At 43.9% G+C, this 288,358-nt stretch overlaps 1 protein-coding gene and 5 long non-coding RNA genes across 19 annotated transcripts; 3 read left to right on the plus strand and 3 right to left on the minus strand.

Annotated features, from left to right (window-relative positions):
• Positions 1–35,470: 35,470 nt before the first annotated feature.
• On the plus strand, positions 35,471–91,772 carry LOC128314320 (uncharacterized). Its single transcript, XR_008295827.1, has 3 exons — positions 35,471–35,815; positions 42,171–42,282; positions 90,965–91,772. It is a non-coding gene; the product is annotated as an uncharacterized LOC128314320 (long non-coding RNA).
• On the minus strand, positions 63,421–94,521 carry LOC113604633 (uncharacterized). Its single transcript, XR_003426607.2, has 3 exons — positions 94,384–94,521; positions 90,294–92,844; positions 63,421–65,600 (listed from the first exon to the last, which is right to left on the minus strand). It is a non-coding gene; the product is annotated as an uncharacterized LOC113604633 (long non-coding RNA).
• Positions 94,522–94,727: 206 nt separating this feature from the next.
• LOC113604634 (uncharacterized) lies at positions 94,728–108,084 on the minus strand. The gene is made up of 4 exons (XR_003426608.2): positions 106,641–108,084; positions 101,869–103,076; positions 100,764–100,920; positions 94,728–95,694 (listed from the first exon to the last, which is right to left on the minus strand). It is a non-coding gene; the product is annotated as an uncharacterized LOC113604634 (long non-coding RNA).
• Positions 108,085–115,807: 7,723 nt separating this feature from the next.
• Positions 115,808–206,361, minus strand: IRF2 (interferon regulatory factor 2). Of its 6 annotated transcripts, XM_053216277.1 has the most exons (10): positions 201,458–201,642; positions 201,187–201,344; positions 158,227–158,322; positions 149,932–150,031; positions 148,144–148,320; positions 147,775–147,821; positions 137,906–138,023; positions 126,140–126,304; positions 118,502–118,548; positions 115,808–117,173 (listed from the first exon to the last, which is right to left on the minus strand). In XM_053216277.1, the coding sequence occupies exons 3-10, from the start codon at positions 158,311–158,313 to the stop codon at positions 116,865–116,867; spliced, it is 1,050 nt and encodes a 349-aa protein (XP_053072252.1). In that variant the 5' UTR covers positions 158,314–158,322; positions 201,187–201,344; positions 201,458–201,642; the 3' UTR covers positions 115,808–116,864. The 6 variants fall into 6 exon arrangements, with proteins under 6 accessions (XP_053072252.1, XP_026932895.1, XP_026932893.1 ...); XM_027077094.2 differs by lacking the exons at positions 201,187–201,344; positions 201,458–201,642 and adding an exon at positions 206,230–206,361; XM_027077092.2 differs by lacking the exon at positions 201,187–201,344 and having other exon boundaries at positions 201,458–201,641.
• LOC106979325 (uncharacterized) lies at positions 201,780–209,406 on the plus strand. 9 transcript variants are annotated; one of them, XR_008295830.1, is made up of 4 exons: positions 201,780–201,932; positions 203,070–204,079; positions 207,058–207,262; positions 208,534–209,406. It is a non-coding gene; the product is annotated as an uncharacterized LOC106979325 (long non-coding RNA). The 9 variants fall into 9 exon arrangements; XR_008295829.1 differs by lacking the exon at positions 201,780–201,932 and adding an exon at positions 201,956–202,076; XR_003426611.2 differs by lacking the exon at positions 203,070–204,079 and having other exon boundaries at positions 201,803–201,932.
• A 52,890-nt stretch (positions 209,407–262,296) lies between these two features.
• Positions 262,297–270,310, plus strand: LOC128314322 (uncharacterized). The gene is made up of 3 exons (XR_008295834.1): positions 262,297–263,307; positions 266,169–266,295; positions 270,096–270,310. It is a non-coding gene; the product is annotated as an uncharacterized LOC128314322 (long non-coding RNA).
• Positions 270,311–288,358: the final 18,048 nt, after the last annotated feature.

The raw sequence follows: 288,358 nt of genomic DNA on the forward strand, positions 1-288,358 counted from the left end.
GTTTGTTAGTTTGAAAACATAATGTTATTCTTATTTCTTTGAGCTGTCGGTTATTACTGTTATTCTAAACAGAACAAAGAAGGAGGGAAGGGAAGGGAAGGGAAGGGAAGGGAAGGGAAGGGAAGGGAAATAAAGAGAGAAAGGAGATGGAGGAGGGAGGGAAGGTGGGCAGGCAGGAAAGACAGAAGACTGGGGGGAAAAAAGGAAGGAGAGAGAAAAGAAAGGGGAAAGGGACTGATGAGCTGGTGGTCTGTGCAGGCAGTGATGACACACATTAAAGAGACTTTCCTCCTGTCCAAGGGTCCAAGGGTCCAAGGAGGCAGCAGACACAGTTAGATGCGCTGTCAGTTCCTGAGCAGTTCCAGGGTTGTGGACTGGGGGGGTGGGGGGGGTGTAGTAGTGTCAGCCCATGTGATTTGCCTTGGGGTGGCCCCTGGGCTCACTTGGGGAAAGGTTAAGGACTCCAAATTGTCAAGATGAATATAAATGGGGCATCCACATTCCTGGGCCGCCATTGGGAGACACAACCCAAAATATGGCTCCCTCAGGGTTCACAGATCCCCAGAGGTTCCCAAGGCTCCACGGACAGTGCTGTGAGGTATCTGGGCGGGGACACTGCTGATGTGCCCTATATTGTTTTACGATGATCTTATTGCTTTACGATAATGTTTAGACAGTTTCTCTAAAGTTCTAGGTCAATAATTTATTGGAAATAAGCATCTTAAATAAACATACCCACATAGGAAGAAAGAAACAAACACATGGGATGGAATTCAAACTAAGGAAATCCCAGCATTGCCTACAGTAGGACTCCTCCTAGTCTTCTACGTTCTGGTCTGGAAAAGGTTGGAAATAAAAGGTAAAAGGCAATAGATGAGAAAGTGTGGTTAATATTAACTGCTCAAAGTCTTATGGTCCAAAGTCTTACGTGTCTGTTATCTGGATGAGATTACTGGAGGTGTCTATCAACACCTAATACTTAACAGAACTGCTTGGTACTTGTTTTTCAAAGATTGACAAGGCTGTATGGTCATCGTCCACAGGGGTTTAACACAGACAATACAGAAAAATGAAAAATCTCCTCTAGAATTTAGAACCACCTTTGTGTTGAAAGCTTTGTGTAGTTGCTAGTGACATGCATGAGTTCTCAGGAGTATGCTGCCCAGATCTGTCAGTACTCTGGTGCCTCGCCTCCATGGAGAGAGACAGGTGATATGGAAGAAGAGACCGAGGCTTTCAGAAAGAAGACATGATTCCGTGGCCTGGATTCTGGCATTAAGCAACTGTGTGATTCTGGGGGAGTTGGCCTTTCCATGCTTTAGTTTTCTCCTCTGAAAAGGGACAAAAACTTTAAGGTCCTTTCCAGCTAAGGATCTGAATAGACATTTTTCCAAAGAGGACAAACAGATGGCTGACAGGCACATTAAAAGATGCTCAATGATCACTAATCATCAGGGGCATGCAAATCAAAACCACAGTGAGATATCACCTCACACCTGTTAGAATGGCTAGCATCGAAAAGATGAAAAATAACAAGTGTGGGTGAGGATGTGGGGGAGGAAATAAAATCACTGTCTCAAAGAGACAGCTGTACCCTCACGCTCACTGCAGTATTATTTACAATAGCCGAGATATGGAAGTGTCCATCGATGGATGAAAGGATAAAGGAGACATGGTATGTATACATATATACATATACAATAGAATATTATTCAGCCACGAGAAAGAAGGAAATCCTGCCATTTGCAACCATCCAACATGGATGGACCTTGAGGACATTATGCTAAGCAAAATAAGTCAGACAGAGAAAGACAAACAACTGTACATTCTCACTTGTATGTGGAATCTAAAAAAAAAACCAAAATCATAGAAACAGTAGAATGATAGTTGCTGGGGGCTGGCGGGTGGGGGAAATGGTGAGATGTTGGTCCGAGGGTACAGATTTCCAGTTATGAGAAGAGATGAGTAAGTTCCAGGATCTAATGTACGAATACGGTGACTATAATTACTTGTATACTTGAAAGCTGTTGAGAATGTACATCTTCAATGTTATCACCACACACACACACACAAGGGTAATTATGTAAGGTGATAGAGGTGTTAACTAACCTTATTGTGGTAATCATTTTGTAATATATATGTGTTTTGAATCAGAGAGAGAGAGACAGAGAGCATTTTGGAAAGTATGACAGTTAAAGGTGAAAAGGAGTCAAAGGTGGTATTAAAGAAAGTGCATACAACAATATTCTATTTGTTCCTACCAGAAAAGTAGTCTTTGTCCACTTTTTAAATGCAAAAGGTCTCCAGGAACATACTCCCTCTACAAAAGGCAGATAACTAAGCAAGAATATAAGTGGAATATCTAGAAACTATTAGTCTGAGTCCTCAGCTCATGCTTTGGCACAACCTGCTGTTTCAAGGTGAGGATCAGGGACCCTCTCTTTACTCCTGTTAGCAGTCACCGAGCGAGAACCACTATCAGCCTTCGGACAGAGTCCCAGACTCATAGCTACTGTGGTGGACACCTGGTCTCACTCTCTAGAGTACAGACAGGGTTGAACCCATCCCACCAAAATTCCAGTCAGTAAGACTGGGTTATTAATATGTAGCTTTTAAGGTTCCTCAACTGATTTTTGGTCAAAAGCCAGGCTTGGGAAACAATGCTGACAATGACAAGCAGCAGTGGGTGACCGTGAGCAAGGTCATGTCATTACCAGGTTTGCAGTCTAGAAAGCAGGCTCTGGAAGCCGTGTGGAGACAGTAACAGTGTGGGTAGAAGCAAGAATGACAATACCCACCCGCCTTGATATTAAGAACTCTAAACACATTAATTCATTAAGACCTTTTGATAATTTTGTAAGGTAGGTATTTACACCTCTGAGATACAAAGGAAATCGAGGTTCAAAGAACCCTAATGTCAAATAGCCTGAAGCATCAGAATTGAAATTCAAGCCCAGGTGTCTTTTATAGTCTTGTATTTTGGATGGAAAAAAATTCAATTTTTGAAATTAGGAAGAAGAATCAAAGCCTTTGTGAAAGAAAAGAGAATAAATCCTGAGTATCTTTCATTTACCTTGATTAAACTGAGCAAATGAAATAGAAAATTACCACCATAATACTAAGGAAATAAATGTCACAGGCAACATCCACTGATGGAGGCTAAACTTAGTGGGAAAAAGTAAGGAAGTGTTCAAAAGAAGGAAAGGATGGGGCACGTCAAAGGGACACAGGAGCCAACCTGAAAGGGTTCCCAATGACCAAAGCCAGAACAATCTGAATCATAAACTAAGCAGTGCAATATTGGCATATTAACCCAAAGTATAAAATAAATGTATAAATCCATACCAGTACAGACAAACAAATAAATAAATAGTATGTATAACTAACTAAATAAATAAATAAACAAGCGAACAAGAGAGAAATGACAAATGTTTGTTACAAAAGAATTCCGAATAATACACATTGATAACCTCAGTCCGGGGGTGGAACTTGATCAAAGTTAGGCCAGACTTAGAAACTCACTTCCAAAGAATAGAGTAGGAAAGGGGAAAAATAACTTTGCAGTGGAGAAATCTGCCAGAGAGGACATTACCCAAAGTGATGAAGGTTAACATTACCAGTGATATCGTGTGGACATCATGTACCCCTGTCATAAGATCAGATAGATACTTTGCTCTGTGGTATTCTTTCCAAAAATCCAAAGCTCCAGTTTAATCAGAGGCAAAACACCAGACAAACCCAGATTACAGGATAATTGTCAAGTATTCCTTAAGAATGTCAAGGTCATGACAAACGAGGGAAGACCAACACACTGTCACAAATTAGAGGTGGTTGAGGCAACATGACAACTAAATGCAACATGACATGGGGGTCTGGATGGGCTCCTGGAGCAGAAAGAGACATGAAGGGGAAATTGGAGCATCCAAATTAAGTTCTTTAGGTAATAGTGTTGTACCAATGTTAGTTCGCATAACAGTACTCTGGTTACACGCGATGCTAACTTTCCGGGAAGTTAGGTGAAGGCTTATGGGAACGCTCTGCGTTACTTTTGTAACTTTTCGGTAAGCCTAAAACCTTTTCAAAATTAAAAATTAAAAAAATTAAGTTGAAACTAGGAACCTAGTCATCAAATAACAGGAATCTTGGGAAGAGAAAAGTGTTTTTTGACAACACAAACAACAGAGTAACAGCTGCCCTTTGTTTAGAAGCTGGGAGGGAAGGTTACCTCAAATACACGCAGACTACTACCAGTCCGTCTACACTGACTCTGCATCCTGGCGTGGTAACATGCCTAAGTCTCCTTACAGAAACAGGCCAAAAAGATTTTCCATAGCATCAAAAGATTTGTTTGACTGGTTTCAATAAGAGAAAGCTTGTAACCCTGCAACCAAAAAAGCGTGTAAGAGAGATCACTGTGCTGTTCGACTCTAGTGCGCGAACACTGGTGCTATATCCCTCCGAGCCCTGGAGACATGCTCACGTGTCTGTTTGTACAAGGATAAAGGTACACAGATATTTCTTGCAGCAGTGTCAGTAATGGTAAAGAAAATCGGAAACCATCTAAATGTCCACTAACAAGGGTAGGAGCAAGTGATGTCAATATTCGTAGAACAGGACATTCCACAGCTGTTCAAAGGAATGAACCACAGTGGTTCCCTACTGGAACCCATCTGCAGCTTTGCGTTCCGAGACGTGTTAGCTGTGGTCACCCGTGCTCGGGATGCAGATGGTCCTCCTTCTGACGGTGTCAGAAGGTCAGCGGTAGCCCGGCCTAACGCTGTGTCACAACACCCACATCACTCACCTTGCTTCATCCCACCATGCAGGCATCCTGCCATCCACCAGCATCACGGGAAGGAGGATGATACAGGACAATAAGATATTTTGAGAAAGAGAAGGACCATATTCACATATGCTTTTATTCTAGCATATCAGTGTTCTACTTCGTTATTATTGTTGTTAATCTCTCACTGTACCTAACTTATAAATTAAACTTCATCATAAGTGTGTTTGCATAGGATAGAACTTAGTACACACAGGGTTCAGAACTGTCTGTGGCTGGTTCTGGAACGTATCTCCTGCAGGTAAGGGGGGATGACTGGAGACTTAAATGTCTAGTTGTTGGATAGAGCTCAACAACGTTGAATGGGAAAAACAGGCTGCAGGTGGATACCAACAGCATAAAATATTAATATTAAAACATGCAGCACAATATATAATAGCACCAATATCAGGGGATTTGAAAATACCAAAATCAGGACTGAAGTTTCCCCTGGAAAGAAGACAGAAGAATGAAATTGGAGAGAACGATGCTGGGGGTTCTGACTTGGGGCTGTGATGTTCTATTTATTCAAAAAATAAACCAAAAACAAACAAACAAACCCTGCGGTGTATATATTTGTGACAAAATGCTACAGTTTCACAAACCTGAAGGTTGGTAAGTGGGTGTCATTTATATTATGCTCTTGGATTTTCTGTAGGCCAGAAACATAACTTTTTTCAAAAAAATCAGCAGGTCTTGGTGATTAATTGAACATGTGGGTGGTAAGGGAGAGGGAAGGGTCCTGGATGAATCCCAAGGTTCTGCCTTAGATGACAGAGTGGTACCATTTGTCAAGATCGGTACTGTAGAGGAATTGCCATCTTTAAGCAATCACCTCGTCATATAAATCAGAAAAAAAAAGAGAGAAGTTAACCTAATTCAAACCATGATCCAAGGTAACAAAGGAACTTTATCTTCAAAATAGAACTAGGGAAGTGATCTCAGCACACCCGTCAAGAATGAGCAATTCTGAGTCCTGGCTCAAATACTCTTGTACAAATGACCTAATGTTCTGTCTTTACGTCTTTGCTGGATAAATAGAAATCATCATGTATGCAGAGGGAAGTAAAATGAATCATTTAATAATTATGCAACAGTCGAATGTAAACACTCACTTAAAGCAGATTGAAACTGCTCAGTGTTGTTGTTGTTGTTGTTGTTGTTAAGAAAACTGGAAAAATGGTTAGTCACAGCAGTGAGTATGTTTGAGTTTACATTAACCATGTGGAATACGAAGGGACAATACAGTAGCATGTGACTGAAAATGCCTTGACAAAAAGTTGCCACATCTTCTTGGCTGTGGCCAGATGGGAAGAACTGCTTTGAAAAAAGGAATTAGGACCATGGAATTACAGGGCTATAAACTGGAAGGGACTGCAGAAATAATCCAACTGTAATTTCCTCATTTTGGAGAAGAAAGAGGTGAGTGTCGACTGGGTAATGGGACTTGGCCGACAGGAACACAAAGCTAAATAAAGGCAGGGTTCTCTCCCATATTAATGCTTTTTAGATTTCCACTTTATTTATTCTGTGTCTCCTTCCACTCCACTCCCTTTTATTGTTTATTTGTCTGTCATATATTTATTACCTGCTTTTACTGGGTCAGGTCCACAATCCCTTATTTGAAACTCTTGGGGCCAGCTGTGTTTTGAAATTGTGGTGTTTTTCTGATTTGAAAAGGTAACATGGTGCGTATAGAGTATGTTATATAAATACCTGCAGCATCTCCGGCATCACTCAATAACCAAGTCTGTTAACATTTCTATAGAAAATGTAGGGGCTCCTGGGTGGCTCAGTCAGTTGCTCATCCAACTGTTGATTTCGACTCATGTCATGATCTCAGGGTCATGGGATTGAGCCTCATGTGGGGCTCCTCGCTGAGCGTGGAGCCTGCTTAAGATTCTCTCTCTCTCTCTCTCTCTCTCTCTCCCTCTGCCCCTCCTTCTCGCTCACGCTCTCTCCCCAGCCAAAAGAAGAAAAAGAGAAAGAAAAATGTATATACATTCATGCAAAGGGGGATAAATAAATAAAAACCATAAGTAGCTTCACATTATATTAAGGTGAGTATATTCCACCAAGTTCAGGTAAGATCAGGATTTTCCCTGAGTAAGTTATCAAAATCTTTAACTTTTCAGAACTTTGTGAACTCCAGAATTATGGATAGGGACATAAACTTGATGTTTTGGAGAAAACTCTAAGTGTTATTAGGTAAGGATACATATTCTGCTCTCAGTCTGTGGGGCTTGGCGAGGCCTTGTCAGTGTACAGCATCGTTAGAAAGATAGAAAGGACAGGCCATCCCTATGTCCTAATAAAATGCTCAATGCCATGAGAAGCTATAGAAGGTAAAAGTGCCTAGAAACAAGCATGAGGGAGGAATGAGTTGCTAATTTGGAAAGCCACAAACATGTATGTGATTGTCAATAAAGGTATAATCACCAACTACCTTTGCTTACCTTTGCTCTGCAGGATATTAGTTTAAATCTCAGCAAAAGACTTTTGTCCTCTCTTGGACAGACCAAGCCCCTTCTAAGAATTCTCTTCTACATAGCCTTGACCAGTCCCTAGCCTCTACTGGAGGGCGGCCTTTATGTCAGCCATTTTTGTGTCAGTTGACTCTGTCCTGTGACCTAACCACAGCTTATTGGTCAAGGGTGGGCCCTTGACTCAATGGCAACTAATCTAACAGCTTGTGTAGGCCTCATAGGATACCATGAACATGGCCATAAGTTTCCTTCCTCTGGAAACTGCCACTTGGATTGGTGTCAGAGACATATGTAAGCTGAAGCCATGAAGAAGAAGAAGAAACCATAAATGAGCAGCGGAATCACGGTGGTAGAGAGGAGCAAATGAAGAGAGAGAAGCAGAAATAGATGTGGAAGATACTGTATATCCGTAAAAGAGAAACAGGATGTCTCCAGTCCTACTTCTGCCTTGGATCCTTGTCAGCTCCATTTCTAGTCCATGGTCTCCTTCCAACGAACCCCGTTCTCATAAGGGGATCGGAGTGGGACTCTGATCTTTGTACCAACAACCACCACTAAGGCTACTAGCTGCCAAGTCACACAAAGTACCTCTTTCCAGTCCAGGGTCTGACTAGTGGGGTCCAGAAAGAAGTTTCCAGTTTCCCTCCTGGAGAAATGTTCTTTCTTATTTAAATTCTAGTTAGTTAACCTAGAGCGCAGTATCAGTTTCAGGAGCAGAATTCGGTGATTCATCACTTACATACAACACCCAGTGCTCATCGTAACAAGTGCCCTCCTTAGTATTCATCACTCATTTCGTCCATCCCACACCCACCTCCCTCTATCAACCCTCAGTGTGTTCTCTATCATTAAGAGTCTCCCAGGGTGCGTGGGTGGCTCAGCTAGTTAAGCATCCAACTCTCGATCCCAGCCCAGGTCTTGATCCTCCGGGTCATGAGTTCAAGCCCCTCATTAGGCTCTGTGCTGGGCATGAAGCCTACTTTAAAAAAAATAAATAAAATCATCCCTTACGGCTTGTTTCCCTCTCTCTCTCTTTTTCACTTTCCCATATGCTCATCTGTTTCGTTTCTTAAAGTCCACATATAGTGAAATCATATGGTATTTGTCTTTCTCTGACTGACTTATTTTGCTTAGCATGATATACTGTAGCTCCATTCACACTGTTGCAAATGGCAAGATTTCATTCTTTTGATGGTTGAGTAATATTCCATTGGGTATATATACTACTTCTTTATCATTCATCAGTTGATGGGACACTTGGGCTTTTTCTATAGTTTGGTTATTGATAATGCTGCCATAAATATCGGGGTACATATACCTCTTCGAATTTTTGTATTCTTTGGGTAAATACCTAATAGTGCCATTGCTGGATCATAGGGTAGTTCTATTTTTAACTTTTTGAGAAACTCATTGAGAAATTTTAAAGAATGTTAATTAAGTAGCTGCCTGAACCAGCTCAAGTGGCTCAGATCACCTAAGGGTATGCTCTCTAGGCCTATGTTTATCCAGTCAGAAGGTCTTAGGCTTGGTTTGACCCAAGCTCTCCCTTTATTTGAAGGGTCTGACCCAAAATGTCCAGCTTTTGGGAGCCTCTTCTCTGAAGATATACACGGATTGAAGCAATCTGCATCTATGCGTTTATTGCAGAGTTCATATTGTTAAAAACAGACTATTTTGAACACCAAATGCTATCATTATGCAAAATTTGGGCAGCACTTCTTTATGTTACATAAATAAGTTTTATGTATTTATGTTTTTAAATGTTTTTTATATTTATTTTTGAGACAGAAAGACAGAGCATGAGCAGGGGAGGGGCAGAGAGAGGGAGACACAGAATCCGAAGCAGAGTCCAGGCTCTGAGCTGTCAGCACAGAGCCCGACATTGGGCTTGAACTCGTGAACCACGAGATCATGACCTGAGCCAAAGCCAGACGCTCAACTGACTGAGCCACCCAGGTGCCCCTAAATAAGTACAACTTTTAAAGAACCTGATGGGCTGTCATTTCTAGGAACATGATGGACTATATACCAGGACTGACCTGCTCGATGAAAGCAACTAAAACAAAAACAAAAACAAAGTGATTTCTTTAAGATATTTGTAAAATGCATTAATAATGTCACAAGAAAGAAAAGCTTCACTGGGGCCTAAAACCAAGTAAACACAAGAAGGCAGACTGGTCAGAATGCAAAATTAGCTTTGGACGTCTGCTTTTTAAAGTGCCACTCCCAGCAGGGAACAAGAGAAAAATCCTAGGCCAGATAAAGATGAAGCAGAATCGAACGGAATCATAAAGATGGGAGTCTAAGCAACAGATGAAAGACCATCATTAAAAACAAAACAAAAAAAACCATCACTGCCACTCTGAGAAAACAAGAAAGGAAAACTGCCTTTCTTGAAATTCTGGTGGGTGAAAAGTCCATGATAATTCTTAATGACAATCTAGCCCCTACATGAGTTTGCATCCCAATTTACACTATTACAGAGGGAGACACAGAATCCGAAGTAACTGCCAGGCAAAGAATGTGGCTTCAAATTACCCCAAGCTGATAGTGCCCACGGGTACCTGGAATTAGTAAATGCTAATCCTCCCTGAAGAAATTCACCTTGAACTTGAAACCCAAGGAATTCCCACCTATTCCAGGAATAGAACCTAGAGTAAACACACCATACACACACACACACACACACACACACACACACACACACCCCTCAAGGAAACCAGGCATTTGGCTGAAAGGCAGCAGAAACAACAAACAGAAGAATCAGATATTGGAATTATCAGCTACACAATACAAAATAAACACATTTGACATGCTTAAGAAATAAAAGGGGATGAAAAATATGAGTAGGGAGTAAGAAAAGATTTATAACAGAAGCAGACATGAAAAAGAACCAAATAGAAATTCCACAACTGAAATGTAAAATAAACACAATTCCAAACTTAGAGGAAGTTTTATGAAAGATTAGACAAAGCCAAATAATGCACTAATGAGCTGGAAAAGAGAGCTGAAAAAAATATTCAGAACGCAGCACAGAAAGAAGAAAAGAAAGGAAATATGAAAGAATGGTTAGGAGACTTGGAGGAAACCAAACATTTAAGCAGAATTCCTAAGGTCAAGGAGGAAACGGGACAGGGTAGTCTTTGAAGAGATAATATGGCGACTTTCCCAGAAGTGACAACTGTCAACAGCCTTCTTTTTTTTTTTTCTTTTACATTTATTTATATTTTTTATTTTTTTTAATGTTTATTTATTTTTGAGGGACAGAGAGAGAGACAGAATGTGAATGGGGGAGGGGCAGAGAAAGAGGGAGACACAGAATCCAAAGCAGGCTCCGGGCCCTGAGCTGTCAGCACAGAGCCCGACATGGGCTCGAACCCACAAACCATGAGATCATGACCTGAGCTGAAGTTGGACGCTGAACCGACTGAGCCACCCAGGTGCTCCAACATTTATTTACTTTTGAGAGAGAGAGAGAGAGAGAGCGAGCATGAGTGGGGGAGGGGCAGAGAGAGGGAGACACAGAATCCAAAGCAGCTCCAGGCTCTGAGCTGTCAGCACAGAGCCCGACACGGGGCTCGAACTCGTGAACCACGAGATCATGACCTGAGCCGAAGTCAGACGCTTAACCGACCAGGCCGACCAGGCCACCCAGGCGCCCCCTGTCAACAGCCTTCTGATTCACGATGCCAAATAAGTTCCAAATAGGTAAATAAAAAGTAATACTTACGGATAAACCCAGAGGGCATTATGCTAAATGAAATAAACCAGACATAGAAGGACAAATACTGCATGCCCTCAGTTACATGTGGAATCTAAAAAAAGTTGAATTCATAAAAGCAAAGAGTAGAACAGGGGTTGGTGGGGCCTAAGGGGTGGGGAATATGGGGAGATGTTGGTCAAAGGGAAGAAACTTTCAGTTACACAGGATGAGTAAGTTTTGAAGATCTAATGTACCGCGTGGTGACTGTAGTTACTAGTACTGTATCATATACCTGAAATTTGTTAAGAGAATAGATCTTAAGTGTTTTCACCACACACACACAAACATGATTATTACGTGATGTGATGGATATGCTAACCAGCTTAATTGTGGTAATCAATTCACAATGTTCACCCATCTCAAAACATCATGTGGTACACTTTAAATGCATACAGTTTTTATTTGTCAATTATACCTCCATAAAGCCAAGGGCAGAAGAAAGTAATAGACATGTAGGCAGATCATAGTGAAGTTACAGAGCATCAAAGACATGTTAAAAAGCAGACATGGTAAAAAGGAGAGATTACCCAATCAAACAGAAAGGAGAATAACAAAGTACTTCTTGACAGCAACAATAGAAGCCAGAAGACAATGGAGCAATGTCATCAAGGTACCAAATAAAAAATAACAATCAACCTAAAATCAGGGGAAATAACTTTCAATAACGAGAGCTTTTGCTCATAATGAGAGGCTGTTGACGGTTGTCACTTCTGGGAAAGTATTTGCAGGCAAGTAAAGACTGATAGTTTGCCTCACAGACTCTCATCAAAGGAAACTCTAAAGGATGTACTTTATCCATGGGGCAAGTTGCCCAATTAGGTTTAAGATGTGAGAAAGAATGAAAAACAAAGAAATAATGAATATGTGCCTAAACCAAAAGAATTTGGTAGAGAAAACACTATTGATAGCAAGATCTCATGGGGTCAAAATTAGAAATAAATTTAACAATTATATATCAATTGAAGAGGACCTAAGGTCATGTCTTTGGTTCCCTTTTTAACAAAATATTTTTTTTAATTTATTTATTCATTTTGAGACAGACAGAGACAGCACAAACAGGGGAGGGGCAGAGAGAGAGAGAATCCTAAGCAGGCTCCATGCTGCCAGCACAGATTCTGATACAGGGCTCGAACTCACAAACCATGAGATCATGATCTGAGCCGAAGCCAAGAGTTGGACACTTAATTGACTGGGCCACCCAGACACCCTTGTTGGTTTTCTTTTCAACTGAGTGTGTCATATTAAATTTTGTAAGTATGGATTTAAAATATAGAAATGTAAGCTAGTAGGAGAGAGGGAAAAGTGAGGGAAAATAGCCAATCCAAAACAAGAAAAGGGAAAGAAAACAACAGAAAAATGTTGAACAACAGGAACATCATGGGCAAGAAAACATGGTGACAGAAACAAATCCAGGTGGACTATTACTTACAACCAATGCTAGGACTAAATTCTCCCTTTAAAAGCAAAGATTATCAAATTGGATTTTAAAAATATAACTATATGCCATCTTGATGAGGTCCCAATAGTTCATATTTGCTTTTGTTTCCCTCGCCTCCAGGGATATGCCTAGCAAGAAGTTGCTTTGGCCAAGGTCAAAGAGGTTGCGGCCTGTGTTCTCTTCTAGGATTTTGATGGTTTCCTGTCTTACATTTAGGTTTTTCATCCATCTTGAATTTATTTTTGTGTATGGTGTAAGAAAGTGGGCCAGTTTCATTCTTCCACATGTCGCCATCCCAGTTTTCCCAACACCGTTTGTTGAAGAAGCTGTCTTTTTTCCATTGGATATTCTTTCCTGCTCTGTCAAAGATTAGTTGGCCGTACATTTATGGGTCCATTTCTGAGTTCTCTATTCTGCTCCATTGATCACTGGGTCTGTTTTTGTGCCAGTACCATACTGTCTTGATGACTACAGCTTTGTAGTATAGCTTGAAATCCTTCTGCACAGCGAAGGAAACAATCAACAAAACTAAAAGGCAATCAACGCAATGGGAGAAGATGTATGCGAATGACATACCGGATAAGGGTTTAGTATCCAAAATCTATAAAGAACTTATCAAATTCAACACCCAAAAAGCAAATAATCCAGTGAAGAAATGGGCAGAAGACATGAATAGACACTTTTTCAAAGAAGACATCCAGGTTGCTAACAGACACATGAAAAAATGCTCAACATCACTCATCATCAGGGAAATACAAATCAAAACCACAGGGAGATACTGCCTCACACCTGTAAGAATGGCTAAAATTAACAACTCAGGAAACAACAGATGTTGGTGAAGATGCGGAGAAAGGACAATACTTTCGCACTGTTGGTAGGAATGCAAACTGGCACAGTTACTCTGGAAAACAGTTTGGAGGTTCCTCCAAAAGTTAAAAATAGAACTACCCTATGACCCAGCAATTGCACTACTAGGTATTTATCCAGAGGATATGAAAATGCTGATTCAAAGGGGCACATGTACCCCAATGTTTATAGCAGCACTATCAACAATAGCCAAATTATTATGGAAAGAACCCAAATGTCCATTGACTGATGAATGGATAAAGAAGATGTGGTATATACATACAATGGAATATTACTTGGTGATCAAAAAGAATGAAATCTTGCCATTTGCAACAACATGGATGGAACTAGAGTGTATTGTGCTAAGTGAAATAAGTTAGAGAAAGACATATATCGTATGATTTCACTCATGTGGAATTTAAGAAACAAAATAGATGAACATAGAGGAAGGGAAGGATAAGTAAAATAAAAAGAGAGTAAGGCAAATCATAAGAGACTTTTTAAAAAAAAATTTAAGTTTATTTATTTATTTGGACAGAGAGAACAAGCAGGGGAGGGGTAGAGAGAGAGGGAGAGAGAGAATCTCGAGCAGGCTCTACACTATCAGCATGGAACCCGATGTGGGGCTCAAACCCATGAACCGTGAGATCACGGCCTAAGCTGAAATCAAGAGTCAGACACTTAACTGACTGAGCCACGCAGGCACCCTGTAAGAGATTCTTAAATACAGAGAACAAATTGAGGGTTGCTGGAGGGGAGGGTGGGTGGGTAGATGAGCTAAATGGGTGACAGGCATTAAGGACAGGACGGTGCTTGTTGGGATGAGCACTGGGTGTTACATGTAAGTGATGAATCAGTGAATTCTCCTCCTGAAACCAATACTACACTACATGTTAACTAACTTGAATTTAAATAAATAAATACATACATAAATGAATAAATAAATAACTGTGTGCCAATTATAAGAATATCAGTTAAAATATAAGGCTATAGTAATGTTGAAAATAAAAAGGTAGTACATAGATTCTAAACAAAAGTCAACAGATGTAGCTATATTAAAACCAGACAAAATAGAGTTTAAGGAAAAATCACTAGAGAAGAGAAGCTGCATAATAAAAAAATTTAGTTTGCCAGGAAAACAGATCAATTCCAAACTTCTAATAACTTATAATATAGTCTGCAAAAATATAAATAACTAACAGAACGATGAGAAATTTAAAAATCTACTCTACAATGGGAGATTCCAAAATACCTCCCCAAATAATTGACGGTTCAAAATCATTAAGGATGGATGTTTGACTAGCATAGTCAACAGGAATCACCTAATGGACACATACTTAACACTGCACCAAACAAGCAGAGAATTCATATTCTTTCCAAGCACACGTGGAACATCTGTGCAAAATGGGCCAAAAAAAACTTACTCAACAAATCTCACAATCTGATACCACACAGCCCATATTATCTGGCCACAACCCAATTACATTTTAGATCAACAGTAAAAAGATAACTTTCTAATTATTTTTCTAATGATAACACTCCAGATTACACATGTCTAGCAACAAAGAAAATGTTGAATAATTCATGAATAAAGAGGAAATCATCATGAGAATTATAAAATGTTCAGCTTGGAATGATAATATTGATACTACATGATAAAACGTGCAGATGCAGCTAAAATAGTAGTTATAGGGAAATTTATAACTTTAAATATTTATATTATAAAATAAGAAGGTTTAAAAATGAATACTCTAAGTACCCAACCTGAGAAATTAGAACTAGAACAGAATAACCCCAGCAAAAGCAAGAACAAAGAAATAAAAAGAGCCAAAATTAAAGAAATAGAAATGAACACAAAACAGAAGATCAACAAAACCAAAAGTTGGCAAGCTCAATAAAAAAGAGAGGGAAAGAGAGCATGTACACAATTAGGCAATAATAGAAATGGAAAGAGAGACAGAAGTACAGATCCTGTAGTGATCAAAACCTAAACAAGATGTCCTGAACAACTTAATGTCAATAAAGTGGAAAACAGAGAAAACTGCCACATTTTTAGAAACTTGTAACCTACCAAAATCGACTCAAGAATATTTGGTTCTTACCGGTGGTGAACAAAGTAAAACACAGTAAAACACAGTAAAAAAAAGTCTATACTAAACTTATAGACTTGTCAGATCACTATGCTAGACCCCTGAAACTAATGTAATATTATGTGCCACCTGAAAAGGAAAAATTAGGTTATAATAATACCAGAAATTAAATAATAGAGGTCAGATAGAAAATAGACACTATAACAGAAGAAAAGATGCTAAAAATCCATGCTATATAAAATTTGAAAAGGACAATAAAAATCCTTATATATTATTATTTTTTAAACTGATAGTTCTGTTCACCAACAAGGCCTAGAAGCAATGTCATCTTAGTAGCAATGAGTTTGGGGGGTAGAGGCAATTAAGTGGGGGTGTCTCCCCACTCAAGCTCAGTTTTTTTTTTTTTTTTTGGATGGTCTCAAGGTAAGTGCTACTTGGTAGCAAGAGAAATAAATGAACTGAGCTCTGAGGACAATGATTTAAAGACCAGCATCTGCAGGTAAAATAATTACATGTCAGTCAAGATCCTTGACTGTGGTTACTCGTTCATGACATTGACAGACTAAAACAGATTGACATCTTTTTATATTTTTAAAAGAATTATACTGCCAAAGAAACCACAAACCTGGCAAAAGCCTGTGACAATTCAAACCCATAAATCATTCCACAGGCCCTTGAAAATGTACAGACAGGAATTGGGTGGTGAGCACCATACAGCCTAAAAAAGGGAAGACTTGTCACACCTGCTTCAAATGTGGCCAAAAAGGAAAGTAGACAAGAAGGAACCTTCCAGAGAAAGAACTGGAGCCAGAGAGGATGGTGGCCAAGGGAGTTTCTTCCAGAGGAGAGCTGGAGATGCCAGGTGGGCTGATCACAGAACTCACTGCACATCACGACAGCGAGATTACTCTGTGCAAACACTCCCTGCAGGACCTGAAGGCCCCATACAATGGCTGCTGTGCGTTTCCCTTCTGCCATATCCAATGGGAGTCTGTACTGTGGTGGTCTTGTTCCTACTCCACCACGGGGGAGGTAGGCAGGCAGACAACTTGTCTTTCGGTTGTTGGACCACAAGGAGGCCCAGTTGGACCTGTTCAAAGGACTCTCCATCACCCGGAATTCCTGGACCATGAATTGGATGGCACTCTGGTTTGTTTCCCTTTGGGGACAGGTGTATTTCTTCTCCGTGTGAAGAAGGGTGTGCATGAGGAAATTCATAGCTAGAAACGTTGACTGGAGCTGGAGCTACTAAACTGTCCCCTGACGTCTGGTCTCCTCTTCTTCAAAGTTTTAGCAAGCATAGTGCCTCCCTAGCTAGAGACCCTCTTTCCTAGCCTCCCTTGCAGGCAAGAGAGGCCATGTGACTAGATTTGGGATATAAGTAGAAGTTACATCTCCTTGAAGGCAAAACTGTTCACTTTGCACTTCTTCTTTCCACCTTCCCATGGAAGGAGAAAGGAACAGCCACAGTGGATCCAGAGAGAAGAGCTCCATAGCTGAAAAGTCCCACCAGCCTGAATTCCTAAATGATCTTGTGAAGCGAGGCCAGTCGGCCATCCCCAACCCTTTGAAGGTTAATGAGAAAAAGAAGAATTATCTTCTATTTTGTTTAAACCATTCTATTTTGGCATCTCTTTGTTATGACAAAGAGATGGGCCTCACACTTAGATACTGTTTCCATATAGCCAATGTTTTAAAAGAATATACATTTTGTTTGCAATGCCTTTGATCCTCATATATTTTTACATTTATCTACCCTGTTTTCTATTTCTAAGGCATGGCTAAAAATAACAGGAATGGCTTCTCAAAGATTTGTTATAAATTTACAATCACAATTGAGGCCCTTCTACCTCCTCAAACACATTAGCAACATGGCACATCCCTATCACTAAGAGTGGTCTTGCAACAATGCTTCCAGGAATGAATCAAAAATCTCTGTGTATGCGTGTGAGAGAGAGGGGAGGAAAGCATGTATTATTATCTAATAAACCCTCAAGTGTCTGAAATCCATCACAGAGAGCTTTGGGCTAAAGTCATTCTGTCTCATTCCTACCGGGTCCTATCTGCAGTCACTATATTTCTGACATGACTCTCTGATCTCTGTGCCTGATATTTCTCCATAGTGCCTCAATTGGGCTCATGTGATGACCATAGTAGCCATTTAACCCACAGAAAGCAACCTCCTTATTACAGAAGTTGCATTTTTTAAACTATGAGATGTCAGGAGCAAATCTCGAGTAAGGGAACTCAGAACTCTCTAACAGGGAAAATGTACTTGGTTCCCATTTCAGAACAACATTGTCAGATGACGCAATGTTGCAACAGGGCTTGTCTGGGTGAGCAGTGGCCACTATTTTAGACCCTACATGACAGCCCTTGTAGACTTGAAATCTTTGGGATTCGATGCCTTTACATAGTGTAAGTTCTTTAAAAAAAACAAAACAAAAACAAACAAAAAAACTTATTTTGAGAGACAGAGAGAGAGCTCATAAGCACAAGTTGGGAAGGGGAGGAGAGAGAGGAGAAAGAGAATCCCAAGCACTGTCAGGGAAGAGTCTGATGTGAGGCTTGATCCCATGACCCTGGGAACATGATCTGAGCTGAAACCAAGAGTCTGATGCTTAACCGACTGAGCCACCCAGGCGCCCCTATAAGTGTAAGTTCTGACAATTTATTGGACATTCTGTCCACAAAGTTTCCCTTCAGGGAGAAGAGACAGAAAATTTTTTTAAATTTTAAGCTGCCAGTGTGTAAGTAAAAAGGACCCTTGCCTTAGGAGAGTATGGGTGACTATGGAAGAGGGAGCCAAGGGGATGATGGCGAATGCTGATCACTGAGGCCTGTATACTAGGGATGACTGTGGGAATTTCCCCTTCATTGTCCACCTGGTAGGTCAGCCCTGGATACTGTTTTTAAATATAAACAGTGTTTTCATCCATCTACACCCACAGACATGAGAAATGGCTTCAGTTCTTCAAAGAGTTGTCTCCCTCTAGTGGCCAAAGATTTTTCTTAAAAAAGACTCGGGCCGTAACACAGCCTGGGTCCACTAAGAACACAACACCTTTACATTCTTGTGGAGAATGTGTAAATAATCCTTGAATTTGGAAATATCGTTATCGCATTTAATTTTATAAGCATATTCACCATAAATCCCGGAATGATAATATCAATTTTCAAAGGGTTATTAGGGGAACTAACCTGAGCTCATTAAATAAAATCAACAGGGGAGTGTTGTGATGTTGCAGCTGGGAGGCAGGTTAGGCTCACTCACTGGTGAGACAGTGGCTTTGGCACAGTAGCATAGAAGTAAAATGGCAAATGACTATATGTCGCAGACTCTCACTATCATTCGCAAATAGTTGAAACCAAGAACCTTCAAATCTTCAGAGGTCAAGACTATGGCTGTAGGGACTGCTCCTGACAAAGTGGGGTTGCACTGGGGTAGACAGAATAATGGCTCCCCCAAAGATGTCCTTGTTCTAATTCCTGGAACCTATATGTAAGGTAGGTTCCGGGGCCAAGTGGAATTAATGTAGTGGATGGAATTAAAGTTGCTAGGGAGGGGCATCTGGGTGGCTCAGTCGGTAAAGCATCCGACTCTTGATTTCAGCTCAGGTCATGATCTCAGGATTCGTGAGATCGAGCACCATGCAGGGCTCTGCACTGACAGCAGGAAACCTGCTTAAGATTCTCTCTCTCTCTCTCTCTCTAAGCCTCCCCTGCTCACACACATTCTCTTTCTCTCAAAATAAATAAATAAACATTTTTAAAAAGCTGCTAGGGAGAATTTCCTGGACAATGAAATTATAAGGGTCCTTGAATGTGAGAGAGGGAATAGAAAAGAGGTTAGAGTGATGTGTCGTGAGAACTAGAAGAACCTGAACCAATGTCTCTGGCTCTGAAGAGGGAGGAAGAGGGCACAGGTCAAGGAACCAGAAGCTGGAAAGATCAAGGAAATGGATTCCCCCCGAGAGTCTCCAGAAATGAACACAGCCTTGCCGACACCTTGATTTCAGCCCTGTGAGATTTTAGATTTCTGACATCTAAAACTGTAAGATAATAAATGTGTATAAGTTTTAAACCCCTAAATTGGTAGTAACTTGTTACAGCAGCAAAGGGAAACTGATACACGCCCTAACTTCTTTCCTGGAGGAAATGCGAAATACCGTCAGACCTTGAATTTATCTATTCAGAAATGACCTGCTGCTAAGCCTTGTACCATGGGCTCCGAAGACTCAAAGCTGACTGAGATTCAGGTATGAGAACATGGACCCCCCCCAAAGAGGACACTTATTCAGTGCTCCTTCCCACATTGAGATGGGATGGTCCTGACATTCTCCCTAAGGCTGGCCAGGAGGTGAGCACATTGGCAAGCTCCATAGGTGTCTTCTCTTACAGAATGAGAGGGTTGGACTAAAAAACCTCGTTGGTCCCGTTCAGCTCTACAAATTCTATGGAACTAGAGTTCTCAGCTTTTCGAGCGGTTGACAAAGTAACACTGATACTTTTGCTTCTGCAATTCCGTCTGTTCCATGCGGACTTGCATCAGAGCAAGAGCTGGGGCTTCTGGTAGAAGTTTTTTCTAGCCGTTTAGCTCGATGGGCACCCTGCTCCCTGCTGTGAGGAGGAAAAGGGGAGAAAACAGTGGATGTTCTTCCACACTATCCCTAGCCACACCCCCCACAAAGGGCTTTCCTTCAGCTTCTCCTGAGCCCGCAGGAAGGTAGCCACCACAGGCTCACAAGTTCACACAAGCTGCCTGAGGGAAAGTGTGAGCACAAGTGCCCTGCATCCAGACAGGCTGCTGGGGACCGAAGGCTCTGAAGTAGGGGACGAAGTTTGTGGCCACTGCGCACGGCAGCCTTCCGGCTGAACCTTCCCCCTGGAACAGCATTACGCCTTGGGCTTCCTTAACTAAGTCCCCAATAAGTTGGAGGCTTTGGGCCTGCAAAGTGTGGTACTGTACTTCACTAAACTCCAAGATGCCAAATCACCACCGTTGTGCTGATTAAGGATTTCTTAAGGGTGGGAGGTTCCCAGAATGAGGTTCCAAGCTGGCCTATGCACCACGACAGCCACACATAAGGCGGGGGCTGGGGCTCCAGCATGGTTTTTGTGAGGAGCCTCTGCCATTTGCTTTTAGCCATCTTTTTTGAGGGCTTTGCGGTTGAGATCTCACTCTGCCTGCACGGTCGGTAAATATCCTTTGCCGGCTTCATTCCAGGCTTAAAATCAGTGGGGGAAAGTTTACTCGTGGGCTTGAGGCGACTGCATCTTGTTTCTATGGAAACCCAGGCTGCTCCATAAGCCCAGTTGTACATTCCTACTGCCCAGCCCCTTTCACGGGCAACTTTCAAGTAGACTGTCCCCTTCCCTGGGTAATAACTTTTGACTTTCAGAAGCCGAAGTGGCTTCGTGGGCGCACCCAAGCCTGACCGTAGAGTGCTATGATTGACTGGCAATGCCTACCCCAGACGTGGGCCACATGTTCCCCCGAAATTAAACACTGTATGTCCACTCCAGAGCAAAGCAGTGCAATCAGTCTGTCGTTCACATGGGCTTCTGGGAGCTCACATCCAGGGATCAAGCAAGAACGTCACAGGAGTTGCTTCTGATCCACCCAGGGCACAGCAGCCCTCTAGAGCCAGGTTCCCCTGGGGCATGGGACTAGTGTCCCATTCCTTCTGTCTGGGGTAAGCGCTGGGCTTGTCTTGAGCACTTGATATAAAACATTCAGAGGTGGCCCCATCCTTAAATGGGGACCCATTCTGCAGAGAGCAGGGGCAGAGAGTATCTGATTTCCCCTCCTTGGAGCTTGGGACTCCAGAAATAGTAATTACAAGTTTTGTTGTTGTGAGGCAGCTGGGTGGCTCAGTCGGTTAAGTGCCTGACTCTTGATTCCAGCTCAGGTCACGATCTCACAGTTCATTAGTTCGAGCTCCACATCAGTCTCTGCTCTGACAGCAAGGAGCCTGCTTGGGATTCTCTCCCCCTCCCTCCCTCTCTTTCTCTCTCTAAAAATAAATAAATAAACTTTAAAAAAAAAAAAAAAGGAAGTTTTGTTGCTGCTGCAAGCAAAGGAAAGCTGGCTTGAATGAGCTCAGGTGAAGTGGAGACCACCCTCGAGAGGCGTGGAGATAGCCATCTCCCTCCAGAGGGGAACAGGAAGCAGCTAGGCCTCAGAGACGACTGTCCCAGCAGGACCCTCCCAGCATCTCTCGAGTCTACTTCACTCTGACATTGGCTTTAGACTCTCCCACTGGCTCTTCTAGGTAAGCAACCTGTCTTGGTCAGCTCCCGGGCCTCCTGTTCCCAATCAGCGCTGCCATCCTCCCTTCATTCCAATTCACAAAGTCCAGGGAGGCTTTCTTATTGGCCGGGCTTGCACAGGTAGGCCCTCAGGACCGACCACTTGGGCCAGGGCTAAGATAGTCTGACTGGCTGAGCTTGGGTACACCTGGATCACTTAGCTCAGGGAAGGCACAGGCTGGGGACCCACAGCTGTCCCCTGAGGCCCAGCACTAAGTATCAGAGCTCCTCATAGACAATGAAGAGAGTGACCACAGGTTACCCCTCTATGCAACCACCACCCCACGAGTCAGGGCTGGGCACGGGAAGGGGGACGCAGCCCTCAGCTTATAGGGTGGGTTAGAGGGGTCAGAATCACCAAATCCCAGAGGCTTTAGGGAAAGGAAGTATTTCCAAAACATGGAGTCTGAGGCAGGAGCATCAAACAAGAGTAGTAATAATCATAATAGAGGAAGTAGGAGTGATAAGAAAAATACCATTCATCGAGCATCTATTTTGTGCCAAACATATAAAAGCACTTGACATGTACTATTTATACCTTTATAATCCTGTGAGGTGGTGCCATTAGGCCTATTTTGCAGTAAGAAAATTAAGGTTCACCAGATAGTAAGACACTCTCCTATAGCTTTTCTATAAGCACCAGAAGTGGTTTGAGAAAAAGCCTTTTTGGAGGGATCATGCAGAGCCTCTGGATGGGGAGGTTTGTTAAAAAAAATAAGCCAGCCTGGAGACAGTCAGTGTAAAACCTAGGAAATTTTTGTTGGGGCGGGGGGGCGGGGACAGTCCTGATTCACCTGTTGTTCCAACATCTGTATTACTAGCACTTCCTTTCATTCTCAAAAGCAGTGATGTGCTGATCAATGTTTAAAAGCAGGTCTCAATATATATAGATACATGTGTGGATATGTATAGATAATATGCGTATGTCTGATATGTGTATATCTGATATAATACAACATATGTACATCTGATACAAAGGATGTGTAATATGCAATCTACAAATAGTAAAATATACACTACACTTTGTTGAAAATTCCATCTGTCCAATTAATTCTCAAAGAATGCTTTTGTTGGTTTTTGCCAAAATCTTATATTCTTAGCCAACCTACAGGTTCGACCACGATTTGACCAATGGAGTTGCACTGTTTTCCCGCTCAATTGCTAACAGAAAACTGCTCATTCTCTTCCCTATAAATTTATTGTAATTAAATCTAATGGGTGACCCACCATTGAACTATTTCTCTTTCTTGTACATATCACACTCAGAAATTCTAAACAGAAACTTCTCTCAGCTTCAGTGCTATGATTCCAATAGTGCCAGCCATATTCATATAGTTACAGGGATGACAACATTGTCCAAATCTGCATTATTTAATAGCAGCTGTATCTGACACCTGGCTCCAGAAACTACAGAAACGTTAAGCAGCGGACTCATTGCTTGCTGCCAGTACGAGCCAGCCTAGGCGTGCCACTGAGACAGTGCCCAATTCCAGCAAGGTATCACAGCCCTGCCCTACCCTTAGGAGAATATTTCCAACCGTCCCTCCATAGCTGCAATGCTGGTGACTGTCACATTATGAGATTAGGGACCAGCCAGGCAGAGGGAGAAAGGAAAGGTCCACGGGAGAGGCTCTGCCTCCCAATCCATGACCTGGGATCTGGGTTATGTGGACCCTGCAACTTTTAAACTGTTCCTCACTGATGAACAGATGTGGGGGGGGGGGGGGCTCAACGACAACTTAGGAGACGCTGCCCCTGTGAGCTAAGTGAACTCATGTAATTTTCTGGGTGTGCCGTTTCTCGACTTTTTACAACCAGGGAGTAAATGTTCTGACAACTTCCCTGTGCCTGGGAACAATCTGACTCTGTACTTACAAAACCAACTTTATTTCACATTTCTAGAGGCTTTGTAGTACAGGAAAAAGTGACTCCCAACTTGGACACTTAGGTAAGTAAGGTCTTCAATCTCTCTCAATACCACTTCTTTAGCTAGAAATAGCAACAGCACTACTACTTAATGCACAATCTTGTGCTTTAATTAATTTGAGATGCTTTAATGAATTAATTGAGAATTAAATGAGATAACATACATGAGGGAATCCTTGGAAACTACAAACGTAAGACACTATCGCTGTTGTGCTGTTTAAATGTTAGTTACTAACATTTAAAAGTAGTGGCAGCAGTAACTACAGCCGACAGAGCTGCAGTTATAGGTCACACAGGAACATGGGAGAAGCAAGAACCGGGTCTTTGTTATGTTTTGAAATTTCCTGCTCATGATTAGGACAGAGCAGAGATATGAATACTTCAGGAGGTTCAAAATTAAAAAAAAAAAATCCCCACTATTCTAGACTAAAAGCTTAATGTTCTCCAAGTTAGTTTTTCCATTTGAGGTTTTTTTTAATGTTTTTATTTATTTTTGAGACAGAGGCAGAGCATGAGCAGGGGAGGGCAGAGAGAGAGGGAGACCCAGAATCCGAAGCAGGCTCCAGGCTCTGAGCCGTCAGCACAGAGCCCGACGCGGGGCTCGAACTCCCGGACCGTGAGATCGTGACCTGAGCTGAAGCCGGACGCTTAACCGACGGAGCCACCCAGGCGCCCCAATTTGAGATTTTTTTTAACGTTTATTATTTATTTTTGAGAGAGAGAGACAGAGCATGAGCGGGGGAGGGGCATAGGGAGAGGGAGACCCAGAATCCAAAGCAGGCTCCAGGCTCTGAGCCGTCAGCACAGAGCCCGACGCGGGGCTCGAACCCACCAACTGTGAGATCGTGACCTGGGCCGGAGTCAGACGCTTAACCGACTGAGCCACCCAGGCACCCCTATTTTAGAATTATTCTAGACAAATGAATAATGTTCCATATATAATACTCCCATAGCATTACCCATCTTTACATTCCCAGTTCTCAGTTCAACAATTTTTCTATGGAGCCCGTCCTCCAGGTCAGACACTGTACTACGTTTGGAGGATTCCTGTCCTTGAAAAGTTCCTACTACGTCTCTTTCTAAAAACTAAGAATATGTAGGTTTTTATGTGAACCACGACTCATTCCCATCATGTGATGTCTGAGTGCTCAGGTGTAAGGACCTTGTCACGCAAGCCCTCAACCGAGAGGAAACGCTCCATCAACAAGGAGACACTGGGGATACAAGAGAAGGACACAGTCTTCGCTGAATGGGGCCTCCGTGTGCCCGAGCCTGCACCCTCAGACGTGGAACAACGGGAGAGGCTAGCTTCTGAGAATGCCCCAGAAAACAGGGCGGCCAGCAAGGCGTTCCATGAAGCAGAAGACTGCATTCGCTAAGTGTGGGGGGTTGTGGGCTTGCTCGCTCGTGCCTTCATTCTCAGTCCAAAACTGAATGCTGTCGGTCTTTGCTTTAGCTGAGGCTAGTAATGCAAAACATCAAACCAGTAATTTGCTTTAACTGTGTCACGTTAATGGACTGTAAACTGACAAAAGGACTCCTTAACATTCAACAGCTTCTAGCTCAATTTGAAACAAATAAAAAAACATTTAAATGTAAATCTAGTAGGTTTATAATTATTGTCTAAATAAATAGACTTATCCCCTAATGAACAGGCTACATAGCACATGTATTTCTAATCCTCAATCAATCACTACCAAAATAAAGGTCACTTGGTCACTTACTTTGGAGAAGACTTTTTTTAAGCACTGTGTCATAATCACTGACGGGAGGGAAATTGAGCCATATGCTTCTTCAGCCTGGGGAACGTTCATAATCTTTGGCCCAGTAATCTTCTCTCTAGGAATCCAATTTAAGGAAGAAATTAGATATATGGAAAAGACTTACATACAATATGTTCACATGAGTGCTATCATAATAAAAACATTGGTTATAAAATTATATTTTGTCAACAGAATTGAATATTGAGAAACCATTAAACAGCATGTTTTCAAAATGTTTTAGGAATATCTAATGTTTACAAAAATAAATAGGGTGTAAAACTTTATAATGAATAAAATGTCATATATAAGATACATACTATATTTATTATGTATTTAATAATACATATATAGGCACACACCTATCACATAGAAAAAAATTGGGAAGAAAATACACTAAAAATACTAATGGTAGTTTTCTCTAGGTGGTGGGATTATGAGTGGCTTTTATTTTTTAACACTGCTTTTCTGTTTGTTCAGGTTTCCCTAATAAGCCCGAAGATCGGCCGAGAATAAAGAATATGTTGGCCAGGTTGACACATAGTTCCTATGACAATTATACATACAACTGTAAAATAATAAACTGACATCATTTTTAATATCTTAACATAAATATCTAGTGCCAAAAAAAAAAAAAAGACCATGATGAAAAATTTGCCTAGTAAAGAAAAGTAAAATGATAGGGGAAAGAATCATCCAGAATTCCACCCGTCAGAGGGAAATGCGACCAACATCCCATGACTGACTGAGTGGGTGGGTGGGTGGCTTTGCGCTATGCCGTGGAGTCCTACATTGGCCATGGCTGTCACCCTGGAGAGTAGGGACTGACTGGGTCCTCCCCTCCAGGTGGGGGACTGAACCAGAACCCCCTTCCCCACTTGGATCAATCCTTGTGCATTTGAGACTTTCATGTAATGCTCCGCTTGAAGAAAGGCTCCATGGAAAAACAAGTACTAAGAGAACTAGAGGCCTCACTATTCAACCTCCTCCCTAAAGCTAAACCCTTAGGTTGTTTCTAGTTTTTCTCTAACACAATGGCAGATTGAGGATAATGATCATTTTCCAAAGCTCTTGATGTGCCCAAACCACACAGACAAAGGTCAACCAGTTTATACTCCCATCAGCTTGGTCATCTTACAGTACCCTTACCTACACCAAGCAAAAAAATTTTTTAATTTGTTAATTTGATATATATATATATATATATATTTTTTTAAGGTTTATTCATTTTTCCAGAGACAGAGAGAGCATGAGCTTGAAAGGGGCAGAGAGAGAGGGAGACATAGAATCCGAAACAGGCTCCAGGCTCTGAGCTGTCAGCACAGAGCCCAATGCGGGGCTCGAACTCACCGACTGTGAGATCATGACCTGAGCTAAAGTCAGATGCTCAACCGACTGAGCCACCCAGGCGCCCCTTGTTAATTTGATATATTTAAACTACAGTCTCTCATTTGTTCTTACCCATCTTAAAAACCGTTTCGTCTTCTTTAACTACCTCTTCCAAGAACTCTTCCATCAGCAGAATCCCTCTGAGGAGGATGTGGACACCCCCTGACTGAAGTGCCTGGAGCTGTCCACACAGCTTGTGCTTGGATTTTCTTCTCCCTAGGCCCCAGGTCAGCCACATGACTCTACTTCAGAAAGGGCCAAACTTGTGGAGGAAGTTTCCCTCTGAGAAATGCCAGGTGCCAGATCTAACATCCCCCTTCCTTCTGAAACACTCTCCAGGACCACAGAATCTTGGAAGTGGATGATGCCCCGAAGAGTAGTCTTCCTTCGGCCTCTGGTTACAGAGATAAAGGCTCCGAGCCCTGTAGTGGGAAACAAGTGTACCAGTGAATGATAGAGCCAGGACCAAGACCTGGGTGTCCTGGGGGTCTTAGCCCAGGGTTCTTCCCACCGCCAGCCTCCAGCTGCCTCTGTAACCATCAAACAGCAGCCCAAGTGAACTCTGACCCTTCATCCTATCTGATCACTTTCTAGGAAGGGTGTGTCATCATCATCCAGCTGGAAGAATAAATCACAAGGGATCCTGATCCAGGGGGTGAATAGAAGCTGAAATCTACCTCAAGCAGAGGGACAGAAATTCAAAGCAGAAAGAAGACAAATTGGTAGATGTTCCCCTGAAACTGGCAAGTTCCTAGAACTCAACTTTAAAGTCAGCCTACGAATGACCACTAGGCGGAGCTCTATTTTCAAAATAAAGTCTTAATCTTTGAGCTATGAACTGGCTTTCAGCTCAAATGGTTGAAAATATCAGCTTAGTGCAAGGATCTGCTCACCAAATCCACTGGTTCCCGTCCAGATTTTATGCCAATCTAAAGTCTACAGTCTGTAGTGCCCCCATGAGCTAAACCTTTTGGTCCCTCGATTACCGTCTTAAAAGTAAATACAATGGGTGTGTGTGTGTGTGTGTGTGTGTGTGTAAAATAAACCTGAACAGAGAAGTTACAAAACATGTATTTATCTCAGCAACAGAGAATTTTAAATATATATTTAAAATGTATTCTAACATATGAAATATATATTTTGTATTATGTAAATACAATGTAAAATATACTTAATATATATTTATGTGTAATTATATTCAGATATATTTAAATGTATTTTAATACACAAAATATACATTTACTGCATTCTATATAATTGCATATGTTATATATTTAAAATTCTTTCTGCTGTTGAGTGATAAATACCTACTTTGTAACCCCAATTATACATAAGATATCTATATATTTATATGTATTGTGCTAAATATATTTTATATAATAAAATATTTTAAAATACATATTTAAAATTTTCTCTGTTGCTGAGTGCTAGATACATACTTTGTAATTTCTCTGGCTGTTTTCCCTGTAATAATCACCAAAAACCCTGAACACACAGAAAAGCCTTTTTATTGACCCATTCAAGGTATGTAATTCTATGTTTCCCTAGTGCATATCTGTTCACATAGAGTTGAAAACAGAAAAGAAAGGGAGGGATTAAATTTAAAGAGAAATAGGCATTGGCTGCTGTTCCTTGCTGAATTAGGGCAGAAAGCAAAAAAAAAAAAAAAAAAAAACAAAAAACAAGAGTCTATTGTACCTACAAGGAAGAAAGGCTTTAAATAGTCCCAACCAAATATGAAAATATAACAATCTTCTTGTAATTGCCTTTAGTGCTAGTTTTAACATACAGATTGAGGGGTGAAAAAAGCATATATTTAGTACTCCTTCCTTATTTATGCTGCTTTGAGGAAAATCATCTCAGCGTGAAACACAAGAAAATAATAAATTGGGAGGTTTTCATGAGATCTGATCAGCAGCCCTAAAATGCAACTTTTCTCAGCCTCCCAGGAGAAAACAAAAAGCAAAAACACACACCCTCACCAAAACCAGGCTTGACAGACAACCTCATGGAAGATTCAGACAGACTCCATTAGCTACACGGCAGAGGGAGCTGGGCGGGGAAAACACCTACTGACATGCTCCTTGTCAAGGCATACTTATCCAGGGTTTCACTTCTGGAGACTGAGACCACTGAAAAAGGTCAGAACCCGTTCCCATACGTCCCCGCAGGACTGCGGATCCGAACTCTGAAACAACCAGAGAGGCACACAGGTGCTACTCTTTGAGATAACGAGTTCTTGGTCATTCCACTGCGCATCCCATGCCTCTTTTAGTCTAGGTCCATTCAGAAGTAGGAACTGAGAAAACACCAAACCGTGCAGAAAGGAGGAGGAACCGAGGGTAGCTCATCACACTGGAGGAAAAAGAGTACCCACAAGTAAAGTTCACTAAGTAATAGAAGAGTGGGAAAGAAACCTGTTTAGCAGGATAGAGGCACCTAAGTTTTCCGGGCACTTCTTGGATTCCAAATATAGTATCAGAGAACCAATCAGCTAGGAGGAGCTGGAGATGTGGTAAAACAGAACTTCTTGGGGTGAACATCAGCCAGGAACTGGGAACAGGAACTTGTGATGTCCCTTTGGCCAGCGCTCAGAGAATGAGACTGCACACAAGCAGATGTGACCACACACAATCAGCTTGCTCTCTCTTAACAGACACCAACTGTATACAGATGCCACCACGTTCAAGGATGAGTAAATACGGGGGGTAGGAACCCTACAACGGGGAGCTAATTGTAAAAAGCTACAGAAAATAGGAAAGGGAATTCATCTTGATGATCCAGTAGAATAATAGCCCTAAAAATAATAAGTAAGCTACAGCAGAATCCACAAGATTCAACGAACTGGCATCCTCTATAGGACATAAAAAGATATCACCTCTATTTAGCAAAAGCAAAAAAAAAAAAAAAAAAAAAACCATAAAGAATAAGTGGAGATGAAAATGGAGTGATACGAGATAAACTAATACTTTCCACAGATAATTATGAACCCAACGTAAGCTGAGCACTGTGTTACGAGTGGAGAGCCCAGAGATAGGAGAAACAGATGTAAGCCGCTTTTGCTGCAACTTATACTTTGATGAGATTCACAGACAATAAAATAATAAACAAATAATTTAACATGTGATAACCGCTATGCAGAAAACCAAAAGGGCACTGATTTAGGGAATAACGGGGGCACCTATTTAGATAAAGGCATCAGGGAAGGCTCCTGGAACAGGGTGGTATTTACTCTGAGCCAGCTTTGAGAAGAGCAAGTAAAGAACATTACTGGCAGAGAAAGCAGAAAGCAGCTTGCTGTAAGGTGAAAAAAGGATTCTGCCTGCTTGAGGAACCTAAAAAAGAGCAGTGTGCGTGGTGAACAGTACAAGATCAATTTGGAAACACAAGCACCGGTCAGTCACATAGGACCTTTACTGCCAGGAAAAGCATTTTGGATTTTAAATATGAAACAAAGTTACTGAGTGTCAATATATATGGATATGTGTGTGTGTGTGTGTGTGTGTGTATTTATGTGTATTTATCTGCGTACATACATACATATATACATATATATTTAAATACATATATTCATTACTACTGCATAGAGAATGGACTAGAGACCACAGAGGAAGCAAAAAGATAGAGGGTCTCAACTCAGGGAAGAGATAACAGTGCCTGGAACTGAAGTAACGATGGACAGTAGGAGGGAGATGAATGGGCAGTTTAAAGAGGCAGAGGGCAGGGGCGCCTGGGTAGCTCAGTCGGTTAAAAGTCTGATTTCGGCTCAGATCATGATCTCACAGTTAGTGAGTTCAAGCCCCATGTCGGGCTCTGTGCTGACAGCTCAGAGCCTGGAGCCTGCTTCCAATTCTGTGTCTCCCTCTCTCTCTGACCCTCTCTCCCACTTGCGCTCTCTCTCTCTCTCAAAAATAAACATTAAAAGAAAATTAAAAAAAAAAAAAAAAAAGAGGCAGAGGGCAAACTCCCGGGATGCAGAGGAAAAGGGAGCAGCAGAGATCAAAAAGATAAGACAGATGACTGAGAATACAAAACTCTTTTCTGGATGACTGGTATTTCTAAAGGAGAAACCACAGCAATTGAATGAAAATGATGAAGATAAAGGGATATTTTCCTGAAACAAACAATACCCAAGTCTAAAAATGTAAAAATTCATCCTTTTCCAAGGAAATTAAGAGTACAGCTGCTGGACATTTCCTTGAGAAATGCCTGAATTTACAAAATAAATAATCAGATTTATTCAAAGTTATCTGTAGAGAAAAATGTGAAATCAGTGTGGCTTTGGACTTTTGTTCCATAACAGGAATTCCCAGAAGGCCGTAGAACAACATCATAGCAAGTACAACTCAAGAATTCTACAACAAGCCAATATTGCTACTCATAAAGAGAAAAGGACAAAAAGGTATTGTCACATCTGCAAGGGCTAACAAAATGGTACCCATAGAAAAATTACTCATCCCCCTGTCTAAAAAGGGATAACTCAAAAATGGAGAAGTTATGCTACGGAAGGAATAGGAACATTTTAAATTCAATCATGGAAATAAGTCTGAAAGGATGTGTTAAATATATTTTCTTTTTTTAATTTTTAAATTTTATTTGAGAGAGAGAGAGAGAGAGAGAGAGAGAGAGAATCTTAAGCAGGCTCCATGCTCAGCACAGACCCCAGGATCCTGAGATCATGACCTGAGCTGAAACCAAGAGTCAGACACTCAACTGAGCCACCCAGGCACCCCAAATATACTTTCAAAATCGAGAGCAAATGAGTATGTACGTTATACTTCAAAGAAAAGTTATACAATGAAAAAAATATACTGCTAATAAAAATGTTATCTAAAATCCCACATATTGACAAGAATCAGGAAACGTGAGTGAAATTTTTGACAGTAAGTGAAAATACTCTGACTTGTTTTGGTGCATAATTGCACAATTGTTTTGCAGAAAATGAATAGGGTGATGGTTTAGACACGGGGCAGGGGAGAGACCTACTTAGATGAAATAGCCAGGGAAGATCTCTCTAAAGAACTACAAGTTCCTTCTCTTCTGGAGCACAGGTGCTCTGAGAGGACAGAACATTTATATGTTGGCCTCACAGTATTTAATTAGGTACAGAATTGACCCGGTTGGAAAGATATCACACAACTCACAGCCAATACAGAAATGAAAATTAAAAGCACTTTATTCCTTAATCAGCTAAACAGAGCAGACAGCTTCTCCCTCATCTTATAATTGAAATAGGGTGATGCTTTAGTGAATATGGACAGAACTGTTAGCATATCATTCAAGTTAAATGGGTTTAACTTTATTCTGTATCTTGTCATTATAAAATTGAACTGAGTATCTGCTTATAAAGAAGGGCAAAGAGCTTTTCTGGAATACTGAAAAGTTCGTGTTCATAGTTTCAAGGGCAATTGGCTCAGAACCATCACACCATGAGTATTTTTTATAGGAAACTACATTGGTTTAAATTTTGGTTGTAGAACATTGCTTGTTCTCTTAAAATTGTAAACAGTGGGGAATTCAACATCCACTTAGATCAGAAGTGGGCAAACTTTCCCTGCAAAGGGCTGGATAGTAATTATTTTTGGCTAAGCAGCCATATAAAATACATAGATGAATGGGTGCATCTGGCCAATAAAACTTTGTTTTAAAACTGGGGAGCAGGCTGGATTTGGCCAGGGGCCATAGTTTGCCCACCAATGATTTAGATGATTCTACCAAACCAGTCTTCTCAGTTCGTGGAACTTATTTCTCTAATGATCATGCTCCCTGACCTGCCTCAGCCACTTTCATGATCATACCCTGAGGCACAACCACACCATTTCTAATAACTGACACTCCTCCAGAACCTCAATCCGTCTGGCCCACTCACGGACCACCACTCTGATCTTTCCTCCCTACTCCCTCTAGAACCCAGACTCATAATCCCTTGACCCCATCAGGTCCTTCAACCCACTGGTCCTGCCCTCTGTATACTGTCCTTCATACCTGGCTGTCCTTCTGCCCTCCCCGCTACAGACTTCAATCCCATGGGAAACCATCACCGTCCCTCCTTTGCATAAACTTCCGGCTCCCTCCACCTTCTTTTGCTCTGTCACTCGCTTGGCGAAACTACAACCCTATTTAAATCTAACTCTCCACATACTGTGGAGCTCAATGTGCCTGGAGGAAATCCCAAAGCCACACTGACTGGCCCTTTTAATTCATGACCATAAATCTCAAGTGAGTATTTTCTGTGCCATTTTCCTAATGCAGCCGGTCTCCCACTCTGACTTCACACCTCCTCCACCACCATCACGAGCCCGTGACAAGGCTTATCATTTCACTGCATGACTAGAAGCTAGAAGAATAAAACCTCTACAAACACATGCCAGCCAGCCGGGCCTTCCCTCTTCACATTCCTGTCTTCTCCACTCATGTGCTTCACGTGCGTGCATTCTAGACCCCATGACCTCTTATCTACTTAAGGACCCCAGTCCAGCAATGCCCCCTTCTCTCTCCAAGGTCTCTACTGAATCACTACTAGGAGTATTCAAACAGCTGCTATGTCTCCTATCATCTAGCTATCAGTCATTCTGGGTGGGGTTGGGGGTGAGAGTGGATGGCAGGGCAGAAGTCCCTGCTCTGAATAGGAAGGGCAAATCGGGCAGAGCCAAGCTGTCCTCATCCAACAGACAGAACCAGGGCAAAGGAAGATGGAAACCACAGCGTAGCCCCAAGACTGCCCCATTCCCATCCCTCTAACTTTCCAGGCAGGTTCTGAAAGAAAAAGAAGTCCAGTTGGTGCCAGCTAAATTCACTTGAAAAGGCAAAGAGCTTAGTCTAGTTTCCAACGGCCTGGGGACTGTGACCTGAGCCCAACTCAGCCTGGGAAGAGAATTTAGATGCTTGTCAGAGAGGCATATGCTTACTCACTTCTAAGCTCCTGAATTTTATGGCTCTTTTTCTTCTCGTTCTGTGGAACAATCTTTAGAAAAAAAATTCCTAATGGTCTTGATCGAAATCAGAGAAAAAGGATGCTTTTCTTTTCCAACAGTTGCACCAGAACAGCTCAGGTGCTGCAAATGCTGTGAGGCCAGGCGTGATGGCTGCTGGATCTGGGAGGACATGCGGCACACCCAGGGGGGACAGGGGAGGCGGCAGGGAAGGGTAGCAGCTTGGGTTGAGCTCCTTCTCACTGGCTTGGCTCTCCCATGCTGGAAGGAGGGAGGGCCTTTCCAGTCCCAACAGAATTCCAGAAGTCAGTTTACACGTTGGGAGAGAGGAGATGGGAGCCCATCTGGTGCCCTGTGCATGGCATGGGGAATCCTGTGAAGTCAGGTGGGTAGAGCTGACTCCTGGAAAAATGGCACAGTGGGTAAATCAACCATTGTCACATGTAGCCATGCCCTGCTCAGGACCTTTGGGCATCTAATCCCCACTAATTCAAGGCTTTGGGCCAACTTGGGCATCTTATTGTGGTATCTCACTGATGCCTGTCCTAGCAATGCCCATGTTTCAGATTTTCCCAGACCTTCAGCCTCCTTCCACCTCTGGATTCCCTGCTTTCTAAGTACATAGAGCCTACTTGCCAGCTGTGCAGCAGTATTCTGATACAGTCACCACAGAGTCCAAAGAAGTCCTTACTGCTCTTTGTGTAAGATAGCTGGATTTTTGGTAGATATACCCAAGAGAAAACTGAGGAGCAAACTGAAGGCTGAGAATTTCTGGGTCATTTCCTCAGCACTGGATAGTCACTAGTGGGTTTTAGTCAACCCACGCAGAGGCTCTGCGACTGCCACATATAAATGTCACAAAAATAAGAGATGCACTTTCAACATCACCTACGGCCCTTCCAGACCGGTAACCATGGCAACACCAGCCGCACCCTGAAGAAGCGTGGCGGATTCCTCCAGGCCCTGACATGGGTTCCTTCATCTGTCTCCTCCTTCCGCTGTTCTACTCCTTTTTATTTTCCTCTTCGCCCCGTTGATTCTTTCCTGACCCTCATATTCTGGAATTATTTCTGCCAAACAGGTGCATGCCAGAAGGTCAGCCCCCTGAGGGCAGGCAGGGCTTTTTTCTACTTTGTCCCCTGCTGTGCCTGCTGTATCTAGGACTGTGCCAGGCACAGTGGGTGTCCTCTTTGGTGCACGAATGAACGAACGCACTAGGAAGCTAAGAGCGTTGTCGTCATCGCATTTTTATAACCCACCAGGGTTACAGGCCGAAGCCCCCTGCTTTCTGGATGCCTCACAGGGATATCAACAATGAGTAACGATTTTCTAGAATCTCACCCTTCCTCCAACAACATGTCTCCACCGAGATGAAAACTTCCTTTGCGAATCTCTATTTTCGAGGACGACCCACTTCTGAGCCATGGCTAGCTAAGCCCAGAGGCAAGCTCGGAGACCTGGGAGCCCACGCGGCCTCGGGCGTGGGTTTCCGGACAGAATCTGCACACGGGCCTGGGAACACTACTGGACTACACGGCTTCTTCCCCCAGGCTCCACGCTTATTCCACGTGCTGAAACCGCTCAGCCGAGACCCACGTCCCGCCCTCTCTAGTGAAAGTCGTCAGGCGTGGCTGTCGTAAAATATGGCTACTGTAAAGGGTGGATGCTGTAAAGCGCGGCTGTCGTACTATTCCGGAGGAGTCCCCTTCCTTTCCATTGCAGGGTGGATTTGTTCTGCAAATGTGCCCGGAGCCGCTACCGTGTAGGCGCTTCTGCAGCCCGGAGATGCACACGCCGAAGGGGCGCAGGGTCCAGTGATGGTACCCGAGCAGACACTCCACGAAGCACTTAACCGTGCGTTTGCTCATCGGATCCCCCGAAGAACCCTCGGGGTCACATACTGTGGTTAGCCCCTTTCGCAGATCCGGGGACTGAGGTTTAGCTAAATCAAATGACTCGCCCACACCACACGTTATTGAATGGAGGACCCAGGACGTGAACCCGCAGTCTGCCTGGCAAGAAAATGTGTTCTTTTCTGCAGACAACTCCAGGTGAGGGTGACAAGAGTTAGGCACAGTGCTTCGGCTTTGCGCTCCGCGAACAGTCTTCACCACAGGCTTACTTCGGGAAAGACATGTCTCAGTTGTGCACACCTTGCACATCGAAACAGCTGGGTGAAAATGTGTTTTGCTCATGCACCCTTTGTTTTAAATATGTAGGGAACTATAGCACAAATGAGTGTTTGTAAGCGGTCTTGGAAACGTAAATATAATGTATTTTTGTTTCTGAGTTACAACCCACTTACAAGGGGCATTTTGGTCTTTAGCCTGTTTATTGAATCAGGCACTTTTCTGAACTTTTTTTCTAAGAAGGAAAGGAATGAGCATTATTGAATGTTCATTAGATGCTGCCCACTTTACAGAATGGCTCCATCTCATCCAGCAGCCCAAAGGAAGAGAGGCCCTTCCCTCATTTTAGAAGTGAGGGATCGGAAGCTTGACCACCGCGAATGGCAGAATCGGGATTCCGACCCAGTTCCAGGGCCAAAGCTGCGCTGTTTCCGTGGCCCCTCTGAGTTGGCCAGGGTCCTCCGCATGTGGCGCGTCCGGGGATGGGCTGAAAGTGGGCAGTCACTCCCCCAAATGCTCCCGCGGGGAGGAGATATCATGTGGTCAGTGCCCAGCACAGCACAACCCTAAATATCAGCTGTATGTGTTGAGTGAGGCCGCCCCCCAGAATCAAAAGGAATGCTGCTTTAAAAACCACTGTTGAAGATATTCAACATGAAAGGGAACCACCACAAGCCAGTGACAGACAACTTGGCCAAACTAGCCAGGCTCCCCCGAGCCCACTTCTCAACTAGGCCTCAACCTTGGCCTATGAAGACCTGAACAAAACACGAAAATAGTTTCTAACGGCTCAAGGCCACATCCCTAGGATGAGCCTAAGCCCCCGCTTAAAGTGCTTGTCTGAGAAGGCTCAAGGCCACCAAAAGAATTTACTGTTTCCCCAGCCAACACTTGAAGGTGGGGCTCTCGTTCCCCCTACTCTGTGGAAAGGTAGGAGCCCAACTTTGATAAATTCCAGTTGACAAACCCAGATGGGCTTCACATGCACCAACCCCCACGTCTCACTTTTTGCTATTTTTCACTTCCCTGCCTCTGTTGAACCCCGCTCAGCCCCCTCCGTGTTGCCTCGTTCCTTTAAAATGCTCGGCTATTTCTGTACCAAAGTTGAGTTCAGTCCACACTGGGCTTTTCCCTATGACAATGGTGTACTACCGATTAAAATCTGTCTTTACCACTTTAGTGTCCAGCTCTGTTCACCTTTGACACTAGTCAGTTGTGGCAAACAGAGCTGCACACCCACCCCCCGTGATTGTCACTGTTAATACTCCCCTGCCCCCCACCCTAGCTGCTGTTCCCCCGTCTCAGCCCCAACACTAGTCTCAGCAGTCACTCCCCCTTGCCCCCCACTTGCCCCCTTCCTCTGCCCTTCCTCCTGGGTTTATACTTCACATTTCCAGGACAAAAAATAACAGCTGTCTAGAGTTGGGCTGTGGCATGAAATAAAAAAGTGTTTGGGCCAGATGGGTGTTCAGGCTACTGAAATAGTGCACCCAAGCCCTACGCTTTCACATCTGACATAGAAGTTTATTAAGGGGATTGGGAGAAAGCACACTTCTTAGAGCCCAAGAATTGGGTGCTTCCGGGAAAGGAGACATTGCTGGGAACCAGGGCCACCATGCTTTGGTGCTGTTGGAGCAGCCTCTGTGGGGGTCAGCACCCACCCCTGGGGAAGAAGCAGACTCTGGTGGGGAAGGAAGCCACACTCCTGGGCTCTTGGCCACCTTGCAGGGGAGGAATTGTTCAGGGCTGGCTTCTTTGCTCAGTCTTAGCTGCCCGCTCTCCAAAACCACTTCATGTATCTACGAATGGGGTGTCAACGGGGAGTTTCCATGGGAGTTGGGTGATTTCCAGATGGCTCAGGGTTTCCTCCCAAGCTGTGCACAAGACCCAGTGTATCGAATGCTTTTAAGTTTTCAGAAGAAGAGTCAGGTGTCTCAGATTTTGTTGTCTTTAGTTTGTGACGAGTGTTGAGAACATATCCCAACATGTGAGCCAGGCTCTTCTTTATGAATTTGGGCCAGTACTTTGAGTCTCTAGACTAAAGAAGGATGTTCATCTGTAATGTGAGTTTTTTGGAGTTAGGACATCTAAAGTATCTTTAAACTTTAAAATAATATTTGAACAATTTACGTTATTTATGTGTTCGTGGCACGATGCTGGGCAAACAATGGTGGCATAAGAAGTTGAATTATGGAATGAGGATATGTGAGTCCTGGAATATTCCAGAAGAAGTAGGGAGAATTTGACTCCAAAAGCAGTGAGGGAAAAGTCATCACCCATCTCAGCAAAACTTTATTAAATTACAGTAATCCCAGAAGCTGCTTTGTCAAATTTTTTCATCTTTTTCTCTCCCTTCCCACACTTGTGAGCTCTTCTTTCCCACCCAAGAGAACCTCTCTTTGCCTTAGCACTAAGCTTTTTCATTTCTGCAACCCTACACATTAGTACTAAAAGGGAGGAAGAAGAGGGGAAGGTCTTCCTGTACTTGTCTCTGTCATAATATTTATTTTATTTTTGAGACAGAGACAGAGAGAGAAAGAGACAGAGAGAGAGAATTTGAGTGGGGGCAAGGTGGGGGGGGGGGGAGGTGGGCAGAGAGAGAGGGATACAGAGGCTCTGAAGCAGGCTCTGCACTGACAGCAGAGACCCCAATGCAGCTGGACTTGAACTCATGAACTGTGAGATCATGACCTGAGCCGGAAGTCGGACACTTAACCAACTGAGCCATCAAGGCACCCCTGTCCTATATGAATCTAACTGTACCTATAATGACATCTTCTCAAGAGATGCTATTTTACTTAAGGAGGAATATAAATCTGTGACCTTTCATCACAGAAATTCATTAATTTCTCAAGGGATTTTAGATCAGTGCATTGGATAGATGCACATTAGATAATATGCATTGGAAATCCTCTGTAGATCCTGTTAAAATCCAGATTCTAATTCAGTAGTTCTGGGGTGGGGCTCAGGATTCTGCATTTCTAATTAGCTCCCAGATGATGGCCAAAGTTCCTGATCCTTAGACCTCACTTTGAGTGGCAGGGTTTAGATAACCTCATTTTTTTTTCTATAATACCCCTGGAAATGCTGCAGTGAAATTATTAATATTATTTTTATTGTTGCATTGACTTTTGAACTCACACTTCTTGGCTTTTGAACTCATGGTCCTGAACTCTTTGCAGCTGAACATGTTGCTTCTCACATCCATTAAATATTTTAAATATGTATATGAAATTACATATTAAAATTTTTTCCCCAGAAATTAATTTAAACTCTGTTTCTGAAACCAATACAGGCAGTGGCCAGGAAAAAGTCAGCAAAAAAAGGCCATCACTTGGGGCGCCTGGGTGGCTCAGTCAGTTAAGGGTCCGACTTCTGTTCAGGTCATGATCTTGTGGTTCGTGGGTTCGAGCCCCACGTCGGGCTCTGTGCTGACAGCTCAGAGCCTGGAGCCTGCTTCAGATTCTGTGTCTCCCTCTCTCTCTGCCCCTCCCCTGCTCATGCTCTGTCTCTCTAAAATAATAAACGTTTAAAAAAAGAAAAAAGGCCGTCACTGTGTCCCCCAGAGCCCAGCTGTGGCTCCCGTGGACAGCTGCACAGTTTGAGGCATGCTTTGATTTTTCATACAATATGTCTCTCCAACAGAGAACTGATTGCATATCCATGAGAATATTTATTTCCCACGACAGCCCACTAAGTTGATAATAGCATTCCCATTTTACAGATGCAGAAAACTGAGACTCAGATTAAGTAAAGTGCAGCAAGTTACATGTCTGCTGAACTGCGATTCAGACCTGGACCAAATCCTGTGCTTCTTCCACCCTCTGCCTAGCCCCTTGCCTTGCCGTTCCCTCCTTGAGTGTTCCAGGAGCACTGTCCAGAAGCTCTGGGAACAGGACTTGGTTCTCTTAAACCCTGGGAGAGAGAGAAGAATCCAGGGGAAATGAGACCTAAAGCTTGGCTAGTGGAAGAAGCAAGGTACAGGGAGGGCACAAACAGGACAACTGATGGGAGAATGTTTGTTTGGTGCCCAGCATTTATTGTATAGACTTTCTTCTGCTCTTGTTTCTATGAGGGATCATTCAAGGTACTTTCCAGCAACTGTTTTAGACTCTTGTTTTGATGAGCAGGAATGATAGTGGTTATGTGGGTGGTGGGAGCCCCCTTTCTCACTTTTCTTGCCTTCTTTCTCTGCCCTGAGACCAGGGGCAATGAGTCACCCATAAAATAGTCAAAGAGTGTGGCAGGCCTGGACAATACCCAGGCTTGTGTTACCATTTCTGTATAATAACTACTCATGCCTCCTACCCTTTAGCAACATGGGTTGAGGGCTTTGGGGGGAAAAGCAGATATCTTCCATAACCATGACATCTTTGCTCAACATTGACCATTAAATGAGAGTTTTGCTTGTGTCTGCAGTAAGGTAGTCCATCTGAAAGCAGATTTCTATTGGGAGAGCTATTTTTCTCAAGTTTTTAACAGGTCAAAAACCCAATTAGATGACTCAGATCATTTTTCCACACAGGTAGAGAAAAATCCCCCTGTCCTCTGATGACAGATAAGCTGGTTAGGCTGTCATTCTTAGACAGAAGGATGCTGTGACATGAACGAACTGGAAAGCCCAGAGCCTATCCCTTCTGCAACTGAGGGGCTGCAGGAGGAAAGGAAGGAGATAGATTAAGGAAGACAGACTCTGGGTCTTGGCTCACCTCCTGTCTAAGGACCTGCTTGAGCAGGAAGAGAGGAGCATTAGAAACACCCAGATCACTGAAGGGAACCTGGAACCCCAAGATTGATAGTCCATTTCTCTGGAAGGGGAAGTTTCAGGTCCTCAGAGAACACCAGCCTTCAGCTCAACACCACATCCAAAACGGCACAGTAATGGCAAATGGGTGAAAGATAAACCCAAGGCAGGGCTTCTGGATGTCCTGGGCCTGCACGTGGCATACCGGAGTGCCAATAGTCCCAGGCGTTCCAAGAAGGGAACACGGCCATGCTGAGAAAGCCATCAGCTCTCCGGGATCTGGGATCACTCCAGCAAAGCCTTGGGGATTCTAGACCTCAAGATCACAAAAAATGGCCAGGTCCCCAGACTCCCGTGGGGGCTGTAGCACCTCACCCCCAAAGGGCTGGATATGAGAACAGCAGCCCCTCAGGGGGACCGAGGCAGAAAGCCGTCCAACCCAGTCACCTGTTGCTATAGTCTGGTGTGTAAATGGTGGACACAAAATGAACCCAGCGGGCTGCTCTGCCATGAGGTTGTACGAGCCGTAGGCCTCTTCCGTAACCAGCTGAACAACCTTGACAATTCACGCCTGTTGTCATGGCATAGTTATTAATAGTGCTCACCTTCTCTCAAGCTGTAAATTGATTGACATGAATCCTTGTAAAATAAACATTATAAAGTGCCTATAGTGATTCCATTTATTAGTGAGGAATATAAGTCACCTATAGGTATAAGGCATCTTTGTGCCTATGCATGTGCAGACAGCATGTGTAGGACACTGTTTGCAGTAGCTACCTGGGGACTGGGCGGAGACATGGAAAGCATTGCAATGTTCTCATATGCATGGCTGCTTGTACCAGGCATGTTTTTTTTTAATATTTATTTATTTATTTTGAGAGAGAGAGAGAGAGAGAGAGAGAAAAAGCATGGGGTGGGGGGAGGGGCAGAGAGAAAGAGAGAGGATCCCAAACAGGCTCTGCATCGCCAGCACAGAGCCCGGTGCAGGGCTCAAACTCCCGAATGGTGAGATCATGACCTGAGCTGAAATCAATAGTCAGGCGCTTAACCAACTGAGCCACCCAGGCATGCCCCCGCCCCCTCCAGGCATGTGTTTGTAAAAATGAAAAAAAAAAAAAAGTGTCTCATTTGAAGGATGAATTCTAATGGTCACTCTGTTCAGAATATAGGTATCATCTTGGAGAGAAGCCAGGGAGGGCAGTGGAAACTGAAAGCCTGAGCATCTCTGCTAAAGGGACTGAGCATTTTTTAAAAAACGGGGACAGTTTATGTCATTGCAAACAGACTGAGTTCCCCAGATCATTCTAAACATAGTCTAGTTTGTTTTTCCATGGTGGGTATGGGCTCATGAGGAAAATCAGATCAGCCAGAGAGAAGTAGAAACATTTGCTATGTCCGTCAGTAGTTTTGTGACCATGCTACTGTTGAATTCTGACTAGTAAACCTGAAAGATTGGTTACTCATTTTTTGCAGTAGACAGAAATTATACTATTCTTCTGTGAGAGCATAACCTGCTTCATTTCTCATTTTAAGGCTTTTACTCCTGGTCCACACCCAGGCCCGTGACCAATGCCAGGTTCCAAGTTAGGAGAGAGCAGCAGGTCACAGAGTACAGTCACAGTACCCTCAGCCTTCAGGAGGTCAGGTAAGGCTGGGCAGCTGCCACCGCCCCCCAACCCAGTCACTTCCAGTCTGGAGACGCGTCTCCACTGACCCCAATGACTGCATAAATGTTAGCATTTGCTATGTGTGCCATGACATGAAGAAGATTGGGAGGCACTCATGAGCACTATCTCACAGCAAATGAGGTCTTGGCAAGTGTTGGGGTGTCAATAGAAGTATTATTACCCCCAAAACTAAGAACACTGTGATACAAGTTGCCTTACCTTGTATAGACTCTCAAGGACATTTTCATGACTTCGCGACAGCAGTTAGACCTCAGAACCTTCCTCCTGCCCTATCACATGTGGCCCCAAAGCTGAACATAAAGGGAGACCCACGGTCTGTAGAAGTTGGCCATTGGGGAATCCCTCCAAGACCAAACTCTTTTCTGGTGCCCTGCATTCCTCACTGTAGGAGGAAGATGTACCTGTGATATGTCACTTAAACTTTATACTGGGGAGAGGGAAAGAAAAACTGACATTTACAGAGTTATGAAAAACCAAAAATGTATTGTTCATACATATGTCTCCCATATATGCTACACAATAGCATTAGTCTTTCAGTCTAATCCTTCAGCTACTCTATGATATGCCATATTTCATCAATTCTAAGACACATGTTTCTTCCCCATCATTTGACATCTCTGAAACTGAGGACACCTTAAAATCAACAGCATCTCACAATCATTGTCCACCAAGTAGCAGTCATGATACAGTTACCGTCGCCTAAAAATGATAGAACGTGAGAGGCAGCAGCAAAACTTGAAGTGACTTGGAGGAATGTCCTAGAAATAATCTAATACACTTTCAACTGTAGGAATCTAATTACTGTGAAGAGGAGGCGGAGGAAGTGGTGAGTCAGACAGTTGTGTTCAGCAACATTTCCGAAGGAGGAAAGGAAAACTAGCCAAGGCTGCATAACTGTAAAGCCAGCTTAAGAGTCAGACCAATGGTTTTGGTTCTTCAGTGGATTATTTTAAGAAATCGCTGCATCACTCATGTTTAATGTCATGTAGGTCACTTCGTTGTCTAATGAGAAGCACTTTTGTTTGACTTGCTGTCTACTACTGGGTAAAAAAAGTTTGCGTTTTGTGGAGTTACATGTTAACTCATACGTTTTGTCTGGTAGAGATCCAAATGACCTTTGTCCGTTAGAAAAGATATCTCGAAAGTATATTTTATTGCCCTGTAGGACATTAACCAGCTTTGTTTCTAATCTAGCCAGCTTATTCCAACATATTTTTTCTTTGTTTTTCCAGTTTCATTCTTTTTAAAAATTTGAGTATAGTTGAGACACTCCAACATATTTTTCCAATGCTCATAAAGCCTTTGTTCCTGTAATTCTCCAAACCAGGTGTTAAGCTTTGACAGTTGTTTATTCTGTAGTTGCATGAGAATCTTGTTTTTTTTAACTTTTTGAAATGTGCACACATCAACAGCTAAATGGAAAAGTGATTCAAAAGAGTTAGGCTCTGAGGGTGCCTGGGTGGCTCAGTCGGTTAAGCATCCGACTTCGGCTTAGGTCATGATCTCGCAGTCCATGAGTTCGAGCCCCACGTCAGGCTCTATCCTGACAGTTTGGAGCCTGGAGCTGGCTTCACCTTCTGTGTCTCCCACTTTCTCTCTGCCCTTCCCCTGCTCCTGCTCTGTCTCTGCTCTGTCTCTCTCTCAAAAATGAGTAAACATTTAAAAAAAAATTAAAAAAAAAAAAAGATTCTTGATGTTGGCTCAGGTCATGATGTCACAGTTGCATGAGTTCAAGTCCAGCATTGGGCTCTCCACTGACAGTGCGTGCGGAGCCTGCTTGAGATTCTGTCTCTTTCCCTCTCACTCTGCCCCTACCCTGCTCACACACTGTCTCTGTCTCTCTCAAAAATAAACTTTCCAAAAAAAATGAGGCTCTGAATGTAAAGACGTTTTTGGAATGCCTTCACCAACTTGTTCTACATTTACTTTCTTTTTTAGGCTATGTAAAAGGTGATTAATATTCAAAATATAATTAAGGGACACCTGGATGGGTCAGTCGGTTAAGCATCTAACTTCGACTGAGGTCATGATCTCCCAGTCTATGAACTCGAGCCCCCGTCAGGCTCTGTGTTGACAGCTCAGAGCCTGGCACCTGCTTCAGATTCCATGTCTCCCTCTCCCTCTGCCCTCCCCCACTTGTACTCTGTCTCTCTCGCTCTCTCTCTCTCTCAAAAACAAGTCCAAGAGAGGACTTTCAGTAAGCTTAAAATAAAAATTCTAAGTGGTAAATAATCATGGTGTCATAATTTAGTTGATGGTGGTACACAAGGGAATGAAATAAATGTAAATCCAACTATAGCAGAAAAAGAAGTCATCTCCAATTTCTTTGGGGGTTCAGAAGGAAAAATAACCAAATGTCTCAGTCCCAGAGGTGTGGACTACTAGACCAGACCGTTTGAAAGGCATGGACTTAATGGACTGGTGCCTCTAAATCACTCTCCCATGTGCCGTCAATGCCATAAGTTAGGATCAAGACTGTGGCCCCATGGTCTTACAAGTAACCTTGGAGTATCAACATAGGAAGCAGAATGGACTTGGATTGGGTTGACACGATGGTGTCTTTACAGGGTAAGTGTTTTCTAACACCAAGAAAATTTGGATTAATACGTAAATCAAACTCAATATTAATACTATTGTATTGTGTTACAGGATAATCTGTTTGCTTGGAATTTAATGTACTGATCGTGTGAAAGATAATTTGCCCTATTGAAGGGTCTAACTATTGGGCCTTGTGATTCCAACTTAAAACACGTTTTTGAAGAGGAATCAGACCTATAAACACAGAGAACAAAATGATGGTTGCCTGAGGGGTGGGCCGTTGAGCAAAATGGGTAGAGGGGAGAGGGAGACACTGGCTTCCAGCGTGGAATGAATAAGTCACAGAGATGAAAAGTATAGCACAGGGAACACAGTCAGTGGTATGTACTAATGTTGTATGTGACAGATGGTAACTACACTTGTGAGCACAGCGTAAGATCGAGAGTTGTAGAATCACTATGTTGTACCCCTGAAACTAATGAAACGGTGCGTGTCAACTATACTCACAAAGTTTTATTTAAATGAGTTTTGAGTTTTTTACACTTCATGATTTCTTTCAATGTTAATTTATTTTTGAGAGAGACAGAGCACGAGCGGGGGAGGGTAGAGAGAGGGGGAAACAGAATGCGAAGCAGGCTCCAGGCTCCGAGCTGTCAGCACAGAGCCCGACATGGGGCTTGAACCCACAAGCCATGAAATCAGGACCTGAGCCGAAGTTGGACGCTTAACCGACTGAGCCACCCGGGTGCCCCTACACTTATGATTTAAAAAATAATGGCATAATTTTTTTAAGTTGGGAAAACAATATTGGGTCATTTCAGCAACTTAAACTGCCTTATTTATAGGTTTGTTTTATCTGATTTTAAAAAGTTATCTAAAGTATTTGGGGAAACTTTTCATTCAGATATGGTCAAAAAGATACCCGACTATAATAAGTTTATAAAAGAAATTACAATGTTTGAAGAGGTCCCATGACAATCTCAATTAGCCCCCTTAAACATTTTAAGTGGATTTTCTCATTTTATTTTTTAATATTCAGGTTTGTTCTTAAGTTTTTCAGTTGCTGATTGACAGACATTCCCAAAGAGTATCTATGACTGAGAATGTATTTTAATTCTAAATAAAAGAGTAAGTTTTGGAAGCTGAACTTAAAACCTAAGAACTAGCATAGTCTTTAAAGTTTGTAACTTCTGTAGGTCGAATGTTGATTTTTAAAACCAAATCGTCTTTGAATAATCTTTTCTACAAACTAAAGGATCCCCCCCACACCCACACCCCCGAATTCACAGCGGTGCCCACGCTCACTTTGGAGTGGAACAGGCCTGGTGTGGAGCCAGAGGCTGGGCTAGCCCGGCACGACGCACCTTTCTGAAACTTCGTTGCTTTACAAGAAGCCACTTTTCAACAGATGACAGCTGTTCTGTTTAGGATCTGTTCTTCCCCTCACGGCACATTTTTATTTCCCTTTCAGTCCTGAAATTTCAAACGCTGGGTGTCAGTATTGCTCAAAAGCACAGACCTATTCCCTGAGAAAGGGTGTAGTTTAAATCCACTGACATCTCACCCAGGAAAGCTTCTAAATAGGTTTGCCAGCTTGAGCACAGAAGACAACTGGTGCTCAGATCTCTGAAGCTGGCCGGCGGGCCCCACCAGCTCTTCCCCCTGACCCTGACCGTCTGCGGTTCTGCTGGGCGCGTGGGGAAACAGTGACTCTCCCACCCCATCTGCCCCTTCCCGTGCCAGGGACCCCTTGTCATAAAACAAATGAGGGACTCTGGATTGTTCGTCCCCTTCCCTAAGAGCAACTACAACGTGCAGGTGTGAAAGCAGGGGGACCAAAGGGATTTGAACACAAACAGAGTAGAGGAGAAATGAACAGTGAAACAAATGAGTTGACCTCGGGCTCACGGTTCCTGGAATCATTCCCAGGTGCCCGACTTTCACCTCCAGGATCAGAAATGCTTTTTCCTTGTTCCTCCCCGTCTTATTCTTCTGCTTCTCTGCCCCCAAGCTCAGGTAGAGATTTCGATCTGTTTGGCTGATAACTTGTTTTGTTTTAACTACAACCACCTAGGACCTAGGACCCAGATTATTTTCTCTCTGGGTTTTCAAATTAGACTCTTTATCCCGTTGTCTTATCTTAGTTCGTATCTTATTTTACTGTTCTTCCCACCCTCCACCCGGAGAAAGGGCATGAATTCACTCAGGTTCTAGTGCTGCCGGGGGGCAGGAAGTTACTTAGAAATAACAACGTTGTCACTTGTGAATATGGAACCCTCTGGTCATTTTCTTCTCTCTCTCTCTCCCTCTTTCTTCCTTCCCTCTGTTCCTTGTCCGTAATGTAAAATCGAGCTATTCCATTAAAGGGTTTCTAACTCTCACTTAATTTTCTAACATTCATCTTGACTTTCAAGGGAGACTCACTACTTTATGTGGCATGCCATGTGCTTTCATGACTATGAGCCAGTTTCTGCATTAGCCAAAGAAAAAGGGACTTGCGGGTGGTAACTACCTAGTGTTGCCCCCAGAATGTGGCCTGGTGCTCTGTGCTCCTTACGGGAAATGAAATGAGCTAAGCCTGGAATACCTGTTCGCCATCCAGCAAATCAGAGGTGCCCCGTGCAGTTGGGGATCACACTGTAGTCTGCAAAGACCTTCTGGCAAGAGGAGGCCATTGCCCTTGTTCTGACAGAGTCCCTGCTGAAGCAGCTACAGGGAAGAGACCAGACCGACCATAGGCTGGACCGAACCAGCGAGGGATCAGAATCTCCGGGTAGAGCTGAGCCAGCTCCAGTGTGAGGTGAGACAGATCCGACCCTCAGCCTCTCCATTAGCACCCTGCTCGCTTCTGCTTTCCGCTTAGCTGCCTTGCCAAGCCTTCTTCCTCAAGTTCTCTGGCCTCCATAGTTCTGCCATCTTAGCGGGACCATCATTGCAATCACTGAGATTGTTTGACTTTGGTATTAGCCTTTAAAAAGCTTTTTGGCTAGCCCACTCACATTTTGGAATCTGACATCTCTGCTCTGGGCCCATCAGTTGACAGGTATTTAATAATGTACACACTATTTGGTATTCTGCCTTTTCCCCTTGATGTTGTTGTGGACATTTCCTCTCCACTATTTAATAGACTTCCCAATATTATTTTGATGCTTGTATTATAACACGTCATGAGGTATCTTACAATGTATTCCTTGCTGCTGGACATTTTGGCCAGTTCCACATTTTCACAACTAACACCTTGATAAGTATTAGTGTCACAAAATCTTTGCAATCATTTTCTAAAAACACTTTTTTAATGTTTATTCATTTTTGAAAGACAGAGAGACAGAGTGCAAGCAGGGGTGGGGCAGAGAGAGAGGGAGACACAGAATCCGAAGCAGGCTCCAGGCTCTGAGCCATCCCCACAGTGCCCTATGCGGGGCTCAAACTCAAAAACCTCGAGATCATGACCTGTCGCTTAACCAACTGAGCCACGCAGGCGCCCCATTTTTAAACAGTTTTAGAACACACACGTAATAAATGAATACACACTGTTGGCAACAACGTAAAACATTACAGATATGACTAAAGTCCCCATTAATGACCCGTCTAGTCACCACCACTCTTACAGAGATAACGACTGTTATTGGTTGGTGCATACCCTTCACTTTTTCAATGTGCTTACGTATATTTCCATGTATCTAAGTAAAGTATATGGTGCTGCATGGTATTATTATTTGTGAGGCGGGGGGTGGTACACAGATGCTCTCATGCTGTCTCTGTTCACTGGACGGAGTATCTTGCATATGCTTCCACGATAGCACATGCGATCAGCATCCCTCTCCGTAACTGCTGTGTAGGGTCCCATAATAAAGACAAACCACTGTTTACTGAACTATTGCCGTGTTGTTGGGTATTTGGACTCTTTCTAGTTTTTTGCTAAGACCAGCAGCGCTACGTTAGATCTTTTCCTCAAACACACGTGCACATGTTTCTCTGAGGAGATTCAGAACAGTAGGACTGTTAGGTGGTCGAGGAGGCACATGCCTCGTTTGTGCGGATAGCGTCCAATTGCCCACTGGCGTGGCGGCACAGTAGCACTCCCTCCAGAGACCCGCGAGGGCATTTGTGTTGCACAACCCGACCCACGCTTTATCTGAGCACACTTTGGGTTGTTGCCGCTCTGATTAAACCTGGTATCTTACTGTGTTTTATATGCATTTCCCCGATTTCTAGTGAGATTAAGGATCTTGTCAAGTGTATTGGCCATTTTTTGCTCACATTCCTCAAAGTTTCATTGCCGGGTCAAAGCATATGCAGTGTGTGTGTGTGTGTGTGCACGTATGTGTGTACGTGTCTATATTTCTGTAGCTATCTTCTGTACCTGTGTGTTGATGTATGTGTGATGCTGTCCCTTTAAAGGTTGTTTTTATCCCCAGATGCCCTTCTGTGATAATTGAACCAAATGTATATTCTCATCACAGAGTCTATCAACTCTATTTTTTCATACGGTCTATAGCACAGAATTCTAAATCTGTTGTTTTTGTTCTCTTTGACAATTTGGTAGGGAAATATAGCATCTTATTTAGTTTAAGTTGCTTTCATTAAGAGCATGTCAGGGTGCCTGGGTGGCTCAGTCGGTTGAGCATCTGACTCTTGATTTTAGCTCAGGTCATGATCCCAGGGTCATAGGATCAAGCCCCACATCAGGCTCTGTGCCGAGTGTGGAGCCTGCTTAAGATTCCTTCTCTTTCTCCCTCTGCCCCTCCCCCAGTCTCACTGTCAATCTCTCTCTCTCTCTTAAAATAAATAAACACTAAAAAAAAAAGAGAGAGAGAGAGTTAAGGTTGTCTACTTATAATTTGGGGCATTTTATATCTCTTTTTGCATGAATGGCTTATTTATTTCTCCCATTTTTGTGTCGGGTCAATCGTCTTTATTTCTGCACGGATTTATAAGAACTCTTTACAGACCTTAAGAATATTAACCTATGTCTGAGGACTCAGTAAGATTAGGATAGTTCAATAAAAATAATATTCTTAATATATAATATGCATTAATATACCAATATAATAATATAAATTCCTAATAATGTAATAAAAACCATAAATAATAGTGTAAATTCCTTACAGTGTAATAACATTCTGCCATGGACGGGTGCCTCTGGGAAAGTTCACTTGGGAGATTAGAGCCCCTCAAACAAATAAATACAACTTTTTAGAAGACTGCCCTCCTTCATTCTCCATATTGTCTCCTTACGTATAAAGGTGGCTGAGATCGTGTCATGATAAAGCAGCAGACTGTGTTTGAGTGTGATGAGACTCCAGATGCTCACTGTTGAAGGATCGATAGGTGACATGTGCCGGGTGGTCCCAGGTCCCAAATGCCTGGCCACTCTTCAGAGGAGCCGGGACCGCTTACGGCCCTGGGGCTGTCTCTGCTGTCACACGGGCTGGAACATGTGGCCACCACATCCAGCTGGGGGGGACCTGTAGCCCTTTACTTTTCCCTCTTTGGGCAGTTAATCCTCCCTTTCTCCCCATTAGAGAAAGTTTGCTTTGATTTTACTTGTTTCTTGAAGGGCTGTATTTTCTAGGGAAAACCTCACTCAATGAGGAGTTGAAGAACCTATCCATGGTGTTCTCTCTAGAACTAGAAAGCTAGTTGGTAATGGAATGCACACAAATGGCAGACGGTATGTAAACTAGACCTAAGGTGCACTAGCGAGCTCCTTTTACAGCCCTGACTCTAGCCTGGAATCATCTGCTGTGGGTTCAAACCCCAACCTCAGCTTGGCCATACACAGCTTTGACGTGGGGCTCAAACTGCTAAACATCAACTCTGTCCTCTGTAAAATGGCAATCATGTTAGTACCCACTTTAAGGCAAGTGTGAGGATTAACTGGATCCTGGCCTAATAAGCATTTTATGTGTAATAGCTCCAATCATTATTTTTCCACTTATTCTCAGAATTGAGACCGATATCTGTGTGTGAATTACACTTTCCCACATAGTACGAAGAGGCATATTAGACCATATAAATTTCTTCTAAAACACCATAGCTATAAAGGAGACCAGTGTGGTTAAAAGGACCTTTCTTGTTTGTCCTGCCTGGATATGACATTAGGTTTTAAGAAAAATCTCCCTCCAGTTGAGGAGTCTAGCAACCGTGGATTACCCAACAACCGTTACTATGGCTGCAAAAAGGAAGCAGAAAGACCTCACAGCAGTGTTTACCAAAGAAAAGGGAGTCCGTGGCTCCAGTAGTTAACTAAATGACTGTGCTTATGTCCTTGAGACAGGAAGACAGGAATGACTGCAAAACACATAGAGACACGCAGCCACGCTCTTTCCACGGACATTACAGAATGTACTCGGTGCACCAAGAGAACCCCTCCACAACTCCGTCAGTATTTCCCCAGATGGAAAAGCGGCAGAGATCTCCTTCCTTCAACACTGTGGTGATTTTCTGTCCTGAGTTCCACTGTGTTCTATAGTCATGTCTATGCTCTCGGCCTTGGAGAGATGCTTCTTCTCATGAGGTGAAGATTGATGATTCACACTGGCCCGGATTTCTGGATTACTTGCAAGAATTGTGCAAATAGGGAGAAGATTTCATAAAGTCACTGATGCTTCCCTGACCTGTGTAGGGCTGTTCTCAATGATGGTTGGTTTTCATCTGTCAATGGGGATATTGACAGCTATTAAGGGAGCATGACCTTTAGTGGCGCAGATTTGGCTTTGAATTCTATCTCTACCCATTAGAGAGTGTGTGACACCTGTTATTTAATATCTCTGAGTCTCAGTTTTCTCATCTGCAAACTGAATGTAACACTTATATTGACTATCACACTCACACTACAGGGCGTTGTGACATTATCTATATGTCAGTGAGCAGTGAGCATCGTGTATGGAATACAGTTGCATTTGGTGGTTGATTGGGATGTCTATGTCCTAATCTCTGGAATCTGTGACTGTTACCCTGCATGGCTAAAGGGGTAATTACACCAAGACTCTTAAAATGGGGCAGTTATCTTGAATTCTCTAGGCTGGCCTGGTGCAATCCCAAGGACCCTTACCTGAGAGGTAGGAGATCAGAATGAGTAGTAGCAGAAAGTGATGTGACCATGGAGGCAGAGACTGAAGCCATGTGGCCACAAGCCAAGGAATGCCGACAGCTTCTAGAAGCTGGAAGAGGAAAGGGAGGGACTCACCCTGGAGTCTCCAGAGGGAACTAACCTGGCCAACACCGTGATTTTATTCCCACAACACACACCCGACCTCTGGGACCACTATAAGATAATAAAATTGTGTTGTTTTAAGCTACTAAGTTTGTGGCAATTTATCACAGCAGCAGGAGGGAACTAATACAATTTTCTATAAACAGTGGCTTTTATTATCGAGCATGATAATGTTCATTCAAAATGCGGAGGGACACCTGGGTGGCTCAGTCGCTTGAGGAAGAGACGAAAACTTAGAGGAAAAAATGCAAAGACTGAGGAATACTGAGGAAAAAGTTAGCTTTGAGGGTAGATCCAGGAGAGTAGACACATGATTACGGATTTACAGTCTCTTATCTGAAAACATCGAAGCCAGAAGAAGTTTGGGAATTTAGATTGTTTCAGCTTTTAGAAATAACACTGAATATTATATATATTTGTACGTATCTATGTATTTCTGTTTTTATGTACATCACATATATTTCTTACATACATTTTACATTACATACATTTATATAGTTATGGTACATACTAGATAATATCCCCAGAAGCATATGGGAAGTACTCAGAAATCAAACATTTTCAGCACCAAAATATTTGGAATATTCACACAATAGTATCTTTTTTTAATTTTTTTAAGTCTATGTATTTATTTTGAGAGAGAGACAGAGACAGCACAAGTTGAGGACGGGCAGAGAGAGAGGGAGAGAGAGAATCCCAAGCAGGCTCTGTGCTGACATCATGGAGCCCAACAGCCGGGCTGGCTGGCTGGCTTGAACCCACAAAACCATGAGATCATGACCTGAGCCACCCAGGCGCCCCTCACACTAGTATTTTTTAATAACTAAAAGTAGTCTCACATCAGTTCAGGTTATGTTTTTCCAATAAATGTGTTGGCTGAAAATTTATTTATTTATTTATTTATTTGTTTATTTAATGTTTATTTATTTTGAGAGAGAGAGAGAGAGAGAGAGCATGAAAGGGGGAGGGGCAGAGGGAGAAGGAGAGAGCAAGAGTGAGAGTGAGAGCGAGAGAATCCCAAGCAGGCTCCATGCTGTCAGCACAGAACACAACTCGGGGCTCAATCCTATGAACTGTGAGATCATGACCTGAGCCCAAATCAAGAGTCAGACGCTTAACCAATGGAGCCACCCAGGTGCCCCTGGAAATTTATTTTTCAAAAGGCGCACACACACACACACACACACACACACAAAACAAAGCAAAAACACAAAGATACTTTAGATAAGGGATTGTGATCCTCTGTTAGAATTTCCAGTACAAGGAAAGGGTGTCCATGGAGAAGAAGTAACCATTAAAGTGGAGGGAAATTGTCCTTGGCTTGAAGACAGGCTAAGTCTGTAGTCTGAAAGAGCTGATTTAAAACAATCTATGCAATGTATTAAATACAACGTGCATTCTGAGGCCAGCAGTGCCCCTGCCTGGGGCAGAGCAATGGGATTCTGAGCTCCAGGACAGAACAGCTGGTGCCTTCAGAGAAAGCTCTCCAGAGGCGTGCAGACGCTCCCCCTGGAGACCTTGTTGGAACACTAATGAGAGCATACCTGTGAGGACACGAGAAAGCCCGCCCAGAAAGAATGCAGGCAGCATGACTATCCTGGCCACAGTCATGCCCATTCAGTTGCAGTACAAGAGCAGAGCTGAGTAGTCAACACAGACTTGTGACCCTAAGCCTAAAGTATTTACTATCTAGCTTTAAATAGAAAAAAAAAAAAAAAAAGTCACTGCCTCCTGATGTAAGGGATAAAAATACTTTTGATTTGAAATTACCTGGGCTCAAATCCCTTTTTCATCGCCGTGTGACCTTGAGTAAATTACTCAGTGTCACCCTCAGTTTTCTGTCTGTAAAGATGGGCATAATCTAGTCACCTTCCTCATACATTCACACCATGGAAGCAAAAGACTGAAAATGCTCAGAACCCTAACTGGCATTACAGTGAAATAAATCAATGAATAGTTTTGTTTTGTTTTGTTCTTAAGGTTAACCTTTCATTTAGAGGGAGACAATTTTCAGTTGCTTTGGGGTTTCCATCGTAAAATCAGCAACGTGACTTATCTCATCCCAAGTATTAGTTCTCTCTCCCCGGCTTCTATATTGTAACTAAGGGAAGTGGACCAAAATGAGATTTTTTAGTACTATTTTTACAAGCTCTCTGTATAGGCAGGTTTTAAAATCCAAATTCACATAGTCCCTGACATCTTATACTTAAACCGGATAAAACACGTCTCCAGGGAAGATCCGATTTCTTTACCTCTTTGTCCCTTCCAGGGCCAAGCAGAGGCTCTTCCATTTAGGAACACTCAATAAATGTTTGGGATGGGCGAATGGATGCAGGGAGGGGTGGATGGATGGGTGTTGTAAGTCATTTCATTGAGGAGACACCGGGAACAGTTCTGTGAAGTGAATGCACAGAAGGCAAGGCACTGGTTTGCCTGCCACCCCCCCCCCCCCGTCCCCCCCACCTCCTCCTTCACTCACTGCCAACAAAGCGTAAGGCTTTAGCAAAGCTGAAGTTCACAGTTCATACCTCTTTGCGGTATTTTTGAGGGGTCTGTCTTGGTTTTACTTGTTTATTTGTTGGCGGGTTTCGTATCTCTGGCTACAGAGGTTGAGGATATAGAATTCATGACACGTTGCCATTATCGGTCCAGACAAGGTCTTTCCTTTGGTTATTTATTAGCTTTTACTGCTTACTTCCCCATAGATAACCATTGAAACGCGTTTGATTATGAATTTTTGTTTGTGCCCATTTAAAGAGAGTTGTGGGTGTAGGCATGTATCTTTAATTGACCTAAAGCCAACTGCGTCCTGTACCTCCTGCCATTTCTTACCCTTTTCACTCAGCACTGCCTTCGTAAGATCCAACCGTGCTGTCGCGTGTACATCCATTCCACTGTTTTGTTTTTTTTTTTTAAGTTTATGTATTTATTTTGAGAGAGACAGAGACCGTGTGGATCGGGGAGGGGCAGAGAGCGAGGCAGAGAGACAGAGAATCCCAAGCGGGCTTCAGGTCACCAGCACGGAGCCTGACACGGGGCTTGAACTCATGAAACCGAGCTCATGACCTGAGCCGAAACCAAGAGTCAGACGCTTAACTGACTGAGCCACCCGGGGGCCTCCATTCCACCGTTTCTAAGTATTCCATTGCGTACAACCGCACATTAGACTTGGTGCTCTCTGTATTTTGTTTTCCTAGGGTATAGTGGAAAGTTATTGCCAGTTTAATCAATCCTGTTTCCACGGTTTGCAAAAAGATTAGGCACTCCATCTCCTTGACCGTGACTGGAATAGGAGTGAGCCCCTGGGGGGAAAGAGGTCAAGGAGAGGTCAGCCTGGGTGTAGGAGCAGCTCTATCACCCCTGGTTGTCCTTGGCCACTGGCCTAGCCTCTCTGTTTTCTCACCTGCAGCAGAGTCAATAATCCCGGCCACACCTATCTCACGGGGCTGATATGAGGTTTAGGAAAACAACAGGTGAGAAAAAAAGACTCTGAATAGGGTTCCTAACCACATATAGGGAGTCAGCCCTCATGGTCCCTTCTCTGGCTGGCACCCAAGCCCGACAGGTGACTGAAAAAGCAAATGCACCCACCCCAGTGCCACAAAGAAGCATCATTCCACTCTCAGGGTTGTGCAATCCACTAAGTGTTCAGTCCTAGGCAGACTTCTTGTGTCCCCCTGGTCACACCCCACCTCCTCATGGGGTGACCTTCCTGGGACTCCACAGGGAGGTATATGCTCCCTCAGGCAATCAGTCCCAACCTCTGTTTCCTCCTAATCTTCTTCAGTCACCTTCTCCCCTCCTCTTACACCCCCTGCCATTGTTTCTATTCTATTCACTTGTTTACAACCTTGTGCCTGGGAACAGAGTCCCTCCAGGTTTCCATCCCTAGGGGTAGCCCACAGGAGAGAATCGTAGCTGGCTTTTGTGACTATTAGCTCAATCTTCTTCCACATCCCCTCACCAGGAACAACAACAAAAACATGAATCCTACGTTTCAACCAAAAAAAAAAAAAAGCCAAAGAGTACACCCAGCGGGGTAGGTGCGGTCACAGCCTCTTAACTCCTTTGTACAAGGATCCAGAGCCACTTCCCCTGGGGGCCCTCTCTGCTCAAGGCGGAAGGACTTCAGCCAAATCCACTCAGCAGCTTTTCTCCCAACCGGCCCCCTCTCTCACTCTTGCTCCCTTTTTGCTCAGCGCTCCCCCGAGGACTGGCTTCTGTGCTTCCCGTGCCCCTGCTCCACTCCAGTGTGTAGCATGGCCATTGTCACTCAGTATTACTGATTGGCTCGCAGGTCTGGCTTTCCTCCGAGACTGTGAGCTTCCTGCAGGCTGATGCCAGTCACGTTACTCTCCGCCGACACCTGTGAGACAATACATTTCTGTTGCGTGAGCCACCCAGTCTGTGGAACTTTGTGCTGGCAGCCCTAGGAAACTAATACAGGGGGCCATCATGTCTTGATTCCTGCATGTTTTTTGTTTGTTTGTTGCCACCGCATCGGTAGAGCTTAGCATAGCAACTAAGGCATAAGGAGAGCTCCATACATTTTTACTGGTAGAAAAGCCTGTACTCAGGAGAACAAAGAGGACATGTGCTTCCCCGCACTTGAAGGTCGCATAATGCGACTGAAAACACAAGAGAATGAGAAAGACCGTTCAAAGTACATGCTTAATGCCAGGTCAGACACATGGGCGGTTGGGCTATGCGAGTGCCAAGCCCTTAGCTCAGATAGGGTGGGCAGTGCTGGGCAGTCATCCCAGAAATCTCTCATAACCTGAATCTTGAAGTAAGAGTTAGTCAAGCAGAGAAAGAGAATTGGAACAGAACGAAACCAAACAGCAAGAGAAAACATGGACTATATGTGGACCTCTGAGATAAGCGGGGCCTGAACATCAGGGGTCAGGTACAACCTGCTGAGTCTGAGAACCAAAGAGTGCATTTAAACGGGGGAGTAACGTGCATGGTCAGGCTTAGTTCTAGAAACTTCTCTCTGGCAAAGTGAGGATACATTCCAGGGAGATATGGCTCACCACCAGGAGGTTCACTGTTCTCTGTGAACATTAGAAATTGGAGGAATTCTTTATCAGTCCTCAACGTCAAGGGAAGGCAGCACCCCCAGGGCTGGGCCTCACCGGGAAAGCTGGGAACGTATATGCACTACCCCACAGACCAACTCCTATTTTGTCCTTTTAATGGGCAGTAATATCCCCTCACCAGATGTGTTGTGCTACTATTTTTAAGTTCAGGCAGTCCCCACCCTCCTAGAATCTGCCTCTAATTCTTGGAAGTTGGGGTAAAACCACATGTTTTTCATCATTCCTCAAAACCACTAGCTCAAAGCACATACGTAGTTCTGTGACACAGGGGAAGAGGCTGTGGACATCTGTGTTGTGTTTCTGTTCCCATTCATATTTCTCTGGTGTATTAAAGCCAAATTGCACCAGGCTATAAAGACCATCGGGGAGAATCAGCGGGCAGACAGGATCCTGAAAGAATAAGGTTCCTCAGAGAAACCATTCCCCAAAGGGGACAGGAGGCAGCGGAGAGGCTCCAGATCCCGGGCCATTCCCTTCACGGCATGACGCACATATGGGGTCTGATCAAAGTAAAGTCTGTTTTGGGCCTGTCATCCTGTTCTCATTATTTCTATCACCTCTCAGAGGACACGTGGTTGCCCTGAACACCGTGCTCACGACAGGAGGGAAAGCTGGCTAACACCACTCATTCTGCAGGGCAGGGGAGGAGAGCCCACTGGCGGGGCCCGCAACCATCAGCAGAGGGCTTCTCCAACACTGTTCCAGCCCAGCCCGGGGCCCCGCAGAAGCCAACTGGATGGGCACAGCCTCAGCACTGCAGGTGTTTCCAGTACTAGCGCCCCTGCAGGCCCCACATGCCAGAGGACACATCTGCTGACCTTTAGATTACGACGGGGGCTGGTATTGACATTCGCATCAGCACATTAAGGCAGCCCATGCACAGAGGCCCTGCAAGATAGCTACAGAGCTGGGGCTCTCTGCGGAGCCCGGCTGCCGCCAGTGGTGTGGGTAGACCCTGGCTACATGGAATTTCCCTGCTGTTCTGGATGGGTTTTGATGGGCTTTCCTTTCACTTCCTCTTGTAGACCTCTGGACACTGTCGTTACTGATGCAGTGGACGCCACATGTCCTGTGTCACCCCAGCAGGGCTTGCCTTGCAGCAGTGGGAGGCTTTGCCCCATGCCCAGAGGGGCACCTCCTAGGAGTGAGGGCTAGGGGTGCCCTCATCGGGCCCTGGGGACCCGCTTTGCTGCAGAAACCTGTTGAAGCCTCTCACCCCTGCCCACCTCACAGGATGCTCAGGGGAATTCAGCAAGCCATGTATTCTGAGCCCCAGGAGATGGAAAGGAAGGAAGAGGGAGAGTTGGAGCCCTACAGGTCAATGTTATTAGCGTTGTCAGGGACAAATATGTAGATGATGTATGACAGCAGAGTGTTGAGACAACAGACCCTCAACTTCAATGTCATAAACTTACAAAGCGGTTTTTAAAAACCTGAACTGCTATTAGTATTCCAGTTGAGATATTTCACATGAAAAAACAATCAAGATTTCCATCTCATCTCAGATAAGAAGACATAGCAACACTCTCGGCCCCTCTAACTGCGGGTCAGCAACCAGCTCCAGCTCGGAAGCGGCTGTTCCCTCCCAAGGGACCCATGTTCTCCAATCTGCCAGAATCCCACCTGGTCTCTTGTTAACAATTTCTATTGTTGCCTGGTCCCTACAGGCACTAGAGTTGGTGGGATCATGCTTACTCAGTGGACCCCAGGAATCCAATCTGGGGAGCGCCGGGCCAAAGCCCATTCTGGTGACATCCAATCCTCCGGCATGGGGTGGTGATCCTGTCTGCTTGTCCTTCTCGCAGAGGGCCGCCATCGGCTTTCCAGCCCTTAGGAACAACTGCACAGAGAACGCTACAACTGTGAGGGAGGAAGACCCAGCCACTTACAATCCAGGCAAGAGTGCAGGTCTGGGGGCAACTTGCTCTAAGTCCTTACGGAGCCAGGAATCGTTGCTTCTCTCTTTGTACCATCTTCCATCAGTGCCGCCAAAAGGGGGCAAAGACAGAGCCCCCAGGACAGTGCACAGTTCCATCTGGTTAATGGTGAGGGCCCCGTTAAGTGGGAGCAGGCTGCCCCAAAGAACAATTTAAGTTTGATCTCTCAGGAAACGTCTGCTCGTGATTTTTAAGGGGTCAGTTCTCCAGAATTTTTCCTATGAAATTATTTCAGAACAACCAAAGACTGAAGATTTCGCACCTATTGACCTCATGTCGTGTATCCCGGTGTTTGAAGACACTGCAAAGTGCAGCCCACAGTAACAAAGGCTAAAAATTCAGACCCTGATAATCAAAGATGGTGGGGGGGAGGGGAGGTGGTTCCCATAAGGCTAGAACATTCGGCCTGCTGTGGGCATGAAAGAGGCCATGAGAAAAAGAAGAACTCGTTACCTTCTGTTTACATGGGTGCACAGCGTGTCTGTCTTGCTTGGCCTCGAAAGCGTAACAGAACCACCAAAAGGTGCCGGCTTTGGGAAATCCCATGTCTTCTCCGATGCTGACTAAGAAGGGCAGCAGACCCTCTGCCACAGGTTTGCTCCCTGAGGTCTGCTGACCGCAAGCCCAGGCTTTAGGGACCATCACCTCACCCTTATTTAACAACCTGGCGCGAGGATAGGCATATGGCCCTTCTGCTAATACCCTCCCTCCGTGTTTCTTCACCCACCCACTTTACACAGCTAACAAAACACGGAACCGTTGAACTGGAATGTCTTAATGGAACGGGATGGCAGCTCTCTGTGAACGCACGGAGAATTCTGAATATCCTGAAGTAGGAGATACACCACCGTGATCTCCAGGTTACCAGCAGCAAGCTGCCTTCCAGACCCTGGGGTCTTACTGAACTCCTACCACCTAGAATCCTTTAAAGCATTTCTTGGTTCCTCCAATTTCAGACCCAAGAAGCCAGGCTCAGAAAAGCCTCAGGATTCTTTGTCTTACCTGCGAGAGGCCCACTTTCTGAATTCTGTAGACCCGTTTGAGGACCCGCCCCTTCGCAATAACTCACAACCGGCAAGCCCGTCCATGTGGAAGACCGGCTGTGCCCGGTTGGACCATGACATCATTTTTAATTTCTGGACTAAAACTGGATAATCACCTCCAGTGACAGAACCCAGCCATTTGTCCTAGACACTCATGTGCGTGATGTGGGACCCTCGCTGTTCAATTAGAAACGTAGTTCTGCCGTGGCTGAGGATATCCAAGCTTTCATGTGAACGGAGGGCTGAGTGTGCTATTGGCTTCTTCGCCCTGAAGAACTTTCGTCAGCTAATTCAGCGAAGTGTGGCAAAGCCCTGTGCCCTGCTCCTTCTTGAAGCCATACTCTCCAGTGCGATAGAAACGGACTCCTCAGAATAGCAGGAAACATGTGGGATTTACGGGGTGAAGATTGGAGTTCAATCTCCTCTGCAATTTAAATTCTCTACAGCGCACTTTCCTCACCTGTCTGCTCTCCCTATCCCGTGTGAGGCTCAAATGACCTAACACCAGCAAAAAACTCCATTGTAAATTCTCATATAAAGTTCGTTAACTAGTACTGAGAATACATGGAAATTTCTGTGAAATGATTTATAATGATTACATACGTGCCAAGTGGGCATGCACAGCCTCCTGAGACGTTCATTCTGTGTGTCTGCATTGTGTCTCTCAAGTCTGATAAATGTTTCCGGGGTTAAAAGTCTAGTTTCATGGGTTGCCAAGAAAATAAGGCCAACTGGCAAAGCAGTAATATCTATTGGGAGACCTTTTAGAGAATCCTGAATAAAGAAGGCAAAAATTAATTTTTTATTTCATTATTAATTACTAAGCGGTTGCTTATAATTATTACAGATAATTATTTTTCATTAACTTTAATCATATTATTAGTTACTTAATAATCACTTGCAATATGCTTATTAAAATAATTATAATTATTGATCAAATAATAATTAATTCTGCCATGTTTGTTAATGAACGAATGATGAAGAGGGTGTTGGAGGCTGTAATTAAAGATAAAACAAAATCAGAGGGAGAAGGCGGTTCATGTAATCAGACTTCCAGAGAACTGTAAGAATCCATATCTTGGAACTAGAATACACATTTTCTTCTAGAATGAATTCTCTGCATAGGTGTTTTAAAGCTTTAAATAGTTTTATCTTTTTTTATTTAAGTGTATTTATTTTGAGAGAGAGAGATGGGGAGGGGCAGAGAGAGAGAGAGAGAGAGAGAGAGAGAATCCCAAGCAGACTCCTTGCTGTCAGCATAGAGCCCAAGTGGGGCTTGAACATAAAATCATGACCTGAGCTGAAATCAAGAGTCGAAGCTTAACCAACTGAGCCACCCAGGTGCCCCATTACCTGATTTTTAAAGAACGAATAATCATTTGTGTAGAAATTTTATTTAAAAAAATTCATGTTCCCTGGGGCATCTGGGAGGCTTAGTCGGTTAAGCTTCCAACTCTCAATTTCAGCTCAGGTCATGATCTCATGGTTCTTGGGTTCAAGCCCCACTTAGGGCTCTGCATTGACAGCTAGGAGTCTCTTGGGATTCTCTCCCCCTCCCTGTGCCCCTCCCCAGCTTGCTCACTTGCTCTCGCTCTCTCTCTCTTTCTCTCAAAATAAATACAAACATTTTTAAAAATTCATGGACCCCAAAAAATAATCAGCTGCAAACATGTTATCAGGTGAGCATTTTCTCATGACACAAAATTTAGGACATAGAGAACGTGATTTCTCCAGGATACAGGGAAAAGTTGAAGCCCTGGGCACTCAGGAAATTAATTCAATCTGGAAATAGGGAAATCATTCCCTATTGCCCTAGGTTACCTGTTTATTTAAAAAAAATTTTATTAAAATTTTTATATGTTTATTTATTTTTGAGAGAGAGAGAGAGAGAGAGAGAGAGAGAGAGAGAGATGGAGCTTAAGCAGGAGAGGGGCAAAGCGAGAGGGAGACACAATCTGAAGCAGGCTCCAGGCTCTGAGGTGTCTTCAAAGAGCTCGATGCAGGGCTCAAACCATGCAATCATGACATGAGCCAAAGTCGGCCATTCAACCTACTGAGCCACCCAGGCGCCCTTTAAAAACTTCTTTTTAATGTTTACTTATTTATTTTGAGAGAGAGAGAGAATAATGTTTACTTATTTATTTTGAGAGAGAGAGAGAGAGGAGGGGCGGAAACAGAGGGAGAGAGAGAATCCCAAGCACAGAGCCAATGCTGGGCTTGAACTCACGAACCATGAGATCGTGACCTGAGCAGAAATCAAGAGTCAGACACTTAACCTACTGAGCCACCCAGTCACCCCTAAGGTTACCTGTTTAATATGAGGGCTAAGGCTTTCCGCCAATATCTGTGGAGGAAACTTTTATTAAGATTTTCTTTTGCCCTGATATGTAGTTGCTTCTGGGAGTCCTTAAATTCCTTGAGAGCCCCTGACTGGGGACAGGGGGCCTCAAGTTCAAGTGACTGTGGGAACTGAGGGGCTGGAACAGGAAAGGAAAAGTCTGTCAAGGTGGACAGAAGGATGAAGGAGGCAGGGGACTTAAAGGAGGATACATGAAAGGATTCAAGGGAGCTAAGGGAAGATCAAAAGTGGTACAAAGAGGAAGGAGGAATGGAAGTGATGTGAAGGGAGAGGTCTTAGATTAGTCAGTCCGGGGAAGCTACCAAAGTTCCAAATTATCCCTAGTAAAATCATGCCAGCGAGACATTAGCACGGTGGCGGTGAAACATACAGTCGGGAGGGATTTATGAAGGGGAGGTTCAGCTGACTGAGAAGTTCCTGTAGAAAAAGGATCAGGAGGCGCCTGGGGGGCTCAGTTGGTTGAGTGTCCAACTTCAGTTCAGGTAATGATCTCACAGTTTTGTGAGTTGGAATCCCACTTCGGGTGAGCACAAACCTAGCTTTGGGTAAAACACAAGCCCCAGGTGAGCCCGCCTCCCTCTCTCGCTCTCTGTCCCTGTCCCTCATGGGATTCTCTCTGTCTCTCTGCCCCTCAATCGCTTGCACCCTCTCGCTCTCAAAAATAAATAGAAAGGAAGAAAAAGAAGAAAGAAAGAAAGAAAGAAAGAAAGAAAGAAAGAAAGAAAGAAAGAAAGAGGAAGGAAGAAAAAGAAAGAGAAAAGAAAGAAGGAAGGAAAGAAAAAGAAAAAAGGAAAGAGTCTGAAAGAGAAAGAAAGAGAAGAGAAGAGAAGAGAAGAGAAGAGAAGAGAAGAGAAGAGAAAAGAAAAGAAAAGAAAAGAAAAGAAAAGAAAATTACTAAGAGGAGACATTACAGGTAGGGGATTCTTGCTAAATTGACTTAGGATTCTTGCTGACAGCAGACCTGGGTGGTCAGATATCAAGGGTGGGGGAAGTCACTAAAGTGACAGGATTAGCAGGATTCTTGCTACAACTGGTCTAGGGAGGCCAAAGACAGGGCCCACTGGTGAGGCCCAGTGAGAAAGAGGGCTCAGAGGGGCCTGGCTAAAGTTTGGTCAAGAAGAGTATCTTTGCCAAAGGCCGCTGAGTGTAGTATTTATGATGGGGTTTTGGCTGGTGTTAACAGAGCTGACACTGTGGCACTTTCCTAGCAAATCATAAAACATCAGGTCATGTAAGAGTTTCGGAAAGAAAATGTTGGAATTCAAATGAATTACTTGAGGCAAAAAATCACTTCCGTGGGCAGATTGCACTGATGAGCCGGTGAAGGAACCAAGCTCTAAGCTCTTAATGCATCACCTTTGAAATAGGGCTGATCCAAGGCATAGGTGTGAGGAGACAGGCCTGTTTGTCTACAGGCAGATTCTGTCCAACACTCCAGACCACGGAGAGAGGAGAGAGAGGGCTCTCTTAAGTCCAGAGCCCAGTTGTAGGTCTGGGTCCCCCATCCCCTGACTGGGCTCTGATTAGAAACAATAAAATGTCTTAACAGAAATGCTATAACGTCTGCAATGACCCTCAAAGGACTTCAGCATAGGCAGTGTGGGATCAGTCTCTGGTGCAGGTGCAGGTAATGTTGAAAGACTCTACCAGAGGATGAATACACACTCCAGGGAACGTTTGTTGGAATTTGAAGGAGTATCAGATGCTCTAGAGGCTGCTAGAAAGCACTTCCCATATCTCCACTCCCCATAAGAACCAACGGCTTTGTTGTTTAGCATAATGGATCTTAGAAGTAATGGTCATTGGTGGCATTAATGATGTTCAAAATACATGAGTTTGTTGAAAATGCTGTATCAGACACAATTGACCTTACTTAAAACAGGGTTTTATCGGGGCGCCTGGGTGGCTCAGTCAGTTAAGAGTCTGAATCTTGATATCAGCTCAGGTCTTGATCTCAAGGTCATGAGTTCAAGCCCCATGTTGAGCTCTGAGCTAGGCATGGAGCCTACTTAAAAACAAAACAAACAACAACAACAAACAACCCAAAAACAAAACAAAGTATCAACACAGTTGGTAATGCATGCCCTTCCCAATGCAATCTCTGTTTTAGGATTTGAAACTGATCTGTATCCACAGCTTTGTAGGAAGTTTCTCTCACCTGACTCTGACTGAACGTGGAGCTAAATCTTGCTGTTAGAATGTTGTCACGTCTGCCTTAAGCGAGTCTGTTATGCAAGGAATTTGTCTGAGAGCCAGTAGGACAGAGAACTGTACTTCACTGAGTTTACAGAACTGGTTGTACAACTTTTTCATGCCTGCTGGCTTCCAAATGTTTATTTTATGGCCAAATTCAGTCTGAGACTTGCTTTCATTGTAACAAAGCACCTGGTAATGAAGTTCAGAGGCACATAAGCCCACATACAAATGTCTGTGTCCCTTAGTTTAACGAGTTCCCCCCAAAGCTCTAGAAAGCAGGCACGTATTGTTAAGGACCTTTGTTGTAACAGGTGTTGTTATATTTCTAGGACCTCGCATATTGGTTCTTCACCATTAAACCCTTTTATAGCAAACCTCCCCAGCTCGTTTATTAGAAGGAGTAATAAAACTAACTAAATGGCATTGAGCTAGGGGTGAATTAAAAGAGGACACGCTGCCACTCCAGGAACCATTTTTTTAAATGTGTGTGTTCCTGTTTGTATGTTCGTGTGTGTGGATGAATCAGTTCAGCTTTTGAATGATACTAGGATACCAGGCTGGTGTCCTGCAGCCAGCAAAAGCCCCTTGAGGCTACCGTTTCTCCCCTCTGGCCTGATTCCAGTGTTCTTTTCACATCATTTCAAAAGGCACAGAAAACCTCCCCACTCAAACTTACTTTTGCACTATTTGCTGGTCCTTTTAATATCGGTACATGCTGCCACCCATTGTGGTCTGTTTCTTTCTTTGTTCCCAATCTCACATCTTTGTACCACGGATACACCAGTGTGGGACTCTCCGTCTGTGTCCATCAACTTTTGTTTTGCTAAGTAAGAAGATGCTTACTTCTGGCTGTGGAGTGCGCCGTGAAATTCCTTTGGGGAACCCTGCAAATAAAATAAATAAGACCATCAGGAGTCTTTAGACTTATTAAAATTCCAGACTCTCTAAAAACAACATTTCCTGTCTAATCTTAACGTTAACAAAATGATCAGTTGAGAGCCAACATGTGATTTGGGGATGAGCTCTTTTGGGCATTATCTGCATGACATTTAGAACAGCCAAGTCATGGTCTACCTTAACTGGTCAACGTGAAACTTCCATTCTTCTCAGATGCACTTATAAATATCACATAAAGGTGTGTACGTGTATGTGATGTGTGAGGGCTCACCCACCGCAAAACAGCAGAGAAAGCTGATAGAAAGTCATACTATCAGTTTAACTTCTTTTTCCCTCCTGGCCTTGCACTTAGCTTTGTGACCACTCCGAGAACAAAACCAACAGGAACATATGGTCCCACAAAAATTGCCATGTGTTGAATGATTCCACAGAGGTGTTACTGGACAGCAAAGTTTTCAGAAAGGGCCTTTGCTGTTTGTTAGTGGCAAAAAAAAAAAATAAAAAATAAATAAAAAATAAAAATAAAAAAAAATAAATTCCTTGAAGGGCAACTACCTCTTTAAAAGCCAGAGGATGGGAAATAGGGAAGGGAAAAGGATGTGTGATAGGAATTTATGCCAATGGAATGCAGACGAGTTGTACTTATAAGGCCTTGTACTTGTCCAGCTGGGAGTGGGGCTGTTCAGGGAAGCCAAGGAGATGGTGTGCTTTTGGACACAGCAAAATCCAGTGATCATTCTTGATAAAAGCTTGTGATATTTATCATCACATTTGATGTAGTAGAACGATTCCTGGAATTTGAATCAAAACTCTGGGTGGGAGGACCACTTACCTAGTTCCTTAACCATTCTGAGCCTAGAGCTTTCTTTTGTTAAATGCAGATAGTATCTCTCACCGAGGTGGGCAGCCTAATCAGAGGGGTAAATGAAAGTTTCTATGCCAGTACCGGGAACATAGGAGATCCTCCATGAAGGTTAGTGCTCCTTTATTAAAATCAATAATATAAGTGTACTTTGTGTATAGCCTTAGTTAATTTTATGTTTGATTCCCAGTTATAAAATCTTTGAGGGTTGGGACCTTTTTTTTTCTCTGAAAAATTAATAGCAATAAACATAAAGAATTGATGTGTATTAAGTTTTTGTTAAATGAATTGCACTTCTTAAAAATACGTTAAAAATGCTAATATAAGGCAACTTCCTCTTACCTCTGGAGACAGCCTGGAGGTTATCTTTATGACTCAGTGAAGAAAACCCCTCTGTACTGATGGGATAGCTGAGCTGAAGTTAGGAATTTAGGGAGTAACAAGAAATCCCCTCGCCAAATATAAGTTTGTAGAATCCCTTTCTGTGTACTCTAGGACAGGAATCAGAGTGCAAATATTGCTCGGCACCTAATCAAAACACAGGCTTCCCCTTTGCTCTCACTTTTAATGCATTGGCACCTGTGCAGGAAAAGAGCAGAAAAGGAACGCATACTCTGCAGGCTTCCATGGCCCCTTCTGTGTTCATCTGTAAACTGGAGGTTGGAGAATCCCTGCACGGAGGCATGCACACAGCTGACTCCTCCTTGGGTACTGGCCTGATCAACAAAGAGTATGTTATATACTCCATGAGGGCCACATGGTTGAACTTGGGTCTGACAAAATATCTTGTCTTCTGGGCTCACCTAGAATCCTCTTAAGGTCAGGACGGCCAGTTGTAGTAGCCCTAGGTCACTGACATCAGGAGTATCCACGTTCCTTTGCCTCGACCAACCCTGAGTGTTGTAGAAACTAGATTTATTCTGGTTCATAGAGGCACAAGTTCTCCATATTACTCTTTTTCATATAACTTCCTTCACTAAAAATGAGGTTGGGAAAGTATTTTGAAGATTAAATTCTTGAACAGGCCGTCAGAATCAGGAGGTTCCCAGTATTTCTGCTGTTCTTTCAATTTTTCCAGAATCAATCTCCTTTCTCCATTTACCCTGTCATCTCTGTCATTAAAACACAATTCTCAGGGCACCCGGCTGGCTCAGTTGGAAAAGCATGAGACTCTTGATCTCAGGGTCATGGGTATGACTGCCACCTTGGGTGTAGAGATTACTTAAATAAATCAACTTAAAAAATAAAAATAAAATATGATTCTCTGTTAACTCCACTTGTCTTTGCCTTGGGACCGCCTAGCCTGGGGTTTGGTAAAGTTTTTGACTCCATGACTCTCAACCATTTGTCTTTCCATTATTCAAGGACTCGAGCTTTCGCTGCATTCCCCCTATACCACTAACCGAATTTTATAGATGAGCAAAACTGAAGCTCAGACAATATATAACTCAACAGATCTAATTTCAACATCTAACAAAAATAAACTGACTATAATCCACCTATGATTATGGATCCCTTTACTTTTTTTTTTTTTTTGGACTATTTTGCTCTTAAATAGACTTTTCCAGCTATTCTACCTAATTAGCTGCCAGTGTTACTCGTCTAAATATCTTTGTCATTATTTTCTCTAAGTCGATATACCATCAATTCAAGAGGAGAAGAATAGGTTTGAGACTGGAGATTGGTAATATCTGTTCAGAGGGGTCAAGCCTTAATCACAAAATCTCCTATATTTTGAATGATACCATAGGGGAGATAAACCTTTCTTTTTCTCTACCTTCCCACATTCAATAGCTGGAGGACCTGCAAATAAAGTTGACAGAAGACAGATTAACAAGAAAAAAAAAAAAAAACAAGAAAAGATTTTGTTATATCAGAATGCACTGGAGTTTGCAAAGAGACATGATTCAAGGAGGGAATTAGTATTTGGGGCATATGCGCACACATGTATATGTATGTATGTATATATATGTGTATATATGTATGTGTATATATATACATACACACATATCATTTTAGGCGAGACAAAGGAAAAGGAGTTGGGGGTTTCTGGCGGTAACTTATGGGAAGTTAAGGGAAGGAAAAGTAAATAGGGTTGTTCAGAAAGGTTTGTCATGCAAATAAGAGTCCCCTCTGGGGCTCAGAGTTCTCTGGAGGAGTTCTCATCTTGATAGGGCAAGAGACACACCTTTATAAATGGAAATTTATGTTCTGCTTTTAGACTGGGAGAGGGGAGAGAGCTAATTTCCTTTAGCTCGAGACAATCCTTACGCCAAGGTGGCACATTTGGGGGTGGGGTGCTTGGTTTTCTTCATACCCAAGAGCCTGAACAGGTAGCGCTACTGATTTGGTATTGGCACACAGCACCCCCATTGTTATTTCTGTTTCCTGCAAAAGGGGTATAAGCTCCTTAAGGGGAGGAGAAATAGTTTCTTTAGTTTCAAGTTCCTAGTGTTCCCTCTTAAAAGCTACCCTTTGTTCAGTGCCCATGCTACGTCACGTGATGTGCATACGTTCTCTTCAGGACACTTCAAGGTAATATAAACATCTCACTTTATAGATGAAGAAATTCAGGCTCAGAGAGGTGAACTGACTTACTAAAATTATTCAGCAAATATATAGCAGAGGACTCAGGCCTAGATCTGTGTGTTAGTCAGGATTCTCCAGAGAAGCAGAACCAAAAGGATATGTGTATACAGAGAAAGAATTTTATCCAATGGAATTACCCCCACGGGACTATGGAGGCTGGCAAACCCAAATCTGCAGGTGAGCCAGGAGGCTGGATACTCGGGAAGGAGCCAAAGCAGTTCAAGCCCCAAAGCAGTCGGCTGTAGAACTCCCTCTCGCCTGGGGGAGGCCAGCTTTTGTCCTATTTGGGCCTTCAACTGTTTGGATGAGGCCCGCCCACACCGTGGAGGGCAATGTTAATCACATCCAAAAACACCCTCACAGAAACATCCGGAATAATGTTGGACACATAAAAGTAACTATCAGCATCTGTTAACAGCCAGTTCCACATTCATTTCTCCTTATTATACATAGATTCTTCTCAAACATGGGTTAATTGCGGGGCATCTGGGTGGCTCAGTCGGTTAAGCATCCCACTTGGGTTCAGGTCATGATCTCGCGGTTTGTGGGTTCGAGCCCCGCGTTGGGCTCTGTGCTGACAGCTCAGAGCCTGGGGCCTGCTTCGGATTCTGTGTCTCCCTTCTCTCTGCCCCTTCCCATGCTCATGCTCTGTCTCTTTCTGTCAATAATAAATAAACGTTAAAAAAAATGGGTTAATTGGTGACCTTGAGTCAGGTTCAAGCCCTGCACACTGCTCTTGGGCAAAAGCTTCACCATCTTAGGTGAAATATATAATCAGTTCTATGTAAAAGGTCTTATTTACAAAGAAAATCTTTAAGGGATTTTCTGCCTCCTGAAACATAAAAAGCAAACCTGATATGAGTGGTTATAAAGAACACATTCTCTAAGCATCCTAGCCACAGAGCCAGCTTGAGAGACCTCCAGGTAAATTTTAGAAACCCATCTAATACAAGGAAGTAACAAGAGGTTAGGTTGTTATATTTAAGCAAGGCCATTTTATTCTTACTTTCTGAGAGAAGAGCAAAGGAGAATAAAAACAGGCCAATCACATGCTGAGAATCGATACCACGTGTAATGAAGTTCCCCTAAAGTTGCAGTTATATTTTAGCTTACTTTATATAGCAATTTTGCTCTTAAAATATTTAAAAATTTTTTATTAAAACCAAAGAATGATGGCTTCAAATAAACCCATTCCCCAGTCTTTCTGTCATTCTGGAAAGTTTCACTGGTGGGTTTGAGGCTAGAAGCTGAGTGGTAAGGTCAGTAGAAATGGTTGGGGAGGGGATGTCCAGCTAAAAGAGGAAGTTTGCAAGTGATCTGGGATGGAAAAGCTTTGGAAACATAGTCTTGTCTGTTCTTTCAGCAAAAGGGCCCTGCATGGAACTCGATGGCCCAAGGCATCCAGTATTTTATTTTCATTTTGGTATGTTTATATCAAGGTAAAATACACACAACATAAAATTTACCATTTTAACCATAGTTTACAATACCGTGGCATTAAGTGCATTCACAAGGTTGTACCACCAACACCACTATTGCCAAGACTTTTGTCATCATTTCAAACTCTGTACCCATTAAACAGTAAGGCCCCTAGTAATTTCTGATTTACTTTCTGTCTCTAAGAATGTGTCTATTCCAGGTACCCTACATATGCAGAATCATACGGTTTTTGTCCTTTTGTGACTGGCTTCTTTCACTTGGCGACATGTTTTCAAGGTCCCTCCATGTTGTAGCCTTTATTCCTTTTCATTTAGAACTTTATTCCTTTTTATGGCTGGATAATATTCCATGGCATGTGTATACACCACATTTTGTTCATTTCTCAATCCGACTTATTATTTGAGAAGATGTTCACTGAGAACAAAAAGGATGTTTTCTCAAAGGATGATAAAAAGACATTCCTTTCTGTTGAACAGGATGTGGTAGGCAGGTATCAGTGTGAGGTACGTAGCTAAAAGCACACGGATAGAATTGCCTGGATTGGCACGAGAGCCCAATAAAAATCATCCTTCCCTATTGCCTTAAATAGGTAATCCTAGTTTGCTAAGAGTTTTGGGGTTTTTTGTTTGTTTTTTTGTTTTAACAAGAATGGATATTGTATTTCTACGTACTAACAACAAACCATTGAAATTGAAATTATAAGAAAAAAACACCTTTTAAAATAAGATCAGAAATATTTAAGAATAAACCTCACCCAACTAAAATATCTGTCCACTGAAAACTATAAAATACTGCAGAGAGAAACTAAAGAAGGTCTAAACAACTAAGGAGATATATACCATTTTCTTAGAAAGAGGACTGATCCAACATTGTTAAGATGAGCATTCTCCCTGAAATTGGCCTCTAGATCCAGTGCAATTCCAATCAGAGACTCAGCAGGTTTGTATGTATGTGGAAAGTAATAAGCTGATTCTAAAAAAAATTTTTTTTTATTTTTTAAAATTTACATCCGAATTAGTTGCATATAGTGCAACAGTGATTTCAGGGTAGATTCCTTAGTGCCCCTTACCCATTTAGCCCCTCCCCCCTCCCACAACCCCTCCAGAAACCCTCAGTTAGTTCTCCATATTTATGAGTCTCTTCTGTTTTGTCCCCCTCCCTGTTTTATTATTTTTGTTTCCCTTCCCTTATGTTCATCTGTTTTGTCTCCTAAAGTCCTCATATGAGTGAAGTCATATGATTTTTGTCTTTCTCTGACTGACTCATTTCACTTAGCATAATACCCTCCAGTTCCATCCACATAGTTGCAAATGGCAAGATTTCATTCTTTTTGATTGCTGAGTAATACTCCATTGTGTATATATGCCACATCTTCTTTATCCATTCATCCATCGATAGACATTTGGGCTCTTTCCATACTTTGGCTATTGTCGATAGTGCTGCTATAAACATGGGGGTGCATGTGTCCCTTCAAAACATCACACCTGTATCCCTTGCATAAATGCCTAGTAGTGCAATTGCTGAGTCGTAGGCTACTTCTATTTTTAGTTTTTTGAGAAACCTCCATACTGTTTTCCAGAGTGGCTGCACCAGCTTGCATTCCCATGATTCTAAAATTTTTATGGAAATGTAAAAGACCCAGAATAGCCAAAACAAGTTTTTTGTTTTTTTTTAAAGAGCTGAATTTAAAAAGAAGGGGATTAATATGACTAGATCACAAAGCTTACTATAAAGGTACAGTCATTGAGAAAGAATAATTTTGGCATAAAGATAGACAAATAAAGTAAGGGAGCATAAGAAAAAGTTGAGACAGGGGACAGGGGACCCACACATGAATGGCGAATCAATGTTTTACAAAGATGCAAAAGCAAGTAAATGGAGAATGAGTCTTTCCTATTTTTCTACTGTGTCATCTCAACAAATGATGCCAATGCAATTGGTAATCCATACACAAAAAGAAGCTCAATCCATACCTTGCACAATATACAAAAACTATGGATCATACAACTAAATGGAAAACCTAAAACTATAAAACTTCTAGAAGGAAATATTTGTGACCTTGGGTTAGATCTCTTACATATACCACCATAAACACGATGCATTCAAAACAAATTGATTAACTTTAACTTCATCAAAATTTAAAACACCTGCTCTTCAAAAGATGCTATTAAAACAGACAAGTCACAAGCTAGGAGAAAATATTTTCAAAGCACATATCTGAAAAAGGGCTTATATCCAGAACATATAAAGAATTCTCAAAATTCAATAATAAAAAAACAAATCCGATTTTTAAATGGTCAAAATATTTTAACAGACACTTCACTGAAGAAGCTAAAATAACTACATGAAAATATGATCAGCAGAATTTGTCATTAGAGTAAATTAAAACCATAATGAGACACCGTTATACCTTATTAAAATGGTCAGAATCTAAAAGACTGAACACAAGTTTTGCGAGAACGTGGAGGAATTGAGCCCTCACATACTGCTAGTAGGAGTGTAAAATAGTGTAAGTATTTTGGAAAATAGAGTGACAGTTTCTTAAAAATTTAGATATACACCTATTATATGATCCACTCATTCCACTCCTAGATTTTACCTAAGAGAAATGGAAGCATATGTCCCTACAAAGACTTCTACGTGCATGTTCATAGAAGCTTGATTGGCAGTAGCCCAAAACAAGAACCGACCCAAATGTCCTTCAACAAATGAATAGATAAACACACTGTGGTGTTATCTGTGCAAATGAAATAGTACTCGGCAATGTAAAGGAATAAACTGTTGATATATGACAGCACAGACGAACGTCCAGATTATGCTGAACAGAAGAAACTAGAGAAAAAGATGCAGAATGTGTGATTTCTATATATAATTTTGGAGAGTACAAACTAATCTATAGTGGCAGAAAGCAGATGGGCTTTACTTGATGGGGGCTAGAGATGGGGGAGGACTCACAGAGGGGCACAAGGAAATGAAACTTTTGGTGGTGATGGATGCTCATCATCTCAGCTGTGGTGATGGTTCTGTGGGTAGCTACATATGACAAAACTTCTCAAACTGTACACTTTAAATACGTGCACTCAAATATTGTACATTTTGCCATATGTCAATTATGCTTCAATAAATCTCGAAAAAATCCACCACTTTGTGCTCCACACACTATTTCTCCAGTTTAAAAAGCCCCTTCTGTGGTTACTGCCACATTTATTGGGTGAGAGACCCTATACTGATGTCAAGTTACAGCTCACAGCGGGATCATCGGTCCTTATAAGTGCCTGTTGAGAAAGGCCAGGCATCTTCAAGATGCGAAAATACGCGAGGAAACTAGATTGGAAGCAACTGGGGAGGCAACATGGATACGTGGAAGGTAAACAGGACAGATGTGGGTTTAAGTTGCAGTGCTGCTGCCCACAGCAGAATGACTTAGAGGTGGCTTCTTAATTTGTCACAGTATATCAGTTGGGGGTACTTGGTCACGAGCATCAGAAACTGATTCAGGCAAAGATTTGGAGCAGATAAGAACCAACAGCTCCAAAGCATCTTGATGGCAGAAACCAGATCTTAGTAGTTTTATCCAGAATTTTCCTCCCACTGGTCATGAATCAAATTCCAGAGACAGAGCATCCAATGGGACCAGTCCAAGTCACATGCATGCCCCTTGACCAGGAGGGGGATGTGCATCTTATTAGCAAGCACAACAGAAGGGATTTGGGATCCTATCAGCAAATGAAGGTAGGATAGAGGCTTGGTGCAAAAAACAACAAATGGCACTTTATCAGCTATATATTGCTGACTATAGATTTAGTGGCTTAAGAAAATAACGATTAGGGGCACCTGGGTGGCTCATTAGGTTGAGCATCTAAGTTTTGATTTTGGCTCAGGTCATGATCTCATGGTTCATGAGACTGAGCCCCAAGCTGGGCTCCGTACTGACAGACAGAAGCCTGCTTGAGATTCTCTTTCTCCCTCTCTCTCTGCCCCTCCCCCATTCACACGCTCTCTAGCTAGCTCTCTCTCTCTCAAAATAAACAAACATAAAGAAAAAAGAAAACAGTGATGATTTCTTATTTCTCATAAATCTGTGGGTTACCCGGGTGGTTCCTCTTCTAGTTTTGTCTGGCTTGCTCATATAGTTGCTTTCAGTGAAAGGCAATTTGTTGGAAGGTCTGAGATGGCCACTCTCACATGCGAGAAGTGGGTACTGGCTGTCAGCTGATGCATTTTGTTTCTTTTCCACACAGCCTAACATCCTCTAACAGGGCTACACATGCTGCTGTTATAGGCATTATAGGACAATGGTCCAAATGAATGAGGGCAGAACCTGCCACACCTCTTGAGCTGGGGCTCCGGAACTCACACGCATGTCTCTTCTGGCACGTTCTATAGGCCAGAGTAGGTCACAAGGTCATCACAATTCTGGGAAGGGGGAGGCAGTGAAGAACTAAACTGCACTGCTGCATGGGAGGGACGGCTAGGTTACACTGCAAAGAGGGTGCATACTAGAGAGGGACGTTTAGCCACTAAACAATCAACCAGTGCCATTAAAATATTTTCCTCATTATGAAATTAGAATAATAACTAAATTCTAGAGTTATTTTGATAATTAAATATAATAACATATTTGGGAGCCTTAACATATAAAAAACACTTGGTGAAAGCATACCTGTTATTAATGTCATTAAAGGTTAAGGTTATAGGGGCACCTGGGTGGCTCAGTCAGTTAAGCGTTGACTTCAGCTCAGGTCATGATCTCACGGCTCATGAGTTTGAGCCCCACATCAGGCTCTGTGCTGAAAGCTCAGAGCCTGGAGCCTGATTCAGATTTGGCATCTGCCTCTCTCTCTGTCCATCCCCCAATTGCGTTCTCTCTCTCTCTCTCTCTCTCTCTCTCTCTCTCTCTCAAAAATAAATGAACACTAAAAAACATTTTTTAAAAAAAGACTAAGGTCAGAGACAGGCCTCCCTCAAGGAAAATTTCTTCTTTTAAAATACTTGTGTTGTTGGGGTGCCTGGGTGGCTCAGTTGGCCGAGCGTCCGACTTCAGCTCAGGTCATGATCTCACAGTTCATGTGTTCGTGGGTTTGAGCCCTGTGTCGGGCTCTGTGCTGACAGCTCAGAGCCTGGAGCCTGTTTCGGATTCTGTGTCTCCCTCTCTCTCTGCCCCTCCCCTGCTCATGCTCTGTCAGTCTCTGTCTCTGCCCCTCCCCTGCTCATGCTCTTTCTCTCTCTCTGTCTCTCTCAAAAATAAACATTAAAAAATTTTTTTTAAATAATAAAAATTAAAATAAAATACTGGTGTTGGGGCAAATGGGTGGCTCAGTTGGGTGAACACCCGACTCTTGGTTTCAGCTCAGGTCACGATCTCACGGTACACGAGAGCGAGCCCCGAATCCGGCTCTGTGCTCACAGCGCAGAGCCTGCTTGGGATTCTCCTTCTCTGTCTGCCCCTTCCCACACTCGTGCACACTCTCTCTCAAAATAAATAAACATTAAAATAAACACAAACGATAAAATACTTGTGTAACTTCTTTTCCGGCTTGGTGGAACCTGCAGGACATACGGCAGGAACTGAATTTTGCTAAATTTGGGGGGTAAAGTGTTGCCTATCCTCTCCTTTCTGTAAATTCCAAAATACAGGTGGAATAGGGGATTAAACACACTGAAACGGTAGTTTGGTTTGCCTTCAATGTTTGTGTTTAGTTTATATGTGTCTACGTTGGTCAGTGTCCAGTCAGCAGGACAGAAACTACTGTAGGAATTTCAAACAGAGGGGCGGTTCACAACATGTGAAGGGCTGGAGGAAAATAAAAAGGCAGCTGAGATCATTCAGAGATCAGTAACAGCAGGAAGCGACTACCATCCCAAGGCTGAATGAGCCCAAGAAAAAATGGTGTGATCCAGAATCCGCAGCCGCTCTGCTGCTGAGGCTGCTGGTATACCCACTGCTCCACTGCTCTTGTCGGGCCATCTTTCAGGAAGCCGGGAGGCTGAACTCCCACCCAGGGTTGCCTGTCACTGCTGCTGCTGCCTGAGCCAAAGCCAGAGCCAAAGCCAGAGCCCAGGAACTCTGCCCTGCAGAGGCTGCAGAAGCCCCCCTGCCCCACTGCTGTTGAAACCCTACCACCTGAGCACAAACCCACATTCACCTGCTGTTGCCAAAGCCTTCAGCAGACATGGAAGAAAAATTGGCTTTTTCTCCCACCTCCCTTGCAGTCTCCCACTGCTGTCTGCCCCACGGGTAGAAGCTAAGTGGAAGCCAGCCCGCTGGGGAGTCTGGGAAGTGTAGTTCACAGGCTTCCGGTCCCTCTAGAGAAAGGCGGGAAAGGTGGGAATGGAGTCAAGAGCCGGCAAAGAGCAAGCAGCCCAGCGTGTGAGTCACACACAGATGTTTCACGTAGCGCCGCTGTGTGTACCTCCAGATGTTTTCTGTTCGGGTCTGTGGGAAGCAAAGGGAACATATGGTGACTTGTTTCAAAACTTCTTGTAGAACGCTATCATGCCATGTTTAACCATCTGATCGTCAAACCCCTCTCCCTCGCGGCCATTTACTCCTTTCCTCCTTGGGCTTTGGCAGAGGATGTGTAAACACTGGCAAAAACTTGCATTTCACACTCACTGTGCAAGATACCAGGGAAATCTTCCTAGTCTCCTGCCTCCTATCCACTTGAGAGCGTTTCATTAAATACCCGATGCCTGTGTACATTGTATGGGACCGCTTATGCGAAGGGACAGCAGAACCCTTATTTTGCCTTCAACGGGTCCCAAAGGTGCTCCTGGTTTTCTCTTCAAAACTGTCATCTTTTATCAGTGATCGCACATGAAGGGCAACAGAATGTGCCACCCCAAAATATGGCATAGCACCCCCAAAGATGCTGCTTCAGTGAGTTTTTCTTTACATTTTTTATTATTTTTTTAATGTTTATTTATATTTGACACAGAGAGAGACAGAGCGTGAGCAGAGGAAGGGCAGAGAGAGAGGGAGACACAGAATGTGAAGCAGGCTCCAGGCTCTGAGCTGTCAGCACAGAGCCTGATGCGGGGCTCGAACCCACAAACCGTGAGATCGTGACCTGAGCTGAAGTCGGACACTTAGCCAACTGAGCCACCCAGGCACCCCACTGCTTCTGTATATTGATTATTTTGAGCTGTAGGCAAATACGGGGAGAGGCTTTCTCTGAACTCCCCTCATCTGCCTACAGGCAGATACTCCAAGAGGAACTCAGTTGTCATAAATCCCCTCCTGTGAGTCTCATCAACCTGGGAGAACTCACTCGTCACAGGAAAGGAGCCTGGAAGTCAACCCTGCACCCAAACTAACTTTGTCACAAACTGTCACACCACCCATCTATTCTTCCAAGGGCCCATTTGTCTTTCCTAAAAATCATTTCCTCTCTCCTGAAAGGCCTATATTCTCCTTCCCCTTTCTCTATTAAGATGGCTTTTAAACCCAAATCCTAACTCACTTCTTTGAGTTGTTCATTTGTCCCTGAGTATCTCCCACACACATAAGAAGTATACATGTAAATGCATACACATATACATTATATTAGTATATACAGGTATATACAGGAGGTATACATGTTAATGAACATCTGTTTTTCTCTTGCTAATCTGTCTGCTATCACAGAGGTCTCGGCTAAGAACTCAGAAAGGTAGAGGGAAATTATTTCTCCTCCCCTGCACACATGAAGTCTGGATGCACAATAATGCTAATGAGCTAGCAATAACTGTCCCTTATGAAACAAGGTCATTTCCCCTGGACACCTGAGCACAGACTTCTTTAGACTATTCTTGGATTTTCTCTTAGGTTTATTGAGCCCGGTTTTTCCTTCATGGGCACAAATCAAGCTGCTGCCTGCAAGACCAGCCCTGGAAAGGAGAAGGGTAGGGCAAGTGTGATAGGGCAGAAGACACTCTGACAAATGAGGCTTGGTCGGAGCTCAGGGGAACTCTATCCTGACGCTGGAATTGGCTTCTCAGGTAAAATCAGGTCACACTGAACAGTGAAGGCAGTTGTAAAAATGGAAAGTGAAGCAAGGCTTGTTTTGGAAGTGGCCGTCCCTGGGACCTCGAGGCAGCTTAGATCCCCGGCTGAGGCTCCCGAAGGGGCTCCAGCTAAGGCAATGTCAGGGGTACAGCTGCACATGGGGCATTTCGGGGTGCACGGATGGCACATTACAAAGAAGTTTAAAGACGGAAACCAGCTCTACTGCTTTCTCTTTCCAATCCTGACAATGACCTTCTAATATCATGTCCTCTTTGGGAAGCAGGGAGCTTGGGGGACCTCAAAGCTGGGGAGCAGCAGAGCCAGATTCAATGCCCTGTCTGTTCCACCCACACAGGAATGTGAACAAATCCCTGTGACTGGCTCCCCCTAAGGGGCCTGAAGAACAAGCCTCCACTGAGCGTCTGTCGTGTGCCAGGCACCGTGCTGTGTGTTTGACACGCACATTATGTACTTTAGTCTTCCCAAGTACCCTGAATGGTAGGTATTGGTGCGCCCATTTTACAGGGAAGGATCATAAAGTCTAACATTGTAACAATACCCAGACAGAAGATTCAAACCCAGGTCTGGCTTATTCCAAAGCCATACTGTTTCCATGACAACAGCCTCTCTCTTTAGAGAGAACGCAGCGTGGAAGAGGACTGGAGGTGGATGACTGGTGTGGACAGATGTGTGTGGAAACAGGAGAGGGGAGAGCCCAGGTCTGGAATGACCACGCACTCGTCGCAGTTGCCTTACCCCTCATGTCCCCTCTTCCCTGCCAGCGTCTCTCAGTGACGCACACTACCTGGGCCGCTTCCTTTTATTTTTTCCCAGAACCCAGTATAATTTTGAATTTGGGATCCCAGACAAATGTTTCTGCTGATCTCCCCCACAGCGGGGCTCCTTCCCTGCCACTTTCGCTGCCTACATCCCAGCCTACCAGCTCTAGGAGTAGGGCCTTTCATTCTACACAAGGCTTCCCCTTTCATAAGGTTGTAAATACAGCTGGGCAGAACCCAAGCCTGCTCTTTAATTGCTATCCCTGAAGACCCATGACATCACTGTGCACCCAGGGGATGGTCTCTAAATATCTTCTGACCAACTGAAAAAACACATTAACCTTTAAAAAAAAAAAAGCCCCAGCATTTTAGGAAAAGCATAGCCACTCAAGTCAGTTTCATGGGGCTCACTTTGGGAGTTGCAAGCAACATTATGAACAGCTACAAAGCATGAAGAAGTCAGTGGCATTGAGCAAAACGAAAGAAGTAAACTAAAATATGTTGCCATTTTTCAAAAATCTCTTCCTTTTAAATTTGGTGTCACGGGACAGTATTTCCTGCCTAGGCAGCTTGGCATGTCCTCACCCCACATACCCTGCTCCCCTGTGAAGAAGAAAAAAAAGGAGGAAAAGGAAATCTTGTGCTATTGGGAAATTGCTGGCTAAAATTTCCTTCTATCTCAACACTTTGTCCTCCTAACCCAGTTCTGAGAATGATCTCAGTGGTCGAAAGGTTTACACATTTAAAGCCAGACAGAACTCAGAAATAGAGAGACGAGGGAGAGAAAACGAGATGATCTGGTCATAGAACAAGCTATTTTAGACAACATTGTCTATAGAAGAATGTTTTAAACACCATTTTATGAAAAATCATTACGGGGAAGCAACTAACCAGGGATTTCCTCTTGGCAAGGAGTTTGGTACTGCTTTTTTGGTATGTCACATCCTCCACATGTCTTTCCAGCAGGTGACTAAAAAAGCAATAATGGTGCTGGGGAAATTCTTCCATTTCACAGCAGCTACAAGACAGACCATCCCAAGAGCCTGAAAAGATGTATCCCCAGCGACAATTTCTTAGGAGGTTTTAAAGACAGATTGCTTTGGGAAAAAAATAAAATAAAGACAGATTGCTTTGTTAACTCTCAGTGAACTCCATAGTATTTTCAAAATGCTGCCTTCCTGCCTTCAATTTTACTTCCTCTTTCAGCTGTGGAACAGCAAACGCTGTTGCAGAAATTACCTCTCCTACTGTTCCTGAGTCTTCAGCTCCAAATAGGAATGGATGGATGGATCCATGTGCTCAATACTCTGTCTCTGGGACCAGGAGCTCATACTCGAAGGGGCTACCTTACTTCTCAGCACTGTCAGATTTCTGTTGACTCAAGAATCCACCCAGAAATCTGGGGAAACATCTCTGGTAGAGTGACACCAACTGTCCCTCCTCCAGTTTATGCACCGGCCACAACATACAGGAAGGAAGTCACAACTTAAAAATATAATTCACACAGAAGCATTCGGCCAACATTTAAATCTTAATCTGAAGCCTCATGATTCCCACACTGACATTGGAGAAAGATCCAATGTCATTAATCGTCACACGGACACCTTAGACCGTCTCCTCTGAGCTGGGATCATCCTGGGAGAGCTGCCTCAGCATAGCTGGTGGAGTGCCCTCTGATGAGAACTCTGCCCATGGCTGGATTGGAGTCCCACATCCATACTCCCCTATGTTGTGGCTATGTCCTTGTGCCTAGTGGTAAATTCCCCAGGCTTTATGACACGTCCTTGGATCTCCTCAAGTTCCACTTGAGAAGGGTTTTGGAACTTGCCTCCTGACTCTAATGATAGGTGCAAAAAGCTTGTCATTGCCAAAGAAGCATTCATCAAAGTCTCTGTTCTTCCACAAAATGATCCAACTAAGACTTCGTCCACTGGAGCCTGCCCACCAGACAGAGGTCCAAAGGCGCGGTCTGGTCACACTCAGAGCCCAGAGCAGCAAGGAGGAAATTTCAGTGTCTCCACCCAGAGATCAATGGGGTTTTAATCCCTTGAAGTCAATGGACTTCTCCAGATTGCCTTTCAGTAAAAGATCTGTTCTGACTTCTGATATGCATATCTATTTTCATTTTTTAGATCACTTCCCGGTAATAGCCAGGACTCACAGGTGACCGACTCCTTTTATAACACCCCAGTTGGCCTCAATTCCTCCCCAATGCCTGCTCCCTGATGGTAAGGTTCTGCTACCCAGAGGTCAGTGTGAGGCCAACAGGAGAGCCATCTGGCACCCAGGACATGGGAAGTCATCATTTTAATCCACTGACCATCTGGGTCTGTTAAGAGGCCTGTGTCTGTGGCCTGGTGCTCCGTTAGAAAAATTGTTTTTCTGAATGTAGACTCCAAATCATCACTCCGTACAAATGAAGTAAGATACCTAGCCCCAGATATGCCTTCAAGGTACTGCTCCTTGACTCTTGGTACACACAGACCCTACTCAACCCTTCTCCCTGCCTGGGTGATGTGAATTGTGTATTTATCAGCCGACCGAAGTTCTTTCCATCCTGGTTTCCCAGTCCTCCCCTGATCAGTGTTAGGAGTTGCATAAACAACCTTATCTTTTGGCAGCAGTTTTGAAAAACACGTAAGTCCTTTTCTTTTTCCTCCAGTGCTCCCCCGCCCCGCGCCGGGTACTGTACTGAGCTAGTGCTGACTCTCTAGACTTTTCCCTGGAGCATTGTCCTGGAATATAGTAGGTGGAAAAAAACCACCTGATCATGTTGCTAATCCAGTGGGATGATGGGAGTTCATTTCTCTGTGATGTTAATTGAAGGCCAAGGTCCACACTACTTCATGTGCCTCTTTTAGAACACCAAGGCCAATATCATTGTCACTGCACCGGTTTATCATGGGCTCCCTTGGAAGCAGGTGGGTGTGGCCGGACAAGGATTTGCTGAACAAGGGGCAGGCAAATATTTACACCTGAAGGTGCTGCTCGCGGGCGGGCGGGGCTGAGGGCGCTGCACCGAGAAAGCTCCCTCCATAACCCTTTCCTCCTCTTGCTTTCCACAGTCCCCATTTAAACCTAGTTTAATCGATCCTCTTTTTAAAGTCTTCCAAAGGAGGACTGATAATTGCCCTCGAAAGAGCTCCTTAATGCGTAATTTAAATCCAATTCACTTACATATTCAATCTGTGCCTTATCGGCACTTACTAATCCAGTGCGCGGAACTCATTTTTCATTATTATTTCTTGAATACGTGACTGGAAAAAGTTGCACACACATAGCTCATCCTCCAGTCTCTTTCTGAATCTTGTGATCGTGACAGAGCACCCCCTCTAAGTCACATTTACAAGTACCCCAGCGGCCTGCCTTATTTTCCAGGTTGTGTGGCCTCAGTTTCCCCAGTTGTCCTTGTGGCTCTCTTTTGAATGCCCTTAAGGACTTATTTCTTTTCTGACTGGGCATGCTGTGCGGCCCAGACATTAAGCCATCACTGAGTTACTTCTGAATGAACAGCAGGCAAACAGGCAGGAGAGACTCTAGAAAAGCTGTGATGAATGCACGCTCTTTTGGAACAAAGGATAAGGCCAGCCCCAAGTCCAGTAGCACAAACAGGACAGATCTGGCAACTGGCAAGGACAGAAGCACCACACAAAGATCTTCTAGGGTGCACAGTGAGGAGCCCGGGGGCCACACGGGGGCTCCACAGCTGCAGCCCCTTCCCAGTGCAACTGTCATCTTCCAATTTAGAGGATGCATTTGAAGGGCAAAGCGGGGAAAGAGGCACCGAGAGGAATGTGGGCAGGAGGAGGAGGTGGTGGAGGAGTGGGGACCGACCCCACAGGTCAGGGAGGATGAAGAACAGACGTGGGGTAAGAGTGGCTCAGGCTGAGAAATGGGTACAAATTCATTGTACACATTCATATACAGGAGGTTCTAATATCTGTCCGTGGGTGTGCCTTTGAAGGCCACCTCCCCACCCTATGGTGACTTTGTTGGTGAGGCTTTTTCTCTCACTGATATCTGTGATAGGCAGAGGCACTGAAATTGTGGAAGGACCTTGTGCTGGAAAAGTTGGAAAAGCGTGCACGTCTAGAACCTGCTCTTGTATATTTTTATTTCCTCTAAGAGTTCCAGGGCCACAAAATCACAGGAGGCTGACGTGAAGGGGGAGTTACAGGGGCGAGACAGCTTGAAGGATACGTGAGGAAGTCACAGTGTATGTAAGCGTGATCGTAGGGGTGGCACTGCCTCCTTGAGAGAAGCTTCTTGGTGCCTGCAGTCCAAGACCATGAGAAACAACCCCGAGGATAGGAGGTCTGCCACCTGCAGCCATCGTGACTGTGCCAGCCTCTGGTACTGGAGCCAAACACAGTTCACCAGGCACACCCCATGTTGGATGGTGCCGCCACTGTTCTTCGCTCCACCTGGAAGTTACTCCATACCCTCCACAGTCTTACCCATTCTCAAGGCTCTGCTCAAGGCCACCAGCAGGAGGCCTTTGCCACCACACTGCCACCTTCATTTAAATTCCTAGCGCTCACTGTTTCCACCAATTACAGTCTGCTTTTGCTCAATTATTCCAAGCAGATCACCATTTGGAAGCAATGATCAGCAAGGGTTTCAGATTTAAATAGAAAGTTTTAGCACCAAATGAAAACTCGAAGAAAAATCTGAGACTCTGAGCATCTTGCCAAAGCGTCTCCCATTAGTGCAAGTAGGAACTGGTTTCATAACTTCAAGAAATTGGACTTTCCAATATGTCTGGGGAAGTTGTAAGTGGAAATGAAGAATTTGCAGAGACATTTCCTCCAGTGTTTAAAAAGAAATGATTGACCAAGAAGACTATCTCAGTATTGTACTTAAAAAAAAAAAATGTTTATTTTATTTTTGAGGGAGAAACAGCATGAGCGGGGGAGGGGAAGAGAGAGGGACAGAAGATCTGGAGCTGGCTCTGCGCTTAATAGCAGTAAGCCAGATGCGGGGCTCGAGCTCACAAACCATGAGATCATGAGATCACCACCTAAGCTGAAGTTGGACACTCCACCAACTGAGCCCCCCAGGCGTCCCAAGATTGTACTTTTAATTTTCATGAAGCAGATCACTATCAGAAACAACTGCCCTATGAACGTTCCATTCTCAAGGAGAAAGCAAGAGGTAAATGCCATGCCAGCAGAGATTAACTGTACCAGTATTTTTATTGGTGTTGTTATTGTTTTAGTAGTGCTCTGATTCTAAACTCCATAAGCTTTGAGTGATTTGCCACAATCATATTTTCACTTAGAGCCCAGTTACTTTTCATGCTTGATTTTACAGACGGAAGCATTTGTTGTTGTTGTTTGTTGTTGTTGTTGTTGTTTTAGTAGGGGAGGATACATATATCGCATTATAGAAAACCCAATATTTGACAATTTCTGGCTACTGACCCATGGCACCATTTTCTGGATTTGTGTCTCATTTAACTTTGCTGTTTGTATTAGTTTCCTATTGCTGCTGTAACAAATTACCACAAGATCAGTGGCTTAAAAAAAAAACCACAAATATCTTATCTCATGGTCTGAAGATGAGAAGTCCAAAACAGGTCTTACTGAACTAAAATCAAGATGAGGCAGAGCTCTGTTCCCTTTTGCCTTTTTCAGCTTCTAGAACCTGTTTTCATTTCTTGGTTCATAGCCAACATTGGCCAGTCAATTCTCATATTGCATAACTGACTTCCTTGCCTCCCTCTTTCACATAAAGGCCCCATGTGATTACACTGGGCCAAGCTGGATAATCCAGGCTAACTTCCCATCTCAGAGCTTTGATTTTATCATATCTACACATTCTTTTGTTGTGTAAAGGAACACATGCACAGCTTCCAAGGATTTGGGTGTGGACCTTTTAGGGATGCCATGATTCTGCTACCACTCTGTTACCCTTCTGTGTGTTCGCGCTTCTTTGAATGCCTCTTTGTCTTTTTATTCCCCACAGCAATTGCCCAATTCAGATACACATAGGGTATTTTTAAGTTAACTTTCCTTCCTCACTCTTGATTTGAATAACACCCAGGTGTACTCTCAGGCATGGGTTGAGTTGAGCCAACTACGGCATCTTTCCTACCTTTCTGCTAGGATACAAAGGTGATTAACTATTGCCCCAATTTTCAATAACTTTGCCTTGCAAAATGTTCAAGATGACTGGTCAGCATCCAGGCTTTTAAAAACATGAATAACACATATATCTAAAGATAAGAGTAAGTGCAATACAGGATCAAGCGCAGTTTTACAGAGCGAGGAGAGAGCTGGAATTAAAGGAGCAGACAACCAAGGAGAAAGAGAGTCCAAGTGGGTCCATTCTCTCCACATTTTGAATAAGGTCTTGGGGAAAACTGAAGTGAGTGGGGGCAAGATAAAGTGTGCAAAGATGTAGTATAGACATTAGAACCCAAGGGGCACCTGGGTGGCTTAGTCGGTTGAGCATCCAAGTCTTGATTTCCACTCAAGTCCTGATCCCAGGATTGTGGGTGCGAGCACATTGGGCTCTGTGCTGAGCAAGGAGCCTGCTTAAGATATTCTCTCTCTCTCTCTCTCTCTCTCTCTCTCTCCCCCCCCCCTCCCTCTCTCTCTCTCTCTTTCCCTCCCTCCCTTTGCCCCCCCCCCACTTGGCACACTCTCATGCTCTCTCTCTCTCTCTCAAATTAAAAAAATGAGATCCTTAAAGATATCAAGGCATGTTTATGCTTAAATATATCCCAAGAGCAAAGGAGTACACATTTTATTTAAAGCACTACAAATAAAATGTTAAAATGTAGAGACTCGTGGAGGGAAGGGGAGGGCAGAAGGGACTGATATAAGTAGTTCCTCCGGTCTTTCGCTTTGTCAGTCAGCTGCTGAGACAAATCACGGTTCCATGGACATGTCAAATTTCTCTCCATCTGCCCCAGAGCCCCTCTCCAATATTGTAGTCTTAGGATATAGTCACATTTCCCTGTACTTCCCATCTCCCTGTATCTAAAAGCACGATCTCCTCTGCCTAGTGTCCCCTCTGGTCTGCTTCATCTTTCCAGGTTTAGCTAAAACGCAACCAGACTCATGTCGATAAGTAAAGATTTTTCCCACTCCGGGACCCCTAGGGCACTTTGTTTGCAAAGTGCAGAGCACCGAACACGTGTGGCTTCAAATTCTGCAACACAAATCCACACAAACCTCTAAAAGCAGAATCCACTGTGGCTGCCTGTATTTTCCCAAGATAAGAAGATCACAACATCTTCCATCCAGGCCCTTCCGGAACCTTGCCAATAACCTGTCAAGGCACAAGGTCTAATTCTGTTTCATTTGAGTCTGGGCAGGGTTGTGGCTTGACTGCCACTGATAGAAGGCAATGGAAACGGTGCTGCATGACTTCCAGGTCACAAAGGCATTCATCAAGCTTTCGTCTTGCCGCGGAAGCACTTAGGCTTTGAGCCCTGAACCTCCATGTTAGCAGTTCAGCCACCCTGAGGCTGCCGTGCTGTGTGGAAACCACACCCCATGGAGAGGCCCTGGATGGGTGCTCAGTCCACAGTGCTCATCTTCAAATATCTCATCCCAAATCAGGGACCAGATATGTGAGTGGAGGAGTCCTCAGATCACTTTGTCCCCCAATTTCATGTCACTCCAGACATTATGGAACAACCCTAAGTGCTATGGAGCTGGGAGATGGTCCCTCCCATGATGACGGCCCAGACGGATGAGGTCGTGCTGGCCTGGCTCTCACTCAGCCAAGGCTGTCTAGGCCCCCAACATTATGGAACAGCCGTTCCCACTATCTCGATTCCAAAACCACACAATCCATAAGCATAATAATAAAGTTGTTTTAAGCCACTAAACTTGGGGGGTGACTTCTTATGCAGCAACAGTAGCTGGGGTACCAGGTATGAACTGTATAGGTATTTTCACTGAACTTACAACAGTAAGTAATCAGGGGTATCCTGAGTCAGAGTTATGACCACAACCATGAAGTCATCAGATAGACGAACGCCCAGGAAAACTAGGGCAGTGTCAGTGGATTCTCCAGTGCTGGATGAGAGAAAAACATTATGAGCATCACTTCTAAGACAGTTTTTTGACTTGAAGCAAGAAAAGATATTTGGGGGGAGTCTATCACTTTTCTAGAAGAGAAAAGTGAGCAGAATTTGGGTGCCTACAGACTGCTGAAAATAGGCACAACTCCCTCCCCAGGATCCCCGGGTACACTGCCTTCCTGCTCTAGGGAAGACCACCACCCAACTTAGTCAGGAGGGGCCCCTGTGGGAGGACACATCTCAGACAGGTTAGGGATTTCCAGGCAGTCGCAGTAATAGTCCTTTCTGTTGTTTCTTATATATGTCTTTTTTATGCCACATTGTGGGTCACACACACACACACACACACACACACACCACAGCTGACGGTGTACAGGACTTCCTGAAGCTTGGACAGAGTAATTGTTGCTGGGAAGAAAAGGGAAGTGAGTTTTGCCTTCTGTGGCTGACATGTGAGGGGCTGGGCAAACTTCCCAGTCCAAGGAATCTCTGTGACAGGCTCATAAAGGAAAGGAGAATAATCCCCACAGAAGTTGCTGAAGTGAAAGTGAGTTGTCCAAACACGGGACCCATTCATTATATGGGGAACGGCTGAAATGAAAAATAAAACTTGGTAGACTTTGTAACGTCTTGACAGTTAAGTAGATGTCAATCGATATTGTGAAGACATTTAGGAATCCAAGAAATTACTATTAGGACTATTATTTTTCTTTGCTTAAGACAACTGAATAATTTCGCATGGACCAGGATGGGAATATGAAGTTCTTGGATGTTTCAATCAATCAATCGATCAATGATTACTGAGCAGGAAATTCCAAAACTCTTTGTTTGGATAAAGAAATTCCAAGAAAGAACTTTTTAAAGTCTGTAGTAAATGGATGTTTCCTTCTGTATTAGCTGTGATTTATTATGCATTACAGGTCTACTTGAGGCTCCAGACTTATATTTTAAATATCAGGCTTTCTTCTTCTTGTCCTAAAAGGTGTAATCATGAGCTGAGTATTGGTTTAAGGGACTTCAGTCTTCTTAGTGTAATTACCTGCCCAACATCCTCAATTATCTGATCACTAACTAGTCAAATCTCCAGTTTACCTATGGTGACATTCTGGAAAAAGTCAATTACAGATCATCTTGTATTAGTTACAATGGTGCTGGCTGTTATTACACATAAACCCGCAAAATAGTATTATTGATTTATATAAAATACACAATTTTACTTATGAAAGTTATGTCCCACTCATGTAGAGTCCGACTGACGCAAGGCTCCACTCTGCACAGCCCTCTGGTGACCCCAGCTGAGAAAGCAAACGCATGAGTGTCCTCAACACATGGCTCACAGCGCTGTCCATGGCACAGACATCCAACCAACATACAGAACACAGGGAGCAAAGCGTCATATTTTTATAGGCCAGGCTTAGATGTGTTTACATGACTTCTGCCCACATCCTGATGGCCAGAGCTCATCACATGGCTCAAATTAGATGCAAGTGTTTCTGGGCGATGCTATCCCTGGCTGACCATCCACTTCCCAGCAACACAGAAAGGAGCATAGTTCTTTGGTGAACAACCAACACTTCTCCACCCATCTCATTTACACCGTGGATGCTACCCATCCCCGAGCCTATGGGGTAGTGCCACACATTATTATTTGAAGTCCAGTCACAACAGACCCATGCTTGCTGCCTTGGTCTGCATTATAGTTTGCAGAAGTGCGTTGGAGCTGGCAGACGGTCCCTCCCATGACGACATAGCACAGATGGATGAGGCTGTGCTGGCCCGACTTGCGCTCGGCACAGTGGTGCTATGACCTTTCATGTTTGCCATGTTCCTTCACCCAAGGGGTTGGAGGAGGACCATATATGGGAGGCCTTGTGAAGGAGAGCGTTCCTTCCATCCTTAATGACAGATAGACACATTAGCATGGCGGGTGCCTGCAGGCCAACTTTAAGAAGCCAGCACTGGGCAGCCAGAAGATTTGCTGCGGGGTGCCTGGGCGGCTCAGTCGGTTGAGCGTCCAACTTTGGCTCAGGTCATGATCTCACAGTTTGTGGGTTCGAGCCTTGGATCAGGGTCTGTGCTGACAGCTCAGAGCCTGGAGCCTGCTTCGGATTCTGTGTCTCCCTCTCTCTCTGCCCCTCCCCTGCTAATGCTCTGTCTCTCTCTGTCTCAAAAATAAATAAAACATTAAAAAAAGAAAAACATATTTGCTGTGAGGTTAGGCCTTGGCCAGGATTTCACTTAGTAATAAATTCTAGCTGCCCTTATTCTTTTGTAAGCAGCTACTAATAACGTAACGCCTGGGGCAAGCGAGCCTGTATAAAACCCTATTCATTTGCATAATAAACCGGCCTGCTGTGCGGGCCCATCACCCTCCTTCTATGTAGATCTAAATTATTTTTAAGTAACGGCAATGTAAACTATCATGGACTGTTATCCCATTGTACTAGGCACTGTACAAAGTCCAGGACTTCTATAATAGTAACAATCATTCTGTAAAGTAGACATTGGTTTTGTTTTAAAAGGAGGTACCTGGGCAAGGTTAAGTAGGTTGTTCAAAGCAAATGATGAGTGGCTGAGCTGAAATTCAACTCCAGAACTATGTAACTCTAAAATGTGTTTGGGGGCGCCTGGGTGGCTCAGTCGGTTAAGCGTCTGAGCTTTGGCTCAGGTTATGATCTCATGGTTCGTGAGTTCGAGCCCCGCATCGGGCTCTGTGCTGACAGCTCAGAGCCTGGAGCCCGCTTCAGATTCTGTGTCTCCCTCTCTCTCTCCCCCTCCCCACTTGCGTTCTGTCTCTCTCTCTCTCAAAATAATAAGTGAATATTAAAAAAAAATTAAATGCGTCCTCCCTCCACCGTGCAGTGTGATGACGACGGCCAGCCCCCCCACTATCACGCCATGAGGTGCTTACCACCAGCCAAGAGCAAATGCTCTGCACACACCAGGCAAACACCAGCCCACTCCCCGCTCCATGGCAAGACTCACCCACATAAGGCTTCTCAGACTGCTCGGGGGCCTGCCTGGGGCCTTCACCTTGACAGAGTAGCCCCCACGTACGGCAAGTTCGGTGACAATGTATTCATTGCCAAGTGAGCGTTCCTGGCCCATAACCGTGCACAACGAGAGCGTAGGACCTGTGGCCACACCCACTCCTTTCCAACCTTGCAAAGGGCAAGCTGCCGAGACACCACAGCTGTTCTGGATCATCGTGTTCAGGTGGACATCATTACAAGGCCCTTCACGTGTCTGCTTCCCAGTCAACAGTCAGGTGTCCCTCCTCTGTCTCCAGCGACGTCACAAAAGCAGCACTGATTTAAACAGTGACCAGTGGGTCACCAAGAGAGCCTTTTTGCCCAGCCACAGGATATTTTAAAAGATAGCGAAGCCAAGAATCTGTATCACTTAACACCTTCTCCAGTGGGACAGGCGTGTGTGTTCCTTTGGAGAAGTCAGGCAAAGGTAGAGCATTTTGATGCTGGGCACAAGAAAGAAATGAATGCTGCAAGGTCCCTTGGCACCAGAATTAAAATCATGACTTCACTTATCGCAGTACCTAAGATTGCCAGGCCCTGTGCTGGATGATTTACACATATCGTCTTATTCAATCTCCACAAGGATCCTACAAAGGCTAAAATGTTACTATCTCCATTTTACAGAAGGAAGGTTCAGTGAATATGTCACGAATGGCAGCAGCAGAACTGGAGGTTTGTCCGTCTGTCTCTAAAGCCCAAGTTCTCTTCTCTCAACCAGCCCACCTGGAGGTCCCAGAGCTGTCTGCAAAGAATGCCAGCCAGAAGGAAATCCTGACATGGAGCGGAAAGACATTCCAGGGCCCTGTGGCAGTGCTTTTGTTGTGCAATTACAAGAAAGGGAACACGATGTTCTGAAATCGCACAAGGAATGTAAACAAGACAGATGGAATCTCAGAACTGGTGCTAATCCCTTGCTGGAAGTGGATTCCAGAAAAAAAGGTCTTTTGTATAGCATTTGACTAGGTAGATTGGCCCCTCAAACCCTGAAAAAAAAGTGCTGAGCTGAGCACAATGGCAGAGTTTTGCAAAGGTGTATGCACTTAAGATAGTTTATCTCTTCCTAAGCAAGTGGTTTCCTTGCTTCTACTGGATCTCAAACGAGCTAGTGAAGAATTCCCAGGAAGACGAGAATTTAGCTTTTAGAAGGAAAATCCCAAAGCTGACATTTGTTGACAAAAGTAACTTCACAAGGTTTGATGGAATGATCTTGGTATTTCGCAGTGAACCCCAGTGCCACCCACTTAAGATCTGTAACCACTTATGGGGACAGGGGTGGGATGGGGTTATGTGAAGGACCCCTGCCACATGCCTCTTCATATACAATAAATAAAGAGACCGAGGTCATGAACTCCCTAGAATTGTTTCACTTGCTTCAAGTGAAAACACTCCCATGTGAAAATGCATGCATATTTCGTCACATTTTATTTATAACTCAAGCTTTAGGAACTTACAGTAGAAATGAGTTCATACCATGTAGCCATTTATTGAGTATTCACAATGTGTCAGGCCCTCCAGGTAGTGTCTTACTGAATGTTGACAATACCCTGAGAGTGTGTGGACAAAAGAATTCTCATGCCCATGCTATAGAGGATGAAACTGAAATTCAGAGAGGTTAAGTGATTTTCCCAATGTCAAATGACAAAAATAAAACCGTGCAATGACTTTGATGTCCTTTATTCACGGGGAAACGACCCATGCATTGGGGGAGGACAGTGCTTCTCAAGCAGTAAAAAAGCACTCTTCCTGAGGGAGTTGGGGCAAGAGCAGATTTTTGAGAGCATAAGAAACGGCAACTCAGAGAATCAATGGCCAAGAGGGTGGGGACTTCCTTATAAAGCTCAAAGTTCCTATTTTCTAGGCTAAGGTAAGGCAGAGCTGAGTTGGGCGATTGTGACTGGCAGGCATATGCTAGGTTTCTGTGACAGTGACACATTTCCCTTAAGTGCTACACACTTAGGTTTCGATTTGTGTGGTGGGCCATGCCACTGGGGAAGCCTCGATTTTGCAGGTCCCGATATAAGAATTACCTTTATCATTGAAAAGGAAGAAAAATGGGGTGCCTGGGTGGCTCAGTCAGTTAAGCGTCCAACCGGCTCAGGTCATGATCTCATGGTTTGTGAGTTGGAGCCCCTCATCAGGCTCTGTGCTGACAGCCGGAGCCTGCTTTGGATTCTGTGTCTCCCTCTCTTCCTGCCCTTCCCCTGCTCACACCCGGTCTCTGTCTCTCTCAAAAATAAATAAACATTAAAAAAAAATTTTTTTTAAGAAAAGGGAAAAAAAAAAAAAAAAGGATTACCTTTATCACCAAGAACACAGAGGTAGTAAGTGGCTGAGTCCAGATTCAGACCCAGGTCTTTGCTTCCAAAGACAGGCTCTCTATCAGTTCTCTGAATAACAGACTTGAAGTTTTCTAGCACGGTTGTGCAACAGGTCACCCGAGAAACTATAGGGCCTTGCTTGGCATCACTTTGAAGTTTCTATTCCACCAAAGCATCTCAGGAATCCTTGAGAATAGCAAAAAAAAAAAAAAAAAAAAAAAAAAAAAAAAAAAAAGGGTTTGTGTATGTATTCAGAGGTTGCTTATTTTTTACACATAGCCCTTTCTTACCCGACATTGTTCACCTGCCAAAGTCCCCCCAAGTCTACCATCCGCCATATGAAGTAATACATAATTTCATCGAACCAAAAGTCACTTCTTTTGAACTCTAAGAATTTGCCCATCATTTCCCACTTGGAACCTACAGGAGCTATATTAGCTCTGTCTGAAGATCTCCTGTAGCTCAGTCCTCATGGGTTCTGTCGAGACTATAGTCATTAACAACTTACAGTCTCGTTTCACTGAGATCTCTGTTAAGTGTTTTGTCACAAAAAGCCCACAGGTAAACCTGTATCCCTAGCCTTTGGAAACCAAACTTTAAAAAATATATTGACGTCACTTCTTTGTGTGGTTAACCTGTTAGCCAGACGAGTCCTCTTGTAGGTGGGGGTGTGGTTCTCCTAAAGGGTGTAACATTCCAACTGTTAATCATCCTGGCAAAAAATAAATTCTGGGACAGGAAATAAGGACCTGGGATTGAGATGAAGGGATACAACTTCCTCCTCTCTGAAGCCATGGCTTGGTTTGGGCTGAGTTTGAGGATGGAGGTGCACCAGGGATTTCTGGCAGTAGGGATGAGCTGCCCCTGGCCACAAGCCATGAAGACAGCAGGACAGTGGTCTGGTAAGAAACCTCAGCGCAGATATTAGTTTATACAATATTTGTAAATTCATTCCAGGGAAATCTATATCAGTATGTATATCATTCTCTCTCTCTCTCTCTCTCTCTCTCTCTCTCTCTCACTCTTCCCAGCTCAGGGCAGGGGATATATATATAGATATATCTATATATATCTATATATATATCTCCCCGGGGAGGGGATATATATATAGATATATCTATATATATATCTCCCCGGGGATATATATACATATATGTGTGTGTGTGTGTGTGTGTGTGTATACATATATATTTCATCAACCACATATGTATGTTCCTTCCTTTATCTTTGAAACTTGAGTGAAAACTTGTTAAATGCTATAAGGTTGTCTCAGTGATGCCACGAGGAATTAATGAAAATCCAGGCAACATGCAGTTGGTAGGCAGAGTACAGAACAGAGTGGCATCCCCTCCCTCAAGCTGGTAGCAGGAGCAGTCTCCGGAAAAGGCCAGGTGCACCCAGTAGATATGCCACCCTCAGAAGGGTCAATTGCCATGTGACCAGAAGGTCAAGATGGAAGACCCCGAGAGACCTACCCTTGAATTCAGGTCAGACAAAACCTCGGGAAACAGCCCCCGAGAGACCTACCCTTGAGTTCAAGTCAGACAAAACCTCGGGAAATGGCCATGAATGTCCAGCAAACAACTGTGAAGACAGCCAGTGTCTTGCAATAATACAGCCAGGGGCCATGTCATCAGGATCGTCCCTTGGCTAGGTTGTGTCCTGCCAAGGACAACCAGCCAAGGGGGTGAGTTGGGGTTGAAACCCAAGCTGTCCTTCACTTACCGAGCCATGCACACTTGCATGGAGCTGCATCCACCTGGAGGAAGTCGATGCATGTTTCCAATGTTCAGGAGTGTTGCAGGCACTAGGGCAGCCCAAATGCCACTGTAGTTTGACTTATACGTTCAGAAGTACAGCTCTGGAGTGTTGTTAACAGAATGGAGTTCAAGTTGGGGTAAAGAGGGCTCAGGCCCACTTGAAGTTACTGTTGAAACAGGTTTGAGTAGAGAATCGTCATGGGGGCTTGGGCAGTTGGCCAGAGTGGTTGGCATGTCTCCTGTCACAGAAGTGGGAGGGGACATGTATATAGTGCCTTCAGCCAGTATCTGCAGTGCAGGGTGCCTTGGGCGGGCATTCATATCTACATGTCACCGGATCCAGGACAGCTGACCACAGTGAGCATGGGCAGACAGAGGAAGAAGACCTGTGTTGCACTGTGGCAGCCAAGAGGTCTTCATAACCTTATGGAAGACCCGAGAAATGCCTAGACTTCTGTGGGTGGGAGTCAGAGCAATGCAAATCTGTGACTTCTAGTAGGATCTCTATCCCAACTCCTACCACCGTCAGTAGCACAGGCTAGGAATTATGGCTTATATCTTAGGGGTCTGTTGGAAGGTTTCATTTATATGCTTGTTTCCCATGAAAACTAGAAGTTCCTTGGGTCAAGGATCATGTTACATTCATACCTGTATCCCCCAAGAATCCCTAGTGCCCAATATATAGTAGATGCTCCATCTATGTTTATTGAAAGGACAAAGGACAGAAAGCTACAGAGTGTGGTCACCGCAGAACTGCGCATGTCATGTTCCCACCGACTGATTCCTGGCTGCACGCCCGTTTGTGCCGCCCAGATGCTACCGCAGGGCTCAGGAGCTCAGAAAAGGCTAAGATGTGGGAGATCGGCTGTACCACTCTTGACAACCACACTTGAGCACACTCTTGACTCACCAGCTGCCTGAGCTAGCCAGTTCTCTCTGGTTAGTGAGCTGGGTATGCACAGTCTGCTGAGCTGGGCAAGATGACCAGTGAGAGGAGAGAGGGCACAGAAACCTGAATGTCACAGACTTCGCTGTTTCTTCTCTCTTTAAAGATAAGAATGGACTGGGTGCTGTCCTCTCCCAACTCCATGACCAACGTGCCAAAAGAGAAGACATCGTTGGGGGATGTGGTTGGTAGGCTTGGCCACAAACTCCTAGGTTCAGCTACAAGTTCCAGGAGACCCAGGCATGAGGTTCATGTTTCCATTAAATGTCTTCTCCCCGTTCAGTCAGGAACTGTGAACAAACTTCTCTTTCCGACCTTTGTTCTTGGTGCCTGGATAAGTGGAGAGTTAACATTTAAGTGAGCTGATATAAATGGCTATTAATTTACTTTAGCTGAATTCAACAGGGGTTTATAAGCAGGAGCTATGCACACAACTCAACGCATCAGGGGACTTTTTTAAAAGTCTAGGCTAGGGGCGCCTGGGTGGCGCAGTCGGTTAAGCATCCGACTTCAGCCAGGTCACGATCTCACGGTCCGTGAGTTCGAACCCCGCGTCAGGCTGTAGGCTGATGGCTCAGAGCCTGGAGGCTGCTTCCGATTCTGTGACTCCCTCTCTCTCTGCCCCTCCCCCGTTCATGCTCTGTCTCTCTGTCCCAAAAATAAATAAACATTGAAAAAAAAATTAAAAAAAAAAAAGTCTAGGATATCAGAGCCTTCCACTAACTATCCCATTACAAAAGTAGAGCAGAGCAACTTTGGGGAAACTATAGAGAAAAGCTAGGCAGGATGTGATCAACAGTCCCCATGAGTGGCCCAGTCATCGGGAGGTCTGAGAAAGATCACTGTGGGCAGGAAAAGCTCCCTGTGGGCGTGAGCCAGATGGGCAAAGCTGGGTGAGTTCAGGGAGAAGAAGGGAAGGGGGGAAGGCATTTCAAGCAGGTAGAATGGCATGAGCAAAGGCTTGGAGGTGGAATACCTGATACCTCAAAAATATTTCTCTTGGGAATAGGGACCAAAGGGAAGTAAGACTGAATGAGTTGGTTGCAAACAGATTAATGCTCCACAAAAGAGTGCGTACTTGACCATATACTCAGGCCAGCATTTGCTAAAACGTTCTCACTGGAATCCTAGCCTTGCAATCTTGACCATGAGATAAGAGTTCCGGTCAAGTCAAAATCATAGTCCCAGCAATCTTCCCATTAGGCAGTTCACACTGTGCATTAATATAGTAAGACTGAGTGCAGTCCTGCAGTAAAGAAAGAAATCTGTTCCACTTGGTTGAAAACCCTGTTAAACATGAAAAGATGTTCAACATCATTAGTAAATAGGGAAGTGAAAATTTAAAACATACACCCTATTAGAATGACTTTTTAAAAAAAAACTGGCAATACTAAGTACTAGTGAGAATGCAGAGCAGATGAGACTTTTGTAATCCTGCTGGTCAGGGTGCAAAATGGTACCACAGCTTTGGGAAACAGTTGGGCAATTTTTAAAACTAAAGTCAAATACATACTGTCTTAGCTTGGGCTACCATAAGAAACTTCCATAGGCCGGGTGACTTAAACAACAGAAATGTATTTTCTCACAGTTCTGGGGGCACGGTCGGTTTGTGGTGAAAGCTTTCTTCCTGGCTTGTGGATGGCCACCCTCTCTTTGTCCTCACGTTCAGGCCATATGTACGCTTACCATACAGCCAGAAATCTCGCTCCAAGGTATTGATCCAAGTGGGAAAAAAAAACTTACATTCACAGCAAACTAGGACACAAATGCTCAAAGCATTTCATTCATCATCACCCACAACAGGAAACAGGGCAAATGTCCTCGGAAGGGGACCAGAATATGCCACCCCAAAATATGCCGCTTTGGGGTAAAGATGATTTGGAGCTACAGCCAATTGAGAATCAAAGGATGAAGAAACAGGCCTTCTCAGAGCCTCCCCTATCTGATTAAGAACGGAAACTTCTGAGAAATGAGGGCTGCCGTAAATGCCCTCTCCTGGGGGGGTTTTATGGCCACAAAGCAGATGGAAAGTGGGCACCAAGATGGACCTACACAAACAGCCTTTACTAAATAAACCTTATCTTCCATTAGTTTCCCCACATATTTACCTTCCCACGATTTACCACCCCTAGAAGCTCAAACCCTTTCCATTTGTCTTGTTATAGCTCTGCAAATTTATTGCCCTTTTGCTAAAATGGTGGATAAGCTTTAAGGTCTGCCTGCCTCTTTAGGGTTTTAATTTCATTTTTTTTCTAACGTTTATTTATTTTTGAGTGAGTGAGAGAGAAAGAGAGAGAGAGAGAGAGAAACAGACTGCGAGTGGGGGAGGGGCAGAGAGAGAGACTACAGAATCTGAAGAAGGCTCCAGACTCTGAGCTGTCAGCCTGATGCGGGGCTCGAACCCATGAACCAGGAGAGCATGACCTGCGCAGAAGTAGACATTTGACCAACTGAGCCACCCAGGCTCCTGTGGGGTTTTGATTTCTGTGAAGCCCTTCTTATGCACATATGAAATAAACCTTTTTTTCTCCTGTTAATTTGTCTTTTGTTAGTTCAGTTTTCAGGGCTCCAGCCACTGAACCTCAGAGGGTAGAGGAAAAAGTGTGTTTCCTCCCCTCCACAGTTAGTGAATGAATGGGTGAACAAACGGATACATTCATACAAGGGAATACTGCTCCACAGCAAAAAAGAATAAACTACTGACACATGCAGCCATATGGTTGAATGTCAAGTACATTGTATGAAGGCAAAGAAGCCAGACTCAAAAGGCTACATATTGTATAATACCATTCATGTGACATCCTGGAATGGGCAAAACTTGTAAGAGTAGAAAGCTGCCAAGTGGCCACCAAAGTCTGGGAGTAAGGGAAAGGTTTACCAGAAACCGACAAGAGGGAAGTTTTTGGACTGAAGGAAATATTTTACATCACAGTAGGGGCAATGACTATACAACTGTGCATTCGTCAAAACTCATAGAGTTGAATGCGCCTAAAAGGTTAATTTTACTGCATGTAAGTTATGTCACAATCATTTCTTTTAAATGAGGATAAAGGAAAAAATGACACAGAACAAATGCCGAACAAGGGGGGAAATGCCTAGTCACATCCCTTGGAACTATGTTTACATGGAACACAATTTGTAATTGGGGTTTGAACTCATAGATGAAGCATTCCGACAGTCACACCAGGATCCCTCATTCATCCCACAAATATTTAGTGAGTTTCTACCCTATGCATTATTCTAGATTCTGGCGCATTTAAGGGCACAAGCAAATTAAAAATAAGAGGCTTAATTCTCCCTGTTGAAAAATAAGGGGAGACGCACTTTCCCCTTCTCCCTGTTCTTTCAGTTTCTTTCTCTGTTCCTTGCACTGCTGTGGGAGCAAATGCAGAGAAGGACATTAGGGAATATAGGGAGTAGGACTTTGACATTGTTAGTGTGGTGGTCAAAGAAAACCTCAGTGAGAAATTGAAGTGTAAGCAAAAACTTATAGCAGATGAGGAAGAAAGCCATAAGGCTATCTAGGGGAAGAATGGCCTGGTCAAAGGGAACAAGTAGATGCAAAGGCCCTAAGGAAGGTTGTGTACTTGATCTCTAAATGCTCAAATTTCACTGCCTCCCTTCTTTTGAGAGTTGCTTTCTGCCCATCTGACCCACTTGCCATGCTCACAAAACCAAGAGCCACCCTTTCTCCACCCACTCCAAATAGGCGGAAGGAACCCGGCCCTTGCTTATGTTTATCTGCACTTGACTCTTTTATGGTGATTTGATCTCTTCAGTATCTTCTCTAAAGAGAGCCAATAATCCCACCTGTTTGAAGTCATCCCCATCCCTTCATCTCATATCAAGCAACACAAGATGCTATTTCCCCAATTCTGAGATGCTACTGATTGTAAGATGCTCTATCACTTGAATAGAAGCCTTTCAGTGGGAGAAAGAAAGGAAAGAAGGAAGTAAATAAAGAAGTTAGAAAGAAAGAGAGGAGGGAAAAAGACAGGGAGAGCTTGGGGAGCTAAATTAACTGTATATACTCTTAAATTACTTTAGCGTTCACACATCTGTGCAACTATATGCTGCTATCGTTTTCCTATATACCAGCAATGAACAGGGGAATTTGAAAGTAAAAACATAACACTGGGGCTCCTGGGTGGCACAGTTGATTGAGCATCTGGCTCTTGATTTCGACTCAGGTCATGATCTCAGGGTCATGGGATCAAGTTCTGTACCAGGTTCCACACTGAGTGTGGAGCCTGCTGGAAATCCTCTCTCTCTCAAATAAAAAAACAAAACCAAAACATAACACTATTTATATTAGCACCCTCCAAAATGAAATAAAAATCTAACAAAATATGTATAAGATCTATATGAGGAAAACTATAAAACTCTGATAAGAGTATTAGAGAAGAATTCAATAAATAATAAATGGGGAGATGTCTTATGTTCACGGATGGAAAGACTCCGTATTTTCAAGATGTTGTTCTTCCTAACTTGATCTATAAGTTCAATGCAATCCCACTAAAATCCCAGCATGTTATTTTGTGGATACCAATAACCTGATTCTAAAGTTTACGTGGAGAGGCGACACAGACTATCCAGAATAGTCAACACAGTATTGAAGGAGAAAAACAAAGCTGGAAGATTGACACTATCTAATTTCAAGTCTTCCCACAAAGCTGCGGTAATGAAGAGGGTGTGGTATTGGCAAAAGAACAAACAGACCAATGAAACAGAACAGAGAACCCAGAAACAGACTCCCATCAGTATTGTCAACTGATCTTTGACAAAGGAGCAAAGTGATACAATGGAGAAAAGTCATGGTCTTCTCAACCAATGGTGCTGGAACAATGGATGTCCATGTACAAAAAAACGATTCTAGACACAGACTCTACACCACTCACAATTACCAAAGCTTAACTCTGGCTTCTTTCCTAATCAGAGATTAAATATTCTTCCAAATCATTTTGTACCCCCAGTTATTTCATAGCCTGGTGGGGACCGGCTGCTTTTCAGCCATGCTTAAGAGTTAGGCCTCATTAGCACACTTAAGATTGACAATATAATTTGAAGGCATCATGGAGAATCCTAGGGGTTTACTGGCGTTTCCTCTTTGGTTAAACTTATAGTTTCGTTTTGCCTTTTTTTTAAGGATAAACATTAAACGGCTTCTAGTGAAAGTCACTAGAAATTGTCTACAGATTTTGAATTCTGAATAACAGGCTTTTTTTTTTTTTAATGATGCATGAAATGGTCACAACAATTCCCCCCAGCTTTGAAAACTTTTTAACTCGCTCTGCGTGATGGGGCAATTTCTTTTTTTTTATTTTTTTATTTATTTTGACATGTAAGAAAAATAGAGTGAGTCTTAAATTAGAGGAAATACGGCAGTTTTCAAACCTCACAAGGCCTTGAGAATTCTATTGAGCCCACAGAGCTGACACCGTATCCACCAGCTACAAAGTTGTGCCTTCCTCCACACTTTCTGTAATCCCAACTCCCGCTCCAGCTCCAACCTTGGAGATAACAGAATTCAAAGCACAGTTTGGAGGGAAAACCAATCTGAAAAGGAAGAAGAAGACAATAGTTAACGTTTATTTTAAACTTCCTGCCTGAAATACCATGAGACTAATTTCTTTCAGATCGGACTTTGTTTCCTGAGGGCTCACAGGCAAATGTGTATTTTCGCGGCTGTGCTAAAATACGAAGGCTCCCTTTTGTACAGCCTTGAACCTCCCTTGAATTAGCTGTTGTTGAAACACCAACTCACATCTGATACAGGAATTAGGACTTAATCCTATAAAAAGTATTTTTTTGCAGTTTTGTGTGCAACATGTATGGTTGTTTTTGTTTGGGGTGTCTTTTGTTTCTTTTTGAATAAAATTATAAAGCAAAAACCTTTTCCTCATGGTTACTAGCTCTCATACAGCAAGGCCCCTCCCTTCATGTTTTAGCAGGAAGAGCTTTGCCTTGCTGCCTCTGGAAAAAATCTGGAAATATGTGACATGAACGTACATGGGAGGGCAAAGCCAAACCAGGCCAAGATGCAGTGTCTGGAAGAAGGAGTCACCTTGCAGGGGCTCAGTGCCTCTCTCACTGAGAGCCAGCCCCAGGGTGAGAATACAGCCTCTTGCTGGTGCCCGCAGCCCCGTAGACCGACATAAGAAAAGCAAACAGGACCACACGCCTCTGGCATAGCGGCCCTTGGTTGCTGGACAGGAAAGAGTAACATCTCTACTGGAGCAGCTAGAAACCCTTTCCTCTCATTTCTGGCCAGGAAATCTTCCACATTCAATGCAAGATATCCCTTACTTTTTCGGGTTGAATTATTTTCTGAGAAAGGGCCTCATTTTGCATCACCCACTGTCTCTGCATGCTGCATTTGGAGGTCCTGGACTTTCCTGGCCACTATCAAGGCACAGGCTGAGCAGTCCTGCTGGAACCGAATCATGGGGGCACCATTACTGAAAATACAAAAGTTCATGTAGAAAAAGAGACATTTGGGGGCACCTGGGTGGTTCAGTCCGGTAAGCCTCCAACTTCAGCTCAGGTCATGATCTCGTGGTCCCGTCAGTGAATTCAAGCCCCACGTCGGGCTCTGTGCCGACAGCTCAGAGCCTGGAGCTGCTTCGGATTCTGTGCCTCCCTCTGCCTCTGCTCCACCCCTGCCAGCACTCCGTCTCTCTCTGTCTCTCAAAAATGAATAAACGTTAAAAATTTTTTAAAGAGAAAAAAGAAAAACAGACATTTGATCTAAATACAACGTCAGCACTGCTTCACCGTGATACATAAATACATTTTTGGTATCCACTTATGTTAAATAGCCAACTTCAAGTATGATCTTTTTAAAAAATTTTTTCTAATGTTTATTTACTTTTCAGGGAGGGAAAGAGAGAGTACAAGCAGAGAAGGGGCGGGGTGGGGGGGATACAGAATCTGAAGCAGGATCCAGGCTCCCAAGCTGTCAGCACAGAGCTTGACGCGGGGCTCAAACTCACAAACCGCGAGATCATCACCTGAGCTGATGATGTTGGACGCTTAACCGACTGAGCCACCCAGGCGCCCCTACAATCTTCTTAAAATAACCACTAACTTCTGAAATAGATGCTGACAGTCCTTTAGTAGATTTTGTCCACAGGTTTTCTTGTGGCCAGTCCCTGGCTGGATGGTGACGTCACAAAAATTTAGTGTAAATTACATGTTCATTATAACTTCCCCAAGAATCAAAAAGATAGTAATAATTTTTTTCACTAAGCACGTACTTTTTTAAAAAGTATATTGTTCCCCACATTGTTTATTTATCAAACAAACAAACAAAAAAAGGAATTACTAAATATCAGAATGAAAAGTTGTGGATTCAGACCATACAGCAAACGACAAAACCACATGCGGGAAAAGCGGGAAAAGCATTCGGGGCATTTTGTATTTGTGCTACGGAAGCCACGCTCAGCTTTTGTTTTCTGCACGTATTTCACGTACGACCACCCTGTAGTTTCCCATGTTTGCCACTGACCTTGCTGAGTGGCAATGTGATGATGCCATCCATCTCACAGGCCACAGCACAGACCGCAGGGCACAGCTGACGGGCACACTGAGTGGTCCACCTGAGCACGCACAACAGACACCCCTTCAGGAGATCTGGAGACTTAAAGGAGTCACCAATCCTGAGACACAGGTGTCTGAAAGCCTGGTGTATGTTAAGCTGCCCACGTGCTGACCTTCAAAAGGAGATATTAGTTATGCTGTGTCTGGAAAAGGTCAGGGATACGTGTTAAAGTGAGAACGGTTTTCACTGCACATGCATCACATGCAATAAAAGCAGAGGTCTACCAAACTTAACCCGGGTTCATTTAGTGTGACCATAAAGATGAATATATGATCAAGTTTTCAAAATGATCCATGTTCATTACATTTGAAAAGAAGATATAATCTCTATTATTAGGGCATAGTATTAAACATATGCGCACAAGTTCTACCTTATTATTTATTAAGTTGTTTAAAACATGTATATCTTTATTTCCTTTGTGTTACACCTGTCATGCTGAGTTTGTGGTGCTGAAGTCTCTATTTCTATCTTCTTCTATTCTCATCTGATGTAATTTCTGCTTTATGTTAGTGGTGGCTGTATTATTTGGTGCATAGATGTTCATCATTTCTCTTCATTGCAAATTGTGGTTTTCAGCCTTAAGTGTATTTTTTGTCTCATTTAAAGGTTTTTGGCCTGAATTTACTTTAACTGATATGAGTCACTACCCTGTCTTTCTACTGTTTTTATTTTTATGGTGTGTTTTTGGCCATTTCTTTATCTTGGGTCTTTTGAATCACTGTGTTTGAGGTGCGTCTATTAAATATAATACGGGATCTGCTTTTGCCTTGTGAGCTACTTTGAGAATTGGTTCGTTTGTCCCTATAGCAAGAAAAGAGAAGACACCAGAAAAGTCCATTCCATTAACTGGTTTGTCTTACACGTTTAGTCTCAAGGTGATCACATTATGTTTTAATCATGCTTGTGTTATATTTACTGTCTTCCCTTCTTCATTGGGCATATTTTCTTTGCAATTTCTTTGTTCATTGCTTTTGGCATTTCAGAATGTTTGTATGTCTGTTCCAGGGGCTGTCTTTGTATTTGTTCCACTGACAGTGCCCTTAATCTCCCTTTTTTTTCTTACTAAGGCTTTGCCATCTGGTATGTCCATTTGTATCCTTCTTCACTTATCTATACAACTGTCAATTTTACTGTCCTACCTTGCTGTTTCTCTCCCTCCCTCCCTCTCTCTCTCTTTCTCTCTCTTTTTTTTTTTTTTTGGTTGTGTTAGTTTTACTTTTCCAGAGCATAAAATATAGAGATACTACTCTTCAATCCATATTCTCACCCTCTTTTTAGTCTTAGCTATGCAATTAAATATATTACAACATAAATAACATAATAATTAATTAATGCTAATAAAATAAAATAATATAATATAATAAGATTACATCATAAAATACATTTTCACTACTAGTGCTTTTGCTAAAGTTTACCAATTATCTCTTGGTTAGATAAAATTCATCCTCTAAAAGAGTCCTCTATGGCACATGTATACAGTATTCCCTGAGTTACTGCATATTGAAACCATTTCCTTTAACCTTAATATTTGAAGGTAAGCTTGGCTGGATAGAAAATCTTTGGCTCACAGTCTTTGTTCTTGAGCCTGTTAAAAGGCTGCCCTTTATTGACTGGCTTTATAAGTTGCTCATGAGAAGTCTGATGTCAGTTTAATATTCTTACCCTTATAAGTAATTTGACCCGTTAGCTGGGAGGCCCTGTAGTGGACTAAATAGTGACTCAAAACAGGTATGTCCTCAGCCAAATGCCTGGACCCCGTGAATGTTACCTTATTTGAAAAAAGGGACTTGTCAAATGTAATCAAGAATTTTGACATCAGGTCATCTTGGATTACCCAGGTGGCCTCTAAATTTAATGACAAGTGTCCTTTTTTTTTTTAAATGTTTATTTATTCTTGAGAGAGAGAGCACGAGCAGGGGAGGTGCAGAGGGAGGGGGACAGAGGATCAGAAGCAGGCTCCGCGCTGACAGCAGAGACCTTGATGCGAGACTCAAACTCACAAACTGTGAGATCATGGACCTCAGCCGAAGTCGGACACTTAACCGATTGAGCCACCCAGGTGCCCCAATGACAAGTGTTCTTAAAAGAGAAAAGGATGGAATGTAAATTTGAGAGAGGAAGTGAAAGAAATGCACAGGGATAAAGAGGAGAAGGCCACATGAAGACAGACATTGAGATTGGAGTGATGTGGCCATAAGCCAAGAAACACCTGGAGTCACCAGAGGCTGAGAAAAGCCTAGAGGATTCTCTCATAGACCCTTCAAAGGGAACATACTGATACCTTGATTTTGGACTTCCAGACTCCAGAACTGTAGAAAAATAAATTTATGTTTCTTTAAGCCACCAGTTTGAGGTAAGCTATCATCAATACAGGTGCTGAGGATTGTGAGTATGTGCGTGTGTCTATAAAATCTCATGGTTCAGGGGCAGCTGGGTGGCTGAGTTGGTTAAGCGTCTGACTTCGGCTCAGATCACGATCTCACAGTTTGTGACTTTGAGCCCCACATCAAGCCCCTGTCAGCTGTGCTGACAGCTCAGAGCCTGAAGCCTGCTTCAGATTCTGTGTCTCCCTCTCTCTCTGCCACTCCCCCACTCATGCTTTGTCTCTCTCTGCCTTTCAAAAATAAATAAAGGCAATAAAAAAAATTTTTTTTAAATCTCATGATTTACCCAAAAATGCCTCAAGTTCTTTCTGGAAAATTTTCCTAGATATGTAGTGAGCCTTTTAAAATATTGATTTACATTTTTTTCTTATTTCTGCAGTTTTCTTGGATTATAGTTATGTTTCATTGCTTTGTTTTCCTTCTTCAGGAACTGCTATTCTATATGTTGCACTTTATTTGCCTATCTTCCATTTCGATCACATTGTCTTCCACCTCGGCTACACCTTTCTCTATTTTATTTTCATCTTCCTGATCATTTAACTGCCCTTGTTCATTGTTGAAATCATGCAACATCCAAATCTATTGTCTTTTTCTTTTTTTAATTTTTTTAATGTTTTTTTCTTTTTGAGAGAGAGAGAGAGAAACAGAGTGCAACGGGGAGGGGCAGAGAGACAGGGAGACACAGAGTCCCAAGCAGGCTCGGGGCTCTGAGCTGTCAGCACAGAGCCCGCCATGGGGTTCAAACCCATGAACTATGAGATCATGACCCGAGCCAAAGTTGGATGCTTAACTGACTGAGCCACGCAGGCACCCCTCTGGGTTCTTCTAATAGCATCTCTTGATAGAGATAGGTTGATTTTTTTTTTCTTTTGCTGAGCCATTTTTAACAGAGTTCCTAATTCAAGAACACTGTCAGCTGTCCGTGCCGCAAGGTAAAATGTCTCTGGGGGACAGTGATGGGGAGCAGAGCCCTCAGGTCTTATTTATGTGTCATTTCTGCAAGATCCTAAGTTTTCTTCTTAGTTCCTTCTTTTCCGTTCATTGCCAGGTCTCTAAGGTGCACCACCCTTTTTTGGTTTACCTGATTCTCCCACAAAGTAATGCTTTCCTGGAGCGGCTATTTCTGGTTCTGCTCACTTTCAAGCACCTTCTCCCTCACTGTGCGGTAGACATTTCACTTAGTTTTAAAACTTGCTCTTTCTGTGAGTGTTTTTGTCTACACTATGGCTAAGTGCTCCCTGTCTCTTTACTCTTTTTCCTGGAGATTTTAAGTCTCTCTCCCACGCTCTTACCCAGCTTATAGTGACAAGTGATAGGAGCTCTCTTGGGATACAGCCTTCATTTCTCTCCTTGTTGGTAATTTGAAGTTTGGGGTATTCTGTCTCTTCTCATGCTGACGTCATGGGCTACGGGTGGTACTCTTGTGCTCCTGTTGAATTTCAGGTCTGTATGAAGAGACTCGATTTCAGGTGCTTGCACTTATCCTCCAAATATGGAAACTTGCTTAGATTACTGTTTCTTAACCCTTTTGAACCCATTTTCTCTTTTCATCATCCCAAAAATCTCATACATTATTGAAATGTTTATAAAATTCAAAACAGATGAAATCCCACAACTAGAAACAAGTCGAAGCAGTGAGACAAAGCACTGTTTTCTTTCTAGACACACACTTTGCCCTCCCCAGAGTCGGGTGTGTGAACATTTCCTTATCCTCTCCTTCAAATCACTGAACTGAGCAATTTCCAGAGCCATTGTTTTAGTCCATTCAGGCTGCTAAACCAAGAATACCATAGACTGGGTGGCTTATAAACAACAGAAATTTATTTCTCACAGTTCCGGAGGTGGGAAGTCTGAGATAAAGGCATGGAATGGCTGTTTTTTGCTGTGTCCTCACATAATGGAGGGGAGGAGGGAGCTTTCCGGAGCCTCTCTTCTAAGGGCATGAATCTCATTCATGAGGGCTCTACCCCGTGACCCAATCACTTCCCAAGGTCCCATTTCCCAATACCGAGGAAAGAGTCTTCAACATACAAATTCTGGACAGACACAAACATTCCATCTGTAGCAGCCATATTACTGGGTCAAGATATTTGGCCATGTTGTTTTCATGCAGGAACATTTGGATACTTCTAGACTTATGTCTTTTTTAATACCTTTGATTTCTCTTTTTCTTCACTTTTTATTGTTTCGTCCATTTTAAGTGGTGTGATACGACTCATACCCAATATTTGTCAATATCATTGATTTAATGAATAATACGAGAGAATGAACAATGAATGAGATGGTGGTCCCTTCTTCCTCCCTTCTTCCACTGTTTTTTAGTTACACTCTTCCTGCTTGGCCAGAACACATGTTTACATTCTATTATTTGATCACATTCCCAACTTTGCTTTGGTGTTAGCTATACAAGTGTATACATTAAATTTTCACCATCAGTGCTTTTGCTGAAGTTTTCCCCACCTATCCCTTGCTGGAAAAGGCTCATCCTTCAAAAGAATTCTCTAGAAGGCGCATGTATGTGGTACTGATTCCCTGTAGGGTCTTTAATGTGAGTGAAAGAACACTCATGAGAGAAGCCTTGTTTCTGGAGGAGAATCAGACACACGGAGAAGCAGTGGTGTTCCTTACAGATCTGATGGTGAGGAAAAAGGAGACAGGAGGGGAAATCTCGAGTCTTGAAGAAATGAAGAAGAAATACACTTTTACATCATAATGGTCACACTACGATGAAAAAAACTTTTTAAAGTGTTAATTCGGTTTTTGAAAGAGGGAGAGAGAGAGAGAGCAAGCAGGGGAGGGGCAGAGAGAGGGGGACAGAGGATCCGCAGCAGGTTCTGCGCTGACAGGAGACCGCCCAACGTGGGGCTCGAACTCACAAACCTGAGATCACGACCTGAGCTGGAGCTGGATGCTCAACCAACTGAGCCACCCAGGCGCCCCCCCGTCCCCAATTTTTTATTATTCATTTGTAATTTGAATGTCCCAATGTTTACCATCCTGCATCCATGTGACACCATAGGACACATAGACTGTGTCCCGAACTTGAAAGCCCAACCTATGCAACCTAAGGATTTCAGTAGCAGAACGCTTTTCCATTACTACCACCCAGTTTTGAGGTCCCCTCCAGCTCTCGTGTCTTGGGTTCTCTGCGTCATGCCCCCACCCACCAAGTACACCTCGTCCATCCCTAGGCTTGGAGTGGCTGCTTCCCTGGGCCGCCTGCCGGCCCCACTACCTAGCCACTTGTAGCCAAGTTCTCATCCCTTGGCTAAGGCCACCCTATGTCCCAGTGATGGGGCCCTACTCCAGAATGTCTAAGAGCTCCTCCTGGCCACCTGCCTCTGCCCTTTCCAGGGTCATTCTGGTCATTCTACTGGGTCTGCCGCTCGGGCTCAGGCCACGACTCGTCAAACCACCAACCAGAGAGACGAGGAGGGGGAGGGGCCCTCAGGTGGCAATTCTCCACGGCCTCCGCCATTCTCTCCTCGGGGCACACGTGCTCCTCAAGCGTGGCCAAGTGTCCTTGTGGGCTCAAGCAACAGTCTTGATGCTACAAGAACAGCTTATGTTCACCTACCACCTTCGGAGTCTTATGGACTCCAGCTGGTCACATCCCAGGATCTAGTCTCTATCTTCTAGCTCTTCTTCCAGAGCCTTCTCAGCCCCGATGTTAGTCCATGTAGGCAAACAGAGGCCCCAGGAGGGAGTACTCCTGCCCTCACACCTGGCGCATGTTTGGGCTCTGACAAACCATCTGCCATATAAGTTCCCTCATCCCACCCATGAGCCCAAAAAGCACAAAAGCGTAATTGTTTGATAGCCTGTTTTATAAGCATGTTGAAATACACCTAATTTCGAAATTGCTGAGCCAAATGTCATGCATCACATGAATCTTGTGGGAAATGTGATGCAAACTGGTCCACGATAGATGGGTATTACGTTGCCGACCCAGAGAATCACCTCAACAATCAAAAGTTTATTTAATTCCCCTTGGAGGTTTTATAAGGCATTTAAAATTTTTGTTTGAGGGGCGCCTGGGTGGCTCAGTCGGTTACGCATCCGACTTCAGCTCAGTTCATGATCTCGTGGTTTGTGAGTTTGAGCCCCGCGCTGGGCTCTGTGCTGACAGCTACGAGCCTGAAGCCTGCTTCGGATTCTGTGTCTCCCTCTCTCTCTGGCCTCCCCTGTTTGCATTCTGTCTCTCTCTCTCTCTGAAAATATAAATAAACATTAAAAAATTTTTTTTATTTGATTCTGTGTTGTAAAAACTAAAAGTAACTACCAGTAGGTTCTGACCTTTTCAACTTCTACCAGAAAGGAATGTTTTCTTAGCTCCTTCTAAGCCACTCAACAATAGAATTAGCCTTTCCCGGTAAAGGATGGCCCAGGATCTTAAAAAAAAAAAAAAAAAATCCGGCTCATTTTAGCTACATAGAAATTGGGATCTTCTGTGGTGAATCCTTGAATTAATCTAAGTCTGGGAGAAGATGGGTAATTTGGAATCAGCACTCCAAAATACGTTTGTTAACAATTTTACATACAAGTTGTATGGTTGATAAAATTGAATGCCTACAATATGCCCTATATTTTAATAGTATTATCTTATTTAATGCTTACAACATGCTTCCAAGTAAGGTGCTAATACTCCTTTTTATATATAAAGAGGCCATTTCTCATAGATATTAAGAGACTGCTCAAAGTCATCAGCAAGTGAGAACTGAATATAGGTTTATCTGATTTCAAAACCTAATTTCTTCCCACTACACAATGTTGCCTTCCCATATACGCTGGATGTACAGGATGAAGTTTGATTCTCTGGACAGTCTTACCTTGGATTTTCTACTTCCTTTGGTCTTCTTGGCAAAGAGTGGTTTCCTGGAGATGTATGGATGGATGTCCTGAATAGGCTCATTCCCAATTCCTTCTCGTGTGTCTTTTTCTAACACAGAGGTCGGAAATCTAGAACCATGTTTCCTAGTCTTTCTTGCAGCTGGATTTCTAATTGTGAATTAGGGTCGACTAATTATACGCATTTGCGTGAGGCTGGAAGTCAGAATTGAAGCAAAATCCACCTTGCCGTTGATTTCGCTGGAACCATTGGCAAACACGATTGTGGAGACACTGGGGCTTTTGGTCACTAATTTAATGGGTGCTAAGAGATAGTCAGAAGGGGGGTGACAGGCACTTCTTACTTCTCACATTTCAGGGACAGCAGTGTGTTCTCAGTCATTCCTTACAGCGGCAGCCTCCTGATTTCCGAGCTTCACGGCAGTGGCAGCTATGGAACCAAGTCAGCTCCTCCAGCTTTCCAAACAATGCAGTAAACACCTGCTTCTCTCTGTTCATTGCCTTTCTGCCTAAAATAGCTAGAGTGGTTTCTGTTTCCTGCAACTGAACCCTGCTGATACACACTGTTTTCCTTATTTCCCACTAACTGCTGGTCTTTGCAACTGCCAACACTTCAACTGATCCTTTAAGCTCTAAAATGAGAGTCTGAATACCCCCGTTCACTCCCTATCTCTCTTACCCAGCTTTATTTTTCTCCATAGTATTTATTACTGTCACTCAAAGATGACTTATTGGTTGACTGTCCATCCCTGCTGGAACAAGGACTTAGTTTTGTTCGTATCTGTACAGTGTTCTAACACTTAGAACAGCCCTGGCAACTAGTGAGAACACAATGGAGAGTGTCCAATGAGTGAATCTTTTCTTAACAGAACACTACTACTAAATTAATGTATTAGTAACAGACTCATCAACAATATACCCTCAATAACACCTCCTCATGAAGCTTCCACTTGGGTTTAGAAAATCCTCAAAGAACACAAAATGGTATCTGGTTCTCTGGATCTTGGCATTAAATTTAGGGTGACTAACTCCTCCCAGCTTGCCTGAGACTTTCTCAGTTTCACCACTAAAGCCCCCCCACCCCACCTCACCCCACCCCTGGCCCAGTCCCCTGATCCCAGGACTCCTTCAGTCCTGGGCAAACCAAGATGATTGGTGACCCTAATTAAATTCATGAGATGCTACAGAAAGGCATTTGGAATCACATTACTTTAAATCAACCTTGCACATAAAAGTTTGCAAACATCAATCTATTCAACCAGCCTGTGTCTTCATTCCCAGATCACAGCCGTGTTGCTGTGACCCCTGAAGCCATGGGGTGAAATTTGAGCAAAGGCTTGGAGTTGTAATTTGCACTTTTACTAAGATTCCTGTTTGCCTCTACCCTGGATGTGTTGGAGCTCAGCCTATGAATATGAAATGAAATCTCTTCTGTGTTTCATAGTTACATTAAGACTATGATACGTGAACTTCCCAGAGAAAAAGGTACTGCAGGATTTATCGCATTAGATCCGAGTTTATAACCTCTTTGGGAGTCAGAACAGTGAACTCCACAGAGAATATTTATCAATGTTATTTCTAGGAGTGAATAAAGGCTTAGCCATCCCTAATCCAAAGGAACTCATCTTCTTTAGCTGCTAACATTATCCTGAAACTTCAGACAGCGGGTTCAAGCATATAACTTGTTGATTCGAAATGTCAACACCTTTCAGCTGGGGCCTTGGGGAGACTTTGGAGAACATGAGCATCCTCAGATCTAGGCCCCAAGCTTTTGGCAGATGGAACATCTTGGGTATTCTCCTTCCCTGAGGATTCATGTGGATGGGTGTTGGGGTGTTTCAATTTTGAAACGTTCTTCTCAACCAAAACTGAAACTGAGAGATGCAGTTGCTCTGGAATTTTTTGCACCTGCAAAAACAGTTGTGTTATTAAAATCAACTGTTGGTGCTGCGCAGGCCATGGCATGTGATGGTGGTGTTTCTCCAGCCACGCGTGTAAGGGGTTCACCGAGCGGTGCTTGCACAATCCCAGCACAACACATTCCCCGGAGCCAGCATTCTCCATTCCCATGTGTTTACAGAGCAGCTACAGAGCAAATGACCCAACTTCCAAAGAGCAGCTTGCTTAGAGGAACAGAAGTGCACATGCAGCTTTCCGTCTAATGAAATTGGTCAAAGGACTCCAGAAAATGTTTTTCGGACTGTGTGCACTCTGAAATGTCCTGCATCTTGCTCCTTCCACAGCGTGACTCAAGTTCTTGGACAGACTTAACATTTCTGCTAAAACCAGCTATTAGGCCTGGCCACTTCCTTCCTTCCAGGCACTATTTTCAGTAGCAGAGACACGGAGCCCCTGCACCTGTTGTTAGCACAGCCACAGAAGGAAACGCTACACACCCTCATTTGCCCCCACAGCACAGCCAGGGATGCCCGAGCTGCAGCGGGGGGACGGGGTCAGTGTCCAGAAGGGCGTGCTGGGGCCCAGAGGCCAGGCAGCCTCAGGGTGTTAACATTTCACCCAACACCTTCTTGGCACGCCGTGGGGCTCCTCTCCAGGTCTGGGGCTGGCCATGTTCCCGAGCCCCAGCCCTGTCCTTTCGACACAGGAATGGTCGATCTCTGAGGAGGAGGAGGAGATTCTGGGGGTGACTGCCAACCTTGTTCCTCATGTTGGGATGCAGGCATGACTGAGACACAGCCCCGAGAAGCCTACAGTCCCGTGGGCTGTGACACTCTTGGGAAGGGGTCCAGTGTGGCCCGGGAACAGACGCAGAGCTGGCTCCCGGTGCCCTTGGCTGGTCAGGTTCGCCTCCCGCTGGCTCTGATCATCGTGGCCCTGGGCACACCACTGGATGGAATTTTAGGATGAGGTAACACCACCAGGTAAAAACCAGTTTCTGTTTCCATTCTCTTTCCAAACCGAAACTGGTACTGAGACCGCATGCCAGGGACCCTTCTCGGCTACCTCGTTGCAAACCTCTTCCTCGCCTGCTCTTTGTCTTTCTTCAGTAGAAATTTGGCAGAAGAGTGGGGTTCTTATTTTCACCTTTTATCTGAGTCTGTTGGTCCACAGCTAGAATAACAGGGGCTTTTAAAACCTAATGAATTCAACGTTCAAAGAATAGCCTCAAGCAAATGGAATGTCTAATGTTCCCTCTCTCTGGTTTAGGGCAGGAGGCCACTGGGGCTTAACGTCTTTTTCATTCACATGCAAAATATTTCCAAAAGCACAAGTTTTAAAATTCAGAATGCTGAGACCAAATCTCTAATCTTCCTCATTCTTAAAATTTTTATCTCCTTAGTGGGTACCTGATAGTTTAGTATACTTTAGAAGTGAGGAGCAAAAAAGGGATACTGTTTGGGGGGGGGGTTTGATGTCCAATGGATTTGTGTGGATTTCTTTCCATGTGTATTTCTTCTCCTCTATAAATACATTTGAACAGACTAAACACCTCCTTTGGCAGTTACTTCATCAAAACATTGAAAAAATGCTACGGTTGAGCATGGATTTATTTAGATACTTGCAAATGGTGTTCTGGAAGCCTTCTGCAGTTGGAGGATGTGCTGGGTTCTCTCGGCCTTCTGACTGGGAGAAAGATCCTGTCACTGGATTCACAGCTCATAGCTGTACGCTGTTTCTGTTATCAGGGGAGAGCCCTGGATGCTGGCTGCAGAGAATGGAGATTATTGTACCAGAAGTCGTTCCATCGAACTTGCTACTTAGACACACACACACACACACACACAGCCCGTCATAAAAGCCTATCAGCTCACACAGACGCTAGCCAAACGGAGCACACGTCCCTTGTACTTCCTCTAACTGACAACAAGGTCTGAGGCTTGAGTCCCTGAGATGCCCCATCTCATTTGCTTTTCTTCCTCATGTCAACCCCCACCATTGTTTTCCTACACAACTGGCTAGTAACACTTAGAAACAATACAGCCTTCCTCAGAAAGAATTTAAACAGGATTCTGTTTTCCACGGCCATGGATGATTATCTTTGGGACTTCAATTGTGCATTTCCAAATCCTGAACTTTCTTTCACCTGGTCAGGTTCTGGAAGTCTTGGTTACAACCACAGAGGTGGGGGACGCAAGCGGGGGTGGCGCAGAGCTGCGCAAAGGGGCAGGATGTGAGCTGGCTCCTCAGAGAAGCAAGCTGGGAAGAGAGAAGGGGACGGGGACCAGGAGCGACCCACAACCCAGTGACTGCCAGGCCACGTGGCTTAGGACCACGTTCTACTACGATTTTTTTTTTTAATTTATTTTAAAACGGGAGGACCAAATAAAAGGACTTAGATACAAGTCACAGAGAGCTGGACTCCTCTATTTAGGACTCTGAAGACGAGTAGGTTCTCTGGGACTTTTTTCACTAAGAAAGTGAGGCTCACCCATGAAATTGAGGTAAACACACGGTCCACAAAGTGCTCCTCGCAGAAGCAGTCAACCATCCAGATGTGGCATTTCAACACATCAACCAGGAAAATGCTTCAGTTAATTTCCGTTCAGAGCTGGATAATGTTATGACCACTCATTATGTCTGTAGCCACACATGGAGAAAAGCATAAAAACAGCTCACTGTCCTTTCATTGAAGGAACCTTTTCAAAAATTAACTTGGCAATCTCCTCCACAACCCTGGAGGTAGCAGACAGGCAGCTAAGCCTCAGTTTTCGGATTTTGTAGACATCTCGGAAGCAGGAGAGGTTAGCGCAGTGGCTTTGCCAAGGTCAGGGATACACCTTGAAATGACAAATAGGTGATGGAGTCTGGAGTTTTCTCATGCAAAAAGACATGTCCTATGTACTGAGGGCAGCTTCTCGGTCTAAGGGTCAGGTCCTGGAATGAGGACTGATGTAGACTAGGAACCCAACAGGTACCTCCTGTTACTGAAAACGTCTTGCCCTTGGGCCTGGTGTGTGACATAAATACAAAATTTTCGGGGGCGCCTGGGTGGCTCAGTAGGTTAAGCGTCCATCTTTGGCTCAGGTCATGATCTCACAGTTTGTGAGTTTGAGCCCCGTGTCGGGCTCTGTGCTGACAGCTCAGAGCCTGGAGCCCGCTTCAGATTCTGTGTCTCCCTCTCTCCCTGCCTCTCCCATGCTCACACTCTGTCTCTCAATAATAAATAAACATTCTTAAAAAATTTTTTTTTAAAAATACAAAATTTTCGTCTTATGTATAAGCCTATGGGGAAGAACAGGAAAAGCACAGAGGTGGAGAAGGAGAGGGGGGGAGCACGTAAATGACTGCCTCCACAGTCACACCAGACTTGGGCTTCATTCGTGCCCTTGATTACTACCCATGTGACCTTGAGCAAAGGCATTTTAAAAGTCACCATTTCTTCCATGTGAGATGGAGAGAAGTCCCTATCCTGGACACAACCTTGATGAGTGAGAAAGGGAACTCCTGTAAAACACGCAGCCTGGCACCTGGCTCACGGTGAGCATTCGAGAGAAGAGGCCCTTTGGTCCTCATGGTTAAGAACCCCCCGGGGTTTCTCGTGGTTGAAATGGGAGAAAGTTTTGATGCCCAAGAAGCAATGATACTTGGCCAGCCCTGTCCCATGGCGATGCTCCCAAGTAGACACAGACAAAGTCAGGCATGATGCCCATTAAAAATTTAACTATATATCATATTCATTTATTATCAATCCACAGGATAATTTGATTGCTACATGAGCTCATAAAAGCTTTTTCACCTTTACAAAATTAAAAAAAAATGTGCCACAAGGATGTAATAACAACTGCTGATAAACAAGAAAAGGAATCTTAAAATTATAAATTTGCTGTAGAAAAGATAAAAAACAATTATATTTTCTTTAGAATTTTACCTTGAATAAAATATTCCCCTGTATAAAAAATAAAAAAGCTTGCTCTGGTTAGAATTAGAATATTTTTGTCTTCAAATCTGGGAATTTGCATAATATCTCCATGATAGTTTTCCTCTGTACCGCGTGGCATTCAAGCACAGCAGATTAGATTTTCTTTCTCTTTCTTTCTTTCTTTCTTTTTTTTTTTTTAAAGCAGTCTTAAAAATGGGACATCTGTGGAGAAGCTCTTTTTCTTCTTCTCCTCCTCAGGGATGCAGAACACAGCCTCTGTGGGGAGGACAAGGAGGAAAGGAAGTGGAGGGGACGGGCCGGGAGGCAGGACACAAAGGGCCGCGAAGGGGGAACGCTGAAATGTGCCGTGAAATAGAGCAAGATCACAAGAAGAAGGTCTATCTGTAAGTGCTTTAAGATAAGGTGCAGAAGCAGACTGCAACGTCGCTAGTGCTGCCCTATGTACATATTCACAAGAATACAAAATTCCAGCTAGTTCACATTTTCTCATCCGTTCTGAGGCATCCACTCCACCGTGCTGGCCTTGACCGCAGGCAATGCAGCACCGCGCTGCCCGTGTGGGTGTTGGTCCTATGACGTCCTTGAACTTGAGGGAGCAGCCCTGGGAGATCCAGCAGGCTCTAGAGACACGCGTCTACCAATGGGCTGGAGTCCTGAGTTAAAAAGAAGCTCCAGTACTGGAGTTGGACACGGCAATCAATGTTCTATTGTCAAGGCTTTTTCCCTTAGATTTGTCTAAGATAGGTGTCAGAGAGAAAAATAAAATACAAACAAACAACAAAACACAGCCAAGACATCCCAACAACCACCGGGGGAAGTCAAAGGCTTAACAGCTCTTGACGCGGGCCTGGGTGATATCTGACGTTTTCTTGATGACGCTGGCCCGCGTCTCCCGGTCTGGCCGACTGCTGCTGGGCGCTGGGGTCACGGAGGGCGGGAGGGGGAGGTCTGGTAAAGTGGGCCACGAGCTGTTGTAAGGCACCGGACAGCTCTCCTCTTTGATGGTGACCTGGAGGTCAGGTTTGTTGGAAGTAACGAAGGTCGCCATGCTGGGCAGCAGGTAGGTGCTTCGTGTCCCCATGTTGCTGAGGTACTGTTTGCCTTCAATGTTCCTCTTCCGCCAGTGTGGTCGTCCCTTGAAAAGAAAAATAATCGAGAGATACATCTTTTTTCTTTGCCTTCTACCGAACGGCTTTCTATAAAGAGGCACCACTGTTCCCACGTGTCGGTGTGTTAAATGAATTTCTTAAGAGGCGTGGAATGAACAGAAGCTTAGCGTCTCGACAGCCCTCAACTGACATCCATACCCAGCTATTCACATCCCAAGCAATGGTTTCTCTTCCCTTTTTATCAATTCCCATTTGCTACCTCCCAGAAAAAACGGGCAAGACTGTTCTATGAAGGCAGGAAAACAAGGCAGCAACTTGGGTTTCTGGTTCCCCTCTCCTCCAACCACCCAGCCTGATCATTAGGTTAGGTTTTAGGTCATCGTGGCTGGTCTGTCATAGAGACTTGGTTCCTCACTCCTGGCCCAATCCAATCTGTGAGTCAATCTGCGTTTTCAGAGAAAGGGAAGTGAGGAACTCGGAGGGTAGAAGCCCTTCCGTTGTCTTCAAATGGGTATAGCTTAGAGCTCCAGTGTGCCGAGCAAACGGGGCCTCCAAGGTGGCTTCGCTCAGAGGATGAGCTGGAATTTCTGACCTTGAAGAAACAGGGTTGGCATGTGAGCATCTACGCTTCCTGTCTTTGCAGAATTCCTGGACTCTATTTGAAGTATTTAGTACACTGGGAAATGACGAATTAAAAACAACCATTAGTCGGTCAGTCTCTCTACCTCAAATACAGACACAAAGCAGGCCCTTAGCAGGAATGCTTTCCATCACATTACAGCCGTTTCCTGCCATTGTGTGAGCCCAGCCTCAAGCAGGGAAATGGGAAGCAGGCGACTGGGAATCCAGACTGAACACACATCTAGCCTCGGCGCCGATCACAGAGAGAGGGGACTCCAGGTAAAGGTGCCGATACATTTGCTTATTAGCACTTTCTGACAGTTACTTCCGGTCACTGCTCTTGGCCACTTGGACGTTCTATTTCTGCGGCTGAACTGGGATGTTTATAGTGGTGAGAATATCAACAGTTCCTGGCCTCCACTTGAGTTTCCTTTTCCTGCCGTCATAGCCTCTTTTTCTAATAGTAACATCTCACTCTCTTGCCTCCCCGTTCAGGTCCCAAAGCTTAAAGTTAGAATTCAAAATCCAAAAGTGTGGTCAATTTCATGTTATGTATATTTTAAGACACACACACACACACACACACACACACACACACACACAATCCTCCAGGAAAACTCATGATCAAACGCAGAGCAGCTTAACCAGCAGCCGGGACACCGAGGTGCTGGACGGGAATGGGAATGGTTTCCCACAGCGTCGGTTGGAGCCGAGTGGCGGCCGCCATGCTTACCTCGGCGCTCTCTTCATCACTGGGCACACTATCGGTAGTTTCGCTTTCTGTTCACAGAGAGAAAAACACAGGGCCATCATTCCTGCTGCTCCAACTGTCGTGAGGCTCAGGCAGTATTTGAAAAATATATCAGCACTTCTTTTTTTTTTCCCAAAAGAAATGGGTCAGCGAACTCCTCTTCAACCCCTTTGTAAAGTTAAGCACTTGGGACTCGGGAGACATTGCAGTGGATTTTATGTCTCTGATTTTGGCCCTCCCGAGAAAAGTTTTAGAGTTGGGGGGTAGCTCCCTTTCTGGGGGCCAGGCTGTTTTTTCATGGCCGCTGCCTCCCAGGATGGGGTGTTGGTCCCCAGGACGCCAATCTGCTCTCCGCTCCCTGTTGCGTCTGCCTCACCCCCTTTCCTCAGGGCTGATCCATCCATGCACCCCACTCGTGCTTTCTTTCCATCCCTGTCAGTTCACTCAAGTCCCGACTCAGAGCCTTCCGGGATTACCCCCACTTACTTGGATCTGGTCCTTTACCTCATGTCCCTTTCATACTTCTATGTTGGGTTTATAAAGTTACATCTCCCACCCGGGTTACTGTGGTGGACAGATGCTAGGGGGGCTCCCATGATCCTCATCTCCTTCCTGGTGTTTACTTGCTCGTTGGGATTCCCTCCTCTGGAGCGTAGGTGGGACCTGAGACTTGGTTTGAAGCAACAGAACACAGTGAGCGATGGGATGTGTGTGGTTACATTAAGGAGGACCGAATGCTGTGAGGAGACTTTCTCCCTGGCTGGCTTTGAGGAAGCCATGTTGGGAAGGTTTGCATGACCAAAAAGTAAGAGCTGCTTCCAGCCAACAGCCAGCAAGAAACCGAGGTTCTCAGTTTGCCAACCTGCAAAGAACTACATTTCCCCCCCCCCCCCAAACCATGTGAGCTTAGAAGAAGACTCTCCCCACCACTTCCGTCCTCAGACGAGCTAGCAGCCCTGGATCGCACCTTGACCACAGGTCTGTGCAGGCAATATGCTGAGCAAAGAACCCCACTAAGCCATGCCTGCGCTCCTGACCCTCAGAAACGGGGGCGGGATAATGGATGTGTGTTGTTTTAAGCCACTGAGTCTGTGGTTATGTTGTTGTGCAGCGACAGATAACCAATTAGGTTGCCATCCCAATTCAGTCTGCCAGCTGTGAGACACACAGCAGGTTACTCAATTTCACAAAATGCAGCTTCCTCATCTGTAAAACAGGAGTACTGACATCTTCCAAAGAGGATTGAGTGATGAATCAGCGAGAGGATATGTGGGAAAAGGCCTACCACAGGGCCTGGCCCACAGCATACACTCAATAAACGATAGCACACCTTTATCCTGAGTTCATCAGCCTTGCTCAACACTGGATTTGCACAACACGTAGATTAACACAGTCAAAGTCAATAGCAAGTGATTGATCACACATCACCTGTGCATACAGGATTTTTTTAAAGAAAGAAAAAACATTAAATTAAAATGTTGAAAAATTATTTAAAATTTATTTAAAAATAATAAAATTAAAATAAACAAATAATTAATTAATTAAATTTTTTAGGTAAAGAAAAATTTCGTTTTTAAATAAAAAAATGATGGTGTGCGGCTCTTCAGTGTTCGCAGCATGGAGAAACGAAAGCACAGAGGGCAGAGAAATACACTGACCCTTAGAGATCTCGGAGTCTGGGTCATTCATTTACAGACAAGGCCTAGAGAACGCATAACAATGTACTTTTCTAGAGAGCTGTGTCAGCCGTGCTGGTGTCCTTGCACGTGGGTCTTGTTCAGCCCTGACTGAGATCGTCAGTCGGGGAGCAGCTCCTATTACCATACTCCCCCCCCAACCCCCCAGCTTATGCAGAAAAGCTCATGTGTTCTAGCACCTTCTACCTCTTTCCATCCTAAATCTACTGAGGGACTGGCCTCCAGTCTCACATCTGGCGGGTGGCACAGCCAGGACCCCAATGGCTCCAGCCCAGACGAAGCCTTTTCACCCACCCGGAGCACTGGCCACAGAGCAGGATCTCGAAGTCAAGGTTAAAGAAGAAAGGTTAAAGGTTAAAGAAAGAAAGGTTAAAGAAGAAACGGATAAACTGGGCCACAGGTTCATTCATTCCTTAACCAGACAAATCAAGAATGTTGACCACATTGGGCCCACCCTGGAGCCTTTTTACACCTGGATCAGCCACTGTCCTCCAGTGACTGTCCCCCAGCCCCCCACCCCCAGGGCCTGAGTGATCCCCGAGGGCTGACCAGGAGCAACTAGATAGGATACGGGCCTCTCCTCTCCTCAGACTGACAAGACTTCCCTCCCCAACTGGGAGCAACAGCCACCGGGACAAGGCCGGGCCTCGGCCGCTAACCACGCTGGCTGGCAACACCAGGCACAAGAAACGTTTCCACACAAAAATAAGTTAAAAACAACAAAAAAGGAAAATTCCCCTGCTCACGGAACCCTTGGGCTAGCTCGGTCTCCCGAGGAGGCAGGGATCAGTATTGCCACTCCCAAGAAGAATGAGGAACAGAGATGTTGAGAAACCTGCCAGAGTTGTGGCCTGAGTCAGCACAGAAGAGAGAAAACAAAACTGTGCGTCTGAGCCCAGGGCCCCGGGCACCGAACGCAGCAGCCCTGCTTCCTGAAGCTCTCCTGCTCCTCCAGCTGAAATTTCAAGATCCCCTTTCCATTTTTAGGCTTAGCTTTCTTTGTGCTCCAAAGCCAAGGTTTCTCTTCCTTTCCTACATGTCTAGACCCCTTTTGCTCCTAAGTACCCTCCCTAAATGCCATCATCTTCGGTTCCTTTCCCCTTGAAATAAAAAGAAACAAACAGACGCCCACAGGCATGTGTTGGGGGCTGGAGATATGTGAAAATGAGCAGTTACCACCAAGGTTCCGGGATTCCGCCACAGCCCGAGCCCCAGCTGCGGGACAGGTTGGAAGGCAGACCCTGGGGAGACTCCTTGGGAAGACCTCGCAGAGACCATGACCACCATCAGAATGTTAACTGCCTTTAAGTACCCAGTTTTCAACTGCAGGGAGACGGTCTGAGACAAGAAAAGACATACGTGTTCTGAACTTAACGCAAATGTCAGTGGAGAGCATGGTTTCTAGATTAAGATCACTTCTGAAGTAACTGCATTTCATAACACTATATAACAACAGCTCCAAAATAGCAAGCTGAGATTTTTTAGTTGTCTAAAAGAATGGCCTTGAGTGCCTTTTACCTAGGAGCAGATGGATGCGTGAAGCTCCAGCCTGAGGACCCGAGACCCTTCTCTCTGGAATAACTACAGCTCTACTGGCTGCCCCAAATCACCAGCTCACAGTGTCTTTGAGGTGCACACAGGCCCATTTTCCTCTGTTTCCTTGGTTTTCCTCACCATTACCATTCTCAAGACCCCCCCCCTTTTTTTAATGTTTATTTTTTGAGAGAGAGAAAGAGAGAGAGAGAGTGCATGAGCAGGGGAGGAGCAGAGAGAGAGGGAGACAGAGGATGCCAAGCAGGCTCCAGGCTCTTGAGCTGTCAGCACAGAGCCCGATGCAGGGCTCGAACTCACAATCCATGAGATCATGACTTGAGCCGAAGTCAGACACTTAACTGACTGAGACACCCAGGCACCCTGAGATCCTTTTGTATGTGACAAATGTGTTCATTGGAGCTACTGCTTCTGGGTCAATGCTACTGTCCAATATCAGCCTGTACTGTTATTTTGTTTTCCCTTTTGATTAGTCTGGATTTGGTTTTTTACTGGTTGTGAATACAATGGAATAAAAAAAATTGGGAGTTGCTTGACTAGCACTAGTGACTAAGTACGTGCAGGGGTGCCTGGGTGGCTCAGTCAGTTGGGCGTCTGACTTTGGCTCTCGTCATGATCTCATGGTTTGTGGGTTCGAGCCCCACGTCGGGCTCTGCGCTGACAGCTCAGAGCCTGGAGCCTGCTTCAGATTCTGTGTCTCCTTCTCTCTCTGCCCCTCCCCCACTTGTGCTCTGTCTCTGTCTCTCAAAAAAACATGTAAAAAAAAAAAATTTAAATAAAGTACGTGCAGAGCAGTAACAGGTACGTGAGTAGCTCATTTCAACACGGTGGTCCCAGTTTCCCTGAAAGTGACTGGTGAGAGGGAAGGGGGTCAACCCTTGGGAGGCTGATCTCTGAGGTTCTTCTTCCAGAGCTGTGGTTCTAGGATGACACTAGTCTTGGGTTCCCACTCCACTTTAGCACAGTTTTTGCTGTCCAAACACCTCAGGAACATTATGGGGAGGAAAACAATATGTCTTTACACAATATGTGCCATGTGCAATCATGCAATATGTGTAATGTTAAAGCCTTTTTGCATGCTGATACCCTGGTACATTTTCTGGAAGGCTCTTATTCCATAAGCTTTATTAATAAGATTGACAAGGATTTCTTTCCCTCCATCCTTTGCTCAACTCCCTGGAAAGCTCAATCAAAAGATTCAAATCAGAGTGTTCTTAATTTCAAAGCACTTTTATCTTTGCCCCACCCAACCAAATGCAAGCCTACTATGGTTTCCTTAAGGAAGTCTTCACTGCCAGTTCCAGGTCAATAGGCAATTTCCATTCTCTTGGTTATAACCAATCAATCCTTTGTATTATATTCTCTTCTCTAACTCTTCTCCATCCTCTCGTCCAGCCCTCCACAAAATATTGCTATGGCTTTCTTTTACTAAACCATCAATTACCTAATAAAATCCTGGTGCCATAGATCCATCATGCAAGACGCCACTTTATAGTAAACCTTTAAATATAAAATGACCGTCCTCCAGAGTTTCCCAAGGTTGGTCTTTGGGATTATCTCTCCCCAGGGTGAAAGTTTTAAGAATCCGGCAAGAATTTTATATTGTCTTCAAACACCCAACACAAGTACCTCCACTCGAAGAAACCACCTCTTTTCTTGCTTGCCACAAAATTTAGACAGACTTGCAAAACTGAATGTGGTTTTGTAATACTACTGGATTAGATTTCAGTGATCAGTGAGGGTAAAAAAATAATAAACAGCCTCCGAATACCAGTTTCCTAAACAAGTGAATGAAAATGGTTGGAGGAAGTCGACAGTTGAATTCTAGTCCAAACAAAGGAATCTTATCATGAAAACACAAACAGCCTATCCTTCTGGGGAACAGAAAATAAGAAGAGTGAATTACAACCAAAAAGCTGCCTCTCCTAGCAGAAAGCTGTAAAACTCCTGTCAAAAAGACTTAAACCAGCCACCATCCGTAACAGGTACATTTCACATCTGTAAGCTCTAGAAAAGCAGCCGTGATGAAACATTTTGGCTCTAGCCAATGAGCCTCACTCCAAAAGGTTCTGGAGAATTCAGACAATAAAAACAATGGAAAGAACCAAAGGCCAGACAGAAAAGCCAGGCTCCAACAACACCCCCCAGCTGCCTGCCAGCCTGCACTGGAATCCTTCTTTCCAAATCTATGCAAATATCCTGAAAAGGGTAATGAAATTTTCATTTCTCTCTGCATGGATCAGCTGTCCTTGGGATTCTTCTGCTAAGGCAAAATGCCACTGAGGGAAGAATAGCAAGAAAATGTCTTTCCGGAATCCTCAAGAAGTCTTCGGAAAGTCTTCAACAGATAAACAGAAACATCTATTCTAAAACTACGACCCTTAAAACAACAAACCCATGGGGTGGAATAATGCCTGTAGCTCATGATATAGAAGAAAGTCACTCGTTTTTAGCCATAGCTATGTAAATATAAGCAAAGTAACCTAGTGTTATCTCAGCTGTAAAATTAAGGCATAAACATGCTGTTCTGCGTCTTCGGTGGGTCCTTGAGATCAGGGCTGTGGGTGCACACTGAACGGAAGAACCCTGTGCAGCTGTCCAGGGCAGCATAACAGGGGAGGGCGGGCGGGGTGGGGGGGGGGCAGTTAAGAACAGGCTTTGGGCACCAGCCACATGTAGGTGGATTCTATCTGTTTTACCAGTTGTTCGTCCCCGGACATGCTGCTTTACCCACACTGGCCTGAGTTTTGTCATTTTTAAAGAGGGAATAAGGATGATACCCAGGCTGACAGGGTTATTCTCATAATTAAACAAATCAGCTGATACCAGGCCGTTAGCCCAGTTCCCGGGGCACGAGAAACTTGCAGCAAATAGTAGTTATTCTTCCTGGGGCCTGGCAAAGACCATAAAGGCACATGCAGGGGCTCAAAATGTGACAAATAAATAATGACAAGCTTATCCGGTTTGACAGATTAGAAGGTTCTTGTAGGCAAGGTTTGATCTCACATTCATTGTATGTTCTTAGCACAGAAGAAAGGTAGGCCCTTGAGGGCATTAAAGGAAACAAGCCAATCACAAGAGGAGGAATACTGTTTGATTCCACTCACATGAGGTACCCCCAACAGTAGCCAAGTTCACAGAAGCAGAATGCAGAATGGTGGTCGCTCTTGGTGGGCTGGGGGGAGGGGACCGGGGACTTCGTGCTTAATGGGGACAGAGTTTCAGTTTTGCGAGATGAACAAGTTCTGGAGACCGATGGCGGGGATGGCGACGACACAACACTGTGAAGGCACTTACTGCCGCTGAAATGTGCACTTAAAGGTAGCAAAAAAGGTCAGTTCTGTGTTATGTCTATTTAGCCACGATTTTAAAAAATAAGCTTAAGAAAAAAAACCCAAACAAACCCAGAAAGTTGATGTTCAGGAACTAAAAGGTTAGGTTAGTGGCTGATAATTCACAAGGAACCTGTCATGATCAACCCAATTCCAACACAACTGTGTGTCAGTCACGGGAGCAGCATCCTAACTAAAGGACACTGGGAAGGACTCCTCAACATTTATGAGCTGACTGTAGTTATTCATGATAGGACCTCTGCTTTCTTTTCGTAATGTTTGCAAGCAATAACATTGACTCAGGATTTATATTTCCTAATTATAACCAAGTGCCCCCAAAATTAAACAGAGATCATCAGAGAGTATAAGATGATGTAATGTTGGCAGAGAAACGACTCATCGGTTTGTTCTGTAAGGATCGAAGAACCAACTGAAACTCGTTCTCATCCTATGACCGTCTGAGTCTATTCCTGGGTCATTATGTGGCCCTTCCCTGGGGAATCAGATACCTGGCCTGATTAGAAGCTCTACTAAATTGAAAAAGAAGGGGAAAATATGTGGAAACAAGTAAACTTGCCGGAGTGGAATGAAGGTCCAGGTCTCAAGGTTGAGTTCAAGTCCTGACCCAAACCCTCACTGCCCCTGTGACCTAGAATAAGTGTTTCACTTGTAAAAATGAAGGAGCTGGAAGAAATGGTCCCCGAGGTTCTATCCAGTTTTTGGTCAAACTCAGATTCCACTGAACACACCCTTCCAGATTTCTGCAAACAAAATAGCCTTAGATGTACTACTTCTCCAAAGAAATAGTATTTGTTAGTCAGGCACAAAGATGTTATGGGCGATCAAGTAAAGAAACGCTATGGCCATGACTTCTGGGAACAAAAGTACCCAAGGAGATGCTCATTGAGACAATAAAGCCAGAATAATTCCCAAGACGGAGGAGAGATCCTCTGCTGTGTGGAGGGTGGGTGGCCCCACCCTGAAGGGCTGCCCCACCTTGATCTGTGCCCAGTTCCAAAGCTCCCCTCCTGCCCCCTTACCTGCATAGGAAGACACGGGGGAAATCTGCAGAGGGTAGAGCTCGCTCATGCTGACCGGCTGTTCGTCACTCTCCGTGGTCACCTCTACAACCTGGCAAATGTCCGGAGGATTAGTGACAATCTCTTGATCCTCGATGTTGCTGTCCAGATGGGACTGTCCTACAACTTCAAAGAAAACACAGCCATCAGGCGCCGATGCCTGATTCACGATTCTAACGTGTGCTCTCAAGAAAGAAAACCTTCCCCCAAAAAGCTGAATGGTCAGGAGTCAGATTCTCAGTCACCACATGTCATCGGCCGTGAAACTGAAGGACAGCTTTAGCTTTGGATTAATGTCTCCAGAGAAGCAGCTTGCCAGTAACCTGGCTCCCCAGGGCTATTTCCAGCATGCTGGCCAATGGTGCTTACATGTGGCAATGTCCCAAACTCAATCCAATCACAGCCAAGCCTGCAAGACTGGAGGCTGCATCCAGACCTAGCCCCAGGGCCAGAAAGACAGTGCTTTGAACTTGACCCATTTCTTTCCTCTGTTCTTGCTCCGAAGGAAGCTGTTGTGCCGTTTTCCAGGTCCTGGGTCCAGAGAGATATTACCAAATGTTATTATTAAGGAGAAAGGACCACCAAAATCCACTCCATTGTGTCATGTCCAGCTGTGGGTGCTCTGTTCACACTCCCAGCCCCTTCCTACCCTGCAGGCAACATGACCGCTGGATGGAATATCTGAACAGTGGAACAGAATGGTTTTCCCAGCCCAACACACATTGGTAGCACCAGCTCCCCAGAACACTGACAAGATGATTTCTGACCACCTTGCCTCTGAATCCTGCCTCAACTTCCTTTTAATCAAATCTTTTAGTTTGAGGTCATTATAGAGTCACGTATAGTTGGAAGAAGTAATAGAGAGATCCTGTGTGCCCTTTATCCAGTTTCCTCCAATGCAAGCATCTTGCAAGATTATAGTACAATTCCTGGGGCGCCTGGTGGCTCAGTCGGTTAAGCATCTGACTCTTGGTTTCAGCTCAGGTCATGATCTCATGGTTCACGAGTTCGAGCCCCACATCAGGCTCTGCACTAATAATGCAGAGCCTGCTTGGGCTTCTCTCTCTCCCCTCTCTTTCTGCTCCTACCCCACAGGCACGCTCCCTCTCAAAATAAATAAACTTAAAAAAATTAAAATTTAAGACCACAGTACAATACCAGGATACTGACACTGATAACATTCTACGCATCTTGTTCAGATTTCCTCAGTCTTCCTGTGCGTGCGTGTGTGTGTGCGTGTGCACACACACACGCAATTAGCTTTCTGCAATTTTATCACTTACGGAGTTGCATGTTTGCCAGCACAGTCAAAATACAAAACACGTCCATCATCACAAGTATCTGCTACGTTACTCTTTTATATCTACCTTCCTTCAGCCTCTCTTCCCCATGATCTCTAACCCCTGACATCCACTAACCTGTCCCCCATTTCCATAATTTTTGTCATTTCAAGGATGTTTCATAAATGAGCTCACATGGTAACCTTTGTATATTGGCTTTTTATTCAGTATAATTCCCTAGAGATTCACCTAAGTTGCTGTGGACACCAACAGCTGGTTCCTGTTCACTGCTGAGTAATATTCCCTGGTGTGGATATAGCACAATCTGTTTAACTCTCCAGCCACGGAAGGAAGAGAGAAAAGGCACCCAAGAGGCTGGGGAAGGAGGCCGTTTTCATGTTTTGGCTGTTACAAGTAAGGCTGCTATTAATATGCGTATTCAGGTTTTATATGAACCTAAGTTTCCATGCCTCTGGGATAAAAGCCCAAGAATGCAATTGCTGGGTCGTACGGTAACTTCATGTTTCATTCTACAAGGAACTGCCAAACTCTGGCTTGACGTGGCTGTACTGTTTCCCATTCCCACCAGGAACGTATGGATGATCTCAATTTATGCACATTCTCGTCCGCTTCTGGCGTGGCCACTATTTTTCCTCAGCCACTCTGATAGGTGTGCAGTGGTATCTTACTGTGGTTTTAATTTGAATGTCCCTAATGCCCTCCCCTACTTTCAAACAGAACTGACCTTAGACTTCTGCTGGCAACTGACTGGATGAAATATCCCTGAAAACTGCCACCAATAAACCCATGGAAATAACAAAGGAATAACAGTGTTTTCCCAAGGGCCTCAAAATACTTTGCCGTCACAGTCAATGTTTTACTCGTGTAAGTTATTTTAACATTTCCACCCATGACCATGACAGGCAAACCACCATCATCCTATGATCAACTAAGAAACTAGCTCAGGCACAGAGAGGTAGACTGACTTCTCCAAAGTCACACAGTTTGTGGATTATGTACGGTGTCCATGTCCCTCGCATCTTCCCGACCATCAGGGTAGGCAAGAAGGCCTCCGTGTTCCAATCTTCTTGAGAAGTTTGCCATCATGGACAAATGCTCGTTTTAACTGCGCAAAGTATTTTCATTGCTCCGGTATTTTTGTTTAGAAATGAGTTCCTGTTTTAATTGCTTTTTTTGGAGGGAGATGAAATGACCAGCCCGACGTAGGGAGAACATGACCTGATTCTACTCGGAGAAGGCTTGAGAAGGGAGTGAGAATTCTCGGGTTCTGGAAGGAAGAGAGGAAAAGCACGCACGAGGCTGGGGAAGGAGATTTGGGGATGTGATAACCATCCACAAAGCCACAGCCTTCAGAAGGGAAGGGAAATGCAATGTTGCCGAAGTTCTCCTGGAGGGGATAAAATTAAAGAAGAGGAAGGCAGACTATATATGGCAGGCAGACTCCCCAGTTCTTATTTTATCCTTTGGACTAGCCTATTTGAGCAGGAGAGCATCAATTATGCAGTTCACCAGACACAGACTGAGTGCTGACACCGACCTCTCTCGAGTTTCTTCCGCCTCTTCTCGCACAGAAGACAAAATGGCAGGAAAACGAGATTTCCCAAGTCCTAAAAGCAGTCAGCAGATAGAAGCCAAACGGGGCGTGTGTACGAGGAGGGCTGGCCACAAGTAATACCCTGCACACTAAGGCAATTAGGCTCTTCTAAGAATTAGATTTCCATCGAAGCCACGTTAACTTCCAATACTCCAAAATTCAATTCTCTCTTGCACTGTCGTTGCAAATAGACGGCAAGCGAGCTGGGACTGTACCCAATGACAGCAGCTCAAAAGTCTTCCTCTCTACAACAGCCCCGCAAACTCTCTGACCAGGAACTCTCGCCCTCGCTGCTTTTGCCCAGAATGCCCAACTCGGTCCTTCAACATACGGAAGATTTGCTGAGCACCTACCTCGTAGGACAACTTGTCACGTACTGGGGAGGGGCAGGACATGACCGAGCCAGCAAGGGCCTGGTTTGTGAGCTGTCTCGTAGGGCTCCTGGTCAGCACAGAAGGCTCGAGAGGTGAAGTTTAGGACAGTGTGAAAAGAAAAGACAGTAGAGAATTTTCTCCCAGTGGGAAGGATCAAAGGCTTCAGTGAGGCAGTAACACGGGTTGGAAGGGGAAGGTGAGCAACAGGCAGCATTCAGAATGCCCCTGTCTTTCTGGAGCCTTTTCCTGACCATCCAGAACTGTCTGACCTCCCCTTCCAGAGCGCCCCTCACTCGCGGTCCCCACTGCTCGGCCAACACTAACAACATGACATGACCTGGAGACACTTCCTGACTTTCTGCCTCCTACTGCAAGTTAATTCTTTATGTCTCCTTTTAACTTTTTATTTGGATGCGTCATCTTCGCCACCAAATTGTGGCTCCTGAGAGAGCCGAGAACTGGGATTAGAACTTTGTGTATCAAGTTGTAGCCCAGGCTCGTGGCTGATGTCTGAGAGCAGCTAGTGAATTTCTGCTAAACAAAGAGATGAATGAACACGGCAAGGCTCACCGACTGGAGCCGGAGTCCCAGAGGAGACCATGGCCGCTTGCAAAGGCCGGATGTGACAATGAATGTTTCCTAGCAAATGTCAGGACTTACGGCGAGCCGGGCTTTTTAGAACCTAGATGAAATGATGAAGATAGGGAGGGCCATGGTTGCCAGAAGCTGAGGGTAAGGGGAGGAAATGCTTAGGGGTAATAAAATGTCATAGGTCTTGAATATAGTGGTGGTTACACAACTGAGTGCACCGGCCAAGAAGAGGTTAATTTTACATTATTTCATTTAATATCTGAACATCATTGAGGTCCAACCCGTAAGGTTCCAGCCCAAAAGAGAAACAGGGAAATCTCAACATCTGAGATGCTCTTTGGATGAGCTTTAGGCACAACCCCTAATCAACTGACCAATCTCTGTCTCTGTGTCTCTCTCCTGAGTTCCCCAAACCACTAGCCTTTGCCCCCAGTAACACCGACTCCTGACTCCTGACACCTGAAAAGAGGGGCAAGTAGCAGAGTAGCAGAACTGTTAGCAACCCCTAAGGCAAATAAAGTCACAAGTGGCACCCTGCTAGGCACCTGAATATCCTCTTGATAAGTAATCGTACAAAGCCTAAGGCTTCCCAAGCACTTATCTTTGCCTTTCCCACTCACCCTGTACGTCCCATCTGTAAGTCTCCACAGCCCCATGAGGAAGGCACAATTACTGTCCCCATTCTAGACACGAGGAAAAGGCATCATGAAGACTTAAATATTAATTTGAGGCCAGACAGCCAGTAAGTGGCAAAACCAGCAATCAGATTCCACTTTCCCTGACCCCAAGGCTCAACTCAAGTACTCCCCGATATGGTCTCCCCAGCTAAGAGAGCTCAGGAAATTCTGACTGGTCGCCTCTGGCTTCCTAATAAGCCCATCTGAGGATAAAAACTTACGCATCTCACCTTAATGAGACTCTGGGCTCATAACCAGCAGTGGAATTGCTTTTCAACAGCTCTATATTGGGTGCCAAGGAAACTCTCCAATGGTTGGAGGGGCTTGAAATCCACCAAGCTTCTCCAGCACATCGGGGAAAGAGTCCCCCACAGCAATGTAATTTTATCTGGACCTAGTTGCTAAGAATTACAACAATATTATTCGTGGCTGGTTACTGATGAGCCAGTGTGGTTCCTTAAAGGGTCATCCCAACTTTATTAACAATTATTGACTTAGTGGAGGGCTCCACCTGAGAACACAGTTGCCCCCATGCCTCACAGAAAGCTCTTAATAGCAGAGACTATTAGAAATGAAAACAAGGGCCTCTGAAGGCGGGGAGGCTGGGTCCTACCACTTTATAACTAAAGAAAGCTGAAACCCAGAGAGGCCAGGCAAATAACCGCCAAGGTCACCTAGGTAGCTGCAGGGTCGAGAATAAAGCTAATTAGGGGAGGGGGGCACCTGGGTGGCCCAGTCAGTTAAGCATCAGACTGCGCTCACAGTATGGAGACGACCTGGGATTCTCTCTCTCTCTCTCCCCCTCTCTCTCTGCCCCTCCCTCACTCCCGCTGTCTGTCTCCCTCAAAATAAGTAAATGAAACGTTAAAGCGTATCAGAGGGCACAGAAAATCAGGCCATTGGCGTGGTATTATGGAGAGAAATTTCTTCTTGGTCCTGTCTGAAAGTCTGAGAACTGAAACTGTTAATATTAGCTGCGACGATGAGGCACAGATTGAAGGTTACTTTTCTTACTCAGATCTTACTTAATCACAATATTATTTTACCACCTTCTAACTACACAGTGACTTTTCCACTAGGCTCATTTTGTGCTCTCAACAACCCCGTGAGGTAGGCAGGATCAGTATTATTATTTCTACCTTATATTTGAGGTCATGGAGTCTCAGAGAGGTTAGGGAGTTTGCCCAAGGTCATGTGGCAAATAAATAAATAACCTAAAAAACCTGCAGAAGGAGGTCTAAAACCCAAGTCTTTCTAATCTGGGGTGTGTGTGTGTGTGTGTATGAATAAAACGCAGGCATGATCTGGGACAGATGTCCAAGAGCAATGGTGGGAAAGACTGTCACTACAGGGTTAATAATTTTAGAGAATGGAGTTCTGTCCTCGCACAGGCCAGACGGACCCCCTGCAGCCTGCACCCACCTCAACCGGTTGATGTAGGTCAGGGTGAAGCACGAGGGTGACGGGGCCGAGAAAACAGCACCACACGTTACCATCAAGGGGAGCAAATACTCCGCCCCAATAAAATCTCAGGAGAGTTGATCAATACATCACGAGGGTCAACAGTCTGGGAGCAGAAATGTGGGTGAGATGCGCCGGGGTAGCAGCTTACGCTTCCCAGCGGAACTGCCAAACGTCCGTCTCTTTCTGTGCTACGCTGACAGAGCCCTAAGGGCCGCGCCACAGTGACAAAGCCAGAGCCACCTCGCTTGCACGCTGGACAGGCACGTGGAAGTCACAACATGCTGAATCATTCAAGTTCAAAACCAAATACATGGGGCGCCTGGGTGGCTCGGTCAGTTAAGCGTCCGACTTCAGCTCAGGTCATGATCTCGCGGTTCGTGGGTTCGAGCCCCGTGTCGGGCTCTGTGCTGACAGCTCAGAGCCTGGAGCCTGCTCCGGATTCTGTGCCTCCCTCCCTCTCTGCCCCTCCCCCGCTCACACTCTGTCTCTATGTCTCTCAAAAATAAACATTCAAAGTATATATACAAATAAAAGGGGTGGGCAAGGACCAGGTCACCAGGACTCTGTGGAGACAAGAGAGACTCAGATCTTCGTCTTGGGGACAATGGTGACTTGGTGAGACTGGCATTGTTTTTTTTTAAAAAGTCACTCTGTGTGGAGAATGAATGGGGCGGGGGCGGAATGGAAAGAGTGCTGTGACAGCAAAGGTGACTGGGACTGGTATCAGAAATAGAAAGAAGGGGCCGGATTTGAGAAACCTGAGGAGCTGATGGTTAATTATAAATGAGGTGGGAGTGGCAAGGCAGAGGGGAAGGTGAGAAACCTTTAGCCTCATGAAAGGATGGCAGGTTTCTTGGGCAAATCAAAACTTCTTAAGGTTGAAAAGACATAGCTCAGACTACTGCCGGAACTCTGCACGCTCATGGTGACGTAGAGCGTCCCGCACAGGCCCATCTCTGGGACCAGGCTTTTCCAGGCCGGGTCCACTGGAGAAAAATAAGGTGCACTATGGGTTCTGGGTCTGGGTTCACGTCTCACGTGGGGGTTCATGTTGCTCTGCGTTTTCTAGTCCTAACAGAACCGGATGCCTTGTCTCGTGAGGGGGTGAACAGCTCAGCCCTCCCAGAAACAGGCAGGAGGCACAGCCCCCCCCCCCCCACCCCGAGAAGGAGCACGGAAGACCTTCACTCCCTCTCCCTTGCCAGGGAATGCCTTCCACCTAAAGGTCCACCTCACGGGGCCCCTGAGAGGCTCAGCTGGTTAAGCGTCCAACGTGTGATCTCAGTTCAGGTCATGATCTCACAGTTAGTGAGTTCGAGCCCTGCGTCCGGCTCTACACTGACTGCTCGGAACCTGCTTGGGATTCTGTCTCTCCCTCTCTCTGCCCCTTCCCCTCTTGCACTCTCTCTCTGTCTCTCTCTCTCTCCCTCTCTATATGAATAAATAAACTTTAAAAAATATGAAAAAAAATACAGAGCCACCTCAAGCTATTATTTATCTTGTTGATGAAGTTTGTTTGTTTTTTTTTTTTTACATGTTAAGCACCAGGAAAAACAGCAAACAAAAGAAGGGTGAGCAAAGGAGCTGGGAAAAGATGAAGACATAATTCTACCGCCTAGCACCACCTTTGGTCGACCTCAAAGCATTAGGAATTCTGGTGCCAGAGGCTGCCAACCTTGAGTCATAACCATGAGGTCCTCGTGGGGACCCACGTCGCGAATCTGTTCTCTTCCAACGCAGGTCCTTCCTGGTGATACCTGAGCTCCTAAGCTTGTCCAAAAGAGCTACCAAGCTTTGCTTCCAAAGCCAGTCAAATTTGGAAGCAATTACCAAAAGAAGTACATACATCCCATAAGGTGCATTTGGGCAGACAAAATCCAGACAAAATTCAAATTACATTGTTTCCTAATTGTTATTCGTGACTACTAAGGGTTGCTCGATTTACTTTGGAGCAATGAATAGCCTCCTCTGTTACACGGCAATCTTTGCTTTATTGAAGGGTGGGGTTACCTTTTATCAAGAAACACAATGGGGTTGTAAAGCACTGCCTGGGCAAGTCAGACAGAATGTCCGCACCTGCAAACTTTTTACACTGGCCCGGAGATGATTTCAATACGGCTCAGCAAAAGCGCTGCTAACCTGGGCAAGATGCCAGGGGGTATTGTCAGAACAATTCAACATGTTGCTGGCGTCTTCCGCTTCCTAAAAACAGAAGTCCTCCCCCCCTCCCCCACCCCACAAGACAGAATTCAATGCTAAGGAAAAGTAAAAATAAAAATAAGGGAGTTTCCCCCCCCCCCCTTAAAAGGAAAGCAGGGGTGGGTCTTTGGGCTATCTTATACGCTAACCTGTGTGTTTAATCAGACAGGAGAGATGGAACATTAAAAGACAAATCCCGGGGCGCCTGGGTGGCTCAGTCAGTTGAGCGTCTGACTTCAGCTCAGATCATGATCTCACAGCTGGTGAGCTCGAGCCCCACATCGGGCTCCCTGCCGTCAGCCTGTTGGCGTGGAGCCTGCTTCGGATTCTGCGTGCGTGCGTGTGTGTGTTTGTGTGTGTGTGTGTCTCCACCCCGCCCCCCGCCCCCCAATTGCTCTCTTTCCCTCAAAAAAAATAAATAAGTAAAAAGACAAATCTTAAGTATTGGGACACTGTGCTCCTTTTTGCTGTGCACCACTAGGCACATCTGAAAGTGCATTCAGCAGTTATGGACAAGAAGGCAAGCCCAGGACCCAGCCCGCCGATGGCCACAAGTGTGCATGTGCCTGTAAGCCTGCGTGTGACTAACCACTATCATCTCTGGCAACAATAAAAGTCAAACAGAACAGCAATCAAGCAAGAGTCCCTGCGTCCGGGCCACGGTCCGTTCCCGTTTCTCCTCCACACTGAACTGGATTCACTTACAATAACCTCTACCCTGTCTGGAATAAAAATGTACTGGGTGGCTGGCCTCCACTGACTTGACGTATTGATTTTCAATCTATTTCCCTACCTAAGAGCTTACAGACAGTGTAAAAAATTGCTCTCATATCAAGTACTCATTTCAGTTCCCAATTTTAACCCTATCAACACAATGCTTATAAAAGTAGAATGAAAACATCTGGAAGTTTTCCTCTTGGTGCCTAAACACAAAACTGGAATGAACCCCGGGTTTAGAAACAAATGAACTGAACGCGAGAAACGGGTGTCAGTTTTCAATAAAGCATTTTTAAAAGGTTAAGAGAAACCGAATCTCTCAAATTCCGCAGTGGCCTCGGAATCAGAATCCCTGTGTCTCTCACCTCCGTCCACAAGTCACACAGGCTGGGAATGGCTAATTAATGATACGTGGGAGTGGAGACCAGAAAAAATCTGTGAAGGGCTTAAAACTGGAGACAGAGCTACTGTTAACAAGGATCACCAATCACCCATTCCTTTATAATGCTTGTATGGACCCACTTGGTATATTATTATACAACGTTGTGAGGGCCACCAACGGATTAAAGATATTCAAACTCCTTTTACTGCGTCCATTATTATTTTATTATTAGGCCAAGGAAGAGACTCATGTAATCAAGTTCTACACCAAGCCGGGCCTCCAGTCTTTGCCCGGAAGTAAGGAAGTAATGACTCATTAAATTAGCACCAGCCCCTAGAGCACTAATCCTACCGAAAGGGCAAAGAACAATTAACCTGACAGAGAATTTACATGCCAAAGACTCAACCAAATGTTTAAGGGGGTAAAAAAAGGCCAGAAAAAACCCTCTGATAGCACTCTGGCTTTTGTTTGCCATTTTATCTGAGGCTGAATTCACCGCATAAATGAAGGGTAGCGCAAAACCCACCAGCTCCCTGGAAATAGCTGAATCTTAAGAAAAAGTGCCTGGAGTCTTGGCAAATTAGCTTGTTGCTGCTGTTTCTTTTTAAAGGGCTCAATGGGAAAGGCTTTCCAGAGACCGCCTGCCTGCCGAGGAAGGGAAGCCTGGCAGGCAGGGCCATTATCTGCCCTGATACAGCGAGCTCGCAACATATGCTCCCGTCCTTCCTTCACACTGCACTCTGCCAAAGCCCGCAGCGTTCAGGGGAGTCCCTGCATACATCATCCTACTTCCCAGTCACCAGAACCCAGGGGGAAGGAGGGGCGAGTGACATTTACAGCATCCATCCGTAGCCTCCCATCAGTACTCGGCTAAGGATCCAGAAACAAAGGTACCTGGACAGGAGGTTTGCTCTCATAGTTCTGCGTGATCTCACTGGTTCTCACCGGCATCAGAAGCCCTGACAGGCTACAAAATAGGGAAGGGTTTAAGGGACCCAAAGGCGCCTGAGGGCAAAGCCTGGTTGTGGATTCTGGGGCTGGAGCTGGAAGACAAGGTCATGGGCCTCCACTCCTGCACAGAACCCCCACCGTCCACTCAGTGCAGTGGCCCAATGGGACTTGGTTGAAATGAAATTCACAATGGTCACCCTCCTGCCGAAAACCCTCCAAGGAGTGGTGTTTACATTGCAGGTGTATGTAAAATGGTTGTGCACTTTACTGTCTGTTATACTTCAATATAAAAATACATATATATTTGGGGTGCCTGGGTGGCTCAATTGGTTAGGCGTCCGACTCCTGGTTTCAGTTCAGGTCATGATCTCACAGTTCGTGGGTTCGAGCCCCGCATCGGGCTCTGTGCTGACAGCTCGGAGCCTGGAGCCTGCTTCAGATTCTGTGTCTCCCTCGCTCTGTGCCCCTCCCCCACTCGCACTTAGTCTCTCTCTCTCAAAAATAAATAAACATTAAAAATTTTTTTTAATTAAATAAAATAATAAAAATTTAAAAATACGTATTTTTTGAAACATACCCTCTGGCAGTTTGGGAATAAGATCCAGAGTCCTTCCCATGGCCTGCACAGGCCCCCAGGAGCCTACCCTGTGTCCCCCTCTGATGGGGAGGGGGCGTTCGGCCCCTCTGGATTTCCTCCTAGTCCTCCAAGTGGGTTCCTACACTGAGGTCCGTGTCCCACAGTTCTGGGGCCCGCCCCACGCGGCCCCTCCTCACCCACCCACTGCAGAGGAAATGCCACTCCTTCACGAAGCCCCCAATTTAAATCCGGCCCTGGATATTCCCTCTTGTTCTTTTCTTTGCAGCATTCTTCTCAAATGCGAGCGCCGTAGATATCTGTGGCGCTGTGTGGTGACTGACTGTCCTTCCACAGAGACTGTCCTGCCCCCGAACCTATTTCTAGCTCGGAGTCTGGTATACAGAAGGCGCTCAAGAATCTTTGAGGAATCAAAGTGTGCCCTCTGGCAACAGGTCTCTGTGCCTCAGTTCCTTCATTTGTAAGAACGAGCACCGCTTGTATGGGAGGTATGCCAGGGAGCAGGGGCAGAGAGGACCCACGAGGACAGTCTTCCCTCTCCTGGGTCCCAAGTTAAATGAATAACACTTTTGCCCACGTGACCGCTTACTGAAAGACGGCGAACTGCTGATCGTGAGCCACTGGGAGGAAAAAAAAAAACCCATTTCACCTACCGGACTCTCCGGGGAAGTCACTCTTGAGGCTGACCCATCGCAAGCTCCTTTATCTGACCTCAGAGGTCTTTCTTTTTCAGCCCTGAAATCTAGCGGCTGGAACTTTGCGTTTTCAGATGGTTCCAAGACCTCCTCCCCCTGACTATGTTATTTCAAATCACGTTTTACAAACTTCAGACCCCGGGGGGCTGCTTGTGTGTATGAAAAATGAGATGTCAAAACAGTTTACCTATGATGTTCACCGTACTATCCACTTCATTTTTTATAGCTGAAGTCAGGACGGCATACTCAGGAGAAAGATCACTTACTCCATTACTAAGCCCCAAAGATGACTCAACTGGTTCTTGCTAGGAAGAAGAAAAGAAAAAAGAATTGAGAACACTTCCTTTTCCCTCCTTTTTCTTAGCTTCAACTCTACCCTCTGTCTACTTTCTTTAACGCTAGGGTCATGTTCGTCTCCTGAATGCGTTCCCTGCTCATTTAAATCAGCCTGAAGCTAAAGGAGCATGTTTCTGCATAGACTAGACCTACCACGTACGGCCTTCTCTTCTTTTCCTTCTAGGAAAGGGTCCCAGCAAGCTGGTTTGCGTTTATGAAATGCTTACACCTGTAGAGGACGGTTTGGGGGTTGAGCAGGGCTGTGTAACCATGTGCCTAGCTGCCAGATCTTCCTTCTCTGAGAGACGGGGTGCTCAAGAGGGCCAACTCCTGGCTTTCTAAGGGGAGGAATCATGCCACGTCTTCTACAATTATTTCTGAGGAAAAGGTCCGCCTCAACCATTGCGCCAAGAACAGGAACCCAGGGGACTCTGTGAACGACTTCTCCTCAGGTAAGGTTTGCCCTGGGCCCTGGTCACCTGAGCACCCTGCTCTGGGCCGGTGGCGGACAACACGGGCCAGACCAAGTGGAAGGCTTCCTCCCCGCCACGGGAGTCCAGTGGGGCAACCCCACGCCCAGGGCTTACACGTAAATGCCTTTCGAGTGCGTGAACGTCCTGGGCCGCCCAAGAGGCTGCTTGTTCATGCTATTGAAACAATGCAACAAATTCCTTTTCCTTAGTGTAGCTCTCCATTCTGCTTTATTCAAGCCCACCGGAGCCCTCCGACCTCTGAGAAAGCCAACCAACTTTGGGGGAGCCAGTGCTGAGGTACCTATGGACTTTCAGCATTTTGATGAGACAGCTTTTCCTCAAGGTCAGGTTGCATTTGCATCTATGATCAATTGAGCCAGACAAAAAAAAAGCCACACAGGACAACCCCTTTGGGAAACCAGAATGAAGAGTGGGGGCAGAAAGAACACAAGACGGGAGCAGAAGGTCATCAGAGATAGACATGCCTGTGCTTTGAAAAATCCAGAGTGGTGGCACCTCCAAGGCATGCCGACTAGTCTTACCCATGTATTTACAGGCTACCTGGAATCAGGGATGAACACCCCCTCCCCAAAAGTCTTAGGGAAGGAGGAAGAAATTAACCTCTTCCTTTATGACCCCACCTGGCAGACTCCCACCATGGTAACTCACTCTAACCTCGAAGGCACCACCTCACCACGTAGCTCAGTCCTAATAAACTTCCACACTGCACGGCCGACAAGAGGCCCCAAAGGGCAAACAGGAGAAGGGCCCAGGATAGTCCCCCCTGGCACAGTCTTACCCCTTTCTCCCTTTCTCCTGCAGCGCCTTGCATCTCCCCCTTTGTACAAGTCCAAATAGGAACTCTGCCCGTTCTGGGGAACACTCGCTTGCCTGTGACACAAGTCTCCATCGTTTCTCTTCCTTTACTGCCAAACTCCTGAACAGGTGTCTGCCTTTCCCACCGTGGCCTCCTCACCCGTACCCTTGTTAGAGCCTGGGGTGGGGCCACCACCCCAGCCGCGGGCTCAAGCTCCCGGCTCCTGTGGGGCCGGGAGGACATGCCTGTTGTCTGTCAGGCTTTGCGGTCACACGGACCTGGGCTTGAGGCCTGGTTCCTCCACCTTGTACTGGATGCAGGACCTCATTTAACCCTCTTCAAGCCTCTTCTAGGGCACTGTAGACAGCTGTAAGCTGAGGACAATAAGGGACCCATGTCCCAGGGATGATGTGAAGATTAAATGAGACAAATATGCCCCTAGCACTTAGCATCAAATAAATGCTTTCTATTATTCAAGATCACCAATACAACTGCTCGCGACTGCCATGACCTGTCCTTAAGTCCCGTCCCTCAACCCCACACTCCGACATCCAACGGCGGGGGGGGGGGGGGGGGGAACGCACTATCCCTCCTGACAATGTGACCGTCTGGTGTTAATCCCCCACCTTCTGACGCCATCTGCCTCTCTCGCTGCTTTCTCGGCGGCCCCCTTTCCACATCTCCCTCCCTGGTCACGCCCCGCTATCCATTCTTCCGCAATTGCCCAAAAGGAACTATGTGCAGAACATCTTAAGGAACTAGGAAAGAAACTGCTAATCTTTATGGCTCTCTTAGGTTGTCAAGTTATTTTTTACTCACTCTGCTTCTAGGTTGCTTATAAAAGTAATGAGGCAGCCAGACGTGCATAGATTTAAAGACCTAAATTATTCTGATCTCAGCTGAAGACCTCTCAAGTGCTTCGCATGATCTACAGTTTAATTAGTGGCAAGTGATACTTCTATCAACTTTACACTTGAGAAAACTATGACTCAGAGACTAAATTAATTTTCCAAGATCACACTACTTTTAGCCTAAGGAGATACAAGAACCGAACTCCGTCTTTGGTCACGCAACATGATCCTATTCCAGGAGCTTTCTGTCTTAATCAACCCTGCGCTAATCCCCACAGAGATTCAGACAGAAGTATTTTCAACACTGTGTTACTTCCCGCCCCATCCCTACCCTGTGTCCCGTGCTACGTCTCTAACGCAACAAACAGCACGCTCTTCCAACGGAGATGAGTCAGACTATTTCGAACATCCTACTTCAGGAATGCCCTGTTGCTTTTGAAATCTTCAGCGCAAACCATGTCGCTGGTATCATCACTCTGGAAGGACAGTAAGAGTACACTGTAGAGCGAGATGTAGCCAGCGCCTGTCCGGAAGGTCTCCACGCAGGGCGCAAAACAAAAGGATCTTCACTGTACTTAGTCAAACCTAAACTATATACTTTAAAAAAGGCGGGGGGCGGGGGGGAGGCATCTGCGTGGCTCACTCAGTTAAGCCTCTCACTTCAGCTCAGTGATGTCACGATCTCATGGTCTGTGAGTTCGAGCCCTGCATCCGGCTCTGTGCTGACAGCTCAGAGCCCGGAACCTGCTTCAGATTCTGTGTCTCCCTCTCTCTCTCTCTGCCTTTCCCCGGCTCACGCTCTCTCGCTCTGTCTCAGAAATAAACAAACATTAACAAATTTTTTTTAAAAAGCAAAGAAGTCAAACTAAGCAAGGGGGTGCACAGTTCTCTATGGAACACGTGCATAGAGGTCTTTGTCCAGCATCTCCTGGTCCCATATGGTGCCCCATGCCTGCCCTGTCCCCTGCTTTGCTGTACCATCTCAGGACCAGATTAATCCTGAACCAGCCTCCTCTTTCAGTTCCCTTTCTTAGTTTAGAGATAGGCTGTCCTGTGAATCAGCTAGTTTTGGTTTCCAACCTGCCCCAAAGAAAATCAAAGATTAGGCTTAGGTTCAGACCCCTCCATGGTGCATTCACTCTGCCAAATATTTATGCCCAAGAACCTTTTTTCTCAGTATAGAATCTCAAGTTTGGTCTGCAGTTGAAAGGGATTTTAGGCAAAAGCAAACTGGCACAAGAGAGAGTGCAAGGGCAGGGGCCGTCCTCTTTAGACCTCTAAAGTAACACATCTTTGGTTGGTCTCAAAAGCTGTACTTGCTGGAGGGGTTTGGGGATGGACCGAGTCAGAGGCCAGCAAGGGGCACTCAGCCCTTGGCTCCAAGCCAGTTCCATCTCATTCCTGTGCCACAGCCCCTTGTCCAGACATCCCTCTCCTCGAGGCCAAATACAATGGCCGTATGACCATTTCCATGGGCAATCCAGCCCTCTACTGCCAGAAATGCCCGAATCCATCTGTGCAAAGCCTGTCTCCTTGACGCCACATTGAAGGACATCTCTGGATCTCTCTACTAACTAAAATTTCAGGTTGATGGCTGGGCTCCATAAACGCCCACGGGACTCCACACTCCACACCATGAAGCCGCTAAGAGCAGGAACTCTAATAAACAGGTTGACGCCTCCCGCGCAGTCCTATGACACCTTCCTTCCTTCCCTAGAACTAGAACTTCCCTAGAATTTCATTCTCTTCCTACTCTCAATGCAACCTCCTTTTGACTTCTCTCCTTGGCTCCCTTTTCTCTTCGTCTTGTCCTTGGGTTTCTGCTTTAACATCTCATACAGCTCCTCCTTGAAGAAGACATCTGTTGTCAAGGCCTCCAGTGTCGTTCTTGAGTACATGACCACACTCCTGCGCGCCCACGCTTACCTGAGCTCTGGGGCCTGCTAGATCCGACTTTTCTACCTGACACTGGCTGCAGAGGGGTCTCTGTCATCTCAAATTCAACGCGTCCCAAGTTAAACTCACCCTCTTCTCCACAAAACATGCTCCACTCCCAACATTCCCTTCTGTCTTAATAAGGGAAGACAGACAGGACTGGACTCAGGGTCTGGACTCAGGGTCTCCTCTTTGATCCACTCCTGTCTTCACCCTCTACCTCCCGTCCAAACTCTCCTCCTCTCCGTTCCAACTGCCACCACTTTCATCTACACTTGCCCAGTGTGGTCTCCTCTCCTCCGTTCCTTCCTACTCCCAAATATCAACTCCATCGTGCTCTGATCTTACCCCAGGAGTTCAACCATGCCTTGCTGCACAACATCATCCAGAGAGGTTATTCAACCCCCCAGCCTTGGCACTGTGCTCTGAGCGGTACCCTCGGGAGCTATCAGGAGTGGGAGGAGGCACCTGGGGCAAGCCCTCTCCCCTGCTCCATCCAGGGCAGCTCTCATTACCTGTTCGAGTGGGTTGTCAGCCTGTGTTTTCACCTGATTAAGGTTTAAAAACTGAAGACCTCTTCCAACCAAGGAAGGGATCGCTCCAGTATCAGCCTGCCAGGTGGTCTTCGGACAGTGACAAGGGAGCATGTTGTTTTTAATCCAGCTCAAGTCACCGTTAGAGCCAACAGCTCAGTTAGAAAGTTGTGCTAGGGGTGCCTGGGCGGCTCACTTGGTTAAGCATCCGACTCTCGGTCTTGGCTCAGGTCAGGATCTAACAACGGTTTGTGAGTTCGAGCCCAACATCGGGCTCCGTGCTGACAGCGAGGAGCCTGCTTGGGATTCTCCCTCTCCCTCTTGCTGCCCTCCCCCACTCGCTCTCTCTGTCTCTCTCACAAAAATAAGTAAATAAATTTAAAAAAATAAAGAAAGAAAGTTGTGCTAAACACAGGGGCACCTGGGTGGCTCAGTCAGTTAAAGTGTGTGACTTCAGCTCAGCTCGTGATCTCACGCTTCGTGAGTTCGAGCCCCACGTCGGGCTCTGTGCTGACAGCTCAGAGCCTGGAGCCTGCTTCGGATTCTGCGTCTCCTCTCTCTGCCCCTCCCTCACTTGTGCTGTGTCTCTCAAAATAAATAAACATTAGAAAAAATGTTTTTAATAAAAACCAAATACCTGCTTTTCTGTAACTTCTACCCAGAGGTCTGCAGTCAGAACTAATACAGACCAGGCCTGGTCTTGACCAAGTGGCTTTAGAGGAACCTCCTCAAATATAGTTCCCATCATAGCACCAATGCTTTGATCTGGAAGCACTTTACAGTTTCAAAGCATGTCTGTTTCATCTGCAAACAATCCAGTGAGGCAGGAAGTATTAATTTCTAATCCTCCTCACCCACAGTCTTTGTTTCCCACTGTTGCCTCACACAGACTCCTGCTCTAATTAAGCCAGTTTCCTGACTCATCCAGGGAAGACCAAACAGCAACTCTGACTTCCCGGCCTTCATTTGATGCTCCTGGTGCCAGGGATTGACGACCATTTTATTTGATCCCTGCCCCAAAGCCTGGCTCGGGTCCCACAGCTTCTGAAAGGCCAAGAGGCACCAGGTGTGGTGAAAGAGTGTGGGTTCCAAAGCTAGAGTGACCCGGATTCAAATCCCAGTTTCAAAAGCCGAGCTACCTTAGGGAAATTACTCACCCCCCTGTGCTTCCATTTCCTCATAACCTGCCCATCACAGGGAGAGCTCAATGACATAATAACTAGAGCTCAGAACTTGGTAGAACCTGGCTCTAAAATGTCAGCTACCACCCCTCTGTTTATCCACTTCTCTCCTTATTGATCTTGGCCTTGTGATGTTTTTGAAACGCATATATGCACTGAGGATGCACAACACAGTATTGCTCACTACTGTGTGCCTCAGTCTTACTTCCTTAGATGGTTACCTCCACTCAGGCAAGGCCTGGTTCCAGTAAAACATGGTCCACTGAGCTCAGAGCATACATATTCACAAAGAGAACATTGAGGAACATCGAGGCAGAGTTTCTGCACCTACTGCGTAGCCGATGGGCCTCAGTTTCCCAGTGTCAGGGAAGCTCCTGGCTGAGGGAACATAGCAAGGACAGAAACTGCCTGACCTACCCAAGAAAAATGCTGACACTTAGCCCACACGTTCGAAACATCATTTACTAGTTAAGACTTCAACTTGAACTCAATGAAGACGGGAAGGAGCCTGTCTCAATAGCAAATTCTCCTACCCGGTTACTAGACACAAGGCAAACTTTCTCTGTGCAAGAAACCTATCTGGCCTACCCAGATGCACAATGCACAGGACATATTAACTCAGAGCTCAGGCACTGTGACAAAAGTAACGTATTAACAGCTCAGTAAGGATAAAGCCCTTGAACTGTACGATTCCAGGCAACCTGGAGAGTTAACTTCGGAAACAATCTACACAAACGTTTCAGGAAACACACTGGCTTTGGCAGTCATGAGCCACAGAACTTGGGAAGGTTACTGGCCTTATCTATACTCTGCTGCTACACTGTGGGACAGGCGCAAGCAGATTTAAGTTCAAAAGGTAGGCTGTGCTTACGGCTGATGAATCGCCTGCCTTCTGCCGAAGGAACAAGGTCTGTCTGAGGGACAAGTCTCAGGTATTAGCCATACCGTCATCAGTGGAAGATTGCACAATATGCACTTGGCTGGGATAGAACCTCACCTACACAGCTGCACGTAAGAGGAAAGCTCTTTCTTGCTCCCCTGGACCACTATGGCCACACCTCGCCCGGGGCCGTCCCTTCCACAACTGAGCGGCCATATGGAAGACACCGCCATTGCTGACGTGACTGAAGACGTCTTCTCTGATGAGAACAGCAAGGGTCATCAATTCTAAGAAGCGCATCTCCACAGCCCTAAAATAGGATTGCCTGGTAATCAATTGTGGGCCATGGTTTCACTGCAAGCAGTTTTTCTTGCTTGGACATACCTAAGATAATGGCGTATCATATAATCGCTGGCGTCTGTTTTTCGATGGAGTATGGTAGGTATGTTTGAGCAAGGTTTATTGAAAGTGAACATCTGTTACTCCCTTCTTATTGTCTATTAACAGAGATTTTGAAATTAAATCTGCATTGCAATGTAAACCCCCCCGCTCCCACCTCACGCCTTATATTTATTTGTGCATCTATTTAGTGATCAAATATGTATTAAGTATCTGTTCCCTACCAGGCACTGAGCTAGATGCTACGAGAACAGTGAAGATATGACAGTCATACCTAAGATGTAGCAAATTCTTCAAACTCACATATTTGTGGGGAAGTTCAACTTTTCTGACTCAACAACATTAATTAAAATATAGGCCCTAAAAAAAAAAAAATCCAAACTCCGGGAAACTTAAAACTAATGACTAGGTTTTTTTCAACTGGAAGGAAAAATAAATTTTTTTAAAGTTGATGTTAAGGAAGATCTATATGTTAAAAAACACTTGTAAGACATACCCGCCAACCACAGTGTCTGAACTGTATACGGATTCTAATTCAAGTAAACAGACTGTACAAAAATTACATCATTTACGAAACAACTGGGAATCTGAACACTCACCAGATATTTGATGCGCTTGAGGAATTACTGTTAATTATTCAGATGCAATAATGATACTGTGTTGATAACAATTTTTAAAGAGTGCCCATATTTAGAAAGTATATCCTGAAATAGTTATGGGGGGAAAATGATATGATGTGGATTTTGCTTCAGAATAGCGAGCTGAACCATATAAAATGGTTTTTGGGAATCAAAAATGGCTATCTATGGGGCACCGGGGTGGCTCAGTCGGTTGAGCAACCGACTTTAGCTCAGGTCATGATCTCACCGTTCGTGAGTTCGAGCTACATATCAGGTTCACTGCTGTCAGCACGGAGCCCACTCTGGATCCTCTGTCCCCCTTTCTCTCTGTCCCTCCCCCACTTGCACTCTCTCTTTCAAAAATAAACCTTTAAAAAAATGGTTGCCTGAAATCTGCAATTTCATATGGGATGAGGGGGAAAGCAATGGGGCCATGACTGAAATTAAAGGGCCATGAGCTGATTAATGTGGAAATTAGGGTGATGGTTGCAGAGTAAATTTTACTCAGTTGTCTCCTTCCTGTGTGCATAAACATTTTCTACAATACATAGTTAAAACTGGGGCACCTGGGTGGTTCAGTCAGTTAAGCTTCCAACTTCGGCTCAGGTCATGATCTTGCGGTTCGTGAGTTCAAGCCCCGTATCAGGCTCTGTGCTGACCTCTCAGAGCCTGGAGCCTGCTTCGGATTCTGCGTCTCCCTTGCTCTCTGCCCCTCCCCTGCTCATGCTCTGTCCGTCTCTCAAAAAATGAATTAAATGTTTAAAAAAATTTTTTTTAAGTTAAAACAAAATTAGGTCTTAGTACCACTCTGTATTCAAAATAAGTCATAAAGTAAAAATATTTAGAGTGAAACTGGAGGTTGCCTAACATACACTGCCTAAAATGTTTGTTTTCCACTGTGAATGGAAGGTGAGTATGTCCAACACTTTAACAGTTTATCTCAGCTTCCCCTCAAAGTCCATCTACCTTCACAAGATTAACTTTATAGCAGAAGTAAATTGTCTTGTTTTCTTTTTCTTTCTATTTTACTAACTGGCTTGCTTTTAAACATCGTGCTGTCTGGACACTCTGGATTTTTTCTTTGACAGTGATTCTGGGTTAGGAATCAGAATACTTGGCATCACCTTTAAGGTCAGTTCTAAATGACCATGTGACTTTGGCCACATGACCTACACAGCCTTTGGGCCCACGTCACTCTACTCCCTCTATAGCCTCAGTTTCTCTACCTGCAAACGGAGTGCAGTGAACCCTAAGACAATCTTCTCTTCAATGGTCTATAGGCCTGGGAATGTAGTGTCTGCTCTTTGCTTGTCCACTGAAACTCATCCTCCATTTTCCGGGGACATCTGGCTCTTCTCTGGCTATTTAACAAGAGCTACGCAATCTAGGCACAAAGATCCTCAGGCCACAGGGGATTCCAGACTACACAGCCTACTGAAAAGCTCACACACACAAACACACCCCTATGGAAAACCCCTGGGAGTCCTGAGAAGTAGTTCTGGGCGGGGGGGCGGTTGCAGAAAGAATCTCCTGAGAACCACACTAACAGGGTGTTCCAACGGGCCACTGTGCCCCCAACTTAACGGCCTGTCATGGAATATACACATAACGTATAGATGCTACATTTTAATATAAGTGTATAATACTTAATATACATTACATATATTTAATAGCCTAAAAATATACTTCATGTGATCAGATAGTAGCTGGTTGCTGGAGCTCAGCTGAAACTAAGTGACCAGCTGGCAACAGTCTTGGGGACCAGATGGAGGCTAGAGTCCAGCTCAGTGTGAATTTGTGACTTCATTCATAAACTGCTCACTGGAATTGCATTAAGCAGGGGATATGCGTGCTGGAGTCTACACGAGGGGACATGCCAAAGAGGATACATGAAAAGCACATAAAACACGACAGCCAAAGAAGAAAGGTTAAATACTTCACAGAGATCCCATGACTTGTTTTCATGAGACAGAATAGGAATCATTAATACGGTCACAACTTTGGCTTTCTCTCTGAACAACCAAAGATTACCTTGATGTGCTTCACTCTGTCTTCTTTTTCTGTCTTTGGTTTCTTTCCTGTGGCAACAAATAGAATAGTTTTGAATTAACTCGTGAAGAACGTACAGAGAAGACATTTCCCCTCAATTCTTTCTGAAACTCTCACTGAACCTGTACATGTTTTAATCTATACGTGGTCAAAATTCCAAATGTTTCTTTGACTGTCTTTGGTGACCGGACAGTCACTTTCCCCAGCCAGGTAAAGGCAGGACCATCATCCACAGTATGAACTACTGTTCCATCCTTGGAGTGACTACGGATGTGGAAATAACGAAATCACAAGGGTACTACAATATATACTCAGTGATCACGGTTTTCATCAGTAAATTTCTTTATCTACCTTTCTTAGAAGGTCTTTCAGATAACGGCAACATCCGGTATACTCTGAAGGCATTGTTTCCTTTCTTTATACTTTTATCCTTGACTTCTTCAATGTCAGGCAAGGAGTTCATGGCACATCGAAAATTCGCCTTCCATGTTTTTGGATCAGGTTTATCTACTCCTGGTTGATGCTTTCCTAACAAAAGAGCCAAAAGAATGAAGGTTAAGAAAAAGAGGGGAAGGGGTGCCTGGGTGACTCAGTCGGTTGAGCGCCCGACTCCAGCTCAGGTCATGATCTCATGGTTTGTGAGTTTGAGCCCCGCGTCGGGTTCTGTGCGGACAGCGCAGAGCCTGGAGCTTGCTAAGGATTCTGTCTCTGTCTCTCTGCCCTCCCCACCCCTCTCAAAAATAAATATTAAAAACAATTATTAAAAAAAAAGAAAAAGAGGGGGAAAATATAGAGTAAAAATGCCTGGAAACACAGGAATGCTGGCTAGGTAGTGCAGAGAACCCTTTTAATTCCAGGCTCTACTTACAGCAGCCAACCATCCTAGTTTGCCTGGGACTGGGACTGAATTCCTGGGATGTGAGAATTTTTGTTTTAAAATCTGAACAGTTCTGGGAAAACTGGGACAAACTGGTCACTCTGGCTCTACCAAACAGCTTGAGAAAACCCTCATAACGGTAGAACAAAGGAGAATCAAGGTACGTAACAGAGAAGGCTGGAAGGCCAGGAGGCCAACAAACCCAGATAACTGGAGTGTCTCTTTTTCATCTGACTCAAATATTAATCAGAACGCCGATTCCTGTAAATAGCTCCCTACTGAAATTTTGTTATAAAATGTCCAACTCTTGATTTCGGCCCAGGTCACGATCTCACGGTTCATGGGACTGAGCCCCGCGTCGGGCTCTGTTCTGAAAGCATGGAGTCTGCTTGGCATTCTCTCTCTCCCTCCCTCCCTCCCTCCCTCCCTCTCTCTCTCTATGCCCTTTCCTCGCTCTTCCTCGCTTACCTGCCAGAACAAATAAGTTCTATATTCCCTGGTGCACACCTAGTGAGCCATAGTCAGAATCCCACATTTACACGAAATTTAAGGACTGAGTTTCCCCAGCACGGGCACAGCATCACTTCTGAATGATGAAGTGTGTACCCCACGTGTCCTGGATGTGCCTGGGGACACGTCACCAGCTTTTCAGAGCTATCTTCACGAAGCCATAAGCCATATATGTGCAGTGAGAAAAAAACACAAAACGATGGTTAACACTGTATTACTGTAAAATCGAGATTTGCTAAGAGAATAGAATGTCAATGTTCTCACCAAAAACAAAAATTAAAGGTAAATATGAGAAGTGACGGGTGGGTTCATTAATTTGATGGGGGGGAAATCCTTTCACGGTGCATACATCAAATCATCACATTGTACACCTTAAATATCTCACAATTTTATTTGTCAATCTATACCTCAATTTAAGAAAAACGGGGTGCCTGGGTGGCTCAGTCAGTTAAGTGTCCGACTCTGGCTCAGGTCATGACCTCACAGTTTGGGAGTTCGAGCCCCGCGTCAGGCTCTGTGCTGACAGCCGGGAGCCTGGAGCCTGCTTCAGATTCTGTCTCCCTCTCTCTCTGACCCTCCCCCACGCATACTCTGTCTCTGTCTGTCTCTCTCTCGAGAATAAATAAACATAAAGAAAGAAAGAAAGAAAGAAAGAAAGAAAGAAAGAAAGAAAGAAAGAAAGAAAAAGAAGACATGTAAGCAACAACCGACAACAGCGTCTGCCTCTAGAGATAATGCGGGGCGTTTGCTACCTGTGTGGATGGCCCAGTTTCTAAAGAGTGGTGCATCTTTTTCCACATCCCACCCATGTCTAGCCGCATGCATCCAAGGGATCTGGAAAATCTTCTTTTCCTGAAAAACAAAAGCAAAAAAGCAACTGCAACCATGGGGTTCAGGCCACCTTTGCGGGAGGTTTGTAAGTCCTGGCTAGTTAAGATTCTCTACTAAGTGTCACTGGGTTTGCTAAGTGTCTGCAGTAAAATCCACTAGTAAACGCACCTCCCCACTGGGCCCCAAATCTTGATGGCCTATTCGGGAAGGATTCAGAGTCATGTGGAGTCTGGCAGCATAGGAATGTACTCCAAGGTCAACGTGATGATCTGGGGATATGACAATGCGTTCTGTTACCTGCGTCATTTTTCCTTAAAGGACCACATATAACTGGTCACTGACTGCAACTTCTAATGCTTATTATTACCATTGGTTTCCATCATTTGCCAAAGAGGAACTCTGTTTGCCTTAGGCAAATTAAAAAGTAGGCAACTTTCCAAAATGACACCCATTTGTGCTGCTAAAAGGGAAATCAGGGTTATCTGGGGTCACTGGCACAGAGACTAACTACCTCAATCTACTTGTGCAGCCAACAGAAATTGAAGATGTGGTCTAATGTCCTAACCCCTAAGTGTCTACTGCCCTGCATGGAACATCAAGATGTACAAACAAAGACGTATTGAGTGTGCAGAGATGATACTACTTTTCTGGAGAAGTCTCTCAGTGCAATTCTCACAGTAGACCCCTTCCACCTCTCTTACAGCCCGAGAGGCAACTCAGAATAGCTGGAATCAACCCTGGCAAACACAGGATTAGAAACCAGAGCTTTGGAAACAAAGCCATGCCTGTGACTGGACAGGACCAGCAATTATTGTGTTCCCATGGCACTTTACATCTGACTGTCCACGTGTTCCCATGGTCTCAGTTTTGTTCTCTGTGAGAACCTACGGAGCTCCACATGTTATTATTTCTCTTTCACAGTTGAGGAAACTGAGGAACAGAATTACATTCTATAGCCAAGGAAATTACTGTAGTGTCTGAATTCAAAACCACGTCACGTGATCCCACCATCACTTAATCACATCACACATTGTCTCCCAGTGGTCAGATTCAGATTTCCAATCCTATGACGCATCTGTTGTCTTGGATTCTGTGCAAACAAAGCCCAGGAAAACTATATTTTTTGAAGCCCTAAAGGTAGTTCTGGTAGTTTCTAGGTATGGAGATCCTTGCACAATACACTGGGGAAGGGAAGAAGATGTCAGTAGGGATTTTCCACCACCTTGGTTTCATACAACGAAAGACAGAAAGGGTCCCAACTGACCCAAAAGGGACTCAGTGCCACTCTATAGAGCCAATCACAAAGCCTGAACTAAAAATATTTCAGAACATTTGAGAGTTCCCCAAAACCTGTTAAAATTAAAAAGAACTGAAAGTCAGAGGCTTTTCATAAACCCCTCCTTGTTCATTCTGTATCATCCACTGAGATTGCATGGTTTCAGGTTAGCTGTCTCCAAAGGGCAGTGATGAGCAAAGGTCTGAGTGAAATTTTATTTTTTAATGTAGATGAAAATCAGAGGGCAAAATCATTTTAATGTCATTTTTGATGTTCACATGAAAATGGAAAAAAAAAGGAAAAGAAATTTATTTCAGTGAAACAACTTCTCCTCAAGAGAACAACCAGGATCCAAAGGCTTATGCTTAAAGACCTAAACCCTTCATGGAATTTGCTGTTGCACCTTTCTGTAGGTCCAAGGAGTTCTGGAGGTCAGTCACCCAAGCTGAAATCTATCTCATTAACCACAAAGGATTCTGGTATATAGATCTTCTCAAGCATTTGTGTTCATGCAGGCGCGCGCGCGCACACACACACACACACACACACACACACACACACCCTACCAAACCTAGTACCACAGAAATTATGCCCAAATCACAAAACCACAAACATAATGACTAAACCTAGCAATTATCCACCATGGATCCCTGGATCCTCTTTAATAGGCAAAGAGTCTGAATGGACCTTTGTTGAAAGCAGATAAATAACATGGCCAATAAGCACATAAAGACCCCTAGCATCACCAATCATTAGGCCAATGCAAATCAAAACAACAATGAGATACCACTTCCTACCCCAGGATGGCTAGATAAAATCAAAAAACAAGTAGTAAGTTATTGGTAAGGATGTGGAGAAACTGGAACCCTCACACATTGCTGGCGGGAATGCCAAATAGGGTAGACACAGTAGAAATCAGTTTGGCTAGTCCTCAAAAAGTTAAACACAGAGTTCTCACATGACCCAGTAATTTCACTCAAAAAAATCACAAACTGGTGTTGAAACAAATATTTATACATGAATGTTCAAAACAGTGCTACTCATAACAGCCAAATGTCCATCAACTGATAAATGGATAAAGAAAATATTGTACATGCATTAAATGGAATATTATTCAGCCACAAAAAGGAATGTACTATTGACACAAGCTACAACATGAATGAACCTTGAACATTACATTAAGTGAAAGAAGCCTTCTACAAAAGGCCACCTATTGAATGGCTCCATTTATATGAAATGACCAGAAAAGGCGAATCCAAAGAGACAGAAAGCAGACTAGTTGATGCCTTGCACAAGGAAAGGATTTGCAGTGCCTTGCAATGGAAAGTGACTGCTTAACGGGCACAGTGTCGTTCTCTTGGGGTGATGAAAATTCTGGAGTTATAGTGGTGATGGTTGCGTAACATTGTGAGTATACTTAATGCCACTGAATTGTATATTTTAAAATGGTTAAAGTGGTAAATTAAAAAAAAATACATGTAACTTTTTAAAAGTGTATTTATTTACTTTGAGATAGAGTGTGAGTGGAGGAGGGGCAGAGAGAAAGGGAGAGAGAATCCTAAGCAGGCTCTATGCTGTCAGCACAGAGCCCAACGAGGAGCTTGATCTCACAAACCATGAGATCATGACCTGAGTTGAGATCAAGAGTTGGACACTTACCCAGCTAAGCCACCCAGGTATCCCAAAAAAACTACATGTCACTTTTAACTACTTTTTCCTGTTGCAAAAAATAAACAACTAATAAACATATCACATATATCTTTTTTTTTTAAGACTATGTTAAAAGATAAAGAAGGGGAGACTCATTTTAAAACTGGAAGAGATTCTGGGGGCACCTGGGTGGCTCAGTCAGTTGAGCACCCGACTTTGCCTCAGATCATGATCTTGTGGCTTGTGAGTTTGAGCCCCGTGTTGGGCTCTGTGCTGACATCTCAGAACCTGGAGCCTGCTTTGGATTCTGTGTCTCCCTCTCTCTCTGCCCCTCTCCCACTCATACTCGCTCTCTCTCTTTCTCAAAAATAAAAACATTAAAAAAAAATGTAATGCACTGGAAGAGATTCTGATGAGTAAACATTCTGGTCATAGATCTTTATGTCCCAAAGGTGATAATGACATTGATCCATGTCTGTGTAGACTCTGGGACATCAGTACTTGCTATGAGAAGCCCTGGGTGTCCCCTCCACATAGGATATGCCTACCATGTATGGAAGGATGGCATGTTACAGACTCTACCAGTGCTTATACAGAGAGAGGACTCTGCCTACCTACCTGAGGCCAAGAGAGAGAAGCACTGCTTGAACTGAGAAGAACATTTAAGATTATCTTGAGTAATGCAGAACAAACATACCTTGGCCCCAAGTGGAAACTAGCTCGTTTAACTTCCTCTGCTTCTTCTCTCCTCCACTGTCTATAAGATGTTCCAATCTACTCTGCTATTTTTGTTTGGACTCCTTACCTTGATCTGAGGTGGACTGATATTTATATAAACACAAGCCTGCTTGTGAATGAAAGGATAAGGTCTGAAACTACCTAGGGACACCATACGCTCAGAGAGTGGCCTTGGCCCTGGGGTCCAGGTAGGTCTCCCACATGAAATGAGAACTCCAAGAACCATAGTGGGAATCAATCAGAGCTACAAAGCAAACAACGAGCCTGGATGTGGCTGCCTCCTTCCCTCCTCCAAAAATGGCCCAGAGAAACCACAAACAAGCGTTTGGACCTATCCAGAAATGACCTGGTCTCTTCCACAAGTCAATGGCAAAAAGGGGAAAAAAGGAGGAGCTACCGTTCATTATCATGACAATCAGGAGACACTTCGAATCAGACCAACCAAACACAACCTGTGAGCCTTCTCTGGATTCTGACTGAACAAATCAACTGTAGAAACACATTTTGGGAATAGTCGAGGCATTTCGGATATGGACGGTGCAGTGATGATGTTAAAAAATTACGATTAATTATGATTTATTTATGGTTACACAATTGATAACGGTATGGTGAACATATAGAAAATGGTTTTAAGTCTTATACATGTATGCTGTCAGGGAGTTGCTTTCAAATACCACACACACACAAATTTTTTAAATGTTAACAATTGCTGGGGCATCTGGATGGCTCAGTTGGTTGAGAGCCTGACTTCGGCTCAGGTCATGATCTCGCGGTTCGTGAGTTTGAGCCCCACATCAGGTTGCTGTCAGCCAGCTGTCAGCGTGCAGCCTGCTTCGATCTTCTGCCTCCCCCTCTCTCTCTGCCCTCCCTGCTTGCGCTCGCTCGCTCTCTCAAAAATAAATAAAACATTTTTAACAAATGTTAATAATGGTTACATCTAGAGGCAAGTTTTAAAACTACACGGGATTTTGCTACACTCTTCTCTCTAGCCATTATACCATTTAAACCTACTGTGTATGTGTGCAAATGCTCCTAATAAAAAGTAACAGGCCCTGGGGTGCCTGGGTGGCTCAGTTGGCCCTGGGATGCCTGGGTGGCTCAGTCCATTGAGTGTCCCACTCTTAATTTCAGCTCAGGTCATGATCCCAGGGTTGTGGGATCGAGCCCCCCAGAGGGCTCCATGCTGACTATGGAGCCTACTTAAGATTCTCTCTTTTCCTCTGCCCCTCCCCCTCCTCTTTCTACACAAATATTAAAAAAAGTAACGGGCAGGAGGGAGGCCCAGCACCCAGCCAGCGAGCAGTAACAACCGAGACCTCCCTGGCCTGCCCTCCAGGGCCTTCCAGCACGGGGTACGCCCCCATCAATGCCAACACATTCTGAACAACGCAGCTAAGGCCTAAGTGAGTAACAGAGCCCCACGGACAGGGCCGTTTTCTAAGAGTCCCCACCAGTCTTCAGCAGGAGAAGAGATTTTACGACGACCTCAAGCCACAGAACGCAAGCAGGAATTTCAGGCAGAATGCTTGTGAAGAAGGAAAGAACAGCAAGGTCTCAAATATTTAGGTGGGCAGACGAATGCCAAAGCCTAAGTTAGCAGAAACCTAGATAAAGATGCCCCGAGGAGGTGGAGGTACGGAGAGAAAAGGTCCTGATGCCACCCGAGGTGCACAGTGCCGGTGACAGACTGAGCACACAGACAACCTTGCAGATGCTCTGCCCAGGCGGGTGGGCGGCCCGAATGACCGGTCCCCAGGGCGCACGGCACACGCGGCCTCCTGTGCCTCAGAGGCCTTACTGCGGCAGCCACGGCCGCTCAGGCGGAGGGCCAGCAGGGGGGCCAGACGAGGCGGAGGCGGCCGAGGGGTCTCCTTTCCCGCTCCGCCAGGGAAGAGCACTCACAAGCCAGGAGCCAGCTGAGCGGAGCTCAACGGGGAGGGCCACCTGACAGGGGTGGAGCGTTCGCTGCACAGAGAAGAATCCATTTCCTTTGCGGTCCTCTCTCAGGAAAATCACGGACGAAGTAGATGGAAGAAAAGGTGTCGCGGTGGAGTCCCAGTGAGGAAGCAGTCCCAAGAGGGTGGATTTGCTTCTCACAGGCTGTCCCCAAACTGCCATAGACGGGGCAGCGTATAGCCCAGGACCGTGCTGGAGGCCGGAAACCCAGAGCCAAGATGTCAGCAGGGTCGCATCTCCTTCAGAGGCTGTAAGGACAGTCCTCCCTTGACACGTCCAGCTTCGGGTGGGGTCAGGCGCTCCTTGGCTTAGTGGATCCATCTCTCCAATCTCTGCCTCTGTCTTCACTCTGTCTTCTGCTCTGTGTGGGTCTTCTCCTCTCCGCCTCTTCTATGGACACTTGTCACCGCATTGGCCCAGCTGGATCTCATCTTGAGATCTTTAACTTTTCCCAAAGACCCTTTCTTTCAGCAAGGACACATCCACAGGTTCCGGGGGTAAGGAAGTAGATATATGGTTTGCAGGGGGGTGGGGGCACAATTCAGCCCTACTAAAAAGACAGTTCACTGCACCATATCAAGTGCCTACTCATACAGGGGACGCAATGACATGTGAAGTTTGCCACTGCATCAAGCCAGCCAAACTGGTGGATATATTTTTGTACGAGAAAAAAAAAAAAGTTACTTCTCTTCAGAAATCAGAAATCAGAAATCAGGAACTTCTGTGTTAATTTCGCACTCTGATCAATATAGGCAAAGTTACCTTGTTCTTTAAAACGTACTCCTACCAGGGTGCTGGGGTGGTTCCGTTGGGTAAGCCTCCAACTTCCGCTCAGGTCATGATCTCACAGCTCGTGAGTCTGAGCCCTATGTCGGGCTCTGTGCTGACAGCTCAGAGCCCGGAGGCTGCTTTGGATTCTGTGTCTCCCTCTCTCTCTGTGCCTCCACTACCAGCTCTCTGTCTCTGTCTCTGTCTCTCTCAAAGATGAATGAACATTAAAAACAAATTTTTTTAATATAATCCTACTTAATGACTCTGCACCTTGGCTTCCTGGTCTGTAAAATGGAAAACCTAACAGTATCTACCCCATTGTGGGGATTACGTGAGCTCATGCACGGATCTTGCTTAAAGGAGTAGCTGTTGTTACTATTGAGTACCCCACATTTCTTCAACTCCCCTCTCCTTATAATTCCACTTGTGCCCCTGCTGACCACGGAGGCCAATGCCCAACCTGATTTATTTGGAGCAGGCTAATTACAAAAACCCCTCCAGGATACAAATCTAAAACGCTAGAGATACAGCAAGCCTAGAAAAACATTTTATTTGCCATGCGACGTTAATATACACGACAGCTCCCATGAAGTGGACATATGGTTTACTTAAGCGATTTCTATTTACTTTTTACCCCACCTTGTTTCAGAAAGGACCCACTGAAACCGATGCACTCAAATACAATACATTTAAAATAAGGGAACCAAAAAAGTGGATGAGGAAAAAAGAAGTAAGGCTTGACAGCTATCTGAAAAGCAAAGATGAAGCCAGGAGTGATCTTAGTCAACACAATCATGCTGTAGTATCCTGCACACTTGTGAGAAGAGGGCACAATCAGGCTCTAAGCACTCAACCATGAGATAAAAGATGAAGCCTGACCAGCTGAATTATTCATTGGGTCCTTAAGATTAAAATGAGTGGGGAGGCAGAAGAGAAAAAGGAAATTTACTCAGAAGAACTGAGGTATTCCTGGTAGGGGGAGAGAAACTTCTCTCTTGGGCCCTCTGAAAGACAGCGTGATATGTTAGATGCTTTTCTAGCTGGTAACTATATATTTTCAGGTGTTCTTTATTTTGACATCCGCTCTCTTCCTGATTCACTCCCAACAGGTAGGATCAATTAGATGGAGAGTTTGGGGTTGATAAAGTCAGAGAGTATTTATGTATATGTGTGGGTTGTAAACGACAGACTACTTTTTTAGGACAAGTAGGCACACGGTGTTTCACAATAAAAAGAAAAGACAGGGGCACTTGGGTGACTCAGCTGGTTAAGTGTCCGACTCTTGGTTTCGGCTCAGGTCATGATCTTGCTGTCTCATAGGTCAGAGCCCCACATCAGGCTCTGTGCTGGCAGTGCAGGGCCAGCTTGGGATTCTCTCTCTCTTGCCCTTTCTCTCTGCCCCTCCCCCACTCATACTGTCTCTGTCTCTCAAACAATAAATAAATAAACTTAAAAAAAAAAAAGAAAGAGATGTTCTTAAAGACAAAACCAAAAGTCTTCTCCATAGAGAATACTGAGAAGAAAGCCAATATGCTCCATTCCCAATGTAAAACCCAAGAATTTCCACGTCCTCTGATCCTAGAAAGCCAGGAGAAGCCAGAGAAAAATTCAGAGAAGGAAGAGGGTAAGAATCATTAAAGAAAAACACAGATCATTTTGGGTGGGTTGGTTTTGTAATTAACAAGCATCAGATTCTGAATACAAGGAATACAATTTTACTTTCTGGCAGTCTATATGTATGTGGTTTTAGTAAGGACCCCCTCCTCCTCCTCTCTCTCTGTCTCTCTCTCTCACACACACACACACAAGCACCCAACACACTTACCTTGTTAAGCCACTTCAGCCCCGGTATTGTATTTGAATTTATCTGTTCCTCCAGCCATGGGCGCATTCGCATCCTTTCCACGGGCATGGTACCCTTCTGCAAAGAGAAGCACAGTTATTAGGCAATTCTGCCACTGCCTGCCATGTCTGCACTAGAAAGTTCTAGACCCCTGCCTGACCGTCCTCCACGATCCCCCTCCTTTGCCCAAAACCACGCAGCTGATGTGTACACGGGGACTGGAGGGCTAGGGCGGGCACTGGGGGCTGTGCATCGAGCCCACCTGCCCACCCTGGGCACACTTACTCCGCAGGAGCCGGCTCAGTGGGTCAGTGGTTTGAGCCAGGCCTGCTCTTGGCGGAGACGGTTCCAGGGACGTAGGACGCCTGGGCTGGCAGAAATTCTGCGGGCTCAAAGGCCCGGACAGCCCTGAGTGACCTGGCCTAACGCAAGGTCTTAAGCCCCCCGCCCCAACCTGGCCGTGTTTATAGCAGACGCCTTCCGTGTATTACCAGGCCGGTAATGGGAGGACCGGTATCTTACAAATACCTCTGGGCATTATCCTTCTAAGAGCCCACGATGGACAGGGCAAAACAGTTGTGGGTAAGAGTTCTTAGAACCAATTCATTGCTTCTGGGAATCTGGGCTGCCAAAATGCTTTGAACCCCCGATCTTTGCACTTTAAAGCCTAAAAGAATCAGTTCACTTGGCTCCAAGGTCTTTCACCAGCGAGCTCTCCCGTTCGGACATATCCTGTCGGCTTCCAGGGCACAGCAGCATCTTGCTTTGGCTTCAGCTCTGCGCTGACTAATGCATTCTCTTGCCCCCTCCCTCATCGGTCTTCCTTTACAAGTGTGCACGGCACCCCACCCCCCCTGCCCTGAGACCACCCTCCCCTTCCCTCTGCAAACAGCTGCATGGTCTCAACGCGGTTCCTCTGCCAGCCCACATAAGGCCTCTCTCCCCTCCTTCCAGATACCTTTCTAGATACTCTTTCTTCCCTTGCCCACTTAAAACATCCAGAGTGGAATCACTAACAAAGTACTGCCTGCCACTCCTTCATCCTGTTTGCACACCAATCTAAATCTGAGATGGGATTCAAAAGCAAAGAGGAGGCCAACTCAAGCCCCCACTCTATAAAGCTTCACGGGCAGTGTGACATTATCCTCTTTTCAACCCTTCGTCGCATCTTCCTTCTTTTACTCATTTCCTCCTCCAAAAACAAGCTCTGAAAATTCTACCGAGATGAATTTGCATTGAGATGGGCGAAGTTTCAGTTACACTCTCTTGCAGCTTGCTGAGGACTTCTCTCCTCTGTGCCTCCCCCAGCTCATGCCAGAGTGCAAGCATCACCACGTGAACCAGGTGGGACCGCGTCCTTGGCCTCTCGAGCCTAATTACATTCTAGAACCTGCATTTCCCTTGCACATCTCTCCCAGTTCAGATGCACTCACAGTTGCAGATGCCTCGGGCTCTGCTCTCTCAACACACCATGCTCTCTGCTCCTCCCTCCCCGGCCTTGTCCATCCTGACCCAGCCTCCAAGACCCTTCTGCCCTCCTCCTCCACGGGCCTCCCCGAACCACTCCAGCCTGAATAAATCCCTCCCCTCCCGGACTTCCCCAACAGTCACTGATCTTACGCTGCTGCTCGTTTGAGAATCAAACATTGCTTTAGGACGGCTCTCTGCTGTCTTTATTCTTATCCAACTCTTACCTTAACTACAAACTTTCCCACTGCATACCCGCCCTCTCCCTGACCAACCCGTAAGCTCTTTGAGAGGAGGAATTCTACCTCTCATAGGTCTTTTATATTCCTACAAAGCCCGAACGCTGCCTTCCACGCAGGAGATGTTCAAACAAGATCCAGGCCAGCTCGAAAGGTGTGCCAGGCTGGGCTGCCATCGCAGATTGGCCCCCATCCGCTCCCGTGGAGGCTCTGGGCCACTCTTTGAGACACGTAAGAGGAGCTTCAGGGACAGGCCCAAAGGAGCTCCCAACACAGCGGTTCTTAATGGCCCTGAAGTCACTCCACTCGCTTTCATTCATCCACCCACTCAGAGACATTTATTGAGAACGATACTCCAGGAACAGGAAAAGGTAAGACATCCTCTAGCATCTAGGAACTCCCAGCCGAACAGGAAACAGGTAAGAAGACATTTCCATACCAAATGAAGAGTCCTGGGTACAGAATGATACTAGGAAGCAGTCAGCAAGAGAGAGGGTGCCAGACACAGGCTGGTCCCGCGGGGCCTAGAAAACCATGCCTGGGCCTGTGGCCATCATCCCAAGACTGAAGGGGAAACTGGAGACTGATGCAGATAAATGCCATGATCCATTTTGTTAACAGGAAAGGTAAGAGTGGATTACAGAATCCAGACCAGCGCTCGCCAGCCTTAATGTGCACACAAATCTTCATTTGGAAGATGAAGCCCTGTGAGTCTATGTTTCTTTTTTTAAGTTTATTTATTTATGCTGAGAGAGAGAGAGAGAGAGAGAGAGAGAGAGAGAGAGAGAGAGAATGAGCAGGGGAGGGGCAGACAGAGAGGGAGACAGAGAATCCCGAGCAGGCTCCGTGCTGTCAGCACACAGAGCCCGACGCAGCACTTAAACTCATGAACCGTGAGATCATGACCTGAGCCATGATCAAGAGTCGGACACTTAACTGACTGAGCCACCCAGGCACCCGTGATTCCATTTTTCTAATAAACTCTTGGGTCCTGGAACCAGACTCGAAGGAGCAAGGCTCTAGATTGCCTTTTACTTTTAATTATCAGCCACCTGCTCTTCTGTGACTTCCTGCACAGTCTGGTCATTCTGGCAGGCAGACCTCCTCCACCGGTCTTAGCGTCTCAGGTTCTGGTTCATCCCTTATTCATTCACATTCTGCACCTACCTAACAAACCTCACGCTATTACTTACCGAGCCAAAATGCTACGGAAATTACACATGTAAAACATTTTCTAAATCTTTAATCAGGACTGTCATTAATCATAAGCAGGTCTGTAGGAAAGGCAAACACATGCAAGTATTGCCTTATCAGAGTAGGACAAACTCTGTGACAAAGGGCTTCACTTGGGCCGCCTGGGTGGCTCAGTCGGTTAAGCATCCGACTTCAGCTCAGGTCACGATCTCCCAGTTTGTGGGTTCGAGCCCCATATCAGGCTCTGTGCGGACAGCTCAGAGCCTGGAGCCTGCTTCGGATTCTGTGCCTCCCTCTCTCTCTGCCCCTCTCACACTCTCTCTTAAAAAAAAAAAAATAATAAACAAACAAAAAAAAATTTTTAAAGGGTTTCACTTATTTCAGTTTCTATGTTTTGTTATGTTTTAAACAGCTAGGACATCCCTGATGTTAAACAAGAAAAACCTGATCTTTTTACCTGAAGATACTTCCTCTATTTATACTTGATTTTATAGCCCGGCCCCACTTCCCCCACTAAAAAAGTAATGAATTACCAATGGTGTTGCCACATGACACGGAAGACAACAGGTGTTGTTGACACACATTTCCCATGACTATCAGAAGTTGAGTGTGCACCCTGACTTCTGTGAAAGAAGCAAAAGTAGAATTCTCTTCTGGGCTTAGCCCCAGAAACTCATCATTTAGTGTGAACTAAAAATAAATTATACTTCTAGAGATTAAAAGGCAGGGATGACAGTCACAGAGGGTCAGAGACTGAATACGGAGAAAAGATGCTTACTCGGCATGTATTTTCCAGCTTCTGTCCAGGAAATTCACAGTGACAGATTGGTCTTCCTTCTGTAAGGCAAGTTTCCCGTAGGCACCAGTTCCCATGGCCCATATGAAACTCTAACAGAGTTGAGGAAGGCACAGGACTGGTTAGAAAAGACACAGAGGGGCTATTTTTGTCAAGAAAACCAAAGTATGCCAGAAATCAACACACTTGTGTTCCAGTCCTGACTTTGCCATTATTAGCGGGTGCCCTTGCACTAATCACTCAAACCCTCTGGTCCACACTTCGATCATCTAGGAAAATGAAGAGGTTTCAAAAAGATAATATGCCAAGTTATCCATGACTCCAGGAATCCTTTTGTAACATGAAGGCTCATCATCTGATGTATCTTTTTTTGGTAAACTTCTATCTATTCTTGTACACTGGGTTGTTTTTAAAAGTGAAATGCTGGGGTGCCTGGGTGGCTCAGTCGGTTGAACGTCCGACTTTGGCTCAGGTCACGATCTCGCAGTTGGCGAGTTTGAGCCCCTCGCCAGGCTCTGTGCCGACAGCTCAGAGCCTGGAGCCTGCTTCGGATTCTGGGTCTCCCTCTCTCTCTGCCCCTCCCCCACTCATGCTCTGTCTCTCTCTCTCTCTCTCTCTCTCTCTCTCTCTGTGTGTCTCAAAAATAAACATTAAAAAAATTTTTTTAATTTAAAAGTGAAACGCTGAAGTCTTGAGGTTCCATCAACCTAAAATACAGAGCATCTACCATCAAGCCCGACAAAAGGCACTTTCTAAAAACCACGGAATCAGCCTATAAATCAGTTCAGTACATGGCGGGTATTTAGGGCACCGCAATGCTGCATAAACGCAAACAAGCTATTTCCTGGAACACAGTGACTGAACTCATAGCAAGTGAACAGCCCCCATGAAGATGACACTGTTATGGTCCTGCTTAGGGCCATTAACAGTGATCTTGAATTTTAACCTGAATCACTGAAGTTTGGATCTTGGAATGGTAACAGAAATGGCTACTATTTACTGAGCACATACTATATGCCAAGTCTTAAAACCAGAGTTTTCTAGGAGTTCCTCATGTAATTTTTATAACCCTGGAAGGCAGGGACTTTAAAATTCCATATCACAGATGAGAGGACAGGTAAAGGAACTGTTCAACGCAACCTGCTAGTAAGTAGGAGAGCCAAGGCTCTCATTCATGTCTCTCTGAAATGCCCAGATTCAGAAACCCTAACACCTGCTTTTTTTCTTACTCTAGAAAGCACTCAGTTATGATGGTCTTTTAACCGTTCTACGTACTGAGCCTTTCCCAACTCCTGTCTGCTTTGCATACCACTGACATATTAAATTTCCTAAAATACCACTTAAATCATGTTAATGTTCTTTTCTAGAGACTTCTAAACATCCCTGCTGGATTTAAGATAACAAAATCCTTGGCTGAGTGGAGGAGGGGTGCACGTCTGATAATGACACAATGGGTAATTCAGACCTAACTCCCAAGGTGAATAACAAGAAAACCTGTACAAAACATGTGTGTGTGTGTTTTTAATCCGTTTAGAAGAATCAGAGAGCTAACAAGGTAGTAAAGAATTAGGACGGCAGGGTCTGGGAGAAGAATGAAACCCGGGAAGGTAAGCCTGACGTTTGGGGCACTCTTTTCCCAGCCTGGGGGCATCTGTTGATCCCAGAACTAGGGGGATAAAAACTGAAGATCAGGACCCAACTAGGAAAAGGGAGGCCTGGAAACCACACACACACACACACACACACATACACACACAAGCTTGTTTGGGATAAAACTAAATGGAAAGACACTGACCTCAGAGACTGAAGCCTAGCTCTGAATCACTTCAATCCCTGTGCAAATTAAAATGATCTGGAACTCCCAGAAGCAAATGTAAATTATATCTTGAGGAAGACAACATTATCCTAGGATTTATATTATCTCTGGAGTTTTTCATACACAACGGTGAGCATTCAATCAATCTGGCTGAGAACACAAGGATAAATAAAAAATCAATGAAATATGGACAACAAAAAGAGACCCACAGGGATTCTGACACAGGTCTTTCACAGATACAACGGAGACGCAGATACCAAAAGTTTTCAGACACAGTCTTTAAAACAAGAATGCCTAACATGTTCAAGGAAATAAAAACAAGACAGAAAATGTTCGCAAAAACCTAGAACCTAAAAAAGAAATTCTAAAACTAAAGGGCAAGGGCACCTGGGTGGCCCATTCAGTTAAGCACTGATTAACTTGATTTTGGCTCAGGTCATGATCTCATGGTTTGCGGGTTCCAGCCCTGACTTGGATTCTGTGCTAACAGTGTGGAGCCTGCTTGGGATTCTCCCTCTCTCCCTCTCTCTGCCCCCCCTTTTCAAAATCAATAAATAACTCAAAAAAATAAAAAAATAAAACTAAAGAGCAAATAATTAAAATTAAGAACTCAACAGACGGGTGTACCAACATATTAGACATCATAAAAAAAAAAAAAAAAATCAGTGAACCAGAACAGAAGTCAGAAGGAAATAAACAGAATGAAGCACTTAGAGGCAGAAGAGTGGAGAATGTTACAAAGAACATAAAATCCATAGGAGATTCTATTTTAGATCTAAAAAGATGTAAAACATGGGCAGTTTGTAGTTCCACGAAGACACGAGAAAGAATGAGGCAAAAAGCGATGTTTGGAGACCATGACCAATTATCTTAATAACTTGCTACAAACCCCAAACAGACAAATACGAATGAAACCCCACCTAAGCATACTATAGTATGTTTGCTGAAAACCAAAACTATAGCGAAAAATCTTAAAAACAGCTGGGTGAGGGGGTGGGGGGAGGGTGGGGAATAGGCATCACCTTTGAAGAGCAAAGAACAAAAACCCCCAAGACCCAGAAGCCTTACAGTTACTACTACTCAACAGAAACCAGGGAAGACAGAAGACAATGGAAAGGTGTCTCTAAAAATACTGGAAGAAATAGCTATTTTTAAAAGTTTATAGACAGCGAGTATTTCCTTCAAGAATGAAGTGGAAATAAAAGCACCTTCACTCAGAGAAAAACAGAGCGTTTCCACCAGCAGCCCCACAGCTCATCTCCCAGTTGCAAGGGCACAGGAGATAGGTCAAAACTGGGGAGCAGGGAAGTCAGGAGGGTTGGTGCTGTGCAGCTAGCTAACATCAGGGCTTCAGCATGAGTCTGTGTCGCAGAAGCTGACCACAGCAATGCTCCATCCCATTTCTTCTTCAGCCGCCACATGTATTTGTCAACAGCCCTCCCTACGTAACCATGTGCCCACCCCTCTTACCAACCTATGGGAGGGTTACCCCCTCACAAAAGCTAGCTCAAATCTCTTTTCATCCACTAACCTTCCCTCACAGCTCTATGGCAGCTCGTGTGGGCAGTATCCAGTCGTCCAGTGTATCAACAAATATTTATTACACACGTTATTGCAGGGAACTCTGCTAAATGCTGTGGACGACTCAGAGACGTGTGAGGCATGATCACTACCCTCAAGGAATTAGTAAGTTAACTGGGGGTATGTGACATAAATCATATAAAGCTACCTAATAATACTATAATTATAATAATAGAAGACTGCAGTGGAGATCAGAAGGCAGTATATGATGAATTGCCAACTACGCGAACCAGTTTCACGAGGAATGTATAAATCATTACTGGATGGGTTTGTAAGGGAAAGCTGTGCGGCAAAGGGAGAAGTTCTAGGATGGGGCAGAATCGCCTAGGCAAAGTGGCAAGCAAGCCTGGCAAAGGCGAAGCTGGTAGAACCGCCAAAGTCAGGACCGGGGAAGGTGTGTTTGCTGCCGTGGGCGGAGCAACTGACTTAGACACCAACGTGGGCGGAGCTTCGTGAGAGTCCGCGAGCAGGTGAGCAGCGTGGGCTGGCTGGTTTACAGAAATCATCACCAACCCACACACCGGCCCTAACAAGTTAAATATTGTTATCCCCGTTTTAGAGAGGGGCAAAAGCGTAACTTGAAAAAGTAACTTAAAGAAAAAAGAAAATCATGTCCGAGTCACCCAAGCCCCTTTGAACCCCCCATTGCCCAGCTTGTTTAGAGGCTATAAGACTGCTGAGCGCCTGCTTGAGACTAGCCGTGACCCAAGCAGCACCCATACAGGGGCAAACTGAAGCAAGGAGAAGAGCCCGAGCTGCTTCTCTGGTCCGAAACGGTGGCTATGGGAATGCAAGGGAAATAAAGCCAAGTGACAATACAGGTGTAAGAATGTAATAGCAATTTGTACTAGTAACTTTTTCTGCACATCTGGTAATCTTTCCCCAGATTGCAAGCTCCTCTTGCATGATAGTCTACACCCCTCACGTTGACTTTTGTACCTTTTTGGCAAAAGTTAATTTCCAGTTCAAAATTATGTGAATTGAGAGAGCTGAAAGCTGGAGGTGAAAACTGAAAATTACCACCATCATCACCATCATTATCCCCGTCACCCGTTGAAGTGCTTCCTAGGAATCAGACACTAAGCCAGGGGCTTCTCATGCATGATTTCATTGAATCTGCAAACAAACTATAGGAGGTATAGTATCTTAGCTCCCGTTTTCCAGATGAGGAAATGAAGCTGGTCACCAAGCTGCAGAGCTATTACGTGGTAAAGCTGGGATTCAAATCCAAAGATGTCAAAAGCCTCTAGACCAGTGTTTTTCAAACACTGGGTCACGAAATCAACTTACTGGATTAAGATCAGCAATTTTAATGTAGGTGAACACAGAACACAAACTCTGAGAGTCCCCCAAATAAGAGTAAGCTTGTTTTCTTGAAATTTTTGTTTCAATTTTCAATTATATTACACTGGTACCATGGTCAAAAAGAGTATAAAAAGCAGAGGCACCCGGGTGGCTCCAGTCTGTAGAGCGTCCGACTTCGGCTCAGGTCATGATCTCACGGTTCATGAGTTCAAGCCCCACATCGGGCTCTCTGCTGTCAGTGCCAGCCTGCTTCAGATCTGCTGTTGCCCACCCCCCTCTCTGCACCTCCCCCACTTGTGCTCTCTCTCTCAAAAATAAACATTAAAAAAATATATAAAAAGCATTGCACTGGGCAGAACCACTCCCCAGGTGTGCACACAGATGTGTGTGAGCATGTGGCGGGGTGGGGGGGGGTGCGGCGAGGGGAGAAGGGGAAGGTCATGCGGAAAGCAGGAAGCAGAAGAGAAGGATATAGCAAACCTTAGAACCAGAAGGACTCCCGGAAGACAGAGAAATTTAACAGCAAGTACCCGGTATGAAAACAATCACGTGAGTGATTATTACAATGGATATAAATAATCAGAGTGAGGTAACAGGACTCCGTATCTGAAGGCGGGGCTGGAGGCCCACCCATTTGGCCATACTCTGTACTCAGTGCTTCTCTGCCTACAGTATTCAAATCACTCTGCATAGGCCAGTGGGGCCCCAGAGGATGAAGTCCAACAACTACCACTCAGGAAATCAGGAAGACGTGTTAACACTGGGATGAGTGCTGGACACAGAAAAAACATGCCTCTCAGTGGACATGTTATCTGCACCAATGCGAAACCAATTTTGAAACGTTTTGTTAAACGTCAGGAGAGGGACACCTGGGTGGCTCAGTCGGTTGAGTGTCCGGCTCTTGGTTTCAGCTCAGGTCATGACCTCACACTTGGTGAGTTGAGCCCTGCGTTGGACTCTGTGCCGACAGTGAGGAGCCTGCTTGAGGTTCTCTCTCTCTCCCGATCTCTCTGCCCCTCCCATGCTTGCTGTCTCGCTCTCTCAAAATTAATAAAGAAACATTAAAAGAATAAATAAACTTCAGGAGAGTTAATACACAATGGCAATCAAAGCAACTGTGTGATATCACTCATCACTGATGTAATCCTTATTTCGTGCACTTGGCTGTTTCCTTTTATTGAACTTTCGAAAGATGTGTGTCATAGATTCATTTAATAATTTTAGTTTCTAGCCCAGTTTTTCTCAAGGTTTTTAAGCAATTCAACCATGAATTCTCCTACTATGTGGATTTTTCAGGAACTCAACCTTGAACGATGGGGCAGGATTACTGGGAAAGGCTCTCCTTGAGATATCATAAACCATAGTTATATTTTTCTATACTATTCCATTCTCCTATACCAGATCCCCAAACTGCCTGTGCACATTATTACCTAGGGAATTAAAAAAAGCAAAACAAACAAACAAACAAAAAGACTCCTTGGCCCCATCTTAGACTCACTGCAATAGCATTTCCAAGTTCTTCTTATTATCCTAGGGCAATTTGGATATGCAGCTAAGTGTAGGTATCGCTGTCATTCAATACCCATAAGCTCCATGGCCTTCCGGATTCCATATGTTTAATAAACATCTCCAAATGAGTCATAGGAAAATGAGGGCGCCAATGACGAGTAGCTTTCATCATGAATGGAATATGAATGCACATGAAATTAAAATTCCAAAATGCCTTTAAATACCACTGAACAAGTTTCCCATACTGAGAATCATCCAAATTATAGTTTTGCATATCTGCCATCCTACCCACAATTTTTTTCTTGGACGTGTTTTCTGTATCCTTTAGAGAAGATATTACCATAGCTACTTGACAAAAACTTCCCTGTCTTTGACCACAAGCTGGTCTGGGACCTGAAACAGTGTGACTGAGCCTCTGATAGTAACTTGCACTGCACCACTTCAACCGAAACTGACTTCTGGCCTCCACCTGGGTGCTCGAAAGACACCAAAATATACGACTGGTTTTCCGTCCTGCAGGTGAGCCAACGGTCATTCTAGGAAACGGTTCTCAATGCAGCCCAAAGCAATCAGGAGTCCTCCATCCAGAGAGAGCAAGCCTTGAGAAACACGGACCATGCTCCATGTATGCGAACGTGCGCTTTTCGGAGAGGGGGCCCAGAACCCTGCCGTCCATCTCTGCCCAAGGAGCCCTGCTCCCCGGGCCCCTCTCCCCAGAGCACCTTCTCTGGCCCCATTCTCTGCCCAAACCAGCTGCCCCAGTGCTTCTCCACTGCAGATGGGTCTCACTTCCTCCCTCCTGTTTGCTCAGGCGCCACAAACCCATGCTTGGGCTGAATGATGCCCAGTCCTGACCATCCACGACACGCTGATGGGCTCATCACCTCACCTGAGCATGCAGATTTCTGCACAGCTTTTTTGCTTCTCCCTCATCAGCTCCTGTGGCTGTTCCCCACAGGAGCAATCGGAGATCTTTCCATCTTCACGCTACCGAATTCACTTCCACACCCATCAATTCCGGCAAAGGGTCTTGCCTCTAACCTCAGGGAGGAAAATAGAAGCCACCAGGCTCTTTCTGAATTTCTGACTCCCCTCCCTCTTCAAACTTATCTGGACTTCCGTGACCTCCTTTCTCCCTTCTCTACACTGGGCAGGTGGTAATGCCGCTCTCCGCAAGGGGAATACGGAAGGTTTAAGAGGAGAAATACTGAGATTGGTTTTGGGTCTACTGGCTTTGGGATATCTTTGGGATATCGGTGGGGGGGGGGGGGGGAAGTGTTGGGTGGGCAATTCGATCCATGAGGTTAGAGCTCAGGAGAAAGACCTAGCCTGAAAATAGCCATCCACCCCTATACAGCTAGTTCAAATGCCATTCCTTCTACAAAGTCTATCTTTACCAGATCCTGCCTCCAATATATATCCTCTGCTCCTGTCAAGCTGGAACCTTGTGTTAATGTCGCCACGTATCTTAACATGTAGATCTGTGTAGCCTTGCACTTTACATCCCAGCAGGCACCTGCCAGGCCTATCCAGCCATTTCTAGACACGTTCTGTATCTACACAGTCCGACAAGGGAGCCATCAACCACGTGTGGCTACTGAACACCTGAAATGTGGCCAGTGTGAATGAGGAACCATTTGTCCCCAAACAAAGACACATAGTTTCAAGGCCACTTCCAGTTTTCCAAATCACAGTGAGTAGTCAGGTGGCTGGTAAAAACAAAATATCTGCCTAGGACACCCTGGTGGGGTTTTTGAAGAGGCAGGTTAGCCACCTGACGTTGAACCTGTTCTATTTTGAGAAAAGCCTGGGGTTTTTTTTTGTTTGGTTGGTTTTATTTTCTTGTTTGGTTTTGTTTTTTGTTTTTTGTGTGTGTGGTTTTGTTTTCTGTTTTGTTGGGTTTTTTTTTTTTTTTTGAGAGAAGCCTGACTCACACTCTATAAGCTTAATCACCTTTGGGGAGGCAACCTGTTGGTTAAGTGAAGGGAGCTTCTGTGTAATTCTTATCCCTGTTTGGACTTGCTAAGCCCTTGAAAACACCAGCAGCTGGCAGGTACCGAGCACACAGTATCCCATGCTATACTCCAAGGCCACGAACAATAGCTGATGAGTATTATGTGCTTAACACTGTCAGGCAAGTTCCCAGCTTGTTAGGAGTATTAGTTCTCTCGATTCACCATGATCCTGTACGGTAGGTGCTACTAAAATCCCCATTTTACAGATGAGGAAACTGAGACACAGAAGGTTAATAAGTAACTTGCCCAAGGTTCCAGAGCTACTGGGTGGTTGAGTTCAGATTTAAACAGAAGGAGTCTTCGGCCCTGGACCATGAGGCCAAACTGGGGTCCACATAAAGAGGCATGGAGGGCCCAGCGCCTCCCAGTCTGCACAGGGAGCCTGCGCTGAAGGGGCTCCCAGCCAGGGCTGAGAGAGCCGGCTACTCCAGCTGCCCTAGTTGGGCCGGATGCGTAGACTGCAGCTCTCTGCCTCCAGTGCCCAGCACCACCCCCATCGATTCACACTTCCTGCCCCTCGTAGTACCTTCCTGGCTGGTGGAAACCAGCGAGACCAACTGCATATCCTGTCCCGCCAGACCTTTATTTCTGTAATGTGTACTAGGAAAACAGTACTTCCCCACTCCAAAATAAAACTGTCTTGCCGCCTTCCACCCCTCCAACTCCTCTTTAAGAAAGCAACAGAGGAGAACCAGAGGGTTTGTTGTCTGTCTGTCCGTCCCTGGGTGTATTCTCCAGTTGTTTCTGCTTCTGCCACACGGCAGGGTCACCTGGCCCAGAGCACAGGCCACCTGGGTCCTGGGGCAGTCAGAAAGAAGGGGAGGAAGAAAGTGCACCCTGCCCAGCCTATGACTGCTCAGCCCCAAGAACTATTTCAGGAGCGCAAAAAAGCCCCTCTCGGACAAGCTGTGCTGCAACGCCGCGATGGACGTTTTGCGTTAACATTTTTGTAAGGTACCGAAACCACTATGGTGGTCAACATTTGGGGTATTTGTCAGTTTCCATCCCCTCGGTGTGTATGAAGAGCAATTGTGGGCCGTGAGGGCATTTTGCTTCTCCCTTATTTTTAGCATTAGGAGCTCTGGGGAGGGCCAGACCTCACGTCTGCAAATGCCACGCCAACCCCGCGTACATCTCCCCACACCCTGTTTGTCCTACACCCCTCCGCACCAACTCCCTTCTCTCTTGGAATTGAGGGCCAGTTTTAAATCTACCCTTCCCCAACAGCTTTCCCTGACCATTACAGGTTCAACTATTACCACAGCAGTCATTCTGTTCATACTGATAGGGCGGCTTCAAGGAATAGTTGGATGTTAACAATAACTAATCTTGTCTGACTCTTGGCTAACTAATTTGACCTAGAACTTTCTAATAAGTGATTATGATCTCCACGGGGCCTAGCACTGTCTTTATTTGTCGGCGAGTAGGACGGTGCCACGATGCAGGACTGACAGGCACAATGACTCAGGGACAGCACGGCCACCCTTGAGCAGAGTGGAGATCAAGGAAGGCCTTGGAGGCTCCTTTGTCCACCAAGGTGGGCAAGGGGTGAGCCTGTCGCTAGGGCTACATCCTTATCACCATGCCCTAGATGAGGCTAGGACTGGGGAGTTGTGACCCTGAGTAAGAAATCCACCCGCCATTCCCCTAAAAACTCATAAATCTCTTCGTCTCCACCACTTTCTCCACAACTGTAGGGGCCACTCAGGTCTAGGAGTATTTCACTCGGCAACACAGCCTCTCCCCAGGGCAAAGCGTTAGGAACCAAACGCAAAGGGTAGCAGAGCCCCACATCCCTAGGCCTCAGTTTTCTCATCTGTAAAATGGGGCTAACTTCCTTAGGGTTTGTGGTAGGACTAAGATGTATAAAGTGCCTGGCCTACTATCTGATCAACAGTGGGTGTTTAATAATTAATAGTTTCCGCAGACACAAATATTCGGTCAAGGATTATGCGATGGAGCATTATCTACAAAGCAAAAACTTTACATTGATCCAAATACCAGACAGTAGGGAGATGGTTAAATAACATGTGGTGGACTCAAATAATGAAACAGTGTGACTCTGGAAGGGTATTTCCTTTGTATGGGATGATGATCAGAAGATATACGTTAATATAGAGTTACTACATGTAATTATATGTCCCATAGATTTTTATATATTCTATGTAAGTGTATATATGTTAACATAGTTCAGAATATAATACAAGCTAAAAAGTGAAAAAAAAAGCAGGGAGCAGAGGTCATTTTTCGATTATCAGGGCAATACGCTTCCCGGATGTGCTGGTCCGTGGGCAGCGTCCCCATGGCTGCTGAGCCCGGGCACTGACACAGGGCTCTCTTGATGACAGCCAGACCTCATGCTCCACAAGGACTCCAGCCGACTCTCTCAGAGGCCAGCACCACCTAGTACGGGACTGACAATGCACACCAAGACACAACTGTCTGGCCTGGAACTGGGTGGCTAGGGGCCAGGGGAGCCCCCCACCCCAGGGGCACCAGACCAGGTGAGGACGGTTGCCCAACAGTGAGTAAGTAAAAAGCTATAATACGTTACAGCATAGGGTGTCTTGAGGGGCACAGTCCCCATGGAGCCTCGTAAAGTCACATGCTAATGAGTGCCATCCTGTGTTCATTCCAAGTCCTGAAAAGCCTTAATGTCGGCAGAGTGCTCTAGTTTTGGATTTGAGAAGAAGTAGAATATGGCAATAATGAACTTCTCAAAGCTACAGAGGTTCCTTCTATCCTCCCTCCCTCCTCCCCCACTCCATGAATGATTGAGTCCAAAAGTCCATTAGGCGGAATGGAGTAAAGCAGATGTACTGTGTTGAATGGGGTTTCCCCCCAAATTCACATCCACCCAGAACCTGTGAATGTAACCTTATTTGGAAATAGGGTCTTGACAGATATAATCAAGTTAAAACAAGGTGATACTAGATTAGGATGGGCCCTAAATCCAAGAGGACTGGTGTCGTTACAAGAAGAGGGAAATCTGGACACAGACACACACACAGGAGGAGGCCAGATGAAGACAGAGACAGGGATGGGGGCGATGCGATGGGTCTACAAGCCAAAGAATGCCAAGGACTCCCAGCCACCACCAAAGCGAGGAAAGAAGCATGGAGCAGATTCTCCCCTAGAGCCCCCCGGAAGGAACCAACTCTGCCAACACCCTGATTTCAGACTTCCAGCCTCTAGAACCGGGAGACAATACATTTCTGTTGTATAAGCCACCCAGCCTGTGGTACTTTGTTATGGTCCTAATGATTTGAAGACATTAGGAGAGCGGAACAGAGGCATGCTAGTGAGGACTACTGGCATAAAGAGGGTGTCCCCTTGGGTGGAAGGAGGTGCTGGCACATCGTATGGGGGATCTTGGAGCCCAGGTGGGGCAATGAGGATAGACACAGGGACAGTGGGGGAGAGCAGCCCAGAGTGGGGTGTCAGGGCCCAAGTGGGGTGAGTGGGCTCCTGTCCAGGGACAGCAGTCTTGTCTGGGAGCACAGAAGCCTGAGGAATGAGATGGGGAGGGCAACTTCATTGCAGTGGGGCGGCCGAAGGGATGTGAGATTAGATACACGCAGGCAACTGAGTAAATTAATTAATACAGTAGGGGAAATGGAAGCCAGGTTTCTCACTTTTGGAGAAGGAAGTTCAAACAGAGAAAGAAATCTAGAATAATCTTGGGTGTTGGAATAGAATAAGGACTGAGTTCCTATATCTCGATAAACACAGAAATAAATAGAGATGTAAAAATATGTGTGTGTACATATATACACGTACATACAAATATGTGCATGCACACGTAGTACACTATTCCCTAACCCTGCCCACTACGAGGGTCTGGGGGCAGCAATACACCACTGGTGATAAGCACACATAACACCCAAATCGTGGTTTCTAAATACCACTCTCCACTAAAAGGAATCAGGGCTTCTCGGAAACATGGCCGATTGCAGATTAGGGCAGGGAAAGCAGAAGACGAGACAGAACCATCTTGGGAGGGTCAGAAAGTAAGGATGTGTCCAAAGAACACCGAGAACATCAAGAGAACAGGACAATCCACATGAAGGCTCCCACCGGCCAATCAGAGACAATCTGAATGTCAAAACAATGACAAAAGTGTGTTACAGTCCATTGGATAAAATAGGAATCAATGAAAAATAGAGAGGAGGAAGCTTTTCTACAAAGCAGCAGGGCAGGTAGTAAGTGTGGAAAGAGTATGGAACTAAAAATCACCATGTGGCAGCTATCAGAGAAGTAATTCTGCTGCCAGGAAACATCAATGATGCTAAAACCAGTGAGTTAAAAGGCTGGTGAGAAATGGGACCCTTACACGGTCTCGAAGGACATCCCACAAAATATTTACCACAAAGGGAAAAAAGAATAGCCAAAGAGAAGCCTGACAAATACCTCCTCGGTCAAATGGTTGAATGAACATCACGAAGAAAGGAACACAGCACAGTCACTCACCACCGGAGAGGACGCAATGAGGAAAGAGCACCACGTCTGTGATATTCCTGCATAAACTCCGTAGCCTAAATCTGACCGCGAGTGAACTGTCACCAAGCCCCACCTGATGGGTTATCTATACGATAACAGGCTCGTAACTGTCAAAAATGTCAAGATCACAGACGTTACGGGAAGATTAAGGAGACATGACCCCTGAGCCTGAATCGGATCCCTGTGCCATGGGGTCACTGTTAAGATCACTGGCCAACCCGGATGGGGTCTGTGGATCAGGTGGTGCTAAGGGTAACGGCCTGATTCGAACAGGGGCGCTGCGGTCATTCATGTTAGAGAGGACCCTTGTTTGCAGGAAGATACACTCAAGCATTCGGGAGTGACGGGACGTCCTGCTGGCAAGTTACTCTCCAAAGGTTCAGAAAAGCAGTTTTCTGTAGTGTTCTTGCAACGTTAGTGCAAGTCTGAAATGAGCTGCAAGGAAAAAGCCTCGGCCAGAAAGACCAGAGCAAAGTACATGAGTGATTTACAGTCCAGAGGGGGAAACAGCAGCAAACACGGCATTTTTCTGCAAATACAACAAATTCTAGAAAATTCCCTCTCTGGTGCTTCAACGAAACTGCTGGAGTTTTGTTTTTTGTGGCTTTTTGTTTTTTGTTTTTTCAATCCAGGCACCACGACAGGATTAACTACACACATCAGTCACGTTACGCAATGAGGCAACAATGATCTTAACGAGAAGCCTGGAAGCTTCATTTCCTGGGGAAGACGAGGGATGATGGTCCATAACTCATTTAAAGTGCAGGTTGTCTGGAAAACCAGAAACGACCAAGGGCCAGTGTGCACATGTGAGAGAAGGCTCTCAGCGTTCAGCATGAAACATATGCCTCCTAATCTTTGTGCTAATATTTAACAGCAGTTATCAGTTCTCTCAACTTGGAAACACGAGGGTGGTTTCCCAGAGACACTGCCTCACCCGTTGGGTGAAGTTAGCGGCCAAGGAAAGCAGTCAGAAGCGCCCACTGCCTTTTTTCAGATACGCGGCATTCAGAGGCCCCACACCACCACGTTCTCTGGAGGACACTTCAGGCCAGCTCTGGGTTGTCACCCGGTGGCCCCCAAAGCTGGCATTCCCAGCCGGGCTTCATCCCTTCTGTGAGGACGCCTCCCCCCTCCCTCAGTCTGTCAGGCACTTGGCTCGAGAAACACCCACCATGAGTAAGGGTTTTGCTTCCTGTTTCTCATTTGCAATTTTTCCTCATCTTGCAGAATTCGGAAGCCTGAATAACTTTCAGTTCTACTTGCTCGAACTTGGCGGAACATTTCACTAACTACTTTGGCCCCAGAGTACCGAGCAGAGCGCATATTTACTATTCTCCAGGAGAGTAACTGGAACACTGTGGGGATAGAAAGTGCCACGACCAGTAGGTCGGGAACAATTCCTTCCTTCAGCACAGTCAGGACCAAGCAGCTCTGTGAGCTCGGCCCCGCCCTCCAACCCCAATCTGGTAGCTACCCTGCAGCCAGAACACCCCTGTAAAAGCACAGATACGATCCGTTCAGAGCCCCTTGTTCCACAGGCCCGGCTCTGGTGTCATCTCCCTCCATTGTCCTTACTCCCACAGCACCTCCAGTGGTGGGTCTGTCCCCCGGGCCTCCTTCCCGGTCTCAAGAGCAAGACCGTCCCCTTTCACTGAGTAACCTCACACTCGTCCCGTCTTAGCTCCGAGACCACTTCCTCAACAAGCCTCCCTTAGTCTCTGAAGGTCAGGCCAGGCCCCCGAATCTGTCTGCCCGACTTGACGAGAATCTCCACGAGGCCCGAGACCCTATCTGCCCGCTCACCACTCTGTACCCAGGTCCTAGGGTATGGCAAAGGCCGAGGCTCAATAAAGAAACCACGAATATACTGCAGATGCTGGGCATCAGCGATGATGAAAGGGGGAACAGAGAGGCACTCACGAACTAGTAAAGAAGGCTGTACACAAGCAATTACGATCAGGAAACAATGATTTGCCATCATAAAAAGATGCATATAAAGGCTGTGGGGAATCGCATCTAAGAAAGCTGTAAGATAGACCTTTTTAAAACAAATACCTTTGGGGCGCCTGGGTGGCTTGGTCGGTTAAGCGTCCGACTTTGGCTCGGGTCATGATCTCACGGTCCGTGAGTTCGAGCCCCGCGTTGGGCTCTGGGCTGACAGCTCAGAGCCTGGAGCCTGTTTCAGATTCTGTGTCTCCCTTTCTTTCTGCCCCTCCCTTGTTCATGCTCTGTCTCAAAAATAAATAAATGTTAAAAAAAAGAAATTAAAAAAAAATAGTAAAATAAATAAATACCTTTAAAATAAAATATCTTTTTGATTTCTTATCAACAATGTTTCAAGTCACCTTAGGGTGGTCTAGATATAACCTAGAACCTCGTTTATTTTAAAGCTGTATATAGGAGAACTCACTGGAAACTTACTGACGTCCATCAGCACCAAACTGCTCATTACCAAGAACTCACAGACGGTCAGGATGGCGACCAAATCATGGATTGTCCAAAATGGAACAATTCTCTCTCTCTCTTCTTTTTTTTTTTAAGTTCTATTTATTTTGAGAGAAGGCGCTAGCAAGGGAGGGGCAGAGAGAGAGGGAGAAGTCTCAAGCAGGCGCCACACCCATCATGCAGAGCCTGACGCGGGGCTTGGACTCACAAACCATGAGATCATGACCTGAGCTGAAACCAGGAGTGGGACGCTTAACCAACTGAGCTACCCAGGTGCCCCCAAAATGGAACGCTTCGAAGTGTGAATGGGGCCTTATAAATAGTCATACCTTGCCTCTAACCAGATGTAAAGAGGAACTGCCCCTAGGAAAACCAGGATGTGGGGCTGTTCCACTTATAGGAGATAGCTGCTCTTTTATTCAAAATCCTTAGACCAGATAGGTTTCAGAACTCAGCAGTATGGGGATATCAGAAATATCGTGCATATACCGTATAGAACAAGAACACCCCCAGCAATATGTAGAGAACCCCTTAATCCACACAGTAATATTCTGCAGCAAAACGTGCACATTCACACTGATTGGGATTAGTCAAAGCTACGAATAGCTCTGCGCCAATTCAGGGCAGACCATCCTGCCAAATGAGTCATGACAAAAACTTTCAGTTTTCAGGGTTTTTTGGGATTGCAAATAAGGGATGTGGGCTCTGTAATTAATTTCAAGTTATTTCTATCCTTGGAATATATTAGCGTTCCCACGTCACACAAGGAAATCAGCATCTTCTTCCTTAAACTGTACTTACGTTATAAATTAATCTGGCACACACTCTACTTAAATTAGTGAATAATAGCATATTTTTGTCCTGAAATCGAAAAGTTTAATGCAAACTTCCTTTGCATGAAAGTAGGATATTTTTATAACATTTGAAATCTTAAGTAACCACTTAAAAATTATTATTGCCTTTATGCTACATCTACCCAGCAATATGGATATGTTTCTCCTTTTCCGATCTAATGTATAAAATATTTATTTATAAAATAAGAAAAGCCTTAAATAGAGATTCAAATTTCTCTCAGGGGTGCCTGGGTGGCTCAGTTGGTTCAGCATCTGACGTCAGCTCAGATCCTGATCTCACGGTTCCAGAGTTCAGGCCCCGCGTCAGGCTCTGTGCTGGCAGTGTGGAGCTTCAGATTCTCTGTCTCCCCTTTCTCTACCTGTCCCACAGTTGCTCGCTCTCTCTCTCTCTAAATAAATAAATAAATAAACATTTTTTAAAAATTTCTTTCGGGCACCTGGGTGGCTCAGTCGGTTAAGCGTCCGACTTCATTCAGCTCAGGTCACAATCTCGCGGTCCGTGAGTTCGAGCCCCACGTCGGGCTCTAGGCTGATGGCTCAGAGTCTGGAGCCTGCTTCCGATTCTGTGTCTTCCTCTCTCTCTGCCCCTCCCCCATTCATGCTCTGTCTCTGTCTCAAAAATAAATAAAACGTTAAAAAAAAAATTAAAAAAAAAATTTCTTTCAAACATCCTCCCTAGGGTTCCTTTACAATGACAATAGTAATGACATTGTTCCTTCTCCTATAGCATTTTAAACATTTCATTTCCAAAATTAAATTTATTACCAAAAATAATTTTATGAGTACCAAGTTAGAGCAAGTTTATTTATTTTGTTTTTATTTATTTATTTGTTTCGTTTTGAGTGGAGTATGAGTGGGTACACGAACCATTCTCCCATTTCACAGAAGCCCTACTGCTCTGTGGCCACCATCTTGGGAAACACAAGGACTAAATACCTACAGTGGCACAAATGCAAACTGACTCAAAGAATTGTCTGGAAAGTTTACCTGCACCATTTTTAAAAATCACTTAAAACCACTTTGAATGAAAGCACAGATATCATTGCAATGTGAGAAGTACAATACACACTGGGTTGCTCGGGGTCTGTGGAACGTGGGCAGAAGTTCAGTTCAGAGATCCGTGGGCACATGTGAAGAAAGCAAACACACTAAGGCTAACAACGGCCAAGGTGAAGACCTCCCCGAGACCTTCCCCCCATAAGGGCCAAAGCACTTATATCAGTGTTTACATTTACTGACTTGAATTGTGCATAAATACAGGCATTTTTTTGGCCTCCAAAAAAAACCACTCTTCTGATTTTTCAGATCACGATGGTGATAGGGATAGCCATAGAGCACCCGTGATGCACCTGCTATTAAAGTCTATGCTTTATACACATGATCTCATTAACTCTCACAGTAACCCTATGAGGTAGGCACTCTAATCATTACCATTTGAGGAAGAAGCAGCTATGGCCTCGCCCTCGCCCGAGCTGATTCCCCATCACAGCTCCATTATCATGAGAACCGAGTGTCCACAAGTAGGCTTCAACCTTGAGTGGACAGTGCTCATCTATGCGTGCCCTTTGGGCCCTCAGACATAAATGCTAGAAAGCTGGTGTCCAAGCTTCACTTGGATACCGCGCTGGTTCTGACAGCTGCTTCCACAAGTCAGGAACATTTCGGGAACGTGAGCGTTAAAGTCACCCTGGGGGCGGCAGATCAGAAAGGAAGCACACAGCCACAGTTGTCGCATTTCCCAACACTTTCTGTTTCATTTGCTCTTTGCTCTGAGGGAGGTGCAATGAAGAATACAAATCACCCACAAGCAAGGATGGAACAAGATAAGTGAGCTGTCTGGGGCTTTTTCTAAATGAGGAAGTCTTCTGACCCTGTATGACCCCAGGGCTGCAATGACGACAACACTTTGGGGGGAGAGGGTGTGATCTATCCCACCAGGTCCGCCAGCAAAGATAAACATGGGTTTTAAACCTGGAGTCCCTAGACCGAACTTTGTAAAACCTTCGCACCTCCATCCGACCCCGTCCCTCTGGTGATGTTGGCAACCTCATGATGGCAGGAGGCAAGGGGACAATGAGGTTACAAGGGTAGGAGGTTTAATCCCGCCTCCAGCCTTTTTTAGCCTGCAGAACGAGGCAGGGGAGAACTGAGGAAAGTGGCCACTGAACCATACAGTTTCCTTAGGAACGTACAGACCATTAGGCGCCTGGGTGGCTGAGTCGGTTAAGCGTCCAACTCTTGGTTTTGGCTCAGGTCATGACCTCAGAGTTGGCGAGTTCGAGCCCCGCACCGGGCTCTGCGCTGACAGTGCGGAGCCTACTTGGGATTCCCTCTCTCCTCTCTCTCTCCCTCTCTCTCTCTCTCTCTCTCTCTTGTCCCTACCATGCTTGCTTTCTCTCAAAATAAATAAGTAAACTTAAAAAATAAAAAGAATGTACAGACCAAAGGTTTTGGTTCAGGGAAATCATTCTGCACCTATCCTTGCTAATGCATCAAGAACGAGGGTTCAAGAGATTATATCCATACCTAGGGATTCATCGAAGGAAGGGGCTCATCACAGCATCACGTTGTTAATTTTCTCACACCGGCTGCTGTGGAAGTAACAGAGCACAAAAGGCAACAGTGTGCAATGTGGAGTCTGGCTGAGATGCTGGGTTCCAAATCCTAGCTCAATCATTCAATAGCTGCGTGACGGACAGGTAGCTGACCCTATCTGTTCTCTCCTTTGCAAGGAGTAGGTGAGGAAACACGTAAAACATCTAGAATAACTCTTTATAGCTCACATGGGTTATGGTATAAAAAGGTATAAAATTTCCAGACAGCAGCTTGGCTATAGGTATCAAAAATTTTAAGTGGCATCCTTTGACCCAGCCACGTCGCTTCTAGGAATGTTTCCCAAGCAATTTAAACAATCATGTGTGAGACATGTAGTCTTAAAAAAAAAAAAAAAACAAACTATAATAATCATGAAATCTGTTGCAAATACAAAGATAATATTCTTTCTTGTAAAAAAAAAAAAGGCTGTCTGCAGATAAATTATTTCCCAGACACATCTGAATTATGAAAATCTAAGAACAGTTTTAAATCCATCACCTTTTTTGAGTATTTTCCAGAAGAATTCATAGAAGGTGATACGGACCTAAAAGGGCAGAAATCACGCTGTGACTACTGGTCGTGTTTGGGCCCGGACGCCAGTACCTAGATGGCATCCGATTCTGCAATTCAGCAAAGCGAGAATCATGGACAGATTTCAAAGCATATGGACTCCGGCTCGTACTGCATGTTCAAACCTTCTTTCCATATGGAAAACAGGAAAACAAGCGACCCTAATTTTCCCTTAATCAGCATGTCCTCTGAGCACTGCCTTTGCAGAACAGGAGAAGCACTCGGAAAGGCACAGTGTCTCCTTTCGGGACTTAAGAGTTCGCTTAAGACTGCCTCTCTTTCCATGGATACGTTGGTGGCCGTGAAGCCACCCATTTAGGCCAGCCCAAAAAAGGCATCGCGTAGTCCTCAAGGGACGCCAGGAATGTAGGAAAGACATTTAATAAGACAGTGCACGTGAGAAAAGTGTGAACAACAAAGTGGGTAAATGAGACACACACACTAGCTCGGGGAGAAGGAGCAGGGCAGGGCGTCGGGCAGGACCTGAATTCCCTGAATTGTTTTTTCTTTTTTTTTTTTTAAGTTTATTTATTTATTTTGAGGGGGAGGGGAGGGGAGGGGAGAGGAGGGGCAGAGAGAGGGGAGAGAGAGAGAATCCCAAGCGGGCTCTGTGCTGGTGACACACAGAGCCCGGACTCGAAGGACAGAATCCCAGGACTCTGGAATCATGACCCAAGCCAACATAAAGAGTCACATGCTCAACCTGACAGAGCCACCCAGGCGCCCCTCCCTGAATGGCTGTTACCACTCAAGTCCTCTTCACTCAGCAGACCAACAATGGGTGTGTTTTGACGCACTGTGGATACAGCAAAGACAAAGGGAAAGGGGCGGGAGGAAGGAAGAGAGGGCCGTGCTTTCGGTGCTTAGCTCTGAAAAGGCAAGTTAACAGGGATTTTCAGAAGGACCAGCCTACCGGAACCTTCTAAGAAAACCTATCTGCATAAAATGACACAACTGTTTGCTGCCATCTGATTTCAAATCCATTACTGGCAGACTGTGATGAAAATCAACGCCTTCCCCAAAAACAGTTGCCTGGAAATGATTTGCTCTGAAAACGGCTGACTTTGAAGGGCACTGTCTATCTTTCCCCCTGGCTGAGAGTAAATACTTCCCTCCCTTGGTCTACATCCACAGGCTGTGCCTGAGGCTGTGCCTGGACAGTCTCCTTCCTGCTGCCACTTTTCCTTTGAAGATCTTCTTTGAGTTGTCCCCTCAGCCAGTAAGCTCTCAACAAAGGTATTACTATGAGGATGATGATGACGATCTGCTATTATTATCATTATTACAGAGCCATTCAATTCAGCTCTTTATGTTCAAATCAGGTGGAGACCCCCAACACATAACCAACTCCGGCACTGGAGCATTCGTGAGTTTGCTTCCATCGGTAAGTTATCCTGATCGCCAATGAATTCCATTAGCGTCGAGCCAAAACTGCTACCCAGTCTAAGTACAGAAATACCCTGAGCCAAGAACGAATATGTCCCCACCAGCTGCAGAACGGTCTTCAAATATTTCTAAACAACACTTCCTGGACAAGTTCCGGATCGAACCGGAAGCTGAATCTGGTGCCCACTGTGTGGTCACCATTCCCTCCTCCTGCCAACCCCTCCCAGGGCCATACTGGTTGCCTTCCCTCTCCTTGCTGAAGCAGGATGGGCTCCGCAGCTCAGGTTTGGTGCCGAGCACACGTGGATCCGAACCTCACCACTCACAACCTGTTAACTTTTCCAGATCTCGGGTTCCTCATCTGTAAATAGAGATCTTAAAGGCGACGTGGCGACATCTCTGAGCAAGAGCTAGATGAGGAGGAAGACAGGATGGCTGCTTTGGCCTCCTCTGAGACGTCCCCCCGCAAAATTTCAAACGTGGAGCCAGGCCTCCATCCAGTAGAGTGGAGCGGGGGAGTACCCAGGGTCCATCTTCCGGGATACTAGCACGGTCCCCACCGTGCACAGTGGCAGCCAGATTAATCTTCCGAACCATGGTCTCCCCTGGCACAAAATCCTTCAGCGGCTCCATGAGGCCCACGGAATAAAATCTGGGCCATAACTCAGCCTGTCCTACCTTTCAGGCTTCATATCCCACCGCTTCCTCCCAAAGCTCACAGCTTCACGAACTTGAAAACAGGCATATCCCTGTATAAAGTCCTTGTGAGCAGGAATCTCATCTTATTCATCTTTAAACCTTCACAGGTATCAAGCACAGTGCCTTGCAAATAACGATATGCAGTAATTAGTAATTCTTTATTGATCGGTGTTGGGGAAGGTCATGGAAAAGACGGGACCGTCAGCTGACCTGTGAGCAGGACCTCACCAATAGGAGGCTCCTCGCCCCCTCCTCTGTCCTTGGAATGTGGCTTCTGCTTGCCTTTCCTGCTCCCAGAAGCTCCTCCAAGGACACAGCCTTGAGATGGTGATGTCATGTTGAGAACACCTGCATGGTATACTGACTGAACCCAGTTAAGGCCTCTATGTAAACTTCGAAGGTCTGGCGGGCAGGTGCAGGGATCTAATCATCTTGCTGCAGCCAAGACAAGCCTCACAGGAAGTGCCCTTTGCTTATTAAAACTGCCACCTACCTCCTCCCTCATCTGTCTCTGCCCTCTGAGTTCAGGGGCCAATTCCAGATTATACCAGGGAAGCTCTCGAGAAGGTTGCAAACCAGTGATAAGAAAGTGGAAAAATCCCTCCTGGAGAACCCACGGTTGGCAGAGGCTGGGGAGGAAAAAGCAGATGATATGAACTATGTGATGTGATGGAAAAAACTTACTATGAATAAGTGGTAAGTAAGTAGGGGGAAAACTGATTGCGAAAAGCATGCGACATGAAGAAGAATAATTTTGCTACGTTCGTGACATTTTCCAGATAAATCGAGCTCAGTATGTTAACAAACTTTTGAAATATATTTACTCAACTTTTCATTTAAAAAATCCTGGGGCGCCTGGGCGGCTGAGTCAGTTGAGCGTCCGACTTCGGCTCAGGTCATGATCTCACGGTCTATGGGTTCAAGCCCCGCATCGGGCTCTGTGCTGACGGCTCAGAGCCTGCTTCAGGTTGTGTCTCCCTCTCTCTAACTCTCCCCCACTCTCACTTTGTCTCACGCTGTCTCTCAAAAATAAATAAATGTAAAAAAAATTTTTTTTAATAAAATAATTTTATTGGGGCACCTGGGTGGCTCAGTCAGTTGAGCGTCCGACTTCAGCTCAGGTCATGAGTTTAAGCCCCACATCGGCCTCTCTGCTGTCAATGCAAAGCCCACTGTGGATCCTCTTGTCTCCCTGTCTCTCTCTGTCCCTTCCCTGCTCTCACTGTCCCTCTCTCTCAAAAAGTAAATAACATTTAGGAGCACCTTGGTGGCTCAGCCAGGTAAGCAGCTGACTCTTGGATCCAGCTCAGGTGATTATCTCATGGTTCGTGGGTTCAAGCCCTGCATCGGGCTCTGTGCTGACAGTGGGAACCCTGCTTGGGATTCTCTGTCTCCCTCTCTCTCTGCCCCTCCCTGCTCTGTCTCTCTCTCTCTTCAAAAAAAAAATAAATAAATAAACATTAAAAATAAAAATCTTACCGAGCCAGGTACTCTAAAAAGCCCTATGTGCCAAGCACAATGACCAGCTTGGACGGGGGTGAGACAAAGGTGATGAGGGCATGATCTGCATCCTCAGAGTTGACACAGCAGTGATGGGCTCAGGCACATAAGCAACCAACTCCAAAATGAGGCATCTCATCCTGAAGGTGACTCTAGGGAAACAAACTGATGACGGTGGAACTTTCGACGGGGCACTTCAGGATGTCTTCCATCCCATGACAACTCAACAGCAGCATTCAACGCCACCGGCTCCTGGTTCGCTCTCTGCAACAGACTCCCCCACCCTCAACGCCATCTCATTAGCTTCACAAGAATGTGCCCCTGAGTTTTATAAAGGTGACTTTTTTGTGGAGGGCATTCCGGGGGTGTTTTACTGGGAAAAACCCCAAAGAGCTAACTCTGGGAGACTTCAAAGAAGAGGGGCCATCTGAACTGGGCTTGGAGAGATCAGAGATCCTCAGGTGAAAAGAAAGGAAGAACATTCCAGACAAGAGGAAGAATAACAACAGAGGCACGAGGGAGGAAGTGTACGTGGCAGGATTGAACCGGTAACAGGGAGAGGCTGTGCCACAGGGAAAGGGTGGAAGCGGGAGAGACACAGCCAGAAAGCCCGTCCAAGACTGGCTAATTAACAGAGAGCCATTTGTTCGTGCACCTTAACAAGGGTCCCTGTTGACCGATGAGGGGAAACACCCCATACACCCCTGGGCACACGTGAACATGGCTGATGTGCTTTCCACCTGCTGTCCCGTCCTGTTCTTTACTAGGCAACACAGCACATGAGCCCTGCTAGCTCTAAGGTACTACACGGGCCCGTGGGTGGACGGGAGATAACAAACGGAGAACTAGGTCAATCATTACAATTTAATTCAACCAATATTTATCGAGTGCTGGGAGTCATTTTGCTGAGCCCCGAGGAACCCATGATGGTACTCCAAAGTTTATCATCAGAGTCAAGAAGGCAGTCATGAATAACAGATGCAGGATGTGATATCTGTAATATAACCCAGAAAAATCTAAGGCCTTTGAATAAGATCTTCAAACCTTATCCCTCCAATGAAGCGGAGAGCCCAGCAAATCTCCATCATGCTATCAGTGCAGCCAGTCAACCAAGCTGACGTGGCCTCCACACCCGATGGTGGTGCCATTTTGGCTTCAGCCGTGCGGAGGGAATGCAGATGAGAAGGGGCCTCAGCGAGGTGCAGCCAAGACCACCAGTTTCCTCTGGGCTTCCCAAGTGCCCATAGTTTGGGCTTGACCCTAACAATCCATGCACCAGCCCTTCCATGGCCTTCCCTGGGCGTAACTCAGAGACTGTGAACGAGCATACCTCACACCTGGACAGGGAGGAGCCTCCTAAGCCACAAGCCAGTCTCACCACCTAGGGAAGAGCGGGATCCCCATCACATGTGAGCCAACAGGACGCCCGTCCTGAAAACTTCCGCTGTGTTCATGCATGGTTTCGGGGCACCTCACCATCCAGTCTCTCGGTGCTCCAACTTGGGTCTCTCATCCATATTAAGGACAACGGTCTACTGTGGACCTGTGCATAATCCCTTCTCTCTCTTTATAAACCAAACCAAAACAAACAAAAGAGAGTACAAAAAAATATTTTCATACCTGTGCATTACTTCCTCTTAGAAACGTATCAAAGCACCCCAAAGACAGACCTGGTTATCATCAAAAACACAATCTGGCCCCTTCTGCAAGGCCCACGGTGCGTAGGAACGACCAATGCATGCCCCCTTATATCTCCTCTCAAAAGCGACAGGCTCTAGGTCCTGCCACCCCCGGGCCACAGTAATTACCTACCATTTTCCAAAACGTAAGGGGAAAATGTTCCCAATCCTTTTTCAATCACCTCCCCCCCCCCCCCAAAACTTGCTCTGTCCTCAAAACAAAGCCTTTCTCTACTGGGAAACACGGGAGCACAGAACTTGAGGTAGCTGTGGCCACCCAGACTGTCCCCGTCACTCCCGGGATCCATCTAACCCCACCACATCAGACCACGCCCCATGTGCCAAGAATGGAAGGACTTTTCAACCCATCTCACCTTTGCTCTTCCTCTTCCGTCAACCAAAGATGCCCCGCTCGCCCTTTGGACACCAGTCAACACCGCCATCGGCCATCGTCTTTCTGGCAGGTGGGAAGTAGGGAGTAAAGCACACCCCGTTTCGCTGGTCAAAGACACAGCGCCTTGGGCTTTCTGTGCTTTTATGAAGCACACATTTCATTCTTTCTGTTACTACAGATGGTTATCTACACGCCTGTCTCTCTAAGTAAATGATAAGCTCTTTGAGAACATGAAATTGTCAATTTTACATCTCCGCAGCCCAGTTCAAAAATGTCTCCCGAAGGAATTAAATCTCCTGAGAGTTTCCTTTAAAATACATGCTTGCAGAAAGGGGTCTTCAACTTGATTTCGTCATTATCATATTTGTTTTCCTAGTACTTGAGGCTAATTTTGAGGACTTTTTTTTAAAGCCTGGGTCCCACACCAGAGGGAATGTAAGTTTCCCCCCTCTGCCTTACGTCAGAGACATTATGTATCTTCTTCCCAATTATTTTACAATTCACTCTTAGTTATGAACCATACGTTATCTTGCCAGGTCGTATGATTTAATGAAAACCAACTCTGCAGAAGGATCAGGTGAGATGAAAAATTTGAGCACAACATAAAAGCAACCCAACAATAAATTTGCTATTGTACAGTTGGGGTATTTCACTGAATTTCCTCATCCACTGTAGCTCTCGTAAGAACAAATAAATGGTTCCTCATTTGGTCAATAATTCACAACAAATACACAAATGCGTTCATTTTACTTTACAGATCTGTTATTACAGCAATAAATTTGTCTTCATCCACACAAGTAGTAGTATTAAACCATTATTGGATGTATTATATTTAAATGCTCATGCTCCAAATGCTATTCTAAGGCTGCTTTTACTCGCTTTTTGTTTTAATGTTTATTTATTTATTTGGAGAGAGAGAAACAGAGAGCAAGTGGGAGAGGGGCAGAGAGAGGGGGAGACAGTGGATCCCAAGCAGGCTCCAGGCTGTACGCGCACAGCCCGATGCGGGGCTCGAACTCACAAACGGCCAGATCATGACAGGCTACTTTCACTCACTTTTATCCTCATACCACAATGGTAATGAACCTGTGAGCAGCCACTACAATTAATTCACTACCATATTCAGGCACTGCTGTGCTTCCTCTAGCCAGAAATTTTAGAATTCAAAGTACAACACACAAAAAAAGTTAATTCTTTACTACAGAGTCCAACAAAACATACCAAGTACTTCATCTGGCCACCAGATCCTGGGCAGGTCACTTGATTTCTCCAGCTAAAAAACCGATGGAGCAGACTATAATCTCTAAGGAAACTTCCAATTCTAGTATTCTATGAGATTAAGTACTTTTATCTGATTCCCTATTTACCAATCCACCCAAATTTACTTCCTACAACATAATTTAATTCCTCAATAGGTGCTTTATCAACAATGTTGCTTTTACAACATCGCAAAAAATTTTTTTAACTTCCTTTTAATGTTGATTTATTTTTGAGAGAGAGACAGAGAGCAGGCAGGGGAGGGGCAGAGAGAGAGGGAGACACAGAATCCGAAGCAGGCTCCAGGCTCTGAGCTGTCAGCACAGAGCCTGATGCGGGGCTCGAACTCAGGAACTGCGAGATCATGACCTAAGCTGAAGTCAGACGCTTAACCCAACAGAGCCACTGAGGCACGCCATCATGACAAAATTTTTAAAATGATTTTGTGCCGTATGCTACTCACACTATGAAGACGGGGGAATCATTATTAGTTTTGAAGACCATCTAGCATGTCATTTGGGAACCCACAAAAAGAATGATATAATCCTACAACTCAGCAACAAAAAAACCAAATAACTGATTCAAAAATGGGCAAAGGATTTAAGCAGACATTTCTCCAAAGGAAATCTACAAATAACGAAGCACATGAAAAGATGCTCAACACCACCACCTAGTAGGGAAATGCAAATCAGAAGCCCAAGGAGATACTGTTTCACATCCATCAGGAGGGCTATAGAAAGAAAGGAAGAAAGAAAGAAAGAAAGAAAGAAAGAAAGAAAGAAAGAAAGAAAGAAAGAAAGAAAGTGAGAAAAACAGAAAATAACAAATGTTGGCCAGGATGTGGAGAAACTGGAACCTTCGTGCATTACTAGAAGGGCATAAAATGGAAATTGCCACTGTGGACAAGTTGGGTGGTTTGTCAAAATTTTGAAACCTGGAATTACCAGATGATCCACTGCATTGAAAGAATGGAAAGCAGGAACCAGGCCTGATACTTTTTACAGGAATGATTACTGCAGCTAAATGGTAATAATAACAATCCAGGCAACCATCAACAGATGGACGGAAAAACAAAATGTGGGACTATTACTCAGTCTTAAAAAGGTATGAAGTTCTGGCACATGCTACAACACAGATGAACCTGGAAAGCACTCTAAGTGGGAAAAAAAAAAAAAAACAGTCACAAAAGGACAAATATTGTAGGATTCCACGTATATGAGGTAGCTAGAGTGATCAAATTCATAGACAGAAAGTACGATGGTTGTTGCCAGGGGCTGAGGGCAGCGGGGTTCTTGTTCACTCAGTACAGAGTTTCCAGGCGCCTAGATGGCTCAGTCAGTTAACCATCTGACTTCAGCTCAGGTCATGATCTCGCGATTCGTGAGTTCGAGCCCAGCATCAGGCTCTGTGCTAATAGCTCACAGCCTGGAGCCTGCTTCAGATTCTGTGTCTCCCTCTCTCTGCCCCTCCCCTGCCCCTGCTCTGTCTCTCTCAAAATTAAGTAAACATTAAAAAAAAATAAAAACAAAAATAGGCAGAGTTTCTGTTGGAGATATTAGTAAGTCCTTGGGTAGACAGTGGTGACACCGGCAAACACTGTAAACGCACTTAACGCCACTGGATTATATGCTTAAAGAGGTTTGTAACGGTAAATTTTATGTTACATAACTTTTACCACAATAAAAAGAAATAAGAAGGCAGGCATTTGTGAATTCACTGCTTACTCCACTATTGCCTTTGGTCCCATCATGCATGACAGTTACTCTTTGATTCCAGGCAACTTGAAGTATTGACTGGCCACATGCGCACGTGCGCGCATGTATGTACCTGTGTGCACACACACACACATGCACACACCCAAAGAATGAGAGAGCAAGAGAGGCAAAATGAAGATTTTCAAATTTTAGTAAGGGCCAACTTCCCCTTCATGGCGAGGATACCTCAAACCAAGTGAGGACAAAGCCTCTCCTGGATGTACAAAGAAAGGGCTAGATTCTCCCAGCACCGACCTCCGGGGCAAGAGCACAGCAGTAAAATTTATTAGCAGCACTGCTGGCTACAGGGTCTACCTTGAGGGAAAAGGAAGTAGACGGCGGAGATAGCTATCAGGACTTACCCACATGGTTTTCCTGAATGACAAAAGACACCAGACAACAGTTGAATTCTACACGCCAAAAATGTGAAAGAACTGTGGAAAAACGACAGTAACGACAAAGCAGCATGTTGTTCTATGCCTAGGATAGAAGAATCTGTCTTTTAGAAAATAAAATGGATACGCCCGGCCAAAATTTTGTCATATTAGCACTGTTGCTTCCCCTACAATCTGAGACGACGCCACATGGCCCATGGAGGACTCTCGAAGGTCCAAGACACATGTCCAAGAGCACCTTCCAGAACTGGGGTCTTAGACGCCTGACTGCTTGACTGTGTTTTATCTAGCTGTTAAAATTAGCTATATCCTTACAGCTATATCCTCATGGCGATATCCTCTGCCTAGCTACCTCAAATCCAAGCTCATTACTTTTTTACCTTTTTGCACCTCCCTCTCCACAGAGTTAGCACTGAGTCAATAGCTGTGAAACACGTCACTCAATGATCAAAATAGTCCATTGCTCCAGTGGAATGGCTCATCTCAACCCAAATTGCAGCCTGACCTTAAAGAAATTTAAAAAAAGGGGGGGGGGCGCCTGGGTGGCTCAGTCGGTTGGGCGTCAGACTTTGACTCAGGTCACGATCTCACGTTCCATGAGTTCGAGCCCCACGTCGGGCTCTGTGCTGACAGCTCGGAGCCTGGAGCCTGCTTCAGATTCTGTGTCTCCCTCTTTCTCTCTCCTCCCCCGCTCATGCTCTGTCTCTCTCTTTTCAAAAATAAATAAACGTTAAAAAAAATTTAAAAAAAAAAACGTTTTTAAGACCTAATATATTAAAAGCACCTGTAAGAGAGGCAAATCCTCTCCTACACTATTTAAAATTCATCCGGACTTCTCGAATCACCAGTATGACCAATTATTTACAACTCACACCCAAAAGTGGAAATAGCAGTTCCTCTACATTCCCTACAGGGGCCTCCTTTGCAGGAGCCCCATTTCTACTTCTACCCTATAATGGAAGAAAGAAAGGAGGGCAATGCTGTCGGAGTTGGTCCCTGGGAACACCCAGGACACCCCACAAGTCCACAGTGTCCTTCTGGGGCAACAGCTTCCCTTCTGACTTCTCTGTCTCCATTCTATCCTGAGGAGCTTAACTTTCAAGGTCAGCTAAACAATGCACATTGAGTTAAGTTTTCCCATATGAACAAAATCCCAACATTCCCCAAAAAGAGTCCATAAAGATTTACCTTCAGGATTACTATTTTAAAGTGAGATTATACTTTCCTGTTCTTCTGTCAGTTGCAAATCCCCAAACCTACTAGAATTCACTTAAAACTAATCTACAGTGTTTTCATTGGAAGAAAGCAATCAGAAAAGCTCGGACCCACTGAGCAGCTGGGAATTTCTTTGCTGAAGGTTTGGTTTAGTCTTTATTTTTCTAGCTGCTGGCCCTGCTAACATGATTCAGTGAAGGTCGTATTTAATCTCGCGGAGAAAAGCTACCTAAGCAGTTCTTTGGTAGGCTTCAGTAAAAATAAATTGCCTTGGCTCTGTGGAGAAGTCTGTTGCTTCAAACCAACAATGATAGTCAAAGGGAACAAATGAAGGCAACTGTAAAATACTGTACTTGATTTTAAAAGAATTTCACCGCATATACATTATGGCTAAGTGTCTGTTAATAATAAAGTTATCGTCAATGACTAACCCACCAAGAAAGTAGCAGCTCCCAAATACACATCTCCAGTTTATCAGTGAGCGTAGCTTATTTACATGTACAGAAAGCTGTTAGTATACGCATCAGAACTTCAATGTCAAAGAAAGGGGCAGGGCGCCTGGGTGGCTCAGTCGGTTAAGTGTCCGACTCTTGATTTCAACTCAGGTCGTGATCTCATCATTCATGGGATTGGGCCCCGTGTCCGGCTCCACGCTTGAAGCAGGAAGCCTGCTTGGGATTCTCTCTACCTCTCTCTGCCCCTCCCCTGCTAGTGCACGTGCACGCACGCCCTCTTTTCAAATAAATAAATAAACATTTTTTAAAAAGAAGAAAGGAACTGGTAAGATTTTTGTCAAGTCCTGGGTACAAAGGAAGAAAAAAAGTTTTTCACCTTCAAAATGTTGAACACCTAATACAAAGTGACAAATCCTAATGCAAAGTGACAAATCTCAACGTTTATGTGCTCAATACATATGCCATTTGGTTTTGAACACAAAGTAGACAGATCTATGTCGCCCATTCCAAACTGGAATTCAGCCTTGTGAGCTAACCTTTGCTTCAGGGCTGAAAATCAAACCAACAAATATTTATCTAGTTCTTACTGCGTATCAAGTACTGGTGGGGAATGCAAAGAAATATAACACGATCCCTAGCTCACAAATAATTTGCCATGTAGGTGTTATAAGTGGAAAAACCCAAGGAATCAACTATTCTCTTAACAGTTCCAGAGGCTAGGAAAGATTCAAGGTGTTTGTGACTGGTCACCATGGAATGGTACATATGGCAGGTGACCTCTAAAGAAACTTGGAGCATTTTACTACCTTAGGCTGAAGAGATCGTGGTGGTGGGGGGGGGAGGGTTGTAGGGGGGAGGCAGGGTGGTGCAAGCAGTTATCACCAAATGACCGAATCACCAAAAGGACCACTCGAATCTGCTCTCCCTCAGTCTTCTTAGGTTTAGTCCTTGGATTACAACTTTTCCCCATACTTCCCCCTTCACACTTTGCTTCATTTCCTAATCCTGCACCACCTAACGTGACAGCCACACGTGGCTACTGCACTCTTGAAACGTGACCAGGCTAAATTCGGATGTGCCACACAGGTTTGTGAAAGACACGCTGGATCTTGAAGATTCAGTATGCAAAAAAAAAACAAAAACAAAAACAACAAACCAAATGACCTCATTAATAATTTCATATGAACCCCATGTTGAAATGGTAATATTTTGGACATCCTAACCTAAATAAAATATTACGGAAGTTAATTTCACCGCTTTCTTTTTACTTTCCTGACATGGCTACTAGAAAATGAAAAATTACGCACGTGGCTCATGGGTTATTTGTATTGGACAGTGTTGTCCTAATCAATACTTTTCTCTTTTTCAAGCTATGCTTTGGTATTCTGCCTCTGAAGTGCTAATGGTTGCACCCGTTAACAATTCAAAATTTGTAACAATCCAAAAATATCTCCAGTAGCTACAAAGGGATCGGAACTAAGTTTTTTCTCAGACACAAATTAGGGATTTGGAGGATTCTGCCGTTGTGAAAAGTCTTCAGTCACACTCTGAGTCATAGCAAAAGTCGTTCTCCAATAAAGGGTGTTGTGTGAGGAAATAAAACTTCCCTGGATTCTTCAGTGCTTCTGTGAGACACTTTAGCCATCCAGGACACAGGAATGTATGCAACATAAAGATAGAGAATGTATGGGATATAAAGATAGGGGATGTTTTTGGGTTTTTTTTTTCAGGTTAGTTAACATACCGTGTGGTCTTTGCCTCAGGAGTAGAACCCAGTGATTCACCTCTTACATACGACACCCAGAGCTCATCCCCAAAAGTGCCCTCCAAGATAGGGAATGTTTGCATCCACTTCCCCTAGAAACACTTTATTTTTCACATGCCATGAAATAGGTCCCTGGGTTAAGTTCCCAGGGTGCCAGGACATTTCAAAAGGAATGAAACCCAGATCTTAGAACACCTCTAGAAAAAAAAACCTTACATTCCAAAAGGTTAGGATTAGAACCCTGAATCCTTTCCATTCCCTCTCAAAGGAGCAAAGGTGGTTGTTGTTGGGTCCCCGCCCCCCCGTCTGTTTTTCCCTTGGCTGAGGAGACGGATGGTTGCTCTGATGTCATCTACAGAGTGTAGCCCACACCCACGTTCCACCTGTTTTCCCAGCATCACCGGAGGCTCTGGGTATGGGTGATTATCACTGCAACATCATTCTGGCTGTTGTCCCGGCCATAGAGATGTATAAAGAATTCTTCTACCCCAGTGTCTTGTTTCTGCATCATTCACATACAGAAAAGACATATCTGCGAAGTGGGGTAACATCTCTGACCCTCCCCGGTTTTTGACAAAACAGCGGGCCCCACCCTCACCGAGGAGCTGTCAATCTCAGTGACTTCAAGTAACAAGAGCTGAATCCAGACAAGGGCATCTCTCAGCCCTGGCTGGGAGAGCCCAGATTCTAGAGCCTGGTTCCAAACGTCAAGGCAGAAAGAGCTCAAGAATGGCCAAGTCCACATACAACATCCCCCTCGGTCGTGTCCTGATCTTACATTTATCAGAGATGACGTCAGAGGGGACACTACAGAGTCGTCTCGAGAATATTTTTCTGGTTATAGAAGCCAATGGTGCTGTTACCTTAATTTGCAAAACACAAGTGTTTCAAGTGGGGAAAAAAGCCAAACACCCTCAATCCCACCATCAAAATATTTTCTTCTAGTTTTTTTCTTTAATGATGTATATACAAATACACACACACATTTTTTAAATGGAATTAGAGTCACCATTCAGTATCTCTTTTTCTCCACTCAACATTCCTCAGAAGCATTTTTCCATCATTAAATGCAAAAAAACATGAATTTTCCAAGCTATCTGTACTCACTGTCTGGATGTGCCATAATTCACTTACATGTATTCCCATTGTTGGGTATTTAGGTTGTTTCCAAATTCTCACTATGACAAAAGCTAATTCAATAAACATGCTTGTACATAAATCTTTGTCCCATTTCTGGTTTCTCCACGTGACTAGGTTCCTAGAAGTGGCATTACTGGAACACAGAGTTTAACATCTTTAAAGCTTCAAGCATGTAACACCAGATAGAATTCCAGAAACTTCCTTGCCATGTCCAATCCCAACTGCAATACAGAGTGCTTAGTTTCCAAATCAGTGACCTGCCGGACCCAGCTTCGGCACGCATAGCTCAGGCTTAACGTGGGTCAGTTATTCCTTTGGGAAACACCGAAGTAGCCCGTTCTGATTTCCTGATCCCCGATGACCTCCTACAACCCGACAAGAATAAAACAGCAGCAAGGAAGACCAGCATGGGGCTAAGAGAGCTATTACAACATGTCTAAAAATTTTTATCACCATGTATCTTCCTCTCAGGGGTCCATGGTTGCCTCCAAAGGCAATTTTCGATGGAGTCTGAGGTCTCGAGCGGGGGTATCAATGCCTCCAAGTGCTCTGGCTCCAGCACTACGACCTCCAAGGTGGCTTCAACCACGCCCAAGTGGTAACTGTCCACAACCTCTTGTGCGCTTGCCTGAAGTCGCCTGATGCCCTGGTGGTTCTGCCATCAGACTTTACCTTCCCCAGGATAAAAAGCCTTCATCCCAAAGTCGGATGTGGACGGTCCTCCAGTACTTCAACTTACCCTTGAGTCAGTATCCATGAACTACCAACTTGCTCCCTGCCACCCCAAAACCCCTTCAGTGATATGTATAGAGAGACAGAAAATCCACCTGCCTGATTCCTTCTTCTCTCTCTCTCTCCCACACGAGAATTCAGGAGGCACGATTCCACCCTACACCTATTCTCTTTTTCATCCCCTCACCGCCCCCCCCCAAAACCGTCACCTTCCAATTCCCTCCCACTCCCATCCCATCCATCCGTGCACCCACTGGCACCCTACCCAGGTGTTGGGACACTGTTCTCCCCAGTGTTAATTTTCCTCACCCTGTTCAGTAATTCTAGGGTAAGGAGGAAAAAAAAAAAAGCTCTCTTCAAAAATAACACGTTAGATATTGCTGGAAAAAAAAAAAGCCATCTGTATGCAGTCCCTTCTCACTCAAAAATGTCAATCTCATGAAATGGGAAAGTCAGCAGGATTCCAAGAGTATGGGGCCAGGACAGTGTATTCTATCTATAAAACATTTCTTTAGATCGTGCACAAACCTGACATTTATTAGCTCAAATTAAACTGGAAGCTCATCTTTCCTTCCATCACACTGAGTGTGCAAGCGTAGCAACAGATTGCTAAGTATGCCTGAAAAGAAATTATTTATGAAGATTATACAGCAAGTAGTTAACTCTCAAAAAATATTGCTTTAATGAAAACTGGCCAGAACTTCATCACACAAAATCCCAGACGAAGATATCTCGTTGAACTACATCAGCCTTGCCCTTGAGATAAACATGCTCAGAATCCCTTCTCAGAAAGAATTGCACAAGCCGTGTTTCTCATAAAAATGGGGACAATGAGGCCTGCATAGGGCAGGAGGCAGCGGGAACATTTTTGCTGGACTCAAGTTTTGTTTATCAACGCCGAACACCAGCAGAGGTTCTGTGCTAGTTTCAGAACTCAGAAAACCTAAGGGGCCAGGAGTTTGTCTTAAAAAAGGCTGTCTGGGGTCTAAAACGTCAAGGTTCTCTACTTCGGGCCGAAATGAAATCAACCAGACTGGATGCTATTTCTCCCAAGTCAATCAGGAGTTCTCACCAGAAGTCTTCTACAATTCTGAATAATAAAAACAGAAATCCAAGTCTTCCTAAGGAAACACAATTTATTTCATAGACAGAGGGAGAAAATCATTTAAAAAGGATGCTCAAAGGTACTGCCCAAGGGGCCTCGCGGAGTCCTCTCCAGTGAAAACTGTATTATCTTATTCATTATATAATAGAAATTATAATAGAAATTATATAGAAATTATAGAGCATATAGAGCTTGGTGCCTGAGGGCTGGATTTCCTGCTTGGGTTTTTCCCTAGGTATTTTATATAAAATATTGGCTTCAGGTTTAAATCTGGAACCTATGGATAATTTATCAATCTTTAAAAAAAAAAATCAAGATTTATCCAAACTTCCTCACTTTCATTCCTATCAGCCACCCCCTTGAGGGCCAACCCTCAACCCTACCTTGGACAGACATTGTGCACCAAATATTGATCTCACTCAGGAGAAAAGTAGGGCACATAGGGGGCAAACGGGCAGAAAGCCCTGACCTCCGACCCTATGTGAGAAGAATATGGTATCCCATACAGATGAAAAGAACTGATTTTATTATAGTAAAATTTTATTATATATTTTTATTATATATTTTATTATATATTTTATTTTATAATATATGATTTTATTATATATTATTATATAAAATATATAGTATAATAATATATGTAATAGTAACTAACACTTCTTAGCAGTTATATCATTTTTATGTATTACTTTATATACCTTAAAAATTTTTTAATATTTATTTTTGGGGGGGGCAGAAGAGGGAGAAACAGAGAGAGAGGGAGACACATAATATGAAGCAGGCTCCAGGCTCTGAGCTGTCAGCACAGAGCCCAGTGCAGGGCTCGAGTCCACAAACTGTGACATCATGACCTTGGATGCTTAACCAGTTGAGCCACCCAGGTGCGCCTACTTTATATACTTTTACATATATATACTGTCTATTTTATTTATTTTCCCATACATAGTGTTGGGTACGCAGTAAGCATTCAATAAATGAAAGTTAACCAGCTCCCATTAAAGGTGTTACAGCAAAATGCTAAAATTAGCTAGGGGCATACCTGTAATAAAAATAATGAATTTTTAAAGAGTGTGAAGCAATGGTGAAGAAAATTCAGACCAAAGCATACTGAGCCTGAGAAGATTTATAACATATGTGGCGGCGGGGGGGGGGGGGGGGGGGGGGGGGGGCGCGAGGCGGGGAGAAAGGTTGGGGGGAGAGAGAAAGACATCAGTCCAATCACTGTTATTTCCATATCATTTGGTCTCCATGGATACCATCTAACTTCTCTTCTGACAGGAAAAAATTCACTGACATTATATTTCACTGTTAAATTCTTTGGTGCTTTACATAAAATAGCTATTCTGTGTTTAATTCCTTGCCATTACCCATATTATACTCTCAGGAGAAGTAAATCCCTTTTTGCTGAAAATTCTGTAGGAGAATGCCAGTATTTAATCCACAGTCTTGATTTCCTGGCTTTTTCACATTAATAATAATGACGGAATTCTGAAAGTTAATGCCTCACACATTTGTAGACTGCTGTAACTTATACAACCTTCTTTCATACACAGTATCTCATCTGTTCCCCAAAGCAACCCTATCAGATATGCAGTTAAGTATTATTATCACCTTCCATAGAACTAACCCCAAAAGGCAATCACTGTTATTTATCTTTTAGTTGTGTTATTATCAGCTCACCAACTACAAGCAATTTCTCAAGAAGGTAAAGGAAGTTGTCTTCCTGTTCCCAGTTGAACTCACGGAGCCTAGCACAGTGTCTGACACATAGTGACTGTCTCACGAAGATTTATTAAATGAATAAATAAAGTCCTTTATCTGCTCTGAGTCCTTTTTGGTATAAAGCACAAAACAGAACCATGTCCCAGATACCCCATTTAGAGTTCTGTTCTCTATCAAAAGGAAATTGTGTGAAAATGCTCTCGAAACCACAGAGCTTATATTCGATAATCCTAAGAATAAAAGTACAATGCCCTTGCAAAAGTACCATGAAACAACGATGGATGCACATCTCAAGTTAAACATCCAAAGTCTCAAATTTTCCACAACTAGTTGTAAGTTTAACACCCTCAACTAGCTTTAGCATATTGAATGTTTGCCTAATACAGTACTTCAGAAAGCACAGTAAGAGAAGAGTGGGGCCATAGTTCACAGAGCTGCGCTTAGCACAACCATTTCTTTGCCACAATTTGCTTCCAATTTAACTACAAACTCTTACTTTCGATTACGGTGACATTTTTACAGGTAAGTAAGTCTGAAATAGGCAAAATTATCTTGAACTTTTGAAGATCAAAAGAAAAAAGACAACTCGCATTGGATGAAATATATAAATGTTTAATATTAAGAAGGAATTACAAGCCATCACAGAACAGGGCTCCTGAATCTAAGAGGCCAGAATCTAACTTCTTACACAACAGGCTGTTATAAATTATAATCATTCACTAATAACAGCGACATTCCGGACTTTGCCACATCAATCGATAGATGTTCCAAGATTACCCCTTAGCAATGCCAGTTTAATTTCTAAACATTCCATCTCCGAGGTTTCCTTAGAAAAGACAAGTTTTTCCAAGACTTTTTAGGTTTCTATGTCCATCCCTCTCCCGTCCAAAAAAGGAAGGATGGGCGTTGAGAAAAGGAGAGAATCCTGAATCTGCGTGCAAGCCGCCGTGAAACAGGGATCACCCTCAAGGTCCTGGCAAGGAAGCGCGCGTCTGTCTAACATCAAAACGATCCACCTTTCGAACTCGTCTGTCACCAGACCCCTTCCTGCACCTGCCCTGAAAGCACCAAAAAGTGCAGGCTCCTAAGTTCCAATGCTACTTGCAATCGGGCTGAAAACTAATAAATGACTGCAGGCTTGACAGCAACCTTGGTGATTCCTGAAAATCCACAACAGGAAATGTAACTATCCTCCACCCTCCCTAGCCATTCATCAAAAGCAGACCGAGTCACAGCAACAGGGAGGCCAGTGGCGGAAGGCAAATGCCAGCACTTTTCCTCATTTAGAAACACTACCTTCTTCCCAACCGGTAACCAAGGACGAGGAGCACAACCCACCGCCCGCACCGGAGGGAGGGGCTGAGGAGGGACGGAGCGGGTAACATGTCCCCAAGTTCCAAACACTCTACTCTGGGACTGAAAATGAGTGCTAGCCACGCCGCTAAAATGTGGCAACCTCGACTGCCAGTCCCAGGGGGCACATCTGCAGCCGGTGACCGAGGCTTCTGCCTACAACCACGGACCCGGGCGCCTCACCTGGTGCCCGGAACACTGTCTTTGCGCCCGGCTCGGGCTGCCAGCCTCCCCCCCTTCTCCCCCTCTAACCGGGCAAGGGGGTAGGGCGGCAAACGTACCAAGACGTGGGGCCAAAGACAGATGCCGGCGCGTCCTGGCGAGGGGCTGAGTTACCTCCAGAGGCCCTTCGAACTTGCGGAGGCTTCCCGAGCCCCTCTCGCGGGCCGGCCCCCAGGCCGGGGCACTGAGCGCGGCCGCAGGCGAGCGGGCGCCACGATTGGCCGAGGCGGGCAGCGCTCGGTGGGCGAGCCCGGCCCGCGAGGCGGAAAGGAAGTGGCGGCCACGGCCGTGCACCAACCACGTTCGGCCGGCGGGCGAATGCCACTCGGCGCCCAGAGCGGGGTCGGAGGGCGCGGGGCGGGCACTCGCGTCCCCACCCCGCCGCGGCCCGCGCGCCCCAGGACCCCCGGGGGACGCCCGCCCCTACGCCTGCCAGCAGGGCGCCGCTCGGTCCCCGGAGGCTCCCCTCCCCCACCTCGCCCGCTCCGTAGCCGAGGCGGGTCAGGCCCAGCGCGCCAGGCCGGCCCGGGGGCGCCTGCGGGGACCCGGAGGCGCCCGGCGCTAGGCCGCGGCCGGGGCGGATGACCCCTTCCGCGCGGCGCCCTACCGGGACGCGCCGCCGGAACCCCCCGCGCGCCTGGACAAGTGCAGTGACAAAGCCCCAGGGCCAGGCCGGACGCTGGCCGGCGGGAAGGAGGACGCGGCGTCCCTCCGGAGCGGCGGTGGCGGCAGCGGCCCAGCTCCCGGGAAGCCGGGCGTGCCGGCCAGGCCCGGCGCCCACCCCCGCTCGGAGCCCGCCCGCCGCCCCCCGGCCGCTGGCACCCGACGCCCGCGACCGTTCCCCGAGTCCCGCGGGCCGGCGAGCCCTGGGACCGCCGCGGGGCGCCCCACCAAGTTTCCTTTGGCCGCGGCGCCAGGCGCCTCTCCCGGCCGGGGCGCGGGGCGCAGGCAGCCGGGTGGACGGCGGGCTCCGGCTTATTCACGCTGGAGCTGCCTGGAGAGAGGCGCCGCCGCCGGACACCGTGAAGGACCCGCTCCCCTCCTTCGGATCTGGTGGCCACGGCGTCTGTAAACACACACACACGCACACACATGCACACGGTAATTTTGTTTTAAAAGGAGGCCCCACTCCGGCGGACCTGCACCCACACACACAACACCTGGGGCGCAGAACCACACAGAGCAGGTCTGTGTCCATGGAGCCAACCTCTCCGCATCTGCAAATCCAAAAGTGAAATTAAACCTCCACCAACCTCCTCCTCCTCCTCCTCCCTCTCTACCTCCTCCTCCTCCTTGCAGCCTCAGCAGCCCCAATAGCAGCAGCAACAGCAGCAGAACCTGCTTCCCCTAAAATCAGATGATCCGTAAGAGCTCCTACTGTTCCTCCAAAAATCGGCATTAATATTTATGAACCCCAGCATTCTCCGTCTGCAAAACACTGTGTCAAACCATCAGGACACGCGCGCACACACATCCCCTCCAGTCCTCACAAACATGCCCTCGAGAAAAACACACACGCACAGTCACAACTATTATTTGAAAAAATGTTACCTCTCAGTGTGCTTTTTCACACTACCAATACAATTCCGCAAGGTTTAAGTGTTGCTAGGGTGTGTGAAATGGAAATGAAAGCCCGTCAGTTGAATAATCGCAGGAGCAAAACTAAAAGTTACTCCCCGGCTTGCCTGAGAACAGTCCAGATCGAAAGCAAAACAAGGAGAGGAAACTGCGAAGAGCTGAGGCTGGAAATCCCCCCACCCCCCGCCCTCCTCCCTGCCTGGCTCCCTCCCTCCCTCGCCTCCCCCCTCCGCCCTCCTCCCTCCGCCCTTCCTCCCCAGTGTTTGTTTCAAGCTTGTGCAACCCGGAGGTGGAGGCGGAGGGAGGGCGCGAGCGGCCGGGCCGGGAGGTGCGGAAGTTCGCCGCGGCTGTTCATTGGCAGGCCGAGCCGCTTTCATCATTTCTCGGAAAAGTCAATTTCATTTTCACTTCCCCACGGCGCGGCGGCGGGAGCAACAAGCGGCTGCTCGTGAGTCTGCCGTTGGCACACCGGGACGCTCACACTCGCCGCGCTCACACTCGAGGCGGGGTGGGGGGACGTGGGGGTCCCGGGGCGACCGGGAGCCCGCTTCGTTTCAGGGCCGAAGCTCGCGGCTGTAGGAGAGGAAAGCAGGTACCCGACCCTCCCTCCATCCTCAGGGTTACCTGAAGGTTGGGAAGGAAGGAGGAGGAGGGAGGCAGGGGGAGCCAAGGGGCTCTTGCCAGCCTGTTGGTGGGGCAGGTGTCAGTGGTGTTTAGCACCGCTGTGTTCAGAGCGGATGAAAATTCATTCTGCAACACTGCCCGCCTCAAAGGAATAAAAGGAACTGACGAGACAGCAGTACTTAGATATTAATTCAAGAACTGGGCCGAGCGAGGACTTGGCGACCTTAACCTTATTTGAACCCTCATCAGTGGTTGAGGGTGGAACCATTTGAAGGATGCTGCCATCTCGGGCACCACCTGGCGCTCTGTTTGGGGGCGATAAGGAAGGCCTTCCCCTAGTCCGTCAACAGCAGCACACTCCAGACTGAGTTCTCGCCAGTGCAACAGAAGTTACCTAATGCAGGATGAGATGCGCGAGGGTGTGAATTAATTGTATTTCAAGATGTCTTCATCGTGGCTGGTCCAGGAGAGAAGCTTTATACTGTGGCACTTCCAGCCAGATTCAAATCCGGCCTCTTTTAACTTATTAGCTGGGCATGCTCCCTCTTGTTGCATAACCTAAGACCTTAGTTTTCAATGCTGTGAAATGGGGATAAATGATAAAATGCAAGAATACAGGTACAGCACCTGTCACCTTCAGGGTGTGTTAGTTCAGACTAATACAGTTCATTTGGGACCTACCACTTTTGGGGACGTTGCTTTAAAGTTTATTTATTTTGAGGAGGGGGGGAGGGAGGGAGAAAGACCGAGTGGGGGGAGGGTCAGAGAGAGGCGGTGCAGAGGATTCCAAGAGAGCAGGCTTGGTGCTGACAGCAGAACAATCCATGAGATCGTGACCTGAGCCAAAGTCAGACGCTTAACCCGCTGAGCCACCCAGGCGCCGAGGAGGGGTGGGGGTAGGGGGGGTCCTTTGCTTTAAAAGCATCAATTCTCATCTAATTATACCTGTTTCTTCCCCCAGGTGCAGTTTAATCAGCTTCTCCCAAACTGATCTAACAAAGAAAGACCCTTCCTGGGAGGCCATAGTTATGTACAGGCAAACACTTTTCTAAAAACATAACTCCAACATCCCTCTTTGCCACAGAAGTATTGAGTTCTAGGGACTGGAAAAAGAAAGCATCTGAAGACGCCTGTGTGGTTAGGAGACAGCCAGCCGAGTGTTTAGGATTCTGTCTTCTACGTGATCTCAGCAATAGATACACACATTCCTTCTCATCCTCTCGCCTCTAATACCATCTGCCATAGCTACTCGCTTTCCTATTTCACATAACAGTGACCACGACAGGCAGTTGGAGTCGTCCTATACAAAGTCTGTAGGGCGGTTGTCACTCTTTGCCCACCTACAGACCCAAGTTAAAAACCCCAGCATCCATTCAATCGGTAGCATCCTGCTGGCTTGTTACTACTCCCAAATCCGGACCTGGCCCTCCCCATCTGCCCTGTATTGCCTTCATTCAGTGATGAACCCGCCTCCAGCTGTGCTCCCAGGTTGTGCTCCTCCGGGCTAGCAGCCACACTACTGTCCAATTAAGTAGAAAATCAACTCCAGATAAAGCGCGTTCCAACCCTAACTCCACCCCTCAAAAACCTCTCCCAGCCTTCAGAATAAAATCCGTATTATTTAACAAAACATATAAAATCAGTATAATCTGGCACCAAAGTCCTTTCCCAGCCCCATCTCCTGCTCCAGGGCCCCACAAGCCCTTGGCAAACCAGCTGCCACTCCTGGTTGTGAAACAACAGAGCCATCCTCTTGTTTGTTGTTTTATGCTGAGCATGGTGCCCTGCACGCAGGCGCTCAAATAAATGCTTGTGAATGAATAATTCCTTGCCCTTTTGTTCCTCATGAAATATTTTAGACTCCATCAGAGTCTTTTATTAACATGCGGTGACCGATACTCGTTGTACAGAATGCCGAAGAGTTGAAAGAAAAACATAAGCCACCTGGAATCTCAGCGGTCGGGAACTGAGGTGCTGATGTTTTTATGTATTTCCTTCTCGTAATTTTTCTAAAGGGCTGTTTCCAGCCTTCACCGACTCAGTCTCTCTGTGCCATGTAGCAGTGCCCATCCAGGTGCCTGGGTGACTTCCCTCTGTCCTGTTCTATTTCCTGGCTGGCTCCTCTTCTGCGGCCAGCCCCCTAAAGTACGGTGTTTCCAGACATTCCATCCTAAACCCTTCTATTTTCTCATTCCGCGTGCTTTCTCTTTGAGTGCTCTCACTCATGCCCACAGCTTCAGATATCTCTATTTGGTAATAGCTCCAAAGTGTATAGCTTCTGACGTCTGGGTGATTTACCTCCTAGATGTTCCTCGGGTTCAACAAATCATGCATGCATGTCTAAAACTAAACTCATCACATCTTTCCCGACAACCTTGTATATGTGTCACCTCACTGACCCTCCAGGAAACTGACAGAGATCACTGACTCCTGCCTTTCCTGAGCCCCCCCTGGAGCTCCCTGAGGCATGGGTACTGTTTCCAATTTTTCAGGCCCTTAGACACATAAAGCATAGAATGAATTTCACTCAGTTCTTATGACCTTGATGATGTATCACTGCAGACAAAAGTTTAAATACGCCCCCAAAGTCCACATGGTATTGATATACACAGTCAGGAAATATTTCTCAGCTCTTTGATGAGATACATACAGTCACAAACCTCTGTGGAAAAGGGATCGATATAGCGAAATGCAACCTTTCTGAAAGTCTCTGAAAAAAGTAACCTTTGCCATACTGAAGAACTCTGACCAAACACCTAGGTCTAATGCAAAAACCACCGTTCAAGCAATCTTCTATAATGAAACCAGAGTGATCTCCTGAGTGAGGCATGTTAATATTTCACCGGTGGAATAGAACCTCCTAAAAGAAGATCCACCTGCACGCATTAGGAGTAATTTCTCTTCAAGGAAGTTAAGTAAGAGCAGTGATCAGCTGGACACATAGTGATTGATCTCTCCTTTCAAATGGGTTTTTAATTTATTTTTCTACCAAGAATAGTTTCATAAAATAATCATTCAAGTAACATACTTTATTAAGTGCCCACAAACTTTTCACAGCACTGGGACTACAGCACTGAACCCAAACCATTGGAAACCTCTGCCTCCCAGGAAGGTCTCTTAGAGTCTAGTAAATTGGCATGTTAGTTTCCACTATATCATCCCAGTATCCCAGCATCACCTCCACCTATCATCACAGCTTTTAGAACTGTATATTAGAGTTAAGAACATGGAATATGATGGCTTACTCACTAAAGTGTTGAGTATGTTTGGGATCAAATCAGTAGCCCATGATCCATCTGTCAATTGATGTCCCAATTTTCTCCACCATATCACTGATCCCACTCTGTCCTGGCTACAGAGGCTCTCCTCCACGGTGTTATTCAGGGGATTATAAAATCCTAGGAAATGAGTGTTCCACACTTGCAAGAGCAGTTGGCTCATACAGACCCATAGACTACAGTTCTGCGCTCCAAAAAGTATTATTGTGAAGTCTACACTGAATAAATATACAGTCAAGTTAGATTTTAGTTGAGACAGAACGGTAAGGACATTGAAAAAGCCTTCTATCAAAGTTCAAGGATCAGAGCATCAAATCGGAGAAATTCTTGACTATTACCTCACGTAATTGTTCCTCCCATGTTACTGGAAACTCCGAAATGAGGTTCATTTTATTGCAATTATTCTCTGAAAATCATGAATTTAAATTGGGCCATATATTGCCCATTCCTTCGTAATAAATATTAATTTTGTCCTGCTCTGATGAAGTCAGGGAAAAAATATTCCTTAAAATTGCCAGGGTGTGTGTGTGTATCTGTGTGTGTATCGGGGGGGGGGGGGGGAGATTTTCTTGTCTAGAAGGAAAGCTTACAATTTTGAAAACTTCCTAAATTGTTTTTTGCTAAAACGTCTCTGTTCCATCCCAAATAGCTTTGAAATATCCATTACTATATCCAAATGATAAAGTAGTACTTTCCTTTTTTAAACTCGGAAGGAAAAGGTGTCCAAAGCTCTGCCTTGAAGTTCTTTAGAAAGAACTACTATAATAGTTTCAAGTATTAAAAATATTTTGAACAAATACATTTCAAATTTTTAACATAAATTCAGCAAACCACAAGATTCACTGGGTCCGGATCATTTGGCGAATTTTCTGTTAGTTTCCTCTCTTTCTCTGCAAGTTCCTCACAGCCTGTGAAGCTCGATGCCAGTGTGTTCTCTTTCTCCCCAAACTTCCTAGCGTCGCGAATGACGCACTTTCACTGTTTGACAATGTTTGGAAGTTTGCCAGTCAGAAAGACAGAAGAGTGTCATAAAACAAAGGATTGAGAGTATTTTTAAGTCTCTGACTTCCTTGGGGAAAACAAAAAAAAAAGTCATCTCCACTAAATCCAAAAGTACATGACAATTCACACGGGCTCCTGGTGCTGCCTCCTTAGCCTCTGATGTGAGTCGGTGACATTTCCCGCCCATGTGTGCCCAGCCCTGCCATGCCCCCGGTACTGAGAGCTGCCGTGAAGGAAGTAGGAACAAGACGAGCCCTGGCTCTCCCGGACCTTACATTCCAGTGGGGGTGACGTCAACAGACAAACCAACCAATAACATAGTTACAGATTTGTATTGGTGTTCTGAAGGAAATAAGCAAGAGCTCCCCCTGAAAACACTGGCAGAATCTAGGTGGTCAGGGAAGGTTCCCCTGAGAAAATGGCTTGAAGGTATTCGTTTCCTGGGGTTGCCATTACAAAGGACCATACACTGGGCAACTTAAATAACAGCACTGTATTGTCTCACAGTTAGGAAGCTGGTAGTTCGAGATCCAGGTGTCACAGGGTCGGTTCCTTGTGAGGCCGAGGGAGGGATTTGCTCCATGCCTCCTGCCTTCCGGTGCTTTGCCAGGACTCTTGGGCCTTCTTTGGCTTGCAAATGATCTCTGATCTCTGCTTCATCTTCGCCAGGTGTTCTCTGGGGAATGCACCTGAGTCCAAACTTCTTTTTATCAGGACACCAGTCATTGGATTCGGGGCCCACCCTACTCCAGGATGATCTCATCTTCAATTACATCGGCAAGGACCTGTTTCCACATAAGGTCGCATTTTGAGTACTGAAGGTTATGACTTCCACAAATGAATGGAGTGGCGGACACAATTCAACACGTAACAGGTACCAATTATGCGCTGAAGCCGTTGGGCAGAGGTAAGAGTGGGGGACTAAGGCCCTAAGAAGCAAAAGGGTCTGGCATATTCTGGGAATGGAAGGAATGTTGACTTCAGAGTTATAAATGAGGGAAAGAAGGCCCTGGGCAGAGGCAAGGTGAGCAGACACCAGATGGAGAAGTTTGGACTTTATTCTGCCATCAATGGGACGCTTTCCACAGGTTCTGTGGTTTTAAAAGGTCATGTTATAAATTTCCCGATTGTCGCCTCAACAGTGAAATGCAAGGATTTCGTAATTTGTTGGTTTCTAAGGAGAATTTACAACTGTTTTCTCATTGCCCTCTCCCTTATATGTTGAATTTGCTAAGGAGATACAACATATTTATGATCTCTGAAACAGTTTTGTCTTTTTATATTCACTTTTAATTCCTCAGTTAAAATATTTATTTCCTGTTATGGGGCGCCTGGGTGGCTCAGTTGGTTGAGTCCGACTCTTGATTTCAGCTCAGGTCTTGACCTCATGTTCATAGGATTGAGCCCCACATCGGGCTCCATGCTGCCAGCACTGAATCTGCTTGGGATTCTCTCTCCTTTTCTGTCTGGCCCTGTCTCTCTGTCTCTCTCTCTCAAAATAAATAATATAAACATTTTTTAAAAAGCAAAAAAATATTTATTTCCTGTTAACTTTCTCTCTGATTTTCATCTGCAAAAATAAAATAAGTTTTTTCTTCATTCTCTTTACCCTTCAAGAAACTTCCCTTAAGGAAGAGGGAAAAAGAGAAGAAATATTCAACTGAGGTAATTTCCTCAGACTGTTTTGAGTGAACAGTGATCATTTTCAGAGGTTCAGTCACCACAAAATCAATATTCATTCCAAAGTTCAGTGGCTCCAAACGTATTCAAGTTTTTTGATTTCCAAAAATTTTCAGATCTTTTTCTTCTGTCAGAAACTCCATGTGTAAAACTGAATTTTTGTTGGCAGAACAATCAGCATAAGTAAAACTCCATGGTTTGCCTTGAACGTTTTGTAAGTTGAAAGCAAATGTTGGTTTAAACAGCCCATCACATATTTTCTCAACCTCAAACTGTGGATCTTGGTTTCTGCACTACTCCCTCCTTGATGACCGAAAAAGGTCCACTTTTTTCTGTTTTACATATTGAGGTTCTGGGTAAGATTCCACTTAGGGAAAAGGTTCTGTTGCTTTAAAAAAAAATTTTTTTTTTTTCATTTAAAAACTAAGCCACAAAAACTGGCTGTTCGTTTTATTTCATTTTCAGACAACTGGAGATAAGAAAGAAAACACAACCAACCATGAGTGGAAAGGCGTTCAGACCGAAGGAGAGAAAGAAATACGGATACCAAGCGACAGAGGTGGTTGTACGCATTGATAGAGTGGAACCAGCCACATGAGAGGTACCCACATATAAGGTCATCATCAACGTGCTCAATTGTCTCCCGTTTTTCTTTGTTTCTCTTTCCCATCTTTGATAAGAACTTCTTATCTTTGCAGTGATGCAGAACCAACAGAATCATGACCTCTTGTTTCCATGTATGCAGTTGAGGTCATGCTTTTATGACACCTTTGGGCAAAACCTTTTCCCTCATTGAGAAACTGGAGAAACATTACTGCAGTCCCGTCATCTTTCACAAGACTGATCCGTGTGTTCCCACATACAAACTGTTCCTTTTGTTGGTATTTTTGCTTATGATGAACTTAAGATAAATAGGATAGTAGGAAATATTTGTGCCGCGTTGAGGGTAAAAAGAAAATGTTTTTTTTAAATGTTTATTTTTGCGAGAGAGAGAGACAGACAGAGTGTGAGCAGGGGAAGGGCAGAGAGAGAGGGAGACGCAGAATGCGAAGCAGGCTCCCGGCTCTGAGCTGTCAGCACAGAGCCCAACGGCGAGATCGTGACCCGAGCCAGAGTCAGAAGCTTACCCGACTGAGCCACCCAGCTCCCTAATGTTTTATATGCACAGTATAACCACCCCAAAGATATCTTTATTAAATAAGACCAAACAGAACCACATCGAAACATTAACAGTGGTTGTCTCTGAGTGATGGAACTATGGCTAATTTTTTTCCTGTGGAAAAATTAACATTTTTAAGAATAGATTTTACTTTTATTAAAGTAATATTTTAAATAATATTTAATAGGCAATTCCAGAGAATTATTTCTTGATATATGATCTTTATATAAATAACTTGTAAGTTTTAGCTAGCATAGTACTTCAAAAAAGAAAGCACTGATTAATAGACCTTATATTTTACACTACAGTCTTTTAAGAATTTTTGAACTATGTCTCTTTAAGTTACACGGAAGATGATTCTTCCTACAAATGTTATGTAGTTTCTCCTAATCTTTTATTTTATCAAAACATTCATTTTTAAAAACACATCTGTGTGGCCAACAGGCACATGAAAAGATGCTCAACGTCGCTCCTCATCAGGGAAATACAAATCAAAACCACACTCAGATATCACCTCACGCCAGTCAGGGTGGCCAAAATGAACAAATCAGGAGACTATAGATGCTGGCGAGGATGTGGAGACACGGGAACCCTCTTGCACTGTTGGTGGGAATGCAAACTGGTGCAGCCGCTCTGGAAAACAGTGTGGAGGTTCCTCAAAAAATTAAAAATAGATCCACCCTATGACCCAGCAATAGCACTGCTAGGAATTTACCCAAGGGATACAGGACTGCTGATGCATAGGGGCACTTGTACCCCAATGTTTATAGCAGCGCTTTCAACAATAGCCAAATTATGGAAAGAGCCTAAATGTCCATCAGCTGATGAATGGCTAAAGAAGTGTGGTTTATATACACAATGGAATACTACTTGGCAATGAGAAAGAATGAAATATGGCCTTTTGTAGCAACATGGATGGAACTGGAGAGTGTGATGCTAAGTGAAATAAGCCATACAGAAAAAGACAGATACCATATGTTTTCACTCTTATGTGGATCCTGAGAAACTTACCAGAAGACCATGGGGGAGGGAAAAAAAAAAGGTTAGAGAGGGAGGGAGCCAAAACATAAGAGACTCTTAAAAACCGAGAACAAACTGAGGGTTGATGGGTCGTGGGAGGGAGGGGAGGGTGGGTGACGGGTATTGAGGAGGGCACCTGTTGGGATGAGCACTGGGTGTTGTATGGAAACCAATTTGACAATAAATTTCATATTAAAAAAAAAAGAAATCTAAAAACACATCTGTGTTTTTATCTTAGTTCAAACATTGACTCTCCGAATGAACATGTAAAAACAAACTTATAAATCACTGTGTGTCCAGATCAATAGCTATTCATAAGTAATACATCTCATGATCATTAATATTTAAATAAACTTTGGCTTTGATTCACATTATGTTTTAAATATGCTATTTGAGAAAGAAAACGAATTAAGAGAAATCTATAACAACTAAAGTATCTTCTCTATAAGTTTTTATTTCACTTATATGCAGATTTCAGTTAGTGTATTGTTAGCAATCAAATTCAAATTCTTAGATCTCAAATATGAATGGGGACTCTAAGAAAAATATCCAACTTTTGTGTTAAATTTGTTCTTTTTGCATTTCGTCTTTCTGGCACTTTCATATTTAGTCATCCTATTTCCTATTCTGCTTGCTCAGTTTCCACATACGAGCAGATCAGCAGAAGGGGAGAGAAAACATCTCATTTGAGGGCAGTGAAGGAAAGAATCACTGTTCCTTTTTCTTTCCCTCCCCCTGCCCACCACACACACACACACACACACACACACACACGCACACACAGTAGAGAAGGGTTCTCTGCATACAGATGCTCATTTGGAACTCAGAAATATTTTACCACAGAAAAAATAAGAAACTATAACAATGTAAGTATACCGTTTACCTTCATTCTGGGTTAAAATAAGAATTTGTGGGCTGGCCTGGGAATCCAGTCTTGTAACATTATACCCATGGGAAATTTTCGTTCTGAAATCTAAATAGCTGTTTTCCAAGGAAATTGTTAGAGCGCATTGGACTGGGTAGGTCTAGGACCACCTGCCCTCTGCAGGGCTGCGCTCTGCAATTTGGAAGACACCAGGAGGAAAGAGGCGTGGTTCCTGATCTCAAGGCCTGTGCTGGCTACACTGGGAGACAGGGCCCACAATGAAATGATTATTTCAAGACAGAAATGCTATGTGGCTCTGCTCCCAGGTAACATTTTAATACATTTATTTACCTGTTTGTTCAGCAAACAGGTCCAGCGTGCCTCTTGACTCTAATTATCTCTCTCGTTTTTATATTTTACATGCTGTTTTCTAATATAAGTATTACATGATTATAGTAGAATATTTGAGCAATACAGACCTATTTGTGGTGACAAAACTGGAAAGGGCTTGACTCTCTATCGGTAACTAAATGATTGAATAGACCATAGTTGATCCATTCTAGGGGATGTTATGCACAAATAAAAAAGAACACATTAAAACTTTCTGGAGACTGGAATGTGTTTTAAAGAATGAAAACCAGGATGCAAAGCAGTGTTCCTATTAGGATCTCAGTTTTGCAAAGACAACAGTGACCCCCTCGTCCCCCCCAAAAAATGTTTGAATTCAAAAGGATAAAGGTATATATACAAAGCTGTTGATACTGGTCACCTTGAGGACAAGAGGGTTACTAATTTTTTCTTAATCTTTGTATGGAGAAAAAAATGGTAATTTTAAAATGAAAATCTGGAAATACAGAGCAGTTTAAAGAGAAAAATTAAAATCACTTTGATTTCGGATTTCTGTTTTGTTAAGGTAGTGTGTATGTGTGTGTGTGTGTTTGTGTGTGTGTGAACTACCCTGGATAATTAATTATAAATAGATTTTCTCTTGACTGTCACTCCAAGGGCCTTCTGCCAAAAGGGCTTTAATCCAAAGCCACCAATAGACCCACACTGGAGACACTTTTAAGCAGGCAGTCACATCAGTTCCCTTTGGGATCTGCCTACTCTCCCTGTGGGAATGGCCCATCTTAGCCCTTTCTGTATGTCTCTCCTCCCTAAATGGAAAGGAAGATACATAAAAATGTGGGAATAAAGGGTGTTGTCCTCACTCCAGCATGAGCCCTACTCTCATTAAGGGTTCTCCGGTTTATACTGATGAACCCTCCAACATCATCTTAAAGAACCAGCATGGCTTCCCACCAGGCCGGCTGGAGGTACTCACAGGAAGGAAGCAAGCAAGTAATGGAGTCTGGCCCACTAAATACATTTTAAGAAAATCCTGTATTCATTTCTGCTCAATACTACTTGTAAGTCCATGATACTAATTCAGTGGCCTCAGAAAAAGTGAATCGCTTAGTCCAGTTTTCTCTGTACTTCTGAAGGATTATTCACCAGGAGATAGGTGTCCATTGTATCAACATGACACTTTCATCAGCCCAAAAATGAACAATTCCAGATAGTAGACAACAAAGCATAGCCAAGACTACCAAAGGAAAGGCTCAGAAGACTTCCAGAGGTAGTAGGATTTGAGCTGTACCTTAAAGAATAGATTAAAAATAGAGTGATTAAAAGTGTGTGTGTGTGTGTGTGTGTGTGTGTGTGTGTGTGTGGTTAATAGCTGGCTTTAAAAAGCCTTGACAGAAGCTTTCAGACTTTAAAATGTCCTCTCATCCCACAGAGAACACCCATCTAACAAACTCATCTGGTCCTATAGTCCAAGCTAGCTTTGTGTTTAAACCAAAGGAATTGTATTGAATTGCACATTAAATGTATTGGTAGAGTTAGGAAATTAGCCTTTTCCATCAAAAATTAGAGATGGGGGTGGGGAGGAAGACTCCTAGATCCTACATGTGGAAGAAACATGTGTATTTACTAAGATCTCTAAGTCAGATCTTCAGCCTCTAAAACTGTAGATGGAAAACTGTTTTCTTGCGATACTTTAACTGATTCCTTAGAAATGAAAGAGAAAAGTTAAAGTCACTGATCAGTGCCTGGAGACGTGAATTTCTTGGATCCTCTTAGGGCACGCAGCAGGAGGGAGGCTGATACGATGATGGAGGTGAACCTATTCATTGTCATGTTCAGGACGTAGAGAAGAGTCCCCTCAACCTATTTGTCAACTCAGCATGCCACTCACAAGTCACTTTGATTATAAGTCTGTGTCTTCCATGATACCAAACAGCTGGTAGAAACCAAAGAAGAAAATAGCTAATGTCCAGATGTTTAGCCTGTGCTCATGCAGGCAAACACCTGTGCACCAACCTAGTATTTCTATCCAGATGTGTGATGCTGTGTGCTCTGATCCTCCCACTATATGCTTTATTTCTTCCCATTAGCCAACATGAAGCCCAAATTAGGTTAAAATTCAATTTACCTCCAAGTTTAGGCTTTAATTAAACAAAATAAAGGAATTCTAGGAATCCATAATATGGTGAGTCATGCTTTCTGTGATAAAAATGTGAAAGACTCCTAAGTTTAGAAGAGCAGAGTAAGGACATACCCACCCAACCACCTTCTGTCAAAATCCACCAAGAAATTTCAGGGAGAATAGGTAACAGAAATGTATATCCATCACTAGGAAACTAAGTGGTATCCGTACCCACAACATATAAACAGATTTTGGAAAGAGGAATAACAAAGAGCAAGGAGCAAAGTCCAAGCAAAGAGAAGGAACATTAGACCTTAACGCCTGCAAAGAGAGTTGGAGGGATCTCTATGGGAAGTGAGCTCATTTTCCATACAGAACCCAGAAAAGATACCGGAACAGGAAAAAACTGGGCAGGGGCAGCAGGATTAAATTAAAAGTCCAAATAAGGAGCAGTTAGATCCCTACAGTCATCCACCCTTATGTCACCAAACAGTGACATATAGACAGCCTCAGCAGAAAACCAACTGTTCCCCCGACAGTTTGCCTCAGTGAAGACCACCAGTGTATTAGCTCATGCCCAAAGAACTCCTGGTGGAGTCAGCGTTTTGGTACCTTAATCTTAACAGTGAACACTTTAGGGCGACTGGGTGGCTCAGTGGGTCAAGCGTCTGACTTCAGCTCAGGTCATGATCTCACGGTTTGTGAGTTCTAGCCCCGCGTCAGGCTCTGTGCTGACAGCTCGGAGCCTGGAGCTTGCTTCTCCTCTCTCTGCCCCTCCCCAACTTGTGCTCTCTCTCTCTATGTCTCTCAAAAACTAAATAAATGTAAAAAAAATTTTTTTTAATTAATAAAAGAGTGAACACTTTAACATAACCACAGTGAAAACAAACAGAATAACGAATTCCTGCAGCAAAGATGATGCAGGAAAGGAAACTTTAAAAAAAAAACAAAAACTTGCATTAACATCATTAAGGATATGAGAAAAGATATTGCCTGTATAAACTAGGAGCAATGATATAAAAAGGAACCATTAAAGAACCAGAAAATGTTCCTAGGAATTGAAAATAAGACAGAATTTTAAAAATTTTATAGAATAATTAGAAGATAAAGTCAAACAGATGTCACATAAAGTGTAATAAAATAAGAGAGAAATGGAAAATAGGAGAAAAAAACGAAAAATGGGTGTTCAATCAAAGAGGTCCAATATCTAGTAGAAATTCCAGAAAATAAAAATTAAGATAACAGTGGACAGAAAATTAGTAAAAGCATAAGAACATCCCTCAGGACATTTTAAGGAACATGATTTTCCCAATTTAAAAAGCACCTCACTGTCTAGCACAATATGTGAAGGAAGATATGTGCAGATCTGTATCAAGTTTATCATCACAATAAAGAACTAAAAAGACAGTTTGGTAATGAAAAAGTAACAAGGACTATACTTGACTTCCTACAGCCAGCAACCAGAAACCTGGACAAAACATGAAAAACAACTGTTTTCAGGCATTGAGGGTTACACAGGACTAGAACGCTTAAGGAAAAGGAAACAAAAAAGTGAGCACTGTGCTGTCTGTTGGAGGCAATTTCCACACCGCACTTGCAGTGATGTAGGGGGTGGCGGGGGGGGGGGGGGGTGGGGGAGGGAAGCAGGGAGTGGGGCAAACAGAACAGAACAGGAAAAGGAGTAAGGAAACAAATAGGAGAGGTCAGAGAGGCTGAAGGGCTGAGAGTTGTGAGGCAGAGTTCTCAAAAAAGAGCTAGTTATATAGAAAAATGGTCCAGAAATTTGTATGGTCCCCTTTAGTGTTTGCTGAGTACTGAACCAGGCATGTGGAAACCAGTACTCCAAAATGCTAGACAAAGAATGACTGGCAAACTAAATATTCGCAGAGCTCACACAGACCTTGGCATTGACCAAATCTCCAACAGGCAGAATGGAGAAGTCTTACTGATCATCCAAGGCATTTACGCCTCTTAGGTAAGGCTGAACAATCCCTAGAGTAAAGGCTATTTTCTGTATGTCTTAGCAAAGCTTAAAAACAAGTCTTAAAGGGATAAAGCTGATATGCAAGTAAACTGCTTGCTCAAGCAAAGCCAAAAACTTATTAAGGTAAGACAAAAAGCAAAATCCAGACATTCAACAACACAAAATACACAATGTCTACAATCTAATTAAAAATTACTAAACACGTCAAGATGTAAGAAAATATGACCCATAATCAAAGGGAGAAAAAACTAAGCAATAAGAACAGACACAAATAAAAGCCACAGATGACGGAACCAGCAGATAAGGATTTTTTGAAGCTATTATAATTGTGAACACATACTTAAAGGAAAATATGAACCTAAAGAGGAAATACACAGGAGATATGAAGAAGAATCAAACAAAATTTCTAGGATAAAAAGAAAGTTCACCTAGATGAACCCAGACCCAGATCTTGGCATCCTAATCCATTCTCCAATAGAAGAAACCAGGGCTCCTTGTAAAAATGACAGAGTCTAGGGCTGAGGCAGGGAATATACAAGATGAGCCTGGTGTCAGAAGGTAAGGATGTCCTCAAAAAATAAAATGATGGAGATATGTCAAAGGGACACAGGAGCCAAATGAAAGCCCTATATCTGAACAATTTTAACAAAACAAAACAAAAAACGAAGAAATACTGGATTATAACAAAAGTATAAAATAAATATCTATGAGTCCACACAGACACAAATCAATGATAAATAAATTAATGCAAATAACTCATATAGAAGAATTTCAAATAGTTTTATGTAGTTACTTCTCCCTCAGAGATGTAGGGCATAGCTCTTACCCCTTAAGCGTCTTCCTTCCAATGAGTACAGGATGGAAATAAGGGGGAAAATAACTTTATAGTGGAAAAACCAGAAAAACACTACCTCAGTCAGGTGATCAAAATTACCATCATGGGTGATAAGTCATGTTGATAGCATATACTCTTAATATGATGCGATGAGAATGGCACTTTACCTCTATGGTCTTCCTCTCCAAAACCCATAACTCCAATGTGGCAGGCAAAATAATGGCCCCCAAAATGTTCACCTTTCAAAGCCCAGAACCTGTGAATATATTACCTATGACTTTACAGATGAGATTAAGGGTACAGACTTTAGATGGAGAGATTAGGGGCGCCTGGGTGGCTCAGTCAGTTAAGCGGCCAACTTTGGCTTAGGTCATGATCTCGCAGTCCGTGAGTTTGAGCCCTGTGTCGTTCTCTGTGCTGACAGCTCAGAGCCTGGAGCCTGTTTCAGATTCTGTGTCTCCCTCTCTCTGACCCTCCCCCATTCATGCTCTGTCTCTCTCTGTCTCAAAAATAAATAAACGTTAAAAAAAAAATTTTTTAGACAGAGAGATTATCCTGGATTACCTGGCTATACCCAATCTAATTGTAGGAGTCCTTAAAAGTGGAGACCCTCTCCTGGCTCTGTAGTCAGGAGACAAAGAGAAAGATGTGACAGTGGAAAAAGAGTCAGAGGTATGGAAGGGTCAGAGAGCTGCTAGGTTTGTAGATGGAGGAAGAAACCACCAGCCAAGAAATTGTAGACGGCCTCCAGAAGCTGCAAAAGACAAGGACACAGAGTCTCCGAAGAGCTGCCAGGGAGGGTCACAGCCATGCTGACATCTTGATTTGGGTCCAGGGAGACCCATGTCAAACTTCTGACATCCAGAATTGTCAAGAAATACATTTGTGCTATTCAGACCACTAAATCTGGAGTAATCTGTTACCACCGCATTAAAGAACACATACATTAAATCTAACCATGAGAAAAAAACATCAGACAATCCCAAACTGAGCAGCATTCCACAAAATACCTCATCAAAACTGTCGAGATCATCAAAAACAAAGAAAGTCTGAGAAACTATCACAGCCTAGATGAGGTTAGGGAGACGTGATACATGTGATGATTTAACGTAATAGGACCTGTAATGTAGTATCCTAGATGGGAAAAAGGACACTGGATAAAAACTAAGGAAATGTGAATGAAGTACAGACTTCAGTTAATAGTAATGCATCAATGTTGGTTCACTATGTAACAAATGTACCACAGTAATAGAAAAGGATACTAACAAGAAGGGAAACTGCATAAGGAGTGTACAGGAACACTCTGTACTATCTTTGCAAATTTTTTGTAAATCCAAAAATCTTCTAAAATAAAAGTTCTTTTTAAAAATATTCACTGGGTAGGATTAGCAGCAGCAGTTTAGATACAGAAGACAAGGCAATATGAAATCATAGCCATAAAACCTATCCAAAATTAAGCACAGAGATTTAGAAAAATACAGAAAGAAGAAATAAACAGGGACCGAGTGATCCTTGGGAAAATGCAAAGCAATCTGACACATGCATAACTGAAGCCCCAGAAAGAGGAGAAGGGAGGCCAGGAAAAAATTTTTGAAGAAATAATGACCCCCAACTTTCTAAGTTTGATGAAATCCACAGATGTAAGAGACTCAGCAAACCCTAAGGAAAACAAACAAACAAAAAAACACAGTAAAGCATATTATAATCAAGTTCTGAAAACACACGATAAAGAGAAAAATCTTAAGATTCATATTACATAGAAGAAAAATGTTATGTAGAGAAGAACAAAAATAGAGAAGAAAGCAGACTTCTCATCAGAATTTTGCAAGCCCAGAAGGCAATGGTACCAGTTAGTAATCAGATTGATGAATTCAATATAAAAAGAAGCAAAAGCATAATTAAACAATTGGAACTACAACTAAAAAGCTTCTGCACAGCAGGAAACCATCCAGAAAATGAAAAGGCAACCTACTGAATGGGAGAAAATAATCACAAATCATATCTGGTCAGAAGCTAATATCCAAACTATATAAAGAATTCCCATAACTCAATAGAAAAATAAAATCAAGCCCATTTAAAAATGGGCAGAAGATCTGAACATTTTCTTCCAAAGAAAATACACATATGGACAACAGACACATGAAAAAATGCTCTACATCATTAATCATCAGGGAAATGCAAATCAAAACCACAGTGAGATATCACCTCACACTCATTAGGATGGCTAGTATTAAAAAGACAAGAGCTAACAAGTGTTGGCAAGGATGCGTAGAAAAGGGAACCCTGGTGCACTGCTGGTGGGAATACAAACTGGTGCAGCTGCTCTGGACAACAGTTCAGTGGTTCCTCAAAAAATTAAAAATACATGAGCACTGGGTGTCATACATAGGGGATGAATCACTGGCAACTACTTCCAAAGTCATTATAGCACTATATACTAACTAACTTGGATGTAAAATAAATGCATGCATACATACATACATAAAAATTAAAAAAAACAAACATCCAAAAAAAATTAAAAATACAGGGGCACCTGGGTGGCTCAGTCCATTGGGCATCCAACTTTCGATTTCAGCTCAGGTCATGATCTCATGGTTCCTGGGTTCGGGCCCCACATCTGGCTCTGTGCTGACAGTGCGAAGCCTGCTTGGGATTTTCTCTCTCTCCCTCTCTGTCTGCCCCTCCCGTGTTCTCTCTCTCACTCTCGCTCTCAAAATAAATAAATAAATAAATAAAACTTATTTGAAAAATTCAAAATAGAACTACCATATGATCCAGGAATTCCACATCTGGGATTTTATCTGAAGAAAATTAAAACAAACTCAGAAAGATATGTAAACCCTCATGTTCACTGCAGCATTATTTACAATAGCCAAGATGTGGAAACAACTTAAGCGTCTGTCAGTGAATGAATAGATGAGGAAATTATGGTATGTATACAATGGGACACTATTTATCCACTAAAGAGAATGAAATCCTGCCATTTGCAACTACACGGATGCACCTCGAGAGCATTATCGTAAGTGAAATAAGTCAGACAGAGAAGGAAAAATACTATATGATCTCTCTTATATGTGGAGTCTAAAATAAAACAAAAAGCAAGCTCATAGATACAGAGAACAAACTGGTGATTGACAGAGTCATGGTATGGGAGTTGGAAGACATAGGTGAACTGTTCTTTGTTTGTTTGTTTTTAAATAAATAAAGTGACATTTTAAAAACCAGAAAATGGAAATCAAAAATTTTTTTTATTTTTATTTTTTTAAAAATCAAAAATTTTTAAATGATATTGTAAAACAATAAGAAGAAAATATCTTGGAATGGGTAAAATCAAAATCCTGGAAATCATCAAATAAAAAATTAATAAATTTACCTACATATAAATATTTTTAAGTTCAACAGGAAAAAATATGAACAAAATAATAAGACAAATAGCAAACTGAAAACAAATATTTGCAACATATAAAACAAGGTCTTTACGAAATAGAAAATAAGTAAGATTTCTTCCAGTCTACTTAGAAAAAGATAAAAACTCCAATAGAAAATTGGCATATGCATAAACAGATATTTCAGAGAAAAAATGGGTACTTGATATGTAAAAACAGCTGCAGCTGCAGCTATAACTAAATAAATGATCATTAAAATAAGAATTTTTGATGAATGATCTTGGCAAAGATCAAAAGACCTGATAGGAAATAATTTTTTGCAAGTTCAAGGTAAACAGATGCTCCTACACACTGGTTGTAGGACAGAAAATTGGTTGCAACCCCTTTGGAGGGTGACTTGATGATGTATACCTTAACGTAAACTTCATGTACCCTTTAATCCAGCATCTCTGGATATGGATATTCATTGTATTACTATCTCGGTAGATATAAACTAGGGCATGTGGAACTCAAGGCAGTATTAATATAAAAATACTAAACAATCTAAAACTTAAAAAATAAAAGCATGAACACAAAACTGAGGTGAACACAAAACTCAGAACTCAGTTAAAAAGACAAGATTTACTTACTAGAATCAATTAGGAAATAACTCTGGGGCAACGTATCAACCTGCACGTTGCATGGAGGCCAATTATACTGCCGATCCCCTAGAGTAACCTTTTGAAAGAGACAGAGTCCACTGTCATAATGGGTTAAATAGCGGCCCCCAAAAAGGCATGGTCATGTCCTAACACTCCAAACCTGTGACTATGATCTTATTAGAACCTGGGCCTTTGCAGACATGGTTAAGTTAAGGATCTTGAAATGAGATCACTTGGGATTACCCCGGTGGGCCTACATCCAAAGACAAGTGTCGTAATGAAAGACAGAAGAGGAGAAGACCCACGGACAGAGCAAAAAGTATTGTGAAGACAAAGACAGAGACTGCACCACTTGTGGTACAAAAGCCAAAGAATGCTGGGGGCACCAGAAACGGAAAGAGGCAAGAAAGGATTCTCCTGCAGGGCCTTTGGAGGCCAAGAACTATGGTCATTTTTATGCTTCCACCATATATATAATATGACTAACCATGGATTAACCACCCCTGCCTTTCAAGGTACGCAAAATCAAAGAGAGTAGGAGCTTTTACCCTCAACTGTCTACGTTATCTCGTTTAATACCCAGATTTTGGGTTGGTTAGAGTGTCATCGTGCTTCATCCCAACTTTATGGGCCTCCGTGGTCCCATGTGGGGTTCTGGGTGATTTGTCCCCTTTCCAAGTTGACAAATTGTCAATATCAGACAAATTTCTGACTCTTTGGCATTTTTCATATCTTTATTTCTACTCAATGCCAGGAAAGATCAAGAGATTGGGAGAAAATGGAATGGCACACACAGACTAGTTTTTGCTTTGTTTTTTCTCTCTATACCTACAGACAGTTTTTTAAATGTTTTTGATATATGAATACTTTTTTTTAATTTTTTTTTTAATGTTTATTTATTTTTGAGACAGAGAGAGACAGAGCATGAACGGGGGAGGGTCAGAGAGAGGGAGACACAGAATCCGAAGCAGGCTCCAGGCTCTGAGCTGTCAGCACAGAGCCCGATGCGGGGCTCGAACTCACGGACCGTGAGATCATGACCCGAGCCGAAGTCAGACGCTTAACCAACCGAGCCACCCAGGTGCCCCTGATATATGAATACTTTTAATGAGGACAACTAAATAGATGACATGTGTTTTCAGGGCAACAATAAGGCCATCGATCTTGAGACCTTAATCAGCAAAAACATTTTAGCTGTTTCATGTGGCTCAACAAAAATATGAATACACACACGCCAACCACCCCCGTACCTACATATCCTATCACTGAGTCATTAACAAAACATAAACGTTCACTTTCATGATATGATCGGATCGATTTTTCATAGAATGACCCATTTTTATGAGAGACTTAGGCCAAACCAATACTCCCAGCTTTTTGACCACCAAAGAAGGAAGGAAGTTGTACAGAACTAGAATTTACTGAGTAAATACTACGTACCAGGCCCCTCTGCTAGATGCTGAAACACCCTATCATCCTGATAGGTCATTCCCTTTGAGGTTGAGGATCGAATTCCGTTTTGGTATTTTACCATCTCTGCCTGGTCTGCTGGAGAAGGTGCCTTCCTGTTATCTCTGCTTCTCCTTTGGTTTCCTGACAGTCCATTCTGGACTCAGATGCACCCGAGTGTTATTAAAATAGATCCTGTCACTTTCCTGCCTAATCCCCTCCAGGCATTTCCCATAGCAATTAGAATAAAATCCACCCTCCCTTCAATGGCCTACAAAACCTCTGCATGCGGTCTGGCCCCTCACCTACTTAGCTCTCTCTCACTTCATCTGGGACTACCCTCTCTCCCACTCACTCACTCACTGTGCCTTAGCGCAGGGGGTGGCAAACTTCCACTGGCAAACAGCTGACCACCTGCTTTTGCACAGCCCCTGAGCTAAATACGGTTTTTACACATTTACAAGGTTGGGAAGAAATCAAAAGAAGAACAATGTTTGGTGACACGTGAAAATGATATGCAATTCCAATATCAGGGTCCATAAGTAAGGTTTTCTTGGAACAGAGCCATGCCTATTCGTGTATGTCTTATTCAGGGTGGCTTTCAAGCTACAAAGGGCTGAGTAGCTGCAATTAAGACTGAACAACTGGAGGTGCCTGGGTGGCTCAGTCCCCTAAACGTCTGACTGGCCTCAGGTCATGATCTCCTGGTTTGTGAGTTTGAGCCCCGCCTGGGGCTCTCTGCTGCCAGCACAGAATTCTCTTCGGATCCTCTGTCCCCCTCTCTCCCCGTCCCTCCCCCGCTGATGCTTACTCTATCAAAATAAATAAACAAAAAGACTGAACAGCTCACCTATTGTTTATTTACCAGGTGGCCCTTTGCAAGAAAAGTTTGCTGAACCCTGCTTTAGTCACACCTTTCTCTTTCTAAGACTTGCCCTGTTCATTCTTTCCTCAGGGCTTTCTATTTCCTGTTCCCTCCTCCCAGAATGTTCTCCAGCTCCTACATGGCTGGTTTGTTCTCATAAGTTCTCATTATCATGGACAAAACCCGCAGAAAGTCACGTACCATTAGATTGTATCTCTCACCTGGGAAAGGGCCAGTCTCCGATCCCTGGATAGAGAGCCTGGATTTCAGTTTTGTTGTTTGGTTTTTTTCCTATCTGGAAGCAGCAAGGAAACGGAATAAGCAGCTTTCTGGGGGCTCTGAGCTCCATCGACATGGTGATTCCCTCTGCAGTCAGTGTGAATGATGGCCTTCATCTGTCGCAGCCAGGATTCTAAGTAGCTGGGGGAGAGACCGTGTGTCCCATCTTCCAGCCTCGAGGGAACAAAGGAGGCTTCACAGACTCCTCTGGTGCCATGTGGGCCACACCTCCATCCCAATATAGCCAGCAAAGCAGGTGCACAACCCAGAATTCTTGGTGTAATTTGTAGACGTGGAAATGCAAAGAAGGAGTTAAAATAATATCTTCACTAGGTTGCAAAGATATTACGGCACGCTGGTACACAGGAGACAGCAGCCCCCTGGATGACAGGTAAATAACTTTAGTATGCGGTGTAGTCAAAGCGCACGGATCTTAGATCAAGGGACCCCCCCCCCCCCTTCATATCAGTTGCAGGACAGGACAAGTCGTTGGCCTGCTCTGAGCCAGCTTCCCCTTCTGTAAAATATCAACTTGCCTAATCCTCTTTCAGGTTCATAAGGATCAAAGGAGAACACGTTTGTCACACTGCTTCGCCAACTAAATCTTACAGAATAGCAAGTATTTCACGAGCCCTCTCTGAACACCCTAGAACAAGACAGCATCTTCTGCTTCATAAATCCCACGGGGACAACTCTCACCGTCTCGTGTGTATTTTAAGCCTTTTTAATTAAATTGATATGTCCTTAAGTGTATCGTGTTGTGCTTAAAATAGATAAAGAAAAGATACATAGGAGACTTGAGGGCGAGTCGGGGCTGAAAGTGCAAATACGCTGTGTGAGATTCAGGGGGCAGTCTGCCTGAGGTGGAGATAAGGAAGGGAGATTCTGAAAAGGAAAGCCACAGAGATAACAGATCAAGGTCAAGTGGGGAGAGAAACGCACGATACCTTCTCTCACATTTATGTGGCAGTTTTAATTTAAACACAATATATTTCTCAAAGCACTTCGGCGAAGGGGGCGTGCCTCAGGAACCGTTTCAGTGTAACTGAGTTACCGAATGCCACGGGGAGCCTTCCCACGGAACCAAGGGAACCTTCGAATTGGCATTTAGAGGAAAATGCAATAAATCCATACACGGGGCGGGGGGTGGGGGGCAGTGCTGGGCCAAGAGCTGGTTTTAACACAAACCTGTATGTCTGCCACAGCCTGTGTGAGGGCCCCGTCCCTGGAGTCGGGAGACGTGGGTCCGAGTGGACACTCTGGCCGTGTGAAGCTGCCCTCTGGGAGCCAGCTTTCTCAGCTGTGAAACTGGGACAACACGTTCTATGGTTCAGGGTTGTGGGGAGGAGACAGAAGCACGTAAAGCTGTTGTTCCTTTCCAACGGGCCGAGTCGGTGCCTGTACAGATGTACGCCTCGTTAAAATCATACCTTCGCTAGGTTGCAAAGACACCAGTGTCAAAGCATAGCCAGGTACCAGAAGCCGATGAATCCCGTCTGAGGTCCTGGAGATTATTCGCGAGAGGAGCACGGCAAGAATAGACAGAATGATCTGCTTCTTCAGGTGCCAAGGGCGCAGTGGGGACCTTCGCTCGCCTGAGGAGCGAAGGCTCTGGAGTCTGCCTGAGACAATCCGCACGAAGGCCAGTGCCACAGGAATTGTTCAGCACGGGGCCCCAGGCCTAGGGAAAGAGCCCCGATTGTGGTCAAGAAGGGAAGCCAAAGCCCGAGCTGAAAAAGCTGAGCCGAGCACCGGGCTGGAAGGGTAAGAGCAGGCCACCACCCAGGAGAGGCCTGAGCAGGTACACACAGAGATGGCTGAGGAGGGAGGGCAGCGCCAGGGTGCGGCAGGGGGCTCGCCCTTCCACTGCCACTACAGACCCAGCCGACGGTGCAAGGTCAGTAACCCTTATCACCCACCGGCACCCACACCCGCCCACACCTCCCCGGACGGACCCTTGCTCAGCTGTCTGTCACACCCCAGCAGCGTCCACAGCCCTGCTCTTTTCCTCACCTGGAAAGAACAAGAGAACAAAGTAGCGGCAGAGGTTGGGGCAGGTGAGAGGCTGCTCACCCTGCCGGCAGTGGTAAGTGAGCAAGGAAAAACTCCAGGCCCCCGGCAGCCCGGAAGGTCCGCCTGGTAGAGACGGAAGGGGCAAGTTCATGCATCCAAAGCCAATCCTCTCACCCAGCTTCAAACCCCAGTCCCTCGGCCCGCATCTCTACAACAACTCACCAGGCATCTTTAAAGGCTTGGAGGTGGTGACAGACCAACTCCACAGACCTGGGGCCCAGCTCGGGCACCCGCAACCCCCCACCTCACCTTCCCCTCCTGAGCACCAGCACCAACCGGCAGATAAGATTAGCACGTGGCAGCTCGATATTACCAGCCGATGGAGAGAAGACAATTTTGGATTCCCAACAATGCATAAAACAATGGGGGGTGTAAATACTAGACATTTTTCAAGACGTTGTGTAATCTTTCATACAGACGTACTTTGCGAATTTCCAAGAAAATACAGCACGTAGCATTTCTCGAGCTTTCTTATGCTAATCCAGAATGTCATCAGCTGAATCATGTCCCCTTCCAAAGGCATATGTTGAAGCCTGAAACTCTGGCACCTCAGAATGTAACTGTATTTGGAGATAGGGCCTTTATTTATTTATTTTTTTAAGTTTCCTTACCTATTTCGAGATAGAGGGAGAAAGAGCGTGAATTGGGGCAGGGGCAGAGAGAGGGAGAGAGAGATGATCCCAGGCAGGCTCCACACTGCCAGCACAGAGCCTGACATGGGGCTCAAACCCATGAATCCTGGGATCATGACGGGAGCCGAAATCAAGAGTCGGACGCTTAACCGACTGAGCCACCCAGGCGCCCCTAAAGTGACTGATGTCTTTATAAAAAAGAGGACATTAGAACACAGACAGAGAAAGATACCAAACAGGTCCATGCACAGAGATGACCATCTGAACACAAAGCGAGAAGATAGTTATTACAAGCCAAGGACGGAGGCCTCAGAAGACACCAACCTTGCCAACAGCTGGATCTCAGACTAAGCTGAGACTATAGCTAAGCTGGAACTAAGTTTCTCGGAGGAGGTTTGCAACCCTGGGAAGGCGGAAGTGACATGGCGGCCATGGTTGTAGCAGAAGGTCCGCGTAAGGTCCGCACTGGGGCAGCTCACACACAACAACGTGTGCATCTGCACGTTCACCGCTTCTCCAGCTTCTCTGAATCCTGGTTAGGTTGTGAATAACTCCCTGACGACGTGCACCAGCTCTTCTGCAGGTGGGCTTCATCATGGAAGTTGGAGGACGGGAGCCATGAGAGACCAGGGTGGGACATATGGGTCCCCTCGATCTGCGCAGGCTCCGGTTGTACTTGCCCCCGCCCCCCCGCCAGCCCCACTTCGCCTCCTTCTTCCGCTGGTGAAGCTTGCCCGTCCCGCTGACTTCAGACCCAAGTCTTGGACGTGGGGACCACAGATTGCAGACTGCTTAACCAGCTCCCATAATCATGTACATTCTAATCCCGACAATAAACTCCTTGTTTCGCTCAAAGTGGTTTTGCTTCTCCAATCAAACCTTAATTGATACAGATTTTGAAACCAGAGTGGGTGCTGCTGTAATAAAAACCTAAAACATGTGCACTGGCTTTGGGACTGGCCTTGAAAAGTCTGTCAGCAAAGACTTAAATAAACATGAGGAAAGTATTATTGGAATCTGGAAGGAAGGAGACATTTTTATGTAGTGGTGTAGGGAAGTTTAGCCACATGGACACCCATGGTAACCTGGAAAATAGAAAATGGACCCATGAGCCGTGAGATCTGGCTGAGGAAATTTCCAGGCACGGTGTTGAAAGTGGCACCTGACCTCTTCAGCTGCCTGAGATAAGCTGAGAGTTACAAAGATAAGCTAAAGAATAAACAGTTAAATATAAAGGTGACAGGACGTGGCTGAGTTTGAAAACAAAATGGCTTCTCATTCCCAGATGGCAAACCTAAAATTAAGAAATGGCTTCTGGGGGTGCCTGGGTGGCTCAGTTGGGTAAGCTTCCGAGTCTTGGTTTCAGCTCAGGTCATGATCTCATGGTTCCTGAGATGGAGCCCAGTGTGCTATCAGCAGAGAATCTTCTCCTTGGGATTCTCTCTCCCTCTCTCTCTGCCCCTCACCTGCTTGAGCACATGCGTGCTCTCTCTCTCAAAATAAATAAATAAATAAATAAACTTTAAAAAAAAGAAGAAGAAGAAGAAGAAGAAAATGGTTTCTGGGTCTGGTTCCAGTAAAGATAGATTTAGCAGATTCCATAGTCTCCCTCCCACTGGTTACATCTAAAAACCCTAAACAGAATACATAAAGCAACTAAGGAGGACCCTGAAGGGAAATCACAGCAGGGGTGTCCGGGAGGGAAATAAACAACCCCAAGAAAGACCAACAGCCTGGTGTGTGTTTCCTTCCACATCTCGGGACAACCTGCAACTCAGAACAGCTTAAGTTGCACAGACAGAAAAAGATCCAAGAGACACCCTTTCTTTCTGATCAAAAGAATAGGGAGGGGAATCCCTGCCTGAAAGAGAAGAGAGAGTCAGGAGGGAAAACCTCAGATTTTGTTTCCTTCCAACCTGTCCTGCTTCCATAAGGCACTGGGTTTGGGGGAGGGGATGAGTGTATTTTGCTTGTGGGAGAAGTGTGGGTCATTGTGGCCAGCGCACAGACTGTGGCAGACCATATCACCAAAAGATGACCATAACAGTATTTCCCATCCCACCCGCTCTTTTGACAGTGTGATCTTATCATCTCCCATTAAGAAGTGAGATCCATATCTCTTCTCCTTAAATCAAGCCCTATAATTGTGCGAGATAACTACTTTTTGTTGTTTTATGCCACTAAAGTTGGGGTGGTTTGCTACACGGCACTAGGTAACTGGAAGAGGGACCATAAAACAACTGTCCAGGTTTCTTGTTCATCAGCTCTTGGACTTTCTTCAAGTCTATTGTCCTCTCTCCCACTTGGAGCAGCCAACCCTGCATACTGATGCGCAAATCTTTCCCACCCTGTTGTTTTCACACCGGGGTTTACACTTATCATCTTGATCTTTAGTAGTTTAAACCTTCCTCATCGACTGGGACACTGACCTTAGGAATTGCCTCCAAGATCCACCCTCCAACTTCACCCTTCAGATGTGGGACCGGCAAAGCAGGAAGGAGGGTCTGTCATGACTTGGGGATACGAAGGCTAGACTGGTCAGAAGCTTAGCAGCCCCTTGTGAAAGTGAGAAAGAGTAATGAGCATAATCATTGCAATTATCACACTACAGAAATCTAAAGAAATGTTGTGGAAAATACAGAATAAACAATAAATGGAAGAAAGTCAGAAAAAGAGGGGCACCTGGGTGGCTCAGTCAGTTGAGCATCCGACTTCAGCTCAGGTCATGATCTCGTGGTTCATGGGTTCGAGCCCCATGTCAGGCTCTGTGCTAACAGCTCAGAGCCTGGAGCCTGCTTCCGATTCTGTGTCTCCCTCTCTTTCTGCCCCTCCCCCGCTCATGCTCTGTCTCTCTCTGTCTCAAAAATAAATATAAACATTAAAAAGAAAGTCAGAAAAAGAGAAAGGAGGAAATAAAAGGGACATGCCAAGAGCATAGGAAAAATAGATGCAGGGCCAGAGAAATAGGGGGGGAAGAGATAAGGATCACGAGGTGAGAAATAGAAAATGAGGATGGAGACCAAGCACAACGTCTGATGCTTGACAGTTATGCTGAAAAGACCCGCTGAAGGCGTACAGACGTGTGCGGAGCCCCGAGACAGCCATGGTGTCGTGCAAAAAAATGTACTAGCACTTTACAGCATGTAATCCTTACTTCCCCGAAAAAGTGAACAAAAAGAAAAAAAAAAAGTCCCAGCTGGACTAATGTCTACTGATCTTACATCTTTACTCTCAGAACAGTAACATTCAAGTAGGTTATTTTCTATCCAGAATACATAACTATGAACTTTGGGGAGGGGACGTAAAATCTTAAGAAGCGTATTAGAGGGAGAGACTTTATAAGGATGACTCTGTTTTCAACGGCACAGACAAGATTGGTAGAACCTACTGAATGATGGAAGTTGGCTTCCTGACCTCTGTTAGGAAGTTGATCATTTAAGGAATAAAGCATACCATACCATTAAATAAATCATGCTGAAAGAAGATGGAAGTCATAATAGAGGTAGAAAAAATAACAAAGTAAGCAATATGGTAGAAACCAAAAGTCTATAGAATGTGGCCCCAATTTACAAAAGAGACACCAAACCAAAGACGCATGTTTTTCCTCTCTATACCCCTTGAATGAGAGGGAATTATTCTGCTACTCTCAGATGGATCCCAAGAGAAGATAACATAATCTGGCTATATTTCTGGTAGCCCCCTGGTTTGAGAGGGCTTTTGACCAAACATTCCCACCAGTGTGCTTGGGCAAATGGGTCACAGGTGAGCCGAAATATTGAGTCCCAGATCTCTTGGGGTGGCCATGTGCAGCCCTAGGCATTTATCCCAGCATGCAATATACAAATCTTTTCTATCATTATTTTCTATATGTGTCCAGTGAGGTGAAGAAAGTTGAGAGACAGGGTTGTAGTTGAGTTCATTATTTTATTGGTAAGGCCTTCTTGTAGGTAACTAGTATATGCATAATCTACCCCGATTCCAACCTAGTTAAGGAGAAGGGAAATCCTCCCAGTTAAGGAGAAGTAAATTCAAACTACTTTACTGTCCACTTGGAACCCTCCCTCCAGCCTGGGCTTTAGTCCCAAATTCACGTGGGGAGAAGCAGACTAAGGTCCAGGGGAAGGGTAATAGAGTAAAGGCCCACTGGTCACTGACCGGCTAAGTGACCTTGGGCAAATTACAAATATCATCTAATGAAATCCCTTCACTGCATCAGTGAGGAAACCTCGACTGGGGTTAAACAGCTCAAAATATCAAAGCTATGGCTAGTGCTAACACTGAGACTAGAACCCCCATTCTCTCCAATGCCCATATGCGGCTGCTATTGCCCTTGAATCAGACTACTGCCCTACATACCACAAGTAAATCACCCATTCGAATGAAAGAAAAGAACACCATGCCCCCTGTCCCTAAGAGGAATCAGCAGGGCTGCGGTCCAAGAAGACTGGCTGGCCACCAGGCGGGATGGGCAAAATGGGCAAAGGGCCTTGGCACGCTCATCACATTTAAAGATCAGAGTTCTGCTTTGCTGATTCAGAACCCCCAGAGGTGTTTGCATCATGGGAGGACAGACTCACACCAGCTATCCCCCACGGCCCGAAATATAAACCAGAACACCAACTTATTACTTTATAAGGAGGAATAGGTCTTCCCAAAGACTATTTACTCCCCCTTCAGCAGCCCCTTCCAATCATCCAGGTCTTTCGGGGCTACCCAGTGAGCGTGAAATCAGAGCACCCCAGACTGAGTGCAACCTGAAGCATCCTGCCCACAATAAGGGATCTGTGACTGCCACTCCCTTCTCTCCGCTCATCCCCACTGCCAGATTCCCCTGTCTAGCTCCTTGCTTGAGAGGGTGTCTTTCAGCCGGCTCTCTCCTATTGACACTCATCCTTCCCCAGATGGAGCAAACACTAGCCTGACTTCACCCCCTATCTTTTGATACTTCCTCGCTTAGTCCCAGCGGTTAACTTTAATCCCCAAGTTGCGTCTTATTGTTGTCACCCCCATGTACCGGCTGCAGGATCTGCTAAGAGCAATGCCTAGCACCCGGTCTGGATGCCACCCAAAGAATTTTCATGGACTGTATTTTGGGAAATCACGAAGGTTAACACACGTTATAGTTTCTCGTGTGATATTTTCAGCCCTATGGTACATGGGGCCGATTTTGCTGCACTGAAACACTTTAGCATCGTCTCCCCACTTCTTCTCACCCCCCTCCCTTAGTCCACTTTCCTTTCTTCTTCTTCTTCTTCTTCTTCTTCTTCTTCTTCTTCTTTATTCTTTTGGCCACTTTTCTCCTCCATATTTATCCATGGCACTCACGCACAACTATTAGCTATGCTGACAAGTGGCCTCCATTCCTTGTGGAGAGCAGCAGAGATGAAATCCTTGCTTTTGCTGCAGAGCTCCATTGCCGGTTCTTGGCCATGAGACTTCTTGGAGCCTCAGTTTCCTCACCTGCAAAATGGTGACAGTCACTTTCGTCGCCTGTCTTCTTCACAAGGTTGCTGTGAAATTCAAACAAGATAATATAGCTAAAAATACTGTGAAAGCCTTGGCAAGCCGCACAAACGGTAAGGAAAACAGGCAGTAATTTGCAACACAAATAATTAGGCATTCATGTTCATTCATGTAAATGTGGCTTTGTTCCCTTCTTGTATCTAATTAAATCCAGAGAAATGTCAGGTGTAAAATTCTTAGGGGTCAGGATTATATTTTTGCAGGGCCAGAGAAATATGCCCTCAAATGCCTTGGAAATACAATTAATTTGGTTGCCTATGCTTTAGGATTAAAGCTTTATCTGGAATTCTTACGGCTTTTAATCTTTCCAACCATTTTGATGCTAATGGAGGAAAGTTCAGCAGGGATGAATATTCTAAATATATATTACTTTGTTTAATGAATATCTTCATTAATAGTTATGGCTCGTCAGGTGACCGGCTTTTTCGAAAGCGACAGTAGGTGGATGGCAAGCAAACCCTGGTGCTTGCTTGGAGAAGAAAATTTGGAGACCCAAATAAGTACATTTAATTAGAGATTTCACATGGAATAATGGCGGGATGCAGGCAAATTTCACCCTGCCACAGCAGGGTGTGTGTGTGTGTGTGTGTGTGTGTGTTTTGTCCTGGGGTGTAACATTTCCAAGGCCCTCGTTCACCGGAGCCCGTTTCGCCCCACTGCATAGATGCTTTTGCAGCTGCTGTAAGGTGTAGAGATTTCATTTTCAACACAGAATATTCTAGAGCTCCTCTAATAACCTGCAGCTGTTCGACCACTCGGGGCAAGAGGTTGAATGTTGTGCATTGTCCCTGGAGCTACTTCAAAACCAAAGCAAAATATTTTCCACTTCCAAGAATCAGTGAAGGGCCACAGATCAGTGGAATTTTAAATATTTCTCCAATGAAGCCCCAGACCTATAGGGTCAGTTCTGAAGGTGGGAAGGAAGGGACCACAAGTTAGTAGAATTACTCTTAAAAAAAAAAAGCTGTTCTTGAGATGACAAAGTTCTCCGTTTAGAACAGCCTTCAGCCCTCTCTCTGAATCAGGAAACACCTGCAAGCAGGAGAGTACAAAGCCCCCATTCCCTCCAGGCAAAGTGAGGGGGAAAGGTTTGTGGATTTTTCTGTGCTGTTATCCAACCGTCAACATCTGGAAGCGAATGACTGCTGCTGAACAAGTGGCACACGTAGAGGATAGACAGTGAATTCTTAGCTGAATGAATGAATTGGTGAACACCATACATTTAATGACATTGTCACTTTAAGGAGGATTTCCTTTATAAAACTTCATCTGTCTGAGTGTGAGTTTTTCCTTCAAATTCTAAAGATACATGGGTGCAAGGTTGTCACATCTCTCAGGGAGGGGCCTCCATAGATGGGGGGGAGGGAGGGAGAGTGTACCAGCTTGGCAAACCAGATTGGCTGAACCAAACATGACTTGACAAGCTAGATTAGTGGAACCAATGGGATGAGAGAGGTCCCACCAGATATCCCTGGTATCCTCTGTCCTTTTCTATCCACGCATTTTAGGAGCAGCCATTAGACCCTGGATTACTGCTAGGCTAACATTTTTTTTCTTTTCCAGTTGTTCAGGATTGACCACACTAGAGTTGGTTACATTCCAAATACATGCACCAGATACCTATAACACTAAGTGTAAGACAATGGTGTTTAGTTATGTTCTGGAGGAATATTGGGGTGTGCTTACTTCGGCAGCCCATACCCTGAAATAGGAATATTGGGGTCATGGTTATAGATTCTAGAATTAGGAAAAAAAATAACGGGTATGGTTGCCATTGTCTTCTGGTATCTCGTCAACCCCTCTGTCTTGCTTTTGTTTCTGTCATAAAAATAGAATAGAAACAAAATACCAAGGTCTTGTTTTTGCCCCTGGGGAGTCGTATTTATCCATTTAATTTTTCTCCTCCCAGATGAGACCCAGGTGGCAAGGGGCAACTTTCAGAAAAATACTTACTTTCCACCGAACCAAGATGTCCTTGACCGAGGTGACCCTTGGGGCCTCGGACGCCAGGTTACAAGAGAATATTTGGTGCACAGAAATGCTACAGCTGACTCCGCCTCTCTCCTCGTCCCAAAACCTCAGGCCCTTATTCAGAAGAAGAGACCCTGGGGTTTGTCATGTTGTAATGTTCACAGGAAACCAGATGTGGGTCTGATAAAGCCAACCTTGCTGGATTTTCTCAGCAAGAAAGTGAGTGCAGTGAGTGCTAGCTAGTGCATCCGTGTTCCCTCAGTGCCACCCAGCCTACAGACACGGTGGTGGGAGAGCCTGCTGTGTCTCCCAGAGCTGGATACTGGGGTCCCAAGAGCAAATGTCTTATCTCAGAGCTGTGACTCAGAGGCAGGTGTAGAGGGTCTTCGTCTTGCTGCATTTGCCCAAGAGCTGAAGAGCCTTTTACAGTAGAGTCCTTCAACCATAAAAGGAGTGACAGTTGGGGATCCTTGCGAGGCACACTAAGTGGATACAGAAAAGAAGGGCAATGGAGCAGGGAAAAGGGCACATTCCTCCGTCTACTCCCCTGCTCTGTACCTAACCTCATAGCCTCACCCAGATCACAGGCCACCACACTCTTTGGTCTCCTGCTTAACGATACCTTTGTTACGCTGAACGGTTGATCCCACCTGTAACTGCTTGCCTTTTCTTCTCTCTGCACCTCTGACGCCTCTGAGCTGCTTTCTCATGCGATCACTATGGTACAGATGGAACCCAACCACGTTGCGGTGCCTCTCTTTTCAGCTTCTTTTCATTACAGACTTTTTCCTCCTAACACATTTGAGGGTGCGGTGCACAAACATACATGTGAAATTCTTGTTGGTCGGAATCAAGAAGGAGGAAGCATCAAAGCTGTCCCAGTTTTGAATATGCGGCCATCAGCAGAGCCTGCAGGGGGCCTCGACCAGAAAAAGTGAGCCTCTGTGCATTCCAGCCTGTGCATTCCATCACCTTCGTAGTCCCTTCTTCCGATCACTCCTGTGAGCTCAGACTGATGACCAGTCCTTAAAGACCAGCCTTGAGTGAAACTGAGATACCAAGGTACAGTTTTTAAGTGTGGACTTTCCTATTCAGGACCTCCCAAGTCATTCCTGTCCCACCCCACTCGGGGGAGTGTGAATAGATGCGCTTACTAAAACGGTGAGGCAAGTGCCCACAGCTGGCCGAGCTGAGCTGTTTCTGAAGCTCAGAGCAGCTATGACTCACGCCTCCTACAGTCCGTTAACTTCTCACTCTGACTCCTACAAACCCACTTATTTTCAAATTTGCTCAATAACTGTGACATTCAAAGGCAACCTGCTCCATGCACAAGATACTGAGAAAACACACAGTGAGAGCTGAAGGTCCACAGGAGAAATGATGACCACGGAACGAGGACTGTTTTCTTGGACTGTGGGTAGTGCGATATAGCAGCTAACAAGATACAGCAGCAAGTTTTAGGACATGCGCCGTCCTGCCCAATTAAGGGAATGCAATCATCCTAACTGGTGATTTTCAGGAAGTCACTCCAGATTTTAATTGAATTTGCAGGCTCCTGCACGATGAGGAACGTAATACTCTGGTGTCCAAGGCAGACTGAGCAGGTAAGAATGAGCGAAAACGGTTTTGGGCCACAAAACAGTGATGTTCAAACATATTCTCCCTGTGACACTTCCAGGACCTGTTGCCAAAGCCACAAAAGGAAAGTTAAAAAAAAAAAAAATTCACAGAAGGTTCTAGTCTTTCTGGCATGGCTCCAACTGCCAGGGCAATAAAAAATACAACGAATGCATAAAGCAGATTTGCAGCTGCCCTGAAGAGACGCTTTGGGGAAGAAATGACAAAAAGAAATCACCAGTTTCGTGCAGAGTCACCAAGTAGTCACCGAGCTGCTTCAACTCCTCCCGTCCTTCCAGGTGATACCATGAATTTAAAGGGGCCCTAGTTATACATCCATTTCTGAGTTGCATCCCACACCTGCCTATATGTAATCGGAGGCCAGGGACTGCAAAAACCTCCAATACTTTGCAAAAAGGAAATATTTAACAGATTCATTCAACAAGTATCTGTTGAGTGCCTACCATGTTTCAGCACAAAGACACAAGGAGTTATGCTAACAATAGTTGGTGTGGGTACCAGCCCCATAGAATTAACCATTGAACGATTCGTGGGAACCCCAAAGATACATATTCAACACGAACCCACATTAAAATGGTAACTCATTGTGGATTTTTTTTTTATTTATGTCTTTGCATTAGAAGTTAGATCAACACGGACCACAGCCTTTCACTTCACGCTGAGGTCTGGGTGCCGACATGCGACTCTCACCAGAAGGAGCACGGGATGTCTGTCCCAGCAACTCCTTCACCTCATATTTAAACCTGACCTCATTGTCTTCCCTCCAAATCCGTATGGCAGCTGGTGGCAGTCCGTCACCCAAATCCAAACCTGTGAATCACTCTTCGCTCCCTCTGCTCCCTCACTTCCAAGCCCCAATCAGTCATTACGTCACATTACTTCAACCTTTTAAGCAAGACTCAAAAGCCATACTTGACCTCTTCTGTAGACATCCTACCAGGTATTTGTGGATGGGCACCATTATTACCACCCCAATTTATAGATGAACAAACAGAACTGAAGACGTTAAATAAGGTGCCCAAGGTCGCACCACGGTGCACGGCAAAGCCAATATTCGAGCTCAAGTCTCTCCCGTTCCGAAGACCAGGAGTCATAAGCCCCGTATCTCTAATTTAGCAATCACTGCCCTGGTTTAAGCTTCCTCTCTTCTTCTGTCCTCTTACTGTCTCCCTGCCTTCAGTCTCTTTTTTCCCCAGTTCCTTTTTTACCTTCATTATATATTTTTTTAATGTTTATTTATTTTTGACAGAGAGAGAGAGAGACAGAGACAGAGACAGAGCATGAGTGGGGGGAGGGGCAGAGAGAAAGAGACACAGAATCTGAAGCAGGCGCCAGGCTCTGAGCCATCAGCACAGAGCCCGATGTGGGGCCCGAACTCACGGACCATGAGATCACAACCTGAGCCGAAGTCGGAAGCTTAACTGACTGAGCCACCCAGGCACCCCACCTTTATTATATTTTTTAACAGTCAAGTGTATAAAGGTATAATATGTAAAAATAACATCAATCTACCCCTCTTCAGTACAGTGTTAACAATAAACCCAATTTCTTTAATAATAGAAGACTGTTCAGGTTATCTGTTTCTTCTTGAGTGAGCTTTAATAGTTTGTGGGGTTTTTTTCCAATATATGCGTCCATTATATCTAGCTATCAGAGTTATTGGCATAAAGTTGAAGACAATACTTCTTTTTTTTTTTTTAACGTTTATTTATTTTTGGGACAGAGAGAGACAGAGCATGAACGGGGGAGGGGCAGAGAGAGAGGGAGACACAGGATCGGAAGCAGGCTCCAGGCTCTGAGCCATCAGCCCAGAGCCTGACGCGGGGCTCGAACTCACGGACCGTGAGATCGTGACCTGAGCCGAAGTCGGACGCTCAACCAACTGAGCCACCCAGGCGCCCCTCTTTTTTATCGTTTATCTGTAGTGATTTCCCCTTTCATTCCTAACATTGCTCCTTTGTATGTTTGTTGTATTTCTTCTTCTTCATCAGTCCAGCTAGAGGTTTTATGAATTTTATGGATTTTTTTCAAAGAAACAGTTTTTTGTTTTATCTATTTTCTCTATTCCCCTCCCCCACCCTGTTTTCTAGTACATTGATTTTTGCTCTTATTTTTGTTGTTTCTTTTCTTCTGCTTGGTTTGGACATAATTTGTTCTTGTCTTTTAGGTTTTATCTTAGGGTGAAAGCTTAGGTTAATAATTTGAGAACTTCCTTCCCAAAATAAGCTTTTAGTGCCATAAATTTCCCTGTAAGCCCTGCTTTCCCTGCATCATAGAAATTTGATATGTATGTCATATAAATCCATTCATATTATCATTTTGTTATGATTTTAATTGATTAAATTACAATTTTTCCTCCTTTCCCTTGTGATTTCTTCTTTAACATAGGTTATTTAGACAGGTGTTGATTAATATTCTTTCTGTTATTGATTCATAGCTTAATTTTAGGTGATAAGAAAACTTACCTGGTAAGAATTTCTGCATTCCATGCTTTTCTCCTCAAAAGTACACTCTAGGGCGACTGGGTGGCTCAGTCGGTTAAGTGTCTGACTTTGGCTCAGGTCATGATCTTATGGTTTGTGAGTTCGAGCCCTGCATCGGGTTCTGTGTTGACAGCTCAGAGCCTAGAGCTGCTTTGGATTCTGTGTCTCCCTCTCTCTCTGCCCCTCCCCCAGTAGCAATCTGTCTGTCTGTCTCTCTCAAAAATAAACATTAAAAAAAAAGTACACTCTAAATGAAGAATATCTCTCCACATTGCTGTGGAGTGATCCCCAGAATACAGTGTGAAAAAAAGCAAGGTAGAAATACAACTTTCTTTTTATCTTAATACCTTTATTTTACCTTAATACCTTTTACCTTAATACCTTTAAAAAATATATATATATATATATACATCAGAGTGAGACACAGAATCCAAAAGCAGGCTCCAGGCTCCAAGTTGTCAGCACAGAGCCCAGAGTGGGGCTCAAACTCATGAACCGTGAGATCATGATCTCAGCCAAAGCCGGACGCTTAACTGACTGAGCCACCCAGCCGCCCCTAACTTGTATGTGTTTTTAAGTGGAAGGATAAACCACAAAATTAATAAACAAAATGATTCCCTACAGAATGGACTGAGGGAACCACTTAGACATGAAGGATAGAAATTAGAGTTTTTCAAATACGACTTGTTTTGTAGATTTTACTTTAGAAGCATGATTATAAAACAAGATTGAATTAGAGTAAGAGGAAAAAAAGAAAATTCTTAAAACAAAAAATAATATGCTCACAAAAAGCTCATACGGACCTGCAAAATGGTTTTTCCACAATGCTTTGTATTTGCTTATAAAAAGAAACAAGGGTTCCCTTTAAACCTTCTTAAAAGAAGTATTGTGCCTCAACTTGATCAACTAGTTTTTGTCTAGGAGCCAGAGTATAAAAAGGGAAATATAAACCCTAAATCTTATATATATCTTGTGAATGTTTGTTTATATTTTTGAGAGAGAGAGAGAGAGAGAGAGAGAGCAAGTTGGGAGAAGGCAGAGAGACAGGGAGACACAGAATCCAAAGCAGGCTCCAGGCTCTGAGCTGTCAGCACAGAGCCCGACGAGGGGCTCGAACTCACGAGCCGAAGTGTGAGATCATGACCTGAGCCAAAGTCAGATGCTCAACTGACTGAGCTACCCAGGTGCCCCTAAACCCTAAATCTTAAAGAAGACATTTTGTAATGAGAAATACCTATTCGCTTATCCTTCTCGAGTAAAAATTGTAATTTTTATTTTTTGTAAAGAAAGGAAGTCTAACTATATCATTTCTCTACTAAGAACCCTCAAGGACTCCCCGCTGCTGACTTCAATAAGTGTGATACACATGCCCTTGGTGGTATATGAGATGACTAAGTCATCCGTGAATAAATATCTTCTAAATTTTTACCATGTATTGTAAAGTGTCCTAGAAAAATAAAACTAGCATGGCAAAACTGATTTCAGGGACATTACACTAAGCAAGATAAGGAAAAAGTGAGCTGATGTTAATAGTTAATAAATACTGTTACAGAGACAACATGGCTAAAAATTTGAAAAGGTTGGGGGAAAAAAGAAGACGTTTTGGAAATGGTGGTTGACAAGATGAAATTCAAGTTTTTCCACGTGGCACACGGGTGCTTATCTCCAACCTCATTTCTTGCCAGTTCTTGCCCAGCATTTTATGCCTCAGTAACAAACACCAAATATCAGTGGTTTTCCACTCCCCAAACTGTGTCTGGCCTTCCCATGCCTCTCCTTTTCTTCTCACCTGCCCTCCCAGATTAGCCTTTCAAACAGCTTTCAGGCAGATTGTACATCTATACTTCTGTTACAACTGCACCTACCCGCAGTGTGCGGTAATGAGGTCTTTGTATGTTTTTAACCCACAGGATTATGAGCTCCTGAGGGCAAGGATTGTTTTATTCACCTTTGTATCCCCAGTGCCAGCACAGTGATTGTTAACTCAAAATTGTCTTGCATAAAACCTAGAGTCAGCATGGAATATGCTTAGTCACAAAATGGCAGCGCTTTTATTGAATTTCTCCTCCATGGAAGGCAGGGTAACAGACCATTGGGATCAAAGTAGAACAAAAATAAACCCCTTTAGGTGGCTTATAATGATCTCATTTAATCTTCACAATGCTTTTATGAGTCAGGAATTATTCTCTATCTTACAGATGCGAAATTTGAGGCTCAGAGTAGCAGCAATATAGCATGAAGGTTAGAAGAATGGGGTCCAAGGGGCACCTGGGGGGGCTCAGTTGGTTAACAATGACCTTTAAAAAGCCTACATACAGATCCATTCAATAGCTCTGAATGGGTTAGTCAGCCTCTCTAAACCCGGGTTTCCTCTACTGTGAAATGGAATAATAATAACAATATCTACCTCTCAGGGTTGTTTTCAGGGTTAAGTGAGATGGTGTTGATAAGGCAGCTTGCACAGTGCATATACACATATATTAAACTTATGTATATATATATATCACATTTCAAAATGTGTATCTATATCTATCTCTATATATCATAATAATTATGCCATAATATAAAAAAGACTTGTGTGGCCTGATGGTCTGCCTCAATAATAGAAGATGTAAATGAATTACATCCACAAATAATTTAAAAGCAACTTAAAATCTTTGTATCACCTTTGAAAATGCCATAGAGGATTTCATCCATAACACATAATAAAATGTCTGTAATATCCTCCACATCTAGCATGAATCTGCCCCAAACCCTGCTGATCAAAGCGTGTAACTACCTCCAATCTTTGTCTCCCTACGTCTTAACCTTTCCCCCCTCCACCCCCTCACCCCCCCACCCCCCGCCAAAGAAAACAAAACTCTCTCTTCAAACACAGCCTGTGCTGGCTCTTTTTCTTTCCATCTCTCTCATTTCCCCTGCCAAATCCATTCTTCCCCCCAAGTAACTTGCTGCCCTTTCCACTGTAAATCAGTTTTGCTGTGAACCTAAAACGGTTCTAAAAAAAATCAAGTCTATATTTTTAAAAAGTCCTCAGAACTTTCTCAGTTTATAGGCCGCATCACAGTTTTTTGGCGTGGTCTGGGCAAAACTGGCCGTGTGGTTCAGTAGAGGAAGAAAATAACAACGGCTAGCCTTTTTTGGACCTCCCCCACTCCTTAATTTTACCCTGATCTGTCAGGTAGGGTCCAGTTACCAAGATGGCAGGGACAGGCGTTACCCTCATTGGGCAGGAGGGGAGACCCTATAAATATGTTACCTTTTCTTTCCATGTGTCATTAAGTTACCCTCCCCAAATCACATGCTTAGTAATGGAGGAGGTAGCGTTTCTCTCGGACTCCAAAGCTCACGGTCTTTGCAAACCCCACGAGGATAAGATACTAGATTATTAAAAGCAGAGTTGTCTCAAACAACAGTAATGGAGCACAGACCAGCGGCTGAAATTTTGTTCAGTATCTTGATTGTGATAGTGATTACATAAATGTATATGTGTTAAAATTCATTGAACGTATTCCCCCCAAAAAGTCCATTTCACTCTGAGATGATTGAAGAAGAGGAGGAGGAGGAGGAGGAGGAGGACGGAGAGGAGGGGGAGGGGGAGGAGACAAGACAAAGTTGTTTCAACACTTAGATAATTTCTCCCAACCAACGTGAATAAAATTGAAACCAACCCCAAAATCAGAAAGTGAAAAGTCTAGGCTGTCTCTCCTCTCGAGGAGAGGCATACGGAGGATCAAGTTGTGACAAACAAAGGCTCCTGTTACCTTCCACTTCCCTACTGAGATCTGCGCCCCTTGCCTGATCCTCCCCTGCAAGCCTGGGTGCAAGGCGCCCATGGGCTCATGCTGCCCTCCTCCCAAGTGCACAGGACCTGCTATGGGCAACGTCCAGACCCACTGCCTTGCGATTCCTGCCCTGGGCAGCTGTGCCCATTCTACAACTAGAGCCCCGATCCATTTATCAAAACTCATTTCCTGGACATGAGGTTTTGCCTACAGCTCACTGCCATAGCAGGAAGATCTGCCGTACTCACCAAATGGACCCAAGAATGATGGGATGAAGTAGAAGTATCAGTCAGGGGTAGACAGATAATGGGGAGATTTGGGGCAGGGAGGCTTTCACAACATTCCACTCATTCCTTGTAGGTCCTGCCCATTCTGGCCTCAAAATATAAACAAGCCACCGCAGAAAGATGTTGTTCCTTTTCTTAAAAGTCTTCAGAATAGTGAGGGAGGCTGTATGTGGGGGGCGTGTGTGTGTGTGTGGGGGGGAAGGTCTATGAGAACTCTCTGTACCTTCTCAATTTTGCTGTGAACATGAAAATGCTCTAAAAAATAAAGCCTATAGGGGCACCTGGGTGGCTCAGTCGGTTAAGCGTCCGACTTCAGCTCAGGTCTTGATCTCACGGTTCGTGGGTTCGAGCCCCACATCGGGCTCTGTGCTGACAGCTCGGAGCCCGCAGCCTGTTTCGGATTCTGTCCCCGGCTCTCTCTGCCCCTCCCCTGCCTGTGCTCTGTCTCTCTGTCTCTAAAATAAATAAACATTTAAAAAATAAATAAATAAAGCCTATAAAAAAAGAAGTCTTTAGAGCCTTCTCAGTATCTATGCTGTGTCGCAATTCTTCAGACAGTCTGGGGAAAACTGACTTTATTATTCAGTAGAGTAATAACAAAACGGTAACAGCTAGGATTTTCGGAACTTTTATCGTATGACAAGCTCTGAGTGTTTCACACGTATTTTCTTGTTTGATTCTCTAACAATCCTAAGAGGTAGATACTATTTTTGTTAAACATCTATTCATGTTAAGAATGAATTTTGGGAGACAGAGAGAGACAGAGCATGGGTAGGGGAGGGGCAGGGAGAGAGAGGGAGACACAGAATCCGAAGCAGGCTCCAGGCTCCCGGCGGTCAGCATAGAGCCGGATGCAGGGCTTGAACCCACAGACCGTCAGGAGCCACGTGCTGTGGCAGATATGGAAATGTGCCATCCAGGCGCCTGGTGGTGTGGCTCACCCATCGGGCGGGGGGCGGACGGAGCAGAGTAGTCAGCCTTCTGCTGTCACAGATGTAGGTCGACCTGGCCATTTCAGCTCAGTGAAGGACACCGACAGTCCAGAGTTCCCTGCAGGGGTGGTGACTGGGGCTGCGTCAGACCCGCGTCCCATTCCTACCCCTTCCTCCACCCAGGCCTGCTTCTGCGGAGCTTTCATAAGTGCTGGTCCTCAGTAAACATCCTGTACCCCAAAGTCTGTATCAGCGTCGTTTCAGGAGGACTCAACTTACAACAGTGGCCAGAGGTCACTCGGCAGTTAAGTGACGCCGTGAGTCAAACCCTGACAGTCTGATGCTCTTAAGCACTGTGATGCGCTGCTTCTGAATGTGAAAACAAACAGAACGTCCATAGCAATGGTTGAAACCCTTACCTGGAATATCAGAAGCTTTGTTTTTAATTCTCTATAATGGCTTTATTGAGATATAATGCACATAACATACAATTCACCTTTTTCTAGTATACACAAAGTATTTTTAGTATATTCACAAAGCTGTGCAACCATCACCACCGTCTAATTCCAAACATTTCATCACCCCAAAAAGAAACCCTGTACCCACGAGCAATCTCTCCCCATTTTCTTTATTTGGTTCCCCTAAACAAGAATTTATGTAGTTAACCTGTTTTTGTGGGTTGGATATCTGTTTACTATCATCAAAGGTACATACTTTCCTAATTTGACTCTCTCTTAAAGTATCAAAGCCATAAACGTGTTAAAATTTTGTTCTATAGTCTCACTCCTGGGAATTTATTCTTTTAAAAAATTATAAAAGATGGGGGAGGGGAATCAAATGTTTTGCTGCAGTGTAGTTTATACAACAACAACAACAACAAACTGGAAACAACTTTGTCCATCGTGGAGATTGGTGAACTAAATCGCGGCACTTTTAACAAAATGGAATATTATGCATCCACTGAAGACCGAACAGCAACAAGGAAAATGTCTGGTATAATACTAACCATAGAGGCAGAATGCAAAATTATTATCTACAACTATGTAAAATATGTACATATGGATAAAGATCAAAAGGAAATGGGGAAAAATGAAACAGTTGCTACAACAGGATGTTGGCACTGTGAATTATTTTTATTCTTCTGAGTTCCTTTATTATGTCAACATGTGGCCCCTACAATAAATTAGAGTTGGAGGGAAATATGCATGTATCCACTCTTGCCAGTGAAACTGTTCAGAGAGGGGGAGGTGGCTTAACATACAATTCTCATTAAGAGCAAAGACTCTGGAGTTGCACGGACTTGGATTTTAATCCTGGCTCTGATACTTCCGAGATGTGACTTGAGACCCTGACCGAAGCTCTGCAAGCCTCATTGTCCACAACTGTTAACAGGGGCTAATACTATCTACTTCATAGGGCCATTGTGAGGTATCGGTGACTTCTACTTAATAAATGGAAGATACTGCTAGTTTTTCCTCCATTACTAATGGTGGGGAGACTGATGGTTGTGGGGCTGGCAAAGGAACAGGGAGTAGGGGGTAGAGGTTTTAGTTCATGAAAATACTACTAACACTGCAAACCTCGAATGGCATAGGCAGAGAACCTTCCATCATCCCTATCAGTTGATTACTCCAAACTAAGCTAAGTGAACGTGGCTTCAAGGGAGAGCTGGGGTTGCAGGCATCATTCTTTCTTAGCTGGGGACACCTAGAAATCTGTACCTATAAGATGCTCATCAGTGTGCTGGTTGAAAACTTCATCAAAGAAAGTCAAGTACTGCTGAATTTGTGGGACTCATTTAACAATGACTACAAAGACCTCCCAACTATTCTCATTGTTGTATTTGTTGACATAAGCATCATCAATAACAAAGAGCCACTGTGGCATGTTAAGCAAGTCCTATCCTATCCGTCTTTGTCTGGTACGGAGGCCTGTGCCTCCCTTGTACACAGGACACAAGCCCAGCCTCTCCTGCCCACTCAAGGACTCAGTTCCTCTTTTTTATGCTTCCATGTGTCCTCTCCTCTCATCCACATATAAACCTGCTGTAGCATATCCCACCTTAATAAAAAACAAAAATCCAGGGCACCTGGGTGGCTCAGTGGGTTAAGCATCTGACTCTTGATTTCAGCTCAGGCCATGATCTCATGGTTCATGAGATCGAGCCCCAAATCGGGCTCTGTGCTGACAGTGTGGAGCTTGCTTGGGATTCCCTCTCTCTCTCCCTCTCCTGCCTCTCCCCTGTTCTCCTTCTCAAAATGAAAAATAAAAATAAAATAAAAAAATAAAAACCCTCACTGTATCCCATAATCCCTTCTAGATAAGGCCCATTTCTCTGCTTCTCTTTACAGCAAAACTCCTAGAAAGAGAACAGAGGAATTCCTAAAATTACTAAAGCTGAGTGACAGGAATATGGTATGTTATTCTTGCCACTTTTTTTAACTAAAAAAGTGTGTTGAGCTACAATTGAAACACAGCAAATTGTATATTTATCATATGTACAGTTTAACAATGTGCAATTATTTCATAGTATACAACCATTATGCATTTATATGTGCAATTTAATAATAATATATGCATTTACACGGATTGTTCATTGTTGTTATATACAAACAAAATTATTTTTTTATATATTGGTCTTGTAGCCTACAACCTTTAGAAATTTCTTGTAGATTCCAAGGGATTTTCTACATAGACCAAAGGTTGGGAAAGAATGGCCCGTGGGCCAAATGTGGTCTGATGCTTGATTTTTAGGTAAAGTTTTTCTGGAACACAGACACATTCATTGGCTATATATTGTCTATGGCTGGTTTTGCATTGCAATGGCAAGGTTGAATGGTTACAAAAAGACCAGATAAGCATATCATTTGCAAATAAAGACAGTTTTGTTTGTATAACTAACTTTTAGCACAGTGCTGAACAAAAGTGATGAAAACATTCTTGTCCTGTTCTCCATCTTAGAGGAAAAGCCTTTATTGTATCACTAGTAAGTATGATGTTAATATAGATTTTTTGTAAAGGTTCCTCTACTACTGGTTTCCTGAGAGTTTTTTTAACATGAATGGATGTGGGATTTTGTCAAATGCTTTTTCTATTTCTATTAAGACTGTCACAGTTTTAAAAAGTTGTTGGTTTTGTTTTTTTTTAAACATAGTGAATTACCTCAATGAATTTCCAATGCTAAACCAATCTGGCATTCCTAATAAACCCCAATTGGTCATGACGTCTTATTGTTTTGGATGCAATTTGCTGAAGTTTGAATTGGAATTTTTTCATTTACATTCACAAGGGATATTGATCTGGAGTTTTCTTTACCTATAATGTCTTTAGTTTGGGTGTCAGGGTAATGCTGGCTGACAAACAATTCCACCTTTCCAACGTTCAGAAAGCATTTGTGTAGAGTAGTATTATCTCTTTCTTAAATGTTTGGTAAAACTCACTGATGAAGTCATGTGGACTCGAAGTTTTCTTCATGAAAAGGTTTCAGTCACAAATTAAATTCTTTAGTACAAAAAGAGCAATTAGGATATCTGTTTCTGATTGGGCTTTTGTAATTTGTTGCGTCTTTCAAAGAATTTTCCCTTTCATCTAACTTGTTGGATTTACTGGCATAAAATTGTTCATGATGTTCCTCATCATACTTTTAATATCAGTAGAAAATGTAGCACTGCTAACCCTGATGTTGATAATTCGCGTCATCTATTTTTTTTCCTGATCTTTCTAGCTAAAAATACATCAATTTTATTGGTGTTTTCATTGACTTCCTCTATCGTTTTTTTTCTATTTTATTGATTTGTGCTATAATTTTTTTTTAATTCAACTTACTTTGGTTTTAATTTGCTCTTCTTTTTCTAGTGTCTTAAAGTGGAAGCTAAGGTTAATAACTTAAGATCTTCCTTCTTTTCTTATATAGTCATTTAATTCAATAAATTTCTTTTTACATATTATTTCAGGGTAATCCAGTGCATTTTATATGATGCCTTTTTAGTTTTATTTCTTTAATTTTTAAAAAAAAATTTTAAATGTTCATTCATTTTTGAGAGAGAGAGAGAGACGGAGACAGAATCCCAAGCAGGCTCCAGGCTTCAAGCTGTCAGCACAGAGCCTGACGTGGGGCTCGAACCCACAAGCCGTTAGAGCATGACCTGATCCAAAGTCGAACACTTAACAGACTGAGCCACCAAGCGCCCCCATTTTTATTTCTTTTAAAATACTTTTTCACTTTCCTTTTGATTTATTCTTTAACCATTTGTTCTTTAGATTACAAATATTTGAGGATTTTCCAGTGATCTTTCTGTCATTGATTTCTAACTTAATTTTATGGAAGTCAGAGAACTACTTTGTATGAACTGAATCTTTTAGAATTTATTTGGAATTATTTAATGGACAAGAATATTGCCCATGTTGGTATATGTTCCATGTACATTTTAGAAGTATGTGTATTGTATCATATTTAGGTTAAATATTTTATAACTGTCAAGTAGGTTAATTTGATTGATAGTGTTCAAATCACATATTATCTTAGTGCTTTGTCTTGATGAATGCCTTCCTGACAAATTATAAATTGATCATTATGGAATTACATTTTTATCTATGGTAACATCCTTTGCTCTGAAGTTTACTTTATCTGATATTAATACAGCCATACTTTCTTTTGATTAGGATTAACATGGTAAATATTTTTTCATTATTTTATTGTTAATCTATTTATATCTTTGCATTTGAAATGTGATTCTTGTAGGTAACATATAATTGAGTCCAAATTAGCATGCCCCCAAACAAATTCTACTTGATCCATTCTGAAAATCTCTATGTTAAATTTAGACCATTTACATTTAATTTGATTACTTATATGGTTATGTTCATATTTATCATTTTTCTGTGTTTTCAATTTGTCCCATCAGTTTTTCCCCTTTTTCTTTTATTTCAGCCTTCTTTTAATTTTATTAAGTATTTTCTATGATTTAATTTGATCTGCTTTGTTAGTTTATTAGATATAACTGTTTTATTATTTTTGTGGTTGCTTTAGACATCAGAACTTACCACAGTCTGTCTTCAAGTGATATTATACCATCTTATATATAAGAATCTAAAAATAACACACTTCCGGGCGCCTGGGTGGCTAGTCAGTTAGGCAGCCAACTTCAGCTCAGGTCATGATCTCATGGTCTGTGGGTTCGAGCCCTGTGTCCAGCTCTGTGTTGACAGCTCAGAGCCTGGAGCCTGCTTCCGATTCTGTGTCTCCCTCTCCCTCTGCCCCTTCCCTGCTTGCTCTCTGTCTCTTTCTCAAATAATAAACATTAAAAAAAATTTTTTTAAATAACATACTTCCATTTCTCCCCTCCTAAACTTTCTGCTATAATTATCACATAGTTTAATTTTATACATGTTGTAGCCCTGTATTACAGTTATTTTTGTTAACAGTCAGCTATTTTTTAACAAGGTTTAAATACTTTTAAAAATCTTACATATTTCCCCATGTAGTTCCCTTGTCTGGTGCTTTTCCTGGCTTTGCTTACATCCACCTTTCCAACTGGTATCATTCATCTTCCTTCTCTTAGAAGGGCTACCCCTACTATTTCTTGTGATATGAGTCTGCTGGTGATGATTCTTTCAGCTTTTGCACATCCGAAAAAAACCTTTGTCACACTTTCATATTTCAAAGATAGATTTGCCAGGTACAGAATTCCAAGCAATCTTAAAAAATTTTTTTTTGCGCGGTGGGTGGGGGGGCGCCTGGGGGGCTCAGTCGGTTAAGCATCTGACTTCACCTCAGGTCATGATCTTGCAGTTTGTGGGTTCAAGCCCCACGGCGGGCTCCGTGCTGACAGCTTGGAGCCCGGAGCCTGCTTCGGATTCTGTGTCTCCCTTTCTCTCTGCTCCTCCCCCGCCCTCTTTCCCTCTCTCAAAAATCAATAAACATTAAAAAAAAAATTAATAAATAAATAAATAAAATTTTTTATTACCTTAAAAATGCTGCTCCACTGTTTTATTACTTGCATTATTTCTGGCAAGAAATATGCTGTCATCCTCCTCTTTGTTCTACTGTGTGTAATATGTATATATTAGGGTTTTTAAGGGTCTGGGGAGAGTAGGGAGTGACTGCTAAGAGGTCTCTTTTGGGGGTCATGAAATGCTCTGAAGTGATGACGTCTGCACAATCCTGTGAATATATTATATGAAAACGATGGAATTGTACACTTTTTAAAGGGTAAATTTTACAGTATATGAAATATATTGCAACAACAACAAAATAAAATATAAGCCACATCTTGTTACTCTCTTGCACGAAACCCTACAATGATCTCCCATCACACTTAAAATAAAATGCAAAGTCTTAGCCAGCAGGCCCCTGTGCGATCTGGCCCGTGGTTTCCTCTGCAATGTCTTTGCCCATTACTAGCATCATCTGTCATGTGTGCTAGCCACTCTGTCCAAACTGCTATTCCCTGGCCCTCCCGGCCCCAGGGCCTTTGGACTTACTATTTCCTTGTTTGAAATGTTCTTCTCCAAGAAGTGAGTATGGCTCCCTTGCTCGCTTTATTCTGGAACCTACTCACTATCTCTAAAAGACCTTCCCTTGCCATCCTGTCTAAACGAATAGTACTATCATTTCCTAGCTCTTTATCTGAGATTATTTGTCTTCCCAGCACCTACCATTGTCTGTCATTATATAATTTGTCCATTTGTTTCCTGTCTGTTTCTCACTCCTTACTAGAATGTGAACTGTATGAGGGAAGAGACTGTCTTGTTTTTCTTTGTTATATTCCCATACCTATTTTTGGTGTCTGGGACCTAACAGGTGTGCAGAATTTATTTAGTTAAAGTTATATTTATTTATAAATATATTTATTTATGTTTATATTTATTTACTTATATTTATTTATAAAGTTAAATAATGAAGAGAATAACGTGCATGGGGGGGTGAAGAATATTTGAAATAAAAAAATGACTTTAACTGCTTCTTTCTATGGGAGCATGGCATAATTTATATTAGTTAGGAAATAAGGCTCACATTCACTTAGAATAGAAAGGGAAGAAAAGACTCAAAATTTCAAAACCTTTTTCAGTGCTAAGGGGTGGATGACCTAATATAAGACCCTTGATTAGCAGGTCATATTAATATGATTTTGGATATGCAAAGGTAAAGTCCAAGGCTGAGATGGGAGTATAGGGCTAAATTGTTCTGTATGATAAAGAATAAAGGGGCTCCTGGGTGGCTCAGGCAGGTAAGCATCCGACTCTTGATTTTGGGCCAGGTCATGATCTCACAGTTCATGGGTTCAAGCCCCGTGTGGAGCTCTCATTGACAGTGTGGATCCTGCTTGGGATTCTCTCTCTCTCTCCCTCTCTCTCTGCCCCCCTCCCCTTCTTGTACATACACATACACATGCTTTTTCTCTCTCAAAATTAAAAAAGAAAAAAAAGATTAAAAATGTCATTTCCTCGGAGAGTTCGAAGGAAAAGAGGCTCAAGAAATAAAAACTTAGGCTCCACACCCTTGGAAAGGATAGGGGAGACATGTTACCTGGGAGCTGGAGAATAAGATGTCTGGTAAGAATCTGGCAACATAAAGCACAGCGTCCCCCCACGGAGGCTGAGAGAGCAAGTTAGGTGAGAACAAGAACTCCAAGCCAGGGTGTCCTTGGCAAGTGGCAGGAACCTTAGGAACTGGATCCCAATTTTACTCAAAAAGTGACTACAACTGTCCTATCTCAAGAATGAAAAGAGCAATGTATAAATACAACCTCAATTATCTCCCTTTCCACCTTTTAAGAAACTGATGGAAACAAATAATCAAGGTCTCCTCTTTGGAAAAAAACACAATTTGGAGTGCATCATGCCCCCTGGGGTTGTGCAGTGAAGAGTGCGAGGTTGTGTAATAATGTTAAATAAATAATAGAAGATGAGGCTTCCAACTCTGCTAAGGGCTTTATTAGAGAGGATGCAGATTTGAGCATCTCACCACTAAAACAAAGTCAAGTGTTGGAGTCTTACTCACTCTTACCCTAGACTATTCCTATTAGGAAAGGATTTATTAAGATATTCCATTGTTTTGGATAGGACATCAATTAGTCTTAATTTGACATTGAATTAAATTGACATTCAGTTACCCTTAATTTAAAAATAATACATTTAAAAGTACTGTTTTAATTCTTTTTCTAATTCCTAACTACTTAGGAACATGTATAAAACAAAATACACAGGAGAGCAAAGAGTAATTCTATTTAAATCCGTTTTTTCCCCCCACTTTGGAAACAGAGCACAGAACAGCGATCCTTTTATGACCCACCCCTAACATTTAGATACAAAATTATCTTGTAATCTTGAAGAAAGGTCGAGGTGACCACGCTGACCCACCTAAGTCCAGCCATCCTGAGTTGGATGACACTCCAGAAGCAATACTCCAAGTTTTACAGTCCTATCTACATGAAGAAATAAATGGCCTTGGGCCAAAACAAGATTTGCTGAAAGCACCGATCATTCTGAAACATGGCTCGCTCTCCCATTGATTTCTTACAACAACAGAGCAAAGCAGAAATCAAGCAGCAAAAACAGCTCAAATACTGCAGCCAACTGTCTATTTTTTCACAATCTGCCCACCCCTGAAATAAACATGACACATTATAACTAGCTGCAGTCAGGTACTACAGGAAACAGCAAGGCCAAAAGAAAAACCTCAAACATCCGGCCTTCATCTTTCTTCTACGTGAAATCTACTTTGCTTCATGGCTATAACTGTTGCCTTACAAGAAGTTAAAAGCAGACATGATGTCATAGAATGACCAGGTCCACACTATCTTTTTCAAAATTAGTATTTCTCTGAAAAGCACACAACTCACATCCTGAAAAAAATTATGTTTTATCAGAGGAGACCAAAACTAAAAATTCTGTATCACTACGTAGGCAACAAGACATGTACAGGGTTCAAGATGAGCGTATATTCCTTTGGATGTTTTTTAAATGCCTGCTAGCTATGTGAGGTAATAATTATACAGGAGCTGGGGTAGGGTATTTACAATGCTTTTCTGGAACCTAACATCTCTTTTGTTGTCCAAAGCAACAACCTCAGGAGAAAACAAAACAATCCTGGCGAGCGCAGCATCAGCAGCAAAGAGTGCACATTTTCTCTCATGTATCAGTAGAAAGCGAATGAATGGGGCCTCTGACCTGGAACCCACTAGCCCTGCACTTAAAGTGGCACCTCGGGGCAAACTGAAGGGTTTGGGGTAAGCTGTTTTCTGGGTTGCACAGGCTGAAAGATTTTCATTTTGTTTTGCAGCTACGTAAAAAGATCCTGAACCAAGCTCGCTGGGAGGTCTGCACTCGTATATTAACATCCATTCTGAGTTTAGCATCCCCGCCTCACAAGACTTATCTTTTCAATTCCAAGAATTTAACTTTTAGTCTAGGTCAACGATTCTTATTAATGTCCGCACTTTGGTACTGAATAAGGGCGATAGTGACAACAGCTACCTCTTAAGAAATGCTCACTACCTCCCAGGCCCTATGCTGAACCTATTCTATGCATCCACTTTTCGTGATTGGAACAACTCTGTGAACGAGGTATTACTATTCTCAGTTTACAGATGAAGAAATTGAGGCTCGGAGAGAGTAGAGAACCTGTCCAAAGCCACATAGCTAAGGAAGGCGGACATGGAATGCACACCCAGTTCCTTCCATGCTGCTTCTTCACTATTTCCACCTGCTTACGTATCAAACTGAAATTCCTCCCTTCTTCCCTACAATCTGCTATCCTTCCACCCTCCCTGACTCCTACTGAGACTGTTCAGGAATACCCCAGGTTGACGTATTCATTGTTCATTCCACAAATATTCACTGGGTGCTCATCTTAATACTTCATTCAGTCATTCACAGGTATTGAGAGGCTACTGCGTGCCGGGCACTGTTCTAGGTGCTGGGGATACATCTGTGAACCACAGACAAAAATCCCTGCCTTGTGGAGCTTACATTCCAGAAGGGGCAGAAAGACAATAAACAAGGGCAAGCCGAGAACCACCTGTGCCGGGCCTGCCTACAGCGAGGTGCAAAGAACCATCATCTCCTGGTTCAGAAAAGCAAAGTCTGTGCACACCATAAAACCAGACGCCCTTTTTGTGATAGAAAAAATAACGATAATAGTCAGCTACTTCCAAAGCCTTGCGGCGGCCCACAAGCCCCTCCCACCTGAAACTTTTCCCAGACTGGCCGAGCCACTGTTACCCGGGCAACGCCCGGGCAGGAAGTAGGGCTGCGCGGGTGGCGTCACGATGCATCCTGGGAGTTGTGGTCCACTCTCGGAGTGCGCAGGCGCAGGAGTGGAGGCGGGGCACCCAGGCGCAGAGCCTCGCGGGGATTGCAGTTTTTCAGGAATTAACACGATTTAAGGGCTTAGGCAAATCAGGGGGGTTCCTTTGGAAGACTTCTCACTTTGGGAGGCAAAGCTGCCCTCCGTGAACGCCTGTGGGACAGGGAGACTTGGTTTGGGAACGGTGTGTGTCGTCCTCCGGTCAGCTGTAGGTCTGAGATGGATTGCGATAGCCCCCAAGTGGAGAGTGTGGGGCGAAGGACAAGCCACGTCATCCATTTGCACACAGGAGTATGCATCCAGGAGAAAATGCTGTACAATCAAGGAAAGGAAGCCGTTCCAAAGACTCAAAGAACAGACCTCCGTATTCACTTCATGAATCCGAAGAACGTTTTCCAGAAATTTTGGCCTCTTCAAAAAGGATACAAAAAGTTGTGCATATGACATGCAGGCAAATGCAAGTATGGCACAGTCTGGAAAAATAAGCAGCAAAATGTTAAGATTATTTTTCTTTGAATGAGGGGTTGCCTTTTTTGACACTACTTTTATGTGTTCTCTGAGTTGTTTACAAGGGCTAGGTATTCCTTTCTGGTATAAGATACTTCGAGTATGAAAAAAAGTATACAGAGCAATTTTTTAAACACCCTAGTATCCTTCCTTCCTCCTTCCCTTCTTTCCTTCATTCTAAGAGAAAAAAGTTACAAGGAAAAAAAAACGTGCTGACAGCTCAGAGCCTGGAGCCTGCTTTGGATTCTCTCTCTCTCTCTCTCTGTCTCTCTCTGCCCCTCCCCCGCTCATACTCGGTCTCTCTCTCAATAATAAAACATCAAAAAAATTTTTAAAAGAGAATTTTTTCTCCTTTCTGCAAGAAACACATATTATTTATATAATAGAATAACTTATTTTAGATTTAGATGGCACTTTGATAATGGTGTCTGTTTCTCTACATTCTAGAGATACATACTATTTTATGTTACCTGTATATTTTCATTACTTTAATTTTATTATGCTACTTCTCGATATCTTTCTTTATGTATGCCAAGGACTAAGTGACCTTTCCTTGATCGTATAGGAAACACTATTATTTCTAATGAGTTCTTCCTAAGGCTGCCTTAAGGTTTTAGCTGTTATGGCACAAACAGTATTGTATATTCTGTATTCTGTACTTATAGTATGTGTACGTATTGAACCTGTAGGCCACAGAAAGCCCCCAGTCCTTCTCCTGAAAGGCTTCTCACCAGAAACTAGCTTTTCCTCTTTTTGTTTACTTTCAGCATTTCTAATGATTTAGCCTAGATCTTTGGGCTTTGCCCATTTACATCTAAAGCAGCTCATTCTTCCTTGTATTTTGTTTTTCAGGCATTGGCTCTGTATCTTGCCGTCTTACATAACATTTTTAGGAATCAGATGTATTCGGATAAAATTTGCAGATAGTAAAAGTCATCCTTTTTAGCATACTGTTCCGTAAGTTTTGACAAGCACAGGTACTGATGTATCCACCACCGTACTCAAGATAAAGAACAGAGCCATCCTGCCTAGAAATACTCTCCCATGCTCCTTTGTAAACAACTGATCCACCCTGAAGCCTTGGCAACCACTTATCAGTTTTCTGTTCCTATGGTTTCGCTTTTTTGAGGCTGTGACTATGTTAGTCTGCTCTGGCTGCTCTAACAAATTATCATGGACTGGGTGGTTTAAACATTAGACATTTCTTTCTCATAGTTCTGAGGCTGGGAAGTCCAGAATCAAGGTGCCAACAGATTTTGTTCCTGGCAAGAGCCTGCTCCCTGGCTTGCAGATGCCCACCTTCTCACTGTGTCCTCACAGGAAGGAGAGAGAGTTCTGGTCCCTCTTCCTTTTCTTGTAAAGACGCTAATCTCATCATGGGGACCCCACCTTTATGACCTCACTTAAACTGAATCCCTCTCAAAGGCCCCACCTCCAAATACCATTGCTTCTGGGGTTAGGGCTTCAACATACGAATCTGGGGGTGGGAGACACATTCAGTACAGCAGTGATATAAGTAAAATCATATATTTTGTAGCCTTTTGAGACTCCGTAAAATGCATAGAAGATTCAACCATGTTGTTGTATCAGTACATTTTTTTTTTTTTTATTGCCAACTCGTATACCAATATATAGATGTATGGCAACTCGTTCATGGATCCATCAGTTAAAGGAGATTTGAGTTGTTTCCAGTTTGGGGCAAATATAAATAAAGCTGCTATAACCATTTGCCTACAGGTTTTTGGGTGAAGGTTAGCTTTCATTTCTCTTAGGGAAATAGAGTAGTGGGTCTGGTATGTCATATTTAAAAGTGTCTAACTTTATCAGAAATTGCCAAACTGTTTCCAAAAGGGTTGTACCACTCTGTATTCCCACTGTGGTGTTTGACAGCACTTGGTGGTGTCTTTTTTTCCCCACTCTAAGTGTTCCTTATTATCCTTTTAGTTGGCATTGCCCAATGAGTAAAGATGGCAAGCATTTTTTTCATGTGTTTATTTGCCATTCATAACCCTTCTTCAGTGAGGCGTCTCTTCAAATGTTTTGCCCATTTCTATGATATCTATATCATGGAGTTATTTGGCTCCTTATTATTGAGTTTTGAGAGTTCTTTATAAATTCAGTATAAGTCCTTTATCAGATAAGTGTTTTGCAAATAATCTCACAGCCTGTGTATCTCTTTTCATTTTCTTTTTTTTATAAATTTTTTTTTCAATGTTTTTTATTTATTTTTGGGACAGAGAGAGACAGAGCATGAATGGGGGAGGAGCAGAGGGAGAGGGAGACACAGAATCGGAAACAGGCTCCAGGCCTGGAGCCATCAGCCCAGAGCCTGACGCGGGGCTCGAACTCACCGACCGTGAGATCGTGACCTGGCTGAAGTCGGACGCTTAACCGACTGCGCCACCCAGGCGCCCCTCTCTTTTCATTTTCTTTAGAGTGTCTTTCAATTTTTTAAAAATGCCTATTTATTTTTGAGTGACAGAAAGAGACAGAGCACGAGCAGGAAAAGGGCAGAGAGAGAGGGAGACCCAGAATCCGAAGCAGGCTCCAGGCTCTGAGCTGTCAGCACAGAGCCTGACACAGGGCTCGAACTCACAGACCGTGAGATCATGACCAGAGCTGCAGTTGGACCCTTAACCAACTAAGCCACCCAAGCGCCCCCTTTAGAGTGCCTTTCAAGATGCAGACCTTTAAATTTTTGATAAAGTTCTATTTATTAATTTTTATTTCATGGACTAGTCTGTTAGTGTCATATCTAAGAAATCGAATCAAGATCACAAGGCTTTTCTCATATCTCTTCTTCTGAAAGTTTTAGAGTTTTAAGTTTTACATTGAGGTCTGTGATCAATTTTGAGGATTATTTTTGTGTGGAGTATGGAGTACAGATCAAGGATTTCAGTTTTGTTTTTGTTTTTGCATATTGATATCCAAATGTTCCAGCACCATTTGTTAAAAAATCTATACTTTATCCACCGAATTGCCTTTGTTGATAATCAACTGCCCATTTATGTTTGGGTCTATTCATGAACTTTGTTTTGTTCTATTGATCTACTTATCTATCTTTATGCCAATACCACCCAGTCATGCTTAATGTAGCTCTATAATAAATCTTGAAATCAGACAGTGTAAGTTCTCCCGTGTTCTCCTCTTTTTCAAAATTGCTTTGACAATTCTTGTTCTTACACTTTCTATAAAAATTTTAGAAAATGTTGATTTCTACAAAAAAATATTTTGCTGGGATTTTGATTGGGAATGTGTTGAATCTATAGATCAGTGTAGGACAATCGACTCTTAATATTGGGTCTTTGAATTAACAAAAAAAGAAATTCTGCATATGGACAAGAGCTTTGGTCCACCACACCTTTTACTCTTTTTATTTACATACAAGTTAGTTCACAAGTTAGTGTAATAATGGTTGCAGGAATAGAATTTAGTGATTCATCGCTTACATACAACACTCAGTGCTCGTCCCAACAAGTGCCCTCCTCCATGCCCACCACCCATTTAGCCCAGCCCTCCTCCCCTGCCCTGCCTTTTAGTCCCAACCTGTGATCTTCCACCTTGACTGCCATCCCCCTGGGGTTGGCACTTGCTTAGCTAGCCCTCACAACTGCATAAACCAAATCTTTGTAATTCCTCTCTCTCCTCCTCCCTCTTTTCCTTCCTTATCCCTCTCCCTCTCCTTGAAATTATATATCTCACCATTTATTTAGGTTTTCTTTGCTTCGTTCATATGTTTTATAGTTTTCAGTATATGAATCTTACATGTTTTGTTAGATTCATACTTAAATATCTCATGTTTTGGTACTATTGTAAATGGCACTTAAAGAACTTTAATATTTAACTGTTCGTTGTGTGTATGCAAAAATGTTACTGGTTTTGTGTGTTAACATTGCATCCTGTGAGTTTGGTTAACTCATTTATTATTTCCGGTAGATTTTTAAAGATTAAAAAAAATTTTTTACATGGAAAATCATGTCATTGGCTAATAGAAACAGTTTTATTTCTTATTTTCCAGCATATGTGCTTTACTTGTTTTTCTTGCCTTTTTGCAATAGCTGTATTGTTCAGTATAGTATATTGTTCAATAGAACTGTGAGAGTGGATGTCCTTGGTCTGTTGCTATATTAGGGCAAAGCATTCAGTCTTTTACCATTAAATATAATGTTAACTATAGATTTTTTATAGATGCCCTTTATCAACTTGAGGATTTTCCCGTCTATTCATTTTCTCATAGTTTTTATCATAAACGAGAGTTGAATTTTGCCAAATGCTGTTTTGCATCTATTGAAACAATCGTGTGGTTTTTCTTCTTCAGTTCTTGACATGGCGAATTACGTTGCCTGATTTTCAGATGCCAAACTGGCCTTGCATTCCCGGGATAAACTCTATTTGGTCACGATGTATTATCCCTTTTATTAATTGCTGGATTTGACTTGCTAATATTCTGTACAAGATAATTATGTCTGTATTTATGAGGGATATTGGTCTGTAGTTTTCTTTTTTGGTAAAAGCCTTGTTCTATTTTTGGCATCAGAGTAATGTTATTCTTATAAAATGAATTAGGATGTCTTCTCTTCTACCTTCCTAAAGAAACTTTGTGTAGAATTAGCATTATTTTTCACCACTGAAGCCATCTCTTATGGTTAATTTTACGTATCCAATTATGGTACCCAGATATCCGGCCAAAGATTTTTCTAGATGTTTCTGCAAGGGTATTTTTTCAGATGAGAGTAACATTTAAATCAGTAGACTTTGAATAAAACAGATTACCCTCCATAATTTGTATGGGCCTTGTCTAATAAGTTGAAAGCCTTCATAGAAAAAAGACCAACCTCCCTAAAGAAAGAGGAAATTCTGCCAACAGGTTACTTCTGGACTTGAGCTGCAACTCTTCCCTGGATCTCTAGCCTCCTGGCCCATCCTGCAGGCTTAGGGCTAGCCAGATTCTAAATATACATTATTATAAATTGTTTCATCAATCGCTCACGAAAATAAGATAACCAATCATAACATGCATCCCCAAAAAACAAAAACTGTTCTCAGTTTTATAACCTTTGGAAAACAAAGGAGAGAAGAAAATGTATTCGGTGCCACCATTTATACCTTAAGAGAAAAATGTTAGTTTTGCCTTTCATAAGCTGGTATGGTTTCTTATAAAAACATGTTTTGTGATTCCAGACAATTCTCTTTAGTTTAGAGGTTGAAGAGCACATTGCAGATGTAAACATCTTAATAAATTTTGACAAGAAGGTCTTCATCTCGTGACATTAAAAAGAAGGCTATCACAAGAGAGACGGCTTACTACTTAGATGACACAGTTAATTTAATCTTATTGGGACTGCGCTTTAACCTAATTGATAAGCTCCTGCCAGGGGGAGGGGAGGAATGGCTTCTGGTAAGATGACCATCTGGGAATTTGAACCTACAATCAAAGAATATACAGTTGGAGCTGAAGAATAAGGTTGTTAATCAGAGAAATTGGATAAAACCTAGGAAATTCAGAAAAGAGAAAGTTGGAATTTTTTTTTGAAACTTAGATATAAACAAACAAGGACAGAGTCCCATGTAGAGTTTTCAATTATTTAATAATCGTTAGTGGTATTGATGTTGTCTTTATAATTTGAATTAGTTGCATTATTATATGGGTTAGGAAAATGTGACATGGTAAATAGCTACTAAGTACATAATACAGAGTTAACTCTCAATAGTCTGTATTAAGGAAGGGAAAGGCTGGGTTCAAATCACTGAGAACTATTTTTTTTCAATATTTATTTATTTTTGAGGGAGAAAGAGTGAGAGAGCATGAGCAGGAGAGAGAGAGGCAGAGAGAGAGGGAGGTAGGGAATCTCAAGCAGGCTCCACGCTGTCAGCCTAGAGTCCAATGCAGGGCTTGAACCCACGAACTGTAAGATCATGAGCTGAGCCAAAATCAAGAGTCAGATGCTCAACCGACTGAGCTACCCAGGTGCCCTAAATCATTGAGAACTATTAATCCCACCAGCTGGGCAGAAGCTGTGGTCATGTTTTCCAGACAGAGTTTTAGAATAGAATATCCCATATGGATTAGAATGTGGAGAAACGGGTCCTCTTCTACACTGTCTGTAGAAAAGTATATTGGTATTGTTTTCAAGGAAAGTTGCATGATATTAAAATTTTAAATATTCTTCAACTCAGAAATTTTGCTTCTTGTTATTTATCCTAGAGAAACAACTTGGACATTTGCACAAAGGGGCACGTATAAGGATTTTCATTGCTTCTTGGTTATAACCCTGAATGATTGAAAACAACCTAAAAATTGGCATTAGGAAAATAATTTATGGCACATCTATAGAGTAAAAATATATTGCAGCAATCAAACAGAACAAGTGAAATCTGAGAAATTCTCAAGAACAGAGGGGAGAAGTAAGCTGGGGGATAAAATACATAGCATGCTATGGTTTATGTTTACAAAAAAACCTGTATCACTCATATGAACAAAAAATGTATGCATAAAAATACTTTTTTAAAAGGTCTGGAAGAATCCACATAAGACTGATGACAGTGTCTGCCTCCAGAGAGGGGACTGGGATCTTGGGGGTGGCAGGCAAGACAGATTTTGCTTAATCTTATTGTGCGATTTTTATAACTGGGATGCTATCTTCAGGTATTATTATTCATACATTTTTTTTAATGTTCATGTGTTTATTTTTGGAGTGGGGGGAAGGGGCAGGGAGAAAAAGAGAATCCCAAGCAGGCTCCAGGCTTTCAGCGCAGAGCCCGACACTGAGCTCGATCTCATGAACGATGAGACCGTGACCTGAGCCAAAATCAAGAGTTGGGTGCTTCACCGACTGAGGTGGAACACACAGGTGCCCCTTACTTGTTCATCTTTAAAATTTATCAAATAAAAAGCATGAGGATCAGAGGACAAAGCATTCAAACTTTGAATTTGAAAATTTGAATTTGAATTTGAAAGTGATAGGTCTTCTTGGAATGACTTCTTTTTAACTTCTCGTTCCACTCTTCTGTATTTTTCAATGTTTTTTAATAATGGAAATACATACAAGAATTTTTGTTTTAATTTTTTAACGTTTATTTATTTTTGAGACAGAGACAGAGCATGAACGGGGGAGGGGCAGAGAGAGAGAGAGAGGGAGACACAGAATCCGAAACAGGCTCTAGGCTCCGAGCTGTCAGCACAGAGCCCGACGCGGGGCTCGAACTCACGGACCGCGAGATCATGACCTGAGCCGAAATCGGACGCTCACTGGGCTGAGCCACCCAGGCGCCCCCATACAAGAAATTTTTAAAGGGCTAATAAATGGCTGGCAAATCTCACCTAGCACGCTTCCAACTTTAATTCTTACTCTGTCAGGGAGGTGTAGTCTATTTGGAGTATGAGGAAATTTTTGATGAAAACTCCCATGGAAAAGTGATATTTGAGGCGAGTGGCCCTCTCTTGATGCCATGTGACACACTGATATGCTGGAAACCAACTCAAACAACAACAACAAAAAGCCCTAATTTGTAGCATTTTCTGATTTCCATGGTGTTGTGGGTTGAATTGCATCCCCCAAATACATGTTTAAGTCCTAACCCTCAGTACTTCCCAATGTGACCTTATTTGGAAAATAGAGTCATTGTAGATGTCATTTGTTAAGATTAGGTCATACTGGAGTAGGGTGGAGGCTTCACCCAATATTACCGATGGCCTTATAAGAAGAGAAGAGACACAGAGAGACATACAGGGAGAATGCCAGGGCCCACACAGGTGGAGACTGGAGGGATGTATCTACAGGACTAGGAATTCCAAGGATCGATGGCCACTACCAGAAGCTACGAAGAGGCAAGGAAGATTCCATCCAGAATCTTAGGGGAAGCATAGCTCTGTTGGCACCTTGACTTCTGGCCTCCAGAACTGTAAGAGAACACAGAACATGTATATCACTGATACTACCTTTATGCTATCAATTACTTACAGCATTACACTGGTTAAGAAAATAATGCTATAGGGGCTTCTGGGTGGCTCAGTTGGTTAAAGCATCCAACATCAGCTCAGGTCATGATCTCATGGTTCGTGAGTTCCAGCCCCGTGTCAGGCTCTGTGCTGATAGCTCCGAGCCTGGAGCCTGCTTCAGATTCTGTGTCTCCCTCTCTCTCTGCCCCTGCCCTACTTGCACTCTGTCTGTCTGTGTGTGTGTCTCTCTCTCTCAAAAAATAAACATTAAAAAAAAAAAAAGAATGCTACATAATAACTAATAAACATATGACATAGTAATTAACTCTCAATTATGGTACTTTGTGGTACTTTGTTAAGGAAACCCTAGGAAACTAACACACACAGATAAATACCTCTGTCCTGGCCATTTGATAGGACTTCAGTGAATGCAGAGTTCCCAAGGGGTAAACACAGCTCATTCTCATAAGCCAGTCTAAGCCAGTTCAACACACCCCTGAACAGCAGACTTCATGCTCCTCTAAGCCATAGAGAGTTCTAAGTTTGTTCAGAGAAGAATTTGACATAGACTTGACCAAGAACTTTCAATACAGAAGTATCATCAATGGACATTGTCTTATTTTGTATGTACTCGACCTTTTTAAATCACCACGTTGGGTTCAAGAAGTACATTAACCTATTTCAGTTCTAGAGAAGCAAGTGCAATCATGATGTCAAAGTAGCTGATTATCATTCAAGTATCAATGGCGACATAAGGCAATGTAGGTCAAGTTACTGGGTTGAGACTAATTGCTATGTATATTCTGACTGGTTCAGTTAGGAGTTTTAAAACCATCAGCACTGATCTATCCTGGATCAAGAGAGACAAACACACTGATACTGGACACATATAGGAGTGTCAGGACCCTGGAGTCTTCCTGCAGAACCTCTCTTCTTGCTCCCATCCCTCCAGTGAGGACGTGGGGCTTTGGAGTCAGACCTGAGTTCAAGTCCTAGTTCTGCCACTTCAGCCTATGTGACTTGGGAGAAACTTTAACTTCTACAAGCTTCAGTTTCCTTACCTCAAGTGGTGGTAATATTATAACTTAGTTCAAAGGTGACACTAGAACTTAATGCACAGGTGGATTATGAGGATTAACATTTATTGTAACACCTGGCATAGAAGAATAATAAGCAGTGAATAAATAATGATTATTGCTAGAGTTGCTAGAGTCCGGCCACAGAGGCTTGTTATCAGGTCTGATTGCAGCGTAGGAGGGAGTGAGGTGCCTGTACCTCCTCATGCTGTGCTGTGGGGTGCCTTCAACTGGGGGGACACGTGCCACCTCTTGGTTCCGTTTGAACCCCGTTTCATCCCAGGGATTTTGAGACCTGAATCCACCCATGGCTTAGTCACTCCTGACCAAAGCAACTGTGTGATGTTGAGAGGAAGCAACAAACGTGAGATCAAGACAGAAAACAAGAGAGCATCTCTGTGTTGACAGGCTCTGGAAGCCAGGCTTTGCCGAGGTCGGGGCAAGTACAGAAGTCCCCCCCTGTTCTATCGGGGCTACATTCTAAGACCTGGAGTGACTGCCTGAAGCCATGCATAGTGCCGAACCTTACATACACTGTTTTTTCCTGTACACACATACCTGTAATAAAGCTTAACTTATAAAATGGGCACAGTAGATTAACAACAATTAATAATAAAACACAACTATTACAACGATAGGCTACAATAAAAGCCATATGGGGGCGCCTGCGTGGTTCAGTCGGTTAAGCGCCCCACTTCGGCTCAGATCATGATCTTGCTGTTCGTGGGTTCGAGCCCGGAGTTGGGCTCTGTGCTGACAGCTCGGAGCCTGGAGCTGTTTCGGATTCTGTGTCTCCCTGTCTCTCTGCCCCTCCCCCACTCAAAAATAAGCAAACATTTTAAAATAAATAAACAAATAAAATAAAACCTATATGACTACGGTCTCTCTCTGTCTCAAAATACTCCTACTATTCCTGGTCCTTCTTGCGGTGACGTGAGCTAATAGAACGTCCACGGAGACGCGGCGAGGTGAGTGCGCATGCGTGTGACCTGCGGCCCACCCCGGGAGCTTGACCTTCTGGCGCCCCGACGCAGGAGGAGCTTCTGCCTTCCGGAAGGCTCTGCCAAGTCGGCGGCGGGGACCTCCGCGGAGCCCGTTCGCTTCTGGAGGAAAGAGCCAGACTTCTCAAAGGTCAGTCTGTTCGACAGGTGGGACCCCAGGGCCTTGTGCATGTTCAGCAGAGAGAGCTGCCCAAAACGTGACTGCATCCCCGTTCTGGGTTGTGATCCTCCCACACTTGTGACATTGTGGGCCTGAGCCACACGGGTAATGGGGCTACCTGCTTGACACATTGTGAGGGAACCCACACAAAAGCTGAGGTCCCTTGATCGTGAAGGAATTCCATTCTAAAGGCCTTTTTTCCACTGGCGTTCAATGTGGAAGGGTGCGAGGGCGCCTCCTCGTAGGGCTTCAGTGAGGACAGGCATCGTCACCAAAGCTCGATGTCTTAGTGAATGTGACAGACGGGAAAGTGACTTTCACTTAGGGACATTATGCGTGACAGAATTAAATGGCCACGAAGAAAATGAAACCCACGTGCCAGTAACTTAAGGTATTGCTGTCAATTTTGAAGAGGCGAGATTTACAGAGCCTCCATCTGAGATGCAGGCCGGGAGGAGGAGCTGTGCACTGCACAAGGTTTTCGGGGTAACGTCCACTCCTTTGAAAGGAGTGCCAGGCCCTGAACAACCAAGATCCAGCACACGCATTTAGTCTCCCATCTGTAACCTTTCATCTCTTGTTTCCTGTCCTTCTCCCTCCAGCCCTGTTGAGTGCTATGCCATATCCAGAAGGCAGTCCAGTCCTTCACCTCTCTCATTGGTCCCGGCTGTTCCCCCTCTGTGGCCTGCTCTCCCTCCCCCGTCCATTACTTACTCACTCTCTGAGTCAGACTGAAGGCCCTGTCTCTTCGGCCAGGACATCCTGACCCCCTCAGGAGGACCTTCTTCCCTATTCACCTTGTACTTGGTCATTACCACCATTGTAACGTGAATCAATTTTTATTATAATCATTTCTATTTCTCCCCTGCCAGAGAGAGAAGCCTCTTCAACGCAGAGGTGATTTTGATTTCCTTTTTTGTCTCCCCAGTGCTTGTAACATAGATGCTTAAATACTGTTTGGTGAAAAACAATTTATAAAGTGCTTGGCAGTTTACAAGGCTTTTTCAAGTGCATTATTTCTACTGATTCTGGAAGTGATTCTGTTTTCTTGTTAGCAGTTATCATCATCCCACTGATTTTGCCCATGAGGAAGTGTGGGTTCACAGAGGGTCAGGAACTTGGCTGGAGCTGTTCAGCTGGGAGGTGGTCAAGCTGGGGCTTCACAGTTTGGGTCTACTGACCAGGAAGCAGTGAGGCAGAGGGGCAGCGGAAGAATGGAAGCCTCAACGGACTTCACGTTCATCAGATCTTTTGACTTACAGCCCTGACCAGAGAGCCAGGAGGCTGAGTGTTTAGGACCCACCACAGATTTCAGATTTGAACCGTGTTCTCATGTGTAAAACAACAGGGTTATACTGCATAAGGACTTCTCGGTTATCTTGTATTTTGTGGCCACTAATCTTTCTAATCCAGAGATTCCCAAATTTCCCTGATTCCTGCAGCCCTGCGGCCAAAAAAACAAAACAAAACAAAAAAAAGAAAACATAACAAAACACCTCACAATTGTCTTTATTCACTACTTAGGTCTAAACGACATAGTTCATGTGGTGTCCAACTGATACCTGTGTCCCCAACACCTTAATAGCCCACAGTGCCTCTGGAGTTTGCCGTGTCACCCCGGGGGTGCTTTGGTTCACAATTTGGGAATCACATATCTTTTTTTTTTAATTGTTTTTTTAATGTTTGTTTATTTTTGAGAGACAGAGCGTGAGTGGGGGAGGGGCAGACAGAGAGGGAGGCACAGAATCCCAAGGAGGCTCCAGGCTCTGAGCTGTCAACACAGAGCCCGACATGGGGCTCGAACCCATGAACTAACTGCAAGATCATGACCTGAGTTGAAGTCGGAAGCTCAACCGACTAAACCACCCAGATGCCCCTGGGAATCACATTTCTTTTTTTTTTTTTTTTTTTTAATTTTTTTTCAACGTTTTTTATTTATTTTTGGGACAGAGAGAGACAGAGCATGAGCGGGGAGGGGCAGAGAGAGAGGGAGACACAGAATCGGAAACAGGCTCCAGGCTCCGAGCCATCAGCCCAGAGCCCGACGCAGGGCTCGAACTCACGGACCGCGAGATCGTGACCTGGCTGAAGTCGGACGCTTAACCGACTGCGCCACCCAGGCGCCCCTTACATTTCTAATCAAAGAAGGCCTCTATTCTGGTAGAAATTTAAACTTTACTTTGTAGAGAAAAATGTTTACATCATCATTATTTATACAAACTTCAAAGACCTGGACGCTATAATAGTTTATTGAGGGTATATTTTAATGCCGTAGTTTTAAAACAGATAATTTGTTAATAATCTGAAACATTGAAAAGTACTGCTGAGAAGACAGTTTCCTGGCATCATTATAGAAATGGCACAAAATAAATTCTAATATTATCAGACCTGTAGCTCTTACATTTAAAAATAAAACTCATTCTATTAGAAAGTAAATTATAGTGATACTATCAACAACCACTTTTATAATAATCATTATAAATTCAAAAATTAAAAAAAAATCATCACCAGAAAACATTTATTAGTGAACCTTGCTGTTGAGAAGGCTGCAGTTTCATTTTACTGAGTAACATCTCTGTTCTTGGGATAAAGTTTAAAACAGCAACTAGACGAGCAGCTTTAAGTAAAAAGTGATTTTATTTTCAGGGTATCGTCATATGAAAGTTATTCTCGCATAGCTAAACTGCTGGAAATAGTTTTGTGAAAGTTTTTCGTTAAGTGTTTCACGTTGTCCATGCTCACAACCCAAACACTTGCAAACTCTGCATGAACTGTTGTAATGCTGGTTCAGCACATAAATTAATAAAATCCCGTTTCTTTGAAATCCCCAGCCACAAAACGTTTGTTGCAATGCCACTGCGAATAAATGGATATGGACGGGCCACCCCAAGGCTCTCCTGTTCCGGGATCATCTGCAAAGAGCAAACGTCTATTGAATTGTGTTTCTTGCTTATCCGGGTCAGTAGTTAGCAATACCCACATGTCCAACTGCATAGAGATTGAGCCTAGAGCAGCAGGAGGTGGTGAATGAAAACACAGAGACCAGAGGACAGTGGGGGAGGGGCAGAGCAACACTCAATAACCGGCAGGTGTGGTCTGCGGGACGTAGGAAGTAGCTGGTGGGCTAGAGGAGGAGAATTAGAAGAAATGATGCTCATCCAAGGTGATTTTGATGAGCCAGCCAAAAGGCCACAGATGGCTGCTCACAGTCAGTGTAATGACCAGAAAGAGCAGAAATTGTACACGTGGCACGTGGCTATGGGGACTGATGAATGAATTGTAGGTTTTACTTTTGATTTAGTTTTCACGAACTTTTCCTTTAATTAATTTTTTAAAGCTTGTAAGTTTTCAAAGTCTTCGAGCTTTTCATCATGGTGAAACGTAAATAACACGTGCCACTTTAACCATTCTTGAGTATACAGTTCGGGGGCATGAAGTACCTTCACACACTGCCGTATAACCCACCGCCATCATCCACCTCCGGAATTTTTTCATCTTCCCGAACTGAAACTCTGTCCTTTCAGTTCCTTTGTGTGTATACTTAGCAGTGAAATTGCTGACTCATACAGTAATTCTGTTTCTTTCTTTCCTTTCTTCTTTCGAGGAACTGCCATGCCATTTTCCACAGCGGCTACACCACTTCACGTGTCTCCCAGCCGTGTGGTAGGTGCTCCAATGTCACCGCATCCTCTCCAATACTTGTTACATCGTTGTTTTTGATAATAGCCATCCTGATGGCTGTGAAGTCGTGTCTCATTATGGTTTTGATTCGCATTTCCCTAGTAGCTAGTGATGTTAAGCATCTCTTCATGTGCTTCTTGGCCATTTGCAGATCTTCTTTGGAGAAGTACCTGTTCAATCCCTTGCCCATTTGTAGTTGGTTTTTCGGTTGTCGTTGTTGAGTTGTACGAGTTCTTTATATATTCTGGATATTAATCCCTTATCAGATTGATGATTCGCAAATAATTTCTCAGATTCCATGGGTTTCCTTTTCCACTCTGTTGATAATGTCCTCTGGTGCACAGAAGTTTTTTCTCTCTTTTTCTTTTATTGCCTGTGCTTTGGGTGTCAGAAAACTTTCAGTTTTTAATTTAAAAACATCATGCCTCAAGTTCCTGGGTAGCTCTATCGGTTAAGCGTCCAACTTCAGCTCAGGTCTTGATTTCGGGCTCTGTGCTGACAACTCAGAGCCTGGAGCCTGCTTCAGATTCGGTGTTTCCCTCTCTCTCTGCTCCTCCCCTATTCGCACTGTGTCTCTCTTTCTCTCAAAAATAAACATTAAGAAAAGATTTTTAATGTGAACTTTAAGATGCTGTAGGCTCATTTTAGACTATTGGACACTTTGATCTCTGGATCACAACTGCCTTTATACCCCACTCTTCTAAGAAATTCATACCTATATTCAAGTTAGTTTCCCCTCTACCTACCCGCTGCTGATGAGGGCAAGTTGCTCTAGGTGTGAAAGTTTAAGGCAGAAGCTCACACCTTCCTACCATCTCCTCAGGAGATTTGACAGAAGTCTTACCCTGTGAGGGTCCCCGTCTAGAGAAAGGCCTCCTCTTTAGGCTGAATCAGCTGAATTTCCTCCTGGTCATATTCTTTGCCTTCCTTCAGACTTTGGCTCTGGATAGACAGTCAAAGACACATCTCCCTTTAGGGTCTGCTTCCTTCATTCCTTATCTTCCAGGCATTTCTACTAAGAGCAAACTACCCCATCCCTGTGCTGCCTCTCGAGAATTAAAAGCTACTCCCAAGGTACATAGACCTTCTGCTGCCTCACAAGTGCACCGCTTCACCCGGATACTGGATAGGATGTGGCAGGAAAGTCAATAGTGATTATTGCTTGCCTCTGAAGGTCTCTAGATGGCTTGCAGCTCTCCCGGGCAGATGAGAAATATTTCCACTGAGGACAAGATAACCAGCCTGATGTGACCTACTTGCCAGTTAGGTCGCCAGCCTGATCAACAAGGCACTTCTGTTCAGACTCTCCCCCTGCTCGTCGGTAGGGCACAGACTTATGTCCACTCAAGAAAGCCGGGAACCAGGAGAGAAGTGACTTCACCCAGTGTGAGATGCCACGCTCTGTGTGATTATTAGACAGTGGTGATCCTGCCACATAAGCAGAAGTGGTGGCAATAGGAAACCTGGGGCAAGGAGGATGTGGGACCCTTGATCTGAAAGGTGTTCGTTGCGGTGTTTAGCGATACCAGGGAAGACTTATGATGGGAATGTACTAAAATAGATCTGTTATGGAACATCTGTGATTTGTAGATTTATTTTATTCCGGCAAAGCTTCTATGTAGTTAGCATGACGGTGACTAGGGGAGTTGGCGCCTATGAGGTTGGGAAATTTTCCTGTACCCTACAAGGTTCTTCTGACTGGTCTAAGAAATTGAATTGACGGAGACAGATGAACGGGAGAAAATCAAATCCGATTATGTGTGTATGAGGAGTCCACGTAAACGTGAGCGATCCAAAGACAATCAGGCAAAACAAGGCACATATGTCATTCTGAACTAGGGAGAAGGGGGTAGGGGCCTGCGGCTTCAGGGGGAAGAGGCGTAATTCACAGAAAGAATGGAAAGAGTAAATGTTTAGGAAACATGTTTGTGGGGCCATCCAGAAACAATGGGACATAGAAAGGACTTTGATCAAATAGGCCTTGCTAGGTTCCTCCCAGTCTGTCATACTTTCTTCATATTATACTGTAGTTGTCTGTGGTAGTGCCTTCCTTCCTGGAGCCAGCCAGTCCTCTATCTAAACAAATTTTTAGGTAGTTAGGGGAAAGGTCAAAGTTTCTTCCTGACTTCTCTGTTCTTAAAAATAATCAGCTCAGGGGTGCCTGGGTGGCTCAGTCAGTTAAGTGTCTGACTTCAGCTCAGGTCATGATCTTGCAGTCTGTGAGTTCGAGCCCCGCGTCGGGCTCTGTGCTGACAGCTCAGAGCCTGGAGCCTGCTTTGGATTCTCTGTCTCCTTCTCTCTCTCACTTGTGCTCTGTCTCTCCCTCTCTCTCTCTCAAAAATAAATGAACAAAAAAATTTTTTTAAATAATAATAATCAGGTTAGGAGTGCCTGGGTGGCTCAGTTGGTTGAGCGTCCATTTCTTGGTTTCGGCTAAGTTCACGATCCCAGGGTAATGGGATCGAGCCCTGTGTCGGGCTCTGTGCTGGGCATGGAGCCTTGTTGGGATTCTCTCTGTCTGCCTGTCTGTCTCTGCCCCTCTCCCCTGCTCACGCACTCTCTCTAAAATAAAACAAAAAAGTATTTAGCTTAAAATAATCCACATGCAAAGAGACACATTTTGGGCTGGCAGATTTTTGCTTCTTTACATGCCAGCCTAGTGAACCATCCATATTTCTGGTTGGAAGTTGCAGCCAAAATTCCATAAGTTAGCCATGCACATCTTTTATAAAGTATTACCTGCAAAATCTCTGCCCTCCTGTCTTTCCCCTGACTCTTACATCACCGTACCATGTCTCTTCTGCCTGTGTCTTTCTTGCAGTTTGTCCAGGAACTCTATGAAAATTCAGTTCATGTCCCTTTTCACTTTAATGAGAGTCAAGTCCCCTGGAGGGAAGGCAATAAGAAAAGCAGCCATTAGAAGTGTGGCATAGTGTGGCAGTTAGCCTTATGGTTACTACAAAGCAAAACAACAACAAATAAAAGAATTAATAATATTACATGCAAGTGAATCCACCAAGAGCTTTTGCTGCTTTTTACAGTATTTTTATTTTTTGTATTATTATTTTTTCCAACAGTTCGGCAAAGATCGTGTTATTATATCCGCTTTGCAGGTGGGGCTCAGAGAGGATAAATAAGATGATTCCACAGAACCTCTCCTGAACCCTCCCTTCCTTCCCACTCTCCACTGTTACCACCTGCCATGTGTGGTCACTGCTTCTCTGTTTTATATTTTATGTATTTACTTTTACTGAGGTGTTATTTACATGCAGTAAAACAATAAATCCTAAGTGTGCAGAGCAACATGTGTTTACATTTGTGTACATCTGGGTAACTGCCCCTCTGATGGAGATAAGAGAACAAATCCATCAGCACGGGAAGCTCCCCTCCATCTGTCTTCTGGTCTCCCACTGAACGTCACTTCTCTGACTTTGGTTTCTGTGGGTTAGTTTCTTCTCTTCTAGGATGTGGGGAGACTGGGAGGACACACTGTGTACTTTCTTTGCATCTGGCTTCTTTTGTTCAACATCATGTTTTTGAAATTCATCATGTCTCTGCCTGAGTAGAATTCCGCTGTATGAGTGTACCACAATTATTTTCTTTCTTTCTTTCTTTCTTTCTTTCTTTCTTTCTTTCTTTCTTTCTTTGATAGCTTATTTTTTTAAATTTAATTTATTTTTTAAATTTACATCCAAGTTAGCATCCAAGTGCAACAATGATTTCAGGAGTAGGTTCCTTAATGCCTCTTACCCATTTAGCCCATCCCCCCTCCCACACCCCCTCCAGTAACCCTCTGTTTGCTCTCCATATTTAAGAGTCTCTTCTGTTTTGTCCCCCTCCCTGTTTTTATATTATTTTTGCTTCCCTTCCTGTATGTTCATCTGTTTTGTATCTTGAAGTCCTTATATGAGTGAAGTCATGTGGTATTTGTCTTTCTCTGACTAATTTTGCTTAGCATAATACCCTATAGTTCCATCCATGTAGTTGCAAATGGCAAGGTTTCATTCTTTTTGATTGCCAAGTAATACTCCATTGGATATATGTACCACATCTTCTCTATCCATTCATCCATCAGTGGACATTTGGGCTCTTTCCATACTTTGGAAAGCTATTGTCGATAGTGCTGCTATAGACATTGGGGTGCACGTGCCCCTTCGAAACAGCACAGCTGTATCCCTTGGATAAATACCTAGTAGTGCAATTGCTGGGTCGTAGGGTAGTTCTATTTTTAATGTTTTGAGGAACCTCCGTACTGTTTTCCAGAGTGGCTGCACCAGCTTGCATTCCCACCAACAATGCAAAAGAGATCCCCTTTCTCTGGATCCTCGCCAACATCTGTTGTTGCCTGAGTTGTTAACGTTAGCCATTCTGACAGGTGTGAGGTGGTATGTTATTGTGGTTTTGATTTGTATTTCCCTGATGATGAATGATGTTGAGCATTTTTTCATGTGTCGGTTGGCCATCTGGATGTCTTCTTTGGAGAAGTGTCTATTCATGTCTTTTGCCCATTTCTTCACTGGATTATTTGTTTTTTTGGGTTCTGAGTTTCATAATTTCTTTATAGATTTTGGATACTAATCCTTTATGTGATATGTCATTTACAAATATCTTCTCCCATTCCATTGGTTGCCTTTTAGTTTTGCTGATTGTTTCCTTTGCCGTGCAGAAGGTTTTTACTTTGTTGAAGTCCCAAAAGTTCATTTTCGCTTTTTGTTTCCTGGATTCTCTATTCTGTTCCATTGATCTGAGTGTCTTGTTCTTGTACCAGTACCATACTGTCTTGATGATTACAGCTTTGGCATACAGGTTGAAGTCCGGGATTGTGATGCCTCCTGCTTTGGTTTTCTTTTTCAAGATTTCTTTGGCTATTCGGGGTCTTTTCTGGTTCCATACAAATTTTAGGATTGCTCTAGCTCTGTGAAGAATGCTGGTGTTATTTTGATAGGGACTGCAGTGAATATGTAGATTGTTTTGGATAGTATTGACATTTTAACAATATTTGTTCTTCCTATCCAGCAACATGGAATATTTTTCCATTTTTTTGTGTCTTCTTCAATTTCTTTCATAAGCTTTCTATAGTTTTCAATGTAGAGATTTTTCACCTCTTTGGTTAGATTTATTCCTAGGTATTTTATGGGTTTTGGTGTAATTGTAAATGGGATTGATTCCTTGATTTCTCTTCTGTTGCTCCATTGTTGGTGTATAGGAATGCAACCAAATTCTGTGCACTGATTTTATATCCTGTGACTTTGCTAAATTCATGGATCAGTTCTAGCAGTTTTTTGGTAGAATCGTTTGGGCTTTCCATATAGAGTATCATGTCATCCGTGAAGAGTGAAAGTTTGACCTCCTCCTGGCTGATTTGGATACCTTTTATTTCTTTGTGTTGTCTGATTGCAGAGGCTAAGACTTCCAATACTATGTTGAATAACAGTGGCGAGAGTGGACATCCCTGTCTTGTTCCTGACCTTAGGGAGAAAGCTCAGTTTTTCCCCATTGAGGATGATATTAGTGTTGGGTCATTTGTATATGCCTTTTATGATCTTGAGGTATGCTCCTTCTATCCCTACTTTCTTGAGGGTTTTTTTTTATCAAGAAAGGATGCTGTATTTTGTCAATGCTTTCTCTGCATCTATTGAGAGGATCATGTGGTTCGTGTCCTTTCTTTTATTGATGTGATGAATCACATTGATTGTTTTGCGGATATTGAACCAGCCCTGCATCCCAGGTATAAATCCCACTTGCTTGTGGTGACTAATTTTTTTTAATGTATTGTTAGATCTGGTTGGCTAATATCTTATTGAGGATTTTTATATCTATGTTCGTCAGGGAAATTGGTCCATAGTTCTCCTTTTTAGTGGGGTCTTTGTCTGGTTTTGGAATCAAGGTAATGCTGGCTTCGTAAAAAGAGTTTGGAAGTTTTCCTTCCATTTCTATTTTTTGGAACAACTTCAAGAGAATAGGTGTTAACTCTTCCCTAAATGTTTGGTAGAATTCCCCTGGAAAGCCATCTGGCCCTGGACTCTGTTTTTTGGTAGATTTTTGATTACTAATTTGATTTCTTTACTGGTTATGGGTCTGTTCACATTTTCTATTTCTTCCTGTTTCAGTTTTAGTAATTTGTATGTTTCTAGGAATTTGTCCATTTCTTCCAGATTGCCCATTTTATTGGTGTATAATTGCATAATTTTCTCTTATTATTGTTTTCATTTCTGCTGTGTTGGTTGTGATCTTTCCTCTTTCATTCTCGATTTTATTTATTTGGGTCCTTTCCTTTTTCTTTTTGATCAAGCTGGCTGGTGGTTTTTCAATTTTGTTAATTCTTTCAAAGAACCAGCGCCTGGTTTCGTCAGTCTGTCCTACTGTTTGTTTGTTAGTTTGTTTTTGGTTTTGATAGCATTGATTTCTGCTCTAATCTTTATTATTTCCTGTCTTCTGCTGGTTTTGGGTTTTATTTGCTGTTATGTTTCCAGCTCTTTAAGGTGTAAAGTGAGGTTGTGTATCTGAGACCTTTCTTCCTTCTTTAGGAAGGCCTGGATTGCTATATACTTCCCTCATATGACCACTTTGCTGTATCCCAGAGGTTTTGGGCTGTGGTGTTACCATTTTCATTGGCTTCCATGTACTTTTAAATTTCCCCTTTAACTTGTTGGTTAGCACATTCATGCTTTGGTAGAATGTTCTTTAGTCTCCAAGTATTTGTTACCTTTCCAAATTTTTTCTTGTGGTTGATTTCGAGTTTCATAGCATTGTGGTCTGAAAATACGCAGGCGTGTATGCTCATGTGGGGGGGGGGTGAAAATGGCGTCACCCAGCTACCCAGTCTGTAGTATCGGAACTCTGTCCTCCCTGATCAGCAGTCACACACCCACCCTTCATCTCCGGCTTCCTATACTACCCGGTTTTACGCTGCCCAGCAGGTTGCCAGGCGGCACCTCCCTCCTGAGTTTTATTTCAGATGCGGCTGTGTTTCTTGACCCCTCACTTCTGAGGGACTGCGGCTGTGACCCGCTCGGATCCTCTGGGGGAGGGTCTCGCTGAGCAATGGCCGGCTGCCGGCTGCACCCAGGAATGGTCGCAGGATCGTGCTGGTGCCGATGCCCAGAGACTGAGGCTGGGTGCCAGCTTGCCCCAGAAAAAGCTCACACAGTCGTGTAGCAGCAGCGTTTTGGGAATTATGGAAAATCACAACACACATCTGGCACCAGGCTTCACCCTTAATGGCCTTGTTCCAGCACCTGAAAATCTGATCTCTGAAGGGTTCCGCTGGCACATTTGCCTGTGGGGTGGCCACACAGCCTCTACCGAATGTCCTCCCAGCAGGGGAACCGCCTCTCCCCATGTGACCTGAGGACCCCCCAGACTTCACCCTGCTCCTGGGGATTCGCCTTTCCCACCAGAGCACGGCCACATATGGAGCTGCGGAGTTTCAGGCTCTGCGGTCTCCCTGTTTATAGAGTCTTAATGGAATTTAAACCCTCTCCGTTCTCCTTTCTCCCTTTTTAGTTAAGTCCCTGCGGCTATTTCCGCTTTTCCACTTTCTCTCCGGCTGTTTTGTCGGGGGGGGGGATGGTGGTGCTTTTCCTGTACTCCCCCCCACTCCCATCTCTGTCCTCTCTCCCCACACAAAGCTCCCTGCCCTCCGTGGCTTCTCTCTCCCCCAGTTCACCACTCTGCGCTGTGTACCTGCTGAATTCTGTGGTTCAGGTTGTGCAGACTGTTGTCTTAATCCTCCACTCAGTTTTCTAGGTGTGCAGGATGGTTTAGTGTGGGTCTGGCCGTATTTCATGGACGCGAGACACACAAAAAAACTTCTGTGCTGTTCCGCCATCTTGGCTCCTCCTGCTTTTTACAGTATTTTTAGGAAAAGAAAACAAAATAAGTATGGTGCTATATGTATGTGTGTGTATATGTGTGTGTGTGTGTGTGTGTGTGTGTGTGTATGTATGTGTGTATATATATATACATATATATATACACACATACATACATATTTTTCCCCCCAAAGTCACACTCTTAAAAGCTAACTAAGCAGTTTGAGCTTAGATATTTTTTGGAAGACTGTAGAGTAACAAAGAACAAAGTAACAAAGAAACTCTTCATAGAAGCAGTCTGCTGACTTCCAGATTCCATGCCCCTGAGTATACAATTACTTTTAAATATGCCTCAGTCTTCAAGTTAGCATGTTGATACGGCCGGAGTTTGAACACACTGATTGCTGTGCCATGCTGTCTGCAGGTTTATGACCTACTCATCTTTGAGAATTTTCTTTATTCAAGTCACTTGGTTTTCCTGAAACATTGTTTTGCTGCCTAATAGTAGATCAGCATCATCTTTTTTCTTCTTTTTTTCCTTCAAAAAATAGCAGAGGAAATGAAATTAGTATTTTAAGGTTGGTTTTATTTGCCCATACGTAAGCATATATGTTGTTTGATCAAAAAATGCATTACTAATGGATGCCTGGGTGGCTCAGTCAGTTAAGCGTCTGACTTCGGCTCAGGTCATGATCTCATGATTTGTGAGTTCAAGCCCTGCCTAGGGCTCTGTGCTGACAGCTCAGAGCCTGGAGCCTGCTTCAGATTCTGTGTCTCCCTCTCTCTCTGCCCGTCCTGTGCTCGCACTCTCTCTCTCTCTCAAAAATGAATAAACATTAAAAAATGAATTATTTAAGTAAAAACTATAGAGATCTGCTTCATCTTGTCTAGTTTTAAATTCAGAAGTAGCAACTCCATAGCAATTCAATTTATTTCTATTTTATGATACCATACTGGGTTAGTCTTTTTTTTTTTTTTTTTTTTTTTTTGGTAAAATTGACAATGTCTGGGAGTTGCTTTAAAATTACATATCAGGTTAATCTTTTTTTTTAATATTTATTTATTTTGAGAGCAACAGAAACAGAGCATGAGCAGGGGAAGGGCAGAGAGAGAGAGGGAGGCACAGAATCTGAAAACAGGCTCCAGGCTCTGAGGTGTCAGCATAGAGCCTGACATGGGGCTTGAACTGGGAACAGCGAGATCATGACCTGAGCCAAAGTCAGACACATAACTGACAGAGCCACCCAGGCATCCCACATAGCAGGTTAATCTTAAAGAACCTAACAGCTTTCATTCAGTTTAGACCAGAATATCACAAATCTCTATGTAGTATAATGCCTGCTATTCAAATAAAAGCCAGTTGTTGTAATGTAATGACACCTACAAATACTAAAGGCATACCCATGGATGTTAAGTTGAAATATAGAGACCAGTATTCCTACTTATTATTTTAGGGCAGAAATATCCCAGTTACACTGATTGCAAAATAAAATAAGGAACTTCATGGTGGAGTGGGATTTGGTAATCACACAGATTATAATTCCAGCCTTTAATATATAAACTGCATGACTTTGGCTAGATTATGTATTCTCCCAGAGTTTGAATTTCCTTGTCTGTAAAATAGAGATTAACATCTACATATTATGGTTGATGCAACGATCAAAGAGAATAAACACAAATGCCATGGGCAGTGCCTGGTCCTTACAGCAGGTGGCATTTAACAAATGTTAGGCCCCTTCCTGCCTTTCTGCCTTTCCTTTGCTTGCACTACACAATTGGAAATATGCAGCTATCAAGAGTAGTCTTGTGGGAATGCAAGCTGGTGCAGCCACTCTGGAAAACAGTGTGGAGTTTCCTCAAAAACTCAAAATAGAACTACCCTACGACCCAGCAATTGCACTACTAGGCATTTATCCAAGGGATACAGGTGTGCTGCTTTGAAGGGGCACATGCACCCCCATGTTTAGGGCAGCACTATCAACAGTAGCCAAAGTATGGAAGGAGCCCAAATGTCCGTCGATGGATGAATGGATGAAGAAGATGTGGTATATATATACAATGGAGTATTACTTGGCAATCAAAAAGAATGAAATCTTGCCATTTGCAACTACGTGGATGGAACTAGAGAGAATTATGCTAAGTGAAATTAGTCAGAGAAAGACAAAAATCATGACTTCACTCATATGAGGACTTTAAGAGACAAAACAGATGAACATAAAGGAAGGGAAACAAAAATAATATAAAAACAGGGGGACAAAACATAAGAGACTCTTAAATATGGAGAACAAACTGAAGATTACTGGAGGGGTTGTGGGAGGGGGGATGGGCTAAATGGGTAAGGCGCACTAAGGAATCTACTCCTGAAATCATTGTTGCACTATATGCCAACTAATTTGGATGTAAATTAAAAAAAAATAAAAAATTAAATTAAAAAAAAAAAAAGAGTAGTCTTGGAAGACACTGAATTGGAAACTTTTGTAAAAAAGGAGATGGGAAGAATGCCTGGCTGGCTCAGTTGGTTAAGCATCTGACTTCGGCTCAGGTCATGATCTCATGATTTGTGAGTTCAAGCCCCGTGTTGGGCTCTGTGCGGACAGCTCAGAGCCTAGAGCCTGCTTCAGATTCTGTGTCTTCCCCTCTCTCTGTCCTCCCCTGCTCGCAGTCTGTCTCTCTTAAGAAAAAAAAAGTAGTAATAATAAAGGAGATGGGAAAGTTGTCAGTTTTGCATCATGAGGATTTGTTGGCATATACTTGGGGTTTTATGCCCATGAGATATTTTTAGAACTTTAATAGCTTTAAGAGAACAGTTCAGATGCTATCTTATTCCTCTAGTATAGAACTTTATTTTCTTTTCTGAGATTTGTGAATGGTACCTTTTATAAAAATAATGGAATTTTTTCCCTAGAGTCTGGACTGTTCTAATAGTTACAAAATAATATTTGACCAACATGAGGATTATACACTGAAAATTTTTCTGGGTTTATGTAATGGGCTTTTTTTTTTTTTTTAGGAAGAGGGAGGAAGTACTTTAATATTCTATAAAATAGAATAGAAAATGGCGATTACTCACTGCGTATGCCTATCACATTATAATATATTTATATACTTATCTGTTTCCTATTTTAGAGTGTAAGTTACTCAAGAACAGAGACTGTGTCATATGTTCCCTGTATCCTTGGTGCCTAGCTAAGCACAGAGCACACAGTAGGTGCTTAATAAATTATCTTTAAAAATGTACAAGAGTAAATCTTGCTAGATATAAAAATATGTATGAGTACAATCTATTGATTGACAAGGCCAGGACCTCAAAATTCAGTCTCCAAATGTCAAAACCTTACCCATCTTTCAAGGCCTAGCCCAGGAGCAAAGTGACTTCTTCTTGGTCATGCCTTAATCCTTCCACAACCCAGAGAGATAAGCCTACTCACATTTGCATTCTTGTAGCACTTTGTAGCTCTTCTCTTTGAACATTTATCACTTTCTGCCTCATGTTATAAGCTGTTCAGTGATTTAGGGATGAATTAACTCCAGCCTATTCATGGTTGTATCATCCTTAAGTGTCTCACAGTGCTAACACACTTAGTGGGTCCTCATCAAATGCTGGTTGAATTCGTCCCTTATTTAACAGCTGAACTCTGAAATGTTTTTTAAATAGCTTCAAAACCCTTGTGGAAACAGGTATATTTGTAACAGAATGAACATAGAAAAATACTGAATTTCATATAATAGAAGGAAACTCCCTGGATTTGCATCCGCTCTGTCGATTATTTGCTGCTGTGCCATGGTCAAGTTACTTAGACTCTCTGTGCCTCCACTCCTTGATCTATAAAAAGGGGATAATAATACTACCTAACACTTATGGTTGGAGATAATATTTGTAAAGGTCTTTGAAGAAAGCTTATCACATAGTGAGCACTTGATAATTATCCACTCTAATAATAATAGTAATAATAATATTAATAATAACAGACTGAAAGATTGCTACTTCATATCCAGCTTTTCAAAAGAATACCAGACATTGGAGATGTGAAAGGACATTGATACGATGTTGAAAAGAAAATTCTGGGAGCGCCTGGGTGGCTCAGTCAGTTGGGCGGCCGACTTCGGCTCGGGTCATGATCTCGCACTCCGTGAGTTCGAGCCCCACGTCCGGCTCTGTCCTGACGGCTCAGAGCCTGGAGCCTGTTTCGGATTCTGTGTCTCCCTGTCTCTGACCCTCCCCCGTTCATGCTCTGTCTCTCTCTGTCTCAAAAATAAATAAACGTTAAAAAAAAATTAAAAAAAAATAAAAGAAAATTCTGTTATGGTAAGAACACTTAATGTGAGATCTACCCTCCTAACAGATTTTTTTTAAAGTTTTTATTTATATATTTTGACAGAGAGAGAGAGAGAGCATGTGAGCAGAGCAGGGACAGACAGAGAGGGAGACAGAGAATCCCAAGTAAGCTCCATGCTGTCAGCACAGAGCCCAGTGCAGGGCTTGATCTCATGAACTGTGAGATCATGACCTAAGCCTAAATCAAGAGTCAGACACCTAACCAACAGCCACCCAGGTGCCCCTACCCTTCTAACAGATTTTTAAGTGTATTTTACAGTATTGCTATCTGTAGGCACAATGTTGTACAGCAGACCCCTAGAATTTGTTCACCGTGCATAAAAAACTTGATGCCTATTGATTAACAACTCCTCATTTTCCCCTCCCTCTAGCCCCTGGAAATCACCATTCTACTCTCTGCTTCTATGAGTTTGACTGATTTAAATACAGGTACTTCATGTAAGTGGAGTCATGCAATATTTGTCCTTTTGTGACTGGTTTATTTCACTTAGCATAACGTCTTCAAGGTTCATCCATGCTGTCACATATTTTTTTTCAAGATTTCCTTCTTTTTAAAGGCAGAATAATACTTCATTGTATGGATATGCAACATTTTCTTTATCCATTTATTTGTATTGAGTATTTAGGTTGTTTCCACATCTGGGCTATTGGGAATAGGAACACGGGAGTGCTATTATCTCTTTAAGATCCTGATTTTAATTCTTTGGGTAAGTTCCCAGGAGTGGGATTGCTGTGTCATATGGTAATTTTATTTTTAATTTTTAAAGGAAACTTTATACTCTTTTCCATAGCAGCTTCACCATTTTGTATTCCCACCAACAGTATACAAATGTTTCAATTTCTCAACACTCCCAATGACACTTGCTATCTTTTCTTCTTTTTTCTTATAATCACTTCTTCGTAGGTGTGAGATTGTATCTCATTGTGATTTTGAGTTGTATTGATGATTAGTGAAATTGAGCATCTTTTCATACATCTGTTGGCCATTTGTGTGTCTTTTTTGGAGAAATGTCTATTCAAGTCTTTAGCCCATTTAAAATTGGGTTCTTTGGGGGCACCTGGGTGGCTCCGTCGGTTAAGTGTCTGACTTCGGCTCAAGTCATGAGCTCATGGTTCAGGAATTTGAGCCCCGCATTGGGCTCTGTGCTGACAGCTCAGAGCCTGGAGCCTGCTTCGGATTCTGTGTTTCCTTCTCTCTCTGTCCCTACCCGACTCGGGCTGTCTCTCTCTCTCTCTCTCAAAAATAAATAAACATTAAAAAAATAATAATAAAAATAAAATCGCGTTGTTTGGAGTTTTTTTGCTATTGAGCTGTATGAGTCCCTTTACTATTTTGGAAATTAACCCCTTCTCTGACACGTGGTTTGCAAATATTTTATCCCATTCTGTAGGTGGGCTTTTCACTCAGTTACTGTTTTCCTTGCCGTGCAGAAACTTTTTAGTTTGGTAGTTCCTGTTTGTCTATGGTTGCTGTTGTTGCCTATGCTTTGGAGTTGACATATCCAAAAAAATTATTGCCAAGATCAACGTCATGAAGATTTTCCCTTATGTTTTCTTCTGGGAGTTTTACACTTTCAGGTCTTACATTTACATTTTATCTATTCTGAGTTAATTTTTGTATATGGTGTAAGATACGGATCCAATTTTGATAAGCATTTTCACATTTCTCAGTTGGTTCTTTCTCTTTGCCACTCAGTTTCTGCCGTCCCCACTTCAACCACACAGTCCACCTTTTTTTTTCTTCTAAAATTTCATCTTGTAAGATTCACCTTTGCCTAAAACACAGCCCGTTTCTCTCCAGTTTGCTTCCCACATTCCTTACTGTTCCAGATATGCATCAGTCCCGGTGCTCTCCTGCCCCACCTGCAGCCAGCACTGAGTCAACAGGAAAAATTTCATATGTAATATTCTGAGAGTCAGCCCTCAGGTAATAATTCCCCTGCTTTTAGTCATTCATATCCTTAGTTCACAGAAATGTTGAGTCTAGGGCCTTCTAGTTGCCGACCTAAATAAGATCCCCAGTTTTGTAAAGATAATATAAAGTTTATTTTAGTAACAACCATGAGTCATTACAGAAGCTAATGAACTTGGGAGTTCTATGAAATCATCCAAGCATATAAAGCCTATTTTCCAAGGTTCCTTTTTCTTAGTTCAAGGCCACAAAAATTGGAACGTGAAGGAACTTGACTTCCAACCCACATTTGCCTTATGTCTAGATAATTATGAGTTAGAAATCAAGAAAACAAATTGTTAAATGAAACACACTCTATTCTCTAACATAACACATATGCCACGGTAATGACCTATGAGGCCAAGGCTGAATTCATAATTTTCAGACTCCTTGGTGTTCTCTACAGGGCAGTGGTGACTGAGGGAAAGCTAGCCCCCAGCCCTGGGCCAATCCCCTTTCATTTTACCCCAGCCCTGTTCCCCACATAGGGGGCCTTGCATCCCCTTGTGTGGACTCCCTAAGCCCCATTCAAGCTCCATCCACACATCCTCACTCTCTTCAGACAGCAGTACCTTGGGCATCCTTTGGACAAGCAGTCTGTCTTTTGAAGATGGACCCAGGGAAGAGGCCCTGAAGGCTCAGGGCCATTTAGACAGGGTCCTAATTACCTAATGGTCTAGAACAGAGGGTACAAGCTCCAGGTAGGAAGGAGTGTAGTCAGGGGAAGACCAAAGAGGCACCTTCTAAAGCATGGATCCAGGCAGGGGCCTTGTTACCTAAGTCAGCTGCTCAACCCAACGCTGTGCCCTGCCCTCTCAGCCACTTCTCATTTCAGCCTCAGCTGCCCTGGACAGTTCCACGGAAACGTAACTTTCCTTGTGCTGCCCGCATCCTGCTTCAAGCTCGAGCTCAACTTTCTGCCCCAAGGCCATCTCCAACACTGTAGGAGTTTGCCTTGTACAAATGCAAACCAGACACTTCGCTGAGTTAACGGTCTTGGAGGAAGCCTCTACTAATACAGGACAGGAGCAGGTGGGCAAGGGCTTAAGCCTCCTGTTTCTTCAGGCAGACAAATCTGGACAGCTTTCCCGGCGCTACTTTTGAGATCCTGGTAGAAACGAGCCCACTGCTCACAGCAGCCACCTCAACAACGCACCTTTATCTTGGCTTTTCCTTCTTCCCTGCCTCATTCACCCTGCTCTCTCACTCTTGGTCCCTGGAATCACTTCCCAGATAAATCCCCACACTCACATCCTTGCCTCAGGCTCTGCTGTTAGGGATTCTCAACAGCATAAGGAGACAAATCTAAGGAAAAAAAAGGGACCAGCCCCTTCCAAGTACAACCAACCACATTACCAGCCCCATCTCACTGAGGTCCCTCACCAACAATTGTTTAAAAACTCGTCTGAAGGTAAAAAGTATTATCCAACACATTTATATTAGAACCTAAATTCCTATTAAAGAGGTTTTTGTTGTTGTTTTTTTCCTTTGAGGGGTGGTCCCTTTGGTCTTCCCTCTATTCAGATGTCTCAATTATGAACCCTCACTTCCACGGCTAGAATTTCCCAAATTGACCATAGCCTATTGGGAGGCAGGATGGAGGGAGTTGCTTATGGAAAATGAAGATGGAAAGGAAGCAGAAAGCTGTTCGTAATTTTGACGTCAAAGATTACAATGAACAAGATGAAGTGTAAACAGCCCCTTCATACAGTTGACCACTGAGCTGAGGATCGCATATGCCAGAATTTCCCGGACAGTCCCCACTTCAGATTTTTGACATGAGATTCAGAAACACATTCCTCTGGTCAGACTGTTGTCCAGATTTAAGATTCAGAAAATAGGGCCACAGGCCATCCAAAGCCATAGTCAGGCCAGGGACCACTGTCTGTTGCCTGGGTGCCTTGTCTAGAGCCAGAGCCTTACGACTGGCTTCCTACAGGGTACATAGTGCCCAACTCCTGGAAGGAGCTTTTTGACGAGACCAGCAAACATGACTTTGTGCACAGCCTGCCCTGTCAAGGGCACCCTACTGCAGAAAGCTGGCCTCTGGAACTTCTTTGCTCTGCATCCGTTTTTACTACCAGACTCCCAAGTAGAGACCGTGGTGCCCAGACTTTGGCCCCTGTGGAAGGGAGCCACTCATGACCTAAAGGTGAACCTGGCCATCTACTATTTACCTCCCCAACTTAAAAACCCAAAGTGGGATGCATGGCAGAGAGAAGATCAACCATGGAAACCATCAATCCTAGAGCTGGAAGGACTAACCCCTCACTTAACAGATGAGACTGCCATAGGATTACAGCCTAAGGTAATATATTGGGTTTTCTACAGATTTGGGAAAATTAATCCTAAAACCTAAAATAATTGCATCTTTTAACCATTTGCTATTTACTAATGTTTTCAAGGGCTTATTTTGTACTATAAACTGGTGTGGAGGGATCCTGCACTGTGTAAACTGATAGAGTTGATTTCACTATCTGTGCTGTCCCCCAGTGGTGGAGGTAAGAAGGCACACCCAGGAATGGGCACTGGTGTTAGTACGTCCAAGGAAATAGACATTTACAGATCTAAGAACAGACAGTTACCTGTCCTTATAATCAGTGCAACAATAACCTTGTAGATTTGGTCCTCCTCTTCAGAAATGAAAATGTCATTGCTATAGACACCTTTTTATGTACAAGCACTGGAAAATCAAGATTTTGACTTCCAGATACAAAGCCATAGAAAAATGTTTTAAATATTCCAGGTATTATTAAGCAAACATTTATTGAAATGAACCATGGGGCAAGCACTGTTCTAGGCCTTGGGATAGAAATATCAATAACACTGGGGCTTTGTCTAGAGGAACTCACAGTTCTTTCCCTGGAATGAACAATCAACAAATCATTACATTCAGTGTGACATGTCCTATTATAGACAATATAATGATCTTTTATTTTTCATATTTTCCCCCTAGATGACAGTGGTTCAACAGAATGTAAATGGAGGAAGAGGAATATAGAAGTATTCTCTTCCCTCCCCAGACATCTAAAACAAACCTTTTATAGCTGCCTCTCCAGTCTCCTGTTAAAAAAAAAAAAAGTGTATATATATATACACACACACACACACACACACGTATGTATATATATATATATATATGTATATACATACATATATATATACATACATATATATAGTTAGATCTATAATTTTTTTTTTTGAGAGAGAGCAGGGGAGGGGCAGAGAGAGTGAGAGAGAGAGAATCCCAAGCAGGCTCCACACTGTCAGCACAGAGCCCGACGCATGACAAACTCACGAACCGTGAGATGACCTGAGCCAAAATCAAGAGTCAGACATTTAACTGACTGAGCCCCTCTCCAGGCTTCTGTTTTAAAGATGCAAACACCCCAAGTAGGAAGATGTCTTTATCAGATCCACTGCCCATTACCTGAGGTCAGCCTGTGGTCATAGGATACAGCTTTCACCAGACAATTTGTGTCATCTTCCATAAACCTTTAAATCTAGTCTGTGAAAGTCCAAAACAAACAAACCACCACAACAAAACACTTTCCTATTATGCACATTAAAAAAAAAAAACACCTGTTAACTTCATCACTTTATGATTTTTGCAATATCAATGTAGAAGCAACCAACTGGCTTTTTATGCTAATATTATTAAGAGCATCAAACACCAGAGTTTTCAGGAAAGAGGGATAAAATAAATTGGTAACTATAGGGTTGTCATGATAAAACAACAGGATAAACTTTTAAAATATGCCAAATTACAAATTAAAAAAGTAGTTGGAAGCACAGTAATGAAGGAAACAGCAAAAATCTTAGCAAGTGGTATCGGGAAAAGAAAATAAATACGGTGATCTGAGCTTTGGATGTCTTTGTCATGCAAGATGCAAGATGGAAAAGAGGCAAGATGCATTGATCTGAATATAGGAACAAATTTCAGTAAAAAGTAGACTGAAATATATCCATCCTTAATAGATGAACAGAAGGAATAATGTTTTAGATTTGGGCAATCTTGGTTGACAGGATGGAAGCAATTTTGAGCCATTTAAAATGAAAGTAACTGAAATTATATTAGGCCAAATTTTAGGATTAATTTAATTTAACTAGGACTTAATTACATTTAATTAGTAATCTAGGGGTAAATATTACCTGAATAAATGACAATAAAGGAATGATAGACACATTCTGAAGTATCAAAAATCAACAGTGTCTTGCTTTGGACACATATCACTGAGAAAGGACCAAAAATGGAAGTTTCTACTTTTTAAGAAAATGTTAGACGTTTGGGTAAAGACGATTGAATGCAGTTGGATCACAAGATCTACCTCCCTCAGTACCAAATGATATAAACTACCCAAAGGGCATGAGCAGAGTTGCCCTGGAGTAACAAAACATGATGTAATGTCAGGCTATAGCCTTTAGAAGGAGATGCTAGCTAATGAAAGAGAAAGAAACTTTGGCAAGGCTCTGCCAGGTGTCAAGACCATTCTCAGGAACAAAATAAGTCCAGAGCCACTGGGCAGTGCAGGTGCAGAGTCTAGGACCACAAAACCACAACGACATCCAAGAATATTTGCTCTTGTCTCAAAATGAAAAAAAATAATAATAAAAATTCCCATACCATTTTATTTAAACATTTTTAAATATGTTATAGGAAAATTATTTTCCTCTGTGAAATATGTGATCACTTTAATATGTCTGGTAGGACAAAAAACAAGAGTTACCTCCCAAATGAGTGATCATTTGGATAGTCCTGCTAATATGCCCCATATTGAAGAGAAGGGGACTGAGGAAATAGCTTATCTTGTCAGGGAGTGAAAAAAGTAATTTCTTTAAAGGTCAGCATTGATTCCACTTTTATTTCAGTTATCTATTTTTCTGTTAAATTCAAGAAAATACAACAACTAAAATAAAAAACTGGGTTGGATGAGCTCAACAGTACAGTGGAAATGACAAAAGATAAAAGCAGTGATTCACTTAAGAGCAGTGAATAAAAATTAGTCAACGTGAACAACAGACAATAGATTAGAAAAAAAATGAATAGGGCCTTATGGTCCTGTGGAACAACAAAAGTTGTGTTTGTATCATTGGAGTTCCAGAATGAGAGAAGAAAGAATAGGGAGCTGAAAAAACACTTGAAGAGATAATGACTGCAAATTTCCTCCCAAATTTGGTGAAATACACAAACTTACAGATTTATGAAACTAAACGAATCCCAAACCAAAGAAATCTGTGCCAAGACATGTCATAATCAAACTTTTGAAAAGTAATGGCAAAGAAAAAATATAAAAGCAATCAGAGAAAAATGTTGGAGATCTGAAATAGAAGACTTAAGCTCCAACTCAAATAACAGAAGATTACTCATCTGAAACCATGGAGGTCAGCAGGAAGTGGAAGATTTTTCAAGTGCTGATAGAAGAGAATAGGAAACTGTGAATTGTGTCCAGAGAAACTAACCTTTGTGAAGGAAGGGAAAATAAAAACATCCTTAGATGAAAGAAAACTAAGAGACTTCGTCACTAGCAGACTACCCTTAAAAAATAGTAAAAGAAAACTCTGCAAATAGAAGGACAGTGATAACAGAGGGTTTACAACTTCAGAAAGAAAAGGACAGTGAAATGGGTAAAAATAATGAACTGTCCTCATGAGTTTCTGAAATCCTATTCAATGGTTGAAGCCAAAATTACAACAGTATTTGTAGTGTGTTCAAAATATGTAGAAGAAATACTTGAAACAATTCTGTTTTAAAATAAGGGAGGGTAAAAAGGTTTAAATGGAAGTAAGTTTTCAATACTTCACCTGAAGTAGTTAAACATTAATACCAATAGGCTGTGATAACTTACATATGTATATTGTAATATCTAGAGCAACCACTAAGAAAGCTATACAAAGCAATATACTCAAAAACAGTATAAATTAAACAAGATGGAATCCTAAGAAGATGATTAAAGCATCCCATGGGAAAGCAAGAAAAGAGAAACAGAGGAAACAAAGAGAAAATAAATAATAGCAGACTTAAGCTCCAACATTTCAAGACTTACTTTAAGGATAAATGGTCTAAAAACACTAAGTAAAGGACAAAGATTAGCAGAATAAATTTAAAATAAAAAAAGAAAATATGTACATGCTGTGTACTAGAAATTCACTTCAAACACAACAGTATAGGTAGGTTGAAAGTTAAAGGGTAAAAAAAAGATATATATGCTAATATTAAAATTGATAACATAAAGATAACAGGTAAACAGACTTAAGAGAAAAAATTAAAAGGGATATAAAAGCACATTATAGAATTGTTTTTATTTAAAAAAAAATTTTTTTTTACATTTATTCATTTTTGAGACAGAGAGAGACAGAGCATGAATGGGGGAAGGTCACAGAGAGAGAGGGAGACACAGAATCGGAAACAGGCTCCAGGCTCTGAGCTGTCAGCACAGAGCCCGACGCGGGGTTCGAACTCACGGACCGTGAGATCATGACCTGAGCCGAAGTCGGACGCCCAACCGACTGAGCCACCCAGGCGCCCCTAGAATTGTTTTTAAAAATCCATCAAGAAGACATAGAGATATGAATTGTGTGTACCAAACAACAGAGCTTCAAAATTCAAATTAAAGGCAAATGTAAAATTTTGCATCAGAATTAGAATTATAGTGATCTCATTTATTCAGAGTTATTTTCATCTGTCCATCCTACCATCATTTATCTTTTTATCTTCCTATTTATCTGCATGTGTTCCCAGAGAGGTGGATGGTATGGTATTTTCCTATATTAATGATGGTTATTTCTAGGTTGTGGGGTTGAGAATGGTTCTTTACCATGTTCTTTGTCTTTTGCTATATTAGTCTGCTATATATTTTTTAAGATGAGCATTTTTAAAAACAGTAAATTCATAAAAAGAAATAAGTACATTAAAGTAAAATAATGTAGAAATTAATGAGTTCAGTGTTTGAAGTTTTTATTGGCATTCCTAATTAGGTTTAAATTAGATTTTGGAATAGTATCTCACAGAAAGCATATGTGCTTAACTTATGTTTTCTCTGCATTTGCTTGTGGTTCAGTTGAAGCAACTGGCTTTGTAAAGGGACATAAACGGAACCAGATTTTAAGTATACATAAGTGCTTATTTGTTGATTTAATTAAAATGAGATAGAGTCAACTCTTCATTTGAATAAAGCAGAGCATTCTGATTTATGTTCTGGGGCACCATATGTTATAGGTGTGTGGAGATGACCGATGCTC

Source organism: Acinonyx jubatus, chromosome B1 (assembly GCF_027475565.1).
Source record: "Acinonyx jubatus isolate Ajub_Pintada_27869175 chromosome B1, VMU_Ajub_asm_v1.0, whole genome shotgun sequence".
Classification (NCBI taxonomy): domain Eukaryota; kingdom Metazoa; phylum Chordata; class Mammalia; order Carnivora; family Felidae; genus Acinonyx; species Acinonyx jubatus.

Coding starts and splice junctions, on each gene's coding strand:
- IRF2 (XM_027077094.2), bottom strand. CDS start 158,313: ATGCCCGTGGAAAGGATGCGAATGCGCCCATGGCTGGAGGAACAGATA. Junction 148,321..149,931: donor AAACTGGGCCATCCACACAG/GTAGCAAACGCC, acceptor CTCTTTTGTTAG/GAAAGCATCAACCAGGAGTA. Junction 117,174..118,501: donor GTGATGAAGAGAGCGCCGAG/GTAAGCATGGCG, acceptor TTTCTTTTCAAG/GGACGACCACACTGGCGGAA.